Source organism: Mustela nivalis (assembly GCF_964662115.1).
Source record: "Mustela nivalis genome assembly, chromosome: 18".
In the NCBI taxonomy this organism is placed as follows: Eukaryota; Metazoa; Chordata; class Mammalia; order Carnivora; family Mustelidae; genus Mustela; species Mustela nivalis.
The window spans coordinates 59576970-59856087 of NC_139037.1; the positions used below are offsets into that span (position 1 = coordinate 59576970).

Below are 279118 nucleotides of genomic sequence, written 5' to 3' on the forward strand. Positions count from 1 at the left end.
CGCCAACCTCCCCCCCCAGCAGGAGAGTTTAGGGAGGCTGAGAGCTTGGACAGCCAGGAGAGGGGGTGAGTATGGGAGTGGGCAGGGAAGCAGATGGGGATGGGGGTCACACTGATAAGGTAAAGGGGTAGGACAAACTGAGGGACAGTCCCCCTGGAAGAAAGCAGGCATCCCCTCAGTTGGGAGCAGCTTGGGGAGATGGGGCCCTTTGAGGGTATGAGAGGGATGAGCCTTTGGGAGGTGGGAAGGGGTACCTGGAGGGGAGCGGGGGAAGGCCCAGGGATGTGCAGAGGAAGGTACGGTGAGTGGGTGCCCAGAGCACTGGGGCCACCCCAGGCAGCCTGCTGCCCAACCACAGAGCCCCTGGCTGCCCCATCCTTGGGTCTCTGTGGGCAGACACTGCCCTGGCCTCGCCCCAGGGCCTGGCCCGCACGTGTATGTGTGTCTGTGTGTGTGTAGCGGGGGTGGTGGGGGATGGTGTTGTAAAGCTTCCAGCAGGAGGCTCCAGGGACACGCTGCAGTGTCCGAGTTGCCGTATGCCTAGGGTGTGCGTGCATCTCCTATGAACCTGGGTGGCCTCGTGTCTTTGAGTCCTGAAGCTCTGCTGTGGAACTCCAGGACTGTGTGTCCCCGCGTGTCTCAGCTACTGAGACATGTCTGTGTGACCACAAGTATGTGGGTGTGTCCCCGTGGACGCGGGGCTCTGTGAACATGTGTGTGCTTCCCCAACCCTGGGCATCCTCGAAGGTCGGAATGTGTGTATGCAAAACTGTCTGAACCCTCGGGAGGCTGTGCGTGTGTTCCCAGGAGCCCCTCAGTGACCTCCTGTACCCACGGAACGTGCTGGTTGTGTGTTCTGACGTTCCTGGAAATCTGCGTGTGTGAGCCACCGCCCGCGTGTGTCCGAGCGGGGATGTTTCTGTGAGAGCGGGGGGACCGTGGAGCGAGTCCCCAGGTGTCCACGTGTGTGTGGCTCCTGTGCCTGTGTCTGTGGGTGGTGGTAGGTGTGGTCACCTCTGCATGGGATGGGAGCCTCTTTCTTTCTGAGAGCCGGAGACCCGGTGTGCTTTCTGTGTGTCTACGTGATGCCACGTGTGCCCCTGTGCCGAGGGCCGGGTGTTTTTCCACGAGTGGGCTGGAGGCTCTGGTGTGTCCTGTGTGTGTCATGGTGACTCGGTGCATCTGACAGTGTTGGGGGTGGTCTCCAAGTGGAGGAGGGTGGCGAGGCAGCAGAGACGGCTGGCTGGCCCATCTATCGCTACAGCTACCTCGCCTCCAAATCCACATGTGAGGGCCAGCTGCCTCCCCTTCCCTGCTGGAGGCCCTCGATCCCTGCCAGGACAGGCCCAGGGCCCCCGCCCCCTCCCCACTTGGGCATTGGACCTCTGCTCCTCAGCAACCCCTGCTCTGGTGGATGCCACCTCGACTCCACCAAGCGACCTCCGTCCCTCCCAACCCCCCCAGCGCCACGCGCTCCCCCCGCCTTCCCCCCACCACAAGTCCAGTCCAACCCAGACAAAAGCAATTACTCCTGAGGTAGGATGTGAGTGTGGGTGTTAGAAACAGAAAAAAGGGGGGAGGGAGGGGGAGTGAGAGACACACACACAGAGGCAGGGATGGACAGCCAGAGACCGAGAGAGACGGGGACGGGAGAGATGGAGGATGAAAGAGACTGGAAGAGACCCAGACACAGGAGGCAACAGAGGAGAAAAGGAGCAGAGGAAGGGCGGATGGGGCGGTGGGGAGACACACAGACATGGGGACCAGACAGACAGAGAGAGCACGGGCAAGGCACAGATGGAACCGTGCTGTTTAAGCAAGGATGGGGGCCAGAGACGCAGAGGACTGAAGGGCTGGGGGGACAGGAGCGATGCACAGAGGGACACAGAAAGATTGCCATAGGAGAGAGGAACAGACGGGGAGAGTGAGACAGAAAAGGCAGAGACAGCTGCCCAGAGAGGAGAGACCGAGAGCCGGGCAGCTGGAGGTGGAGGCAAGTTGGGAACACGGGAGACACTGAGGCCGTGACGCTAAACAGGAGCTAAGGGAGGCCTAGTGCAAACTGGTTTCTCCTTTTGCGTGCGTGTGTGCTCTCTCTCTCTCTCTCTCACACACACACACTCACACACGCACACACACACACTCTCTCTCTTGCAACTTTCTTCCCGGGCTCTGCGCACCACCCCACCCCGGCCCGGACCCATCAGGGGTGCCCAAGCCCTAGGGGCCCACGGTCCTCCAGGCCCCTGTGAGCCAAGGCAGGGGGCTGGATGGACAGATAGGGAGTGGTAGGAGCAGACTAGGCTCCTGGTCAGAAGGCGGGGCGGGGAGGGGGTGGTCAGTGGTGGTGCTGAAGTACCTCCCTCCTACAGTCCCTGCAGTCTCTCCTTCCACCTACAAGACATGCACACCAGGGGCCACCAGGGACCCTGGCCAAGTGCAAGTTGCTTATACTCTGTCCCATCTCGGCCTGGTGAGGGGTGGGACCCCAGGCACCAGGTGTAGGATGTGCCTCCCACTATCCCCCTGATGTGCCCCCAGGCCAGGGGCCCTCACCCCGGGCAGCTCACTTTTGCGCCCTCATCTGCACATTGTTTCTGACTGTCTCTGAGCCCCTTGCTCTGCTCTCCCGGCTGACTTTTTGCTATTTCCTGGTCTCTTGGTCTGCTCTTCTCAGCTGCTCCCCTCTCCAGGCATGTCTCTGTTGCAGGGTGCTCCCTGAGACTCCCGGTCTCTCTCTCCCTTTCTCAGGTGACCCCTCTAGCCCTCCTGTCCACACATGCCCCCAGAGGTGGGCAGATGGCCATATGCCAGTTCTCAGAAGCTGTCCTGGGGTGTGAGGCTGGGCGAGAGGGGGGCACCTCCTTTCTTGTTTTTTCCTCAAGCACTGTTTTTCCTTCTCTCTTCCTCACCGCCCACCCTGCCCCCGCCATCCCTGCCAGGTCTACATCTCTGTGTGGCTCTCTCTGGAGACAAAAAGCTAGATGTGGACTTGTACAAACCCTACTCGCAAGACTGGAAAGAGACCCAAGCTCAGAATAAGGAGGGAGCAGGGCACCATGGAGAAGCAGATACCCGGATGAAATCAAGCAAAGGAAAAAAGAAGGGGACAGGGTGGAGCGCCAGGATGAGGAAGACGAGAGGAAGGAAGCCAGAAGCTGGACAATGCCAGGGGGTGACTTGCAAGGAACTTTGCTAAAGCCACATAGGGTCAGACTGTGGACCGCCCTCTGTCTACCAGCCCCCTATGTGGAGTTAGAGCCGAGTGCCTGCCCTCGGCCCCTGGGGCTCCAAGCCAACCAGAACAGTGGGGACTTGGGCCTTCACTTGCTCGGGGCCTGGGATGCCTGGGACCCAGCAGTCCCTGAAGCTGCCTCCAGTCAATGGCCATTTGTATCTCCTCCACAACCATTCGCCCCACCCCGAGGCTGACAGACACTCCCAGTCCTGGGTGGGTGACAGCTCTCTCCACCCACCTAGTGACAGCAAAGGCAGCCAAAGGGATTAAGTGATTTTGTAACACCTAGGAGCATGCTACCAGTACGCACTCGTACAAGCACACAGGCCGAAGCCTATGGCATACACGGGCTGAGGAGCTCACTGCTGCCCTCAGGACCACGAGCCCCGCCCCCACCGTGGGGGCCCATGTCCAGGGAACCGCCCCCATACTGCACTTCCTTCCTGCCCACCCAGCACCCACCCAATTCCTGCAACTGGCAAGGCCCCTCCACAGCGGAACAGTGGCTAACTGGGCCTGGGGCATCAAGGAAACCCCCGACCCCACCTACTGACTTCTTGGTTCTGGTCTGCAGAACACCTGCAATGCCACCCAGGCCTGCATTTCGGATCCTGGGGCATCCTGCTGCCGTACTCATAATGTCACCCCCAGGAGGAGGCAACCACCTTGTGGCTCCAAGTCCCCGCCTCTTAAGCAGCCCTGGGTTCTCTCAAGACCCCTCACTAGACCCGGTAAGAGAAGCCTGTCACCCCCAGCTGAGCTCGTGTGTCTGAGGTAATCCAGACTCCCCCTTAGGGTGTGCGGGGGGCCCCCAGGCACCCCTGAGTGCTGGTGTCTGAGCCACCTGTGAGACTCCAAGGCCTCATCCACACCCAAAGCCACCATGTCGTTTTGTGGAAGGATGGAAGGAGACAAGGTGCGGATACACCTGCTTCCTGCCCAGCACTGGGAGGGCCTCAGATGCCCAATGGACAGTAGCTGGCCAGGCCAGAATCCACGGTCCCCAATACTGATCCATCCACTAGAACAGTAACTTATACCTCAGCTTCTCCTAACCCTTCAGGAGCCCACTCACCGCCTCCTCCTCTCAAAGACTGCCTGAGGCCCCGGAGCAGGTCAGTCACATGATGCTCTCTCCCGACCCAGCGCCTGGCAGACCTGTGGGTTTGGGGTAGTAGTGTTTATTCCAACTGCCCACCAGCCTGGGGCCCCTCAGAGGCTAGAGGGGTCTGCCCCCTGCCCCGAGTCACAAGGCCTGGCACAATAGAAACCTCCAAAAAATGTTGGCTGCAGGAATAAATGGATGGATGTGGGTTTATGTGTCCGTGTGCTCACTTATTTATTCTTTCAGCAAATCCTTATTGAGCATTTGCACTATGCCAGGGACTGGGTGTCCACAGCCTATGGCCAGGGGAGGGGGGAGTTACACACACAATATATGATCAGATATGGTAACAGAGGTAACAGCACTTAGGGGCAGGAATGGGGGCCAATGAAGGCTTGTGGTGGGGAGGGGGTGGTCAGGGAGCCTTAGATGGAGAACTGAGGGAGGCAGAGGGGAGGGGAAGGAGCCCTGTGGGCCCAGGGGATGACCAGCACCTCCAGGACTGGAGGAGGTCCCTGCACTGAGGACGCCTCCAGGCACCCATGCAGAAACACTCATCTTCCAAGTGCGGCTCTAAGGGAAGGACAGTGGGGGTGGGGCCAATGTTTGTTGTAGTTGTTTTGTGACAAAATTATATACCTAAGAGAGCGTGGCCTCCTACAAACATGTCTCCCTGGGGGGAGGGGCGGCACGAACTTTCATGTGAACCCCACAGATATTTTGGTGGCAGCCTTCAGGGCCCACTCACAGACTTCCATCAGCCAAACATCTCCTGTTATTACATCTGTCTCTAGGTTCTATCAAAAAAAACCACAGGTAGCCCTAGTGTTATCCAGCCCCACCGTTGCTAAATTTATCAGAGCTGGTACCTAGTAAGATTTCAGAGGTTATCCCCAAAGCATGTCCCTCCCCACCTGCCCAACCAAGCAACAAGGATCCCAGAAATGGCCACCCTGAGGAGATTCCAGTCACTGTGGTGGGTTCTGTGAGGTCAAAGAGGGCTCGCAGGTCAGGCAGACCTGAACGCAAAATCTACCTCTACCGCTCACTTGCCTGAGGCCACTTGGCCGCTGCCCCTCTCTGTGCCTCAGTTTCCTTTTCTGGCAACAGGGGGCTACCATTCGCCTCACAGGTTTGCACTGAGGATTAATGCCAAATGCCCAGACTAGGTAAGCCCTGGCACAGAGGTGGCCCAGTAAGTCTCAGTTTCCCTATGAGGATGCAACAGCTCTTGGCACCTGTCACCAAATCTGTCAGGCATGTGTCCATGAGACCTTGGATACTTAACAAATATCTGTTTGAACAAAGAGCTAATACCAGAGGCTTGACTGCAATCTCCACAAACTCTGAAACGTAATTCCTTTAACAGCCTCTTATTTTAACTGGACTTTCGGGTGTTCCTCAAAGTCAGCCTCTAGCCCCCAAACAAATTCTGCAACCAGGAAGCTCCTTGACCCTCTTGTTTTTATTTTCATTTTATTCTAAGTAGGCTCCATGGCCAATGTGGGGCTTGTACTCATGACCCTGAGATTAAGGGTCATGTGTTCTACCGACTCAGCCCCTCCTTGACCCTCTTTTCAATGTCAAGAGCATCATGGGACGTGAGTGTTCCTGGGAAAGCTGCAATTCTGGCTCCCCAGAGAAGGCACAGAGCTTGTATTCAGACCCTTCCATTCCGTTCCATTCAGAACCAGGTCCATGGATGGGCAGCAGGAGTCCGTGGAGATCCGGAGTAGCAATACAACTGGGGAGATGTAGGGATGTGTTTTCCCGGGAGGAAGTCTATACTAATTCCTGCATGACTAGAAATCTGTGAGCCAAAGATTACTCGAAACTCTGTGGTTTGGACCACAAGGACATTTTTGAAATTTTGTTAAGTAGCCGAAGTTTAAAGATTGGGAGATTTCACACGAAATTCTGGCTTTCTGGTTTCTTTCGGAAAACTGGGAAAACCTGACAAGGGGCGTCTGCATCTCTGCAGGAGACAGTGAGCCGAAAAGCAGGCTTCCACCCCAAAGCATTGTGTAGCCCACCTCAGTCCCCACTGCAGCAGGCCGTAAAGCCTGAGCTACGACTTCCATCTGTCTCTTAAAGTGTGTCAGGGACCCCTGCTACAGCGAGGATACCCAGGCGGGATGCCTATGAGGGCAGACAGATGCCTCCGCAGACTCCCTGACACCCATCTGGGGCTGCTGTTCTAACTCATGAGGAATGGAGGGATCTGAGTACAGGAAGTATGCCTTCTCCGGGGAGCCAGAACTGTCCTGAACCAGAACAGTCCTGAGGCCTGTGGTTTAAGCTGCTCTGGGAGGACCAGAGGTGGCATCACAGAGTGGGGGTGGGGGCCCCGCCCCAGAGCAGCCCTTTTCAGAGCCTCACTGCCAGGGGCTCAGCGAGCTGAGTGCAGCAAACACCAGAGCCCATGCCCGGAGCCCCTGTTTCCTTCTGAGCTGAGCAGCTGGAGAACTCCTGCTTCCGTTCAGGAGTCTCAGTGGCCTCCGAGGAGGGGTCTCACCAATCCTCACTCGCTCAGGGGAGTCTTCCAGCTGTCTGTCAAGCTCCTGCTTCCGGAGGCACATGCTCCCGTGGAGTACCTTCTTTCATCCTCCCATCCTGTGTGGTGGGTGCTGTTATCACCCTCCTTTGATAGGTGGGGAAACTGAGGATCACACCCCTGGCACACGGCAGAGCTCGTGCCATCTGGCTCTGGAGCTGTTACCAACTGCCTCCCTAGCCTTCCAGCCTCGGGATGGTGCTTAGGCAGGTTCTGTCATTGTTCCCGTCATGGAGGAGGAAAACAGAGGCTCCAACTCTCCCAAGTCACTCAGAGCGAAGAAGGGAAAGGAAAACGGTTCAGACACAGGTGTGTCTGCCCCCGGCCCGTGATCTGAGCCACCAAGTCACCCGCCTCTCTCCAACTGAGCATGACCTTGTCTGTAGAAACCCTCATGGTCACCCGCACCCAGAACCACCAGTGTGGCCAGAGGGCACAGGGCACACAGAGGCTGAAGAGGCAAAGCCGACTAACCTTGTGGAGGACAGAGTAGAGCAAGGGAGGGCAGCTCTCCTGGGGTGCGGCCCCGGGAAGAGGATGGAAAAGCAGGGTTTTTGGAGAGAGAACAGGACCCGGAGCACAGTAGTAAGCAGAGCTCTGAGACCGTGGCCCTTACCTCTTGGGCAAACGCAGCGAAGCTAATACATTCAGGCCACCAACCGGGTCCAGTTGAGAACCTGGAAAGAGAGGAGAAGAGAGTCAGCCTCCCAGGGGATCTGCGAAGCATATCTACTCGGGCAGGATGAGTCAGTCTTCCAGAAGAGGGTCTCTGCTCCTGTCACACCATCAGGAGGCACAGATCAGCAAATGTGGACTCAGTACGTGCCAGCTGCTTGTTGCCCTCAGTGGTCATTTCTGGGCTCTGAGCCTCAGTGTACCCATCTCATAAATGGGCATCCTGCCGCCTGCCTTGTTGAACATCTGTTTCTCCAAGCAGGTGGAGGGCAGGGACTGTGTCTCACAGTGTCTCCTTGAAGGGCAGGGACTATCTCTTACAGTTAGCCCTTGGCAGAGGGCCCTGCAAAATGCAGGGAGCTCCAAAGTCAATGATGGGTGAGTGAAGGGGTGGATGGATGGAGGGATTAACTAACTCACAAACTCTGTATCTCAAGAGACGTCTGGGAGGAGCAGATGAGAAAGACATCTGAAAGAGTTACTCATTATTGGGTACCTGTGTGCTGCAAGGAGATAAAGATAAATGTCCAGAAAAGATGATATTTTTTCTGACTTGTATATTTGTTCATTCGTTTATTTGCTGGGTTAATCAGCAGATATTGAAGTGTGTCTGACCTGAGCTCTGGACCAAGTGTGGGGGTACAGAGGTACATTGGACAAGGCCCCTGCCCTGTCTGCCCAAGGACAGATTTGTGGGGGGAAGCAAAATAAAGAACCCAACATCAACACATTGAGGTGAGCAGAGGGTGCTGCAGAACTCTCAGAGGAGGTCAGAAGACCTAAGGAGGGTGCCACCCCCAAGCCAAGCCCAGCAGACAAATTAACTTTAGTCAGGCAGAGGGTAGAAAGGAAGAGCATGCCAGGCCTCCGCCTGCCCAGGGAACAAGGAGGAAGTGGGAAAGACGAGACAGCAGGGACCATAGCCCAGAGGCCCTGGGCCAAGCAGCTAGGGGGAGGGACATACTCCACTTTGTCTTTAGGGACCTCCCTCTGGGTGCTGTGCAGAAGATGGAGAGGACAGGGAGGACATGGGGACACCTGTTCCCAGAGAGTCCCTCCCCGTGCAGGGAGGCAGAGTGACAGCTGGTATCAGCCCCACTTTACAGATGCAGCAGACGAGGCTCAGAGGAGATCTAACTTCCCTGGGGTCCTGTGGAGCTGGTTAGAGTTAAGACTGTATGCCTCCTCCTGAAACCTGGCTTCCTGACTTCTGGGAATATGGTCTTCCTGGAAAAGGATCCCACATAGAGATCACCTTTGCCCCTGTTTGCTGTGGGCTCTCAGAGAAGGAGCAGGGACGGTAGGCTAGGGAGAGACTTCCCAGAGGAGACAGGATGTCAGGGAGACCCTCACACCAGGAAAGTACTGATAAGTTCACAGTGACAAGCACCCCTGTGAAAGGAGCTAACGAAGCTGGGGAGGCCACAGCTGTCTCACACCTTGGTTGCACTGTGGGTGGTCTCCCAAGAGGGGAGACCACAGGGCGACAGGCAGGATGGCCAGAGACCTAGAAGTTTGGCACATGACTTTCCTATCTAGTGGCAAATATGTTGGCACAGATGAGGAGACTGAGGCCCAGGACCAGCCAAGGACACAAAGAATTAGTGGAGGCTGGATAGGAGTTGAGAAGGACAGAAGAGAAAGAGAAAAAGATGGACTGAGACAGTAGACAGACAGAGAGATGGACAGGAAAGAGAAGAGAACAAATGGGGAGACATAGACAGACAGCGAGGTGTGGAGGGAGTCACAGACAGAGACCAGAGAAAAGCCCAAAGGAGGAATAAAAAAAGGGGTCCTCCCCACTACACCCCCTCAACTCCTTTTCTCTCTACCGGGGCCTCCATCTTCAGGGTTGGGAGGGGACCAGTACCCCTGTTCCCTGCTGGGGTGGGGGGAGGAGCTGGAGTTTCTCCCCATTCAAGAGCTGCTCCCCCGCAACCCCCCACCCCCCACCCCTGCCCAGAGCTAATCAGCGGCTGTCATCTCCACGGTGAGGTCTTGGTTAAGGAGATTTAGGGCCGGGATCAATAGGAAATTTAAAAATCGATGCAGCGCGCAGGGCAAAATCGATGGCGTTTAATCGCCTTGCCGATTCCCAGTCAAAACAATTAGCCGCGCTGAGTGTTGAACACGGTGGCGACACGGCATTAACCGTCAATATTGGTGTAAGTGATGGCGGGCGGGCGGGGGAATCCCTGGGCCTCTGAGGAGCCCCGAGTCAGACAGTGCCCGAGGGCTGGGGTCTTCCCCGGGGCAGCGCCCCATGCCGGCTCTCCCCTCCACACACTGCCACCCTCGGCAGCAATCCCCAAGGCTTGTGGGGAGCACTAGCTCTGGCCCATCCTCATCTCATCTCCCAGCCCCCATGCCCCCATATGTCCTCTGACAGACCTCTCTCCCCAGTCAACATCATCTCCCCTATGCAGCAGGCGGATGGCTCTGTGGGAGCTGGCAGCCACCTGCCCAGCAGTGCCTGGGGACTGGAGGACGACAGAAGCCCTTTAAAGGATGCCTTCTCCCCATTTCACAGATGGGGACTCTGAGGGGCAGGAGGGGAAGCAGCTGGCCTGCCTTGCGGATGAACTGGGCCTTGAATCCCGAATTCTCTGACTCCTGTATTGCTTGCAGCTAGCCAGGCCACAGAGAAGGGGAGGGTTCTGCTATTGGCCCAGAGAAGGAGAGAAAGTGCCCAGCTCTCCTCAAAAAAAGTATCAAAGTTTGTGTGTCCTGGTGCCAAGCTGGGCTGCCACAGCTCTGGAAGCCGTGAGCTCTGGAAGAGTAGGCTTGGGCCTGGCTCCTCGGGGCTCCCCAGCATCACCCAGTACAGGGTGTGGCCCCCCCACACACACTGCCCTACCTACACTCCCACCAAGGGACTGACGGGCAGGGTCACTGGCCCCCACAAACACAGCAGCTGCATGGGCTCAGCTGGGTGGCCCTCAGGGAGGACGGCTGGTGTTCCCAGAGTGCTAGCTACAGGCCAGCCCGCCGGGCATGCTTAGCTGCTCTGTGGACGTGATCTCACAGAATCCTCACAACCCGTTGGGTGATGATCATCCTCAAGATAACACACGAGGAGGTGGAGGTTCAGAGAGGTGAAGTGCCTTGCCCAAGGTCACACAGCCAGGAAGGAGCAGCTCCATCTGCCTGGACTCTGAGAGACACGGGGCACAAAGCAAACAAGATCTCGCCATGGCTGACAAGAGAATTTGATGTAAGCAGAGGGTGCAGGAGCCAAGCACTGAGACCGAGGACCTGGAGGGGCCCCCACGGGGTGGGAGAAGCAAGGCAGAGGCAGAACCGGAGATGGCACTCTGGGCTCTGGTCCTGGCAGGACCACAATGGGAGGTGGCAAGGCCAAGGCTGGCTCTCACCTTCTCTGAACTTGCAAAAGGGCTCCCGGTCCTGGGGCGCTGCATAGGGGAGGGCAGAAGCTTCTGCCGCCACCTGCTCCCTGGCGTGGAGGAACAGGGCGGGGGCATGTGGGCAGTGGAGGAGGCCCATGAGATGAGCCAGGGATTGATCTGACAAGGTCCTAATCAAATGGTCAATATCGCTGACCTGACCACTTAACCTATTGATAAGCTGGCAAAGATGGAGCAGACAGCAAGTGGGCTGAGGGTGGGAGGCAGTGCGAGGGCTGGGGGGAGCCCGAGAGGGCAGGGCTCAGGCCTGCAGTGTGCTGGGTCTAGGGGCTTGGAAGAGGGTGGTCTCCTCCCCAACTGCCCCCACCACCTCCCCTCTGACGGCTCCCATGTCTTCTGTCTGGGGGCTTCCATTGGAGTGTCTTCCTCCACTCAGGGCCCCTCAGCCCCGCCCAGAGTGAGGCTGAAAACCACCCCCAGCACCCAGGCCACCCTCAGCTCTGCTTGGATGGTGCCTTAGCTTTTCATCCATGGGAGGGATTTCTCCAAGCCTCGATGTCCCCACGATGTCCCCACCTGTTAACGGGATAATTATAATAGGGAATGCCAGGAAACAACCCAGATGTCCTGTGATTGGGGACTGGAACAATAAACCCCAATACAGCTGCCACAGAGCAGAGGACCCCAGGCTTGTAGAAAACATGCTCAAAATAAATCCACTGATAAGGGATTGAGGCTCATAGCCCATTGTTAGGAAGAGAAAGGCAAGTTATAAACTGGTATGTCGCCTGCGATCTCATTTGTATGAAACAAATACACATACGCTCTCCCCCTCCCCCAAAGTAAAAGGTTTAGAAGTCAGAATTCTGAGTTTGAGCCCAGGCACCTGAATTTTAATAAGTTCTTTGGGTAAACTCATAGGGATACCCCTGTTTGAGGAAAAAGCAATCCAGAAAGACAGGCACTGAGAAGTTAATTTTTTCTCTTATGATTTGATTATCATGGTGGATTTTCCCCTCCACTCTCTGAATAACTGCATTTTCTCTTTTTTCTACAATGAGCATGTATCACACCAGTTAACATCTGTAATTGCAAAAAGTGGGGTTGGGTGCCTGGGTGGCTCAGTCGGTTAAGTGTCTGCCTTCAGCTCAGGTCGTGGTCCCAGGGTCCTAAGATAGAGCCCGGCATCAGTCTCCCTGCTCAGCGGGGAGCCTGCTTCTCCCTCTCCCACTCCCCCTGCTTGTGATCATTCCCTCTCTCGATATCTCTCTCTCTCTCAAATAAATAAATTAAATTAAATCTTTAAAGAAAAAAAAAGAAAAAGATTTATTTTTTTAAATGTGGGGGTGGGTGGTGCCTGGGTGGCTCAGTGGGTTAAAGCCTCTGCCTTCGGCTCAGGTCATAATCCCAGGGTCCTGGGATCGAGGCCCGCATAAGGCACTCTGCTGAGAGAGCCTGCTTTCCTCTCTTTCTCTCTGCCTACTTGTGATCTTGGTCTGTCAAATAAATAAAATCTTAAAAAAAAAAAAAAAGTGGGGCTAATGAACCCTGCATTGGCAGGACTGAAGCCCGGTGCTTGGTATGTTCATAGTGAGCGCTGTTTCTCTGGCCTTCTTCCCTCTCCTGGCCAGGTGTTCTTATGTCCCCACTGTGTCCAGGCCCAACGGAGTCCAGCATCCCCTGAAAGGTGAATGAATCTAAAGCCTCCTGAGCACAGAAGCACTTGTTCCTCTAACTTTCTCCTCTATCAGAGAAGGCAGGGTAGGCTCAAGCCAAATTCTGTGCCCTGTGCCCTCTTCAGGAAACTAGTCGAGGACTTATAGATAGGAGGGCCAGCTGGAGGCGAAGCTGAAGCCCAGAGTGGGGAAAGAACTTTCCCAAAGTCACGGAGCTGGAACCAAAGAGCAAATGTTCATGCAGACCAGAGGGCTCTCAAGAGACCATTGTCTTCTATGCGGCAAAAGAGCTCGGCCCCTGCCTCGCTTTGTGACCCTGGGCAAGTCACTTCACCTCTCTGAGCCTTGGTTCCCTCCAACAATAACAGTAATAATGACATCTGTCTCACGATGTTGGTGTGAGAAGTCAAGACCAGGCTTATATCCAACTCAGCAGGGGGCAAGGGAGTGGTGGAAATGACACTGGTCACCAGCCACAATTGACATGTGCGAGCGGGGTGCAGGGGGTGGAAGGGGATGGGAGGGAGGAGGGGAAGGGAAAAGGTGTGTCCTGGCACCGTCTCTTGGGGTGAGAAAATTCAGTGAAGGCACCTGCCTAAATACGTTCCTTTGTTCATTCACTCATTCATTCAGTAAGCATTTCTCGTGGCCAGTTCCAGGCCAGACCCCATGCGAGGCCCTGCAGTCCAGATCGGAACAATGGGAGCTCCCACTAGGTTAAGAAAGGGGAATTAGGGATGGCTGGGGCTGGTCTCTCTTCTGAGACTTGCTGCCTCAGTGGCCTCCGGATTATCCATGGGGGGGCTTCTGCTGCGAGAGGCCCGAGTTCCAGGAGCACAAGCCTCACTGCCTGACCAGTGTGGCACTTCAGGCATGTGTGTGTGTTGGGGGGGGGGGGGTGTGCACACTGGGTTCTGTTCACCTTTGTGAATCCCAGCACAGTGCACGGGGCCTGACACTCTGGGGACACACCACGCTCAGGGTTTTTTTTTTCCCCTCCGTTTTTTCTAATGAAAAAAAAAGTTCAAAGCACCTAGCACAATGCCTAACACCTGGCAGGTACTCGATAAATAGCAGCTATTATTAGTACCATCATCACACGCGCTCGCTCACTCTTCATCCCTACAAAAACCTTATTTTGCCGAGGAGGAAAGTCGAGGCTTAAAAAGTGTGATGTGATTTGCCCTCGGCCTGGCCCAGCCGGGATGGGGCTAGAAGCAGGGTGTGTGGACACCCACCCCCAGTCTGGAGTCCCCTCCCCCATGGCTATGAGGTGGGGTCCCTGGGTGAGTGCTGGGTGGAGAGGAAGAAGGGAGGCAGCTGGGGGGTGGGGGTGAGCAGATGAGGATGAGTTGGCTGGGGTGTGCAGAACATGGGGAGGGAGAGAGAGTTGAGAGTACAGGCCCCGGGGAGGGGGGCAGGTCTAGAGCCTGGCTGCTTTGGGGTTCAGGCAGGCAGGGGCAGTACCTACCCCACCCCCGCCCCGGGAAGGTGAGCCCCTTCCACCCTCCCCAGCACAGCAGACGTCTACCTCTACCATGCATAATACGGGGCGACTAGGATGACAGGGGACTTGCTCCTTCTCTCTGACAAGCATCCACTGAGCTAGGCACCATTCTAGGACTGGGGATACACTTTCGAACAAGACAAAGTCCCGCCCTCACAGCACTGACCTTCTAGTGGGGGGAAGACACAATAGACAAGAATTCATCCCTAAGAGCTAAAAAGGAAAATAAAGCAGGTGAAGGCGCAGATTACAAGAGAATGCTTCTGTGGACTGAGAGGTCAAGAAAGGCCTGGGCAGGAAGGCAGGTTTTGAGTAACTGCCCAGATAAAGTGTGGTATCGGAGCTCTCCTGGCAAGGGAAATAGCAGGTGCAAAGGCCTTGAGGCAGGACCAGTGTTGGTATGTTTGAGGAACACCAAGAAGGCCAGAGTGGCCTGAGCTCCCTGAGGCAAGAAGAAAGGAGTAGAGGGGCGCCTGGGTGGCTCAGTCAGTTAAACATCTGCCTTCAGCTCAGGTCATGATCTCAGGGTCCTGGGATTAAGCCCTGTGTCAGGCTCCCTACTCACCTCTTCCTTTGCCCCTGTCCCCCGCTTGTGCTCTCTCTTCCTCTCTCACTCTTGCTTTCTCAAATAAATGAGCAAATAAAGAAAAAGAATGATTATAATGTGGGGGGTAAAAAGAAAAAAGAAAGGAGTGGAAATTGAATAGGCAGGTGGGCACCAGCTCGCATGGGACTTCTAGGCTAGGAACATCTAGGAAGATGTTCCAAGTGGGGAGAGGGGACACCAAGCTTTCTCGATGTGACAGGTGAGGGTTGGTCTCATTTTCAAAGACCAAGCTCCATCCTCACCCTTTGGCCATATACCCTTTGGGGCCTTCTAACCCATTCACTCTATAAGAACAAGCTCAAGAAGCATTCAGTAAACCTGTGGTCTCCTGACAGGGCTCTGTCAGGGGACTGGGGACTCCCCTGGAGCAGGGAAGGGTCTGGCTCAGCCACGTGTCCTGGCATGCAGCTCAGGCCTGGCCACAGGAAGCCTCAGAAAACAGCAGCCTCCGGGCAGTCACTAAAGGGGAATGCAACCCCTGACCTCCAACCCCCAGCCGATCTCTGATCTCCATGTGGGAGAAGTTGTAGGCCATTCAACTCTGCCCTGAGGTCAAAAGATGGGGCTGGGAGCAAGGGGAAGATGTCTGTGTCCCTTCCCTGGCCAGTCCTTGTCTAGGGATCCCAGAGTGGTTAGGAAGGGCTGGAGGTCCCTCCCTCCAGGTCTTGTTATCCTTCTCCCATCCCTCCCCCACAGCAGGGGCTCCTCCAAGGGATCCCTGACTTAGTTCCCATCTCACATCCTGTAGTCTTTCCTACAGACCTTCCTAGTGATATCAAGCCTCGTCACCGCCCCCCTCCCTGCACACCCCTGCTAATCCAGCGACTCCCCACGCTGGCTCACGCCTCTGTGTTAGTGCCAGGGAATGCCTCCATTTGGAAAGCCCTCTGCCTCCCCTTTTCCTCTAGATCCTACCCACCCTTCACCATGTCACCTCTTCCTGCAAAGCCTCTGGACGCTCCCAGACAGCTTGGCCTCCCACTCAGCATGGCCCCAGCACGTTCTCTGTACCTCTCTCTGAGCCCAGACATCTGGGGCCCTAACCACTAGGGCAGAGCCCATTTCCCACCAGAGAAGTTTTCTAGAGGAGGAATGAGGCACAGTGGAGTGTGTGTGGGGACGTGGGGCAGGATCTGTGTCCTGCATTGTTTATCGCTGCATGGTCTTGGAGAGTTTCAGAAGGGATGCGTGGGTACATTTAGAATCTGTGTGTTGTGTCCAAAGCTCAGCTTAAATGTCACTTCCTCAGAGGTGTTCCCCCTGACCCACCAATCTAAACCAGGCTCTCCCATGACCCCTCCCATAGCCTCTTGTTTCTTTCCTTCCCAGATGTCATCACCATTTATAACTAACTATACACTGAGGTCTGATCAGTGCCCATCCTGTTGGCTTAGAGCTCTTGAAGAGCAAGGCCCACGTCTGTCTTGTAAATCATTGTTTCCCAGCTCCTAAGACAGGGACTGGCTCATGGAGGGCTCAGTTCCTACGTGATGAGTGGATCCCCTCCATGAATATTTTTGGACCTTAGCCTCTGCCCATTTTCATTTAGCTCGAAGGGGATGAGCCTAAAGTGGGGGATGTTTATTCCTAGAACTCAGAAGAACACGACCCTTCCACTCACCGTGACTGTCTTCCCCGTGGCACTTCTGAACATGGCCTACAGGCACCCATGGGCATGAGGGCTGGGATGTTCTGGTATTCATGTTGGAAAAAAAAAACAAACCCTCTCTAGGGGAGGTACCCTGGTGTTTGGGTATGTCTCGCCCTGTGGTGTCTTGGTGCATACGTGCCTGCATGGACGTCTGGGCTCTCCTACCTGCATGTGTGCGCCTCCCCTTTTCCAATCAAGCGTGTCCATTTCAGTGTCTCCGGAGAAAGACGCAGAGATGTCTGCGTGGATCTGCAGGCTTTAGTACCTATGTGTTTTCTAAGAGAATCTCTGGCCAAGGGTCTCCACACCTGGAGTCTTGGGACCCACAGGTGTACACGGCCAGCACGTGTCTGAGGATCTCTGCATGTGCCGTCTCAGCACCACCGCCTCTGTCTGCATGTGTAGCGACTTCAAAATTTGCGTGTGTGTCCATTCAAGACTTCTGTAGCCTCTGTGGTTTGGAGAGAGAGAGAATGTGTGTGTATGCGTGTTGTGTGTGTGTGTGTCAGGGTTGACATGGACGTTTGAATACCTGTGTGTTTCTCTTCCCCTGGCAGCTGCTGCCTCTATCTCTCTCCCTCACACCCATCCACGCTCATGTGTGCTGTGTGGATGGGGAGGGGGCCGGGGTGTTGGAGAGCTCCTGTGTCACAAGGTTAATTTCTCCGCAGCCAGGCAGGCTGGGCCCTGAGGGGAGTGGTGGGGGAGGGGCTGGTCCCCACAGCCCCTCTGATAAATATGTATTTGGGGCTGCTGTGCTCAAAGGTCATGGGGGGGAGAGGGAGGAGGAGGGGTGGTCCGCACTGTGCCGTGCTGCTGGGTCCCAGTCCAGGCCCAGGGTGGGTCGTGTGTGATCACCTCCAGAGGGAGGATGAGATTCAGGGAGATGCCCCCCTCACCCTGATCTGGCCCACCCCACCCACAGCCATGCTCAATGGGAGACGCTGTCATGGACACAGATATTCCAACTCTGAAGCAGGCAAGCACACAAGCCCACGCCCGCCCAGACCCAGAGAGAGGCTCAAACGGATGCACAAAGACGGCCTCGTGAGCCACCAGATGCACAGATAGCTGGAAGCCCAGAGCCAGACCCACAGCATTTCTTCCTCACCTACCCTTCACCCCAAAGCCAAAAAATACAAGCCCACAAGACTGCAGAGCATCGCACAATGAGAGGTCCCGACACACTCAACCAACGCACGCGCCCTTGAACACAAAGGCGCACAGGGTCCAACAAGAAAGGGGCCTGGACACTTTGCAGGTGCGCACGTACACGTGCGAGTGGGTGTACACACAGAGGCGCACACACAGGCGCACACCATGAGTCCCGGAGATGCAAAGTCCCACGGAGGTAGACGCGCCCTGACAGTCGCAGATAAACGCGCGTGTACAGACACACATCCACGAGCCAGCAAGTGAGCACACATGTACAAAGACCCCAAAACCCACACGCCAGGCAGGACGCAAGGCGAAGTCAGGCTGGGAAAGCCACCCTGCTGCGGCACAGCCCGCCCTGGCCCTTTCCCCACCGAGGCGAGAATGGCTGCCTGGTCTCTGGCCCCCTCGCCAGCTCCAGCCAAATGTGCCGTCATTTGTCCAGCCCCGACCACATCAATTGTCGAGCCTCCCCTCCTCGCTGACCAGCCATCGCAGCCATCAGCGGCCTCGGCCATTAGCTGACTCCCGCCTCTGGCCTGAATTTGTTGAATCTCCCTTACCTGGCAGAACCGTCCAGACCAATGGAGCCCTTCCAGGGTCGTCTCCCTGACCCTCTCCTCAAGAGAGCCTGAGGTCCCTGTTGTGTGACCCACAGCCCATGCCTCGGCGCGACCCCCCCCTCGGCACACGGCTCATGCTGTCATTCTTCAATGACCGCTGGCCACGGTGGTTCTGGTGGATCGGGAGGCTGTGTGTTGGAGTGTGTGTGTGTGAGCCCGCTTGCAGGCATGTGCATGGGTGATGGGATAGCTACAGCTGTGCTTTAAGTCAAAAGGAGTGTGTGTGCGTGCATGCGTGCGTGTGCGTGTGCGCGTGTGTGTGTGAGTGTGTGAGTGAGGGGTTAGGATCTCAGCAGCTGGGCTTAAAGTCAAGGAGTATCTGAGTGTGGCTTGCATATGGGGCGTTGGGATGTCGGGGGCCGGGCTTCACATGTATGTACACGCGTGTGTGCACGGGTATATGTGCTTTAATGCAGGGAGCAACTCGGTGTATAGGGCTAGTCTTGGCCTGGGGGGCCAGGAGCGGCTGTCCTGGACACGGGGAGCAGCACAGCACAGGGGTCTGGTTCTCAAGCGCCTGGGAGCAAGTGGAGTAGGTCTCTCCCAGACCCCGTCACTGTGTTTGTGAAAGTGACAGATGCTGCTCCCTAGCCTCACTGCGGCGGATTAAGTCCGTGAATGCCACATGAGTCCGCACCCCAGTGGGGGAGGGTCCCGGCCTGCTCTTCCGTGCAAAATGTATGGCCACAGCCCTGGATAGTATAAGATCCTAAGGACAGGGGCTAAAGTTGGTTCCCTCCCCTGCCAGGGAGGCTGTGTCTGGATGGATGCCAGGGCAAAGGGCTCTGCGTGTGTGCACAGATGCCACACTCATGCTCACATACTAGTCCACGTTGTCCGAGGCACACTGTCGCAAGACACACGTGTGCACGTGACCGCATTAGTGCTAGCTCCTCATGGCCGGCCAGATTACATCCAAGCTTCCCGAAGCCTCCACACAGGGCCCTGCGCCATTCGGGCAAACCTCTGCTCTTTGGGCCACACCCCCAACTTGGGCTGTGTCCTCCCCAGGTCCCTTCCGCCAGCGTTCTGCCCTCCTGGCTCTCCTACTTCCTTTGTGCCTGAGCATCCTCAGAGACCCAACTCCCAGTTTAAACCCACACCTCCCTCCTTGTCCAGATTCCCAGTGACCTGGAAACTCCCTCGGGCTCACACGCCAGGCACTAGAATTTTGTCTAAGGTTGGGACGGGATCCACTCCAGAGTCTGTGGTTGGTGTCCAATAATTGTTTGCCGGGAAGGAGTGACCACCTGAATACCCCAGGGAACTGTACTTCATTTTCTCAGTGACTCACTCTGCTCAATAAATACCCATCGAATGAGGGCACCTAGTATGTGGGGGCAACACCTCCAGGCTCCTTCTGACCGCCGTTGCTGGAAAAGCTGCCTGCTCCGAGCCTTTGCTGAAAGCGAGGCTGTAGGCAAGTGACAGAAGTGCATCTGCCTTGTGAGGCCACCATGTGTGTCGGGAAGGCTGTTGTACACAGCCTGGGGCTCACCAGCAGGTGTTGGGGGGGCAGGTAAGCTCATCTGTACCCCTGTCTTTGAGCAGGCCCAGCCCCAAACTGCCACCAACAGAATGGGTCTTAACCTCACTCCGTTGCCAACTTTCCCTTCGAGATACAAAGCGAGACCCAGGTCCTTGAAGCCCTCACTGAGTCACGGAAGTCATCCATCCACCTGGCAGGTCCTGGGAGACAGGTTTGTAGATGGACGTCTCAGAGGGCAGGGAGTAAGCAGGGAAGGAGCCAAGCCTGAGAAAGGACATGGTGCTGGAACAGCTAAAGGGAAGGGGACAGACCTCTAAGGACAGACCAAGCTTGGTAGCAGGAGACCAAAGGCCTCAGTGCTATCATGACTCAATAGCTTAGAGACCAGGAGGATGGTATGGACCTCAAACTCTCACCTGTGAAAGGGGCACCACCAGGGCTGCTCTCTAGAGCTAGGTGGGTGTAAGATGCTTATCATCATCATCATTATTATTTGCTCAGGAGGTATTGGGCCCAAGGGGAAAATGATGAATGATACATATTTAGAAGAAAGAACAGAGCCCAGGCTGAAGAGACCCGACACTCACTTTCTCCTCGAACAATTCTCCATATCCAGGTTTCTCAAGCATTTCAATGCTGAAAACAAATCCTGGAAATTAACCAGCTCACATCAGACATGGAAACTGCTCCCTTTCCCCCATCAGCGTCCAAGCAGCCCCTGGTGTGGCCATCTGTGCCCCAGGACTGCATCACGCCCCCCACATTAGGATTATGAGCCAGAGATCTGACAAGCCCTACCCAGTGGGGGGCTGAGATTGAGGCCCCTTGCTGTCACACTAGTGGGAGAAGGGATTCTGGCCTGTCACCCCTACATATAAAGAGCTAGTGTGTACGAGCCCAGAAGGAGGTGGCCTGAGGTGGCCACTGATGGATCTGCTGGAAAAAAAGATCTGTCCAGCATGCTGTCTAGGATATATAGGCTAATCTCTATGACACACACAGTATGGGTGTGGGCATGCACACACACACACACACAGTGGCCAAGTTCTTTCCCTACAACGGTCCCTATCTCAGACACCCTCCATTTTCCCCGCAAAGACTGACAGAGGGGGAAGTAAGGGTAACCAGGGCCCGCAAGAACAACACTGCAACTTGCCAGAGGGTTGGTCAGTAGCTTAAGGGAAATGGGGATGGGGATCTGGACCTCTCAATGGGCACAAATGGGCCTCTGTCCAGCATCACCCAGAAATCAGGAAGTAGACACAAAACTGCGTTAGCAGCGACTAGAGATGCAGACTGCAGCCCTGATCTGCTTCCCTCCTGCCCGGCCTGCCACCCCCCTGACATGGGACGCTTTGTTACCAGGGAAGAGCCAGGAAAGGTTTCTGTGGCCTGGCTGACTCAGGGAGGGGGCATCTTTTCTTGTTTTGTTTTCTTGAACCCAGATTCAAGGTTGCTGTGCAAACGTGCCAAGCCCACCAGTACGCCGATAACCTCTGTGTGCAGTCTTCCATCATTGCACCCAGACCCTGCTCCATAAACCCACCCTCGCCCTGACCCAGGGCCCACCAAGACCTTAACAAAAACAACAGTAATAACAACAATAATAATAGCTCTGTGCGGCAACAGTGCTTTCACATGTGACTTTATTTAACACAAATCCTCATGTGCCCGCACCACGTTTGGACCTAGTACACAAACACAGAACCTCTACTCCAACCATGCTGCACGTTCGCCCTGACGAACCCACTGCCGATGCCAGGCTTGGCACACAGAGCTGCACACGCGTGGATGGCTGCCACGCACAGACTGAGCGAGAGCCTCCCAAGTGCACACTTAGCGAGGGGCTCCTGAACGTCCAGACAAGGGAAGAACCAGGATAAATGCGTGTACTTCCCACAATGGGGCCCCCAGTACCCAGCCCCCTGCTGAACACACATGTGATTCCACACCTTTGGCTCCTCGCTCTGCCCAGGCTCCTGAGCCCTGCACACAGTCAGTCCATCCTGAACACCTCTTGCAAAACACATGGGCCACACGGGCCTATACACACACACACACACACACATCCGCATGGTCTGAGTCTGGACACCAGCCCCCCCCACCCTGCGCCATGACGCTATATTCTCATACCCTGGGGGAGGAGGGCAAAGTCACCAAATTCACCAGAAGAGACAGCAAGAGACTAAAATCTACAGAGTTAGGCAGCTCATTGGGTCTTTCTCTACATCCAGGACCTGCTCCCCAACTCTGCAGGCCCCAGGAGCTAGGGAGAAAGCAGGGAGTGGTCAGCAGGCCAGAGGCTTTCTCTTAGGACCTTTTACCTGGGACTCAGAAGCTCTAAGGACCCTCTCGGATGGACCCCCCCATCTTCTCCCCTTTTCACTTCCCACTAGCCATCCTTGTCATTTTCTTCTGTGTCCACACCCTTCTCTCTCAGTGGGGCTGAGTCCACAGCCTTGAACCCTCACTTAAGGCATTCCCTTCCCCCTCTGATGGCCCCAGTGAGCATCTAGCGGGACTTCTCTAGGAAGCCAGAGGAAATAGGGGGTGGCGCTAGAACCCCAGGGCAGACCCAGGCCCCCAGCAGGGAAAAAAGACTGTAGAAATACTTGGGGGTATGGAATAGGGGTTAGGTGGGAACTCGGGGGATTTTGTCTGTGCAAAGAGCCCCTCTCCCTGGCACCCTGCTCAAGGCCAATGCTACCAAAGTGATGAATAAATGAAAGTGAGGGAGGGGATAGAAAGGACAGGGAAACAGGGAAAATGAGTGGCCAGGAGGAAGAATGAAAGAAAAGGGGAAGGGGGGAGGGAAAAAAGAGGAAAAAGAAAGGAAGGGGTGGAGAGGAAGAAGATAGGAAAAAAAAAAAAAAAAAGAAAAACTGAGTGGGGAGGAGAAAGCTTTTATTGAGAGGAGGAAGAGACAAACTGGAAAACAGGGAGAGAGAGAACCAGCAAGGGGATGGAGGAAAAGCAGGCGAGAGAGGACAGGAAAGGAAGAAAAGATAAGGGAGCATAGAGGCAGGAGGAGGCCACCAGAGGGGTTCCCCAAGTTACAGAGTTTGCCCAGAGAGCTGAGGGGTGCACCCTAGCTCCCCAACATCACTCCCCGGCCTTGGAGCTCCGCTCCCACCTCTCCTCCTACCAGAAATGCCACCGCCTCTCTGCGCCCCATCCCAGCTGCTCCCTCTCCCACCTCCCACCCTGCCGGCAGTCCCGAGCACCCCGTGTCTTTCTCTCGCCCCTCATTTCCACCCGCACCCCGTTCTGGTCCCCCATGCCCTCTTACCTCTCCCCCCCATGCACCCTGCTTGCTCCGGGAGCTTCAGACAGCATCAGCAGCCAACATCCTCACCATCATCACACTAAACCGGCCCCCACACCCCCAGGAAAGGGGGGGAAAAAAAAGCAGGCGGCACCACCACCAGCCCTGACCCCCCTCTCGCCTCATTTTCTCCACAGTCGCCCCTTCCCCAAATGCAGGGTCACAAACGGGGATCCCGCCCAGCCCGGGGAGCCTCTCCCAGGCGCCGGAGCCAGCCGGGAGCGGATGCCGCCTCTCCTCTCTTCTCTGCGCTCGCTCCTTTTTGTGTACGACGGCCCCGGCTGCGAGGTGTTTTTATTTTCACCGGCTTTTTATTGGTATTATTGTTTTTCTCTTTCTCTTTATTTTTTGCCTGGGGGCGGCCGCGACGAAGCGCCCACCGCCTGGCCTCTCGGTCGCCGGCTCCCGGCCGTCGGCTCTTTCTCTCCGCGCGGCTCTCGCCTCCCTCCTTTCTCTCGGCTGCCTCTGCGGCTCCGTCCTCTCGGCTCCGTCCTCAGCCACCGCGCTCTGTCCTCTCCGCGGCCTCCCGCCCCACGCCTCTCCTTCCCCGTCCCGCTTGCCCCTTCTCCCCTTTTTCTCTCCCGCTGCACCCCCTCTCCGTCCCCATGTCTTCCCGTCCCTCCCCCACCGCCACCGACCGCGCACATCTCCTTCGGTTCCCTCGCCGCCACCGACAGCAAGCCACCCCCCTTTCGCCCCCAAATAATAAAAATATCCGGCCAGGGGCAAAGCCCCGACGCCGGGCGCCGGGAGGGAGGCGAGAGGGCCGGGGCCGCGGCGGCGGCGGCAGCCCGAGCGCGGCGCGGAGCGCGCGGCGGCCGCCCGGCTCCCGCCCGGAGAGCTCTCTGCAATAGGCCGAGCCGGCTGCATTAAGCTTCTTGCAATCAATAAAGCGCGGGTCAGATTATGCAAAGCGCAGATATTAATATGCAAAGTTTTAAAGATTTTTAAATGGAAGGGCGAGCGCGGCGCGGGCGGGCGGGCAGGGGCTGCGAGGGGAGAGGGAGGAAGGGAGGGCGGGCGGGCGGGCGGGCGCGCAGGCGAGCTGGGGAGAGGAGGAGGCTGCCCGCCGCCCGCCCGCCCGGCTGCGCCGCGCCGCCTTGCCTTACCGCTGCTCCCATCGGTAGGCGCCGCTGTCTTCGCCATGCGCGTCAGCTGCACGGCTCCGAGGGGATGGCCGAGGAGGAGCCGCCGCCGACAACGCTACCCCCGCTCCCGCTCCCGCTCCCGCGCCCGCTCGCTGCCTGCTGCTGGCGCTGCTCTGGCCGCTGCTCCTCGCCTGAGCTGCCGGCGCGAGCCCAGGCGCGCGCCATCCCCGGCTCCCACCTTGTCCCCATGGCAACCCCGGGCCCAAGGATGCTCAGAGAGAGAGCGCGAGCGAGAGAGCGAGGGGGGAGAGAGGGAGAGGGAGAGGGCGGGGAGCGCAGGGGACACGGAGGCAGGGAGAGGCCCGAGACCCACAGAGACACAGAGACACGCAGAGATGGAGCGAGTCAGAGATATGCAGAGATAGGCTGAAACAGAGACGCAGTGACAGAGAGAGGGGAGAGGGGCGGGGAGTAGAGGGGGACACTGAGACAAGGAGAAGCCCAGAGATGCACCGAGATACACAGAGACACAAAGAGACACAGAGACACAGAAAGAGACAGAGGGGAAAGGGAGAGGGTGGGGATGGGAGGGGGACTCAAAGGCAGAGAGAGACCCTGAGGGACAGAGACACCCACAAACAGAGAGATGTGCAGAGACAGGGAGAAAAGAGGGAAGGGAGAGGGACAGGAGCACAGAGGACACAGAGGCAGGGAAAAACTCATAGAGACAAAGAGATGTCCAGAGACAGAGACACAGAGATACACACAGAGATAAACAGAAACATACAGACCCAGGGACAGAAAGAGAGGGTTGGGGAGCAGGGAGAGACTCAAGGCAGGGAGAGGCCTCAAAGAGACACTAGAGACACAGAGACAGGGAGGAAAGAGGAAAGGAGAGACAGCGGTATGGAAGCAGGGAGACTAAGAGACAGAGAGATATCAGAGATACACGGAAACATAAACACAGGCTCAGTGCAGGGAGTGATAAAGGGAGGTGGAGAATGGCTAACAGAGGCACTAAAGCAGAGAGGCATTAAGAATCACAGAGACACTCAGAGACAAAGAGATAAGGAGAGGAGGTCCATGCACAGAGAAAAGAGATGAAGGACCAGAAAGACAGCCACAGAGCAGACATACAGACAGGAAATAGAGTTTTATGTCTGTATCTATAGATACAGATACAGACAGAGAGAGAGAGAGACTCAAAGAGACATGCAGAGATAAGAGACATAGATATACAAGAATCAGAGATAGGAGAAAGAGCTACACTCAGACAGAGTGGGAGAGATACAGAGACAGGAAGACAGAGACAGAGAGACAAGCACAGAGAGATAGATGCGGAGATAAAAGAGACATGCAGAATCAGGGAGTATGAAGAAAGAGCCATTGTTGGTGGGGCGGGAGCAAAGCCAGAAAGACACAGTCAGAGACCAAAAGATATGGAGACAGAGGCAGGGAAGAAGGCACAGAGAGAGAGACAGAGAGACAGAGGCAGACAAGAAGACAGATGAGTGAGAGGTAGACAGAAACACAGAGAAACAGGAATTCTGAAAGACAACTTAAAAAACAGAAAGAAGAAAGAAAGAAATGTGCAAAGAGAGACACAGAGGCCAAGATAAACAGAGAGTGAGAGACAGCAAAAACAGATTTTGAGAGTCAAAGTGCTGAACAGAGAAACACAAGTGACAGGGACAGAGACTGCAGGAGACAGTGTAGGAGACACTGAAAGAGACAGAGAGATGGTGAGACGGAGACAGTCAGACACCAGAAGAGGCTTTCTGGTGGACAGAGATCCATGGGGAGATACAAGACGGAGACAGCAAGAGACAAATGAAGGATCAGAAATTGAAACTAAGAAGAGGAAGGGGGGACAAAGAGAGCCTAGGGAAGGCAGACCGAGGCAGCCTGGGGGGAGAGCAGAGACCAGGAGAGTGACAAGTGGGTCTAGGGGAGCACCAGCGGGAGAGAGCAGCTGGGGAAAATGAGAACAGTGGAGTTGAGAAGGGGAAGGGAGGGAAGAAGGCAGTGTCCGCTCAGTGAGCACTTCCCCTGTACCAGGCAGAGTAAAGCTGAGAGGGAGAGGAAGGAAAGAGGGACTGAGGGAGAAGGTGGGCTTGGGTCTGGGGAGGGCAAGTGGCTCCTGCCCCAAGTCAGAAGGGAAGCTCCGGGAGCTGAGTTGCACTGCAGGGAGGAGGATGGGGCTGTGAGTGGTACCCAGACCTGACTGGATTTGGGGGAAGGAGGAGGAGGAGCATCGTGGAGTCTTAGCTCAGTGGGCCGAGCGGCTGCCCAACGATGCTTTGTTACCCACCCAGCTGCTGCCCTGTGCAGACTGTGTGGGCACACACGGGACCCTGGTGACATGTGTGTGAGAGAAACACGAGAATCACCGACTGCCCACATGTACAGAGAAGGCTCCAGGGACCTTCGCTGCAAGCGCAGAACAGAAATAAATACAGGAAACACCTACCCCGCGGGCGTACAAAGTAAGTACACGGGACATGTGCGGTGCGTAACAAACTCGCAACTACCTCCTAACCCCTGTATTTGGCAGCCTCTTGGGACCCACACTGTGTGCACAACACAGGTCAATGCAAGAAAGACCTATCCTGTGTGCATACCAAGTAGGTACGGGGGACTGAGGCAGCACATGATGATGGAGCGGTGGAACCCCTTAGTAACATCCGCCCCCTGCATAGAGCAGGGCCCCGCACTCCCTTTTGTACAACGCAAATCAGGACGGGAAACGCCTGCACACAAACCAGGCACACCGGACCTAGAGGGCATAACATTAAGGACACGGAGCCACATGACAAGCAGCTGCCCAGGACCCATACTGCGCTCACCATGTAAATAAACACAGGAAGTACCCTTATGCCTCGTGCCTATAAAGTAGGCACACCCGTAATATGAGGACCTCCCTGGTGGGCATGTGACAGACACCCATGAGCAGGTTCTGGAGCCCCAGAGAGCACATAGTACACAAGTAAATATACCCAGTACCCATGCTGTTTGCCTACAGAGGCACAGGATCCCGCTAATAAGGAGGGGACTCAAAAAAGGTGTGTGTCATGACAACATTGGAACCTGGAAGGACTCTGGAAGGACCAAGAAGGAACAGGGAGCAGGTGGTGAGTGTACCCAACAGAGTCTGGAGCAGCCCACTGCTTGTGCACACGCACCCCGAAGCCTGTTAGAAGGGAAGCTCCGGGCCAGGACCAGGGCCAAGGAGATCCCGTTCTCTACCTCACCCCCAGCAGCTCTCAAAGAACCCGCACATGGTGGGAGCATGAAGGAGCAAATAGGCAATAATTACATATATGGTGGGGCTCCTGGGTGGCTCAGTGGGTTAAGCCTCTGCCTTCAGCTCAGGTCATGATCTCAGGGTCCTAGGATCGACCTGCATCAGGTTCTCTGCTCAGCAGGGATCCTGCTCTCCCTTCCCTCTCTCTGCCTGCCTCTCTGCCTATTTGTGATCTCTCTGTCTGTCAAATAAATCAAATCTTTTTTAAAAATTTCATATATGGTGAGTTCACACTGAACACGCAGGTACCAATGTTCACAATCCCAAACTATTACCAGGTACATGCCAAGTCCTCCTCAGACACGCACTGGACAGTATGTAGAGTGGGGGTGCTCCGCGGCCAGTGTATGAAAGGCGCCGTTTAATTACTCAGGACACCCCGAGGAAGACTTCACACACCACGGGCAGATCCAGAAGGAGCCTTGAGCAAGCTGTGGGGACAGGGGCCCTAACTGCTCTCAAGGGCTCCATGCACAGCCCTGAGTCCAGAGCTCACAAGGCTTGAGGCAGCCACCAAGCACACACACAGATGTACACGCACACGGCCCACAACACGGGGAGAACCTGCATGCCCCCGCTTCTGAAGCAGCCCCGATTTCCGCAGTATTGGATTCCTGTGGGAAGTGTTTGGGCGCGCAGTCCGAGTGAGGCGGTGTCTGGGGCTGGCTGTGCAGCGCCCATGCCAGGGACCTGCACGCTTAGCTCTTGCTCCCTCCTCCTTCTACCCGTTTGCATTCCGGAAACGTGTGTATGAATAACAGTAGCTGGTATATACTAAGTGCAGTATATTGTAAGCTATCAGGGGGCCTGGGGGGGCTCAGTTGGTAAACCCTCTGCCTTTGGCTCAGGTCATGATCCCGGGGTCCTGGGATCGAGACCCATGCGGAGTCTGCTTCTCCCTCTCCCTCTGCCCCTCCCCATGCACCTTCTCTCTCTCTCTCTCCTCACTTTCTCTCAAATAAATAAAATATTTTTTTAAAATATTTTATTTATTTGACAAAGAGAGAAATCACAAGTAGGCAGAGAGGCAGGCAGAGAAAGAGAGAGGAGGAAGCAGGATCCCCGCTGAGCAAAGAGCCCGATGTGGGGCTCAATCCCAGGACCCTGAGATCATCCTGAGCCGAGGGCAGAGGCTTAACCCACTGAGCCACACAGGTGCCTCTCAGATAAATAAAATCTTAAAAAATACATTGTAAGTTATGGCCACTCTTAATCGCGTGTGTACATCTGAATGCACGTCTGGATGGACACACACGTTTCCTTATGCCATGTGTCTGTCTGTCCATCTGTGGCCACCTCTCTATGAGAGTGTGCATGTGAGGACATCTTTGTGTTTGTGTCCCCAGTCTTGCATCTCCCTTACAACCTGAGGATAAAGGGGGAAAGGTAAGGGAAACTGAGGCCCACAGAGGGGGAGGAGCTCACTGGGGAAAGGAGGAGGGAAGTGGACAGGAAGAGGAAAAGACACAGCACTGGAATGGGGCCTAGGGCAGGAGGAAAGGGGATCTAAGGACGGAAGCAGTGGGAAAGGGTAGGTGAGGAAGGAGGAGAATGGGTTGGGAGACAGAGGAGGCTTGCAGAAGGAGAAAGGGAGGTGAGTGGGTCCCGCTGGAGAAAGAAGAATACGGAGGAAGGTGCCAAGAAAAGGAAAGTGTCCAGGGAGGCAAGGGAAAGAAATAAGAGAAAGGGAGGTTTTTCTGGTCCATACAAAATTTAGAGATTCCCCCAAAGGCCTCCCTTGGGATGGGGTCTGAGTGGAGTATGAAGGGGAATGTCAGGAAACAGAGAAGAAAAGGGGAGAGAAACCATAATGTGGCTCCCCAGAATGGGACAGCCTGCTGCCACCAGCATCCGAAAAGAAGCTCAGGAGAGAGGGGCCCCTGAGTCCCAGAGAAAAAAGTCCACAGAACACGCCAGGCCTCAGCATAGAGGCATCTGAAGGAGGTGGGTCCTGCAGGAGGTGGGAGGAGAGCTGAGGGACTGGCAGACTCAGGGAGACCAGGTCTCAATGGTGGAGACTTACTAAGGCCAGAAGAAAGCTGGGCTGAGCAGGAGAGGGGGACAGAGGACCAGGTAGAGGCATGAAGCTTAGCAAGGGGGCAGAGGAGTGAGGACTTCTAGACTAGAAATGGCCAGGGCAAGTGGAAGAGGAGCTGGAGGGCAACGTGAAGGCCACGGGCACCTGGCAGATGAGCCCTGCCTTACGCACATCCAAGGTCCAGAGGCTCTCCCAGGTGGTCTCTCCCAGAACATCTGATTCAGTTCCATTTAAGAAAACATCTACCAGGGGCACCTGGGTGGCTCAGTGCGTTAAGGCCTCTGTCTTCGGCTCAGGTCATGATCCTGGGGTCCTGGGGTCAAGCCCGGCATTGGGCTCTCTGTTCAGTGGGGAGCCTGCTTCCCCCTCTCTCTCTCTGACTGCTGCTCTGCCTACTTGTGATCTCTCTGTCAAATAAATAAATAAAATCTTAAAAAAAAGAAAGAAAGAAAACATCTACCAAGTGCTAGTATGTGCCAATACTATGCTGTGAGCTTAAGACACAAAGGGGACTGAGGCACAACTCTGCCCTCACAGAGACCTGGTCTGGGGGGAGACAGACAATACATGTGCAGTTACTGAGGGAAAGCAACACAGAGGAACCCCAGAGCAAAGGGAGAGAAGCTGGACACAGAAGACTACATACTTTAGGATCCCATTTACATGAAATTCTATGCAAAGCAAAACTATAGCAACCAGTGGGGCGCCTGGGTGACTCAGTGGGTTAAAGCCTCTGCCTTCGGCTCGGGTCATGGTCCCGGGGTCCTAGGATCAAGCCCCGCATCGGGCTCTCTGCTCAGCGGGGAGCCTGCTTCCTCCACTCTCTCTCTCTCTCTCTCTCTGCCTGCCTCTCTGCCTACTTGTGATCTCTGTCTGTCAAATATATAAATAAAATCTTAAAAAAAAAAAAAAACTATAGCAACCAGAAAGCAGATCAGTGGTTGGAAGTGCTGTGAGCAGGAGGGGACTTATGGGGTAATGGGCATGTTTTGCATCATGATTGTGGTGGTGGTTACACAACTGTGTGTATGTGTGTTGGGTGGGAAGGGGGGGACTTATCATACAATCAGAACTGGTGAATGCTATACTTAAATTATATTGCAATAAAGCTGACCAAAAATAAGTAAATAAACAAGCAACCAGAAGGCAGAATGTTAAGGCTCAAGATAGGGAACACTCAGTAAACACTCAGTACTCTGCAGGACCCAAGAGAAGGGAGAGGGGGTAGTGAGAGAGGGCTTCCAGGAGGAGGTGATGCCTGAGATAAGACCTGAAGGACAGCAGTGAAGGTTGAGACATTTCCATGGGGGAGGGACTTTCACATGGAAGCATGTGAAAACTAGAAAAAGTTCAGTATGTTTTTTTTTTTTTTTTAAGATTTTATTTTTAAGTAATCTCTGTACCCAAGGTGGGGCTTGAACTCAGGTTTGGCAATCAAGCGTCACATGCTTCACTGACTGAGCCAGCCAGGCACCCCAAAATTTCATTATGTCTTGAGGCCAGAATGCAAAATGGAACTAATGAGAGTAGAGAAAAGCGAGGTCCAGAATACAAACCCCACGATTGCTGGGAGTACCTTGTTGAATAAGTCCCCCCACCCTGCAGCCCCTCAGGCCCACAAGAGGGAAACTGCAACACAGAAACTGCAACACTGAATCTGCCCCTGTCTGCCTCACAAAAAGGACTTCCTTCCTCTGCCCTTCCAGAACTTCTTCCCTACTCCTTTCACATCAAGACATCCCTCCCCCTAGGAAATAGCCTCTACAAGGGACAACCCCCTAATCCCTGCCAAAGCCCACATCAACCCCCACCAGTTTGCTGGTCACAGCAAATCCCTCTAGCCTGGATTCCGTGTGGCCACTGCCCCCTGGTGGCTAGAGCCATGCATTACTGAGAATAAAGGGACAGTCCCAAAGCCAGGCCTAGTCTCTGCTCCTCCAGGGCCCATGAAGGCCGCTCCCATCACTGTCCCCTTCCTGCTTCTTGCTAAATCCAACAGGTGCTTCTCGGCCTTATGTGACTTGTCTTGGTCTTATGTGACTTGTCTTGTCGACCGCACAGGGGCCCAACCGTCTTAAAAATCCTCTTTGCATCTGAGAAAGCTCACTCTCTTGGTTCTCCTGCTCTGTCTCAGAGTGAAATTTTCCCTCCCACAACTGCCTTCTCTAAGCTGATATACCCAAATATTTCTCCATCTTATCCCTCTCGCCTAAGCTTCAGACCCAGATATCCAGCCACCTCCTAGAAGTCTCAGAGGCATCTCAAAATCAAAATGTTCAACCTGAACACACTGTCTTCCCCACTATGCCCCACCCCCACACCGACGTGGGTTTCCTCTTCCCATACTGGCACCTCCATCCGATCCAGCAATCAAGTCAGAAAAATGGCCCCCAGCCTTAATAGCCTCACATTCACCTCCAAGTCAGACTCAAAGTCCCATCCAGTTCATTTACTTTCTTAATATTAAGATGGGCCATATAAAAATGGCCAAGAGTCAACACGGGCTTTTTCTTACAAAACAGCAATTTCATAGGTTTCAACCTATTTCTCAAATCTGTCCCCTCTTCTCTTCCAGTGACCCCCACCTCCAGGTCCTCATTCAGACCTCCATGCCTCCTGCTCAGCCTGATGTACGGGCCTCCCATCCAGCCTCCTAACCTCCAGTCCTGCCCTTTCTAGTCCATCCTCCACAACTGGCCACTGGGGCGAGCTTTCTACAACATGGCTTTGATGAAATCATTCCCTGCTTCAAACTCTTTTAGGGCTCCCTGTTGCCAACAGGATGAAAGCCAAAACCTTCCTTAGTCAGTTTTTCAGGCCCTTCCCAGTATCTGGCTCCTCTCCGGCTCAAGTCAGCACCCACTACGCATTATATACTCCAACCAAACCAGACCAGCCCCACTTCCTTGAGCTGGCTTCCTCCAACTTCCTCCTATTTACACATCCAATTCTCTGTAACTGGAATATCCTTTCCCCTTTCTTCTCCCTGGCTAATTTCCATTCGACTTCAAGAACCATTTCATAGCGGGAGCCTGGCTGGCTCAGTCATTAGAGTATGTTGACTCTTGAGTTTGGAGTTCAAGTCTCACATTGGGTGTACAGATTACTTAAAAAAAAAAAGGCGTTTCATATATCCTAGGCTATCAGAAATCTCCTCTTTATACATCCATGCATTTAATTCACACAGCTGGAGTAGCCATAAAAGTGTGACCTCCATGGAAAGTGCTAGGGATGCCAAGAGAGAGAGAATACAGTTCCCGTACTCAAGAGCTCATGGTCCAGTAGGACAGACAAGCACATCGAGAAACCAAAACAATGTTGTGTGCTGGGACACAACACCAGCCTGAGAAATAACTTCTCCTGACGTTGGAGGAACACTGAAATCAGAGAGGACAGGGGCGCCTGGGTGGTTCAGTGGGTTAAGCCTCTGCCTCCAGCTCAGGTCATGATCTCAGGGTCCTGGGATCGAGCCCCACATCGGGCTCTCTGCTCAGCAGGGAGCCTGCTTCCCCCTCTCTCTACCTGCCTCTCTGCCTACTTGTGATCTCTGCCAAATAAATAAACAAAACCTTAAAAAAGAAAAGAAAAGAAAAGAAAATCAGAGAGGACAGAATAAACAAAAGCATGCATGTGAGGAAGAGCAGGTTGTAGGCCGGCGGGCAGTGGAGTTGCTAACATATAAACTGTGATGGAAAGATACTGCTGGAAGGGCCTGATGGGGCCCTATCATTAAGTATCTTTTGATTTCAGAGGCCACAAGGGTTTTCATCAAGGGAAACTCTATGTTTCTGAGAGGGCAACAGTAGGGACCAGAAAAAACAGGAAGCTGTTGCAATAACCCAAGCAAGACAAGCTATAGGCTGATATTGTGACATTATTATTAGCAATGCAGAGCAGGTGCCTAGTTTGAAAAACCTTGAGGTAAATCAAGTCAGCAAGGCTTTATGTTTGGATGTGAGGGGGAGGGAGAGGGTGGCATCAAGGGTGATGGCCATGTTTCTCCCCTGGATGACCAGGTGGATGGAGGTGCCATTCACTGAGACAAAGAAAATATGAGGAGGCCCAGAGCTTCCTCTGAGGTGCCCATGGGACATGCACTGGATCCAGCAGTCTATACTGGTTCTGAAGTCAGTATTAGGGTATATTTACATGCAGTATCATGGAGAGACTCTGGGTTGAAGGTCTGGATACCATCAGTATACTGGTGATAGCTAAAATCACATGGGTGAACAATGTCTCCCAGGAAGACCATGCAGAATGAGAAGCACTATAGGCTGAGAGAGGAGCCTGGAGAAGACCCACATTTCAAAGCTGTGCAGAGGAGTCCCTGTGTGGACCAGAGAAGAAGCGGTCAAGGAGGAATAAGAACCATGAATATGCTAGGTCATGGGAGCTGTGGCAGGCAGCCTCTAAGAGGCACCCAGGGACCCTGTCTTGTGTGATCCCCTCCCCATAAGTGTGGGCTGGGCCTAGTGACTCGCTTCTCATGGACAGACTATGGCACAGGTAATGGGGTGTAACTTCCAAGATTAGGTTATAAAAAGACCACAAATTCTGTTCATGCCTGCACGTCTTTTTCCCCTTCTCCCTTTCTCTCTCTCCTTCCCTTCCCTGATCCCTCTGTTGGATCACCCACCTTGGGGAAATTATGGCATGCTATATCCCCCATACAACCCGAGCTTCATACGAGATCACAACCCCCACTAAGCCACTCATGGATTCCGGGCTTGCAGAAATTATGAGATAATAAACGTATGTCGTTCTGAAATGCTAAGTTTTTTGTTTTTTTAAGACTTTATTTATTTATTTGACAGACAGAGATCACAAGGAGGCAGAGAGGCAGGCAGAGAGAAAGGAGGAAGCAGGCTCCCGGCTGAGCAGAGAGCCTGATACGGGGCTCGATCCCAGGACCCTGGGATCATGACCTGAGCCTAAGGCAGAGGCATTAACCCACTGAGCCACCCAGGCGCCCCTGAAATGCTAAGTTTTGCAGATTGATCTGTTACCCAGAAGCCGAGGGAGGAAAGATTTTCAAGAGAGAGTACTGGTCAATGGAGTCAAAAACTGCAGGTAAAGACTGGAAAATGTCCTTGGATTTGGCAAGAGAAAGTCACCCACAAGCTCAGTGCAAGTGGTTTCAGTGAGTTGAGGCTCAGTTGAGAGAGGAGAGCTGGGGTTGGTGAGCAGGAGTGCTCTGCGTTGCAGACATCCATTGTTTCTGCCTGTCCAGCAGCCATTTCACCCTCGTCTGTGACAGCTCTCTGATTTTTCTCTGAGTAACCACCTTGGCCTACCAGATACGACTCCGTAAGACTGTCCGTCAGGATGCCCAGCTGTCCACAGGCCAAGGGGAGGCCATGTGACTCAAGCCGCACCAATTAGAGGCTCTCCCTGGAATTTGAATCGTGAGCTTACGTGACCTGCCGCTGGAACCTGGTTAGAGCTGATTCATGCGGCCAGCCAGGGCCCTGAGGAAACGGTTATTCCTTCCTGCTCTCTCCATCCCTGCCACTGCCCTGGTTCAATTCTTTTTAGAAGTGGGGCTCTTCAGTCTCTCCCTCCATCTTGTGTGCCACCGTCATTTCCTTCTAATCAATTTTCTCTTGCTTATGCTTGCAATTCAGTCTCTGTTGCTTACAGCCAAAGAACCCTAACTCATACATATTCTTTCAAGAATTTTGGATGGAATGAGGAGGAGAAAAAGGACAAGCACTAGAGGTAGAAGGAGGTAGAAGCTCTTTGTTAGTTTTTAAGGCAGTAGAAACTTGGACATATTTATAGGCTAAGAGGGAAGAGAGAGAAGAAAGGACTGTCAAAAAGGGAAGAATGATAGAGTGATGCTCTGGGAGTCATGATGGGCTGGGGGACGCATGGGAGGAGAGGCTGGCCTGGAACACGGCCTGGAGAGGTGAAGTAAATCCGGGTGTGGATACTTACAGGTTTGAATAGGAAGCTGAAGGAAATCACAACTGATTCACCATAACTGTATTTGTTGAACATGAAAGAGTAGTGTTGGGGGAAACTTGTGGGAGAGCGGCGACAGAGAGAAGCTGGCCAAGAAGTAGAACTACTTTGCCACCATCCTTCTCTGAACCGGTCACAAGCACCTGGACCGAGGCTAGGGATATGCTGAGAGATGAGGCAGAAGTTCTCCACGTAAAGCAATCAAGAGTGTGCTGGTCATTTTCCCTTTGCTCTTCCAGGTCTACTCTCCACCCTTCTCTACCCAGGTGGACAACATCCCCTGGGCTCCTTTGCCCTCTGACATCTAGCTGGGACCTCCACAAAGGCGCCAGCAGGATATTAGAGCGGGAGAAGAAAGTACCATTCTAGATATTTCTTCTCTTAATCCCAGCTCTGTGTCAGTGGTTCTGGCCATGGCTGTATCTTTCACAACTTCAGCGCCTCTCAGGCATGTCCCATAGCTCTCACTGAGCTCCAGTGGTACCATTTCCTTTCCCCACCCCTGCAGACCAAAGGGTGGTCACAGCTTCCTGCTGCTTTCACCTCCCTTGTTGGTTCCCTCAACCCTGCCCACACCTCTGCAAATAATTCCTTCATTAAATTATCTTCAAAATCCCAGCTGTGATGCCCTCTGTTTCCTGCTGGGACCCTGACTATTAGAGAGCTAGCGAGAAACATCATATAGTCTAATATGAGGCTCTGGCTGGGCAGGGAAGAGAGAGAAGCCAGGAGGAGTCTGACCAACTAGCCCTAAACAGAGGGACCAGGGGAGTGGAGCTCTCTGTAAGTTAATCTACAGGTGTGATGGCAGTGGGGGCCTGAGGGCCTGGAAGGCAGGTGCTGGGATCAGAGCACAAGATGCTGGATTTCAAGCACACAAAACAGTAATAGGTTGTAGTTAAAACCAGGGCTTTTTTTGTTTTGTTTTAAATATTTTATTTGTTTTTAAGTAATCTCCACACCCAATGTGGGGCTTGAACTTACAAACTCAAGATCAAGAGTCACGTATTCAACCAACTGAGCAAGCCAGGTGCCCCTATTCTGTGTTAGCATCCTAGATCTGCCACTTTACTATGCGTCAGCCAGGGAAGTGACTTCATCTTCCTTAGTGTGCATGCTCACTTTAAAATGAGGCTACTAATACCAACCTTGCAGGTTTTGTGAGGGGTAAACACATGTAAACCACTTGGCACCAGGCCTGACATGTGGTATGAATGCTCAGCAAATGTTCGCTATGTGCACTGCACTTCCAAGCAATGACTAAATCCAAGGTGTGGTCATGGGAATGAATGGTTACAGCGGGATGAAGGTCAGCAGAGATGAGGTGGAAAGAGACCAAGAGGCTAGATAATTGGAGGGTTGAGTCAACAATCTCCCTCCAACCAGGGAGGTTAAGTATTCCAGCAGGATCGTGGCATGGGGTAGAGATACAGTCTGTGAGGAGGTTCTAGAGTCCTCAGGAATGAGGAGGGCAAGTGACCAGAGTCAACAGATGTCAATAAGGAAGTGACAAAGAGGGTGGGAGAACCTGAAGACATAAGCCTCTAGGAAGCCCGAGGTCCATGAAGCCAAAAATAGAGTCAGTGTGCCTCTTCTGAGCCTCCACAGCTCCTTGCATGTCCCTTTGAGATGCCCCCAGTGACCATGTCCCCCACTAAGCCAGAGCTTGTCAAAGGAGGAACTGGATCTGACCCATCCTATAGTAGCTAGAACAGAAATATCCTTTGGCAAATGATTGTTGAATGACTTGGGGGGTCAGGAAAGGAGCACAGTTCTGGGTGACATTTAGTAAAGTGGCAGGGCCAGCATGCTAGTGCAGGACTCTGAGGCCCAAACTTAAAATCCCTGGTTTTAACCACAATCTATTACTGTTTTGCATGCTAGAAATGTGCTGTCTCATGCTCTGATCCCAGCACCTGCCTTCCAGGCCCCTAGGACCCCACAGCCATCATACCTGCAGATTAACTCATGGAGAGCTCCACTCCCCTGGTCCCTCTGTTCGGAGCTGGTTGGCCAGACCCCTCCTGGCTTCTCTCCCTTCCCTGCCCAGCCAGAGCCTCATATTGGACCATCTTATTTAAGTTTCACTTTGTCCCACCTCTCTCTCTCTGCATTCTCTCTCTTTTTAAAAAATATTTCATTTAGGGGCGCCTGGGTGGCTCAGTTGGTTAAGCAGCTGCCTTCAGCTCAGGTCATGATTCCAGGGTCCTGGGATTGAGCCCCGCATCAGGCTCCCTGCTTACCAGAGAGCCTGCTTCTCTCTCTCCCTCTGCCTGCTGCTCTGCTTACTTGTGCTCTCTCTCTCAAATAAATAAATAAAATGTTTTTAAATATATATTTTATTTATTTGAGAGAATGAGAGACAGAGAAAGAGATGATGAGAAGGGGGAGGGTCAGAGGGAGAAGCAGACTCCCTGCCGAGCAGGGAGGCTGATGCGGGACTTGATCCTGGGACTCCAGGATCATGACCTGAGCCAAAGGGAGTCGCTCAACTAAGCTACCCAGGTCCCCCTGCCTTCTCTTTTAATAACCTAGTGCCTTAAAAAAGATCTCTTATTCAATTCAAAACAAATGTTCCCTGAGGGGCACCTGGGTGGCTCAGTCGGTTGAGCCGACTCTTGATTTCAGCTCAAGTCCTCATCTCAGGGTGGCGGGATCAAGCCCTACATCGGGCTCCACACTGGGCATGCTCTCCTTTCCCTTTGCCCCGACTCCTCACTCACTTTCTCTTAAAAAAAAAAAAAAGACAAATGTTCCCTGAGATCTCATGGAATACATTCTATTCCACCTATCTGGAATATCCTTGTCCATTTTATCCACCCAAAGACTTCCTACTCTGCATTCAAGAATGAGCAGAAATTAATCATCAGGGAGAAGAAAAATAAACCACAAGGACACCACACGTTCATTGGACTGGTAAAATTAAAGTGTCCGACAATCCCAAGCTGATGACAGTATGTAAAGAGAAGATGAAAAGAGAACTCTCATCAGGGTGGGAAGGAGAGTAACCTGGTACAAACACTTTAGAAAAGTTGTTTGGCAATGTGGTAGGCTGCAAAATGTCCCCCAAAAGGTGTCTATGGCTTAATTCCTGGAATCTGTGAAGGAAGGTAACCACGGATGGCAAAAGGACAGCAGATGTGGTTAAAGTATGGATTTTGAGATGAGATTGTCCTGATTATTCGGTTGGTCCCTAAGCGCCATCCCATGTATCCTCATAACAGGGAGGTTGAGGGAGATGTGACATAGAGAGAAGAAGAGGCAATGTGATCACAGAAGCAGAGACTGGAGGGATGTGGCCACAAGCCAAGGGATGTTAGCAGCCACCAAAAGTTGGAAGAGGCAAAAAGCAAATTCTTCCCTAGAGCCTCTGTAAGGAGTATGGGTCTGCTGACATCTTGATTCTGGCCCAGTGAAAATTTTAGACTTCTCACTTCCAGAACTACAGAGAATACATTTCTGTTGTATTAAGCATCAAATTTGTGCTAATTTATTACACCAGCCATAGGAAACTAACACAGGCAGTATCTACCAGACCTGAACATACCCAGGTCCAGCAGTTCCACTTGCGGGTATATCCCAACAGAAATGTAAGCATTTGTTCACCAAAAACCATGCACTACAATGTTCGCAGCAACACTATTCGTAACGGTCCCACACTGGAAACAACCTCAATGTCCACCAACAGTGCCATGCATGAAGTACTTGTGGGATGTTTATAACAGTGAGTCAGCTACTGAGGGACATGTGGAAGAAACTTATAAACAACACTGAGCAAAAGAAAACAGACACAACGGGAGACTTATTGTATGGTTCCATTTATATCAAGTGCAAGATGAGAGAAGATTATCTACATCATTGCGGGGCAAAAAAAATAAAAAGAGGAATTATTACATAAAAGGCAAGGTAGTGTTCCCAGCTAGGAGAAATGGCGAGGAGGTAGGGATGTTCAGGAGGGAGCACATGACAGGCTGGGGGGTGAGGGGCTTCTGGGGTGTGGTAAGGTGTTTCTTAATGTGGGAGGCACATGTGTTTTACAACGTACTAACACCATATATCCGTTGTCCCTACTTTTCAGAATGTTCTAGTTCACAGTTGAAACGTAGGGTGGTGTTGTTGATTTTGAACAGAATGAAGGGGGGTCCGATCCACGAGGCCTTCCTGGGACCCTCCAATCAGTGTCCCCTGGGCTCCCCCGGCCTCTGCGGCTTATTCAGTCATTACCCACCCTGGGCTGTGGCCCGCGGTGGCCCGGCGTGGCTCGCCCACCAGCACAGGGCCTGCGGAGCCAGCGGCGCCCCAGCCAGAGCAATGCGGGAGCCCCGGCGGAGGCCCCGGGACAGGCGCACGGCCGGGACCCCCACACATGGGGCCTCGTGAGCCCACCTCACACTACCACCTTCTAGCGCAACCATGCTGTGGCTGTCGTCGTGGCCAGCCCGCGGGAGCACATGGCCACTGTGCAGACGAGGGCTGACTAGGCGCCGCCACTTACCTCTGACTCTGCTGATCTGTCCCTCTCTCTGCACCCGGTTTGGGCACGTTTCCTAAGACCTTCCCCGGGCTGCCCTCTCTGCTGTAAGGCCGCTCTCCGTCATTCTGTTGAACTCCTACTCATCCCTCAAGAGCCAGCTCCGGGCTCCTCTCCTCTGTGAAGCCTTCCTCTGGGCTCTCACAGGCCCCTAGTTCGCCTGCCCGCGATCTGTCCAGGCCATGCCCCACGGACTTTCTTGACTCCTGAAGCTCTTTGATCTCCCCAGCTTGTCCTCACGGCCTTCTGTGACCCACTTCTTGGCCTCGGTGGTGTGTCGTTCACCCCCTGGGGTACCGCGCGGTCTCTGGCAAGTCCAGGCCAGCTCCACCGCAGACGCGCTCAAAGGCGCTCTGGAGGCGACCGACATCTCCATGTTCCCTCCACCGCCGGCGCCTGCCGCGCACTGCGCCTGCGCGGGCTCCGGTGGCCTCGCAGCTAGGCGTCTCCACGTCTGGCACGCGCTGACCAGCGAGGTAGGAGAACGCGGGGCTGGGGAGGGTGGGGTGGGCGGGGCTTCGGAGAACGGGGAGGGGTGGGCCATAGGTGGGGCCCACACCCCGGAACTGACGGGTGGGCAGCGCCTGACTCTCTCCCCACAAGGGGGCAGGACCCTCGTGCAGAAGCGGAAAGACCCGCCTCAAAGCCTGGTGAGGAGGCTGGCTCCGCAATGCTGGCCAGCAGAGCCACAACCAGCAGCAGTTCCCGCCCCCAAGTACAAAAATCCCCCAAACCTTGAGAAGGAAACCTACTCCCGCCCAGACCAAAGGCAGTTCCCACAACTGGAGGGAAGAAGGGGCGTGGAAACCCCCCACCCGCCTCCCCAACCTGCATCCACTCGGGGAGAGAGGCTCTTGAGCTCAGGGCTTCTCTATCCCCCAGGCAAGCCACCTCCCCTCTCTGAAACCCATTTCCTGTCAAATATGGGGGCAGAATCCCTACTTCGCACAAGCTAAGCATTAAATAAATCTTGAGGTGCCCAGCAGACCCTAGCTCTTGCCCAGAAAGGGTATGGTGCTAGACCAGGTCTTCATTCCAGGACAGGTCTCAACCCTTAGACTTGCCACAATGTTCCTCCCCAACAACACAGGCCAACGGTCCAGGTTCCCAAGTGTGGGCAGAAGTACCTCTTCCCCCAGGAAAGGCCAGCAGTCCCTGCCTACCTCCTCCCACCCACCCCCATTCCCCAGCCTGATTCCCTTCCCCCACAGGAAGGAAAACCTTGGTTATTGTGTAAGAAACCTGAGTTCCTAAGCCCTTAAACAAGGGGCGGGGAAAGAGGCCACAACCTCCAGTAGCCACAAGGCAGCAGAAAGCAGTGCTGGGCCCCAGGAAGAAGAATGCAGGTCCAGATTTAAGAGGGGACTGTCCAGAAGGCATGAGGAGCCATCTGGGGAGGGATTCCAGCCAGCGAACTGTGGCTTGTGACCCGTTTGGTTTCCAAAGCTTGGGGCTAGAGTGCTGGGCTAGATAGCTGGCACCTCAGTGAATAAAGTAAAAACACTAGTATTTCCAAGAACCTAACAAGAGCAAAGCATGTGCCAATGAGGTTGGGACAGGTTATGACTCCCAAAGCAGTTAATTCCTTTGACAGATGAGGAAACTGAGGCCGAGAGGAGAGCAGGCCTGGGGTAGCAGCAGCTGATGACGCTCCAGCATCCTACCCTTCCTCTAGCCAGATAACTGGGCCAGGAACCCCAGGGCTGGAACTGGGCCCAGGTCCTCATTAGCTTCTTCCTCCAGCCCATAAAGAAAGAGTCCTAGAGAGCCTTGATGCCCACCCTAAGCCCCAATCTAGGGCAGTTTTATTGGCGCCATTTGTAAAAGGCCTTTCCCATCAGCCCCAAGCCTTTGCCTTCCCTTTTGGAGAAGGAAGTTGGTTTCTGATCCTGGCCCCATGGGCAACGACACACTTGGTCTGATGCTACTGCAATGCACGTGTGACACTCCGGGTGCAGGTCCTTGTTCAAGTCTGCATCCAACTGTGGGGAGCAGGAGAATGTGGAGATCCAGGTCTGTGTCTGGAAGTCAGGCAGAGCCCCAGCCGGCTAGAGAGATGTCTGGGCAAGAGGAGCAGGCCCCGTGTGCACCCTAGCCCCAGTGCCCAGCGCAGCTGAGGTCCAGGCTTGGGGACAGTAAAATCAGATATCCTGAGAGAGACGCCCTTAGGCCAAAGACATGTGTGGAGCAGGCCAGGGCAGGAGCCCAGGGAAGATTCCAGAGGGAGCAGTGTGCATGTGCACACACAGTTCACTGAAGTCAAGGACACGGTGTGCAGGGGGCCTTTGGTGAATGTGTAGCTATGCCTCCTGCCCGTTCTGATCTGCATGCCTGAGTCCCTGGCCTCCTGAAGCTGAGGGAACACACGAGAGGGTAGGGTTGGGAGGAGGCTGGGAAGGAAACTCAGGTGGAAGTGGTTTAGGCCTCAGAGCCCACATCCTGTGGGAGAGTCTGTCAAGGGGCCAGGCCATCTGTCCCAGTCCTCGGGGCTGCTGAAGTTGACAGTCCTCTAGGGGCAGAGATGGATGTCCTCCAGGGAAGAGAGTGGCCCGGAGGCTAGGAGGTGGGTTCAGTCCTGCCATGTCCAGAATCAGGAGGCCTCAGTCGGGCGCCGTCCTCCCTCCTCCTCCATCAGCAGCAGGCGGCGCCGGCCAGCCTCATAGTCGGCCTCGTCCACACTGACCAGCAGGCGGACAGCCTCCCGGCCTACGGCCTCGCGAAGGGCCTCAGTCAGGAACACGCCCCGAAGGGCCTGCAGCAGGGCGCCACTCAGGTAGTCGCCCCAGAAGGCGTCCAGATAGGAGAGCTCAGAGAACTTGATGTCACACACCACGGAGCCCAGGTCCCGGGAGCGCAGCACGGCTGTGGCCTGCCCAAACACGTCCAGCTGCCGGGCCAGTGCCTGCGGCCGCCGGGAGGCCACACCCTGCTCCAAGGCGGGCCCGTGCTCACAGTACTCTGCTCGTACCCTGAGCCGGATGTCTGTGGAGAAGGAGGGACTGGTCAGGGAGGGGCCAACACAAAAGACAGACAGACAGACACACACACACACACACAAATGCACATGCACGCACACACACACCACAGTGGGACCAGGGGCCCACAACCCCTTCCTCCTGCCCCAGCCTCCTCCCACAGGCTCCTCCCACTGCCCTACGGGTTGCATGGCCCCTGCCCACATCCTTCCCCCTTCTGGTAACCACACCCAAGTATGGAGATGGCCTCCCATGGCTTCTCTCCTGCTGCCTGGCCTCTGTTACCTCCTGACCCGGCAAGGTCCTCTCTCCACTCCAGCCGCAGCACCCTGCTGCACCCCCACCCACTAGGCAGGCTCTACCCAGCCCTGCCTCTCCTCCCGCTGGGGATGCTCTGGCCGGCCCAGTATCACTTGCTCCCTCAATTCCTTCAAATGCCACCTTCCCAATGACATCTCCCCTAAGCTCCCCATTTAAAACTTCACCACCACCAGGGACCCCAGCCCCCGACCCTCCCAGTCCCCCAGATCCTGCTCCCTTTCTTCCCAAGGCACTTACCACCTAACCTCGGAGGTTTCCCTTATGCTGTCAGGTTTTTCACCTGTCTCCCCTGGCTGGGCCCCCTGTGAGCCCCCCGGAAGGAAGAGACTGTCTATTTTATTCACGGGTGTAGCCCTGTGGCACCCAGCAGACACTCGATAGATACTTGTGAAAGAACCAATGCGCAGGCTGAAAGACCTGCCTTGCAGTAACGGGCCTCGCCCTATCCTGCACTCAGTGAGACTCCTGTGGGGCCACCATACCCAACAGGAGAGCGCCACACAGGGGTCTCAAGGCTGGGACGGGGATGGCTTTGCTGGTAGCAGGTACCCTCTTTCCTCAGAGGCTGGTAAGATGGTGGGCCCTAAGCCCGGAGCTGCCGGGGGCACTTGGCCACCAGGAGGAAAGAGCATGATTCTCTGCTACGATCCATTCCCTTTTTTTTTTTTTTTTTTTCTGTTAGTCACTCATATTAGTATAGGCTATGGGGGTTACACAAATTGCCAGGAGGGGTACTATACATCCCAGTCCCAATAGGGCCCCCCATGTCCACTTGTTCTTGAACCAAATCCACTCTCTGGTTGACTATCAGGATTTCTGCTTGCAGATAGATGTGCATTGATCTGAGTCTATGTTTGAAGGGCAGCCGCCGTTCCTTCTACAAGGGTGTTCACAGCTTCCGCAGTGGGTATAGTTGCAGCAAGCGAGACTGCTGCTGCCGTGGCAGCTGCTGTAGATATAGCCAATGCTGTCACAACGGCGGCTGTGATACCAAAATCTCTCTTCTTTCTGGATAGCACCACCGGTAACTTGTCCTCTGAAATGGAAAAGCTCTCTGGCTTGAGTCTGCCGCAGGAGGTATAGCATCCCCAGAGTTATCATCAGCATCTTCAGCATCATGACTGGTGTTCAGAGGCAAGGCTGCACGCACCAGCCGCTCTGGGATCCAAATTGGAGCCTCCTTTTCCTTGCAAGATTCCTTTATTTAGTTCCCGGGTGCCGGCACCATTTATCGCCCTCGCCCCGCAAGGACGACAAGACGCCCTGGTTCGGATGCATCTTCTCTCTCTCTCCCCATTCCCTTTTTGCTCAGGCCAGTCAGAGCTTAGTTTCTGTTCTTTACGACCCTGACCCCATCTGCCCAAATGAGGGGGCAGCTCTGCGCAGGGCACAGCACCCAAGATTTCCTAGACTGTCCCTATAAATGTGACCTCTAGCAGATCACCTCCCTGTGGGATTAATAAAGCCCCCATTGTGGGGCGCCTGGGTGGCTCAGTGGGTTAAGCCTCTGCCTTCAGCTCAGGTCATGATCTCGGGATCCTGGGATCGAGCCCCGCATTGGGCTCTCTGCTCAGCGGGGAGCCTGCTTCCCCCTCTCTCTCTGCCTGCCTCTCTGCCTACTTGTGATCTCTGCCTGTCAAATAAATGAATAAATAAAAATATTTTTTAAAAAATAATAAAACCCCACTTGTAACTCAGGCTACTAACAGAACTTCCTCTCCACACAACCCCAGCTGTGAGAGAGTCAGGTATGAGCTGGAAATGACAACAGGCACCACCCACACAGGAACTCATTTAATCCACGAACACCCCCATGAGACAGGCTCTATAATCACCCCAATTTACAGGTGAGCAAACAGAGGCAAAGAGAAGAGAAGGGATTTGCCCAAGGTCACGCAGCCAGGGTGTGGCAGTGCTCCACAGAGGTCACTGGGCTGCTCATGCCCCAGAGGGCAGCTTCGGGTCCGTGAAGATGAGTACAACCCAGAGCCTTTAGATGCCGCTGTGTAACCTGGCACAAGTCAGCACCTCTTTGAGCCCAGGCTCTTGACGAACCCGGGAATTCCAACTCAAAAAGACCGTTGAAAGGACTAGAAAGAAAACAGTGGATGGAAAAGAAGTGACTAGCACTGCCAACAGTGCCCAAGGGGTGCTCCAAGCACGGCACCGCCGACAGCTCTGATGTGCCAAACGCTTCACCCTCAGCCTTCCGCCGGACCAGCCCCACAGGGTACGGGCCACATGCCACCCATCTGATGGATGAGGAAACTGAAGCTCTGGAAGGGGAACTACCATGTGCCCAACTCCCTGCGCCTTCCACACATGGTGTCAGCAGCAGGGCACAAGGTGGAAGGCAGGTCTCTGCTCCCCCAGATGACTTCTCAGCACCACCCACTTCCTCCTCCCACCCCTACCTACCCTTCCTCCTTCTGTGAGGGAACCTCATCCTCTCCGCTCAAAGCGCAGGGAACCGTACCTGGCCTTGGCGCCTAGGACTTCCCACGGCCCTCAGGCCCAACTCCCTCCATCTTAAGAACCACATGAGACCGCCAGGCCTATAGCCTAGACTCCCCCGAGTGCCTGACCACACCCTCAGTTGGTGTGGGCCGGGGAGCAGGGGACTGGGAGAAGCAGCACCTGTCCAAGGCCACACGGGGCAGCTTAGTGGCAGAGGCACAAAGCCAGGTGGCGGAGTCCGACAGACCTTGAGGCGAGTCCCGGCTCTGCCACTCTCTAGCTGTGGGGCCTTGGGCATGTGACCTCACCTCTCTGAGCCTCAGTTTCCCCATCTGAAAAACATAAACAGACAAACAAGAGGTCCCTGCTGCATGGTGCAGTCACGAGGATTCAAAAAAGCAACTCATGAAGCAGTTGCCCCAGGTCCTACGACATAAGAGGCCCCCAAAAACAGGAACTGTGATTTCGACACCCACCTCTCTACCCCACGGCCCCTGCCCAGGCCTGGTCCTCTCTCGCTTGGGCCCAAGTGAACCTCCCCCTTACCTTCTCCTTCAGTTCCAGCTGCGTTCTCCCCTGCCCTACCTAGTCACAAGGCCAGGGCCCCCATCACAAGCCTTACTCACTCGCATGATCACTGGTCCACCTCCTCTGCGCAGAACAGACCCACTCACCCACCAAGGCCCAGGTCACAGGACCACACATCCCAAGCCAGTGAAGCCCTCCCACATCACCCTTCTCCTCAGCACAGCTCCGTACTCAACCTGTGGCAGAAACTGTTCAGATCCTGCCCCCAACACGGGGGGTGGAAAGAAAGCAAAACCAGGATGGACTACTGTGTGTCCCATCTGTTCTTTTATCCCATGAATCAATTTACAAAGGCCCAGGAATGTGGGGTGACACGCATGCCCCACCACCAGTGGGCTGGCAAGATACAGAACCCCAGTTAGGGAACGCCTCCCATGGGCCAGGCCCTCCCCAAGGGCGTTCCCGATCTCTGGCTCTGAATCCTCACAGCATTTTCCTTATCCCCACTGACAAATGAAATCCCTCCCCAGACCAGAGGCCAACATCAGGTCTGGAACACAACAGTGTGGCACTCAGAGAAAGGGGCCAAGGAGACTCCACAAAGGCAAAGGAGAAGACCTGTTTTACCACCCCTGGCCAAGGATCAGGGGCACCAAGCGCCATCACCCCTTTAGTCCTCGCCCAAATGACCAAAGGACAACAGGTGACACGCACAGAGGATTTACTGCAGACTGGCACACAGGTCACTTACTGACCCTTTGATTCTCCCTGTAACCTTCAAAAGCAGTGCTATTACCTCCTTTTTGCAAATGGGGAAACTGAGGCACAGAGGATGAGTCACCTGCCCCAGGGCAGAGAGGCAGGAAATGGCAGAGCTGGAATTCCAGCCTGGCAGAGCCTGGCCCCACAGCCCAAGCTCTGAACTACCCTGTCCTGTTGCGGCCTCTCGCACAATGATACACGGTAAGCTATCATTAAAAGACATCCCGAGGGCCACAAGAGAAAATGAGAGAGAGCGAGGTGTAATTTAGATTTCAACAATCAGATGGAACCTCTCTAGGAAATGACACTGGAAGTAAAATGTAAAGAACAAGTAGGTCAAGAGAGAAAAACGAGGAGAAGGAAGAGCAGCATTCCCAGGAGAGAGAACGGCCCCCATCGAAGTCCAGAAGCAAAAAATGAACTACGCGTTCAGAGGCTGGGGCCAGGGTGGATGGACCATGCGGAGGAGAAGGGTACCAAGGAATGACTGGAGGGACAGGACCCAACCTGGAGGGGCAGGGAGTCCAGGGCCTCGTGAGGCAAACACACACCTCAGCAGCTCAGGGGCCTCCTTGGTAAAGCCTCACCCCTGCACTGGCTCTCGTGGGGTCGCTTTGGGGATTACACAGCTGGCTGCAAGTACAGAGCAGAGGCCAGTGCCTGGTACACAACGAGCCCTCCGAGGGCCTAGGGAAGGACATGAACTTACACCGAGACGACTTGGGCCGCACTGCAGAGGCAGCGAGGCGGCAGGAACAGAGCCAGGGTAGGGTCCGGGGAAGGCCAAAGGGCCAGGACAGATGCAGCAGACACGGACAGAAATGGACAGGTTGGTCCAGGGTGTCTGTGAGGAGCAAGGCGCAAAGAGCTTCTGGCCCCTGTGTGACCTGGGCTTGGAGCCGGCTGAATTGCTTCCTCCGGCCAAGAACGCCAAACATTTAGCAATGGTCCCTCTCCCCTTGGACAGCTGTGCAGCAAGGCTCCCTGTCCTCAGGGCAGAGGGGGTGGTGCTACCTTCCTACTGAGGAAAGCTGCTCTTGCTCCTGCACTCAGGTGAGCCCCAGTATCCTCTTGTCCCCCAACCCCAAACCTCATCCCTCTCTCCTCGAGCGCAGAATAAGATGCGGAGGGAAATGAGCAGGGATGCCCAGGGGCTGCTCAGGAAAGGACAGGGACAGACACAAGGGGGAGAAGGGCAGCCAGAGTGCTCGAATGGAAAGACCCCTACCCCTCCACTGCCACTCCAGGGCCCGCACCCCACCTCCTCTGGACAATACTGGTGCCCAACCTTGCTTTAGTCTTCCCCCGGGGACACCGTGTCATATCAAATGTAAGGTTTTCGGGAACGAGCAGATCAAAGCAACGAGGAGACGCTGCCACTAAGATAAGCAGCCACTCACTCCCCACTTCCCGAAGGAAGGCCACAGCACCACCTGGGAAGTGAGCTTGAGAACAAAACATCGCACCAGAGTCTGATCAAGTCTCTCCAGGCCAACCACCGATTTCCAGGAAACACAGACAACAGGGGACCCTATCGATCTACTCCACTGCAGGATGCAGTTGGCAAAACCCAGTCTTCAGGAAACAGGACAACTACCTCCAACAAACACAGAGCTCAGGGGATGGGGGAGAGAGAACGGACATGGTAGGGGGATCTCCGCAATCAGAAGAGACTTCCGAAAGCCAGCATGAGGGCGCCTGGGCGGCTCAGTCGGTTGAGCGCCAGACTTGCGCTCACATCACGATCCCAGGGTCTTGGACTGAGCCCCACATCGGGCTCCCTGCTCAGTGGAGGGTCTGCGTGTTCCTCTGCCCCCTAAACCCCGCACGCACACGCTCGCACTCTCTCTCAAATAAATTAAATTAAAAAAAACAGAACCAGCACTTCTGAGACAACTGGACATCAGAGGACTGACTGGACATCTGACAGAAACTTGACATTTTCGGGGCAGTAATTTTTCGAGAATTCTGATCTTTTAGAAGTACACAGTAGAAAATCCACAGAGCAAATAACAAAACTCCTGAAAACGACTGCAAAACACTGTGGATGGTCCAAGAGGACTGCCCACGAGCCGACAAGGGCTGAGGGCAGTGAAGGGGGGATGCGGTCATCATGCTGGTGTGCCTGCCTCTGTACCTTCTCCACAGAAAACAGGGAAAAGAGCAAAGCTCCTCCTGTCATTCAAATCCTCTGGCTGCTTTCTGTCACATAAGGCAGTGAAAGCCCCGGCCCCCGGCCCTGCAGGACGGGCTCCCCACCTAGCCTGTACTTACCTCCCAGCAGCCCCCTTGTTCCCCGGGCTCCAGACTGGCCAGCTTTCTTACCAGCCCTTCACCACCACAGGCTCAGTCCTACTTGGACCTTGGCACCTGCAATCCTCAGATCCAGAACACTCTTCCCCAGGCATCCACACACTCGCTCTGTCTCTTCCAAGGGGTCTTCTGAGACCACCCTATCTTGAAAATACACCTGAAATGGCATTTTCCATCACTCCCTACCCCCCTGCCCTGCCCTCTCTTCTCAGGCGCCATCTGGTTTCTTTTGGCTTTCTCCTCCCATCGAAACCAATGGGAGGACACGCGCCGCCCCCCTGCTGTGCCCAGCACATAGTGAGTGCTCTGAGAATACGCGTGGAGTATGAGCATACGCGTGGAGTATGATCGGAGCCTGCCACTCTGCAGATGGGGGCTGTCACCCCTACCTCAGGGCTGTCTTGAAAACTCAGGGCCGAGCGAACAGCGCGCCCAGCACAGTGCCCAGTGGATGGCCCTGAAAAGGGATGTGGAAACTCAGAGCCCCTGTGTCCAAACCCCGGCTACTCCAGACACCCTTCCCCTTAAGAAACCCGGAGTTTGGTCCAGTTCCGGCCCTCTCAGGAGGGCAGTTGACTAGGGGTTAAGCCCCACAGCTGTCATACACACATGGGGGCAAGGAAGTCGGGTCACTCTAGTCTGAAGGAGCCTCTTTCCACCCCTGGTCTTGAGCCTCATTAAAGGTGAAGCATCCTAGCTTCCAGAGGGAACCATCAGCAGCCTACAAGGGAGGGCCTCCCTCCAGCCCCACCCTGCCCAGTGAGTCAGCAGTCAGACCTGCTCACAGTCCTCACCGCAAGACCCAGCCACACCCTGGGTTAACAACATCCCCGCCAAGGCCCGCCATGGCCCAGCCCACCTGAAGAGACCTGGAGCCTCTGGGGCAACAAGACCCCTCCCCGCCTTGGCTCAGCAGGCCCCCTGCTGCCCAGCCAGGTCAGTATTTCTGCTCAGGACCGCCTGCCTCAGGAGAGAGTCACCCCGGGGCAGCCACCGAATCCAGCAGAGGGTTGTCAGAGGACACTGTCCAGCTGAGGGTTGTCAGAGGACACCAGTATCTATTCCTCCTGGCAGCACCCAGCACAGGTCTCCGCAGCCTCATCGGAGGAGTGGATGGGACACTCGGAAGAGAGGGAACCAGAGACGTGTGGGCTGATGAGCCCACGCCCAACCATGCCCCTCAGGGCCACAGTTCTCAAAGGCAAGGCCCAAGCACAAATCTCTACAGCAGAGCCCACAAGACACCTAGCCTAACACACCCGCAGGCCCAGGCAGCCCTATTGGCGCCCTCCCCTCCCCAACAGAACGTCTCTGGGCCAGACCTTCCACCTCTCCCGCTTGGGCTGTCCAGCCTCTTCCCTCCATTCCCTGCTTCCTTTTTGTTTAATTTACTTCAACAAGTACCTGTCACGGCACATGCTATACCTATCTGTACCTGGCCCGCTTCTAAGCACTTTATACGTCATCATTCACTAACTGATTTTCCAGATGGAGTCAGAGTTCCATTGAAAACAGATATCAGGGGCACCTGGGTGGCTCAGTGGGTTAAAGCCTCTGCCTTCGGCTCAGGTCATGATCCCAGGGTCCTGGAATTGAGCCCCACATCGGGCTCTCTGCTCAGCAGGGAGCCTGCTTCCTCCTCTTTCTCTCCTCTGCCTGCTTCTCTGCCTACTTGTGATCTCTGTCTGTCAAATAAATAAATAAAATCTTTAAAAACAAAACAAAACAAAAACAAAAAAAGAAAACAGGCATCAGATCACCTCACTCCCTGCTGAAAATCCACTGTAATACTTGCTGTATGGAATAAAACCCACACTCCAAGGTCTTCCAGGCCCAGTGGCTTGGCTCCTGCCAGGATCCTCCACCCACTCCCCACCCTCTGCTCACGGCACTATCTAAAGCCAATTGCAGTTTCACTGATCTGTCACCCTATGAGAAGGTCGCCTCCCCAACCAAAGGGCCCTCACTGCTATTCCTGTCCCAAGCACACTGCACAGTGACAGCAAGACACACAAACCGGTACGGAGCACATGGTGTGGGCCCCCGGCCAGGCACTGAGGGAATATTTTACCGGGTTAATTCATCTTCTCTCTCAACGAGCCCAGCTGGGGAGCACCCTAGCAGCCTCATTTTACACAGAAGGGTTCGGTCACCCGCCCAAGGTCAGACAACCTAGCTAAACGCCAAGGCTAAGTGACCCTAGCAGCCAGCTCCAGGATCCTCATTTCTCACACGTGCATTGTTCTACTGCAGACTAAGTAAACCTATAAAAATGGTTACTGAAAAAAACAAATAAAATTGAGAGCAAGAGGTCGTGAGGAAAAGCTTCCTGGAGGAGGTCACACATGTGAGCCTTCCACAATAGGCAGGATGGAGACATGCAAGAGGAAAAGGACAAACAGAAGCCACCACCTCCCCACTGGTGGGCCACACTCTGCACAGGCGCCTGCCTCTGCCAGCCCTGGGATCAGCAGCCGGCCACAAGCACTGGCCATGCATTCACCATGGCCCACAGACACCTACCACAGGTCACTTTGCCTTCTGAGGCAGGTCTGGATGCCTCCTGCGGCTGCTGGGGGGCGGTGGCAGTCCCTCTCCGCCGCCGCCTGGCACCACCACTGGGCCTGCCCCGACTCCGCCGCTGCCGCTTGGTTGGTGGGGAGCCTGAGGAGAAAAAGATGGGGCACACTGAGGACCAGGATAACAGGTAGAGCACGGTGGCAAGGGCCTGCACAAGGGCTCAAGGCTGGTCTCCGTGCTGTGAGACCCTGGGTGAGCCCCTCTGCTTCCTGGGCCTCAGTGGCCGGGTCCATAAGACGAGCAGTAAGTAGAACCTAGCTTCACCCAGAAGAGCACACCCCACCATCCAGCAGCCCCACTTCCAGGTCTGACCCTCAAGAAAGCTCTGCACAACCTCGTCAGCAAACAGGCATGACAACAGACAGACCACTGCGGCATTGTTCCTGTCTCAATGCAAACACAATGTAAACATATGGTGAGCAGTACACTAGGTTAATTACCAGGGTGCTGACTCCTCAGTAAAGTAAAAGCGAGGCACAGAACAAGTGTCTACAACTTACTACATCTTGCCTTAAAAGAAAAACAAAATAAGCATACAAACTTGCTATTTTCCCTAGACAAAACACTGTATAGGCAAACAGAAAATGAATGAAATTAGTTACCTACTCACTAGGGGTTGGGGGCCAGTGGAAACAATCCTCCTGAGAACATCCTTCTCCCGATTCTATTAGTTTTGACTTCTGAGTCTTTTTTCTTTTTTTAAAAGATTTTTATTTATTTGATAGACAGAAAAAGATCATAAGTAGGCAGAGAGGCAGGCAGAGAGAGAGGGAGAAGCATGCTCCCGCTGAGCAGAGAGCCCAATGCAGGGCTCAATCCCAGACCCTGAGATCATGACCTGAGCCGAAGGCAGAGGCTTTAACCCACTGAGCCACCCAGGCGCCCCTGACTTTTGAGTCATTAAAGTGGTTTACATACTCAAAAAATTAGAGAGACAAAAACACCAACCATAAAATTAACAGAAACAAACCTAGCTGCATATGTAACTGGTAACACGAACTGAAGAATTATTTCAAGTAACTTGGAAGAATGTTCTGACTATAAACTCTTGGTGGGACACACTCCTAGGGCAGGAAGAACCACAGGTAACTAACTGGTCTGCTTCATTCAGGAGAGGCAGTCAGCAGCGGCACTGACGTACTTTCAAAGCTATGATTGTCATAAAATGAACCAAATAGATTTTCTATCTCAAAGCTATTAATAACCAGAATTTTTAGTGTACAAGAAACAAATATTTATAACGTTAATTTCAAAAACGGTAAGACAAATTTTTTTTTGTTTGGGGGTGGGGATAGAGTGTGTATGCAGGCAAGAGCCAAGAAGGGGAGAGGGAGAGACAGCATCCCAAGTAGGCACCCCGTCCAGCACAGAGATGGACCTGCGGCTTGATCTGAGGTCATGAAATGAGAAAGATGGGACACACTGAGATCATGACCTGAGCCGAAATCAAGAGTTGGACACTAAACCGACCGAGCCACCCAGGTGCCCCAAAATACTAATATGAATTTTCTTAAAGTAATTTCTAGCTCTGGGACGCCTGGGTGGCTCAGTTGGTTAAGCAGCTGCCTTCGGCTCAGGTCATGATCCCAGCGTCCTGGGATCGAGTCCCACATCGGGCTCCTTGCTCGGCAGGGAGCCTGCTTCTCCCTCTGACCCTGCCTGCCACTCTGTCTGCCTGTGCTCGCTCTCATTCTCTCTCTCTCTGACAAATAAATAAAATAAACAAAATCTTTAAAAAAAAAAAAAAAAAAAAGTAATTTCTAGCTCTGTTCACTAAAAGAGGCCAGAAACAATACACACACTCAGCACCCAGGTCTAGGTCTCTAAATGACAGTCCCTCTAGAAGAAATGAGGCTTCTTCTGGAAACAGCTGATTCCAGGGCTAGGGAAGAAAAAAGACAGGTGAGTCCAAAAATCTTGCAGTCCCCCAGAGCAGGAAGCCCAAAGAATGATGGAGCCCCATCAAAAAGACAGTAGGAGCTAATCAATTTGAACCTCAGGAAAAATGACTAATGGATTTTAACACAGTAAATAAACAATTATATAGGAATCCACAGCACTGCTCCCCCTCCTCCCAAGAAAAAAGAGAGAAAAAAGGAAAAGTCTCAAAAGAGTGCCAGCTAACAGACCACTGGAAAAGAGTAAGAAAACGACCATTTTATTAACACCAGTGTCAGCACTGGTTTGAGCAGAGATCATCGATGCCTACTAAACCTACCAAGGATGCTTCTGGTATCAGGACGTGCCAAGGTGTTCCCCCACAGACTGTAAGTCAAAGGGGGAAATGTCCCTTTACAAAGGACAAACATGGCAGACCCCACCTTAACCAAGTGCTCAAACCTGCCAACTCACAGCAAGAAAACCAGAATGTCAGCCTCCTGATGGGCTCCAACGTAAAGCCCACAGCATCAACTAAGGAACAGTCCTGCCAAAACATGTAACCTGAATCTCATCGAGCCTCCTGACACACTTTTTACTGCACCTGAAAACCACTCTCCGTCCTGAAAACCACTCTCTACTACTCTGACCACACATTTACAGGGTTTTCGAGTTTCAAGTCAGAAACAACGCCCAGTGGCTCCTGCCGTGCTTGTCTCCTGGGGTGAGGGTGACGGGGCTCCCCACTTCACAGGAGCTATACCAGCTCCAGCACCCCACGAGGAAATGATAGGACACTTCAAAACAATTGTGACATTCTACAAAACAAGCAGACAGAGTCAGTAAGTCAAAGTCATAGCAAGAAAAGAAACAAATCTGGGGCAGGGAAGGAGTCTGGTTTCTCAAGTAAGAGATTAAGAAGACAAAATAAATTAATGCAGGGGCGCCTGGGTAGCTCACTGGGGTAGGCGTCTGCCTTTGGCTCAGGTTATGACCCCAGGGTCCTGGGATGGAGCCTGGCATTGGGAATCCCTGCTCAGCGGGGAGCCTGCTTCTCCCTCTCCCTTTGCCTGCTGCTTCCCCTGCTTGTGCTCTTTCTCTAATCAATAAATAAAATCTTAAAACAAACACACACACACACACACACACAGAAACTCAACTATGAGTGGGTCCCGAGAGTAGAGACCATCGGTGGGAGACATGAAAATGAAACATTAGAATATCGGAGGATCAATATTTATTTTCTTAGACATAATAATGGTCTGGAAATGACCTAGGAGAATCTCCTCATTGTCAGAAAATGCCTGCTGATTTAGGGATAAAGTATCCTGATGGCTACAACTCATTCTAAAGCATTCAACCACAAATCCACCTTACACACAAACACACACATAAGGCAAAAGTGGCAGAATGTTAAAATTACTGAATGGAGATGAAAAATAGGAACAAGCTCACTGCACTCATTTTTCAGCTTCTCTGTATGTTTCAAATTATGTTTGAATAATTTAAGAACTAGGAAAGAGGAGACGCCCTAAATGAATTGGCAGGGCAATTAAAACAAACGAATTAAAGATCCCTGACATGAATAAATCTCGAACATGTGTCCAGCAAAGGCAGCCACGTGAAGACTGCCCACCATGTGATGTCATTCAGATGCCCTATAAAACTACCACAAACAATTCCATACATTGCTTCCGGACACATGCTTTTGTAGGATAAACACCACACACAATGCAATGTGGACACAGAATGACCCCTTGAGTCCCTTCCTTGGCGGGCTGGGATGGAGAGGTTCATCAGGGTTCAGGAGGAAAAAGGCACACTGCCATCATGCCCACCCCACCAGGTGAGAGGCTCACCTGTCTCCCACTGACCCTGCTGGGTGTCTGAAGTACCGCTTGATTGGCGATGGCGACGGCGGCTGCCTTCGGTCCTTTTGGAAGAAGAGCTGGAGGTGCCATAGTTGTAGCGTTCCGGAGACACTTCACAAAATGAAAAACAAAGTATTCAGGGCCTCTAGCCCCTCCCCAGCCCAGCCTCCAATTCCCACCTGGAGATGGACTCCTGCCCCACTAGGTGCTGAGCTCCCCAGAGCTCGGAACCCAGACAGCAGCTCCCTCCCAAACGCTTCCTGCCCAGTGGTCACTATATGCCTACAGAAGGGGCTCAGGACCTCCTGGGGCTGTCCAACTCGTGTCTACAGCAGCTCCAATGGCCAAGGCTGGATTCTGTAAACTGAGTCATGGTCAGGATCCCTGCAATGTCGCCCCCCACCCCCGCCACCTCGAACTGCCCCCAACACTCCTTGAGGCCCCAAGGAGTAGCAGGCTCTCCAAATCCTCTCTTCCACAGCCTAACCTCCACATATCTTTTTTCCAAAAACACGGTCAGTTCTTCTCTAGTGGTGCCCTTCTCCTGGTTACCCAATGCCCATGGGCTTCCTCTGGCCAAGGAAGTTCGTGATCCCCCTCCGTGACTCGCCACCTCACCTCTAATGACCCAGCTGAGGGCTCAATAGCTCCAGGCCTATACACAACAGGACTCCTGACCCTTAAACCCTTGGGTTCCTCACCTTCTCAGAACTGCTCCTCCAGGAGTGCTTCCCTCACAGGATGCAGGGCATCATCTCAGAGCCGAGCCAGTCAGGTATGAATCCTGACTCCCACACTTTCTACCTGTGTCACCTGCAAGCTCCTGTGTGAAGTGGCTTCCTCCCTCCCTCTCTGCTCTTGCTCTGTCAGTACCCCCTGCTCCTGCCACACTGGTCTCTGACGGTACCAAACTCAGTACTGACTCAGGGCTTGAAAGCTTCCCTTTCCCTCTGCCTGGCATTTTCTCCTCCACACAGCAGGGGTAGAGCCGCCACCTAAACATTGCTTTCTCCAGGGCGCCTGGGTGGCTCAGTGGGTTAAGCCTCTGCCTTCGGCTCAGGTCATGATCTCAGGGTACTGGGATTGAGTCCCTGCTGAGCAGAGAGCCTGCTCCCCACTCTCCCTCTGCTGCTCCCCCCTGCTTGTGCTTTCTCTCCTTCTCTCACTCTCTGTCAAGTAAGTAAATTCTTTTTGGGGGGCTCCTGGGTGGCTCAGTTGTTTGGTGTCTGCCTTCGGCCCAGGTCATGGTCCCAGGGTCCTGGGATGGAGCCCCGCACAGGGCTCCCTGCTCAGCAGGGAGCCTGCTTCCCTCTCTCTCTCTGCCTGCCTCTCTGCCTACTTGTGATCTCTCTCTGTGTCAAATAAATAAATAAATAATCTTTTAAAAATAATAATAAATAAACATCCCTTTCTCAGGTTTTAAGTGGTTACCCAATCTGGGGGGGCAGGAGGGGAGTCCCTTCACTGTGAAACACTCCCTATTCTCTGCATTCTCTTAACTTTGCTTTTCTATAACCATGTCTAAAAATAAGCTATCTGCCTTAATGGCTGCGTCCCCCCATCAAACATAAGCTTCATGGAACAAACACTTTGTCAGTCCCAACACCTTGTACTTCCTGTGCTCAGCACACAGGATTCAGTTCTTACATGTGGGCAAGCTGCTTAACTTCTCTTAACCCTGTTCTTTCTCCTGTAAGATAGGGACACGAACAGGACTTCCTCATGGGATTACTGGGAGGATATAAGGCGACAGAAAGGGCTTACCACTGTGCTTAGCAAGAAATAAGCCCTCCATAAACAGTGGCCACAAACGTCATTGCTGTGGCCAAATTCCACAAGCTCACCTCTCCCAAACCCATGCCTCCTCCCTGCCTGTGTTCCTCATTGATAGTCTGAGCAAAGGGGAGGAGCGAGCACCCTGGAGGCGCAGCCAGGGCACACCACCGGAAGTCTGTCACCCTGCCATTCAACCATACCTGGACGGCGCCTCTTGCGCGCCAGGTGTGGCAGCAGGTCGTGGCGAGCCAGCACGCGCAGGAGTTGCCCCAACAGCCGAAGGTTGCTCTCGTCGCACTGCCCGCGGCGCTCCAGCTCCAACAGCAGCTCCAGGCCGCTTCGGGCGCGGGCCAGACCGCCGGCCGCGCCGGGGGCCTCATCGAGCAGGAAGGCCAGCAACTCCAGCTCGCACTCGGTCAGCTGTCCGCCCACCACCTCGAACATACGGTGAAGCGACAGCATCCCGTAGTAGTCCAGGCATTCGTCCTCCTCCCAGCTCGGAGCCGGGGTCAACCCGGACAGCGCCATACCCGGGGGAGGGGGCAGCACAAGCTCTGAACTAGGGCCTAGAACCCACACAGCGGGGGAGGGGACAATGGTCAGCGACGCAAGGACCCGGACCCCGCCCCCGCCGGCGCGTCTCTCCCGCCCCGTCCTGCCCTGCAGGGCCACCTTCGCACCCCAGTCTTCTTTGCCGCTCCCCTTCCCCCAGAAAGGAATGGTATCGCCCGACGTCCCCTAGTAACAGGTCGAGACGCCAGACCCCGGTCGTCCTCCCACCAGTCGGGCCTGCCCAGCCCGAACGCTCCTCCCCAGGTGGTATGTCCCGAACCAGCCTCCGGACCCGACCAAGTGGACTGGGCCCGAACAAGCGTGGGGGCCCATCCCAGAGAACCCTGCCAACTGCCCTCTGACTCTGGGCAGCACTGTCCGGACGTGACCCTTGGCTTCGTCCAGTGGTACTGTCCGATCAGCACCGCGGCTCCAACCCAATGGTAGCGTCCGAAAGTAACCCTCTGCCCCCCACAAGTGGAACCGACCAAAGCAGCCCATCGCCCCGCACAGGTGGAGCTGTACGATCCCGACCCCCTTGCCCTGTTAGGGCGGTACCGCTCTCCCCCCCAACACCCAAGAGGTTCCGTCTACCCACCACCAGCCGCCCTCAGGCCTCTCTGGATCCTCACCGGACTCTGGTGTCTGACGACTCCCGGGCGACGGCCGCAGCCACTTGTTTTGGATCTTTCTGGCACCTTCTCTATTATTACGCCTGCGTCACCTCGCCCCTCCTCCTTCCCCCAACTCGCGCAGGTGCGACCGCCACGCCCCTTAGGCGCAAGCGCAGAGTGAAGCTTCCAAGCCCCACCCCTCAGGGCCCGCCTCCAACCGTAGCCTCCTGCCCGGCAGTGTCGCGCCTGCGCAAAGCGAGATTGATTTCCGCGTTTGAGTTGGATCTGACTCCTGGTTGCAGGGTTGTTCCTGTCCGCAAGTGACTTACGCCGCTGGGTGCTTGTTGCCCCACGTCAAGCCCTGTTGGAACTATTCATCTCATGGACTACAGCCCCATCCTAAACACGATCTAGACGCACACATTACCACTGCTCCCGGCTGCCCATGGCAAAGGACCACAATAGCGACCGTCCTGGCTTCAAATAGCTCCCGGACCCCTTATGATCTGGACTTGGCCGCTCCATCAGACTGCCCCTTACTCCTAATGACGACCAGGAACCTACGTCACAACTGTGCCACTGGAATCTCCTTTCATCCAATAGAAGCCCCCATCTCCGATGTTATTCCCCTGATAAAGAGCAGAAATCTCCTCCATCTCATGTTAGGAACCAGTACCTTCCTCCCGATTGCAATAGTCCCCTCCATCCTGACTGTTCACTTCTTGATGGCATCCATCACCGACTGGTCCCCTATTACAGTCAGACACCCTCTTCCTGTCTCAAGCCCAACCCTCCTCTTGCCCCCTCCCCCGCCCACAACAACCCTTTCCAATCTCTGCCTTCCAAGGTTAGGGGCTTCCTAATACCCTGTCTCTAACCTGCACCTACAAGTTGCACTTTGGCGAGGGTAGATCCCTATCGAGAGATGAGTCCAGGTTGCCTGTCTGAGCAGCTACCCTGAGGTGAGGCCTTGGGCACTATAGCCAGCCCCCACCCCCCACCCCCCACATACACTTAGGTGACTCTAAGTCAAGGCTCACACGTACCTTGAAACAAGTCCCCTCCCCGAAGTGGTTCCCACCCCTGGAATTATCTCCCCTTGAAAGGGAAGGGACCTACGCCCTGCTTGGCACTGGCTCAGCACTGGCTCTGCTTAGGCCGCAGCAGTGACCTTGAAAGAGTCCCTCTCCCTAATGGCAATTGTCACCTATTGAGGCCTAGTCCTGGGCCGGACACACAGTAGGGGACGGTTAAGTGAATATCGTTAAATTAACTGAAGAGTGGGAGGGAAGGGAAAGCGGTTTTACAAACTGGGAAGGACTCCGTCCATGTTAGATGGGTTATAGTGAGCGTCTGCGGTGTATCGGGCCCTGCGCTGAGCGCTTTCACGTGTTTGATTTCATTCAATCCCCTCAACAGCCTTTGAGGTGTATGTGATTCAAGCCCATTTTACAGAGAAGTAAGAGTGAGGCCCTGAGAGAGGTACCCCAAGTGTGTCTGGCGTCAAATCTATGCTCTCAGGGATGCTCAGCCTCTTCGGCTACGAAATATCACCTCTGTCAAGGTCTCCCGAGATCCAGTTCATTCCATACGCCCTCGCTTTCCAATGATGCCCACTTCTCACCACTTAAACTCTGATTTTTGGCAAACTAGCCCAAGAGAACTGCGCAGGCGCTTTTCTGAGCCGCCCCCCCCAACTCCGCCCACAGGGCACAGTTGTGTGCGTGGAGAAACTCGGCGAGCCCCGCCTGAACGTCACCACGCAGGCGCAAGGGCGCGTGCCCTTCGCTGCCGCCTCTAATTGGCTACCATGGGTAAGGGCACCGCCCAATGGGAGGCGTGGATAGTGAGGGGTCCCGCACGCCTGGAGCAGAGAGGGTCTGTGTCAAGAGCGGCGGGGGTTGCAGGAGGCTGGCGAGACGGGTGAGGGCGCCGCAGGGCGGGCGGGGGACGGGAGCGCTGGGCGTCCGGAGAGGGCGGAGGGAGAACGAAGGGGACACCGGGGGAAGGGGAGGGGACGAAGAGCCTCGGGGCCTGCGCTAGGGCGGGAGCGGCGTGGAGTGGAAGGAGAGTGCTCCTTCCTGTGTGCCCTAGAGCATTGAGTTCTCCTTGCGGCGTGCAGGACCCTACCCTGGAGCCCAAGGCCCCCACCCCTGCAGGGTACTCTCCCGCAGCGGAGCTGGTAAGTCTGGTCGATGAACAGGGACGTGTAGCGGAAAAGTTGAACTTCCAGGCTTCCGGTGGGTTCTTTCCTGGAAGGACTTACTGATCTCCTGTGCGAAAAGCCCCTATCTCCTCCCCACCAATACTACACTGTCCAGCAATTGAGAAAGGAGGAATGTAGACTAAAAGTCCCAGTTTTAGATTGCTCGGGCCTCCTTCCAGAGGGACATTTACTGGGTGCCTACTTTGCGTAAGCCTTACAGCAGGCTTTGGGCCTCACCCCATGGGAGTTGTGTTTGGAGTGTGGCTGTAAACAAGGAAAAACTGAACTCTAGGGCTCCGGGCTGACTCCTTCCCGGAAGATTCTTTACTGGGTGGCTGTTGTGTGCAGGACCCTGGCAACTCAAATACTGGTGAGGGAGTTGGAGTAGGTAGTTAACAAAAAGTGACTCCTGGGCTTTTAGTGAATCATTTATTCGAAGAGCCCTTATTGGGCATCTGCTAAAAAAACAGGGTCATTTGCTGGGCTGTGTCACCGTGGGAGTACAAGTCCATTGGGAGCATTGGTCTGTTGCGAGACGTGGAATGGGCACAGGGAGAGTTAGACTCTCATGCCTCACTTCCTGGAGCGAGTACCATTCATTCACAGAGTATCTACTGAGTACCTGTTGTGGGCTAATCACTGTTCCTGGTGCTGGAAGTACATCAGTTATGAAGACACTAACTTCCCTACTCTCTGGGACCTTAATATGAGGAACTTTGCCTAACCTCTGGCACTAACAGATGAGTTAAACAAGAGATGGAGACAGTGGAGGTTGGATTCAGAAACTCAGCTGTGAGGGGTGCTGCCACTTGCTGAAGCTCAGAGGCCAGGGTTGTGTTGACCCCACACATGTAGAAAGGGAGATGGGGGCATGGAGAGCGAAGTTCAGAAGTTAAAAATGCCCATCCCAGGTCCATGGGTTTTTGGTGACATCAGCCCCTACAGTGAATCAGCCCTGCTGTGCCTACATGCTCAGTCTGGAGAGAAGCACAGACTGTATCCCAGGCGGGTGACATTGGCTTTTATAGAGGTGGCACAGATTACCATAGGAACTCCAAGGAGGCAGGAGTGGACATCCCTCTGAGGATATAGAGAGATTGTCAGAAAAGGCTTCACAAAGGAAATGCTGGGTAGGGTTTTGCTAGACCAGAAAAAGAGAATTTTCTTGGCAGAAGGAATAGCAACAGGGAAGACTTCGGGTTCAGGAACATTTCTGGAGAACTATGAGTCATGATTCTGTCTGACCTTTTTCAGGTACCAAGGTCTTCCTGGTCATCCTTGGTGACAAAATAGCATCAGAGAGGGGAAGTAAGAGCTGGAACTCAGATTCAAGTCAAGGGCAATCTGGTCCAGAAGCCTGTGCTCTTGAACTCTTTGCTGTATCTCTGTGTGTCCTTACAGTAGGAGGAAAGGGGGTGCCCAATGAGAAAACCAACCAGGCAAAGGTCAAGAGGCATAATGAGACATGTGTTCTTAGAAAGGGTGCAAGTGGCACTCTGGGAAAGGAGAGATAATAACATCAGAGGCCAAACTGAAGGGGACCTTTCACTGTCTTACAGGTGTCTGGCACCATGGGGCCTGTGTGCACTTCTGAGTCTCATGTTCATTGAAAACTAAGGCACCAGCACTGGATCCAGGCTTGCTGAGTGATAAAGACTGGTGAGTGAGGGGACGAGCCGGGAAGATCCTGAGCCGCGCCCCCATCCTCCTTGGTTCCTGACATCTCACCAGCTCTGCCATCTTTCTCCAGGCACTGTCCTCCCCAGCATGGCGGAGGTGGCAGCCAAGGTGGCTGAGGTTGCTGAGCTACCCGCACAGATGTCTCCAGGGGCAGTGGAGATGTCAACACCGATGTTCGGGGAGATGACGGAGATGTCAGGGATGTCAGCAGAGGTGACTGAGATGACACCAGGGGAGGCCCTGGCCTCATCCCTTTTCTTCCAACATCACCAGTTCATGTGCTCTGAGTGTGGCAGCCTCTACAACACGCTAGAGGAAGTCCTCTCACACCAGGAGCAGCACGTGCCCACCTTTGCTGAAGACGAGGCCTTGGCCACCCAGGATCCTGGCCTTGATCCGGAGCTCATGGCAGGGACCGAGGATGGGCCTTTCCAGTGTGGAGAATGCAGCCAGCTCATCATGTCCCCCAGCGAACTCCTGGCCCACCAGGAAGCCCACCTCCGGGAGTCTGCAAGCCAGATCCAGTACCAGTGTGGGGACTGCCAGGAGCTCTTCCCCTCACCTGAGCTGTGGGTGGCCCATCGCAAGGCCCAGCACCTTTCTTCTGCGGCTGGTGAGCTGCCAGGGCTGCCCCCGCTGTCCCCACCAACACCACCCCCTCCACCCCCAGCTCCACCCGAAGTTAAGATGGAGCCCTACGAGTGTCCCGAGTGCTCTACCCTCTGTGCCACTCCCGAGGAGTTCTTGGAGCATCAGGGCACCCACTTTGACTCCCTAGAGAAGGAAGAGCGTAATGGGCTAGAGGAGGAGGCAGATGACGAGGAAGATGACGAGGAAGACACTGAGGAGGAAGAGGAGGTGGTGGCAGAGGTCAGTGATGGTGCTGTGGGAGGTGACAGGTCCCCAGCTGGCCAGGCCCAGGGCTGTGGGGATTGTCCCCAACGCTGGGCCTCCGCTGAGGTGCGCCGGCGACATCGGCGGGCCTCCCGAGGCCCGGGACCGGGGACCCAGCCCTTCCACTGCGGCCAGTGCCAGCGCAGCTTCAGCTCGGCCAACCGGCTGCTGGCTCATGGGCGGGCCCACGTCGGGGGCACGCATGAGTGTACCACCTGCTCCAAGGTCTTTAAGAAAGCTGCCTCCCTGGAGCAGCACCTGCGACTGCACCGCGGTGAAGCACGCTACCTCTGTGTGGACTGCGGCCGCGGCTTTGGCACAGAGCTCACGCTCGTGGCACACCGGCGGGCCCACACCGCCAACCCCTTGCATCGCTGCCGCTGTGGCAAGACGTTCAGCAACATGACCAAGTTCCTCTACCATCGGCGCACGCATGCAGGCAAGAGCGGGGCGCCCCCATCCGCAGCAGCCGCGGCAGCCACAGCAGCAGCCTCCCCTGCACCCACCGAGCCCACGCCGCCCCCCCTGCCACCTGCGCCGCCCACCCAGCTGCCCTGCCCACAATGCTCCAAGTCCTTCACCTCGGCCTCCCGGCTCTCCCGGCACCGGCGCGCTGTGCACGGGCCACCCGAGCGGCGGCACCGCTGCGGTGTCTGCGGCAAGGGCTTCAAGAAGCTGGTCCATGTGCGCAACCACCTGCGGACACACACGGGCGAGAGGCCCTTCCAGTGCCATTCATGCGGCAAGACCTTTGCCTCCCTGGCCAACCTAAGCCGCCACCAGCTGACCCACACGGGTGTGCGGCCCTACCAGTGCCTGGACTGCGGCAAGCGCTTCACACAGAGCTCCAACCTACAGCAGCACCGGCGGCTGCACCTGCGGCCTGTGGCCTTTGCCCGCGCACCCCGCCTGCCCATCACTGGCCTGTACAACAAGAGCCCCTACTACTGCGGCACCTGCGGCCGCTGGTTCCATGCCCTGGCCGGTCTGCGGCTGCACCAGCGTGTCCACGCCCGCGCCAGGCCTGGCCCCCCTCTGCCGCCACCGCCAGCCCCACCGCCCACCCCGCCCCCACCCCCTGAGCCTCAGCAGACTATCATGTGCACCGAGCTCGGGGAGACCATCGCCATCATCGAGACATCCCAGCCGCTGGCGCTTGAGGACACACTGCAGCTGTGCCAGGCCGCTCTAGGGGCCGGGGAGGCCAGCGGGCTCTTGCAGCTGGACACGGCCTTTGTGGGCCGCAGCTGAGGAGCCACAGGGAAAAAGCTGGGTTGCCACAGCAGTTGTGGGCCTCTGGGGAGCACGGAGACACCCCCTCCCTACAAGGGTGCCAGCATCCACCCTGGCCTCTTAGCCACTGACTCCTCACAAGAGCGCTGCCCAGGTGTGTCTTGCCACTTTTCTCTGCCTATGGGGAAACTGAAGTTCTGAGGCCTGATGTGATCCGGCTCAGGGCACCCCACCCACAACCCATCACGGGGCTCGCCAGGGCTCTGTGCTCTGCTTCCCTCACCCTGGTGCCCAGCTACATCAGGTTACCTTTCCTGAGCCCCGAGTATGTGCCACTTCGGTGTTGGGCACTGTCATATACCTCTTCAGGCCCTCGCTTGTCCCCAAGCCCTCCCCTGCCCTCCCCTCCCCTCCCCTCCTCTGGACCCTGGGCTCCCGGGTCTTGGCTCTGCCTGGTGGAGAAAGGTACTTGGCTTCTTTGGGCTTCCTTAAGCTCACTTTTGACAGTGTGGCAGGAAATCTCTAGTTACCCAGGTACTCTGCTAGGGGCCAGGTGATGCTGGAGCCCCAGCAATGACTTGGAGCCAGGCTCTACCCCAGGTGGTGCACAGTGGGGTAGGAGGAACACCCAAGTACAGACGGCCTTGCTCTCTTGAGTCCCATGCAACTCATTGATTCATTCAGCCTGGGAGTCCTCAGGCCTCCCTCGCACATGCTGGGCAAGGCTGGGGTGGGAGAGGAGTTAGGCCTCTGCCCTGCCCCTGGGGAGCAGGCAGATCTCAGCTCTGGGATCCTCAGGGCTGTGATGGGAATGTGCAGGGAGGATGGGATCCCAGAGCAGGGAAGACTGCCCCCACCTCCCCCACCCTCCCCACCCCCCCACCCCCTCCAAGAGGAAGTAGTCCTTGAGGAAAAATTAGGAATCTGCTAACAAAAGAGGAAGAGAATGTAGCAGACAGCACTGCAAGGAGGGCGAGTTCTTGGTATACTTGGAGACTGTCCAGTTATTCACAGCTACAGTGACAGCAAACATGACTGCCTAGCCGTGGCAGGCACTGCAGCTAGCCCTGTACGAGGATTATGACCCGGAGGGCCCGTGAGGTGATCTCTGCACTAGCCCCGTTGTATGAGAAAATGGGCAGAGACTGGCCCAAGGTCTCACATGAGGCAGCAGTATCACGGAGATTTGAATCCAGGGGGATTGTTCAGCCCATCTCTGTAACCAGTACCGTTGAGGGAGTTTGACCTGAGACAGATAGGGGCAGCGAGGGATGGGGGGAGGTTCAGAGCAGTACTCAGAGGAGGATTTGCTATACCTGGAGGAAAAGTGAGCTGGTTTCACAGAGCAGGTGGTTTATTGGGGCCTCGGAAGATCAAAGGTCTTAGGAACAGGAAGGGATCCCCAGCCTTTTCAGAGGTTTCCTAAGGTGGCACTCCTTTCTTTAAATGGAAGTAGAGGAGTTAAAGCAGGTCCCTTTGGTGAGTTCCCGCCAGCCTCTGTAGACTGAGGCGTTCAGGCAGTGGGGGGCTGTGGCTGAAGGTGGTCTGGGAGGCAGACAGGCCCAGACCTGGGAAAGCCAGGAAGGCATGCCCCAGTAGGGTTGTGGGGGGTCAAAAGTGGGGCTTCTGCCTCCCCCGCATGAGGGTGGAGCAAGGGGGAGGTGGAAGTTGGTCTAAAAGGAAAAGGACAGGACCAGAGGAGTGGGAGGAGGGGAAGGGACCCCCTCAGTGACCTTGTGGCTGAACAGATATGAGCAGCAGGGAGGTGGGGGACCAGCCCTGCTCCCCTCTGGCCTGCTTGCTCTGCATATTCATCTTACAAACAAGGTGATACCCAAAGGGTGTTGAGCAGGGATTGTTCTGGGCAGTATACAGATGCCCCTGGGGCTGGCCTAAGCAGACTGGAGTCCAGATGCCACAGCAACAGTCCCTAACATGTTCAAATTTCTCTTTCTGGGCCCCTGGCTGGCTAAGTCAGTAGAGCATGCAACTCTTATCTCAGAATCTTGAGTTCAAGCCACCGCACCCCCACAGGACAGAGTTTACTTAAAAGCAACAAACTCCTTATCCAGTGGAGGACATACCAGTTGCTCCTCCTCAGGCCCCCCCCCTCACTTGTGGGGCCTCCTGCCCTCACATCCTCCATTGGCACCACATGAAGGAGCTGCCATTGCCCTCTGCCTGTGACCCCCTGTCTGGCCCATCATGTTTTTGAAGCAAGTGGAAGCAGCCAGGTTCTCTGCATCAACCTTCCCAGGCTTGTCACTTCCAGCATCCCCAGATGGGGGCCAGATGTGTGCCCTGTTTGAAAGCTAGCTCAGTGGGTTAAGCTGCTGCCTTCGGCTCAGGTCATGATCTCGGGGTCCTGGGATCGAGTCCCGCGTCGGGCTCTCTGCTCAGCAGGGAGCCTGCTTCCTTCTCTCTCTCTCTGCCTGCCTCTCCATCTACTTGTGATTTCTCTCTGTCAAATAAATACATAAAATCTTTAAAAAAAAAAAAAAAAAGAAAGAAAGAAAGCTAGCAGAGCTGTTAGCTCTGGGGGACCGCATCTCTGCCCCGTCAGTGCCCACTAAGAGTCTACATCCAGGCTGTTTTGGCCTGAGTGACCACGCATACGGTGTCCTGTGAAGCAGCAGGTAGTTCGGGCTGTGGGACACAGCCAACTGTCAAGTCTGAACTCTCCCACCTCTACCCTGTGGCCTTGACCCTGGATCCCCCATTCTCTCAGTTATCACCTGGGGAGGACAGTGCCTGCCTCCCTCCTGAGGCAGAAGAGGACGATGGTGGGGTCCATGAGGCTGGCTTTCCCGCGACCTCTACAGTAGGTGAACCAGACTGGTCATCCCCACACGTTTGAAGGAGAGCTGAGGCCAGGGGAGGCTGGGCACGTGATCCCAGGCCGGGACTCAGGCCTCTGGCAGCCCAGCCTGGCTTCAGTCTCCGCAGGTCCCTGCCTGAGAGGTCCTGTCCCAGCACAGTTCCTCAGGCACCTCCCCCACCTCTGTGGAAACAAGGTAGCCAGACAGGAAGCAGGTTTTCATGCCAATAATTTATTGAACGGAGGTCTGTACACAGGCAAACCTTACTGTGGAAACTAAGACATCAAGAGCTCCCCAAACCCCACCCCCTCGGCCCTCCAGGGTGGGGAGAGGAGGGAGGAGACCTTAGGGGCAGAGGACAGGAAGGGGAACACAGCTGTAGAAGGAGGATGGGCCAGGTTGGACGGTGTGAATCGACGTTTTCTTTAAGAAAAAAATTATAACAATCTATTTACACCCGGGGGGACCAGGGAAGGGAAGAGGAATAGACGGGCTCGTCTGGTTCTATTTACAAGGGACACAGGAAGGGAGGAGGGATTGGAGGAGTGTAGGCCTGGGAGGAGGGGAGGGGGCCAAGGGGGTAGGAGGTCCTCATGCCTCCAACCCCCTGTCCTTCCTTCTCTGCCCTCCCCACAACCAGTTAAAATCCTCTTAAAAAGCCCACCACAGGGTGAGGCTGGTGAGGGAGGGACTGGAGGTAGGGACAGGGACTCATTTACCTCTGCCCTCTAGTCTAGGGGCCCAGCCAGGTCAGGAGCTTGATGGGCTATGGCCCTCCTTCCCAGCCCCACTGGGGGCTCCCCGATGGAAGGGTAGTTTGGTGGGGCCCTCAGGAAGAGTTGGTGAGGGGAGCTGTGGCGTCGGGTGTCTGCCAGTCCGAGCCAGTCTGAGCCTCACTTAAAGCTGAGGGGGAGGAAAAAGACAGTTACCCTTGGCCTCTCAGATCTCCCACCCAAGAGCAGGACCCTGGTGGGAGAAGCTACATCAGAAACAGACAGCTGCTGCTTTAGGTCCAGCTCCACATACTCAAATGCCCAAGGGCCAGGCTGGTCACTGAGTGACTCACCAGAGAGCTGGGCCTCACAGAAAAGAGGGCACTTAGAACTTGGCCCCGACTCACAGCACTACCCTGAGGGAAGGTAGGCCCACTGCTGCCCAGTTGGATTTTCTTTCCCAAAAGACACAAGAAATCTGAGTTTGTACATGCAATGGCCTCAGTTTTTAAATGTGGACAACAAATTTAACTTTTTGTTTGTGCAAACCAAACATACATCTTTGGTTTTCCAGTTAGCACTTCAACACAAATACGTGCAATCTGGCCCCAAAAAGGTGGCTGTCTGCACATGCGCACTCAAACATCAACAATTCCCATACCCACGCAGGGAACTCGGGGGCTGTGGCAACACACCAGCCTCCCAGGCTGAGGAAGGCCTTCATCTGCAAAGAGGGCCTCCGACTTACCTTGTGAGGATGGAGTGAGGGTGGCAGTGCCCGCTGGGGACCTCAAGTGAGGAGGGATGAGAATGGCATTGAGAGATGGTTGGATGGAGAGTTCTAGAAACAGGAATGGACATGCCCAATCAGGACGCAGGGTGTTGGGAGACCAGGTCAAGGCTGAAAAGGGCCACCCCAGGTAGGGACCCAGCTCTTGGCAAGGACAACGGACGTGTAACCACTGAACACTCAGTGACAGACTGGAAGGGGCCCAGCACGGGTGAAGCCACTTCAGGTCTCCTGTATTGGGGGCATCTCCCGAGCACCCCCAACCCCAGCATCCCACTCCTATCTTAAACACCAAGCCCCCTTCCACAACCTTTGCCTGCCCTTCTGGTTCCCCGCATCCCAAACTGTGCCCTCACCTCCAGGACTAAAGTTGAAGAGGGGGGGAAGCGGGCGGTTGTTGGGGAGCTGGGTTCCATGACATCGCAGTTCATCAAAGAAGCTGTGGGCGCAGGCTTCCAGAGGGGAGAGCCTTGAGGACGGTGTGTACTCCAGCAGGCTAGAGCAGAGTGCAATGGCCTCCGGCGGCGTTCGAGATTTGAACACCTTAAGGGGAGGGGACGGTGGTCAGGAGGGTGAGCCGCCCAGGCCCTGTGGACTCCTGCACCCCCACTTTCCAAACAAGGCAGAGCTACTGAGGGGAAGCCACATTCCTTCGGGTGAGCAGCTCACATGGGTCCCATCATTGGACAGGCCCTGCAGAGAGCCTGTTTCACCAGCAGAGAAATGGCACTCTCAAACTCACCGTGGACCCTCAACTTCCGGAGGATGGAAGATGCCGTGAACTTTGAAATCTGATGAGTTACGGACCCACTCCCAAGCCCTACAGCCAAGACTCTACAGCCAGGTCCCCAGACCAGCTGGCCTCCAAAGGGGACCTCGGCCATGCTGCCTGAGCCCCCAGCCCTGCCCCACCTTTGTCCAAGGATGAGCTTTAATCTGGGGAAATTTGAACTCCGTGTAGTTGGGGTTCATCTCTCGTATCTGTTCCCGGGTTGGTGTTCCCAGCACCTGGAGAGGGAGGGAGGGCTCTGAGCCAAAGCCCCTATCCCTCAGCCCCAATCCCTGCCCACCCCACTGCACCCTCACCTTGATGATCTCCACCAGCTGGTCTACCCCACTGTCCCCAGGGAAGATGGGCTGGCCCAGGAGGAGCTCGGCCAGAACGCAGCCAGCTGACCACACATCTGGAGGGGAATGCAGGGAGGGTCAGGGCTGCCCACCCAGCCCCTCACAAAGGCTTATCTCCCCCACAGTCATCCTGAGTGCCAGGAGGGAGCCCCATTTTCTTGGCCCCGAGAGGAAGCACCCTGCTCAAGGTCCTACACAGTTTAGGGACACGGGAGCCTGCTGCTGAACCTCCAGGTCCACCTGGCCACGCCACACTGTGCAGCCTGTGCTTGCCACCTTCATTGCCTCTCTCCCCACAGGAACCCCAGGAAGTCCCTGCTGTGCCTCTAGCCTCCAGGTAGCCCAACGTACCTCTAACAGGCTTCTGTGTTCTTGGGGCCTCGAGAAGCTCAAGGCTCAAGTCCTAGGCCTAGACTCCATCCTGCCCGCGGGAACAGCTATAGGCAGGCAGTCTTGCCCCCTCTCTGGTATGTACCTCGGCCCCCAAGGCACAAGTTCACCCCTAAGGACCACACAGTTTCTTCACATTGCTGAGGGATGTTCTCTCCCAACCCTTTCACTCGCTCTCCTCAAGCCTGGAAAGGTAGCACTGTCATCCCCACTAATGGGGAAGGTCCTGGAGGCCCCCCGGTGGGCAAGTCACACCCTCCAGCTGAACCGCCTGGCCTCCAAGGTTACAGGCAGCTCCTCCCCCACCAGCCCCTCCCCGCTAGGCCAAGAAGGGAAGGCTGACTGAGAGGCTCTGGAGCCGGAGTGGACTCTGGAGTCAGGTCAACTTTCAAAGCCCAGCCCTGCCCAGCTGTGCCCAACCCCAGCAGTGCGAATGCAGGCAGGTGGCCTCCCCGCTCTCAGCCTCAGACTGCTCATCTGTGCAACGAGCAGACACCAACACCGCCCTCCAAAGTTTGTGAGGACTGGATAAAAGAACACAGGTTAAGCTTATACACAGAGAGCAGCAGACAGCCCACAGAAAGAAGGAAAGCCGCCAGGCCGGCCACTCCCTGCCCCCCCAACCCCGCAAAGCTGACCAATGGACGAGGTGTAATCGGTGGCTCCGAAGATCAGCTCCGGGGCCCGGTAGTAGCGAGAGCAGATGTAGGAGACGTTGGGCTCCCCCCGCACCAACTGCTTTGCACTGTGGAAACAGAGGGCCAGGAGTAAACAGAAGGTGAGGGTTGGCGTCCCCCCATCACCCCTTCAGCCACTCAGAGCACCCCAGGTCAGGCCCACCTGCCAAAATCGCAGAGCTTGAGGACAGCAGTGTCGGGGTCCACCAGCAGGTTCTGGGGCTTGATGTCACGGTGACACACCCCCTGGGAGTGGATGTAGGCCAAGCTCCGGAAGAGCTGGTACATGTACACCTGGCAGGGGGCAGGGGACAGGGCAGCTGCAGCCGAGCCACACACACACACACACATACCCCGCCCCATGCGTGCTACCCCTGGGTCTTCAAGCGTTAGTATGAATCACTCAGAGGACTTTTTTAAACAGGGACCCCAGAGTCCCGCTCCCAGAGTGTCTGATTCTGAAAGTTCAGGGTGCGGCATTTGCGACAGGCCCTCCCAGGTTGCTGCTGCTCCCCACTTTGAGAATACTGCCTCAGCCACACACCTCAGAAACCTGATAAAGAGACTCGGACGGCGGGAAGGCCTTGTGGGAGCCAGTCTCTCAGCTCCACAACCACTGGCTATAGGAAGGGCTCAGTGTCCTCCGCCTGCCAGTCAAACCACCCACAGGCTAGCCTCTCTCCAGCTGGATTTTCCTGCCACTCTGCCTCCCACTGATTAGAACATAAGTGCCAAGAGAGCAGGGATCTTGGGGTGTTCGTCACCGCCGCGTCTCCCAGGGCCTAGACCAGTGCCCGGCATGGAGTAACTGCGCAGTCCAGCTTCCTGGGCTCCCCTCCTCCTGTTCCCTCTGCCCTTGGCTACAGATGCCGGCTCTTCACCCTACCCCTCATGGGCTCCCAGAAGCCTTCCTTGATCCTTCTTACCCCCAAAGCAGGCAGGCCTGGGGGCCTGTTTCCAGAATTCCCTGTGCTCCTTCTAGTACGGCAGTAGCTAGTCATCTATAGTTCTTTGTGACAACAGCTGTCCACTCAGGCTAAACTGAGAGCTCTTCCAGAGCAAAGCCTGGGTCTCCGTCAACTGGCCTTCTGAAATTGCTCAGTGCTGGATCCAGCACACAGGCAGCCACAGCACAGACTCACCAAACCAGAGGGCTCCCCTCCCAGGAGGCACAGTCTCCCAACACCACAACCAGTAGGGCTCTGTGGCCCATATGGGGTCAAGGTTCTTAAGGCCGGCAGGAGGAACAACCTTCATCAAACTTGAACCCACCCGCTTCCTCCCTGTGCAGAAGGCTGCTGCAGCCTCTGCTCTCCACATCAGCCCTCAGCTCACTGATTCACTCATCCATTCATTCAAACACCTGCTGAGGGATTGTAACATGCAGGACCCAGCACCAGGCCCTGGGGAATGAGCCTGCACAGCGATGAAGACACAGGCTTTCCTCCAGCCCTGCCTCCTTCTCACACCCCCTCTGGCAAGGGTCCAAAGGCCAGGACTTGACCTCTCTCTCTTGGCATTATCAGGCTCTGCGCTAACTCCACCAACACCGCTAGTGCCCCTGGGCTCCCAGCGGGGACCCAACCAGGTACCCTGCAGTCTCACCAGACCCCAATCAGCCTGCCTCCTTGATGTGGTCAGGCCCCGGGGGGGCCTGCCCCGCCTTGGGCAAGCTCTATGACAGTTATGGAGACAAAGATAGGGAACTCAAGGGCTCCAGAAAGCAACATCAATTTGGAGGAGAAGGGAAGCCACAGAAGACAGGAGGATCCAGGGCCCCTGGCTCTGTAAGCCCCGGTCCCAAAAGCCGGCTGGCCTGCCTGCCTACCCACCTTGACATAGATGATAGGGATGGTCAACTTGGCCTTGGTGAAATGGCGGGCCACCCGGTATACTGTCTCGGGCACGTATTCCAGCACCAGATTTAGATAAAGCTCATCTTTCTGCAGAGAGCAAAGGAGAGGTGTGAGGCACTGCAAGGAACAGGCGGGGAAGGGGAGGGAAGGCTCATGGGGGATAACGGGGGAAGGATTGGCAGTCGCAGGAAAGGCAGACAGGAGCAGGGGTGGAGGACGCCCCCGCACAGCCAAGGTCTCACCTTCTCCCCACTGGAGTAGAAGAAGTATCTCAGCCTCACGATATTGCAGTGGTCCAGCTTACGCATAATCTGCAGCTCTCGGTTCTTGGGGGTAAAGGGAAAGTGTCTCAGACAACAGCCGACTCTCCCTGCCTCCCCACTTCTGGCACCCCTCACCACAGCCCTGCTCCTCCACCCCTGCCAACAGAGCCACGCACCGACTCCTTGCATCCCAGCTCCAGGGCCCCTCTGGGGCACCCCCTAATTCCTCACCCCAACCCATTCTCCCCACACGTAGGCTGGAGGCCTATGGGCTAAACCCAACCTACAGGTGAGTTTTTTTCAGCCCACCATCCAAAAATCTCCAATTTATTGCTGACCTTTGAAAATCAAATGGCTTCACCTATAAATTCAGTTTTCCAGCTTATCTTGAATAATCAAATGTTGTGGCCACACAAGACCCAAGTGACAAAAGATGAGTACTCCCCACCCAATTCACCCCAGTCTCCAGTCCTCTCTACTGCTTTCCCTAGAGACATCCAGGTCCTTAAACCCTGACTTGGATCCTGAGTCCCAGGCTCCAGACTTTCATCTTCCAAAAGGGGGTCTGGTCTCAGCCTCTTCTCCGAGATAGAGTCTTGGTCTCTTCGCTGTTCTCCATTCCCCTGAGTTCTGCCCCTGGAACTCCTGCCCTCAGATCCCTCTCACTTCCAGGCCTCAACACTAATCAAATTCTGAGCCACATTCTAGAGATCCTCCTGCCCAAGGGTTCTCACTGCTAACACCAGGCCCTGACCTGGTTCCCTCCAGGTTAGGCTCAGGTCCTTTATGTCCAGAATGACCTCAGCTCCAAAACACCAGTCCTTGCAATGCCAAGTGGCCCTCAACTTCTACCTCTTCCATCTGCTCCCTGTTCCCTGGACCTCCACTAGGTTACAGGGCACAGCTGTATGAGGAGGAAAGGGCACCCCTTCCTCAGGGGGACAGAGCCCCACACCCAGCCACATGGTCTGGCTGGCTGGATTTCACCCCACACTTGCCAGACACCTGGGTCAGAGCATGACCTTCACAAACACACTCATCACCTCTACCAGCTTCCTTCCCCTCTGTGCAGAAGGGTAACTTAATGAGTAAGGTTGGAGGCTTTAGAATCAGACAAGCCAGAGTTTCGTCTTGCCGCAAGTCAATTCTCTTATCCGACTCTCAGCCTTAATAACACACCAATACCTACCCTCCAAGAATCTTCACGTGAATTAAACAAGAACTTGCCTACAAAGCAATTCACACCAACCCAGAGCCCAATAAACATCAGTTCTGGGCTCTCTCTAAACCCACACTCCCATCTTCCACACAATTCATGCCCTTCTGCTTCCCTTCTCTGGCCCATGTTCAGATCCCGTGGAAACCCAAGTTTAGCGCTCTCACTAGGGCCCTCTCGCCCATCATGCCTGGTCATACTTCCTTGTCCCCATTTGCCCCAAGCTACCTTGAACCTCTTGTCCTGGAGAACCTTCTTGATGGCCACCAGTTCCCTGGTCTCAGCCAGCCGTGCCTGGTACACGACCCCAAACGAGCCATTGCCAATCACTTTGATGTCTGTGTAAGCCACCTCCTGGGAGCGCTCCGGGCCTTGGCCGAGAGTGGCTACCACTGTGGTCACCTTTCCGCTGTCACCTGGGGAACAAAGGGGATACACGATCCACTGACCTTCCCTTTCTTGCCACCACCCAATCACAGGGCTGTGGGAGGGAGGGGACATCACTATAGGATGCTCACTGGGGGCCTCCTTGTCCCTTCCTTGTCTTTGAGCAAAGGTGGGTGTTGGATGCCTCTAGGCGCCCTTTCTCCTCTTCCCTTCAGGGAACCCTAAATCCTGCCTCTTCTCATGTGGGAGGCCATGGACAACTAAACCTCTTGCTCTTCAAGTGTTGATAAATGGTAATTTCTACCACTAGTAAGCAGTAAATCACTGGTTCATTTTGGTTTGAGGGCACCCTCAAATGTCTACAGGTTGACTCTGTCCGCTCTGAGCTTACTGCCTCCTGGGGCCCCTCCTGACTGGGGAAAGCCTGACCCAACCTCTTCCACTTACTGGAGCAGTAACCTTGAGGTACTTTTGCTTTAGGAAAGCACTAGCCTTCTGACAGCTTGGGGATAGTGACATCTAAGTACTCCTTGGTAGAACCAGTAACTGCCACTGGGTTTTGGTGGCAGAAAGGACCCCTTCAGGTAGGAGTGCCAGTGCCAGGACTCTCACTTTTTGAGGAGTTAGCCCTTCCCCAAATATTTCAGGGCTAGAAAAGGTGCTAACCTGACCTCTTCATCTGGTGTTCATCTGTGTCCAGAGCCCTAGAACCCTTCATGTATTTGGGTGGTCTCCAACGGACAAGTACTAAGTGATGGGAATGGTGAACCTGACCTCTGTTAAGAAGGGGCTATCCAGGTCTCAAGTCCTCCGAAGGAAAGTTGCAATTCCCAGTTCCATTCTCTAGACAGCAGCAAACTTTTATGGCATTCTTAGGGAAGAGTGATCCCTTTTCTTTGGGGACACTTTCATCAGTTCGTTTGAAATCAAATTCGATTTGAGGGGCCAATGACACCTTCTTTTGGAAGGAGATTTCCTACATAGCTATTCATCCAGAACCAATGACACCATACCTCAGAATAACGAAAGGGGTTTAACCTCAGATCCACAGTCTATGGGGAACTACGATCCTCCCTGACTCTGTTCCATTTTTGTGGAAAAAGACCCACCATGACAAGTTTTTTCGGTTTTTTTGGTTGGTTTGTTTGTTTTTAATAAATTCTACCCCTAACATGGGCCTTGAACTCATGATCCCAAGATCAAGAGTTGTATACTCTACCGACTGGACTGGCCAGGCACCCCAAGCCAAGCATTTGGAAAAGTGACTATGGACTTGATCTGCAGGATGCACTGATTCCCAGTTTGTCCTTTTTTGTAAGAAACAGTAACCATTAATTTCTACCATTGGGGAATACAGTTCTACCTGTTACAGATAGGTGATGGTAACAGGTCTTGTGCTTTAAAATCAAAGACTACCTGGGTACCAGGTTTGGGAAGCCTTGACCCTATCTTTCGGAGGAAGCCCAAATCCGTTTCTGTGTGATATTCACTCCAAATCCCCATCTCCTAAGGGGGAGCAAATTCGGATCCCCCTCTTTTGGGGTGATGGTGATCTTATTCTTTTTGGGAACAATAACTCTCTAGCCCCATTTGCAAGCGACGACGACTCCTGATGCTGTTGTCTAATGGATGGCAACATCAGATTCCTGTTTTTGAGGTTCAAGGATCCAAGACCTCGGTAATGGAAGAACAGGAACCTGTGACCCCTGTTTTTTTGAGGATTACTAATTCAAATCCTAAACTCCCAATTGATGGAAACCCCTCAAATCCCTTTCTCTGGGCGGGGGAGAGCTCAGATCCCATCTTCGGGAAGCACAGTGAACTGGAGCTTCTTTCTGGGCATATGGAAAAACCAGATCGACGTCTGAAGGGCTTCAGGAACCCTGATCTCCACCCCCACGGACACCGCGAATACTCACGGCCCAGCTTCACTCCGGGCGGCGGGAAGCTAGTGCCCGCACCGGGGCCGCCGCTGCCTCCTCCGCCGCTGCCGCTGGGGCCACCCCCGGAGCTCGAGGCCCCTACGCCCCCACCCATAGCTCCGACTGACGCCTTCCCACCGCCGCTGCCGCCCGGGCCGGAGGCCGAGCCCCCGGGGCCGCCACCGCCGCCGCCGCCTCCGCCGCCTGGCTCCGCGAACGAGCTGGTCCGCGCCCGGCCCGAGCCCCCAGGGCCGCCCCCTGAAGGCGCGCCGCCGCTCATGGCGCCGAGCGCAGGCCCAGGCCGCGGGGCTCGGGCTGCCCGGGCTGCCCCCGCCGCCGCCGCTGCCGCCGCCGCTGCCGCCGCCTCCCCCGGGCTCTGGCCTCTTCCAGGCCGCGCCGCTCGGGCTCCGGCTCCGGCCCAGCGCCCGCCGCGGGGCACGCCGGGAGATGCAGTCCGCCTGCCCTACGCGCCGCGGGCACCGCCCTCGGTCTGCACAGAGAACCGCGTGGCACGCCGGGAAATGGAGTCTGCAGAGGCCGCGGAGTCGACCGCGGGGTATGACGGGTCGCGTTGCACTTCAGGAAATAGAGTCCTGGGCAATAAGTCCCCGGAAAGTGTCGACGGCGGACTCTGAAGCACTTTGGGAAGTGGAGTCCGAGGCACACACTCACTCCACTCCAGCAGCTGCGAGCCCTAGGTGTGTTTCAGAAAGGTAGTCGCTGCCACTCTTTCGGTGAGCTTTGTAGACCTGATGCATGCCGGGAAACAGAGTCCAGACGCTCATTTAGTCTGTTGGTTGTGTATGCCGATCGGGTCTAGGGGCACTGCGGGAAATTGAGTCGGCGTCCGTGCTTTCGCAGCTATCGGGCCGTGAGGCAAGTCGGGAAACGGAGTCGTCGCCACGCCCTCACCGCATTGCAGGTGTAACGCGACTTCCAAAGCATGCCGGGAAATGGAGTCCCATGTGCTCCCCAAGCCCCAAGAGGACACTGCAATTACGGAGATAGGCTAAGAAATAGAATAGGAAGGTACGGCGTTCCTCCGCCCTCCTATGTCCCTGCTGGGAAATGTAGTCAACACCAAGGCTTCAGAGTAGTTGCTGCAGCGAGCCTTTGTGTCTTCTGGGAAATGGAGTTCAAGGCAGCCTCTCCATTTGACGGGGAGGAAATCTACCAGGAGCCTGAGCATGTTGGGTAATAGTCCCCCCGCATGCTGACCCTTTCTTTCTGAGACGCGGCTGCAGAGGCTTGCTGGGAAGTGAAGTTCAATCGGTGCTTTTGGGAAAGCGTGAGCCAGAGGTGAAAGACATCAGTCCCTTGGGGGAGACTGCAGAGTGTTCAACGCCTCCTTCCCCTCCCCAGGCCCCAAGAAAAAGCTAAAATTGATCAGGAGCCGCAAGAAAATGGTGTCCAAACATTCCAAGTTCCAAGTTTCCAAAATCAGGAAGGAAATGTCACCCACAAACAATTTGGGGAACAAAGTTCCCGGTGGTCTCACAGAACAATATGCTTCAAATACATTCCAGCTTTTTCTGCCAACGTGGGCTGCACCAAGAAGCTGAGACGGGTATTAAAAGGGTGAGGACAAAATTTGTTTTGAATCCCCTTTCAGCCTTTTGCGTCCTCCGCTTCCTAAGTTTACAGGATCCAGGAGGCCCCAAACAAGGAAGCCCGCTGTTGAGAGTAGTCTCGGGTTTTGTGCGCGGACTAGGTCGCCCTATTTATCGATTAATACCGGGTAAGACACTATCCCCAAAGGACGCTGGGAAACGGAGTTCGTGTGTGTGTGTGTGTGTGTGTGTGTCTGTCTGTCTCTCTCTCTCTCTCCCGGAAATCCTTAGAACTAGAATGAAATCATCTTCAGCCCACCCCCGCCTTGTAGAATAATGGGAAATGGAGTCTCTAGACTTAATTTTAATCTGAATCTCTGTTCATACTAACTGTCCTGCCCTTTCTGAAGCCTGAAGAAAGTCTCGTCCACTGGGACTGACTGCAATTCCCAGCGGACCCACAAGACACCCTCCCCCTCCCCCGCCCCCGCTGGGGCCTGCAGACAGTCTCGCCTGGAAGGCCGAAGCTTTCTCGGACTACATTAACCAAAAGGCAAAGCGCGGACATACTTCCGCTCCCTTTTCAATAAATGCGGGTGCATTCGGAACAGTAGAGAGCGGGTGTTTCTGGGAGTTGTAGTTTTTCAGCCAAATGGTGGTTGCTGCCCTCTGACGGCAGCTCAGAGATGAAAAGCAAAAATCTGAGTCAATCCTCAAACCTGGGAAATCATACCCGGGACCAACAAGGCCCAAAAGGGCAGCAGAGCAGGGGGCGGGATGGGGCGGTTACTTAACGGACAAAACTCACGGGATGCGCGCAGTGTACAGCTCGTGGGCAACCGCCACGAGGGGACTGGGGTCGGTGGGAGTCTGAGGGCAACCGCCTGAGGGAATCTTACCAGGATGTTTGCAGGCGTGAGAACATTTGTTGAGGGGTGCTAGGGCAGATTGTAAGTGTCTATGAGGGGTCTGTGGGGGTCAGGAGGTGTTCAGGGGAGTCCGTGGAGAGGTCAAGGGATCTTCCTGGGGACCAGTGGAGAAGTCACAGGGGATTTGGAGCGTTTTTAAAAGGTCTGTGGGATCTCTGAGGGACCCAAAGGGGTAAGCGATGTTTAAAAACCATCAGGAAGGAGCTTCAGGGGACTGGGGGGCTGGAGGAGGGCAATGCTGGGGATTATAGGCATGAAGAGAGTCTCTGAAAGGTTGAATTAATTGATGGAGTGTCGTGAGCTCTATAAAGGGCTCCCTATTTGGAATCAGCGATCCTGGAGTGTAGAAGGGAGCAAGGGTGTGGTCTTGCAGAAACCGAATAGGCTTAGGTGAGTCATTAAAGATTGGAGGACAGCTGGAGTTTTCAAAACGGGATGCCACCTGTGACATCGCACTAGATCAGAATGGGGCAACAAGCCTGGCTCTGCTCTGGTCTGACCTGGAAAGCAGTTCTGGAGCTGAGCAGTTTTTAATCCATACTAGACCTGGTTGGAGGTGCTCTGAAGGCACTGGAATCAGCCTAAGACTACTAGTCCGGGTCCTCCCTCCTTCCCCCAGTGATAACATCCCCCTTTCTCCATCACACCACCACCACCAACTCCGTTGCTTCTCTGTTGCCAGGAGACATGCCTCATCCCAACTTCCAGAAATAGCCCAGTGGCCCCCACCCCAGGGAGTGACTTACATCACCCAGGAGAGGGAGCAGTTGCCCACAGGCTGCCAAGGGAGCCTCGGTTTCCTGCCAGTACCCCAGCCCTGGATCCTCTTTACTGCCAATCAACATCATCTGGGACCACCCACCCTTGGCTGGCAGGAAATGAGGGTGAAGCCTGCATAGATAGGAGCTGCCAGTTCCTTCTCCCTCAGGGCTGCGCAGAGTGGTTTCTCCGTGAAGCCAGTTCAACAGACCTGAGTCCTCAATTCCCACTCCATTTCTTAGCTGTGTGGCCTTAGGGAAACTCATTCCCCTCTCTGGGCCTCCTGCACCTCAAGTGCACTTGAAGGGGTTGGGCTTTTCCTAATGACAGCTTTCAGCTAGAATTCCTCCCGATTCTTTCATCCCTGAATCAAGCTCTCCAGTTTGAGCTGCTGGCTTTACAAGCTCAACTTCCAGAGCCTATGATCTGGAGACCATATCTAGAGCCAGCCATCCTGGCCTTAGGAGTCAAAGGTGTTGTCAAAAGAACATGGACTTCAGAAACGGACCTCATTTCGTGTCCTGCCTGGGCTTAGGGCCTTGAGCAAGTCCTTTGACTGAGCCACCGGCCCCCACCTTGCTGGTTGTGGGAGATACGGCACTGCAGCCAACCTGGCATCAGGTACTGGGTCCCCAGCAAGCCAACCAGGAGCAACCAGAATTAAGCCTGTCTCTTCTCAACTTGCTGGTGGAGGACAGTTCCCTAGGTTTGACAGAAGGACCAATAAGGAACTCTGGAAGGCCTACATTTCAAGTGACCCTGCAGGGCTGTTGCCAAAGTTCCAGGTTACGAGAACACTGACTGAACACAAATCAGCAGAAAGGCAAAGCAGTTCTGATGATCCAAAGAGCAGGGGAAATAGCATGGTTCCAAGGACTGGCTGATCCCCACCGGAACAGGGGAGCTATCACAGGGCCAGCAGATGCCTCAGACCTTTACCATCAGGCCCTGGGGGTTATCGTCCCCCTGAGGGTCCGATCACTTCCCAGGCCTGGATTGGACCTATTCGGATGGGGATTAGACCCTTTGGCCATAAAGCCACTGGAGCAGCAGTCTAGGCGCCTGTCTTTCACAATCAATGACTGCGACCTCCTGGTGGTTTTCCCAGCACCCAGGACAAATCACCACATCCAAAGGCCCAAAGTTTTATTGTTTTGAATACATTCTCCAGCAGCCCCCCAACTTCCCTCCCTCCCATCCCCAATACAGAATAAGGCTTGACCACAGACCCCCACCCCAGGGGCCCCAGCTAGGAGGCAGAGGGGGCTTCCAGTTTGGTTTCAGGGCACCCCCTTCCCACCCCCCCACCCGCCTGCCTATGGGCTAGTCCTAGGAGCAGCTGGGGGTGAAGGGGTTGGACCAGTGCTGGGGTAGGGAGTGGGAGAGGGATAGCAGGCACTTGTAGAGATTTGTGGCCTATGGGCGACACCCCTCCCCTTCCTCTGCCCCCCACCCCCCAACATGGAATTTTTGGTTCATCATAAAAATGTCCCTCCCTCCCCTGCTGCAACCCTGTGGGGTATGAGAAACCCAGGCACTCAGGGCCCCTGGAGGGGCAGGGAAGGCAGGATCGGGGCTGAAGATGGCCGGGAGTGGAAAGGGACAGGGACAGGAGGCAGAGAATAGGGAGGGAGACAAGGCTTTTACTTCCTAAGCGATTGTAATAAAAAAACGTTCCTGGGCATTGAGGCCAGCGCCTCAGCTCAAATATAAATTCCCCAGTATGGAGGTGGCCCCCTCAACTCCCCTCCCCCCACCCCCACTTTGCCTGGAGCTTAGATACCCACAGATAGGGGAAGCCCCCAGCCTGGGAACCCACCCACCCTCACCATTAAAAAAAAAGAAATTAAAAGTTTTATACAAAACATGGGGCAGGAAAAGGGAGGAAACAGGGATGACACCAGAGAGCCGTCCTCACCTCCAGGACTTGGTGGGGGGTTAAGGCAGCAAAAGAAGCATGGGAGGTGGGGGGACTGGGGCCCCCTGCCCACAGCCCTCAGGAATCTCGATGCTCCAGAGAGAGCTGGGCTGTAGCATGCTGGAGGTCAGAGCTCACGCGCCTCGGGGTGAGGGGTCCCCCGGCCTCCCCGGGCCCCTCCCCACGCACCTTCTTGTCCTCACCCTCATCCTCCAGACCCCCAGCGGGGCCCCCACCCCCCTCCAAGCGACAGTCTTCACTCCAGCGTCGCTTAAAGCGCAGCTTGAGAGGCATACACTGGGCTGCCCCGGGTGCTTCGCCAGGCTCCGGCTTGGGGGGTGCAGGTGGGGCGCGAGGGGTCTTGAACACCTCCCCGTCTTCCTCATCCTCATCGCTGATATCAGTCACCTCCACTTCCTCCGACTCGCCTTCCGAGATGGGCTCCACCTTGATCTGAGGTGGCAGAGGCGGCGGGGGTGGGGCCAGTGCCCCGGCGCCCTCCGCCAGCCCACCTGCGCTGCTGACCCCGCCAATGCCAATGCCACTGCTCTTGTCAGCACCTGCTGGAGCCTTCTCCCCAGCAGCCCGCTGCCTGCGTCCCAGCGGGGGCGGCTGGAGCTTAAACTTGAATGGAGAGGAAGAGGAGGAAGAGGAGGACGAGGCCGAGGAGGGGACTGGTGGGGTCTCGGGCGCCATGGGCGGTAGCGGGCACTTGTCAGGGCGCTGGGGCTGGGGCACCACCAGCCCAGGGTAGTGCAGGAAGGCGCGGGGACTGAGGTGGTAGTTGTAGACGCTTTGGGTGTGGGCCTGCAGGTACCGTTTCATGTCCTCAGGGCTAAAGGAGAAGTGGGAGCCTCCCCCTGAGCCGCTGGGGCCCCCGCCACCACTGGGGTACATCGGGCTCAGCGTGGGTGAGGGAGTGTAGGCCAGGTGAGTGGGTGTCATCGGCAGAGCCGGCGAGAGCTGAGGGGGTAGAAGGGAGCCAGGCCCGGCCAGAGGCGACACAGGAAAGGGGCTCAGGGGTTCAGGGCCACCCCGGGGCCGGGGGTAGACGCGAAAGACGCCAGGGTCATGGGGCAGGCGTGCCAATGGGGGCCCGCGGAAAGCCCCCAGCTCTGGAGGGCCTGGCGGTCGGGCCCGGGGGTCCTCTCCCAGCGGCTCTTCCAGCTCTGATGTGCCATCACTACAGTCACTGACTGAGCCTCGACCCAGGCGTCGGGCCACCACAGCAGAGAAGAGGGAGGATGAGGATGAAGAACAGGCCGGTGGTGAGCGGGGGTCCTCGGTGGGGGACAGCACCTCGGAGGGCGTTGAGGGAGGGAAGCGGAAGTGGCTGCCACCTGACGGCACTGGCGGGGCACTCTGGGGCACTGCACCCCCTGCAGAAGAGGGAAGATGTCTTGTCAATGCCCATGCCAAGCCCCCTGGCCCATGAGGAACCCAGAGACAGATTCCCGCCTTCCTCCATCTGAGGCCCCGCCGCCAGCCACAGTAACTCACCAGCCAACCCCACATCGATGAAAGGGTAATTAACCAGCACCAGTTTGTTGAAGTTGAACTTGTAGGTGAACCGTTTCCCCTTGGTCTTGTGCAGTATGCGTTTGTTGTAATAATAGCTGTGGGCGCAGAACACATGGGATCATTGGTGACACGGGACCCCAGTCTAGACCCTGTTCCTTGACCAGGGAGTCCAGTGCAGTTCACCAAGAGGGACTAAGAACCCTGGTCCACCTGAGAGAAACCAAGCAGCAGGAGGAATGGAACTAGCTCTCCTCTCAGGTCTAGGGCCAGACTAGAGACCACACCCAGGACTGCAATCTCTCCCCTTAGGACACCTCTATGGGACAGAGGCGTTCAGTGCAGGCTTGGGACTTGCCCATCCGTGGTCACACAGCTACAATTTGGCAGAGGATCAAACCCAAAGCCTATTCCCATGGGCTACAGGCTCCCCAAACAGTGGGGGCTAGCCAAATCTGCCCAGGGGCTTCTGCCTCTCCTCACCGCAGGGCCCGGCTCAGCTTGTCATAATTCATCTGAGGTTTGCACTTGCGGACGCCCCAGAGCCGAGCCACTTCATCGGGGTCCTTGATGACGAATTCCCCGTAGTCCCCCTGCCAGGCGATGACCCCCTGATACTCCTCCTTCCGCAGCAGCTCCAGGATAAAGTGCCACAGCTGGATCTGCCTCGAACCAGGGGACGACTCCGGCTTGTAGGCCCAGTCCGGGAAGGCAAACCCTGGGGACGGGAGGCAGGGGAGTGGCCCCGGGTCAGGACGCCAAGTCCAAGGCTCTGGGTCCCCTCCCAGGGTCCACCCTCCTACCCCACCCTCCACTTGGGGAAATCCATCTCCCCTCCGCCAAGTCAGGACCCGACTTAGAAGGAGACAGTATGTGTCTGTGTGTGAGGGGGCTAGACGGGAGCTTGGGGGGGTGGGGTGGGGAGGGAAGCTGGAGCCTGCTCCAGCGACACCGGGAGAAACAGGAAACCGTCGGCGGCGGGTCCCGGGGCCAGTGCCAGGGGGCCAGGCACCAAGCCAGGCCAGCGGGCAGGGCTGCCAGTGGGGGGAGGGGCAGGAAGGGGCACACGTGGCCAGCGGGTTGGGGAGAGCCCCCCCCCAACCCCAACTCCCATTCAGGGGCAGTTATACCCCTCCCCCAACTCACCCCACAGCTCCAGTCCCCTCCTGAGAACATAACACTGTCTCCCTCCCAAAACCTGCCAGAGCCTTACTCCCACCCCAGGACTCGATGATTTTTTTTTTTTTTTTTTCTTAAAAGGACCAGGAGGGGTTGGGTGGCTGGTTGACGATGAGGTCAGCGCTTGCACACACAGAGGCTTCTGTCTTCCCTGGAGAGTGAAACCCAGACTGTCTGAGAGAGGCCCCCCCACAAGCCCCAGCCCCTCTGTGTTGCACTGCACTCCCGGGACCCAGGCACATGGACACAACCTGGCTGGAAGGCCCCAGCCCAGGCTGGGAGGCTGAGCAGGCAATGCTGCAGCCAGTTCCCCCTTCTGCCTTCTCATCCTCAGCTTCTTCCCTGCCCACCTGCCTACCCGCCCCCAGCATTAACCTTGGGTAGAGGTTGGTGGTGGGCTGGCTGGTCCCTGGAGGGGGTGGCCAGCCTGGGGGGGTGTGGGGGGGCTGCGGTTGTCATTTCCCAAACCCCCGGGTAATCAGGGGCCATCAATAATTCAGCACTAGGCAGCCGGTAATGGAGGGGTGGGAGGAGGAAAGGGGAGGAAGAGAAGGAGGGGGAGGCAAGGCAGGGGCTCTGGTGCCACCAGAGGGAGAAGACCAAGGTATAGACAGCTAAGGATGGGCGGGGTCCCAAGTCTCAGGCTGCCCGGTGAGCCTCTGGCTCCTGGGCCCCGGATCAAGCCCCAGCTCAAGCAGGTACCAACCGGGCCTGAGCCAATGGTGAACCCCCCTCAGACTCCACCGCAGTCTGGACTCCAACAGGGGATCCTTCCCCTTGGGGACATGGAGGCTCAACAGTTGCTCCCACAGGGACCACCCCTTCTTATTCCAGAACTGACTCTGTTCCCTACAGTGACCCAGCTTCCTAAGCCCTGGCCTTGGGGAGAATGGGATGGCCAGCATTCCCCAGGCAGTCCCTACCCCATTCAGAAATCCTGGCCTCAAACCAGCCCCTCAGGGCTCCAAGGATACGACCTCCAGCCCTCCAGCTGGTCACAGACCCATAGTCCTACACCAGCAGCCCTGCTCCATTTAGAAGTGACAGACCCCGACAATGCCTTCCATAGAACCCAGCATCCATAACCCCATCACTCTTACAGGAATCCAGGTGTTCACCCCATTATTCTCACCCCGTTTGAGAATCCAGGTCCCCAAGGCCCTTGGGAACCCAAGTTACCAAGTCACTAGCTCCTCGTACCCTCTGAGTCCTCCCAAAAGCTCCTACACCTCCTCCCCGACTCAGGGCACCAAGCTCTGTGCTTCTCCCACCTAAGCCTCAATCTGGCTCTCACACCCAGGAGTGTGTGTGTTGGGGGGGGAGGGGGGAAGCCCCTGAGACAGCAGTCTGGAATTGGGGGGGTATACTGACTTCCATCCTCCCCCCCCAAAAATTAAAGCCACCCTTCCCAGCCCACCAGCCCCAGCCTCCTTGTCCCGGTAACCAGGCAACGTGTGTGCAGCGACAGTCCTGGGAGCGGGGGAGCAGGAGGCTAAAAATAAACTTTGCAGAAGAGAAGGAGTGAGAGAGAGACTACATGCAACACAAAGGGAACTCGGAAGGGAGGTGGGGGGCTCTGGAAAGGCCTCAAGCTGCATTCCGGCCACCTTCTTAACCGCCCCCCCCCTTCCCTGACCAAGCCCCCCTCTGTGGCTAGAACGCTGGATCCCACTCCAGGCAGGGACCCTCCCCATTCCCAGGTCCACCCCAACCCGGCTTTCCTCATTGGACATAGCATACATGAGGGCCTGTTCCTGGCTTTGCGGGGCTAAGAAGAGCAGGGGTGACGTCAGGGTGTCTCAATGGGGCTCTGTTCCCCAGGCCTTGGAGCCAGGAGCCAGGAGCCAGGCACGGGCAAGGGGAGCATGTGTGAGTGTGTGTTGTGTATGGGTCCACGTGCTTCAACAGGGAACCACCGGGCCTGCATGGAGCAGGACCTCTGGAGCATGGGGGCTGCTGCAACAGGGAGCAAGCAGCTGACACTGAGAGAGGTGCTCAGGACATTTTGAGACAGGGTGGAGAGGTGGCAGCAGACCGACAGGAAGGGTTGGGATGGCAGGGTCCCAGAAGGCACACCTGGGTCCCACAGAGGCGGGGTAGGGATTCTCACAGACAGACTGGAAACCAAGGGTGGGGGGGGCGAACTCCTGGGCACCCCCCAAATTCACGTAACTGGCCAAACTTTTTTTTAAAGGGACTATAGGGGTCGGAAGGGAGGGGTGGTGGTAGAGGAAGAACACGCCGACCTTCTGGGGGGCCCAACCACCTCCCCCACTCCAGGCAGCCCTCGGTGGCGCCAGAGCCGGGAAGAAAACAGGAAGTGGGAAAGAGCCGCGGCAGAAAGAAGAGGGGCCGGGATGGAGGATCGGATAGAGGGGTGTGCATACGGACAGACGCACCGATGGACCGATGGGGAAGCCGTTCCAGGCCCCCGCCCCTTCCCCCAGCCGGAGAACCCACACGCGGCTCGGCCCCAAGACAGAGTTAGGGGAGCGGCCCAGCCAGTCCCACCAGGAGAAGGCCCGAAGCAGGGAGGGAAGACGAGGCGGGGTTGTCTGGGCGCCTAGGCCCCCTCCTCGGGCGAGGAGGCTCCTGCTGCCCCCAAGGCCCAGCGGCCCTACAGCCTGTGGGAGCCAGGGAGTATGTGGGACGCACGTGACTGACCCTACAGCACTCCGCACCCCTGCCCCACCCCCCTGCCCCCCTCCTCGTCTCCAATCCCCAGGCGCTGGAGCACTGTTCGGAGCCCTTTAAGAGCCGACCCCACCCGCCGTGCGAGGGGGGGGCGGGGTGGGTGGGCCGGTCGGGGCACACACCCGCACACAGGAGCTCTAGCCGCGGCCGCCGCCGGGGGAAGGAAACAAGTTTGAACAGCGGCGCCCGGCCCCCTTCCCCCTCCCCCGTCCCCGCCCCAGGCCGGATTCCGACGGGGTAGACGGGTAGGGGGCGGCTGGGACCCCTCCCCCCAGCGCGCTCCGGCGCAAAGTCCAGCCCGCGCGAGCCCGGGGGCGGCGGGGGAGGGGAGGGGGGAAAGTCCGAGTGGGAGGGGGGTTAATCCCGCTGCCCCCCGCCCGCCAACGGAGGGGGTTGGGGAACCTTGGCCCCTTAAGGAGGAGCAAGTTGGCGGGGAAGAGGGGGGCGGAGGGAAAAGACGGCCGGTTGAAAGAGAAGCGCTGGATGGGGGGGGGGCGAGGGGGGAGCCTCCGCAGCTCCCCCCACCTTCCCCACCCTCCTCAACCCCGGGGCCCGGCGACGCGGGAGGAGGGTACCCAGGTCTCCCCGGAGCCACCTTAAAGCCGCGCGTTCTAAGGTCGGAAACAAAAAGTTCCTTTTTCGAACGTTCGGGCTGCGCTTTGGAACTTTGCGACTCGGCGCGGGAGGGGGAGCGAGAAGCCGGAGGAGCCGGAGGACACGGGCGGGGGAGGGGCGGCGCAGCCCGGACCCCGAGCCTTGGGCTCCCCAATCACGCCCTCCTCCTAGAAACCATCCCGTATGCCCCGCTAAGCCGGTGCGGGGCACGCGCCGCGGTGAAGGTCATGGGCCGGACCACGCAGCGCGGAACCGGGAATAGCGGGCCCCGTGGACAGCCCCCCCCCACACGCCCCGCACACGTCCCGGCCCCCAGAGTGCAACGTGACAGAGCGGCGGGGAGGGACCCCGCCACCCCCGTGATCCCGAGAGTGGGCGAGAACCCAGCTTTCGGGGTCCAGCAGGGAGAGGACCAGGACTCGCAGCACCCACACTACTCCGCCCGGACCCAGAAATTGGGGGGGTCCCATGCAGCACCCCTCGCTTGTGCCACAAGAAGCAACAGGTCTCGAGTGCTCGGGGGTCCCTCCAGAACTAGGGATCACTCGGGCTACCCCGGAACCCTCCAGCCCCCCCAAAGTTTCTCCACCTGGTTTCCCGGGGCAACAAGTCTCCCCCACACGTGCTGCCCCCGCCCCCACCTGTGTCCGCCGGGGTCTTCATGCTGGGGGGCCCGGGGCTAGGCGCCCCGACTCCGGGCCGCAGCTCCCGGCGCCCGCGCTGCCCCGTCCCGTCCCGCGCCCGTCGGGCCGCCCTCGGCGATTCACCCGGCCTCGCCTCTCAGAGCCTCTCCCCTCCCCGCCGCCGCCTCCCGGGTTAATATCGCACTCCGGGGCCGGGACGCCCACGCCCCCCGGCCGGCGACGTCACCGCCGCGTCGCCATGGAGACACTGCGCCCGCCCCCTCCCCGCGCACTCACACACACACTCGCCGGCGCGCAGCCACTGAGGACCCGCCGGCTCTGGGCTTAAAGGGGCCGCGCGGCGGGGGAGGAAGGAAGGAGGGGGCGGGGGTGGGATGGGGTCCTGGGGGTCAAGACTCTTTTCCGAGGCTCCAAGTCTGCAGATAACTTAAGTCCCCGGCACTCGCGACTTGCCGCCCCTCCTCCTCTCCTGCCTGCTGCAGAATCCAGAGTTTGTTTAGGGAGCTTGTAAGAGGGCGGGGGAGGGGGGTGGGGGGGAGGTGGTCATCGAGGGGGGGTCAGAAACTTTTGAAAAGCCTGGACCTTTCGGGAGGGGCCAGAATCTTCACTGCAGGGGGCGGGGTCAAGATCTTGGAGGGTGATCCAGACCACAACATTTCCCACCCTGGCTTTACCCTTCTTCCCCCACCTCCCCCCAGCCCTGACCCTGAATGGGGGCAGCTGTCCAGGGGTGGGGTGGAATGGATGGGAGGCATTTCCCAGCATCGGAAATGGGGAGGCGGCTGTGCTCTCCGCTCCTCCGGGGATGGGGTCTTCCAGATATCCCCAACCCCAGCTGGGAAGGAAGTGACCAGAGAGAACGCATTCTGGAGCATCCCCCCGACTCTGTCCCCAGGCTGCAGCTGTCCTGAGGACGACGCTGGTGTCTGAAGTACCCCCCACGTCCACCACCAGCGCGGGGGTTCCGGAGGTGGGGCCAGGATGCGAGGGGGCGACCAAAGTCTGAACAAATGTGTTCCCAGGGGGCACTGGGGGATCGCCAGGAGAGAGGAAGGTAGGGTTTAAAGATGAAGGCCAGTGCGTAGGGCAGTGTTAAGTCTGTTCTCCGTAGCAGGGAGGGATGGATGGAGCCTGAGGCTTCAGGAAACAGGAAATCAGCGCGATCAGATGGCTAGTTGGAGCCGGCAGCAGGGTAGGAAGAGGGCAAATAGAAGCAAGCAATACCCACAGACAGAGCCTGGAGTGAGTTTCAAAGAAGACTGGGAGGTACCAAAGGAGGGGAATAATGCAGGGGCTGGGGGGTGATGCTCAGAGAAACTGAAACTGAGAAGATGGGCAGGAAAAAAACAGACTCTGACTCCTTAGGTCTTCAACCCACATTGCGTTCCTAGATGCATTAGAGCCGTCTGTCACCATCGCCAAAGAAGTCTCTAGCCTCTTCCTCCGTAGAGACCAAAGCCTCCAGGGAAGCATCATCTCCTTGGGGAATTATGTAACCTTGCCTACGGCCAGTGCAACTCCCCCACGGATATTGTAACCCTCTGGGAGCTGTGTGGTCCAGCAATAATAATCGCCATCATTGTTATTATAACAGCTCCCGAATTCCTGGTGCTCATGATGTGCCAGGCACTGGGCCAAGCATTGTCTGGGGCATCTTGTCATTTGATGCTCACAAAATCCCAAAGAGGGAAGTTACTATTGTTATCCCCATTTACAGATTAAGAAGGTGAGGCTCAGAGGGGAAATCAGTCTGCCAAATTCCAGAAAGTGTTAGGAGTCAGGACTTGAACCCAACCTATCCCATGCGAAAACACCACCCTTCACCACTCAGCTTTAGGAATGCATTTACTGTCCATCCCCCCATCCCCGCCAGAAAAAGACCATGAAGAGTTTCAAAGCTAATAGGTCTGTAACAACTTCAGGGATCCCACGCTCCCATCAACAAGAGAGACCTGGGTTGCAACCCTAACTTTGCTATTTCCTGTCTGTGACATAGACCAAGGAAGTTTGCTTCTTTAAGCCTCAACTTCCTCATCTGTAAAATGGGGATATTATTAGATCCTACGTGACCAGGTTGTGTTAAGAAATCGGAGATGTGAAGTGGGCATGCAGAAAAGACTGGGAATAATTAGTAGCAGAACGAACTATATACCCCGTAGATAATGTAGGCACCCCTCACGGTATAGACCCCCAATCACAGACAACAAACACAGCGTACTGACCGTGTGAAAAGGCCTCTTGATGGCATAAGTCCCACCATGACCCAGTCAAGTAATTCAATCTTTCTGTTTCTATGACATACAGTCATAGAGGGTGGCACGCCTTGTGATAGAGTCTGGGCCATCACAGAGAATGGGCATTCCTGGTGAAAATGTCCCTTGGGTAGTTGACCTCTGGTGGTTTGTGAAAACCTATCCACTGATATTGTAACCCCTCAGGGATTGATGCGGACTGAGGGGTGACACAGGACCCCACAGAAGTGTGGACCTTTTTGGATAGTTCACTTGCCTCATGAACACTGAGAGCCATCCTCAAGGAAAGTGAACCCATCACCTCGGGTCATTCCTTAAAGACATGCCATCCAATCAAGGCCATATCAATTCCACTGAACAAGGGGACCCTCTTCCTCCGGGGACCCCTGCCCCCTTAGAAGAACCTCCACAGATGCCTCCTGGGGCTTGTGAAAAGTGCAGCCTCTCACTAAGACCTAAGACACACTCCGGGGAGAAAAGAACTCTGTCTAGACAGTGAAGGTGCCCTCGGCTCCCACGGACCTAGCACTCCCTGTTCCAGTTTACTATCCTGACACAGATAACATTTATCCTGTTGCTGTCAGGCTAAGGCAAGGACAGAACTTGTCCTCAAAGAAGTCCCAACACTCCACGGACCTCACTCCTGGAAAGGAAACTGTATGGATGATGAAAATCATAGTCCCATCACCTGTAATGAGCGAGAGTGAGCCGTTACTACAGTGTGAACATTGTAGCTCCCTTAGAAATAACACGAATCACCCCAGAGAGAGAATGCAGCCATCTCAACAGGGTGAACGCCCTCAAACACAAAATGTGATCCCATTAGAGAGTATCAAAGTGCTGAAGGGCCCCTGGGCTCAGACCTGGGTCCTCTTCTCTCCTCCAACTGTTGCTCGTTCCTTTGGTGATCTCCACCAGCGCCATGTTTTCACACGCCCTCTCGATGCTGGTTCCACCCGAATTTCTCTCTCCAGCATAGGACTCACCCCTGGTCTCCAATCTCACACACCCAACTGCCTCACTGGTGTCTCCCTTTGGATTTCTCAAGCTTGCCAAGTCAAAATGGCTTCCATCCGCTCCCCCCAAACTTCCCCATCTTGGGCACCTGCTGTGCCATTTTGCAAACTGCTCAGGCCTAATTCGAATTCTTGGAGTCCTCTTGACTCTCTCTCCTCCCTCATCCGATTGGAAAGGAACTCCCATGGGGTGAACTTTCAGCTGCTCAAGAATATAGCTCCTAGTCACCACCACCACCACCACACCCCTGGTCTGGGGACTCCTCGTGCTCTCCTGGTTGCCACCAGCCCCTAGAGTTTGCGTGCACCCACAGCCAGAGGGGTTCTAGTAAATCACTTGACTTCCCTGTGCTGTCCCCAATCCTCTGTTCCCTTGGAGTAAAAACCAGCTCCCAGTATTGACCAGCAGGACTCTTCCTCCCTGACTTTGCCTCCCACCTATCCCCTCCATTTCTGTGCCAGCTGCACTCCCAGCCTCTTTGAGATTCCTTGAACAGGCCGGGCAGATGCCTGCCTCGGGGATTTTGTCAGTGTTGTTCCATTTGCTTGGAAGTCTCCCCGCAGCCCCCCAAGCCACCAGAAGTCTACACAGCTCTGCCCTTCATCTCCTTCAGGCTTTTTACTCAGAAAGCACCTTCCCAATAAAGACCCTACCTGATCACGCCATTTTATTTTATTTTAAGATTTTATTTATTTATTTATTTGACAGACAGAGATCACAAGTAGGCAGAGAAGCAGGTAGAGAGAGAGGAGGAAGCAAGCTCCCTGCTGAGCAGAGATCGCGATGCGGGGCTTGATCCCAGGGATCATGACTTGAGCCGAAGGCAGAGGCTTTAACCCATGGAGCCACCCAGGTGCCCATGATCACGCCATTTTAAATTGGAGCCCCCGTACTAGGCCCCTGCGTTTTCTCCATGGCACTTTTCTCAAGTGACATATATTTCTATGTCATTGTAGTTCCCTTAGAAACTACAGTGTTTCTAACATTGTTAGAATGTTAGAATTCTAACTCGTCATCTGAATCCCTCCTCTAGCCTTGCTCTATCACTGGCGCCTACACCAGTGGTGGCGGGTGGGTGTCGTAGAACAGTCTGGTAATACATACCTGCTGAAATGAACTGAGTCCGTGTACAGAAGGCATAACCCCACCGTGGGAACCCACCATACAGACAGAACAAAGCCCAAAACGGATTCAAACTCCCATTTGCGGGGTGGCTCTCGTATGGACGGTGGAAACCCAAATAGTACAATGCTCAGAAATGGCGTGAACCCCAGGACAGGCAGCACGACCCCTGTAAACCTCATGCAGGTAGGGTAACCCTCATAAATGATATGAGCCCCATTCAAACAGCACGGCCTTCATAAACTTTGTGAGCCTTGTAAAAAAGGGCAACCCACATAAATGGTATAAACCTCACATTGCCAGCATAAAGCTCATGAACAGTGCGAGCCCCATATACATGGTGGGACAGCAAATAAACCGTGCGGGTCCCCCTAAAACAGTTCTCATTACTGTGCTCTGCCAAAGAGGCAGCGTGGCTTGTTGAACTCTGTGTGAATTCCTCTAGCCACAGGGTCAACTAGTACAACCTAGGTAAACCCACATGCGCAGTGAAGACAAGTGTGTAAGTAGGGTCATTTCTGTAACTGGTGGGCCTTTTTTTTTTTTAAGATTTTATTTATTTATTTGACAGACAGAGATCACAAGTAGGCAGAGAGGCAGGCAGAGAGAGAGAGGAAGGGAAAGCAGGCTCCCCACTGAGCAGAGAGCCGGACATGGGGCTTGATCCCAGGACCCTGGGATCACGACCTGAGCCGAAGGCAGAGGCCCCGACCCACTGAGCCACTCAGGCACCCCACTGGTGGGACTTTTCATGTGAATAGTATAGCTCCATAGTCCTACAGCCTCTTGCAATATAACCCATGGACGCTGTACCCTTGCGTTGACAGTGCCATCTCTCTCAGTGGACCATTCGGTGTATAGCATAGATTTCACAACGCTTACAATAGGGGTCCCTGGGGGGTTCAGTCAGTTAAGGGTATGACTTCAGGTGAGGTCATGATCTCAGGATCCTGGGGTCAAGCCCCACATCTCTCTCTGCCCCTCCCCCTGCTTCTGTGGGGGTCTCTTTCTCTCTCTCTGTCAAATAAACAAAATCTTTTAAAACATGCAATGGTTGGGGCACCGAGGTGGCTCAGTGGGTTGGGCCTCTGCCTTCGGCTCAGGTCATGATCTCAGGGTCCTGGGATCAAGCCCCTCATCGGGCTCTCTGCTCAAGTGGGGAGCCTGCTTCCTCCACCCCTTCCTCCACCCCCTGCATGCCTACTTGTGATCCCTCTCTCTCTGTCAAATAAATAAATAATATCTTTTTTTTTTTAATATGATTTATTTATTTATTTGACTGACGGAGATCACAAAGAAGCAGGAAGAGAGAGAGGAGGAAGCAGGCTCCCTGCTGAGCAGAGAGCCCTATGCGGGGCTTGATCCCAGGACCCTGGGATCATGACCTGAGCCGAAACCAGAGGCTTTAACCCACTGAGCCACCAAGGCGCCCCAATAAATAAAATCTTTTTTAAAAAAAATCCATTGGTTGCAATAAACCTCAATGTCACTACGTCAGTTTTAATAAGTCATTGATAATGTAGCCCTTTTCCATAAACAAGGAAAAACCCCATGTTCCATTTAAGCCTCTTGGGCCTTTGTAGCCTTCATAGATTATATTATCCACCCTCTCTCCCCAAATCCTAATTCTCCCATTAAAATTTATCCAAATGCCCCTCAACACACATGTATTAAGACAGTAGGACTCCCTGAAGGATGGTGTAACCTGTCACAGACAATGAGACCCCAAGGAAAGACCACAAAATGGTGAATTTGTGAATGGCAGGGATTTCCCAGGTCCCAACACAGGACAGGGCACATAAAAAGCACCACTTCTATTTACTGAGCATGTACGACATGCAAGGCCCTGGTTTCAACATCTGCTTTCTTTCTTTCTTTTTTTTTTTTTTAAATGTTTGTTGTTTTTTTTTTTTTTTAAAGATTTTATTTATTTATTTGACAGACAGAGATCACAAGTAGGCAGAGAGGCAGGCAGAAAGAGAGGGGGAAGCAGGCTTCCTGTGGAGCAGAGAGCCTGATGCGGGGCTCAATCCAGGACCCCGGAAATCATGACCTGAGCCAAAGGCAGAGGCTTTAACCCACTGAGCCACCCAGGCGCCCCTCAACATTTGCTTTCACGGTCATTTCAGCTTTTATCAGGCAGGGACTCCAATGATACCCATTTTTCAGATGAGGAGAGTGAGACTTAGGTTTCAAGCCCAAGACAACATAGCTAAACATGGTGACAGCTGGGGCATCAAGTACGGGATAGGAATGCCTCCCGATAGATTGGCAAGTACCCCAAAGCTATGCTGAACCCTGAACTCCTTCCATGAAGCCCTGCCACCAACACCACCAGCAGCACACAGACAAAGTGTGAGGACAAGGTGACCAGTGAGACTGAAATAGCGTAAACTCTTCAGGCAGTAATAACTTCCTGAATATTGATAATCACACTAATAGCTAACATTTTTTTAGGATCTGCTCTGCTGGAGACAATATACTAAATGCTTTGCACGTGTTAACTCATTACAACATGCCAAGATGTTGTTTTTTGTTTTTTGTTTGTTTTAAAGATTTTTTTGTTGTTGTTTTAAAGATTTTATTTATTTATTTGAGAGAGAGAGATCACAAGTAGGCAGAGAGGCAGGCAGAGCGAGAGAGGAGGAAGCAGGCTCCCCGCCGAGCAGAGAGCCGGATTTGGTACTCGATCCCAGGACCCTGAGATCATGACCCAAGCCAAAGGCAGAGGCCCAACCCACTGAGCCACCCAGGTGCCCCTGTTTTTTTTTGTTTTTATAATTATCCCTGTATGGATGTAGAAATGGAGGCATAGAGGTCTGAAATGACTCTCCCATAGTCACACAGCTAGGAAAGAAGCCCAGCTGGATTTGACCCCAGCAGCCTGGCTAAGCCCGTATTATCCTGCTTCCTGTAACATCACCCTCCCCTTCGCAGGACAATGTAATTGCAGTGAACTGTAGAGCTAAGTTAACTACAGTTTATGTAATTCTCCCAGGGGCAAGGGTACAGCTCACTGTGCACACCTTTCCCCAGTGACAGGGAAAATAGGCCTTAGGCAGCATGAATTCCTGTGGACAGGTCTCTCTCCTTCGTGCATGCTTATTAACTCCAGTAAGCACTGAGGATTCCTCTGTGGACGCTGGCTTTTGTTTTTGTTTTGTTTGTGTGTTAGATTTTATTTATTTATGAGAGAGAAAGGGAGAGAGGAGCAGAGGGAGAGAGACAAGCAGGCTCCATCTGCACAGAGCATGGAGTCTGATGTGGGGTTCAATGCCATGACCCTGTGATTGCGACCTGAACCAAGGGTAGGACGCTTAATCGACTGAGCCACCTGGGTGCCCCTCCTTTGTGGACATTGTAAACTCGCCACAGCCAAGACAATCCTGAATGGGACAGCAGAGGCCCCTTTCACCACAGCCGACTACTTCCTGGGCAGGATGAGTTCCTTCGTGGACAGGACAGACATCCCCACGGACAGTGGGATTCTCGCTCGCACCTGATGTGAACTGACTGTGGACCGTGAAACACCATCCCCATCAATGGAAGTCTCCCTCTAACCCAGCAGTCTCCCATGGGCAATGTGAACTCCCACCCAGGGAGTGTCTCCATGCGGACAGTATGAAGTCACCTACCCACAATACAGTGAAGAAGAACAGGGAACATTGCCATGTACTATGAGCCCCTTTTGTGCCAGGGTGAACCGTTCTCCAAGGTAGATCTACAAAAAGTAGGCAATGGGAACCCTCTGATGAGTATAAACTTCCCTCAGACCCAGTCTCAACTGCCCTGTAAAAGTTCCCACAAAGCCTGCGCAATGTTTAAGTGCACACTCTTCTAGAATGTTACTTAAATAGTATAAAATACCACCGTTATAAAATAGTAGATGCAAGTCATAATAGAAAACAGCGTAAGAGGTTGTGTAAGAATCCTTCTCGGTGTGAACTTGCAGACAGTGGAATTTCCCCTCTCTCAAAGCAGATCTCCTGGCGAATCTCCCTTAAACTCAAGGAACCCCTCTGGACCCCTCATACTTCTTCCCAGCCCCGCGGAGAACTGGCCACATGTCACCGGCCGCGGGAATGTTGCACAGCATGGCCCCTGCAGGCGGCTGGGTGGGTTTCCTTCACAGCCGGTGTGAATCCCGTGCGCATACTGGGAACCCATCACGGGTGGCCGAAGCCTCGACTGAGGCCCGCGGTCACGGCTCCCCATTACCCTCTGTCCTGGCAAATGCTGCGGAGAGTCTGCGCGCACTGCAGACCGCTTCACACCTGGGGTAAACCCTGTGTCTGGGCGGCGGGAATCTACAACCGACGGGGCATATCCCTCTCCTCCCGACCTCGTGTGAACGTGCCCCCCACCCTTAGTAAAGAGACCTTATAAAAGTCTCGCTCCGCCAAGTGCGAAAACCCACAAAGCAGCTCTCCACAGAACGTAGTGTGAGGGTAATCTGGTGTGAAGCCTCATGAAGCGCCGTATTTTCCCATCTCCTGGCCCGAGCTGCCAGAAAACTGCACCGCTCTAATTGCCAAAGTCTTGGAAGACAAGACTTGTCCCCCCAGGTCCCCAAGCCCCGGGCCCCGGGCGTTCACTATTCCACGGCAGCGCGCGCCTCCCCACACGCGCACGTTCTCTCCCCTCCCGGTGGCAACAGGGCTTTCTGCGGGGCCGCGCCGGACTTTCGGAGGCTGTTGATTGGTCATAGTCCCGGCCACCCTACAGCCAATCAAGCGGGGGAAAGGTGACATCACTCGTTCTCCTCCCCTCCCCCCCGCAAACTTCCCTACTCCCGGCTCCCGACAGCAACAACCACGTGGGGGAGGGGTAACAGAGTAGAACTCGGTGAGGTCATTGCACCGCCCCGGCCGCCGCTGATTGGCTGCGGGGCTTGCGGGTGGCGGTTGGCTGCTACTCGCACCTCCCCCTCGTGCCGCTACCGCCGCCACTGAGAGGAGCCACTAGCGACGCCAGAGCCGGGAATCCGGGTGAGTCGGGGCCCTGGGTCTAAGATGCTCCCGGTGTGCAGGGAGACTTAGAGGAACTGCCCTGTCCGACTTTTTCTCCTCGCCCGGGTTCTTTGGTGCTACAGCACTCTGTCACATGGGAGTTGTAGTCTGCTTTGTACTATTGACTATGGGCCGGAGACGTAAGAAGACTACCATTCCCAGCAAGAATTGCGACTAGCCGGTCAACAAACGCCCAGGCCACGCCTCCTCAGCCTGCTTATTGGACAGCCTATCCCTTAGCTCTTCCTTCTTGCACTTCATTGGTTACTGTCCCTCACAGAGGCTGGGTTCCGGCCTAGACTGCAGGGCGACTGGCTACTGTATTCGTCATTCTGCACTAAGACGGCTTGCGATTGGTCTTGGCTGATGCCCATCACTTATTGTGGGGCAGGGCCCTAGGCAGATCAGGCGGTCGTAGGCTCAGGTTGGTGTCGGTCCCGGAGGGAGGCCGGTCTTGGACTTTGTCCCCGCCTCCTGGCGCTGCCGGGTGGGCAGAATTGGTCATGGCGAATGTCGCTCGTCGTGGAGAGGCGGAGCCGACCAGGCTGCGGATATCTATTGGTCTAGGACGGCGCCGGTCAGCGGGGTTGTGGCCGGTGATTGGCTGGCTGCTCCAGCTGTTGCAGGTCCATTCACCATTTTGTGTGTTGGAGTAAAAAAAAAAAGGGAGAATCGAGAGGGAGAGCCGGAGGGGGGGCGGGGAGGGACCGGACCGGACCGAGCCGGGGCCAAGGCCCCCCGCCCCGAAACCCTGCCGAGCCCGAGGTGAGGGGCGGGGCCAGGGCTGACACGGGCAGGGGGGATTTGGGGTGCTGGGGGCCGAGAGGGGACAGGTGGCAGGGACGGGGAGGGGGTACAGGGGAAAAAGGGGGGGTTGGATGGTGGGAAAGGAGGATAGAGTGGATGAAGTGGTGGGGAGGAACAGTGACAGAAAAGGGGTGACGGAGAGGGGATAGTGGGCAGAGAATGGGTAACAGGAATTGAGGGGTGACAGGACTAGATCAGGGTGACAGGGAGAGGGAGGGGACAGAGTTGGAGGGTTGACAAGGAGAGGTGATGGAGAGAAAAGGTGATAGGTCCAGAGATGGCTGACAGGAGAGTGACTTGGAGGGGGTGACAGAGATAGATGAGGGTGACAAGGATGGGGTGGCTGAGGAGGGGGGGGGGCCTAGGGCCTGTGAGGAGAGAGGCAGAGGTAGAGGTGGTGACAGGACGGGAGAGAGAGTGCCAGAGAAGCTGGTGCCAGGAGGGCTTATGGGAGCAGAGAGGATGAGACCCTGAAGAACCAGGGCCTGGGCTGGCCTGGGCTTCGGGAGTTCCTGCTTAGATTCTGAAGGAGGTGAGGAACCACAGGGCCTTGGGTGGGAGTTATCCAAAGTGGGGTGGACAGGAAGAGAGTAGGCCCAGGGGAAAAAAAAAAAAAAAGGCTTGGCTTTTGGGGTGAAGAGGCAGGACTAGGTGGCAGGGTCCAGGGGTGCCAGGCAATATGGTTGTAGGCCCTGGGAGGGGTTATGCAAAGGTTTGTGTTTGGGCAGGACTGGGGCCGGATCTCGGTCCCCAGGACAGTGGCCCAGCGGGTCAGTGGGGAGAAGGTGGTGGCAGCTGCCCAACTCCTGGACACTTGGATCCCTGCCCCAGTGTGAGAAGCCCCGGGCCCTACAGCTCTGCCTGTGAGGACCCCAGGATTGGCCCAGAGAAGGAGCAGCCTTGGATTGTATGGTCCTCAGGAGGAGCAGGCCTCGAGTAGGAGAACACAAGATCAGGGGTCCTGGGGGAGCCGGCAGACTGAGTCAGGGGTATCTCTGATTGTGTTTGGGTTAGGGCCCTGGGTACCCCCACCCTCCCATAGGCCCCCTTTTGGCCTCTCAGCTTCTCTTAGTCACTTCAGAGTAAAGTTTTTTCCCTTTTCTTTTCTCAGGGCAGCTTGAAAGGGGGAGGGCAGTAATGACTGTTCAGGAAGTGGGTGAGGTTGGCCTGCTGGGCTGGGCTTGCCCTGCTTTCTTTGACCTTCTCCCACTTACCCCCACCTGGAGTCAGAAGTTATATTTGGGGGCCCCCTGGCCCCAGCCAGCTCAGCCACCCTGTCAGAGGCAGCCCAGTGGTGGTGGTGTTGGGGGGGGATGCATGCAGGCCAGAAGGGGGGCTGGGCTTGCTGGTCTCACGCTGGGTGCTGTGGAGGGGAGGGGCAGGCTCCCATCCAGTGGGACAGGGAAACCCTGGGGTGTAGCTCTGTGTCCCACTGTGTGATGACGTGTGTGTGCCTCTGTGTGTGTTTTTGTGCGCGTGCGTGTGCTCATGCACGGCCCCGTGGCAGCACGGGATAAGCTCTTGCCCCAGACGTGCCCCTGCCTGCTCCCTGCCAGGATCTGGGGAGATGGCTATACCTGGCAGGCCTGGGTGCAGAGAAGAGTGGGCAGCCGTCCCTCAGGACTTTCAGCTGCCCACTCCTTCCCACGATGGCTGGCCATGCCAGGCAGCCCAGAGGGGTGGGGGTGGGGGTGGAGAGAGGCTCACATCACAGCCCAGTCACCTCCTTTTTTGTGACTGTGTTCCTGTGCATGTGTGTGTATGTGTATGAGTGTGTGTGCTGTCTGGACAGTGACAGTGCAAGGAAGCGTGTCCCCTGGATCATGTGACAGGCGGCACACTGAAATGGTTAGGAGCACAGACTTCTGAAGCAGCCAGATTGCCTGGGTTCAGACCCTAGCTCTGCCATTTCCTGGCTGGATGAATTTGAACAAGTTGCTTGTGTTCTCTGTGCCTCAGTTTCCTCAAGTAGGGCTGTCGGTCATACCTGCCTCTCAGGAATATTGTCAGGATGAAATGGGTTAATAAAATCAAATTCGGTCCACGGCTTGGCACAAAGCGAGTGCTCTACAGGCATGAACCATCACTACCTTTTTGTGCCCCGTCGGGCAGTTGCACATACCTGCTGTGGCCTGTGTAGAGGGAACAGATATATGTCAGTGTCCCCAACGAGCCAGAGTACATAACTCAGGGGACATGGGTGCCAGTCTGTGTCCAGGTGCCAGTCAGGGGCCCCCATGAGTGGAAGACAGCCAAGAGAAGGGCTTCAGGTATCAGGGACCTAACTAGGGCCTCAGCAAGTGGGAAGTCTTGGGGGACACTGGCTCTGGGAGGTTCCTGAGTTGCTCCCCATGATCCCTGTCTGCCCTCCCACCTGCAGGTGGACAAAAGATGAAGCCAATGAAGAAGGCATGTGTCGGCCTCCCAGGTTCTGGCAGTGGCGGCAAGTCCCCACCGGCCACCCGGGCCAAGGCCCTGAGACGGCGAGGGGCTGGGGAGGGCGAAAAGCCAGAGGAGGAAGATGAAGAGGTACAGCAGCAGCAGCCCCAGCAGCCTCCAGGGCCAGAAGAGGTTGAGGAGGGTGAGGAGGAGGAGTCCGAGCGGGGCTCTGGGGCTGAGGGGCTGACCCCGGAGCCACACCTCGAGGACCCGGCGGCCCCAGGCCCTGCTGAGGACCCTAAGGTAGAGGGGGAGGCAAGTCGCTGGGAACCCTCCCTCAGCCGTAAGACGGCCACATTCAAGTCTCGAGCGCCCAAGAAGAAGTATGTGGAGGAGCATGGAGCCGGCAGTGGTAGCGGTGGGCCGGCCGGGGCCCCTGAGGAGCGGGCACGAACCCCTGAGGAGGCTGGCGCCCTGGGTGTCCCTCCACGGCCACCCACCTCCACCCGTTCCTCTTCCACCGACACAGCCAGCGAGCACTCAGCTGACCTGGAGGATGAGCCCGCCGAAGCCTGTGGGCCAGGCCCCTGGCCCCCAAGTGGCACCAGTGGCGGATACGACCTGCGGCAGCTGAGGTCCCAGCGGGTGCTGGCTCGGCGTGGAGACGGCCTCTTCTTGCCGGCCGTGGTGCGCCAGGTGCGCCGAAGCCAGGACCTGGGCGTGCAGTTCCCTGGGGACCGGGCACTGACATTCTACGAGGGGGCGCCTGGCAGTGGTGTCCATGTGGTTTTGGATGCTACGCCGCCGCCAGCTGCCCTCGCGGTGGGCACAGCTGTTTGTACCTGCGTAGAGCCTGGTGTGGCTGCCTACCGTGAGGGTGTGGTGGTGGAGGTGGCCACCAAGCCTGCTGCCTACAAGGTCCGCCTCAGTCCTGGCCCCAGTTCCCAGCCTGGCCAACCGGCCGCTGTCCCACAGCCCCCACAGCTGCCACACCATGAACCTGAGGAGGCCGTGTGGGTGGCCCGTTCCAGCTTGCGCCTGCTGCGGCCCCCCTGGGAGCCTGAGGCCCTGCCAAGGAAGCCCCCCGCGGGCCCTGAGGAGGAGCAGGCTGAGCCAGGGGGTGCCCTGGCCCCCTGCCCTGCTGCCCTGGACCCCAAGCAGCCTGAGGATGCCGAGGTGTCTAAGATCAGCTTTGGTGGCAACCTGGGGACTTGCGAGGAGGGTGAGGAAAAGCACCCGCCGGCCCTGGGCACCCCAGCCCTGCTCCCGCTGCCTCCGCCCCAGCTCCTGTCACCGCCACCAAAGTCCCCAGCTTTTGTGGGCCCGGGCCGCCCTGGGGAGCAGCCATCACCCTGCCAGGAGGGGAGCCAGGGCGGCAGCCGGAGCAGCAGTGTGGCCTCCCTGGAGAAGGGGGCAGCGCCAGCCGCCCGGGCACGCACACCGCTGACAGCCGCACAGCAGAAGTATAAGAAGGGTGATGTGGTCTGCACACCCAACGGGATCCGCAAGAAGTTCAATGGCAAGCAGTGGCGCCGGCTGTGCTCCCGAGATGGCTGCATGAAGGAGTCGCAGCGGCGGGGCTACTGCTCGCGCCACCTGTCCATGCGAACCAAGGAGATGGAGGGCCTGGCGGACAGTGGCCCAGCTGGGGCTGGGCGGCCAGCAGGCGTGGCGGCACGGGAGGGCAGCACCGAGTTTGACTGGGGTGACGAAACATCGCGGGACAGCGAGGCCAGCAGCGTGGCAGCCCGCGGGGACTCGCGCCCACGCCTGGTGGCTCCTGCTGACCTGTCCCGCTTTGAGTTTGATGAGTGTGAGGCGGCCGTGATGCTGGTGTCGCTGGGCAGCTCTCGCTCTGGCACACCCTCCTTCTCTCCTGTGTCTACGCAGTCGCCCTTCTCACCTGCCCCATCGCCCTCCCCGTCGCCGCTCTTTGGCTTCCGCCCAGCCAACTTCAGCCCCATCAACGCCTCACCAGTCATCCAGCGCACTGCCGTCCGCAGCCGCCACCTGAGCGCCAGCACCCCGAAGGGAGGTGTGCTGACCCCACCAGACCTGGGTCCCCACCCGCCGCCACCTGCCCCCAGAGAGCGCCATTCTTCTGGCATCCTACCCACCTTCCAGACCAACCTGACCTTCACCGTGCCCATCAGTCCCGGGCGGAGGAAGACAGAGCTGCTCCCCCATCCGGGGGCTCTGGGGGCCCCTGGCGCAGGGGGTGGAGGAGCCACCCCGGACTTCCCCAAGAGTGACAGCCTAGACTCTGGTGTGGACTCGGTGTCCCACACACCTACACCCTCCACGCCGGCTGGCTTCCGGGCTGTGTCGCCTGCCGTGCCCTTCTCCCGTTCCCGCCAGCCCTCGCCATTGCTGCTGTTGCCCCCACCTGCTGGCCTGACCTCGGATCCTGGGCCCTCTGTGCGCAGGGTTCCTGCTGTGCAGCGGGACTCCCCCGTCATTGTTCGCAACCCCGATGTGCCGTTGCCCTCCAAATTCCCTGGGGAGGTGAGCACTGCTGGCGAGGCGCGGGTAGCAGGACCTGGGCGGGGCTGCCGAGAGACCCCAGTGCCCCCTGGGGTGGCCAGTGGGAAGCCTGGCCTGCCCCCACCTCTGCCAGCCCCTGTGCCCATCACCGTGCCTCCAGCCGCGCCGACTGCTGTGGCCCAGCCGATGCCCACCTTCGGCCTGGCTTCTTCACCCTTCCAGCCGGTGGCCTTCCACCCCTCACCTGCTGCCCTATTGCCCGTCCTGGTCCCTAGCAGCTACACCAGCCATCCTGCCCCGAAAAAGGAAGTCATCATGGGCCGACCTGGGACAGGTAAGAGATGCCAGTGCAATGGCTGGGTGAGGGCTTAATGGGGACGGGGCTACTCGAAAACTGGCTCTCGAGAGGTGAGCTCCCCACCTGGGGAAGAGCTCAAGGGGAGATTAGCCTCCTCTCTGCAGAGTAACTCTGCAGGAATTCACATCCAGGCAAGGGACTGGGCTTGGAAGGCTCAGGGCACGGTTTCTGGAGGCCTTCTGTTCGGAATGCACTCCCAAGGGCTTGAGCAGTCAGCAAACCTTTCCAGAGCTTTTGGGAGCCAGGCCCCCACAATCCTCATTGGGTAACAGAGTTGATAATCGCGATGACAGCTGTCATGTCTGGAGGACTGGTGGGGACATCATCATAATAAGCATTACCTGTGAGTTATCTTGCGAACCCTCAGACACACCCCGTACTGTACCTGGGATTGTTTTCAGCCCTTTGGAAATACTCGCTCATTTTGTCTTCACGAGCCTAACAGGCAGTGGGGGTGGGGGAAGTAGGATTAGGCTCATTTAGAGGCATCTGAGGCCAGGTTATTTCCTTGCCCTGGATCCCACAGTTAGTAAGTCCTGGGCCCAGCCTGCACAGCCAGGCAGGCCAGCTGGCTGGTCCCCACTGGGCCACAGTTCCGGGTTATAGATGGGAAGATGGAGGTTCCAAGGTGCCTTCTGCCTCGGGGTAGCAGGATCAGGACGGAGTGCTCGCCTCATACCTGTGCCCTGGAAATATCACAGGTGCAGTCAGTGCATGAGTGGAGCTGGGGGTGTGCTAGGCAGGCCTCCAGGTGTGAAATCCAGTCTTCTGCCCTCAGGAGAGGGCATGTAAGCCAAGAGTTGAAGGATGAGTTGGAACCAGCAACTGTGGGCTGGAAGAGCCTCCTAGGAGACCAGAAGGAGCACAGGGGAGCAAAGCCACTGTGGCCAGAGCGCTGAGGCCATAGCCCGGGAGAGCCAGTGGCCAGGCTAGATTGGGCCTTGTCAGAGCAACCGTCAGGGAGGGTGACCAGTCACCAGCCCGTTCCCGAGCATCTTTTTTTTTTATTTATTTCTTAATCCACTGTTGACTGGAGTGGCCTGGTCGTGTGGTAGTTGGTACTGAGGACACAGCCCTGCTCTTACAGGGCACACAGTCCTGGAACAGACAGATCTGTCACCGGACAGTGAGCAGCCAGAGCGGTCAGAGCTGGGATGGGGGAAGCCCAGGAGGCTGTGGGAAGTCAGGAGGGCTTCTTGGAGAAGGGGCCAGGGTATCTAAAGTGAGATATGCAGGGTGTGCAGAAGCGAGTCTGGCAAGGCCGGCAGGAGGACCATGAGGCAGAGGGAAGAGTTTGGGCAAAGGCCTCGAGGCCAAAGTAAGTATTTAAAGGAAGTGGAATCTGCAAAACCAAAGGCTCTAAGGGATGGTGAATGCGGGAATGCATGGCTCTGTCCAGGAGCAAGGGTCAGATCCCTGAGGGCCCTCAGGAGACTTGGGAGCTTTATCTTGGTGGCATTAGGGAGCCAAGATAGGCTTTGAGCTGATCATCTGACCACACCTGTACCGTGGAGGGTGAGTTCCAGGGCCTGAGAGCAGAGACAAGGAGAGCAGGGAGGAAGGGGGCTGTGGTGGGATCTGGGTGGGAGCTGGGACTGGGGCAGAGAGGCTGATGTGGCTGGGATCCCAGGCCCTAACCTCACGGAGCTCCAGCCCAGACCCAGAGCACAGGGACACAGGCGCTGTGCTTGCCCCTCAGACTTATATGCTGAGGTTGCGAGTTGTGTTTTTTCGCCCTGCCCCCAGCATTTTTTACATTTGTTAGTGTAGTTGATAGGAGCCCATTGCCACAGAAACGGGCACAGCGGGGATTTCTGTCTTTAGCCAGATGAAGAAAGTGAAGCAGAAGGACTCTATCTAGAACTATCCTCTTCTCCCCCCCACCCCACATGCCCACAGCCCCCAACATTGCCTTCATAGCATTGTATCACGTGACCCTCACTGCTGGCATTTGGAGGGGGATGGCACTGATGCAGGGCACCCGAGGCCCACCAGGGCAGACCCAACAGGGGTACCTGTCACCATTTTCCAGATGAGGAAAAGCGGCAGAAGAAGAAGAGTCTTTTCTTTTTTTTTTTTTAAAGATTTTATTTATTTATTTGACAGAGAGAGATCACAAGTAGGCAGAGAGAGAGAAAGGGAAGCAGGCTCCCTGCTGAGCAGAGAGGCCCATGCGGGACTCGATCCCAGGACCCTGAGATCATGACCTGAACCGAAGGCAGTGCTTAACCCACTGAGCCACCCAGGCGCCCTTTTTTTTTTTTTTTAAGATTTTATAGAAGAAGAGTCTTGATTGAGGTCACCCGGCCAGGGAAGGTCAGGACTGGGCCTTGAACTGGGTCTCCCAATCTCCAGATCATAGGATGCTCACTGCCAGAAGCTCCGGAGGTCCTAATTTCTTGAGCACCACCCATGTGTGTGCCTGCGTGGTACTCGGCTTTCTAAGTACCGCCTAAGCGTTTACTCACCAAATCCTCACAACACCCCAGGAGGCCAGCACCATTAGTACTTCCAGTGTTGAGGAAGAAACCACGCCCCAAGCGGTTAAGTGACTTGCCCAAAGTCACCCCGCTAGGCAGAAGGATAGTCAGGATTTGAACCCAGGCTGTCTAGCCCCAGGCCCTTGAGTCCTGCCACTAACAATGATAACAGTAATAGTAACCAGCCTTTCATTAAACATTTACCACGTGCCCAGCCCCAGGCGATCTCATCGATGCTGTGCAGGAGGGATTACCAGCCTGGTTTAGCAGCTGGGCTGAGGTTCAGGGAAGGGAGGCTGCGGGCTGTCTGGTCGTCAGAACTTGTACAGGGCCTGTCCTGGCAGTTCTGAGCAGCGCCTCCCTAACAACACCCATGCCGAGGTATCCAGGCTGCCCTCAGGTTCCCAGAGGCCTTCCCAAGCCCTTGGGAGGTAAGCACCTTGGGGCCTTCTGCCTCTGAGGCCCAGGTGGGGCAGACTATGCCAGGTGGCATAATGAGGCCGTGGTCCTATCCCTTTCTGCCTGCTCATGCCAAGGCCTGACCCTCACCCAGGGCAGCAGGTGTGAGGGGGCGGTCTGGGACAGCGTGCCTGCTCCTGTCCCCCGCCAGGCATTTGCTTCCGCTGGGGGACGTGCCGGGGCAGGCGGCCGGCATTCTCCACATTCTGTGCATGGCCGGGCCAGCCAGCTGCCACTGCCACCTCCCTCTGACTCTTCCCGTCTGCTCCCCAGGAGAGGAAGCCGCCCCAGGGCCTACAGCCCCAGCCCAGGAGGCCAGATGTCTCAGCCCCATTCCTGGCACGGCCTCCTTTCCAGCTCCCAGCTTCTGCCTGGCTTCCCTGTACTGACAGGCAGTGCCCCCTCTCCTGGGCCTCTGTCTGCCTGCCTTTGAGCCACAGTGTGTCTGTCTTTCTCCCTGGGGTCCCTACATCTGTCTGTCTGGGTCTCTATTCCTGGGCTTGAGTTTCTCTCTCTGGTCTTGTCTGTCTCTTTCTCTCTCTCTCTGCCTCTCTGTATCTTTTTTGGTTTGTCCTAACCTAGACAGCAGTCCTTTTCTGAGCTTTCTTTCATTCTACCTTTCTTCTGTTTTGGGCTCCTATCTTGGGATCCTGTGTCTCTGGACCTCCCTCCCCTGACCCTCCTCCCCCTCCTCAGACAAACTTGTTGCCCCTCTCCCAGCCCTTCACCTCCACCCTGTGCCCATCAGGCGCTCCACCCCTTTGAGTCTGTGGACAGTTGCTAAGCACTAGGTCCCTCACTCCCTTCTTGGGGAGTGGTGGGAGGTTGTACTGGCCTGGGAGCTCCTTCCTGTTTCTTGACAAATTAATGGCCCACCACTGTCTCTGAAACGTGGTGAGAGGTGTCAGGAGCCATCTACATCCAAGCACCTGTTCCCAAGACAGGCAGGAAGGCGGGGGCTGCATGGGCCAAGCTAGGAGATCCGGTTGTAGGGGAACAACAGGAAAGCAGCTCCTGTGCCCACCCACCTGCTAGAGGGTATGACCCAGATCACCCCGACCACCCCCTCAATGCCTTGCAGGAGACACATTTGGTGCCAGCTCCATTTAACGGAGTCCCACATGTAGTAAGACCTCAGACACTATGCTTGGCCAGGTGGGGAAAATAAGGACCAGAGAGGGGCCTAGGTTCTCTTGACTCCCCAAATCCATATTTTGCCCAGCAGAGTTTCTGTTTTGTCTCAAACAGGGAACCCCTTCTCTCCGACCAGAAGTCCCTCATCTCTCCCAGGTCCAGGCTGAACAGCCCTGGGGAATGTGGGTGGGGAAGGCAGACATGGAAGCAGGCAGAGGCAAGGATGAGCAGAGGGAGGTATAGAGTTTGGGGAAGCCAGAGGACAGAGACAAGTCGGTGGCTCGATGCAGGGTGATGAGGGAGGTACGGGTGTGCTTCTTAGTGGAAGTGACATTTGAGCTAAAGCTTGAGGAATGAGTGGATTTCAGGAGAGTGAAAGGCGTGTTCCTGGCGGAGGCAGCCATAGGAAGGAAGGCCAGGAGGGGTCAAAGTGCGTGACATCTGTGTCCAGTGGAAGCTGGAGCTGACACTAGAGCCCAGGATTGGCAGAAGGGTGCCAAGGAGCACAGATCTAGCCAAGCCAGCTTGAATGCTGGTAGGTCGGTGAAGAGGCAAAAGTTTAGACCGGAGAGGGAAAAGGTTTGATTTGGATGTTAGAGATCCCTGGAGACTGTCCTGGAGAGGAAGGAGGCCTAGGTTGGGAAGAAGAGGATGACCTGCCAGGAGAGAAGAGAAGGGGCGTTTTTGAGATAGCGGTAGTCAATCTTAGAGACTTCCCTAAAGAGACCCCAGCAGCGGGAGCTGTAACGGGTAGGCTGCCTCCTGGCGGCGGTGGCCGCGGTGAACGGCGGGGGTCGCGGGCGCGCGCATGCGCGGGGCGGGGGGGGGAGGTGCGGCCCGGAGCCCCCGGCGCCCCGGCATTAATGGCTCCATTAGTGGCCGGGAGGGAGGCGCATTAGCGGCGGCGACGGCGTCTGGCTCCCATTACCACCGGCGGCAGCGGCTGCACCACAGGCGGCTGGACCTTAGCCCGCCGCGCCGCCTCCTCCGCCCGCACCCCGTCCCCTGTTCCCGCTCCCCACGGGGGCCTGGGCCAGGGAACCCCTGTCTCCCTGTTTCCGCCGCAAAGCTGATTGAGACCAGGCACACCTGGGTTCAAATCCCGACCGTGCCACCACCTGACTGCAAGATCCTAAACCCCTTTGAACCTTTTTCTTGCGAAGCAGCCGAGGAAACAGGGTGCACCGGGACTTTGCAGATCCGGACCCGTACCCTGAGGGCCGCGCCCCGGCCCTGTCCGCAAGGAGGGGCACGGATTCCCGCGCCCCAGGGGTAGGCCCCGGGCGTCGGGCCTCCGTCTTTTCCATTGGCTGCCTACGCGTCTGCCGACGCTGATTGGCCGAGACCACCCCCCTCCGTTGCGCCATTAACCCTTAAGCGGTCGCGCCCTCGGGGTGGGCGCCCCCCCGCCCCCCCGCCCCCCGCAGACAGCTCGGGTGCCAGCTGGCCAGTGCCCCGCCGCGGCCTGCGTGGGTGTCAGGCCGGCCGGGCGCCCGCCCGCCCTCCCAGCACAAAGCGGCTTTGTGGGGCCCGCCGGGGGCTGGCTGGGAGCCAGGCGGCGAGTGGAAAATCTCGTGAGCGCGGGGAGGGGAGGAGAACGCAGGGCGGCGCCCCCTCCTCCGCCCGGGTTGGGGTGCCTCCCTCAGTCCGCGCCGACCAGCCCTCTCAAGCCTGGGTGTCTGTACACTCCCCCACACCACCGCCCCTTTCCACCCCCAAACCCACATGCCCCCCCCCCCCCGTCCTATCACAGTCCGTCTCCCAATCCCTGGGGACCCTCCCCCACACCTCTCGCCTGCCTCTTTCCCTCCTAGTCCCCCTGCCTACCCCAGCCCCACTCACACTGACTCACCCCGGCGCTATTTTTAGGCCCCCATCCCTCCGGAGCGGCACCAGCCCAATCCTGGGCTCGTTCCCCAGGCAACCCTGGCCGTCGCCGACGCCGCCCGGGGTGGGTGGGTAGGTGGGTGTGTATGTGGAGAGCGGGTGAGGGGAGCTGGGGACACGGGGGTGGTGAGCCAAGGCGGGGACCCAGGCCTGTAGAGCAGGGTGGGGAGCTGCGGGGGACAGGGGCGCGGTACCTCTGGGGCTCAATAAATGGGCCCGTGAGTTCAGAGTGTGTTTGCTTGTCCCTCAGTCTGTCAGCATCCCTGGCTGTAAGCCCCAGAGCTCTGGGCAGGCCTCAGCCTGTGCCACCCTGGGTGGCAGTTGGTGTCTCTGTCTGGGCTCCCTGTCCCTGGACTAGGGTGTGGGGTAGTGCTGCGGGGGATGTTTGGCGCCAAACCTTTTGTGAAATTGGTGGTGGGTGGTGTAGGGGGTACCTGCTTTGAGTGAAGGATGGTGTTGCACTTCCTCTCAGATGGGGCTGGGGCCCTGGTTTGGGAAACCCCCTCAGCCTTTCCCAATTAGGGAGGCCCCAGTTAGCGTTGAGGATGGCTGGAGAGATGGAGCTGTCTGGGGTTAGGACCTGCTCCCTCTTCTCCACTTCTAATCACCCCCACCCAGGGTTCCTCCACTCTGAACAATGGAAGCTAAGTATAGGGCTGGCCCAGTGCCCAGGGCAGGGGGGCCCTTCCCGCCCGGATTCCGGCCCCTCCCTGCCAGGCTGGGTCCCCACTTGGCTGTTCCCTACCCTGCAAGGGGCCTCTTCCCATCCCTCCTATGTGGGCACTGTGTCTTCTACCAGATGTGCAACCCTCTCAGATGTGTGGGGCCCTCTTTCCTTGCTATGCCAGGCCTTGCTCTTTTTCTCACCCTACAGAAGTAGGGGAACTGGGGGCAGTGTTTCTCTGTCCTGGGCTGCATTGCAGTAGGGAAGGGGTTAATTTTCAGTAGGTGACTCACCGGTGGGGAGAGAAGGGAGAGAAGGGGGCAGCGGTGGGGAGATAGCGGGCCACATTGATTTCAGCCTTGATTTCTGCCTCACGTTGCAGTCCCTGGGGCAGTGAGGTAATGGAGGGTCTGAGTCTGGGGCTGCATAGGGAGGAGGGGGCAGTCACCTAATAGTCCCTCCAGTGGCCCCCTCCAGGCTCACAGCCAAGTGTCTGGCCCTGCAGTCTCTGGAGGTCAGAGGGCTATGGACCTTCCCTTCCCCTCTGGGCCCAGATTACTGGTTTCTGTACCCTTTCCATGCCTTTGGCTCTATCAGTGGACGGAACAGGCTGGGAAAGGGATTTGTTTGTGCTTGTCGCTGACTCCACCTGTGTAGGAGCCCACTCTTTGTCCATCGGAGGTTGTGCAACTTTTAAAAGCTGCCTGGGTGTGACCCCAGGCCTCTGCCTCTACTGGTAGTGACCCCCAGGCCCATCTTGAGTGATCCAGAGCCTCTGCCTCTCTCCCTGGTGGACCCTAGACTTTGTATCCTTGTCTGACCATATTCCTGGAGGTCTTCGAGTGTCTGCCAGGGTCCACCCCGAGGTTAAATTTTCAGTAGTGGAAAGAGCAGCTGAGTTGGAGCACTGGGCTGTTAGGTTCTGGAGGGATGATCTTGCACAATTTATTCAGTTTCTCTGAGCCTCATTTTTTCATCTGAACAATGGGCATAATAAAGTGTACCTCACTAGTGGATGTGAGGATTCAATGAGCAGTATAATACATTCAAGCTCCCAGCACACTGAAGCCCCAGTGTTCATTTCCTTTCTTCCTCCTGGCCCCTTTCTGGAAGGGTAGCTTCCAGCCTAGAGTGGCAGGGCCAGCCCATGGTAGTGCTCTGTGCCCCCACCCCTGCTTGCCTCCTACTGCCTTACTGTGAGGTGGAGGGTCCCAGGTGGCTGCTGAGTGTCAGGCCAGTGAGTGACCATGGTGCTCTGTATCCCTGGGGGGCCAGGGTATTGAAGTAGTGCTTACTGGGCTAAGTTTAGGTAGTGGGGGGGGGGGTCAGTACAATGGCATCTGTGAGAGTTAGCCTGTACTGGGAACGGGAGTTGGCCAGGAAGGCCACATGAGGGTGTGTGAAGATGGAAGAGTGTGTGTGGTTGTGTGGGAGGGATGTGGGGTGTGTAGTGTGTGTGATGGACAAGCAGCACTTGTGATTAGATGTGTGAGATAATGCTGCCCGTTTGATATGTTTTTTGTATGATGATTCATGTGGGCTGGCAGTGAGAATGTGCGTTGGTGAGCATGTATGACAAGGCGTGTATGAAATGGGTGATATGGAGGATGAGTGAGAACGAGTGTGTGATGATGGCTGGAGAGTGAGGGACCCGGAGTGTGGGAGGTTGTACAGACATGTGAGCAGGTGTTCAAGGTGTGTGACTTCGTGTGTGCCAGTGTGAGTGTAAGGCCAAGGGTACATAGTACCGTGGGATGTGTATGAAATAATGGGTGTGGTAGGAAAACTCTGTCTATGAAAGGGTGTGTGTGTGTGAGTGTGTGGTGGGGGAAGAGTCTGCTGGTGTTGAGTTGGTAAGGGCTCCCGGTGGCTCGCGTAGCCCTACCGCGCAGTTCTTCTGGCCTGCGGAGCCATGAGCGCTCAGGCGGGCGTGAGGGAGGCGGGCCAAGCCGCGCGTGAGCGTGTTCTTCGCGTGGACTGGACACACGTAGCGCCACACACAACCCCAGGGCCTCCGCAGCGCGGTGCCGTGAACCGCCCCCCTGGCTCGCTGCCTTTACTGCAGTGCGCCCTCCCTGCCACCCTCCTCCCGCGGTCCCGCCCCGGGCCGGCTTGGGGCCAACCGGAGCCCGCCCCGCCCTTTCCTTATTTGCATATGACTGACGTTCCCCCGGGGCGGCCAATGGGGGCGGGCGCGGCGGGGCCTGACCCGCGCGCGGCGGCGGCAACCAATGGGCTCACGCGCGGGGGGCCGGGCTTGCGCGGAAGGCCGCGGGGGAAGCGGGGAAGGGGCGGGGGGAGGTGCGGCGGGGGGAGGGGAGCGCGTAGTAGTGGCGGGGCGGGGAGGCGGCGGTGGCTCTGCGCGGGGCTCGCTCGGAGCGCACGGACGCACGCACGCTGGTCCGTCTGGCCGCTCGGAGCCGAAGGTCGACCCGGCGCTGAGCCGCGGGCCCGGAGCCCGGAAAGGCGGGGCGGCAGCACCGGCAGCCGGGGCGCGCGGGGCCAGAGCCGTTACCCGCCGGAGCTGCGAGGGAGGGAGGGAGCGAGCCAGCGAGAGGAGAAGGGAGGGGGCCACCCCCGCGCACGCGCGCCCCGCCCCGCCTGCCCCGCCTGCCCCGCCCGCCGGGCACCAAGCGGGAGGAGGGAGAGGGAGGGGGCGGCGCCGATGGCCCCTGTGCCGCGCGCCCCGTGACGGCCCCCGCGCGCGCCAGGGGGCGGGGCGGGGCCGGCGCGCTCTGACCTCCCCCGCCCCCCGGGCGGCGGGAGGCAGGCGGCGCTGTGCGCAGGCGCGCCCGGCAGAGACCCCCCCCCCAGGGGGGCGGCCGGAGGGGGGTGGCGGGGGGGGGCATGCGGCGACGGCCTCCAGCTCCCCCCGGGCCCGAGCGGCAACGGCCGAGGAGCCGGCGGCGGCCGGAGTGGCGGCGGCCACTGAGGAGGCTCGAGCCCCGGCCGGGCCTCCCCGCGCCGGACCATGTACTCAGCCCACAGGCCCCTGGTGCCCGCGTCCGGCGCGGCCTCCCGTGGCCTCGGCATGTTCGGTCAGTAGAGCCTGGGCCCTGGGACTGCAGGGGTCAGGGTGTTGGGGTGCTAAGTGCGGCGTAATGGTGATAGGGGTCTAGTACGAGAGTGATAGAGGCGGAGTACAGGGGTGACGGGAAAGTTACAGAGCTCAGCTGGGCCAAGCGGTTAGTGACGGCAGGTGGGAGTGTAGCGGGAGTGATGGGAGTGAGGCGAGGGGAGTAGCTGGGGACAGCTGTGGTGTTTGGGTAATGGGGTGGTACGGTCCGTTGTCATTGGAGGTGAGGGGTGCAGAGTAACTGGGTTGCCAGCATAGATCAGGATAGGGGCAGCATGAGACCTGCTGGTCTTAGGTGTGGAAGAGAGGGGGAAGGGAATGTGATGGAGTAGTGGGGCTAAGAACAGGGTTTGGGAAGTGAGTGAGGTACTGCTTGCTTAGAGCAGAGTGATGGGCTGGACTGTGTGTGGTGTGCTTTGGAGAGGCAGAAGGAGGGATCCAAGAACCTGGACCATAGTACACTGAAGAGGACTTGAGGGGCAGGACTAAAGGACTCTTCCCCCATTGTCTGCTGGTCCCCTTCTTCCGCACCCAGCAGATGAGGAGGCCCAATGAGAAAGATCTTGGTGAAGAGAGGGACAGGTTGAGGTCCTTGGGGTTGGAGGGCCGAGCAGGCTTTTGTGGTCCCCAGTGCCCCAGGGATTGGGGACAGGGTTCTTAGAGTGTCTTGAGACCCCCTCTAGTGTTGGCTTCCTTATCCCTCCTCTGTTGACTTGATGTCTACTTTTTCTTTTGTCAGCCCCTTGCAGAATGAGGTCTCGAGGCTAGCCTCTTCTATAGAGCTTTCTTAGTCCAGGCTTTTGAAGACATAGAGGGGTCATCCCAGGTCAGATTGATCCAGATCAGGGGGAGGCCAGGAATGATGGAGACCAAGGCTAGGGCGTTTCCCTTCTCTCTTCATCGTCTTCCCTCACAGGGGCCTCCTCAGCTGGTTCCACTTCCCCCAGGGAGCCAGCAATGAGAGGACAGCCCACTCCTAACCTAGGCCTGCTCCAGGAGTCCTGCCAGGGATGGGTCCCAGCCCAGGGCTTAACCCTGCTACCACCCAGCTCCTGGGGCAGAAGGTGGGACCCCTGGAACTGCTCTGGGAGGGAAATGGTTTCCTGTGAAAATTCTCAAGAAAACACCTGGCACTTTTGTCTTCCTTGGGCACAGACTTGTAACAGTTCTCTTGTCTGCCTCATTGTCTGTGCCTTTTCTTCCAAAGGGTTTACCACACCCTCCCCTTTTTGGGCAAAGACGCTGGACGCTGCACCCAAGATAAGCTCAGAGCTTGAGAGGGAGGGGGGCTGGGAGACCTCTTTGTGGGCAGTAGATTCTGTTAAGGGACAGGGGAGACACTGGAGCCACCTGTGCCCAGCCCGGGAAAGGCAGGTCTGGCTCCTTGGGGTGTGTGCTATGGGGAGAGAGGCAAGGAGAAAGACTTAAGACCCCACACCTTGTGGGTAATGGAGAGGAAAGAGAAGGGGAAACCAAGCATGGTCTCCTCAAGAGAGAAAAAGGGAGTAGGAGGTGAAGATGAAGGGCTATGTCAGTTAGGGTGCTGGGAATGTGGCATGACTGGGGAGAGTTCCTAGCCCTGCTCAGGTTTTGGGGCCTTGGGAGTATGAGACGGCAGTTGAACATGGCCTGGTTTGTGACAGGAGCCAGTCATTCCTCTGGCCTGGTCCCTGGTGGCAGGGTTGGTGGAGGTGGGGGGAGGGAATGGGGCGTGAGGCCTATTTCCCTTCCCAGCTTCTGTTTTCTTTCGTATAAACCTCGGAATCGTACAGAGAGGAGTTTTTCCTGAAATGATGTTGCATGCATGAGCCCACGGGGCTCTGGGATAGTGGAAGGGGGTGTGAAGGAGGCGTGGAGCCACCTCATCCAGGGTGGAAATGAGCTTGAGTTGGGGTTCAAGGCCAAGGTTTCCTGCTGCACAGCTTAGCTGGCTTCTTCCCACAGTGTGGACAAATGTGGAACCTCGCTCTGTTGCCGTGTTCCCCTGGCACTCCTTAGTCCCTTTTCTGGCCCCCAGCCAGCCCGACCCCTCTGTGCAGCCAAGTGAGGCCCAGCAACCTGCCAGCCACCCAGTGGCCTCCACCCAGAGCAAAGGTGAGGAGTGGGGGGCTGCAGAACACATAGGGATAGCGTCCAGGGAGCCCAGGAGCCCTCTGACCTGCCTCTCTGCTCCTAGAACCTGCTGAGTCGGCGGCTGTGGCTCATGAGCAGCCACCAGGTGGGACAGGGAGTGCTGACCCTGGGCGGCCCCCTGGAGCCACCTGCCCTGAGAGCCCAGGGCCCGGACCCCCCCACACTTTGGGGGTGGTGGAACCTGGAAAGGGTCCCCCTCCCACCACTGAGGAGGAGGCCCCTGGCCCTCCAGGAGAGCCCCGGCTGGACAGCGAGACGGAGAGTGACCATGATGATGCGTGAGTGCCACGAGACTTGGGAAGTGGGAAGGGATGGTGACCAGAGATGGGGCCCTCACTGTCCCTGCCACTCCCGCCACAGCTTCCTCTCCATCATGTCTCCCGAGATCCAGTTGCCCCTGCCACCTGGGAAACGCCGGACCCAGTCCCTCAGTGCCCTGCCAAAGGAACGAGACTCCTCTTCGGAGAAGGATGGACGCAGCCCCAACAAGGTACCTCATCTCTATACCTGTCCCCAGCTTGCCCTCTGGCTGCCCAAGTCTGTTTTGTGGTTCTAACATCTCACTCGGGCCTCTGTGTGCTGCAGCGGGAGAAGGACCATATTCGGCGGCCCATGAACGCCTTCATGATTTTCAGCAAGCGGCACCGGGCCCTGGTCCACCAGCGTCACCCCAACCAGGACAACCGGACCGTCAGCAAGATTCTGGGCGAGTGGTGGTACGCCCTGGGGCCCAAGGAGAAGCAGAAGTACCATGACCTGGCCTTCCAGGTAATGCCTCTTCCGCTTGGCTCCTCCCCAGCTTCCTCTGGTGGGGTAAGTGAGTGGAGGGTCCCTCCTTTCTCTCCCGCCAGGTGAAAGAGGCCCACTTTAAGGCTCACCCAGACTGGAAGTGGTGCAACAAGGACCGGAAGAAGTCCAGCTCAGAGGCCAAGCCTGCAAGCCTGGGGCTAGCAGGAGGACACAAGGAGACTCGGGAGCGGAGCATGTCGGAGACGGGGACTGCCGCTGCCCCTGGAGGTTGGTTGGCTCCTTGGTTGACTTGTCCTGCCCCCTCCTTCCCTGAGAGGTGCCAGCTACCCCTTTGTTTGCTCAGCCCTTACCCCAGAACCCTATGTGCTGTCATTTCATTTAAAGACCCTTACCCATAAGGGAACTGGTAGTTTTCTCAAATAAAAGAGCCAGGGAGGTCCAGACAGATAGAGTTCCCAGGCAGTCTTTTCATTATCAGTTGTCATTTACTGAGCATTTACTACATGCCAGGCACCAAGGAGAGTATAAGCTCTATTTCTGAAAGTCATACCCTCGTTTTCCAGACGAGAAGACGGACTCAGGGCACCTGGGGGGCTCAGTTAAACGGTTGCCTTTGGCTCAGGTCATGATCCCAGGGTTCTGGGATTGAGCCCCACATCGGGCTCGCTCCTCAGTGGGGGAGCCTGCATCTCCCTCCCTCTGTGCTTGCTGCTTGTTCTGCTTGTGTTGTCTCTGACAGATAAAGTCTTTAAAAAAAAAAAGAAAAAAAAAAAGGAAAGTGAGACTTAGGCAGAGTCACTTGTTGGAATTTGTAGAAGACTAGTAAATGGTAGAGCCAAAGCTTAAACCCCAGTTTGGTTGATTTCCAGAACCATAGTTGGAAGCCCCTCGTTGGCTGCTTTTGCTGACAGAGTGTCTCACCTGCGTAGTACTGTTCTGAGGCATGTTTTTAGAGTGACCTGTGGGTTCGGGCCTGCAGTTCTCTGAAGGTGGGGTTGCTTCCTCTCTGAGATCTGGGGATGGAGACTCAGGTCCATGGTTATTAGCAAGCGAGCATCACACGACCTTCAGAGAAGGCCTGCTTCCTGAGGAACAGTCCTTTAGAAAATGCCAGGCTGGTGGCTCCCAGGTAGCCCAGGATTTTCAAACTTCTTTTGCTCAGGACCTAGAGATATGTGTGGACAGCCTGGGTGCCGCTGAAAGACTTCTTGACTCTGTGACACCTCTCTCCTTATATTGTGCAGTGTCCTCGGAGCTCCTCTCCGTCGCAGCCCAGACACTCCTGAGCTCGGATACCAAGGCTCCAGGGAGTGGTTCCTGTGGGACAGAGCGTCTGCACACAGTTGGGGGACCTGGCTCTGCCCGGCCCCGAGCCTTCTCCCACAGTGGGGTCCACAGCCTGGATGGTGGGGAAGTAGATAGCCAGGCACTACAGGAACTGACTCAGGTCTGGGGGCAGGGGAGCTGGGCAGGGAGGGCTGCCCCCAGGTGATGGCCCCCACTGAACTCTCCTGGTGCCCGCCCTGCAGATGGTATCCGGCCCCGCATCCTATTCTGGTCCAAAGCCTTCCACCCAGTATGGGGCTCCAGGCCCCTTCTCAGCCTCTGGTGAGGGAGGTGCCCTGGCGGCTGGCGGGCGACCCCCGCTGCTGCCCACCCGGGCCTCCCGTTCCCAGCGTGCAGCCAGTGAGGACATGACCAGTGACGAGGAACGCATGGTCATCTGTGAGGAGGAGGGAGACGATGATGTCATTGGTGAGCAGTTGCAGGGCCTAGAATCCTGCCCAGAGAACAACAGGCTAAGGTTTGGGGGGGTGGGCAAAGAGTTGATCTAGGTCTCAGGCTTTTCTTTCTTGTCTTGCATGTTTGTTTATGACTGCAGGCATGTTCAGCTCAGGCCCAACTGAGTAAGCCCAGCCTTGCCCTTGGGAAGCTCCTGGCCAGGCAGGAAACCAGGAGGACAGGGGCGTGGATGGTCAGGCCATGGGGCACAGTGTTAGGTGGTGGTACCTGCATGCTCTTAGGCTCCCCCGGTGGGCAGGTGGGCACACCCTAGGTAGAGGAACAACATTCTTGAACAATAGTTACTGCTGGCAAAAAGGGGTTGAGGTAAGGGCCCGGGCTCCCTGCTGTTCCTCCTGGACAGTCTTACACCCAGCACTTCTGCCAATACTCTTCGCTCCCTCAGCTGATGATGGCTTCGGCGCCACTGACATTGACCTTAAGTGCAAGGAGCGGGTGACTGATAGCGAGAGCGGAGACAGCTCTGGGGAGGACCCAGAGGGCAGCAAGGTGAGAGTTGGGGAATTGCTTTTGTCTCGTCACGGTCCCAGGAATGGGAGGTGTGTGCTCTTGTGTGCATCACTACAGAGAGATTAAGGCCCAAAGAGGGCAAGCTCCTCACCCCATGGTGAATTGGGTCACAGACTGGGTGAACTGAGGCCTTCAGCCGGCCTTGCTGCCAGGCAGGAGAGGGATGGTCAGGTTGTGGGTGTCCGGGATCCCTTGATGTGGTTGTGTCCCCTCCTTCCACCTAGGGTTTTGGCCGGAAGGTGTTCTCGCCTGTGATTCGTTCCTCCTTCACCCACTGCCGCCCACCGTTGGACCCTGAGCCCCCAGGGCCCCCGGATCCATCACCTCCAGCCTTTGGCAAAGGCTACGGGCCCACCCCTTCGTCGTCCTCGTCCTCACCTGCCTCCTCCTCAGTCTCAGCCGCCACCTCCTTCCCACTGGGCTCAGGGACCTTCAAGGCCCAGGAGTCAGGTCAGGGCAGCACGGCAGGCCCACTACGACCCCCACCTCCTGGGGCTGGGGGCCCAGGGACACCTTCCAAGGCCACCCGGTTCCTCCCATCGGATCCTGCCGCCTTCCGGCGCAAGAGACCTGAAAGTGTGGGAGGCCTGGAGCCACCAGGCCCCTCAGTCATTGCAGCACCTCCCGGCGGGGGAGGAAGTGTCCTGCAGACGCTGGTCCTGCCCCCAAATAAGGAGGAACGGGAAGGCAGCGGAACCCGCATGCCCTCGGCCCCAGCCCCGTCACTGGCCTATGGGGCCCCAACAGCCCCCCTGTCCCGCCCAGCTGCTACCATGGTCACCAATGTGGTGCGGCCTGTCAGTAGCACTCCTGTGCCCATCGCCTCTAAGCCCTTCCCTACCTCTGGCCGGGCTGAGGCATCTCCAAATGACACTGTGGGTGCCAGGACTGAGCCAGTCACGGGGTCCCGGGCGCCAGGGAGCTCCCCGCTGGGTGTAAGCTTAGTGTACTCGGACAAGAAGTCGGCAGCAGCCTCCTCGCCGGCCCCGCACCTGGTGGCTGGGCCCCTCCTCGGTACTGTGGGAAAGGCCCCTGCCACAGTCACCAACCTGCTGGTGGGCACACCGGGTTATGGTGCCCCAGCGCCCCCTGCTGTTCAGTTCATAGCCCAGGGGGCCCCTGGCAGTGGAGCCACCACAGGCTCTGGAGCAGGCGCTGGGAGTGGCCCCAATGGGCCAGTGCCCCTGGGCATCTTGCAGCCGGGCACCTTGGGCAAGGCTGGGGGAATCACCCAGGTGCAGTACATCCTACCCACGCTGCCCCAGCAGCTTCAGGTGGCGCCTGCCCCGGCACCAGCCCCTGGGACCAAGGCAGCAGCTCCTGGCGGCCCCGCACCAACCACCAGCATCCGTTTCACCCTCCCCCCGGGCACCTCCACCAACGGCAAAGTTCTGGCAGCCACTGCACCCACCCCTGGCATCCCCATCCTGCAGTCCGTACCCTCTGCCCCGCCCCCCAAAGGTGAGGCTTGGGCTGAGTGGGGAAGGAGAGGGGCCCCAGGCCTTTGTAGCTGTCTGGCAACTTCTCTCTCCCTTTGCAGCCCAGTCGGTGTCTCCTGTACAGGCTCCGCCCCCGGGTGGCTCAGCTCAGCTGCTGCCCGGGAAGGTACTAGTGCCCCTGGCGGCCCCTAGCATGTCCGTGCGGGGTGGAGGGGCTGGCCAGCCACTGCCCCTGGTGAGCCCGCCTTTCTCAGTACCTTTGCAGAATGGGGCCCAGCCACCCAGCAAGGTAAGGGCATCCTGGCTCCTGTTCCTGTCTCCTCCCCTCCTGGGCGTTGGTTTCTGTGCCATGGTGTCTGTGTGTTTTTCCTTTGATCTCTCGTGCTTTTTTCCCTTTTCATATGTCTTTCTTGAACTGTCTCTAGGACTGTGAGTGCGTTTTTCTGCGTACTTCGGTGTCTGTGTGCATCTCGATTCTGCTCTCAGTGTCTGTACCTTGTTCCTTTGTGTTTCACATGCCTTGCTGTTTTCTTTGTTCCTTTCTGTCTTAATTCTAAATTTTGTGTTCCCTGTCTTTGCTGAGACCCACCTTTCTAGGTCTGGGTCACCCTCCCATCCCATTTCCAAATCCCCAGCTCACCCCAGCCTGTGGGTGCCCTTGCCCACAGATCATTCAGCTGACTCCGGTGCCTGTCAGCACACCCAGTGGCCTGGTGCCGCCCCTCAGCCCAGCCACACTCTCCGGACCCACCTCCCAGCCTCAGAAGGTCCTGCTGCCCTCCTCTACCAGGTAATGGCAGCTGAGCCCTCACCTGGAGGCCAGGCCAGAGAAGGGTCTGGCGGGGGTGGGCAGCTCACCTCACTCCTCCCCCTTCCTCTCCTTGCGGCAGAATCACCTACGTGCAGTCAGCGGGTGGGCACGCCTTGCCCTTGGGCACCAGCCCTACGTCCAGCCAGGCTGGAACAGTCACCTCGTATGGGCCCACGAGCTCGGTAGCCCTAGGCTTCACCTCGCTGGGGCCCAGTGGACCTGCCTTTGTGCAGCCCCTGCTTTCAGGTGAGGGGCAGTGTGGCAGGTAGAGCTGGGGACCCAGGGTGGTGCGGAGGCAGCCCAGGCCCTAACTGGGGCCCCTGCCTCTCCTGTGTCTCCGTCCCTGCAGGCCAAGCTCCATTGCTGGCTCCTGGCCAGGTGGGCGTGTCGCCAGTGCCCAGCCCCCAGCTGCCGCCAGCCTGCACAGCCCCCGGAGGTCCCGTCATCACTGCATTTTACCCTGGCAGCCCTGCACCAACCTCCTCTGCACCCCTAGCCCAGCCATCCCAGGCTCCCCCAGGTCTGGTCTACACCGTGGCCACTAGTACCCCACCTGCTGCCACCATCCTGCCGAAGGGCCCACCAGCCCCTGCTACTGCCACCCCGGCCCCTACCAGCCCTTTCCCTAATGCTTCAGGTGGGTGTTGGGCCAGCCCAGGGTGGGGTGAGTTGGGGGACTCGGGAGAAGGGCTCCAGACAGGCCTGGCTCAGCAAATGCTTTTTTTCCCCACCAGCAGGCTCCATGACCTACAGCTTAGTGGCCCCCAAGGCCCAGCGGCCCACCCCCAAGGCCCCCCAGAAAGTGAAGGCTGCCATTGCCAGCATTCCCGTGGGTTCCTTTGAGGCAGGTGCCCCTGGGCGGTCAGGCCCTGCAGCTCGGCAGCCCTTGGAGCCTGGCCCAGCCCGGGAGCCCCCTCCTCCTGAGTCTGAGCTTGAGGGGCAGCCTACGACACCGGCCCCTCCACCACCCCCAGAGACCTGGGCTCCCATGGCCCGGAGCAGCCCCCCGCCTCCCCCGCCTGCTGAGGAGCGGACAAGCAGCAAGGGCCCTGAGACTGTGGTGAGCGCTCAGCAGGCCCCAGGGGCTCCTGTTGCTGCCTGGCTCTGCGTTTCAGCCCATCATCTGCTTTTCTGCTCCATTTCCGTTCCCTGCACACCTGTATGACCCATGTTCTTGTTTTCCCCCGGGGGTGGGGGTTGTGGTGGAGCTGGGCCTCCTATGTTCCTTTTGCTTGTCTGTATGACGGAGTCTTCTCCAAGACTCTATGTCTGGGTCAGTCAGCGTCCTACCTCTTTGTTGTTCTGAGTTTTGCACCACTGAGTCTGAATCCAGTATTCTCCATCTCTCTGCTATCCCTACCCCAGGCCAGCAAATTCCCCAGCTCTTCGTCTTCAGACTGGCGAGTCCCTGGGCTGGGTCTGGAGACCCGTGGGGAGCCTCCCACCCCTCCCAGCCCAGCGCCAGCTCCGGCTTCAGCCCCTGGCGGCAGCGGTAGCAGCAGCAGCGAGGGCAGCAGTGGGAGGGCAGCCGGGGACACCCCTGAGCGCAAGGAGGCCGCTGGTACCGGCAAGAAGGTGAAGGTGCGGCCCCCGCCCCTGAAGAAGACCTTTGACTCTGTGGACAAGTGAGCATGGGCTGGGGTCTGCGGCAGCGTGTGCGGGGCTGGCAAGAGAGGGGGGCAGCTGCAGCCTGGGACGGTGGAGGTGACCCTGCTGGCTCTCCAGCAGGGTCCTGTCAGAGGTGGACTTCGAAGAGCGCTTTGCTGAGCTGCCTGAGTTCCGGCCTGAGGAGGTGCTGCCTTCGCCCACCCTGCAGTCTCTGGCCACCTCGCCCCGGGCCATCCTGGGCTCCTACCGCAAGAAGAGGAAGAACTCCACCGGTAGGCGAGTGCGGGCCACCAGGGGAAGGCGGGGGACAGATGGGGGCCACCTCTGCTGAGCCTGCTTTTGTTGGACCAGACCTGGACTCGGCCCCTGAAGACCCCACCTCGCCGAAACGCAAGATGAGGAGACGCTCCAGCTGCAGCTCAGAGCCCAACACCCCCAAGAGTGCCAAGTGCGAGGGGGACATCTTTACCTTCGACCGTACAGGTGCTGGCACCGAGGCAGGCGGAGCTATGGGGGACCCAGCACCTGCAGGAAGGGTGGGGTCTTGGAGATGGGGTTACAGAGGAGAGGTGGGGTGGATGTCGCTGAGAGGAAGGATGGCGGGTCAAGGATGGATTGAGGGGGTTCTGGAGTCTGATAGGGTCCAGAGGCAGGTGCCCTCTCTGAACTCTGCTAGGGAAGAGAATTTGGTGAGGGCTGGGTGGACACTTCAGGCGGGGCAGGGGCTGGCTGCCGCAGTCCCCAAGACCCTGCTGCCTGCTCCACTCCCAGGTACGGAAGCAGAGGATGTGCTCGGGGAGCTGGAATATGAGAAGGTGCCATACTCTTCCCTGCGGCGTACCCTGGACCAGCGCCGGGCCCTGGTCATGCAGCTCTTCCAGGACCATGGCTTCTTCCCATCAGGTGAGTGTGGCTCCGCGTCTTGGCGGGCACTTGCAGAGGTCCTGCCTGCTCCTCTCACCCTGGCCTCCCCACCCCCCACTGTCCTTCTGTCCCCAGCCCAGGCCACGGCAGCTTTCCAGGCCCGCTACGCAGACATCTTCCCCTCCAAGGTGTGTCTGCAGTTGAAGATCCGTGAGGTGCGCCAGAAGATCATGCAGGCGGCCACTCCCACGGAGCAGCCCCCTGGAGCTGAGGCCTCCCTTCCTGGACCGCCCCCCACTGGCACTGCTGCTGCCCCTGTTCCCACTCCCAGCCCTGCTGGGGGCCCTGACCCCACCTCACCTGGCTCGGACTCTGGCACAGCTCCAGCTGCCCCGCCACTGCCTCCGCCTCCAGAGCCGGGCCCCGGACAGCCTGGCTGGGAGGGCCCCCCCCAGCCGTCCCCCCCGCCCCCCGGCCCCTCCACAGCTGCCACAGGCAGGTGAGGGCTCCGAGAAGACCCCAGGACCCACAGTACGCCCCTCAGGATATGGACAGTATGTAGGTGGCAGGAATGGGGGGGGGGCAGGATGGTTCCCTCCTCCCCAATAAAGCCATTTCGTCCTTTTTAGTTTTGGGCGGAATGAGGCCTGCTCCTCTTGTCTATCCCCCTCTCCCCACAGCTTTCTCCCTGTGATGGGGGGCAGCTGAGGGGAAGCAGGGGCACAGTCTCCCTCCACCGAGCCCGTGTATATAACCTGGAGTGTGTTACCTTCAGACCTTTTCACTTGTACTTTATGCAAAATGGCTCATGTGAGGGCTACAAGCTGGTGGGTAGTGTGGGCCTTGGGCCACAGGGAGGTGCCTGTGGAGTAGGGGGAGTTCATGCACCCCTTTTTTCCCCAGAGGGGCTGGACTCAGGTTAGTTTGGGGTGGGGGCTCCTGCACTTTGCCACAGGCCTGGGGAGGGTTCTCTCCCCACCCCCTCTGCCCTCCCAACTTGGGTTGTACTTTCTAAGAAGGTGATTCCCCCTACCCTTGTCCCCATCCCCAGAACAAAACATGTTGATCATGTGCAATATTTCTTACTGTGCCGAGAAGCCGAAATGACCGAAATTAAAGCTGTTTAACACACCTGTGTGGCTGCCCACTCTACAGGGAGAAGGGGTATGGGTTGTGCTGGTCCTGCCTTCAGATGGGCAAGAAGCTATACACTAGCTGTCTGCTCCCCCCCCCCCCCAATACAACCCTCACTGCAGGGAGCAATGCCCGGCTCACTGTGGACTGAGCAGCCTTTCTGGCCCTGGTGCTTGAGGATCACTGTCGCTACTCTGCGTCTTACGCAGACATCCGACAGGAGGGGGTTTGGAGAAGGTGTGAGATAAGGCTCTTACAATGTGGGCAGTTCACCCTGGAAGCCGAAGCTGGACCTGGGGCAGGGTACAGTGTTGTTCTCAGTGTCTCTTGCTGCCCCCACATGGCCCGAACCAGCACTGCAGCCAGGCAGCAGGAGCCTTTCTGGGGCTACACTCTGCAGGGCCAGCCTGTGGACTGTGCCTCCCTGGCAAGGTGAAAACCCATGCCCTGTGTGTAGGGAGGGCCACCTGCAATGGGGGGGGTCAGGAGGCTTCTGCAGGAAGTGGCATCTAAGCTGAGACCAGAGCACCAGAAGTTCCAGCCTGGGGGAGATCTGCTGTAAAGAGGGGAGGACAGCTTTGGCTGGGCTTTGATTGCTGGGTCACTAGGTTTCCAGAATTCTTACTTAACCTTGACTATATAGGGTAGAGTGGGCAAACTGACTTCACCCAGTGTGTTACTGATGGGTGGGGCCTGCGTTTAGCGTTACTGGTAGTAGAAACCTGCCAGACTCCACAAGAACCAGAGGGCCTAGATGGATCGGCCGATCCCTGCTTTGGGCAGAAACAAAATACCCTCCAGAGCTCCAGGGTCACAGAGGTCGAGGGACCTAGAAGGGCTGTCCCATAAAGGAAGAAACGGGAGACTGAGGAATGAAAATTTAATGTTGGAGAGGGAGAATGCTTAGGGTGTGGCCTCTGGCAGGGCGACCCCCTGGCCCTGATCTTGGGCCAGCAGATGCAGAAGCAGGGAGTGCAGGGCTCGACAGACAGGTGTGTAGCCCAGGCGGCTCAGGTGCAGGTAATCGTACATGTCATGGTGACTTATGGTACCGTCTGAGTGCACAAAGCCCGGGTCGGCATCCAGGAAGTGGGCTCGTGGGTGGCCAGCCAGTGCTGCTCGGACCAGCTCGTTCACCCGTCGGTTTTTCTCACGAAGTGGGTTAGGGTGCTGGCCCCTCGGAAGCAGGCCCTGAGGAAGGGCACCAAGAGTTGTGAGGAGACATCCTACCGGCATCTGTGCTCTGGGCCAAACAGTTCACCCTCACCACAGAGTCCCCAGCAGTGCAATACACTAGTGATGGGAAAGTGGGGGATTAGCGGGATGATTCCCAATACTGCATCTGAGACCCCAATTCAGCAAGAACCTTTTGGGTGTTTGTGTCTTTTCCAAGTATCAATCCTAAAAATATCAATAGCGTGGCAAAGGGTCAATCCCTCTGAGGAGGAAAGGTTCTGGCTAGAAGTGATGGAGCCTGGATTTGCCCTGGGAATGTCTAACAACTTCTGGCTAATTGTTTTCGGTTTGGCAACACCACCAGAACCTTCAGCAGTTTCTTGAACAAAAGAGGCTAAGGTCCCTGAACGTGACCTTAACTGCAGCTGCTGGGTCTCTAGCAAGCTTTGATGTGAGCTTCTGCCTGAAAGTCACTGCTCTGCCGCCCTGCTCCCCAGAACCAGCTGCGGTTGCACTTGAGGGGGTCCTGGGCCACTGCCATTCTCTTTTCCCTGACACCCCCACACACATCTCACCAGCACCACGACGCGGGCCTGGGGTTGCCGCTGGTTCACCAGGTCCACAATGGCCTTGATGCCACCAGTCACTTGCTCTGCTGTGTGCCCATGGTTGTTGGTACCCACCCAGACCACCACAATCTGTGGAAAGAGAGGCAGGAAGCAGAGGTAAAGGGGGAGGCTTATAGGGGGCTTTCGCTGCCCACCCAAGCTCTGCTCACCTTGGGTCGGATGTGTTCCAGCTCCCCATTCTCCAGCCGCCAAAGCACATGTTGTGTGCTATCACTGCCAATGCCAAAGTTAAGTGCGTGCAGCGGAGAAAAGAGTTCCCGCCAGATCTGTGGGAAGAAGTGGTGTGGGCACAGGGGCGACAGCAGCAGGGACCACCGCCCTCTGTCCGAGTGTGCACCAAATGTCAGCAAGGAAGAGCCGGCCCTGCCTTATGGAAGCAGTTTGGTCAAAACCTCACCTGATGCAAACTTAGTCTAGTCTCCCTTTCCTGGAGACTCATAGAAGCAAGACTCGCTTTATGGAAACCCATTCAGCTTGAGTCATGCACTCAACTACTAGCCTTACAGCCGATGAAAACCATTACAGTTTGACCTCACTTAGTGGAAAGGTAACACAACTGAGCCCCCTTTGTGGAGAGCTATTCCAGTTGACTTTCAATTCGCAGAAACACTAGGGCTTTATGGATAACCATTCTTTGTGAATATCCATTCGGGCTGTGCACTCTCTTAAGCAAACAATAGAGTCTCACCTCAGGCAATCTTGCAAGAAAGCCTCCATTTGACAGGTCACACAGTTCCTCATCGGAACAATGTTGCACCTTACACCAAGATTTTGGGTGTGGGATGCTGCCTGAGGCTATTTTGGGTACCTCAGACTCTGATCCAGGTGTGTCTGTGAGGGCACAGGCCGGGGTGGTGCAGGGGGACCGGGACGGGTCTCACCTCGCACTGGTGCATTAGCTGGACCAACGAGTCCCCGATAAAGACGACTTCGGGTTCCTTATCTTTGCTGTCGGCCACGAAGCGATGGTGCTATGGGGAGGTACAGGGGAGAGTCCGTGGCACGCGCGCTTCTGGGCCCGCCTCGTTCCGCTTCCTTAGGCAGCACCACCCCGATTGCCCGGTTTCCTAATCACGTACAGAGAGCGGCGCCCAACAGCTGCTCTCCCGAGGCCCTTCCCGGACTCCTCAGTACGCAGGCCGGGTCGCTCACCAGGGACATCCAGCGTCCGTCGCCCTGCACGTCCTGCACCGGCGTGGGCTTGCTGGCCGGGTTCTCCCCTCCGCTCATCTTGGCGCCGCGGCTCCTGCAGGATGGGCGAGCGGGGCCACGCCCACCCCTCCCTTCCCGGCAACAATGGCCGGTCCCGACGCCCGCAGTCCAGCGAGCACAACGCCGGACCCCGGGCGCCGCCTCCTCTGCAGGAGCGGAAACCTTCACTTGGAAGGGGAGGTAGAGTCCGGAGCCCACGCTTCCCCCGCGGCGGTCGTACAGTGGACTCGTCCAGCGCTTCCCGCCCAGGCCACTCTTTCTCGGGCGGCGGCCGCTGGAGCACCCGGGGACGGTGCGAGAACAGGGAGCACCCGTGGGGGCAGGGAGAAACCACCGCACCTGCGTCAGGGGGAGGGGCGAGCTACCTGAAAGGCCGAGAATTGGCGGGGGTGGGGTGGGGTGGAATCTAGACTCTTTCCTTGAGGGTAGAAACCGTTTGCTATAGGGCGAGAAATGTGCGGAAGGGATCACCAGCTGTGGGTGAGAAAAAGAAAGAGAGAGATCACCAGCTGTGTGTGTGTGTGTGTGTGTGTGTGTGTGTGTGTGTGTGTGTGAGAAAGAGATCACCAGCTCTGTGTCTCATTCACGTGGTGGTTGGGGGAGGGGAGTGAGTGGACGAGTCCATTCCTGCATCCCTTGAGGGGGTGACTCGTACGCACCTGGCTAGGAGGGGACGCGCCCATTTTCTACTTATGTGGGGAGAAAAAAGGAAGATGGCAAAATGGGCAGAGCCTCACTTGTAAGGCTAAGGCACCACCAGAGTTTTAGTGAGCTTATATGTTCGTGCCCCCATCCCAGACCCCCTCTCAAAAACACCAGTTTTTGTGGCATAAAATCTAAACTACATATCTTTGCATTACATACACCACAGGTGCTGCAAAGAGGGCAGCAGAAGCTGCAGAAAGAGAAAGGAAACTAGAGATGCCACAAGGCCCAGGTCCAGCCTGGCGCCCCTCCCGCCCAGCTCATCTTGCAGATTCGTGGCCTCCGTTCCCCTCCCTAAACCCACAGATGTGTCTGGGCTCTGAAACCTACATCCATAGCCAAAGCCACCTAAAGTCGCCCCCCAACGCCCCATATTAATCTCAAGTCTTCCAGTTCTTCCTGTTCTCAGGGACCAGGTTGGGGGGGGATCCCCCAACCATCCTAAACTTCCTGGTTATATTCCTGTAGCTCTGCTCCCAGATGGAACCTTTCCATCTGTTGATTCTTTCTAGGTAGGTTGATACTGAGATAGTCCTATTTATCATGTTAATGGTTTGCCTCCATCCATTAGCCTAAACAGGGTCTGACTCATAGTACCAAGAACTTGGATGAATATTAAATGAATGGGTCAGATCCTGGCCTCATCCCAGCGTGTTGGGGAAGAGAGATGAGACTCAGCTGGGAGAAGGATCAAGGTTGTGATTAAGAGAGTAGAGGAGGAGGAAGAGAAGGACTCTGAGTGTGAGAGGTTTCCTAGTTGTATTTGAGTTAGGCCTTGAAAAGTCAGGAAGACTGGGTAAGCAGTATTACATGGGTAATATAGCTTATTAGGGCATGGGAAATACTTTGGCCATAGCTTGATTTTAAAGACTTGGGGATGTGTGTCAGGAGGTTGGGGGTGGCACCTGGGTGGCTCAGTCAGTTAAGCTGCCAACTCTTGATTTCAGTTCAGGTCATGATCTCAGGGTCCTGAGCGTCCTGCTCTACGCTCAGCAGGGAGCCTGTTTGAGGATTCTCTCTCCCTCTCCTTCTGCCCCACCCTTGTTCAAGCTTGCTTTCTCTTTAGATAAATACAACTTAAAAATAATAATAATAATAATAATTAATTTGAGGGCATGAGCTGGGGTAAGGGCATAGGGAGAGGGACAAGCAAGCTCTCCACTGAGCAGGGAGCCCAATGCGGATCACAATTTCAGGACCCTGAGATATGACCTGAGCCGAAGGCAGACACTCAACCAACTGAGCCACCCAGACGCCCCATGATAAATACATCTTTATTTTTTTTTTAAGATTTTATTTATGTATTTGACAGAGAGAGATCACAAGTAGGCAGAGAGGCAGGCAGAGAGAGAGGAAGGGAAGCAGGCCCCCTGCTGAGCAGAGAGCCCGATGCGGGACTTGATCCCAGGACCCTGAGATCATGACCCGAGCCGAAGGCAGCGGCTTAACCCACTGAGCCACCCAGGCGCCCCATAAATACATCTTTAAAAAAAAAAAAAAAGTCTGAGGGAGCAAGTGTAGATAGATAAACTGGAAAGGTGGAGAAGGGCTTTTGGAAGCAAAGCTTAGCAATAAACAGCTTTGAGGCACTTATTTCATTCAAATCGAGAACTGTTTCAAGTTAGGTATATTGGCTCATTTCGTACAGCCACCACATGAAGAAGGAGGTACTCCTTCCAACTCCATTTTACAAATTAGGACACTGAGGGTCTCGGCAGTTACAGTTTTCCATGTCACACAACTCAAACATGCCAACTTGGGCATTTGAAGCTGGGTAGCCTAACTGCAGATCCAAGTTCTGAATGACTCCACACTGGGGAAGAATTCTGTGACTGCCTGGTGACCGGCTGCACATAAAGGCTTACAATGGCCCCTTTTCCCCTTGTGCCTCGCCTCATCGCACTGTCCAGAGAGAAAGTCCGCTAATAGACATCTGAACCAATCAGCACTCAGAAAGGGGGAGGGCCCCAGTGGGCCTCACAGCCAATTGGTGGATGGGAGGTGTCTAAGGACAAATGAGAGATGTTTCTGACAGTAAGGCTGGAATGGGTGGGACTATAACCGGCACTGGTGCCTCGTGCCTGGCGGGAGCCAGAAGTCCGGGAGCAGGAAGCTAGAGGGAGTGGGAGGGCACACGCATGCGTGTTGTACGCAGGAGGCCCAGCGTGAGGCTCCGAAGAGACCCCAGTACGTGGTGAGGTAGGATTACCGCGGAAAAGAAGCCACTGCACCCCACAGCCACGTGGGGTGGGTAGGGGGCAGGGTTCGTTGGTCCAGGAGAAGGTGAGATGCTCCACGCCCTGCCCCCACCAACCGTACCCTCCCTCCCTAACCTCAACTGCCCACCCTGGCCTCGTCTCCTACCCTAGACTACCTGGCTGGTCCTGTGACTAGGCCCCAGTTCCTGGTAGCTCCGCCGTTGCCCCTTCTGCTTTACAGAGGTCTTCTCAGCCTCTCCAACTTCTTTTCTGCTATTTATCTCTTCTGCCCTTCTCCCTTTGCCATCTCTTTCTGCATTCTCCAGTACCTCCTCTATCCTTAGATTTTTTTTTTTAAAGATTTTATTTATTAATTTGACAGAGAGAAATCACAAGTAGATGGAGAGGCAGCCAGAGAGAGAGAGAGAGAGGGAAGCAGGCTCCCTACCGAGCAGAGAGCCCGATGCGGGACCCGATCCCAGGACCCTGAGATCATGACCTGAGCCGAAGGCAGCGGCTTAACCCACTGAGCCACCCAGGCGCCCCTATCCTTGGATTTTTCCTCTGTCCACAATCTCTTCCTGGTTCAGCAGATACCTGTGGTCTCATGATCCTGTCCTCCCCCCCCCCCCATCTTTTAGCTATTTCCTTATGTCCCGGCACCCTGTAACCCTCTCTATTCCCTGACATCCATAGCCAAGGACCTTCCCATTCACCGCGACTCCCTTGACCCCACCCGACCTCTCTGACCAAGCCTTTGCCAGTGGCTCCCTCCCCACTATCTTACTCCCATCTCATCTTTGTAAGTAGTATTTCCACCTCACCCCAAACCATCTCTTCTTCTCACCGTTCACTTTTAGTTCCTGATTACCTGTATACCGATGACCATCCTAGCTTTTTTCTTCCAGGACACAATGGACCCCCGGGGGCCAGCCCCCCAGCCTTTCCAGCGGCCTGAGAAACCTGGTCGTGTGCGCCGTCGGAAGACCAGGCGGGAGCGCAATGAGGCCCTGATGGGCAACCGCCGGCCATTGACCCGTCAGGATCCTCCTGTGGCCAGTCAGGATCTCCCTGTGGCCGCTACTGTTCCCAAGCTTGTGGTCATAACCCAGGGCCGGCTGAGCCGGGAGCACTGGGGTCTCTTCAACCATGAAGTGAAATCTCTGGACGTGGCACGGCTGCTTAGCTGTGAGTCCCTGGAGCCAGGCACCCCTTCATTCCCCACCAAACCCTCCCCAAGCCCAAGCCGGGTCCAAGAACCAGCCCTGCAGTCAGGGGGCAAGGAGAACCAGGTTCCTAGAGGCTCGGGCCCAGGCCCACCCAGTCCCCCAGAGATCCTTGGCTTGGGAAAGCTGCTGGAGGAGCTGCAGTGCCAGCTGATTCTGCCACAGGCCTTCCCCAGGAGGAACCTAGTGCAAGAAGCCAGGGATGCCATCGTGGGCACCTTACAGTCCTGCCATGGCTGTGTGCCTGACCTCACCCTGGTGCTCCATGACTTCCATCCACCCTTACCAGGTGAGCCTGCCTCCTGCTCCCTGTATTCCCCTTCCCCTGTCTGCTCTAGCTCAGCTGTCCCCCATGCTTTTTTCCTTTGTGCCAGGGACCAAGCCTGGAGGCCCTGAAAGCCAAAGGATGACACCCTCCTGGATCAGCAGCCCCGAGCAGGCCCTAGGGGAGGGGAGGCAGAGGAGGCAACGGAGGACAAAGGAGCTTACCTTTGCCATTTCTCACACCTCCAGCACTCCCATGGTGCACAGGGTGAGCCTGGCACCGCCAAAAGGTCCCTGGCCACCACCCTTGCCCTTGTTGCCTTCACCATCTGGGGCAGCCTGGGGCCCCCCAACAGCCTTTGACCTGCTGAAAAGTATCTGGCTCGTAGCCACACCACCCCCTCCCCGGCCCTGGGGGGTCGGGCCACAACAACCCCTGCCTCAGCCACCATCACCCTTGTTGCCTGAAACCTCTGCCCTGGACTGGAGCCCCAGCCCTCCTGCCCCACTGCCCAGCCTCTCCTGGGTAGTGGCTCAGAGCAGCCCAGAGGCCTGGTCCTTTCCACCCATGAGACTGTACTGAGGGGGCTGAGGCTGGGCCGGGGGTACTCCTAATCACCTCAATAAAGTACCTTCTACATGATCCCCTTGATTTTCAGTGAGTAGCTGACCAAGGATAGCAGTTTTGCTTTGCTCTGAGTTCTGGGTCCAAGATGGAGGGGAAGATGCCATCATTTATCACCTTCCTAGGGTTTGAGGGGCCAGAGTTGGGGAAACCTGGGGCTTTAGTCAGTTCCACACATTCACCCAGTGAAGCCAGCTATATGCCAGGAGTATAAGGAAGGAGTGATGATTCTGCCCCGGTGATGAGGGAGTTGTTCAGAAGGGAGCAGACCTAGACCTTTACAAGTCTTAAGATGAGTAAAAACTTACTAGTAGTGGAGGAAAAGAACATTTCAGGCAATACTAGGAATGCTGTTCTGTGGGATAGTATGTGCATGTAGTCCATATGCCTAGGCTGTTCTGGGACCAAGAGTGAGTCACGTCCAGGCCCTGCTGTTGATGGGCTCCTGGTCCGGCAGGCACAGGGACTGCGTTTGCAGGATCATGACAGGAGGGGGAGATGAGGCCTGAACCTGACCCCCAGACTTTTTACTTTGGCTCAAGATACATTTTACATTTTTGAATTAATTGCCTACTATTACAAACCAGTTTGCTTTAAAACAAAAGCAAAACCAAAAAAGCCCAACACATTTCTGGTTCTCTGAGGAAAAAAAAAAAAAAAAAAAGGAAAGAAAGAAAGAAAAGATCTGGCAGCAGATCTACTATCCCTTCTGGCAACAACTGGCTCAAACCGAGGAGCCGAGGCTGCCTGTTCATGGGGCTCACACCGAAATGTTTCATGCCCTTATGTTTCCTGCCTGGCACCTGGCTTAGAAAGTTTCATAAAATGATATTTTGAGGAGCAGCACATTTTTTGCAGAGGAGGGGGAGGAACGAAGCTAGAAATGTTTGCTGGAATCTGATCAGGAAAAGGAAGCTGAGGGACTTGGATGCTACTCTGTAAAGCCTTTCCAGGGATCCCGTTGCCCACTGGGAAACCATAAGGTTGGAACCAGCTGGTAGGGGACTGAACTGGGAGATTACAGGACTTGGCTGAGGTCTAATGAGAAAGTGGCAATGTTGGGTTTTGAACCCAGGCAGTTGATTTCAGTCCTCTCTGGGCTTCTCACAACACCACCTCTTCTGAGAGGCAGTGAGCAGGTTTCACACCCTGGTGAGCAGTGACTGGACAGGGTCAGGCAATGAAGTGTAGTGGTTGTGGCCCAGAGTTGTGCCATCTCTGTCTTTTGTGACTCAGAACAAGTGGTTTGCCCTCTCCCGCCTCTTATGTCTCTCTGGGCACTTCACGGAGCCCATGGGATCTTGGGAGGACACAGATGAGGATGGCTGTCATGCCAGCGGGGATGACAAACTCCTCCCAAAGAGGAGTTTGGGGACTAAATTCGGGGGAGGTCAGGACAGCTTTGGGGTCTGTGGGTTGGGGGTCATACCAAGATGGCAGTCTAGAGGAGGAGGAAGGGCTTGGGGGAATGGGAGTTCAGTGTAGGACACGGGGAGCCAGAGGTGTCAGGGACATTCCCAGAGGGGAGGCTGGGGCGGGGTTGAGAGGCGAGGAAAGAGGCGCCCTCTCTCACACCGATTGAGGAGGCGCCAGATCAGGGCACCCCGGCGTAGGGGGCGGGGAGCGTGGCGCCCGGCGGCCCCTTTAATCGGGGACGCGCGCTGGCCGGCCCGCGCGCTCTCGCTGCCGTCGCCGGGCCGGAGCCGAGCGGGAGCCGGAGCGGAGCTGGGGCCGGGGCCGGGGCCGGTAGCGGGCGGAATGGAGCCCCCGCGCGCGCCCGCTCTGCGCCGCCTGCTGCCGCCGCTGCTGCTCCTGCTGCTGCCACTGCCCCCCCGCGCCCGGGCCAAGTACGTGAGGGGCAACCTCAGCTCCAAGGAGGTGAGCGCGCTGGGCCCTCCCCTGCCACCCGCCGGGCCCCCGGGGACAGGAGGGAAGGGAGGGAGGAGGGTGCCGCCCCGCCCCCTGCCGCCCGTCCCCGGCGGTCCCTGGGAGCCGCGGGGGGGAATGGGGCTGGTGTTGGGGGGCGAATGGGAGGACTGGGTCAGTGATGAGGCTGAGAGGGGCTGTGGGGTCGAGAAGAGACTTGGGGGTTATGGGAGGGACATTGAGGTCAGAGCTGGGCGGGGAGGAGAGACGGGTTGGGAGAGTCAGAGTTTGGGGTGGGGGTTGGGGGGGAAACGCCGAGGTGGTGCTGAAGGGACAGCACTTTTCACTCCGCGGAGAGCCTTGAGTTCACACTTCTGCTCAGGGTCGGGAGAGGGCCGTTTGGACTATTCCCCAGGACAAGATGGTCTCTGGGACCCCCGTGGGGGGGACATGTGTGTGCATAACTCCTGGGGGGATGGCACTCAGATGGTGTCTGGGACTGAACGTGGCTGGGGTGGGTATCTTGCCCCCCAGGGTCTTTCTTAGGGCACTGGGAAAATGGGAGAAGTGTTTTGAGGGGACAAAATAACTTGGGGTGGGGAGGCACCCGAGGCAAGAATCCTGGAAAGAAAAGGCAAAGGGATCACAGAAGAATTTGGGAGATAACTTGGTCCCGTTAATGCTCCTTGGGAAATCAGGTACGCAAGGGTAGGGAAGGAAAGTTGGGGCCCCGTGGAGTGGAGGAGAGTTCTCAGAGGACTCAGCAGGACTGGGCCCCTTTTCCAGGACTGGCTCTTCCTGACAAGATTTTGCTTTCTTTCGGATTATGGCCGACTGGACTTTCGCTTCCGATACCCTGAGGTGAGCCTTCCCTGACTTGTCTTGCTGAGGCTGGAGACTCCCTCTGTCTCCCAAGGCAAGGGCCATCCCAGCTCCCCAGACTCCCCAAACTTGTAAAATCTCTGGGTCTGCAGGCCAAGTGCTGCCAGAACATCCTCCTCTATTTCGATGACCCATCCCAGTGGCCAGCTGTGTACAAGGCAGGGGACAAGGTGAAGGCCGTGAGGGTATATGGGGTTGAGGGGGGAGGGTTGAGGCTGGTCAGGGGGTGACCATGTCCCTGCCTTCTCCAGGACTGCCTGGCCAAGGAGTCCGTGATCAGGCCCGAGAACAACCAGGTCATCAACCTCACCACCCAGTACGCCTGGTCAGGCTGTCAGGTATGGGCCCAGTCTGGGGTAGTGGGCAGGTGCTGAAGGCTGAGGGCCTGGGGGCTGCACAGAGAGGCTTCACCCTTCTTTCTCTTCACCAGGTAGTGTCAGAGGAGGGAACCCGTTACCTGAGCTGCTCCAGCGGCCGAAGCTTCCGCTCCGTGCGCGAAAGGTGGTGGTACATCGCACTCAGCAAGTGTGGGGTAAGGGGCCTGGATGGCCACCTGGGCCTCCTCCTCCTTGCCTTGCTGCTGGCCCCCCTACCTGCTCAGGACTCCACACTGTCCACAGGGAGATGGGCTGCAGTTGGAGTATGAGATGGTCCTCACCAATGGCAAGTCCTTCTGGACACGGCATTTCTCGGCCGATGAGTTTGGTGAGCATATGGGGACCCAGAAGCCAGGATCTTTGTGGGACTCTAGAGTTGGGTACCTGCTGACACCCAGTCTGACTGAATCCTTTCTTCCTTCTACCAAATCGGCAGGGATCCTGGAGACAGATGTGACTTTCCTTCTCATCTTCATCCTCATCTTCTTCCTCTCCTGTTACTTTGGATGTGAGTCCAGCACATGGTGGGAGTGGTGGGAGGTTGGGAGTTATGGGGGAAGGGTTGGGGGAGGTGGGCTACTCTCCTTTCCTGTCTGTGAACCCCCTTCCCCTACCTCTTCTAGATTTGCTGAAAGGTCGTCAGTTGCTCCATACAACTTATAAAATGTTCATGGCGGCAGCAGGAGTGGAGGGTGAGGTTTAGAGTAGCCCAACTTTGAGTGCTGTCAGAGGAGGGACCTAGGGTCCAGATACCTGGGTCTGAGAGAGGAGGGGCTGGGGGCCTGGACCCTGGGTCTGAGGGAAGAGGGGCTGGGGGCCTGGACTCCTGGGTCTGAAGGAGGAGGGGCTGGGGCCTGGACTCCTAGGTCTGAAGGAAGAGGGTTTGGGGGCCTGGACCCCTGGGTCTGAGGGAGGAGAGGGCTGGGGCCCTGGGTTCCTGGGTCTGGGGGAGGAGGTGTCTGTGGGCCTGAATATCTGGTCCCGGAGACGAGGGGCTGGGCCTTGGACCCCAGAGTCTTCTAGGACATCAGTGGGAAGGAATGGTCTAGAATCCTGATAGGGACGAAGGAGGAATTCTGGCCGTCTAGATTGTAGAACTAGGGAACAGCGATGCCCCAATGCAGTTTTTGTCCTTTCCTCCCTCTGCCCATTCTCCCCTCAGTCCTGAGCCTCCTGTTTTTCTGCATCTACTGGGGCCAGTATGCCACCGACGGCATTGGCAATGAGAGTCTGAAGATCTTGGGTGAGAACGAAGTGGGCCGGGGAAGGCTGCCTGGGCTCTCTCTGAACCCTGTGTCTGACACACCCTCTCCGCCCTCCTTCCAGCCAAGCTGCTCTTCTCCTCCAGCTTCCTCATCTTCCTGCTGATGCTCATCCTTCTGGGGAAGGGATTCACGGTGACACGGTGCCCAGGCTGGGGTGGGAGGGAGTGCTGGGGGGAGGTGTGGCTGGGCTAGGGAACAGGACACACGGGTGGATCTGGGGGGTGGCTGCTTGCTTCTCCCTGATAGCCCCCACCCCTGCTGTCTCCCCTCATGGCCGGCCGCCAGGGGCCGCATCAGCCACTCGGGTTCCGTGAAGTTGTCTGTCTACATGACCCTGTACACCCTTACCCACGTGGTGCTGCTCATCTATGAGGCTGAGGTGAGTGCCTCCCGCCACTGCCCAGGCCTTGCCTCCCCACCACACACCCCACCCAAGGCTTTTGGCCACCTCCTCCATGGGTCTGCCAGCCCTTCCCCACATCGCACTCTTGCTGGCTCGCTCTCTCCCACTCTGTGATTCTGCCTGCCCATCTGTCTCTCTGAGTGCCTGCCTCCCCTGTTCACCATCTCAGTGGAGCCTTCTTCCTCCTCCCTCCGTCTCTCACTGTCTGTCACATTTATACTCAGTGTCATGCCTGAGAGTTCAGGAGTCCCGCACACTGGCTCTCCCACTCCCCAGCTAGCTGACCTTGGATGATTCTTGCCCCCTCTAAGCCTGTTTCCTCTTCTGGAAAGGTAGGAAGATCTTACCTATCTCTGGGGGGCTCCTCTAAAACTTTATATCACCTTGGTTGACTTTGGCCCAAATGTGTCTCTCTTAGCCTCAGTTTCCCCCTCTGTGAAGTGGGGTGATAATAAGACCTGACTCACCGAGTTGAAGCAAATGTAACTCTCACGCATGGCAGGTGCCTCGCCCCTTGTTGGGCCCCTGGTAGTTAATGTATTCTCTTCCTCTACCTGTTTCTGTTTCCATTTTGTGCTCTCCTGCTGCTTCTGTCCTGACCAAGTACCTCTGACCCCTGGGTGCCCAGGGGTGGGCCTGGGGGTCCCTGTGTAGGAGGGCAGGGGGTCAGGGCTATGACAAACCCTCTTCTTTGGGTCCAGTTCTTTGACCCGGGCCAGGTACTGTACACGTATGAGTCGCCGGCGGGCTATGGGCTCATTGGGCTGCAGGTGGCAGCTTACGTGTGGTTCTCCTACGCCGTGTTCATCTCCTTGCGCCACTTCCCGGAGAAGCAGCCCTTCTATGTGCCCTTCTTTGCTGCCTACACCCTCTGGTGAGACATGCTGGGCCCTCAACCCGTCCCTGTCTCCTGGTCCTGGGGCTTCCTGGAAACTGCGGTCCATTTCTCAGGCCCTGTTCAGTGAGGCAGCTGTCCCAGAGTCTGCTGCTGACTCATTTTGTGACCTGGAAAAAAAAAAAAAAAAAAAGAGATTCAGGTTGCCTACTCATAAAGAAAGCATTCTCTTGAGCATGCGTCAGGCAGTATGTAAGGGCCTTGTATCTGGCACATAGTTAAGTGTTCAATAAAAGCTAGCCGTAATTTTCTATCATTCAAACATGACAGCAGTACAGTAGGCAAATTCTAAGCCTGACTGCCTGTGTTCAGGTCCCAGTTCTAAAGCTTGTAAACTGTGGGACCTCATGCAAATCAAGTAAGTTCTGTTGCCTCAGTTTCCTTACCTGTTTAATGGGAATGAAAATTGTACTTGCCTCATAGCATCATTGTGAGACTTAATGAATTTATATGTATGATACACAGGGAGTCCTTAATTGTTATGCTCTTTTGTTAATTCATTCACCAAACATCTTTTTCCTCTCAGGCACTGGGGATTTGGGGCGGGGTGGAACTGAGTTAAATTCAACCTAGTCTTTGCCTTCCAGAATCTCCCAGGCCAGTGGGATTCCTGCCCCCTTTTAACCTCTGGCTTCTGAAGGTCACACTGGCTTTTCTCCAGTTTGGGACCCACCTGGGCCCTGTGTGTGTGTGTGTGTGTGTGTGTGTGCGTGTGTGTGGCAGGGGAGCTGGGGCCCTGGGGTGGGGACGAGGGCAGGGGCAGTGTCTCTGCTGACCCAGTGCCTCCCCTTCAGGTTCTTTGCAGTTCCTGTGATGGCCCTGATCGCCAACTTTGGGATCCCCAAGTGGGCCCGGGAGAAGATTGTCAATGGAATTCAGCTGGGGATCCATTTGTATGCCCATGGCGTGTTCCTGGTGAGGAAGGGCATCCAGGTCAGGGTGGGAGCCTGATGGGCAGAGGTTGCATGAGACTGAACCTTCTGTTCTTAGCTCTCCTTCCATTTCCTTCACTTCATCCCTTTAGTCACCCAACAGACATTGAGAGTCTGCTGGATCCCCGCAAAGTCCACTCTCTTTTATTCCTTGCTCCCATCTGGCCTCTTCCCCAACCCTATCCACCCCCCCCCCGCCCCCGCTCCGTGTTTTTTTCTTAAATAAACTCTACACTCAACATGAGGCTTGAACTCATGACCCTGTGATGAAGAAGCTACATGCTGTACCAACTGAGCCAGTCAGGTGCCCAACAACTCCAACAACCCCCCCCCCCACTCCCATTCCGGACCTGTGACCCCAGACTCTCACATTTCCCTTCTGTATCCTTCTGCCTTTCCCAAATCCCTTGGTCACTACTCCTCCCTTCCCTGTCACCTTCTCTCATCTGCCATTATAGGTCATTGTTCAGGAAGAAGCAGGTGGGATGGGCCAGGCTGGGGTCCCAGGGGCCTAGATCTGAGTGATATCAAGAAGATATCAGCACCAAACCTCTTCTTTGCCCTTGTTTATATCCTATCTGGCCTTCTGGGAGACAGTTCATGTGTCTATATGTTCATACATCTTGTTTAATTGTCAAACCAGCCCCAGGACAGGATGGGTAATGGTTGTTGAACCCACTCTACAGAAAGGGGAAGGAACTAAGGCCCAAACAGGGGAGGTGACCTGTGAGGGCTCCATGGCCTTTGGTATTAGGGCAGGGACTTTGAGCCCAATCCTTCTCCAGCAGGGGGAGCCAGACAGGAATACAAACATTGATGAGGGCCCTGGAGCCTGCCTGACCCCAGGTGTCCACAATGTGCTCTGGGTGGGGAATGTACTCAGTCACAGATGGCCCCATCCCCCATCTTCCACCCCACAGTCTGACTTAAGTTAGAGACTCACCTTCCCAGTACAGCCCTTCTGGAAACTCTGCAGGAAGTCAGAAAGGGACAGAAAGAGAAATACTGGGAACCATCACTTGCCGAGCTCTGCATCAGGGGTTTGCATTTCTGCTGTCTCCTCATCTTTCCAAGTAGGCACTGCAGTCCCTTTTCCCCAGTGAGGCTCAGGTAGTTTTATCAACATGCTCCAGATCCCATACTCAATGAGCTGTGGGAGGAGAGGTGGGGTATGGGCCTAAACATGGAAATGCAGTGCCCTTTTAGCTATATTTCACCTTCAGCCAGTTTCTTTCCTAAAAAATGCTCAGTTGAGCACAGGTCCACCTCCCGCATTCCTTGTCCCTACTGAGCACAGCCTTGGTGGGGTGGGGGTGGGGGGGGAAGTCATACTGGGCTCCCATGTGCAATGCTAGAGTCACATCCAGTCTCTCTGCCCTTGTGACCTACTAGACTAGACACATCTCTACATTCAATCAATATTTACAGAGCGCTTATGAGTCAGGTACTGTTCTAGAAGGTATTGGGGATTCAGCAGGGAACTGAACAAATTCCTGCCTTCATGGTGCTAGCATTCTAGAATCTACCCAGTATTGTCCCAATTGATCTTTCTATGTTTATGAAAATATTCTGTACTCTGTGCTGTTCAATGCAGTAGCTACTATTCACATGTGGTTACTAAGCACTTAAATGTAGCTAGTGTGAAGACAAAAATTTTCATTGTTTCCTATTAATTAATTTAAACGTAAATAGCTCCATACAGCCAGTGGCTGTCATACCGCACAGTGAAGGAGCTGACACTTAACCGACCAGCAATAAGTCAGTGATCAGGGCCCCAATGGAGGAAGCATCACAGGACGGTGGATGGAGGAAAAAGGTGCAAGCCCAGAGTAGGTGCCTAATCAAGGCTGAGGGGCCACAGGGAATCCTGGGGGATGTCAAGTGAGGGGAAATCCTTAGGACGCCATGTTTACGGAGCCGGCCTGATGCCTGGACAGTGTTTCTCCAACCAGCACTTGGCCTCTCGCCCCAGATCATGACCCGCCCGTCTGCGGCCAACAAGAACTTCCCGTACCACGTGCGCACGTCGCAGATCGCCTCAGCCGGGGCCCCGGGGCCCGGAGGGAGCCAATCCACCGACAAGGCCTTCCCGCAGCACGTCTATGGGAACGTGACGTTCATCAGCGACTCGGTGCCCAACTTCACGGAGCTCTTCTCCATCCCCCCGTCCGCCTCCTCCGTAAGCCCCGCGCTCCCGGCGCACGAGGAGCTGCTGGCGCCGCCCCTGGAGTACCTGACCCCGCTCCCGGCCCCGCCGCCGCCCCCCTCTCCCAGACGCCTCAGCCCACCCCCAGCCTTCCGCACGCCCGGAGCCCCAACACCGCGCCGCGACCGCACCCCGGCGCCCGCGCCCACCCTGCCCGACTGGGTCCTGGCGCTGTTGCGCACGCCCCCGCAGACGCCAGGCGCCGTGCCCCCGCCACCGGCCTTCCGCGGCTCTCCCCCCACTCTCCGGCCGCCGCCGGAGTTCGCCCCGCGCGCTCCGACGCCGCCCCTTGAGTACCTGGCCCCGCTGCCCAGGCGCCCGGCCATCCGCTCCTTCCCTGATTGACACCTGCGCCCGCACCTCGGGAGGGGGGGCTCCTTTGCGGGGAGGGGGTCGGGACTTCGGGGCCGCATCTGCCCCCCGTGGGTCCCGGACGGCCTCTGACCCTGACCCCCCTCCCAGGCCGGGAAGCAGGTGGAGGAGACGGCGGTGGCGGCGGCGGTGGCCCCGAGGGGCCGCGTGGTGACCATGGCCGAGCCGGGCGCGGCCTCCCCGCCCCTTCCCGCTCGGTTCCCCAAGGCGGCCGACCCGAGCTGGGATGGCCCGACGCCGCCCTACCAGCGGCTCGTGCCCCAGACGGCGGCGCCGCACACCGGCTTCACGGAATACTTCAGCATGCACAGGGCCGGGGGCACTGCACCCCCGGTCTGAGCACCCTTGCCCACCCCCACCCCATGGTCCGCCTGCCGGGCCCCGGCCGGGCTCCGGATCCCCGCTCTATCCGGGCCCCAGGGCTCTGCCATCCCAGGCCTTCCCGACCCTCCCCACCCTGCGCGCCCAGGTAGGGGTGCGTACTGTCCCGCTCCTCCCCGCCCCTCCCCCCGACTTTTGTGCCAAACGGTCCCGCGGGAGCCGCTCTCCCCGTCCCCTCCCTCAGCCCCTGCCCCGAGCGGCGCCGGATTCTGGGCTCCCGCTGTTTCGAGACCTACGGCCCCCTGGCCCCCTCCGAGACCTCTGATCCCGCCGGACCCCGGAACAACAGTGACGATCGCCGGGACCCTGCCCGTGACTCTCCAGGATTCCGCGACCCCCAGCCATTGCTCCTGGGACGGATATTGTGAATCTGGTCTCGACTCTGACACCTTCCCTTGGATCTCTGTGACTTCGGACCCGGACTCTGCCCACCCCTGTCTCCATCTGGGGGCCCTCCCTTAGGTCCCCGGCAAAAAGACTTTTTCCCTTCTTGCCAAAATAAAGCGGATTCGTTGAGTTTTTATCTATAAAATGGACTCTTTACATCTTGATGGTTCTCAGAGGCGGGGCGGAGCAGGAGCCATTCCAGGGCCTGGGCCTCAGTGTGTCCACCCGTGAAATGGCACTTTGGGAGGGCCTGTATAACCTGGCCTCGATACGGGCCCCGAATCTGGGAGCACTGGATATCTGAAGCATCTAACAGAACTCTCCTACTGCGGGGCTCCTCTGTTTTTACCGTTCCTTCTCCAGTCAGAGCTACAGGCGCCCTCCAGTGGCACAAACTTTCCTCAACGACCCGTACCCCGAGGCTGGGTCGTGATTTCAGCACTGCGCATGTGTAATTCTCTCTTCGCAGGCCAAGGCGATCACTGCTGCGCACGCGTCTGGGAACAAATGGGCGGGGAAGTTTCCGGAAGTCTCTCTCTGTGGAGGGGTGGGGTTGAGTGCTCCGCAGTCCTCCTAGGGCCGCTCTGACCAGCGTCTCTGCGACTTCTCGCCTCCTCTCCATCTTTCCTCCCACAGCGGCCGCTCGGCCCCCGCCCCCTCGTCCTCCCAGCGGGTCTTCTTAGGCCGCTCTAGCCCGAGCAACCCCTCGTCTCTCTGATCTGGTCCATCCGGCTCCGGAGGGAGGCGCGGGTGGGTGAGCGAGGGAGTACGTGTATGGGGTCTAGGCCCGAGCCCCTGGAGACAGGTTCCGGCTCCGACACCCGCTCGCGCCCCGCACCCGGCTCTAGGGGTTTCTCTCGGACCTTCCGGGCCTGGCCCGGCACGACCCGCACCCTCTTTGGAGGCCCCCGCCGGGCTGTAGAGCCCTTCGCCCCCTGGGGACCGATCCGTATATAAGGTCCGTTTCGGCCTGCAGTGGCCCGCGTTTATAACTGCTGGACACCGTTTATGGGGTCAGATAGCCTATGGGGACCCGTGACTATAAGGGACTCCCACGGTCCCTAGGGGTGGGCCCCGTCCGGAACGACCTCATTTACATAGGTCTATAGGGCCTTTCCGTAGCTTCTAGAGCCCGTCTACAGCGGCGGTTCCCTTCGAGGGGTCTGCGACTCCTGGACCTCCGTGGTCTACAAGACCATGTCCCGTCTATAGAGGTCACATTTGTAGGGCCTCCCGCCGCAGGCAGGGTCCTCCCCGGTCTTTAAGGCCTGTCCCAGTCTGTCAGAGTCCGTGCGGGAAGAGGCGATGGCCCCGGGCAAGGCTCCGGCAGTGGCTCTGGCTCTATCTTTGGCCCTGCTGGGGCCGCTGTTCCCTGGGGCCCAGGCAGGGGACTGTAAGGGGCAGCGGCAAGTGCTGCGGGAGGCGCCCGGCTTCGTGACGGATGGTGCGGGCAACTACAGCGTCAATGGCAATTGCGAGTGGCTCATCGAGGGTGAGTGGGGCCGCGTGGGTCACACACCCACCCATTCGCTAATTTATTTGTGCACTCTTTAACTCCACTCACCGCATTCCCGCACCCCTGTTCTGGTCCGGGCCCTTTGCTCTGAAGTGCAGCCAACATGGGCCCTGCCCTGGGACGCCTGGAAGCCTGGTGGGGGAGTTGCCCACAGGCCCAGATGGACAGTTACAAGCCAAGAGCATCAGTGAGAGATATTCCGAATAACTGTTAGCAACTTAGGCTCTTAGCCCAACCACCTGCTTCAAATTTGGGTTCCACTGCAGCTTCCTTTCTGTGAGGTCCAGCTTCCCCTCCTCCCAGGTAGCATTCATACTAGTACTGACTTCATAGGGTTGTTGGAATTCAATGAGATCATTACTTAAGGTGCCTGGCACATGGTAAGTACACAGTAAATGGTATTAGGGTAATACTGTTGTTATTTCTAAAGTAGTCCGGTAAAGGCATTTTTTTCCCCTAGTCATTTACATGCCAGATATTATATTTGCTACTGGGACATAACAGAGACCAAGGCAACCCTAGCAACCTGTGATGACTTGGGGCTTAAAATCCAGTGGGGAAGACAAACACATGAATAGACAGTAAAAACCTAGAGTGGTTGGAACTGTGATGGAGGAACCCCAGGGGCCTTTGGGAGCCAGAGGAAGTAGCTGGCCTGGGGGCTGGGAGAAGAGAGAGGGCTTCCTGGGGGAGGAGATGTCTGAACTGAGATCCAAAGGACCGACAGGAATCAGCCAGGAGGATGGAAGAGCATTCCAGAGGGAACAGCCTGTGCAAAGGCCCCATCCTTATGCTTATGGGCTCCTGGTCCAGTGGGGGAAGCAGACCCACCCCCAAGGAGTGGGAACCCTGTCTGATTTAGCTTGGCCTGTAGCTAAGACCAAAAGCATGTGAAAGAGGGAACAGAAGGCCCCCCTAGGCCAGGAGTATAGCCCATGCAAAGGCCTGGTAGCAGGAGGGCTGATGTTTTTGAGGACCTAGAAATCTGTGCTATGACACAGAATACGTATCTGTGCTAGGACACAAAAATAGGAAGACAAACCGTGAACCAGAGGGTGAAGGACTGATTTTGAGCTGTATCCTGAGGGCACTAGGGAGGTGTCATGAGAAGTCCAGAGACAGTGGCTGGAGAAGTCCAGGAAGGCTTCTCGGCAGCGGATGTAGGAGCTGGCATCCAAGGAGTAGTAAGAGTACCCGAGGGGAGGTTCTGGGCAAAAGCCAGAGGAGTGAGGTCCCAGATCACGCATGGTCTCCCTTTACAGGCTGCAGAGCTTGGTCTTTATTTGGGGACACTGGGAAGTTGTGGGAGGGTTTTGAACAGGGAAGGGCATGATCTGATTTATGCTTTAGGTCCCCATGGCTGTTGTATGAAATATGGATGAAGCCAGTTTCTTGAGGATGAGTTTGTCTGTCTCCAGCATGGGGTCTGTTCCTGTCTGGGGGTGTGGGTGGGCACAGGATAGGAAGTATGGTATGTGTTTGATATACACATCATTCTTTGGCCTTAAGGAGCCCCAGCCTTGTTGGGGATGGTAATGCTGGCTGCAGATTTTATTCCTACAGTACGCTCAGGGCTTGAGACAGAAGGAGGTAGAGGGGTTGGGTAGATGGGTCTAGGGGGATGAGAGTATTCTCCAGGGGGGTCACAGAAGAGGAGCCCTTGGATAGGGTTCTGAGGCATACATAGGAGTTTGCTGGGTGAGAAAAAGGAACAGCTTCTGCGAAGACAAAGAGAGGCTGATGTGTCTCAGGAGCCATGTCTAGGTTTTTCTGGTCTGATCAGACTGCTGGCTGAGAGGTATGGAGGACGCCCCAAGCAGGGGAAGGAAGGCCTTCAATGTGATGCTGAGCAACTTGGCTTTTTCTCTTGGCATTGGTGGGGAGCCACAGAAGGATCTTGAGCAGGATTTAGAGCCACCTGCCTGGTGGGGGCTGGCCTAGAGACATGGTATGCTCATCCTGCAAGAGAGGAGGAGGTGTAGAGGGGCCGAGAGCAGAGAGGTGTTTAGGAAGTTTCACTAGTAAGACCTGGGGACCACCTGGCTGGACGTTGGAATAGGGAGTCTGGGCGACTTCCAGATCCTCCTTGATCTCCCATGCTTACTAGTGCCCGTCACCTTTGAGAACCAGCATGTTGCCCCATCTTTTAAAAAATAAGCACTGACCCACTTCCTTTTGTACCACATCCACACTTTATCGTAGGCAGTCCTCATAATATCCTCATGAATAAAGAGGCATTCTGCTTTTGAAAAGCAGGGGCTTGGGGTGCCTGGGTGGTGCACCTGGTTAACCGTCCAGCTCTTGGTTTCAGCTCAGGTTGTGATCTCAGGGTTGTGAGATTGAGCCTCGAGTCAGGCTCCTCACTTAGCTCAGCATGGCATCTACTTTGGATTTCTCTCTCCCTCCCCCTCTGCCCCTCCCCCCTGCATTCCCCTCACCCCTGTGCGCTCAAATAAATAAATCTAAAAAGAAAATGAAAAGCAGGGAGTTTTGGGGTTGAACCTCTGTCCAGGGGTACATGGGGTGGAGTCTGTGTTGGGTGGAAGCAGGAGATCTTGAACTTAGGGAGGACCTTGGAGAAAGCAGATAGTGAGCTGGCTTCTGGCATGCCCTTGACAAAGATGTACTTGTTGTGATTCTGGGAACTGAGCTTTATATTTTGGTTGAGGCTGGCAAGATTCTGGGAGGTCTGGTTGCCTAGTCTGGTGCAGTGGTTCTTCTTCATTCCCCAGACCATGGTTTGGGTCTGTGTGATGTTCCTGGGGTTCTGGAGGGAGAGCTGCCAACTTCAGCCAGCTTTCTTTCTTTCTTTTCTTTCTTTCTTTCTTTTTTTTTAGATTTTATTTATTTATTTGGCAGAGAGAGAGAGCACAGCAGGGAGAGAGGCTGAGGGAGAGGAAGAAGTAGGCTCCCTGCAGAGCAGGGGAAGCCCAATATGGGACTCAATCCCAGGACTCTGGGATCATGACCTGAGCCAAAGGCGGTGGCTTAACCAACAGAGCCACCCAGGCGCCCTTCAGTATTCTTTCTTTTGTGTGGTTCTTCAGTCCTTCATCCAGCATTTCCTGAGCCCTCACTCAGTGGCAGGCACTGTGTGGGTTAATGTCAGGGAGGGACCCCAAGATGAGTTAGGCCTAGGCCCTGCCCCATGGGCCTCCTTGGCTGCAGAGGATACAGACGCAGACATAGGTGGTCCTGGCACAGAGAAATGAAGGTTATAATGGAAAGCGAGAGCCCCCAAGATAGGCACCTAACCTAGCAGTGGGGGGGGGCATCAGGGAAGGCTTCCTGGAGGAGTTTGCTCTTACCAAGGGAGTAAGTGCTCCAGAGAGAGAGGCTTGTGCAAAGGCCCAGCTCCTGATGGAGTTACAAGGAGTAAGCTGACGTGAGACAAATGAGACTTCAGACTCCAGGTTAGGGAGCTGGGCTTTGTTCTGGGGATGGTGGGGAGCCATGGAGGGCTTTATTTTATTTATTTATTTATTTATTTAAAGATTTTATTTATTTATTTGACAGAGAGAGATCACAAGTAAGCAGAGAGAGAGAGGAGGAAGCAGGCTCCCTGCTGAGCAGAGAGCCCAATGTGGGACTGGATCCCAGGACCCTGAGATCATGACCTGAGCTGAAGGCAGCAGCTTAATCCACTGAGCCACCCAGGCGCCCTATTTATTTATTTTTTAAGAGAGCATGTGAGCAAGTGCAGGAGAAGGAGGGGTAGAGGGAGAGAGAATCCTTTTTTTGTTTTTGGTTTTTTTTTTTTGGTGCCAAAACCAAGAGCAGAACCAGAGAGAGAAAATCTTCAAGCAGGCTCCACGCTTAGCTGAGGTCGTGACCTGAGACACATAACAACTAAGCCATCCAGGTACCCCAGCCATGGAGGGCTTTTGAACAGGGTAGGGCCAGAACCAGATGCCAAGTGGGGACAGTCTCTCAGGGACCCTTGTCAGGGCAAGACGGGAGGCCAGGGAGGAGGCTGAATCAATGAGCCTGGGAAGAGACAGCGAGGCCTGGAGTCACCATCTTGAATCTTCCCATCAGCCTTGGTGGGTGGGGAGAGTATCTCCATTTTACATAAAGGAAACCGAGGTTCAGAGAGCCCGTGGAACCAGCCCAAGATCACACGGCTAGTGAGTGGTGTGTGAGCATCTCTAGTACGCAGGGGAGTGTGCTGAGGGACATCGGGGAAGGGGCTGGCCCAGTGTCCCCCAACAGGTCAGGAGTGGAGCAGGAACCCAGGTCTAGTTTCCCGAGCCCCCAGTGTAAGATGTGGGATGGGGGTTATGGAGGGCTAGGCCTCTCCTGTGGTCCTAGCTGGATGTCCGCTGGGACTGCGGTCATCTGAACACTCACCTGGGCCAGACGTCAATGAAAGCTCCCTCGAGGGGCTGGTGGTTGCTGGCTGGGGTTGTCAGGTGGGACGCTGGCCCGCGCCCCTCCCCCCACCCCATGTGGCTTTGGCTTTTCGGAGCTTGACAGCTGTGTTCTGAGAAGGAGCATTCTGGGATGTCCAGGTAGAAGCTGCGAGACTTCTCTGATCCAGCCGTGCAAGGGCCAGAATGTCTGCTTTGCTGCTGTGTGTCGGTCACGCTAGTCTCTTGGAGGGTCTTCCCAAGGTACAGGGAGCGAGGAATCAGCCCTCCCCTCTTGATGGGAGCGGCCAAGAAGTTTCAGTCAGCCTTAGGACTGTTACAACTCTACTTCCCAGATGGAGAAACAGATTCAGAGAGGTTAGGAGACTTGCCCGAGGCCACACAGCTAGTAGTTAGTAAGTGGCAGAGCCAGGAAGTGAGCCCAGGCAGGCTGGCTCAAGTCTGTGCCTTTAGCTACTACAAGAAACCGAGCGGAGACCTGGGGAGGTGGGGAGAGGAGCTGTGGTACTCCAAGGTTTGGCCCATCCAGGGGGAAGAAACTGGCCTGCCCCTCAGGCTTAGTGTCGGAGGCTTACAGCTCTGTGTGACCCCCCGGGGTTGGGTTCTTTCTGGGGCCCTTCAGCTTGGCTGCCGGAGTGGTGGGAGGTGTTCAGCCTGGTCTCAGGAGGCCTTTCTGGGGCTGACACTGTAATTCCTTCTCTGGCCCCCATCTCCTTGGCTGTCACTGCTCTGGTCTCTCTGGGCTGTTGAGACCAGGGGGCCCCTCGAAGGCAGAGCTCAGGTCTGACTTATCTTTGGGCCTTCAACATCACCAGGCAGGCCTTGGTATTTTGGGATGGGGTACATGGAGGCACAGGAAGAGGGTCCACATCTGAGCCCAGCACCCTCTACTCTCCCTGCCCAGCCCCAAGCCCCCAGCACCGGATCCTGCTGGACTTCCTTTTCCTGGACACGGAATGCACTTACGACTACCTGTTCGTGTATGATGGGGACTCTCCTCGAGGGCCCCTGCTTGCCAGTCTGAGTGGGAGCACTCGGCCTCCACCCATCGAGGCCTCCTCAGGCAAGGTTGGTGGGGCCGGTTGGTGGGGGTCTCTGGCTGGAGTTCTGGGTGGACTTTGGAGGAAGGGGGTTCGATACACAGAAGAAAACAAAAGAGGGGGAGGGGCAGAGACCCAGCAAGAGAGAGTTGGCAGCAAAGAAGGGTGGAGAGAGACCCAAGAAAGGAGGCAGGGACGCGCCGGGTGGGGTGGGGTGGGGATGGGAGCAGCCCACCCCCCAGTCCAGTCCCCGGAGCCCCTGCAGCCGTGCGCATCTTGTGCCTGCAGATGCTGCTGCATCTCTTCAGCGATGCCAACTACAACCTTCTGGGATTCAATGCCTCCTTCCGCTTCTCCCTGTGCCCTGGGGGCTGCAGCGGCCGTGGGCAGTGCCGGGCCCCTGGGGTGTGCGCCTGCGAGCCTGGCTGGGGGGGCCCTGACTGCAGCCTGCAGGAGTGTTCAGCCTACTGCGGCAGCCACGGCACCTGCGCCTCGGTGAGCCTGTCCCCAGCTGTGTGTCCCCCGCCCCCAGGTGACCACACCTACTGCTCCATGTGCCCCTGCCTGAAACTCCCTGGCCCCTTAGGACCCTGCTGTCACCCTCAGGACTCCCCTCTCCTCCCAGACCCCACTCCCATCTGCCCTCCAGCCCCGCCTTGCCTTCATCTGGGGCCCCTCCTGTGCCTGTGTCCACCCTTCCTGCCTGTAACCTACCTTTCGCCGGTGAACCTACCTGCCTTCCAGACTCCATCATCCCACCCAGTCACTTTTTCTGGCCTTGGGCCCCCAGCCCTGACTTCTGCCTGCTGACCACTGACCTTGTGCCTCAGCCATGCACACACAGCCTTGGGACTAGATCACATCTTGAGCCCTCCTGCCTTCACCTCCCCAGACTGAGGTCGTCCAGCCTAGGCTGACCTTGCCCTCACCGCTGCCTTCTCCTCCAGTCTCTCTTGCTATCTGTCCTCATTTTCCTCTCCAGGGCCTTCTGTTGTTCCCATTCCCTTTTCTTGATGGTCTGTCTGCCGTCTGCTTTTTCCTATCTCTCTGCTTCTCTCTGGTTGTGTCTCTATGTCCCTTTCTTCCTCTGTCTGTTGGCCTGTCTCCTTCCTGGCTGTTACTCCATCTCTCCTTTCCTGTCCACCTTTTTCCTTCTCCCTTTCGGTCCCGTGTGCCCCCCCCCGGCTTCATCTCTCCTCCCCCTTTCTCTCTCTCTTTCTCTCTCCATCCTTGCCTTTGTGTGCCCGTCCCCCTCCAGCCTCTGGGACCATGCCGCTGTGAGCCTGGCTTCCTGGGACGCGCCTGTGACCTGCACCTATGGGAGAACCAGGGGGCTGGCTGGTGGCACAATGTGAGTGCCGAGGACCCCACCTTCTCAGCCCGGATTGGTGCAGCTGGTGCCTTCCTGTCCCCACCAGGGCTGCTGGCCATTTTCGGAGGTGAGCTGATGGGGCATGCATCTGGGGTCTGGCGGCCTGTGGCCAGGGCCTGAGCCCATCTGTCCCTCAACAGGCCAGGACCTCAACAGCGCTCTGGGGGACCTGGTCCTATACAACTTCTCTGCCAACACCTGGGAGCGCTGGGACCTGAGTCCTGCCCCGGTATGAATCCCTGCTGCCTTCCACCCCCAGGCTGCCTGATTCCCCCTCCCCCCTCGGAGGCGCCTGTCCACTCCAGCAGCCCCAGCTAGGGCACCCTAGAGCGACCCCACCACCCCATACGCCCTCGGGCTTGCTGCTTGATTCAGGCCCACGTCATCCTCCCAGTGCCGCTTTTCTACGTTTGGCTTTCTTTTTTGCTTCCTGTATCCTTTTTTGCATCTTATTCTTCTGTGAATCTCCTGTCTCTTTCTCTTGGTTTCTCTTTCCATTTTTGTTTCTGCGCATTGGTCTTCTGCTCTCTCTTGGTCTCTGTGTCTCCTCTGGACTGTCTATCAGTCTGTCTTTCCCTCTGCTTTTCTCTGCCATTTCCCCTATCCCCTATCCCTACCCCCCAGCCTCCTTTTTTTTTTTTTTTTTTTTAATTTGTTTTTCTTTGCTTGTGTCTGTCTTGCTGGGTCTGTCTTCCTTTCTCTCTTTGTGTATCTCTGTTTTTCTCTGTGTCTCTACATCTCTCTCTTTCTGGTTGGCTTTCTTGTCACTCTGTGTCACCATCCTGTCTCCCGGTCTCTTGCCTACAGGCTGCCCGGCACTCCCACGTGGCTGTGGCCTGGGCCGGCGCCCTGGTGCTCATGGGCGGCGAGCTGGCTGATGGCTCCCTCACCAGTGATGTGTGGGCCTTTAGCCCGCTGGGCGGGGGCCACTGGGAGCTCCTTGCACCACCTGCCTTGGGTTCCTCAGGGCCACCAGGCCTGGCAGGTCATGCAGCTGCCCTGGTGGACGATGTCTGGCTCTATGTGTCCGGTGGCCGCACGCAGCACGACCTCTTCTCCTCTGGCCTCTTTCGTTTTCGCCTCGATGGCACCAGTGGAGGCTACTGGGAGCAGGTGATTCCGGCCGGCGGGCGGCCCCCTGCCGCCACTGGCCACTCCATGGTGTTCCACGCGCCCTCACGCACCTTGCTGGTTCACGGTGGACACCGGCCCTCCACTGCTAGGTGAGTGACCTGCTCTGCAGGGCCAAGCCTGGCCTGGTCACCTGGGTCTTCAGTCTTTAGTGGTGTTTGCCCATTGATGGACTTTCTCAGTCATCCGGGCCTTCCTTCCTTAGGTCATTCCCTAGTTCACTCGTTCTTTTATTTGCTCATCTGCTCACTGACTCTCTAACCCTTCATTCAGTCTCTTGGCCACTTACTTCCCACATTCTCCCACCCATCTGTCCGCTCATCTACGCCCTGCTGGGTCAAGGCCAGCCCTGGCTAGATGATATGCAGAATCCAGAGATGACCAGACCCAGGTCCTGTCCACTGGGAGGCGGGTGAGGACATAAACCTCATCACGCCAGTCTCACCCTGACCCATCATGGGGCTCTTGAGAGCCTGGAGAAGGGAGAGAAGCCCTTCCTGCCCTGAGGCCCTCCTCTGCTCCTACCAATAGGTTCTCTGTGCGGGTGAACTCCACTGAGCTCTTTCACGTGGATCGGCGCGTGTGGACCACCCTGAAGGGCCGGGATGGGCTTCAGGGCCCACGGGAGAGAGCCTTCCACACAGCCAGTGTCCTGGGGAACTACATGGTGGTCTATGGTGAGGAGGCTCCCTGGTCCTGCCTGCCTGCCTGCCAGGGCCCCACGCCCACACTGAGCTGAGGCTCCCTGCCTGAGGGTCCCCACCTTCGCCAGGCTTGCCAGCTGTGCCCCTTTCCTCCTTTCCCAGGGGGCAATGTGCACACCCATTACCAGGAGGAGAAGTGCTATGAAGATGGCCTCTTCTTCTACCACCTTGGCTGTCATCAGTGGGTGTCGGGGGCCGAGCTCGCCCCCCCAGGAACCCCTGAGGGTGAGTGGCCCCCTCTGTTTTCCTGAGAGTCACACCTCCCTGACAGTGAAACTGGGCTTTGGGCAGGAACCATGTTGGTGCTCGTAGGGTGAGCCAGGTATGCTGTTGGAGCTGGGCTCTGGAGGCCAGCCCATGCTGGGGGCAGCGTGGGGCCTCAGTTGCCATGGAGATGGGAGGCCGGCCCCAGAGCATTGGTCTAGGCTCCAGCCAGCTTTTGTCCATTTCCAGCTGCCCCAGGGAACCGCCTGTGTTTGACCTTTTCAAGGTCATAGAGTGGGCAAGTGGTAGAACCAGGATGGCTGGCCCCAGGCAACCATTTGTAAAACGGGAATGACAGTAGCACTTAAACCACTGGGCTGTCGTGAGAGCAGTTGAGATGGCACGAAGAAGGAAGACTGCCTAGCCAAGGGCTCAGTATGTTGACTTTATGAAGGTGCCAAGAAGGGGGTGTGGAAGAACCTTTCAAACTCCTTAAATCAGACTGCTTAGAGAATCAGAAAGAAGCCACAGGTCCTGAGCTCGGAAAGACACTTGTACACACAAACCGGGCATATCATTTCAGGGCGCTGTGGACTTCAGGAGACCCATCTCCTCTCCCTGCTCCACTGGACAGAAGAGCAAGGACAGAGAAAGTCATAAGGAAGGGACATTGACATTTAAGGGGTAGGCTGAGTGAAGGGTTCCCCATGGAACCCTGTTTGACCATCAGGATTAAAGCCTTGGCCTGGCATTCAAGGCCTCGAATCCAAGGCTCTTCTGTTGGTCACCGACCATTTACCCATCACTTAGGACTCCTAGTTCTGAGTGACAGGCTCCAACCCAACCAGCTTGAGCAAAACCAAGTTTCTTAGCTCTCTTGAGTGACAGCTGGCTTCAGTCTGGCCTGGGTCTGGAAGTTCACAGGTTGGCATCAGCTAGTTCTCTTTCAAGTTTGTTTCAGTCTGTGGCAGGTTTGTCTTTTGCAAATGGTCGCCAGCAGCCCTGGGCCTATATACTACCCCTTTAAAAGGCCCAGAGGGAGGAAGCACATGCCTTTTCCCCCAAAATCGTAGGAATTAGGTCCTCTTCCTGAATGAGTCCCTGACATGACAGGCCTGGGCTACACCCCAGTGCCTCTAGAGGCTGGGTTAGCTCAACTCGACCTGTGGACTGTGATGGGAGAGGGTGGTTTTCCAGAGGAGGATCAGAGGCTATCCCAGGGTGGGAGGCTGATGCCAGACAAAACCAGGTCAGAGTCCAGTGGCCTTGCCTCATGGCTCCCTGAGGGCAGGAAGATGGTCTATGTCTAGAGGAGGAAACCAAGATAAAGAGAAGTTGCTTCTCCTACTCAGTGCCACACAGCTAGTTGGACCCGTGATTTGAACCCAAGTAAGTGGAAGACCTAGGAATGGAAGCCAGGTTTTTCTGACTCCAAAGATCAGGCTCTGTCATCAAAAGGTGTCCCGGGCAGTGGTGTGGGGATGCGTTCAGTTGAAGCAGGAAGTCGGGGGCTGGACTGGGGCATGAGAAAGTTGGGACAGTCCTCCTGGCAAGGGAGCCATGAGCTTGGGAAACTGGTTGGAATCTCATGTCCTTGGGTTGGTGGGGGGTGGGGTGTCTGTATTCTAGGCCGAGCAGCACCTCCCAGTGGGCGGTACTCACATGTAGCAGCTGTGCTTGGAGGCAGCGTCCTGTTGGTGGCTGGGGGGTACAGTGGCCGGCCCCGTGGGGACTTGATGGCCTACAAGGTGCCTCCCTTTGTGTTCCAGGCGCCTGCTCCGGACGTGAGCACTGGGGAGATAGGGAGAGGGTGGCTGCTTGGGGTGGGGGGGAACTGGGAGGAGGCATGGTTCCCAGGGAGGTGGGAGCAAGTTGGGGTGGGTGCCTGGGAGAAGGACTGGGGGTCCCTGGGGCTGAGGGCAGAGTGGATAGGGGTCCTTAAGGTGTCAAGCAGTTGGGGTTCCCTGGGATCATCAAGGTGGGTATGAGGGAACAGGCTCCCAGTCTGAGGAGCGCCCCCCACCCCCGTGTCTCTGCAGTACCACTTAGACTATTGCTCCATGTACACGGACCACAGCGTCTGCTCCCGTGACCCTGAGTGCAGCTGGTGTCAGGGGGCCTGCCAAGCTGCGCCACCTCCTGGGACTCCCTCTGGGGCTGTGAGTGACCATCCCAGTGCTCTTTCTCCTCGCACGGAGACTCGACCCTCAGTGTCTCCCTCTGTCGAAACCCAGTAGAGGACTTTCTTCCATTTGGGAGACTTGTTTTCACACGAAGCTTGGCACTCCTGACCTCTGACCCCTGAACCTCTGGCCCATCCTGATCCTTTTGAACTTACAACCCTGCAGAGCCCCTAGGTCCTGTCCACTCGATCTTTCTCATTCCAGTTCATTTTCAGTTCCCTTCTCCGATTGCCTGCCGCTTTCTACTCTGTGACTCTTGAACCTGCAGCACTTCCCAGGTCCCCGTGAAGCCCCCGTGGACAGTAACCCCTGTCCCTCCCTTCCCTGCAGTGTCCAGCTGCCAGCTGCCTGGGCCTGGGTCGCCTTCTGGGTGACTGCCAGGCCTGCCTGGCCTTCAGCAGCCCCACAGCTCCTCCCCGGGGGCCTGGCTCCCTGGGCTGGTGTGTGCATAATGAAAGCTGCCTCCCCCGGCCTGGTGAGTATGCAAGGGTGGTGTGGGATGGAGCGGTGCAGCACCCCACACTGACTGCCATTCCCGCCCTCCTCCTGTCCTCACAGAGCAGGCCCGCTGCCGAGGGGAGCAGATCTCGGGCACCGTGGGCTGGTGGGGGCCTGTGCCTGTCTTTGTCACATCCCTGGAGGCCTGCATCACCCAGAGCTTCCTGCCTGGCCTGCACCTGCTCACTTTCCAGCAGCCACCCAATGCCTCCCAGCCTGACAAGGTGGGGAGCCAGGGGATGGGGCCCAGTGTGTGGTCCTGGGGTTTTCATTGTTCAAATGGTTCTATACCAATCTTGTGGTTTCATAATAAGCCTTTACATTTAAGGGTTTGATCTTCCTTATTGCATAAGAGGTTTTTTTTTTTTTTAAAGATTTTGTTTATTTATTTGACAGAGAGAGATCACAAGTAGGCAGAGAGGTAGGCAGAGAGAGAGAGAGAGAGGAGGAAGCAGGCTCCCTGCTGAGCAGAGAGCCTGATGCAGGGTTGGATCCCAGGACCCTGGGATCATGACGTGAGCCGAAGGCAGATGCTTAACTGACAGAGCCACTCAGGTGCCCCATCATAAGAGTTTTTTAAATTGTGCTAAAACACACATCACATGAAATTTACCATCAGCAACATGAAGCACATTCACAGTATTGTGCGATCATCACCTAGTTCTAGAACATGCTCGTTACCCCATAAAGAAACTCCAGATCCATTAAGTAATCCCTCTCTGTTCCCCCTCTCCTCCAGCCCCTGGCAACTGCTAACCTTTTAGTGATGTGTCGTTGGCAATCCGCTAACTGTGGATTTGCCAACTCTCGTATGTCGTGTAGCTGTCCCCAGCATCCCCCCAACTCGATGTCACCCTGAGTCTCTTCAGAAGATCATCTGGGTTTTCTTTTATATCCTTGTAGGTCTACTTATTCAGATACATGCACATGTGACATTTAATTCTTTTTTTTTTTTAAATATTTTATTTATTTATTTGATAGAGCGAGAGAGGGAACACACGTGGGGGAATGGGAGAGGGAGAAGCAGGCTTCCCGCCAAGCAGGGAGCCCGATGTGGGGCTCGATCCTGGGGCCCTGGGATCAGACCTGAGCTGAAGGCAGACACTTAACGACTGAGCCACCCAGGCACCCCTAATTATTATTATTTTTCTTCCCCCAAAAGTAATATTCCAGTCTCACTACACTGCCACTTCTGTTTTTTTTTTTTCTTAAAGATTTTATTTATTTACTTGGCAGACAGAGATCACAAGTAAGCAGAGAGCAGACAAACAGAGAGGGGGAAGCAGGCTCCCTGCTGAGCAGAGAGCCTGATGTGGGGCTCAATCCCAGGACTCTGGGACCATGACCTGAGCCAAAGGCGAGGTTTTAACCCACTGAGCCACCCAGGCACTGCGCCACTTCTGTTTTTTAACATGTCCTGGCAAGCTTTTTAGAACTTAGGAAACACCCTCAATTTTTTTTTTAAGAGTTTTGTAATACTCCAATTTAGATTCTAGAGCTGTAGTGCTGTAGTTCCCTTAAGTAGTCCTTTGTTGACGAATACTTGGCTTATTCCATTCTTTTGCACTTATAAAATGATTATAAAATGCATGCGAATAAATCATGTAGTATGTCTGTCACTTTGAATGTTGGATCTGGATTCTCTCTTTTTTTTTAAAAACTCGTGTGCTGGTTTATTATTATATAACCAAGAACATGTTACATAGGGTGAGGTCTGGAAGGTTCGTGAGCAAAGGAGCTCTGTCCCCATATAGAGCTAGGGTCTGGGAGTTCACAGGAGCTAGGGTGTGACCCCTCTGCTGGCATGGGCTGGCATGGGCTGTGTTCACCAACTTGGAAATTTCTATGAACCCTGTAGTTCAGGGACTTTTTAAAATAGCGTGGACTCTTAAGGGCTTTGCTGGAAAGTGGAAAGGTGGACTGTTGGGGAAGAAGCTCTTGAAAGGTCTGGGGTCTTGGAGTTTGATGAAGGAGGTGATGAGCGGGGGGGCCGGGACCGTGCTATCTATTGTCCAAGTTGGAGTACTGACTCCCGAGTGCCCCTGGCCTCGGTCTCTCATTTGATGCAAGAGGGAAGGAAGTTGGGGTGCCTGATTTTTTCTGGTTCTGATGTTTGCCTGAGAGGCGTGGCCACCATGGGGCCACTCGGAGAGGCACTCACGCATACCTTCCTCCCCGGCGGGCCCAGGTCTTGATCGTCCGCAGTACAACCATCACCCTGACGCCCAGCCCAGAGACCGATGTGTCCCTGGTCTACCGTGGCTTCATCCACCCCCTGCTGCCTGGAGGGCCCGGAGGGGCGGGGGCTGAGGATGTAGCTGTGTGGGCCCGGGCCCAGCGTCTGCACGTCGTGGCTCGGATGGCCCGGGGCCCTGACACGGAGAACATGGTAAGGGTGCCTGACCATTCAGGGGGCTGTTAGTAGCAAATATGGGGAGTGGGGTATATAGTGCAGGGAGGGGCTGGGGAGAAATCAGAGGCATGGGACATATCCTTAGTGGAGGGAGTGCCCTGGGGCTTTCAGTTATGAATGGAATTGGGAAGGAATTTTGAAGAAGGTGTGGAAGGTCTGAGTTACCAAGTCAAACGCCCCCAAGCAGGCCATGGGTGATGGTAGTGGGGTTAGTTGAGGGTTCTCAGAGGTTCTTGGGGGTCTAAGGATCTCTGAAGCCCTCTTCCTCTTCCCAGGACGGAGGTGAGGTGGGTTTGGGGCTCTTGAAGGTTTCAGGGGTTGGGTCAGCTGGAACGTTCTGACCCCTGTATCTGTCCCTCACCTGTACCCAGGAGGAGGTGGGGCGCTGGGTTGCTCAGCAGGAGAAGGAGACGAGGCGGCTGCAGCGCCCAGGGTCTGCTCGCCTCTTCCCGCTGCCTGGCCGGGGCCACAAGTACGCAGTGGAGATCCGGGGCCAGCTCAATGGCTCAGCAGGCCCTGGGCACAGCGAACTCACTCTGCTGTGGGACCGGACTGGCGTGCCAGGTGGCAGCGTGAGTACTTTTGCCCGGGCCTCAGACCCCTGGAGCTTTCTGAACCCCAGGCTGCAAATTCTAACTCTCCTGACCTAACCTCCCACTCCCTGACTCTTGACCTCTGGGCCTCACCTGGAGCCCTCCAGACACCAACCTCTGACCCTCAGACTCTGACCTGATCTCACATTCTGACCCCCTGCCCATATCTCTTACTCCCCTTGCTCTGACTTCTGCCCTCTGTGCTCTGCTCCCTCATCTGGATGCTCTCAACCCCCAATCCCCTTTTGTCTTCTCCTCCTAAAGCCTGACTTTCCACATGCTAGAGTTCTTGACCTTGTCTCTGAACACTTAAGTGTTCAGCACTCAACCCTGACCCCTACCCCGGCCCTCAGCTCCTGCCCTGGGTGGACCCCTGGCCCTCACGTGAGCCCTTCCCCCAGGAGATCTCCTTCTTCTTCCTGGAGCCCTACCGCTCTTCAGCCTGTTCCTCCTACTCCTCCTGCCTGGGATGCTTGGCAGACCAGGGCTGTGGCTGGTGCCTGAGCAGCGCCTCCTGCCACCTACGCCAGAGCGGGGCCCACTGCGGGGACGACTGGGCCGGCGGGTCCCTGCTGGTGCTGGTGCCTGCCCTCTGCCCGCTCTGCGAGGAGCACCGAGACTGTCATGCCTGCACTCAGGTGCCTGCCAGGCCATGGAGGGGAAGTCTCAGGGTCAAGGCAGCCGAATTAGGCGACCATGGGTGGGGGCGGGGGTGAGCCCGCTGGAATTGGCACCGGCATCCAAGGGGTCCCTTGTGTACAGTGGGGGGAGACAGGTGGGCCATTGTCCTTGATCTGCAGGTGAGAGCCAGGTGGGGAGCAGAGGAGAGGGGCTAGAGAGTGGGCTCCTGGCAGTCAGGACTCTCGCAGTTGTAAGGGTGAGAAAACCCCAGTTAGCACCTTTTTACCGGAGGGCCTTTATGGGCTCGGGCCCCAGAGCCCAGAGATAGGTCTTTAGGTGTGTGGTTTAGGCAGTGTCGTCGGCATCCACCTTCTCCATCCTATATCCTTGCTTCCCTTGGATGTTTACTTCTTGGGAGAGGCAAGGGAACCATAAGGGCCTCAGACTTTCATCCCCCTCCTTACCCCCCCCAAGTCCCAAGTAAGAGAGAGCACCTTTCTGTCCCCACCCCCCTTTCGCCCCCAGCTCAGCGGAAGTCCCAGAAGCAGATTTTGTTGGCTCTGGTTGGGTCTTGTGCCAGTTCTCAGAACCATCTGGGAGGCTGGGGTAGAGGGGCGGGAGTGTGGCCCCTTATCTACCTCTGGGGCTTAAGGATCCATCAGCTGCAACTGGACCAGACACAGGGGTTCTTTGCCTCAAAAGGAGGTGGATGCTGGGAAGGCAGATCCCATGGATGCCATTGGCTGAAGGAGGAAGTCTGGAGAGACAGGCAGCGGGGGAGGGAAGGGGGCTTGGAGGGGTGGTCTGTGGGGTGGGGCAGGTGAGGGAAGCAGCTGCTTATGGATCCCGAGGTAGATGGCTAAGCTGGGCTCTAACTCCTTCTTTAATTCCCCAGGACTCCTTCTGCGAGTGGCATCAGAGCACCAGCCGCAAAGGGGATGCCGCATGCAGCCGGCGGGGCCGGAGTCGGGGTGCCCTGAAGAGCCCAGAGGAGTGTCCCCCACTCTGCAGCCAGTGAGCCACCTGGGCCCAGGGAGTGGGGATGTAGGGAGCTTGGGGGAGCTGGTGCACAGTTTGACCTGCCCCTGCTCCCCACCCCCAGGCGCCTGACCTGTGACGACTGTCTTGCCAACTCCAGCCAGTGCGCCTGGTGCCAGTCCACGCATACCTGTTTCTTGTTCGCGGCCTACCTGGCCCGCTACCCACATGGGGGCTGCCGCGGCTGGGATGACAGGTGTGGTCTGGGCAGGGGGGTGAGGCTCACAGAGAGAAGGGCAGGGCGCGGTGGGTAGGGCTCGGACACCCCCACCCACACCTGTCGCCCCACAGTGTGCACTCGGAGCCTCGGTGCCGGAGCTGTGACCGCTTCCTGACCTGCCACGAGTGTCTGCAGAGCCACGAGTGCGGCTGGTGTGGCAACGAGGACAACCCCACGCTGGGCCGGTGAGGCCGGGACCACAAGGCTGGAGGGCTGGTGTGTGGGCAGGGTGTGGGGCTCTCTCCCACTCTGATTCTAATGGCTGATTGTCTCTGTTTCTTCCCTTTCCCTCTCTCTTCTCCATCTCCACCCTCTCCCTGTCTCTGTGACTGGTTTCTTCTCATCGTTCCTCCTTGTCTTTCTGTTTCTGTCTTTTCTTCTCTCTCCCATTAACTATTTTCCCGTGTGTCTCTCCCATCCCCTGGTTGCTTGTCACAATTCCTCCTGTCGGATTCCTCTGGCTGGGTTTCTTTGTCTCTCCTTCATTTCTGCTGTGTCTTTCTGTCCATATTCATATGCCTGTTTCTCTTTCTCTGATTGGTCCCTTTCTGTCTGTCTCAATCTCTCGATTCTTTATCATCTCCCTGTTCCCTCCCTCTCCTCTGTCCCCAACCTCCCACCCCCCCAGGTGCCTCCAGGGAGACTTCTCAGGGCCACTGGGTGGGGGAAACTGCTCCCTGTGGGTGGGGGAAGGCTTGGGGCTGTCGGCGGCCCTCCCTGCCCGCTGGGCGTATGCCCGCTGTCCTGACGTGGATGAGTGTCGTCTCGGCCTGGCGCGGTGCCACCTGCGGGCAAGCTGCCTGAACACACCCCTCAGCTACGAGTGTCACTGCCAGCGAGGCTACCAGGGTGATGGTGTCACCTACTGCAACCGCACGTGAGCTGGGAGGGATTTCCATGGAGATGTCGCCCTGGGGCTGGGGCACTTGTAGATGGAGGGAGGAAGCCATTGTGGTGCTGGGGTGCCTCCCTGGGGAACCAGCATCCCTGTGAGCCAGGGGGCTTTACCTTGGGGGTTAGGCCCTCATTAGAGTGACGGGGTCTCCAGTGTAGCACTAGTTACTGTGGAGACGGGTCACTCCTGGACTGCAAGCCACAGTCTTCTGCGTTGCCATGGAGATGGAGGAGGATCGAGTTGAAAGGGATTTTCACAGAGAGCAGATCCCTGGTGGTGACATGTGGTTACCATAGAGACAGGAGTTACCACGTGGGACGCCCACAGAGTCCCGGACGGGTGGCAGCGGGGAGAACAGGCGATGGCCTGGGATGGCGTTGTTGTGGAGAGGAGGGGGCGGACTGGGGCGGGAGGTGGGTGTGACTTGGGTACTCTGGCCCAGCTAGCCTTGCCCCCCCCATGCCCTCAGGTGCCTGGAAGACTGTGGCCATGGTGTGTGTAGCGGTCCCCCTGACTTCACCTGCGTGTGTGACCTGGGCTGGACGTCAGACCTGCCCCCGCCCACACCTGCCCCAGGACCTCCTGTGCCCCGTTGCTCCCGGGACTGTGGCTGCAACTTTCACAGCCACTGCCGCAGGCGGGGGCCTGGCTTCTGTGATGAGTGCCAGGGTGAGCGGCCTCCTCCTTGACTCCCGGGGCTGGCCTCAGAGACCCTCCTCAGGGCTCTAGTGTCCTTCCTCTGCCTGGGCTTCTGGGTCCCCCAACCCAGCTAGTGCTCCTCCTGCCCCATGGCCTGCTCCAGACCCCACACGGTTTCAGTGCCACCCATGTCTTTGGTGGGGGCTTGGTCTCCCCTCTGGGGGTGTGCAGTACCTCCCCAGTCTGGGTTCCCCCAGTCACCGTGGTCTGGAGCAGCTGTGTGGGGTCAGGGATCAGCTGAGCATTGTAGGGCTCCTCTTGCCCTTGACCTGACTCTGTGTCCTACCTGCCCCGGGCCTCCACAGACTGGACGTGGGGGGAGCACTGTGAGCGGTGCCGGCCCGGCAGCTTTGGCAACGCCACGGGCTCGGGTGGCTGCCGGCCGTGCCAGTGCAATGGGCATGGAGACCCGCGCCGTGGCCACTGTGACAACCTCAGCGGGCTCTGCTTCTGCCAGGACCACACTGAAGGTGCCCACTGCCAGCTCTGCTCCCCTGGCTACTATGGGGACCCCCGGTGAGCCAGGGGCCCACCAGGAGGGCCGGGGGAGGATTAGGGATGGGATGGGACAGGACGGGACCCGTCTGATGCTCTTGCTCTCTCCTCCATCTACCCAGGGCTGGTGGCTCCTGTTTCCGGGAGTGTGGGGGTCGTGCCCTCCTCACCAACGTGTCCTCAGTGGCGCTGGGCTCACGCCGGGTTGGGGGGCTGCTGCCTCCAGGGGGCAGGGCAGCGAGAGCCGGGCTGGGTCTATCCTACTGTGTGTGGGTTGTCTCAGCCACCGAGTTGCTGCAGCCCTGTGCCCCTGGGACCCTCTGTCCCCCACTCACCCTCACCTTCTCCCCCGACAGCAGCACCCCCTGCACGGTGAGTACTGAGGGCACCAGGGTTCAGGCCCATGTCTCCCCAGCCCAGTCCGAATCCGCAGACGGACCCTGACCCCGCATCCCTGTTTCTTTATCCTCCAAACTTTAAGCTGTCGTCTTCAGATCACAGACCTTCATTCCGGAGCCCACAGACCCTCCCGTTCCCCAAATCACCTGTTTCCTGGGCCTCCCATGCCCCAGTCCAGGTGTGCTTGGTATTTGTCGTGTGTGGGTCAACTCTGACCGGTAGGTTGTGGCCGCCAGGAGCTATGTGTTGAGAGAGAGGCTCTGTGCGAGAGTGCCTGATCCCTGAGCTGTGTCTGCTGTGAACACAGGAGGGGGATGGTGGCCGCAGTGTGACTCTATGTCCGGAAGTTTCAGACGGCCCATTTTCCTGGGCTCAGAGTGTCTTCCCCTCTTGAGCTCCTCCTCCTCCTCCTGGACCCCACACATCCCTCTTCCTCACCTCTGCCGTCCCCTGAACCTTCATTCTGTGCCCTCCACCTCCAGCTGAGCTACGTCCTGGCCTTTGATGGATTCCCGCGCTTCCTGGACACTGGCGTCGTGCAGTCGGACCGCAGCCTCATCGCTGCCTTCTGCGGCCAGCGGCGGGACAGGCCCCTCACTGTGCAGGCCCTGTCGGGTACGGGGTCTAGGGAAAGTGGGACCCTGTCCGAGGCTGTGTAGCCCTTGCCCCTTACACTGTCTCCCAAGGTAGGCTCAAGGCCCAGCCTGACTCTGCCTCCGACTCCCTGGCTGATGCCGGCTCTTGTCACATCTGGGTGGCAGAGAGGATTGCCCTGGCTGGGCTGCCTGTCTGGGGAGAAGGGCTGAGTGGGACAAGTCTCTGGGGGACACAGAATGTAGTGTGGGAAAGCCCTTGCCCCCTCCTCAGCCTGGTGGTTCTCAGCCAGAGGGATTTTGCCCCTTGGGCCCTTTGGCTCTGTTCTGGGCAGGGGCCAGAGGTGCTGCTCTGCAATCTGCAGTGCCCCAGACACCCCACAGCCGAGACTCACCAGGTCCCATGGCGTTGGCAGCACTGAGGGTTTGGGAAACTGGCTCCAGCTGAGCGAATTGCTATAGAAATGATTCATTACCTGTGGCAGTTGAGGGGCCCAAGTTTGGGAAATGTTTCTGTTCGCCTTGTAGATGAGTGAGATCTCCAAGGCTGGGGCAGGTAGTTGGCCGGCTGGCTCGGGATCGCGTGCCACCTCAGCCCCTCCCCAGGGAGCCGCTAGGACTGAGGGGCCCTCCTTTCATTCAGCCGTTGGGGGCACCCCCAGTGAGGCACGCCTGAGCTGGGTGCCAGGGGTTCAGCAGGGAACAGGGGGATGCAGGCCCTGCCTTCAGGCACCCATGGCAGGGGTGGGGTGCAGTGGGGGACAGACAGCACTGAACAAATTACAGTCAGAACAGGGACGCCTCTGCTAAGGGACAGAGGAAGTGGGAAGGAGCAGCCACCTGGCTGGTCTGGGGAGTTGGGGAGGGCTTTTTCGTAGAGGGATATTTTCCTGGAGGTCTGAAGGGGTCCTTGTGTGCCGGGGTGAGAGGGGGTGACTTCTCCAGGCCAGAAGAGCAGTGGGTGCCCAGGCCCTGAGAGGCTGGAAGGGGGCCTGCTGTGCTGGAGTGCTTAGGGCTGGGACAGTGGGAGTCCTTGAGGTCAGAGGGCCTACAGCCCCCCTCGAGCATCATTTTAATGAGATTGTATATGCATATGCTCTAATTCCTGCCCCCTTCCCCACTGCTAATCTCTTTGTAGGTAGACCTCGCTTTATGACTGAGCTGTAGGGAGCTGTGCAGGGTTTCCAGCTTGGTTTCGAGCTGCCGGCATGGGATTGGGATCAGAATTTGATGGGTTGGGTGAGGGAAAGGGTGTGCAGTGTGTGGGGAAACAGTGAAGCATGACACTGATCCTAAATGATAAGGAGTGCCTTGTTGCCCTGCCCGGTGACACCAGATTCTCTCTAACCCCGGGGATAGAGTCGCGTCCTGGAGCCCGGCCCGGCCACAAGCTTCTGGCCCCTCTCCCCGCACAGGGCTGCTGGTGCTGCACTGGGAGGCCAATGGCTCCTCATCATGGGGCTTCAACGCTTCTGTGGGTTCTGCCCGCTGCGGGTCGGGGGGCCCCGGGAGCTGCCCGGTCCCCCAGGAGTGTGTGCCCCAGGATGGAGCCACTGGTGCTGGACTCTGCCGATGTCCCCAGGGCTGGGCTGGCCCCCACTGCCGCATGGCTCTGTGTCCTGAGAACTGTAGTGCCCACAGTGGGGCAGGGACTTGTAACCAGGTATGGGGGGAACGGGCAAGCCACAGGGGGGCGGGGGTGGTACGCCGGCTCCCCTGAGCCTCCTTCTGCTGTTCCCCAGAGCCTCGGTGTGTGCATCTGTGCCGAGGGCTTTGGGGGCCCCGACTGTGGCACAAAACTGGACGGTGGGCAGCTGGTCTGGGAGACCCTCATGGACAGCCGCCTCTCAGCCGTGAGTTGTGGGTACCACTGCATGGAGGTGCCATGCTGCCCGCTTCCTGGATGGTTCTCCCCTTCCCTCCATCCCTGGGACCACCCCTCAGCCCCGACTCCCAGCCTGATCCCACGCGTCCCCCACCTCTGCCCCCAGGACACTGCCAGCCGATTCTTACACCGCCTGGGGCACACCATGGTTGAGGGACCTGAGGCCACCTTGTGGATGTTTGGGGGCCTCGGCCTGCCCCAGGGGCTGCTGGGAAACCTGTACAGGTGAGGACAGCCTCCGGAGTGGGTGGGGGGATGCCTGAACGAGAGGAGGTCACCTCAGGAGATGTTGACATGTGTGTCACATATGAGTTCCCTCGGGTGTAAACAACAAAAACAAAACCAAAAAAACTGGTGTTAACAAAAACCTTTGGGGGCGCCAGGTGGGTCAGTTCGTTGGGCATCTGCTTTCGGCTCAGGTCATGATCCCAGGGTCCTAGGATCAAGCCCCGAATGGGACTCCCTGTTCAGTGGGTAGTCTGCTTCTCCCTTTGCCCCCGCCACTGCTTGTGTGTGCACTCTCTCTGTCATGCGCTTTTCCTCAAATAAGTAGATAAAGTATCAAAACAGCAACAACAACAAAATCCTCTACAGGTAAAAGATACCCAAAAGATGCTGGGATGCCTGTCACAGGAGGCTCACCCTTATTTGGGCAGTTGCCACCCCAGGGGAGGGACGTAAGATGGTTGTCAAAGGAGGGGCACACTAGGGGATTTGGGGATATGCCTGGGGGAGGTGACCCCAGGTCATGAGGGGATGACTGTATGGTGAGCTTCCTTTTCCGCCCCTTGGTGCCAGGTACTCAGTGAGTGAGCGGCGGTGGACACAGATGTTGGCGGGAGCTGAGGATGGGGGCCCGGGGCCGTCACCCCGCTCCTTCCACGCAGCTGCCTACGTGTCTGCTGGGCGTGGTGCTATGTACCTTCTGGGGGGACTCACAGCTGGGGGTGTTACTCGCGACTTCTGGGTGCTCAACCTCACCACCCTGCAGTGGCGGCAGGAGAAGGTGAGCCCCTCTCCCTTCCCCAAGCATGTCCCCTCCTGCCCCCCCACAAGCTGTCTCTAGCAGGGCCCACCAGAGTTCTCCTGCCCATCTCACCCCCACGGGATGCAGCTTCCCCCAGAAGGTACATGGCACTGAGCAGGCAGAAAAGGCAAGGGGGCCTACCGCACCCCTGCTGGGACCAACCATGGCAAGTTAGAAGCTTGGGGTCTGACAGCTGCGGGCAGCTCACTACCTCCTTATCTGTTCAAGGGGAGTGTGGAGAGTTCTGAGTCTTGTTTCTGCCTGGAAGCTGAGCCCTAACCTCTGGCTCCTCGGTGACCTCTGCCCTTTATCCTCCAGGTGCCCCAGACCGTGGAGCTGCCGGCGGTGGCCGGTCACACCCTCACTGCCCGTCGAGGCCTGTCTCTGCTCCTGGTGGGTGGGTACTCCCCTGAAAATGGCTTCAACCAGCAGCTGTTCGAGTACCAGCTGGTGACTGGCACCTGGGTGTCCGGAGCCCAGAGCGGGACACCCCCAACGGGTAAGGCTGGGGACAAGGAGGGGACAGCACCTTGAATGCCAGGCCATCCAGGCTTTGTGGAGGCCCTCTGACCACTGCCATACCCTGTGGTCCCTGCCCCTTAGACCTTGTTATGTTCCTGTCTTTCCCCCACACCCACCCAGGTTCTCAGACCCATTCTTGGGAAGTTCAGTTTCCTGCAAGAGGCAGCCCACCGCCTGCCCAGTGACAGTGGGTTTCTGCATTCCTCTCTTAGGTCCTAGATCCCTGCCCCTCAGGCATTCCCTTTTTCCCTTCTTTGCTCACTGTATCCCCCAGGACATGCAGGTAACCCCATCTCCCCCTCTTCTCTTGCCGGGAATTGCAAGTGCTGGTCCTTTTGAGCCGAAGCAGGAGGCGGGGGTTGACAAGAGCTCCTGCCTGGTATGGGAGCCTAGGAAGAAGGGGAACCTAGGAAAGTGGGAGGGCAGTCCTAATTACCAGCCCTCCCCGCACTGTCTGCTCACTTGTGCTCCCCAGGTCTCTACGGTCATTCTGCGGTGTACCACGAGGGCACTGACTCCCTCTATGTGTTTGGGGGTTTCCGCTTCCACGTGGAGCTGGCTGCCCCATCCCCTGAGCTCTACTCCCTGCACTGTCCCGATCGCACCTGGAGCCTGCTGGCCCCTTCCCAGGGGGCAAAGGTCAGGAAAAGAGGCATATACAGCTTGATCGAGAGGGCAGGAAGGGCCCCCCACCCCAACCCAGTGCCCCAGGGACTGGCTGAAACCTGGACTACTAGTCCCCTCCTTTACAGTCCCCTAGACTCAACTGTGCCCCCATCACATCTCCCCTTCTTCCATCACTCACTTGGAGGGAAGCATCCTAGAGCAGGAGGTCAGAGGCCTAGCTTCTGCCCCAACTCTGCCCCACTGTTGGTGTGGCCCTCCAGTTCCCAGCCTCCCCTTCTGTAAAACCTGGGACTGATGCCTCTTGTGGTGGCCGCCTTCAAGGCCAGAGGAGATAGTAGGTGGGAGTACGTGGTCCCTGGATATGCTGGTTAGAGATGATTGAGTGTTCCATCTGCGAACATATTTCCTTTTGGGGACTGGACTATAAGGGAGGCCTGAGCCTCCCCCTAGATGTCCTCAGCCCAGCTGGCCAGGTCACACGAGAAATGTGGGATTCATCTCAAGCAGCCTAGGCCAGGTTCCTGGGGGAACAGCACAGGGCATGGGGGTTCCAGGAGTTTGAGAGAGGGAGCTGGCCCTGGGGGCTGCTCTGAAGAATGAAGGAGGTCTTCTGGAGGAAGGAGCTGAGATTTGAGGGAGGTTGGGTTGGGTAGGGCTGGTGGGGGCTGAGGTGTGGGAGGGTGGTGGGTGGACTGAGAGGTGAGTAGAGGAATGTGGGCTCTGACCGGCCATTTTGCCGGTGTCTCCCCAACAGCCCCGCCCCCGACTTTTCCATGCCTCAGCCCTGCTGGGGGACACCATGGTGGTCCTTGGGGGGCGCTCGGAACCTGATGAGTTCAGCAGCGACATTCTGCTCTACCAGGTCAACTGCAATGCCTGGCTCCTGCCTGACCTGACCCGTAAGTCCAGCGCCCCCCCCAGCGGGCCCTGGGGACGTCCCGTAGGAGCTCTGGCCCTGTCCTAGGACCCCACTCATCCGGAGTCCCTCTGGCCCCATTAGACCTCCCAGAGTTAAGCAAAGCTGTTACTTAAATACCCACAGAGATGCCTGCCTTCCTTTTCTTTTCTTGGGAAGTTTGTTTATTGTTTTGATTATAAAAGTAGTAATAGGGGTATCTGGGTGGTTAAGCATCAGCCATTGTCTCAGGTTATGACCCCAGGGTCCTGCGATCAAGCCCTGCATCAGAGCCCTGATCGGCTCCTTACTCAGTGGGGAGTCTGCTTCTCCCTCTACTGCTCCCCCTGCTTGTGTTCCTTCACTGTCAAATAAATAAATAAAACCTTAAACCAAAAAAAAGTAATAACAGTCATTGTATATAATTGGTGAAATAAAAAGGAAAAAATCCTCATGATCCCACTTTCTGGAGACACCCCTGTTATACTTGGGGGTGTTTCTTTCCAGTCTGTTGTTGAGAGGCCAGAAAGGGGCTTGGACCTTGTCTTTTTTGCTTTCCAGCGTGACTGTGTACGCCTCTGGGCCTTTTCCGTTTTGGTTCTCTCTCTGGCCTTCGGTCTCTAATTCCCTTTTGCCCTTAACCTGTATTGTTAAATGCTCTGTGACTTTTTATTTCTTTATTTTCCCCTGGAGCATTTTTAAAAATTATTTTTAATTTTTAAGAAGATTTCATTTATTTTTTTTTTTTGAAAGAGCGTGAGAAAGCACTCTCTCTAAAAAAAATAAATGAAATCTTAAAATTAAAAAAAAATTAAAAATTCTCCAGGGGAAAATAAATAAATAAATATTTAAAAAAAATTTTTTTTTAAAAGATTATATTTATTTGTCAGAGAGAGATGGGGAAAGAGAGTGAGCACAGGCAGACAGAATGGCAGACAGAGGCAGAGGGAGAAGCAGGCTCCCTGCTGAGCAAGGAGCCCGATGTGGGACTCGATCCCAGGATGCTGGGATTATGACTTGAGCCGAAGGCAGCTGCTTAACCAACTGAGCCACCCAGGCGTCCCTATTTTTTTAATTTTTAAGAAGATTTATTTTTTTGAGAAAGAGTGAGAAAGAAACTAGGGGGAGCACCAAAGGGAGAGGCAGGCTCCCCACTGAGCAGGGACCCCGATGTGGGGCTTGATCCCAGGATCCGGGGATCATGACCTGAGCGAAGGCAGAGGCTTAATCCACTGAGCCACCCGGACGTCCCCTTTTCTGGAGGATTTTACAGACTTGAGGTGAACTTCACATAAGAAAAGGAACAGTTGTGAAATTGACGATGCAGCGGCATCTGGCGCCTTCCCCATGTGCGACCTCTGTTGGGTTCCAGAAGCTTGCTCCCTTTCCTTATTCCATTCTTTCCACTTCCTTTTCCTGTTTGTCCCTCACTCTCTTGTCCTGCCATCTGTGTTCTTTTGCCCTGTCTGGCCTTACGTATCTTCTCTGTCTCCATCTCTGTGGTCCTCAGTCCATTGCCCTGCTCGGTGTCCCTCTCTGACCGGCCTCTTCGTGGGGCTCTCTTCCCTAAGTCTCTGAACAGTCTGTCTTTTCCCAGGCCCAGCCTCCGTGGGGGCCCCGATGGAGGAGTCCGTGTCCCATGCTGTGGCGGCAGTAGGGGGCCGTCTGTACCTCTCAGGGGGCTTCGGGGGCGTGGCCTTGGGCCGCCTGCTGGCCCTGACCTTGCCCCCTGACCCTTGCCGCCTGCTGCCCTCACCCGAAGCTTGTAACCAGTCTGAGGCCTGCACCTGGTGCCACGGGGCCTGCTTGTCTGGGGACCAGGCTCATAGGTAACCATGGTGACCAAACGGCACATGGTGGGCAGTACCCGTGCTCCCCGAAGGGGGTTCCGTGCTAGGTCAGGCTTGCAGTGTGCGGGGGTGCTCAGCAGTGTACTGTCCAGGCAGGACACTAGCTCATGTGGGAGAATGGACAACCACACCACAAGCAGGGTCAGGCTGGGGGACCCTTGAGTGAGAAGCCCTGCTTGTGGGCTGGGGTGTCATCCAGGAATGTTTCCTGGAGGAGCTGGGACCGAACTGGGTCCCGAATGACCACTAGAGTTTAGACCAGTGAAGGTTCAGAAGCGGGGCTGTGCCCGGTGTATTTTAGGGACCTTCTATGCTGGGGGAACATGAGACTAGAGCAGTGCGTGGGGGCAGCTCAGAAAGGGCTCCCAGAGCCTGGCTATGGTGCTGGTCTTCTGTTTGGGAAGCCAGACATCTCAGGAAGCTGAAAGGGCTGACCTTGGTTCAGCATAAACTCTTTGGCTACATGATTATCCTGAACTGGTATGAAGCCACTAATGGCCTTGGCTTGTCCCATTAAATGTGTCACTGTGTTTGCTTCTGAATTATTAAAAGCTTTGATTTAGGTGCTCCCCCAGATTCCACTAGGAGTGTTACGTAACAGTGGATACACCCACTGCTTTTCTAAAATCTGGAAAGTTCTGAAATGTGTGCCTTCAGGGATTTGGGGTAAGGGATTATGAACCTCCACTGCGGGTGATGGGGAGCCAGGAAAAGTTTGAGCAGGGGAGGGCAGGGGCAGGCCTGGGCAGAAAGCCCCCGGGCTGTTGGGAAGGAGCCAGTGGTGAGGGGAGGCTGTGGAAACCTGGGTGGCCAGAGATGAGGAGGAGGAGGAGGCTGGAGAAGAGGACTGAACTGGGCAAGGGGCTGCAGGAGTGGCGAGTGGGGGACACCTTGGTGGCTGAAGGGGCAGGGGAGTGTAGGATATTGTCTAGTATCCCTGGCCAGAGTGGCGGGGGATGGAAGACCACGGCCAAGTGGGGTGGGGGAGAACAGGTTGGGGAGGCCTGGGCTAAGACTAGTCCAAGATGCATGTGGGGGCACCCTGCGGGATGATGTCCAGGAGGCACCGGGAAGAGGCGAGGGTAGGTGGAGGAGGGATGGGGTCTCTTGGGTGTGCTGAGCCAGGCCTCATGCCTCCCCAGGCTGGGCTGTGGAGGCCCCTCATGCTCCCCCATGCCTCGCTCCCCCGAGGAATGTCGTCGTCTCCGGACCTGCAGTGAGTGCCTGGCCCGCCATCCCCGGACCCTTCAGCCTGGAGATGGAGAGGTGAAGGGGGTTGGTCTCAGGGATTTCAGCTGGGGTTGGGTGGGAAGAGCCGGGTCAGAAGGGGTGCCAGCGACCCTGAGGACCCCAGCGAGCCCATGTTGCTCCCTCCAGGCATCCGCCCCCCGCTGTAAGTGGTGTACCAACTGCCCAGAGGGCGCCTGCATCGGCCGGAACGGGTCCTGCACCTCGGAGAATGACTGTCGGATCAACCAGCGAGAGGTGTTCTGGGCCGGGAACTGCTCGGAGGCGGTGTGCGGGGCGGCAGACTGTGAGCAGTGCACCCGAGAGGGCAAGTGCATGTGGACGAGGCAGTTCAAGAGGACAGGTGAGGCCAGCTAACTCCCCACGAGGACAGGCTGGGGTCCTAGCCTTTGGGGGCCCGAGGAAGGGCAGAGCTGGGGAGAGAGGCTGGTGGCCTGAACCGGGCTCTGACTCCTGTGCCCTCAACCCCAGGGGAGACTCGCCGCATCCTCTCAGTGCAGCCCACATACGACTGGACGTGCTTCAGCCACTCCCTGCTGAACGTGTCCCCAATGCCGGTGGAGTCGTCGCCCCCGCTGTCCTGCCCCACCCCCTGTCATCTCCTGCCCAACTGCACATCCTGCCTGGACTCCAAGGGTGCGGATGGGGGCTGGCAGCACTGCGTGTGGAGCAGCAGCCTGCAGCAGGTACCCCTGCCTGTCCCCCTGTGCCTCTGCCCTGCTTCCTTCTCCGCCTCCCTGGCTGTGGTCCCTCTGTGGTGCTTCCTCTGTCCTTCTCTTCCTTGCCTCTCCTCTCCCACCAGCATCTCCTCCTTCCCTCCTGGCCTCTCGAGTCTCCCTGTCATATCTGCTTGGATACCACATCCTTCTGGACCCTGCAGCTGGGTTCACGGTCCCCTCCATCCTTCCTGTGACCGCTCATGCTGTCTCACCTCTCCCTCCCCAACCTCCACGCTTGCCTTCTCTGTCCCTTTCTCTGCTTTTGGAACTTTGGGTTGTAAGAAACAGAGACCCCCCTCGGTTTTATTACACAGAATTGGGGTAGGAAGTCCTGCGGCTCTGACCTTCTGGAGCCCTGAGGTCTCTAATTTCAGCCGTTCTCCATTGTCTGCTTTCTGCCCCCAAGTTCTGCCCACTGGGAGGATCCCAGCCTCCACGCTGTGGAACACACCCAGCAGGTCACCAGGGCCAGGCGGGCAGTGCTCCCCCTCGAGGTTCTCTCTGTGACCCCTCTAGTGTGGGTCTTTAACCCCTTGAGGCCTCATCCCCATGCCTGGGTCCTTGTGGTGATACGGGTTCTCCCCAAATAGCATCAGGATGCCCGTCATCCATCTCTGTGAGCACTCCTGGGCCCAGAAGTCGATGCCAGGGAGCCTGCTGGCCGGTACATCCCGCCCGCCCAGCCTGTCAGCAAGGCAGGAGCCTCCAGGGCGCTGCACGTGGCAGGGAGGTCACTTCTGTCAGGGCTTTGGACTTCCATGCCGTGTGCCAGCTCTGGAGTGTTGGCTCTGCTTCTCACCACTCCGACAGCACAGATTGGACAAAACAGATGCACAGAGCAGCCCCATAAGGAGTGCGCTCAAGGGCTGCTGTTATTTTAACCCCCGGCAGTCGTTCTTTTGAATGATTTTGGCTTCAGAGCCTGGGATGGGCAATAAAGTACTCCCTTCCCTGGCTTCTTTTCACCAAGTTTTTTTTTTAAAAGATTTTATTTATTTATTCATGAGAGAGAGAAAGGTAGAGGGAGAAGCAGGCTTCCCACTGAGCAGGGAGCCTGATGTGAGACTCGATCCCAGGACCCTAGGACCATGACCTGAGCAAAGGCAGATGCTCAACTATCTGAGTCACCCAGGTGCCCTCGTCACCAAGTTCTTTTTTTTTTTTTTTAAGATTTTATTTATTTATTTGACAGAGATCACAAGTAGGCAGAGAGGCAGGCAGAGAGAGAGGAGGAAGCAGGCTCCCAGCTGAGCAGAGAGCCTGATACGGGGCTCGATCCCAGGACTCTGGGATCATGACCTGAGCCGAAGGCAGAGGCTTTAACCCACTGAGCCACCCAGGCACCCCTTCACCAAGTTCTTGACCGAGCCCCTTCCCTGTGCCAGGTGCTTCGCCAGGTTGCAGGCACCTGTCGGGACGAACCAGAACCCCGCTTCCAGGACTTAACGCTCTTGCATCTCTCCCGGGAGCACAAGGAATGCAATTTACGTGTTGGACAGCATCACCTGTGGCCACTAGGGAGGTCACAGCGAGAAATGCTGTACAGACTGGGGACTTGCGCTCCCCCGGTCCCTCCCCTCCAGATAACCCCACAGATATGGAAGCCTAGCTCTGCTGGTTGGGCAAAGCTTAGCTCACTGCGGGCCGTCAGCGTCTGTGGGCTTTGAGCTCCGGCCGCAGTGGCAGGGCTGTTTATTTGAGGATCGTGTGGTTGCTGAGTGCTGTCGGACAGCTGGGACTAATACCCATCTTCTTATACTTCCGGCCCGAATAGTAAATAAAATGCTCTGACACCCTGTGGTAAGTTCCCAAGAGTCTGACCCTGACCATGCACCTTGTCTGGGCTCCAGGACGTGCTAAGTGATGGCGCATGAGCTGCTGGGCAGCCCCTGGCCACAGACTCTGCTTCCCAGCTTAGTGCGGGAGGACCCTGGGCCCCAACAGCCAGCTCCACGTTTTTCCTAAGTGGCGGTGGCTTGCAGCCCCGCTCCTGTCGCTAATTTCTGTCTCTGCTGGGGTGGTTGCCTCCCTTTGGTTGTGAGAAACAGCCATGAGACCTAAGCCAGGTGGGGAGACTGACACCCCCAGTCACACCAACACAGTGGTACCTGTTAGAGGTCAGGGTGCAAAGCGCAGCCAGGCCTGACAAGGGACTGGAGACGGAGCCTGGAAAGCTGCCCCCCACGCCCCTGCCCTCCGCCGGCTTGGGGTGTGTGGTCCTCTCAATGCTTCCTTCTGGATCTGCTCTTTTCCTGCCCCCTTCTTCTTTTCATTTGCTGTGATTTACTCATTCAATCAGCACCTCTAGGCCTCACCTCCAGTTTCAATGATGCCACCAGCCTGACTCCCCTTGTGGACTCCCAGTTACAAATGCTTGACAAAGTGGTGTCCACTCTGGCCCATCGGCTGTGGCCAGAGAGGGGTGAGAGCTCCTAGGAGGGACTGTGGTCCGGGAGGACACCGAGGATGTCTTTGATCCTCTTTCTCTCCCTCTTTCTTGCCCTGCCCCCCCTTCTCATTTCCCCTCCCCTGTACAGTGTCTGAGCCCCTCTTACCTGCCCCTGCGATGTATGGCTGGAGGCTGTGGCCGCCTGCTCCGTGGACCCGAGAGCTGCTCCCTGGGCTGTGCTCAGGCAACCCAGTGTGCCCTGTGCCTGCAGCGCCCCCACTGTGGCTGGTGTGCCTGGGGGGGCCAGGATGGGGGTGGCCGCTGCCTGGAGGGTGGACTCAGCGGTCCTCGTGACGGTGAGCTGCGCTAGGGGTCGGGTGAGAGGGACTGCTCTTGGGCTGGGGTCTGGCGTGGAGAACCTGGGGGGCACTGGGGGCTGTCTCGGAGGTGGGGGTCAGGGGACGGTGGAGCAAAGCCCCAGGAGGCTGGGGGGGGGGCGTTGCCACAGAGGCACTCAGGCGGAGCTCTGCGTCCCTGCGCCAGGGCTGACCTGTGGGCGGCCTGGGGCCTCCTGGGCTTTCCTGTCCTGCCCTCCTGAGGATGAGTGTGCAAACGGGCACCATGACTGCAATGAGACGCAGAACTGCCACGACCGGCCGCACGGCTATGAGTGCAGCTGCAAGGCGGGCTACACCATGGACAAGTGAGGTGGTGGGCGCGGGGCCTAGGTGACTTTGCGGCAGGGGGCCCTGTGGGAGCGGGAAGGCACAAGGCGTGGGATTCACGCTGGAAGGGGTGAAGGGCCAATGCATGGAGGGGCCACGTTGGTGAGCTGAGCACGGCTTGCTCGGAAGAGAGAGGGTGGCAGGCTAGCCCCTGAGGGAGATGGAGGCGACCCCGGAGGGGGAGCGTGGAACAGCCCAGGGATGAGCCACCCATTGAGGGCCATCTAGTGGGTGGTGGGCCGGCCAGAGGCTTGAGGACCCATGTCGGGCCCTGACCCTCCACCCCCCACCCCTGCAGTGTGACTGGACTTTGCCGCCCCGTGTGCGCGCAGGGCTGTGTGAACGGCTCGTGTGTGGAACCTGATCACTGCCGTTGCCACTTTGGCTTCGTGGGCCGCAACTGCTCCACAGAGTGTCGCTGCAACCGCCACAGCGAGTGTGCAGGGGTGGGGGCCCGCGACCACTGCCTGCTCTGCCGCAACCACACCAAGGTGGGCTGCCCTGGGCCTCAGGCACACCCTGGGACAGAGCCTGGGGGGCTTTTCGCCCACGTGCTAGAGTCGTGAGCCTTACTCTGAGCCCTGTGGAGCCAGCCCAGGGAGGACGTGGGGAGACTTTGGGGACACTGTCTGAAGTTGTGTCAGAGAGGGGCCACCCTGGAATAGTGGACAGAGTTGGTGCTGGACTAGGGAGGCTGGGCCCATGGTGGGAGGACACAGCGTGGTGTAGGGAAGGGCTTTCTGAGCTCAACGCTTTGGGCTGGATGGGCAAGAACACCATCCCCTTCCCAACGCCCCAGGTCGCTGGCACGTGAGGGTGGAGGGCTAACTTGCACCCAGGCCTGAAACCCTGAGCCTGAGCCCCTGTTGCACTCCCATGGTGCTCCCTGAGGCTGCTTGTTCGCTCCCCAACACCCCCACTGCCACCACTCACCACCTGCTCTGACCACCCTTTCCCTGGTTTCCAGGGCAGCCACTGTGAGCAGTGCCTCCCCCTGTTCGTGGGTTCAGCCGTTGGGGGTGGGACCTGCCGGCCCTGCCATGCCTTCTGTCGTGGCAACAGCCACGTCTGCGTCTCCAGGAAAGAGCTCGAAATGTCCAGGAGGGAGCCTGAGAAGTACTCACTGGATCCAGAGGAGGTATAGAAGCAATGGTCCCAGACTCCTGGGTCTCGGGAAGGAAGGGACTGCCCTACACCTCTTTGCGATCACCCTGTCTTTCCTTGGCCAGATTGACAACTGGGTGACCGAGGGGCCCAGTGAAGATGAGGCCGTGTGTGTGAACTGTCAGAATAACAGCTACGGGGACAAATGCGAGAGCTGCCTACACGGCTACTTCCTCCTGGATGGGAAGTGCACCAAGTGAGAAGGAGGGGGCCCAGGGACCCTTGCCCTGCCCACGGGGAATGACTCCGGGAGCCACACCCCCTCCCCAGTTCTTTCCTTTGGGCAGAAGCGGACAATATCCCCAGGGAGGCCCTGGGCCGAGGCTGAGATACGAGGCCCTGAGCCAGACCCAGGTGGGAGACCCCCTCGCTCAGAGGCTGGTGCTGACATGCAGGCTACCGAGCACCCCCGTGGATGTCGGGGGTAGAGAGCTGCCAAGGGGCAAGGCCTTGGGGTGGCCTCCCACCCCAGGCCTTCCTTCCGAATGCTCAGTCAACCGGTCATTCCAACCCCGTTTCAAATCCTCAGCTTACTGCTGACTGGCTCCACAGCCTTGGGCAAATGGCTTGACACCCCTCGCCCCCGGGAACCTCAGTTTCCTCTTCTGGCTTGGAGCTTAGATTCAAGTTCACCTATGCAGTGTCCAGCCTGGAGCCCTGTGGGCCAGGGGAGCTCTGTGACCCCCATCTTCTTCTCCACCTTCCTCAGGTGCCAGTGTAACGGCCATGCAGATACGTGTAATGAGCAGGACGGGACAGGCTGCCCGTGTCAGAACAACACAGAGACGGGCACATGCCAGGGCAGTTCCCCCAGCGACCGTCGGGACTGCTACAAGTACCAGGTGAGGCTGGAGAAGTGAGTCCCAGGCCAAGGGCCCCACACCCCGAGAGGCCCACTCATTTATCCAACACACATTTATTGAGCACCTACTATGTGCTGGGCCATTTGGGAGGCACTGGGAAATGCAGTAGGGACCAAAATGGGCAGGGCCTACTGTCCTTGGGAAAGTTACATTCCCATGGAAGAGTCCAGCAACGAATGAACAAGTCAGTCAAATGCAGAGTATGTTAGTGATGAGCATTAAGGAGAAAGGAGGGCCAGCACTGTGGAGTGGGAATGGAAGATACGATGACCCAGGGAAGGCCTTGGTGAGAAAGTGACACTTGAGAAAAGATCTGATAGAAGTCAGGATACCAGACAAGCAGCCGTGGGGGTTATGGGCGAGCAGAGAGTAATCTGGGCAAGATGATCAGCCAGTGCAAAGGCCCTGTGGTGGGATGTATCTCAGGCTGGTAGGTGAGGCCAGCCCATCCTGTGCTCTGTTTGGGCTTTCTGCAGTCCCATGTGCAAGTCCTGTTTACTGCCTGGGTACAGAGGAACGATCTCAAGTTCAACGAGGTTAAGTCATTAGTCTGAGGCCACACAGGTAGTGAGGAGTAGAGGCAGATTCAACAGAGCCCTTCATCGCTACTCCTGAGAGTTCCAGAGGCCTCCACATCAGGGTGCTGTGGTCACCCTGACGGGAGGGATAGCAGCATGGAGCCTAGAGTTCTGGTGGCCTCCACACTGTGTCAGTGAGGCCCCAGGGGAGGTACAGTTACAAGGAAGCTGCTGGGGACTGAGGGAGCCTGGGGCAGTGGCTGCTCCCCAATTGGTACAGAACATCAGGACTTGGAGGGTGGCCGGGTGCTGAGCTCAGCCCTGATCGCCACCCGACCACCCCCGTGCCCGCAGTGTGCTAAGTGCCGGGAATCATTCCATGGGAGCCCGCTGGGTGGCCAGCAGTGCTACCGCCTCATCTCTGTGGAGCAGGAGTGCTGCCTTGACCCCACGTCCCAGACCAACTGCTTCCACGAACCCAAGCGCCGGGCTCTGGGTCCCGGCCGCACCGTCCTCTTTGGTGTGCAGCCCAAGTTTACCAATGTGGACATCCGCCTGACACTGGATGTGACCTTCGGTGCCGTAGATCTCTATGTGTCCACTTCCTATGACACCTTCGTGGTCCGCGTGGCTCCCGACACAGGCGTCCACACCGTGCATATCCAGCCACCTCCACCCCCACCGCCTCCCCCACCCCCTGCTGACGGCGGAACCCGGGGAGCTGGGGACCCAGGGGGACCGGGGGCTGGGAGCGGGTCAGGCACTCCGGCCGAGCCACGGGTGCGGGAAGTGTGGCCACGGGGCCTGATCACCTACGTGACCGTGACGGAGCCGTCGGCTGTGCTCGTGGTTCGTGGCGTGCGGGACCGGCTTGTCATCACCTACCCACATGAGCAGCACGCTCTCAAGTCCAGCCGCTTCTACCTGCTCCTGCTGGGCGTGGGGGACCCGAACGGGCCTGGTGCCAATGGCTCGGCTGACTCGCAAGGGCTGCTCTTCTTCCGTCAGGACCAGGCCCACATCGACCTGTTTGTCTTCTTCTCTGTCTTCTTCTCCTGCTTTTTCCTTTTTCTTTCACTCTGTGTGCTCCTCTGGAAGGCCAAACAGGCCCTGGACCAGCGGCAGGAACAGCGCCGGCATCTGCAAGAGATGACCAAGATGGCCAGCCGCCCTTTTGCCAAGGTCACTGTCTGCTTCCCACCCGACCCCACTGCCCTAGCCCCTGCCTGGAAGCCTGCCGGGCTCCCGCCACCCACCTTCCACCGTTCCGAACCCTTCTTGGCACCCCTGCTGCTGACCGGGGCCGGTGGGCCCTGGGGACCCGTGGGAGGAGGCTGCTGCCCTCCAGCCATCCCCGCCGCGACCGCTGGCCTGCGAGCTGGGCCCATCACCCTTGAGCCCACTGAAGATGGCATGGCTGGTGTGGCCACGTTGCTGCTCCAGCTGCCCGGGGGACCCCAGGCACCCAACGGTGCCTGCCTGGGTTCAGCCCTCGTCACGCTGCGACACCGGCTGCACGAGTACTGTGGGGGTGGTGGGGGCGCTGGGGGCAGTGGGCATGGGGGTGCTGCAGGCCGGAAGGGACTGTTGAGCCAGGACAATCTTACCAGCATGTCCCTCTGACCCACAGTGGGGCCCTCAGCTGTGGCAGCTGGGTGCCCTGATAACGCCGCCCTGGACTTGGAGCTCCTCTGGGGGCCCCCAGACACCATGTCCTCAGAGACCTCTGGCTCCCTTCCTCTGGGGCTCCCCAGACAGGGCATTTGATGTTCTGCATTTAACAATTATTTATTGAATACTTACTCTATGCTGTTGAAGGTGCTGGGCAGAACAGAAACTGAGACCTGTTCCCTGACCTTGTGGGGCTTCGGTTCTTGGGGGAAACAATCAGTGCATGTCCATGCTTGCACATGCGTGTGCACACACACACACACGAGTGTGATCATGTCTGTGAAGGATAGGTGCCAGAAGGGGATCATGGGATGTGGCCGTGAGGGACCGTGGGATAGGTTTGGTAGGGCATTCAGAGAAGCTGGGCCCAAAGACCGAGAGAATCGGCTACGGGGAGAACTCTGGGAAGGAGTGGGGTGGGGCCTGGGGACAAGGAAGGCCGGATTAGTTGGCACTGAGACAGGTACCGTCAATGGCTGAGTTGGGGGTGACCTGACCTGACATGTCAGGTCCCAGGTTTATTGTCCAAGGGGCGCCAAATGTGTGGGTCCACTAAGGGGAGTATGCAGATTTCACTCACTCTCAGGGTTTTGCATAGCTCCAAATGCCACGGTTTCCTCCTGGGTAGGAAGCAGAGTCTTGGGGAGTGGCTGAGATGTCTTCAATATGGAGGGCTTGGGTGAGGCCTCTGGGGAGAGAAGACTGAAAATGTAGCCTAGGGTTAGGTTTAGGGACCAGGGGCATGGGAGGCCTGAACAGCCTGCACTGTGGTTGGCTCCCCAGTGGGATAATTTCAGGGCAGCTGTCAGGCGGACCTCAGGCTCTGGGTTTGTAGCAGGGGTGCTGCCGAAGTTCAGGGTGGCGTCAGGGGGGCATGCAGGTTCCTCCCAATTGGAGGGTTCCGTGAAGCTCCAAATGGCAGGGTTCCCTCCTGGGTGGCAGCAGTAATTCTGAGGTGTGGCTTGGGGATTCTCAATCCGTCCCCACAGGGGATGGAAGCCTGAAAACCCAACCTAGGGTTAGGGTTAAGGCCTTGGGGTATGGGATGCTGGAACATCGGGTACTGAGGCAGGCTTCCTTGAAGGCTGAGTTGAGGGTGATGTTCTGGCGGCCCACCAGGCTCCTAGATTGTGGCCAGAGTTGCACTAAAGGTGAGGGTGCCTTAAAGGTGTATGTAGGTATCTCCCGCTCTGAGGGTACTTTGCCAATCTTAATGGAATGGTTTCCTCCTGGGTGGCAGGCAGAATCCTGGAGCATGGTATTGGGGTCCCCAATCTGGAGGGTGTGGAAGCCAGGCCTCTGGAGATGGAAGCCTTAAATGCCAACCTAAGGTTAAGATTGGGGCCCTGGGGCATGGCAGGCCCAATTTGCTGATACTGATGTGGGCTGACTGGGGGCTGAGTTTAGGGCAGGGATCGGGTGGTTGCAATAGTCTTCAGGTTTGTGCCCGGGGGGCCACTGATGCTGGGGTTATCCTCAGGGGGCCATGCAGGTTTCTCCTGCTGAAAAGGTTCTTCGTATGTACAAGTGGCTCGGATTCCTCCTGCGGCAGGCAGAGTGTGGGAGTGCAGCTCAGTGATCCCAACCTGGAAGGCCTCAGGGCCAGGCCTTTGCAGACGGAGGCCTGGAAACCCGTTCTAGGGTTAGGGTTAGGGCCTCTGGGTATGGCAGGCCCAATTTGCTGGCACTGAGGTGGGCTGTCCTGAGGGCAAAGTTGAGGGCAATGTTCTGGCAGCCACCAGCCTCCGATTTTGTGGCCAGTTTGGCCACTGAGGTGGGAGTGTCCTCAATGGTGTATTTAGGTTTCTCTCGCACTGTGGGTCCTGCACAGCTCCAAATGGCGTGGTTTTGACAGTGGCAGACGGATTCCTAGATTATGGCTCAGAGGACCCAAATCTGGAGACCTTGTTAGCCAGGACTCTGGGGACTTAATATCATAAATCAAACATTTTTTTTTATGGTTGTGGCCTAGAAGCATGGAAGACCCAATAAGTCAGCACTGAACTGGGCACCCCAATGGCTGAGGTGGGTGTGGGCTAAGGGGCACATCCAGCCCCGGGGTTATGTCCCAAGGGGCGCCCAATATGGGGGTGGCCTCAGGGAAGCTTGCAAATTTCTCTCACTCTGAGGCTTTTACACAGCTCCAAACACCACAGTTTCTTCATGTATAGGAAGCAGAGTCTTAAGGTGTGGCTGAGGGTTCCCAAATCTAGACAGCTTGGTGGTGAGGCCTCTGGGGACTGAAACCTGAAAACCCAGCTTGGGTTAGGCTTAGGGTCCAGGGCCATGGAGAGCTTGATCTTTCTGCACTGCAACAGTCTCCCCAGGGGGATAAATTGAGGGCAGGTGTCAGGCTGCACATCATGCTCTTAGTTTGTGGTCAGGGTGCAGCTGAAGGTTGGGCTGACCTCAGTGGGCATGCAGGTTTCCCCCAGTTGGAGGGTTCTGTGAGATCCAAATGGCATGGTTCCCTTCTGGGAGGCAGCTGTAGTCCTGAGGTGTGGCTCAGAGGTTCTCAATTCGAAGGGCTTGGGGGTCAGGACTGTGGGGGAAAAAAGCTTGAAAACCCAACCTAGCGTTAGGATTAGGGTCCTGGGGCATGTCAGGCCTGATCTGGTGCTGAGGCAGTTTCTCTTGAGCGCCAAGTTGAGAGTGATGTACCAGTGGCCCATTAGATCTAGGATTATGGCCATGGGGATGCCAAAGGTGAGGGTGCCCTAAGGAGGCATGCAGATATCTCCCGCTCTGAGGGTACGGCACTGCTCCAATAGCCATGTTTTTTCCTGGGTAACAGTTGGAATATTGGAGTATGGCTCCAGGGTCCCCAGTCTGGAGGGCTTGGAGGCCAGGCCTCTGGAGGCAGAAGCCTGATAAACCCAGGATTAGGGTTAGGACCTAGGGGCATGGCAGGCCCAATTTGCCAGCGCTAAAGTGGGTTGACTTGGGGGCTGAGTTTAGCGGACTCAGGTGGCGCAGGAGGCTCCATGTTTGTGGCCAGGAGGGCCACTGATGCTGGGGTGTACTCAGGGGAGAATGCAGGTTTCATCCTCTCTGAGGGTTCCTCTCAGGTCCAAAAGGTTTGGTTTCCTCATGATGGCATTTGGGGTCCTGGGGTGTAGCTCAGAGTTCCCCAACCTGTAGTGGATGAAGGCCAGGCCTCTGGGGACAGAAGTTTGAAAACCCAACCTAGAGATAGGGGTAGGGTCTCCTGGCATGTTAGGCCCAATCTGCTGGCACTGAGGTGGACTAACTTGAGTGCCAAGTTGAAGGGGATGTTCTGGAGGCCAATAGGGCCTGCGTAGGAAGCAGACTAATGGAGTGCGACAAAGGGGCCCCAAATCTGGAGGGCTTGGAGGTGAGGCCTCTGGGGACAGAAGCCTGAAAATGCTGCCTAGGGTTAGGGTTAGGGACCAGGGGCACGGCAGGCCTGATCTGCAGGCGCTGAGGCAGTTTCTCTGGAATGTTCCAGCAGCCGATCAGGGTATGCGGGTATCTCATGCTCTGAGGGTGCTGTGCCACTCCAAACTCAATTTTCTCCTGGGTGGCAGGCAGAATCCTGGAGAGTGGGTCTGGCATCCCTAGTCTGGAGGGCTTAAGGATCTGGCCTCTGGGGATGGAAGCCTGAAAAGCAAACCTAGGGTTAGGACAAGGGCCTAGGGCCATGGAGGCCCAATCTGACAACACTGAAGCAGACTGCCCTGGAAGCTGAATTTAGGTCGGGGCTCAGGTGGTGTGTTACTCTCCGGGTTTGTGGCTAGGGAGACCACCAGTACTGGTGGCGCCCTCAGGGGATGCATGCCTGTATCTCCCATTTATATGTTCTTCACTTGTCCAAATGGCTCTAATTCTTACTGGGTGGCAGTCAAAGTCCTGGGGTGCAGATCAGGTTTCCTGACCAGGAAGGCCTGGGGGCCAGGCCTCTGGGGACGGAGGCCTGAAAGCCTAACCTAGGGTTAGGGTTCTCTGGGCATGATAAGCCCAATTTGCTGGAGCTGAGGCAGTCTCCCCAGGGGCCAAGGTGAGGGTGATGTGCTGGTGGCCGTGAGGCTCCGGGTTTGTGGGGGGGGGGGCACTGAAGGTGGGAGTGGCCTCAGGGTTGTATGCAGGTTTCCCCCAGCTCTGAGGGTTCTGCACCGCTCCAAACATGACGGTTTCAACATGCATGTCGGTGGAGTCCTAGGGTATGGCTCAGGGGTCCCCTATCTGGAGGCTGTGATGGCCAGTCCTCTGGGGATTGAACATCATAACAACATATGTTTAGGGTTAGGGTCTAGGGGCATAGAAGGCCTGATCAGTCAGTGCTGTGGTGGGTACCCTCAATGGCTGAGTTGGGGATGGGGTCAAGAGGCAGGTCAGGCCCTGGGTTTGTCCCCCAAGGGGTGCCGGATGTGGGGGTGGCCTCAGGTGTCGATGCAGATTTCTCTCACTCTGAGGGTTTTGCACAGCTCCAAATGCTACAGATTCCTCCTGGGTAGGAAGTGGAGTCTTGGGGTGTGGCTGAGGGGTCCCAAATCTAGAGGGCTTGGGGTTAGGCCTCTGGGGACAGAAGCCAGAAAACAACCTAGGCTTAGAGTTAGGGCCCAGGGGCATGCCAGACCCAATCTGCCTGCACTGCAGTGGGCTCCACAGTGGGATAACTTCAACGTGGTGTCAGATGGCACATCAGGCCCCAGGTTTGTGGCCGGGGCACTGCTGAAGGTCAGGTGACCTCAGGGGGTTATTCAGGTTTCTCCCACATAGAGGGTTCTGTGCAGCTACAAACAGGGTGGTTTCCCTCTGGGTGGCAGCTGTAGTCCTGAGGTGTGGCTCAGGGGTTCTCAATCTGCAGGGCTTGGGGGCCAGGCCTGTGGGAACAGAACCCAAAAACCCAACCTAAGGTTAGGGTTAGAGCCTCAGGGTATGGGATGCTGGAACTTCCGGCACTGAGGCAGGCTCCTTCGAGGGCAAAGTTGAGGGCAAATTTCCAGCAGCCTGTCAGGCTAAGGCATAGTGGCCAGAGGGCACTGAAGTTGAGGATGTCCTAAGGGGGAATGAAGGTATCTCCTGCTCTGAGGGTACTGTGCCACTCCAAATGGCACACTTTGCTCCTGGGTTGCAGGAGGAATCCTGGGGTATGGCTCTGTGGTCCTCAATCTGGAGGGCTTGGGGCCCCGGCCTCTGGGGATGGAAGCCTGAAAAGCCTAACTAGGGTTAGGATTAGTTCCTATGGGCATAGCTGGCCCAATTTGCTGGTACTAAGACAGGCTGCCCTGGGGGCTGAGTTTAGGGTGGGACTCTGGTGGCGCTTTAGGGCTTCCGGTTTGTGGCCACGGAGGCTGCTGATGTTGGGATTGTCCTCAGGTGGGCATGCAGGTTTCTCCCGTGCTGAAGGTTCTTCACATGTCCAAATGGCTCAGTTTCCTCCTGGGTGGCAGTCGGAGTCTTGGGGTGCGGCTCAGGGTTCCTGGCTGGGAAGGCCTGGGGTCCACGTGTCTGGAGACAGAAGCCTGAAAACCCAACCTAGGGTTCGGATAAGTGCCTCTGGACATGGCAGGCCTGATCTGCTCTTGCTGAGGCGGGCTTCCCTGAGGGCTGAGTTGAGGGCGATATTCTGGTGGCCGTTATCCACCAATTTTGTGGTTTGGAGGGCTGCAGAAGGTGGGAATGGCCTCAGGGGTGTATGCAGGTTTCTCCCACTCTGGATTCTGGACAGCTGCAAATAGAACAGTTTCTACATGTGTAGGAGGCGGAGTCCTAGGGTATGGCCCAGAGGACCCAAATCTGGAGACCTTGTTAGCCAGGACTCAGGGGACTGAATATCATAACCTATTTTATGGTTATGGCCTAGGGACATGGATAGCCCAATCAGTTGGCATTGAGGCAGGGACCCCCAATGGCTTAGTTGGCTGTGAGTCAGGGGGCATTTCAGGCCCAAGGGGCACCAAATGTGGGGGTGGCCTCAGTGGTCCATGAAGATTTCTCTCACTCTGAGAGTTTTGTGCAATTCCAAACACCACTGTTTTCACCTGGGTAGGAAGCAGAGTCTTGGAGTGTGGCTCAGGGGTCCCAAATCTGGAGGGCTTGGAGGTGAGGCCTCTGGGGACAGAAGCCTGAAAATCCAAACTAGGGTTAGGGTTAGAGACAAGGGGCATGATAGATCTGATCTTCCTGCACTGTGGCAGTCTCTCCAGGTGGAAAAATTGAGGGCGGGTGTCAGATGACAGATCAGGCTCTGGATTTGTGGATAGGGGCACCACCAAAAGTCAGTGTCCTCAGGAAGGCATGCATGTTTCTCCCCTTCAATAGCTCTGTGCAGCTCCAAACGGCATGGTTTGCTCCTGGGTGGCAGCTGCCATCCTGAGGTATGGCTCAGGGGTTCTGAATCTGGAGGGCTTGGGACCAGGCCTCTGGGGATGGAAGACTGGAAACCCAACATAGGGTTAGGGTTAGTGCCTCAGGGCATGGCAGGCCCAATCTGCAGGTGCTGAGGTGGTCTCCCTGAGGGCCGAGTTGAGGGCAGTGTTCCAGAGGCCTGTCAGGCTCTGGGACTATGCCAGGGAGGCAGGTAAGGGTGTCTTAAGGCCATATGCAGGAATCTCCTGCTCTGAGGGTATTGCTCTGCTCCAAACAGCATTCTTTCCTCCTGGATAGCAGGCGGAATCCTTGAGTGTGACTCTCGGGTCCCCATTCTGGAGCACTTGGGGGCCTAGTTTCTGTGGATGGAAGCCTGAAAAGCCAATCTAGGATTAGGATTAGGGCCGAGGGTCAAGGCAGGACTAATCCGCTGGCACTGAGACAGGCTGTCCTGGGGGCTGAGTTTAGGGCAGCACACTGCTGGCGCATTAGGTTCAGGGTTTGTAACCATGATGGCAGCCAATCCTGGGGATATCCTCAGGGAGGAATGCAAGTTTCTCCCACTCTGAAGGTTTTTCGCAGGTCCAAAAGGCTTGGTTTCCTCCTAGGGGGGAGTTGGAGTCCTGGGTGTGACTCAGGGTCCCTAACCTGGAAGGCCTGGGGGCTAGGCCTCAGGGGATGGAAGCCTGAAAACCCAACCTAGGGTTAATATTAGGGCCTAGGGGCCACAACCAAGACTCTCACAGGACAAACAGAGCACAAACCTAGCAGGGAAACATAGAAAGCAAACCCCAAGTTCACGACACACACACACATGTGCGCATGCACACACAATGTGTACAAAACACACAATGCACACCACACACCCATCCAAAACCATGCACTGCGCAGACATACACTATTCACACCCATTTCATCGACCTCCAATGTAGCAGTCACCCCCAAAACGCCCCCTACGATCTACACATATAGATCACCTGCATGGAATGGTGATGTTACACGCAAACTCATCGAAGGCACACACAGTCCATATCCTACCAAAACTCACACGCACGACAGACACCACACTCCTACCTCATGGATGACACACTCCCCTCGCCTCAACCTCACAAACACATCACACGTACACCTCACACACACAGCACGTATGTCAAATGGACACATGGCCAAACACCCACCCAAAGTCTACAGGCATGCACTCCACAAAAACGAAATACACCACAAGCACACAGGCAGACATCACCCATGCACCACACAACTACATAGGCAGGACACACACAGGGCACCCAAAACGTCCCAGGACACCAAACATGCATACCACCAAGAAATTCCAGAAATGGAACACACAATACCCAGAAGAGTCACACCATACCTATAACACCAACAGGGGTAAGGCTCCCAGGGACAGGATCCACCCATATACCACACCCACACATAGACCATGAAAAACCATGAACACCACACACAGCACTCAGAGGACACATACACACACTGGAAGGACAGCAGACATAGGCAACACCTCCCTCACTGGCACAGGACACCTCCAGCAACCGGCATCCCTACAGCACCAACACACACCTCATGCCATCCAAACTGTGCCCAGCAAAAACACCCTCACACACTCCACACTGATACCACTTGTTTAACACACACCCAACCGATTCATACCACTCATCTTTGTCCCATCTTGCACATGTCCATCACAAACCAGATACACATGACACAGACATAGAGAACACACACACACACACACATCATGAGACCACACATATGACCCTATGCTCCACACTCACTACACCTATTCCACCCAGAACACATATCTCCTGCACACACCACCCATACAAAACACAAACGCACCAACGCACCACCAAGACACTCCACTCCATGATGGGCAATCAAGTCACCTACTCCCCTCACCCACACTCCACAGGCAACCAAGGAATCATGGCACTTGCAGCACCCACGATCCACGCATTCACTGCCTACATACCACAACTCTACCCCTCACCCACACCTCACATCACTACACATGGACCACAGGAATTCCTTATATTCATCACACACACCCCAGGCATATGCCAAACACACAGTGAACCCATGCCAAAACCGACACACACAGCCATCTGTTACATGGATCAATGCACACTGCACAGACAGCATAAATTATGTGCATACACTCCATATGCAGCGGTCACATCACAACACCACTTCTATACAAGAAGCTCATAACGCTTAGCCCACCTAGAGGCACGCCATGCCCACACCACACAAACACCATACACACACTGCGATTCACCACGCACACCAGGCATCTCCCACAAGCATACCACACAGAGACCACATTAATGGGCCCCACAAACACACCATGCACACACCATAGATACCCCAAACTCAGCCCACCTAGTGCACCCTAATCTACACTGCACACACACCAGAAGAAAGGAACACAAACAACCCACACACAACACATACTCCACTAACACAGTGCATGGATATCATGAATACACAACACCTAACCCCACCCATAGGCATTGGAGAAACATCAAACATCCACCGTACGAAACACATCTCCATCACACACCAACGCCATGTAAAACAAACAAGATACACACCATATCCATCAGACTCGTGAACTGCATGCACTCAACACACCTCTAACAGATACACTCACTTATGAAACACAACTATGGAAAACACACAACCACCTCAAGAGTCAACACCTGTCAGATTCAAACCACGCTGAAACAACACTGACCACACAGTCACACACACACACACACACACACACACACACACACACACACAAACACAGAGTTCTGCTTCCTTCTTGGGTGGCTGGTGTCAGCCTGCTTATGCATAGCCAGGCTGCCTGACATGCCTTCATGAGGAAGAAGAGATTGTTCACACCTGTCCAGAATGCTGCATGGCAGGGCATGCTCTGAAAGAGCCCTTGCCTGGTAGAGTGCACTGAGTCCCAGTTCCAAACACTTGAGAGTCTCCCCCCAAAGCACCCCAGCTCTCCCTGAGCCACTCCTAATGGTAGTCAGTATGGGAAGGACAGGAAAAGGAGCCAGGGCCAGAAGCATTCATTGTCTTTTGGCAGAAAGGACCCAGGCCACATGTTGACAGGGCTCCCAGGTGTAGCCTCTGGAGGTTCCCTTTGCCCAAACCCACAGCTGATTCTTATTCCTGATATGGGGACCTCGCTAGGAAAGTGTGCTTGCTAGTCCCTTCCTTTTCGACATCATCACACCCTCCTCTGTACTGAAGAAATCTGGCCCTTGGTATCCACTTCCATGCACTGCTTCTCATTGCACACTAGCTTTAGGCCCGAGGCCATTCAAATCCTGTGTCTCAGTCAACCGGGAGTCTGGCCGAGACCTCAGGCCTCTACATTAGGTTGGGCCCCAGGATCCGCTACAATCTCGTCTCAGAAAGACATGGACATGGGGAGGGATGGCGGATTGTCATATGGCAGCAGAGGCTGGGCTGGAGGTTCTCAGAGACACCTGGTCACATTTCTGTGGCAAAGGGAAACAGAGTTAATACAACTGTCAGATTGATTTTATTCCCATTGGAATGGACCACATGGGCCCTCCTGTAGCTCTTCTCCCAAGCTTGCTGAATTTTGAACCTTCCTGTGGCTTCCATTCCTGGGATATGGAGCTGTCATTCACACAGCCAGCACTCCTTGGTTGGTGGCAAGTTTCCCTTGTGGTCCTGTGCTCAGAGCAGTCAGGCTCAGATATTGCCAAGGAATCTTGGGCTCCTGCTTTGGACTGCATGCTGCTTGGCTGCATGGAGGAAGGACTGGAATGGGTGGTCAGCTGGCTCTATTCTTTGACTCCCTCTGATGCCTCCACTCGGAAGACCAGATGGCGAGGGCGGGCAGAGTATTCTGCCAGTCCTGCTGAGGCCTTTTTCCGAGCATATTCAGGGAATATTGACCGAATGCCCAGTTGCAAACACAGGAGCTTCCACAGAGAGTAATCCACCACTGCTTCCCCTGAACGACTGCTATCTCTGGTCACTGGCTTGAAGGGTGGAGAAATATCTAAGGCCAGACAGGTTTCCTCTTCTTCCTAAAGGGTGAATGGAAACATCTGGCTGACCAACTCTCTGGTGTAGCCAGTGGGGATTTCCCGTCGCCTGAATCCAGACTTGTGTCTTAGTCCTGAGAAAGCCAACTCGTTGGGAGACTGGGCTAGTGCTTCCATTCTGAACTTTGTTGATTCATTAGAAAGACAGGGTTGGGGTGTGCGCATGACTTGGGGGAGGGCAGAGTGAGAGAATCTCCATGGAGACTCCCCACAGAGCATGCAGCAGGACAAGAACGTTCCATCCCACCACCCATGAAATCATGACCTCAGCTGCAACCAAGAGTCAGATAATTAATGTTCGGGTCTGTAATCAAAGGATTGAGAGTGATAAAAAGCGAAGGTCAAGCAAAGCTTTTTTGTGCCAAGCATCGAGAATCAAACTGACCAGTCAGGGCAGTTGGAAAGAGGCGACCCCTCCCAGCCTCACAGACTAACTTATAGAGGTAGCTTAGCCAGCCTATACACAGGTGGCCAATGAGATTGCAATACACAGAGAAAACTGCACAGTCATGCTAGGTCTGCCACACAGCAAGAACTGCTAGATAACACACGGGTGGGCAATTGAATTTCATTTTACCCTAGTAGATATTTGCGCACCCTGCTGATTAGATGTCTTCACCTGGCCTGACCTGCCCTTGTGTCTAGGCTTTGCAATTAAGTTCCTCTGGGAGGGGTGGGGTCAATCTAAGTTCACTATATAAACATAGAATGACTCCCTCTGGCCAAGCAGGCCCTTATATTCCCCCCTTTTCTTTGGAGATTAGTCAAATCCTTGACTTTTCAGCCAGTTTTATGTTCTTCTGTTGTAAGGGGTTATACTGAGCATGTAAGTCTAACATTTTATTGCTCTAGTTTTCTTCTGTACATATGACACTAGTGCACAGTCAGCTGATGAGTTAGCCATTTACCGCTTTGTATAAACTTTTCCATTTTTCCTAATTTTGTTCATCTAATTTCCCACCTATATTTTACATAAACAGGTAATGGTAGGAGCAATAATACGCTAACAGGTAACAATAGGAGCAACAATAAACTCATAGTCTTTTGAGTCTTAACTTTAGTCCACGGTCAGCAGGGTCTATTGGCTGCAGCTTCCATCTTTGGGGGACATCCTTGTCCTTGGCTCGTTTGACATGACCCATGTGAATCCAGGCCCTGATGCCTTCTTCTTTTATTGCCGTGGGGGTAGTCAGGATGACAGTAAATGGTCCCTTCCAGCGAGGCTCCAAGTTCCCCACTTGGTGGTGACGTATCCAAACCAAGTCCCCAGGTTGGTAAGGATGTGGTTCCACCTCTGCCTCTGTCTCAGTGTGGGCAGTTTGGATCCCTGCGAGGGTTCTTTTTAAGACAGACTATAATGCCTGTAGTGATTGGAGTACAGACTGATCAGTCATTTCTGCTAAGGCCACCTCTTGTAGCCGAGGGCGGGTGTGTGTGTGTGTCTCCCGAACATGATTTCAAATGGGGTCACCTTGTTTAAGTTGGGTGTACATCATGCCCTGAGGAGGGTGAAAGGAAGGAGATCCACCCATCCACCGCCAATCTCCAGAATTAGCTTTTTCAAGGTCTCTTTAAGAGTCCTCTTCATTCTCTCTACTTGCCCATAACTCTGAAGCCGGTAGGCACAATGTGGTTTCAAATTAGTGGCCATGGCCTTGGCCAATACCTGTGAGACTGAACTCACAAATGCAGGGCCGTTGTCTGACCTGATCGCAAGAGGCAGCCCAAACCTAGGAATTATTTCTTTGAATAGCTTTTTGACTACCACTCCTGCTGTCTCATGTTTGGTGGGAAAAGCCTCTACCGAGCCTGAAAAGGTATCTACAAAACTAACATATACTTGTGCCCATATTTTCCGGGTTTCATTTCTGTAAACTCTATTTCCCAATAAACTTCTGGTTCTTTTTTTTTTTTTTTTTTAAGATTTTATTTATTTGATAGGCAGAGATCACAAGTAGGCAGAGAGGCAGAGGCAAGCAGAGAGAGAGGAGGAAGCAGGCTTCCTGCTGAGCAGAGAGCCCGATGTGGGGCTCGATCCCAGGACCCTGGGATCATGACCTGAGTTGAAGGCAGAGGCTTTAACCCACTGAGCCACCCAGGCGCCCCTAAACTTCTGGTTCTTTACGTCTTTCTCTTTTCCCTCTTCCCATTCTAGTTCCTCCCACATTAACTGCCTGGCATTGAGCACATCTATCAACTATATCCTGAACCATATGCCCTAATTTAGAAACCTGGAACTGCTTGCCTATAAGTTCCTTGAGTTGCATTTCCCTAAATGAGTACCCTGATGTATCTGGTCTACTAACTTCTTACCTAATCTTTGAGGAAGAATTAACTTTCCTGTTTTAGTCTTAGCCCAGTTCCCCTTCATAGTCCAATTTAATCCATTTTTGTAAATACTTTAAATCTTCTGAATAGTTTGGTTTTTCTGGTGGGACTGGAGCCCAGAGTGTAACCAGCTCCTGCACTGTTTCTTGGGCTGCTTGCTTTGTGGCTCGGTCTGCTATTTGGTTTCCTTTTGAAATCAGATTAGTCCTCTTTTGGTGTCCTGGGCAATGCATAACAGCCACCTCTTTCAAATAGCCTGGAGGAGAGCCAATATTTCTCCTCTGTTTTTAATTCCTTTTACTTCTGCTGTTCATAAGCCCCTTTCTTTATAAATAGCCCCATGTATATGGAGAGTAGCAAAGGCATACCTGCTGTCCGTATAGATGTTGGTGGTTTTACCTTTGGCTATCTGCAGTGCCTTGGTGAGTGCAATCAGCTCTGCTTTTTGTGCCAGTGTTCCATGTGGCAGGGCTGCCATCCAAAGTTCCTACTCAGGGGAAAGCACCACAGCCCCCGCATACCTCTTTCCATCCACCTTGTAGCTACTCCCATCTGTGAGCAGAGTCATCTCTGCATCCGGAAGGGGAATGTCTCTGAGGTCCGGCCTTACTCCTGTGACTTGGGTTAGGACCTCCCCGCAATTGTGTGGATGGTCAGCCAGGTCCTCTGGCAGCAGTGTGGCTGGATTTAGCACCGCTGGGGGCCGGAAGGTCACTCTTGGCTCGTTGAGGAGGGCCTGATACCCTGTCACTTGGGCGTTCGTCATCCATTGGTCTGGTGGAGTCCGAAGAAGGCCCTTGGTAGCGTGGTTGGTGGTCAAGATGAGATTTTGACCCAAAGTCAATTTACTTGCATCCTTGACTAGGAGGGCCATGACAGCAATTATGTGAAGGCAAGGGGGGAACCCAGCCACTACTGGATCGAGTTTCTTGCTAATATAGGCTACTGGCCTTTGCCAAGGCCCCAGAGTCTAAGTCAAAACTCCTTTGGCCACCCCTGCTTTTTTATTCACATACAAGTGAAAGGGTTGGTAACATCTGGATGGCCAATGTTGGGGCACTCAGTAAGGCTGTTTGTAATTCACAAAATGCTCCTTCTGCCTCAGCTGTCCACTCTGTCATAGTGGGCCCCCCTTTTGCCAGTTTGTAGAGAGGTCAGGCAATCTCTGCAAACCGAGGTATCCACAGCCTACCATAGCACACCATCCCAAGAATCTCCCTCACTTATAGGGATGTGGTGGGGCAGGGGTATCAGGTGATCACCTGTTTCCTGGACTCAGACAGTGAATGAACTCCTTCGTGGAGATCAAAGCCTAGATAAGTGGTGTGGCTCTGACAGAGCTGTGCTTTCCTTGCTGACACCCAATACCCGTTTCCCTACAGAGTCTGTAAGAGAGCTCTTGTTCCCTGAAATCATGACTCATGGTCCTCAGCGGCTATCAACAAGTCATCAACATACTGTAACAGAGTGAATCCCGGATTGGAGGTTCTGTACTCACACAAATCCTCATGTAGGGTCTTGTCAAAGATGGTGAATTCTTGAATCCTTGGGGAAGTCTTGTCCTGAGCTGGCCTTGGAATCCTTCCTGTGGGTCGGACCACTCAAAAGCAAAAAGAGGCTGAGTTTCCTTTGCTAAAGATATGCAGAAAAATGCATTCTTGATATTTAAGACAGTATACACAGTTCTTCTGGGGCCCAGGAGGGAGAGTAGGGTATAGGGGTTAGACACCATTGTGTGGATATCTTCAACCTGTTTATTAACTTCCCACAAGTCGCGAATGGTTCAGCTCTCCCCAGTCTCAGCCTTTTTGATGGGCAGCCAAGGTGTGTTCCATGGAGATTTGCAAGGAACTAGGATCCCGTCTCCTTGGAGGCGGTTAATGTGTTTTCTGATCCCTTCCTTTGTTTCCCGAGGGAGGGAGTACTGCTGGACGTGACAGCCATAGCCATAGCTTTTAATTGTACCACCACTGGAGGCTGTCCCTTGGCCAAACCAGGGGGCTTCCCTTATGCCCAGACTTCGGGAAACTCGACCTGTAGGTTTTGGAGAAGGCTCCCCCTGCTTTGTCTCCTCTGGTTTTGAGACTGGCTCATAAAGGAGGTATTCATCTACTGCTGCCATAAGCACCTGGACAGTGGGTTGTCCCAAGGTTACAGTCATGTTTCCTTCTGAGAACTGAATGCCAGCCTGTAACTTGCAGAGGAGATCTCTTCCCATCAAGTTATATGGGGCATTAGGGAGGACCAGAAATCGGTGTTTAACTAACCTCCCGAGGCCAAATCTAAAGTCCTCTCTGTTGTCCATTTATGTTTCTCTGTGCCATTTGCTTCTTGTACCCAGACTTCCTCTCCAGATAGTTTTCCCATAGGTTTAAGTAATGATGAAAATTGGGCTCCTGTGTCCACCAAAAAATCTATTGATTTCCCCTCCACTTTAATTTTTACCCGAGGTTTGGGGAGGGGCTCCAAACCATGGCCCCTTCAGTCTCTGGTAGCTAGCATGGCCATCTTCCTTTCAGGGCACTCCCTGGCCCAATGTCCTTTTTCCTTACAGTAAGAGCACTGATCTGAATCTAAGTCTTCCAGCCTGCCTCTTCTGTACTTGGGCTTTTCCTTCCATTTATTATCCCCTATCTGCCTTTCCCTTTCCCGTTGACCTCTTTTCTCCTGTCTACTTCCCGCCTCATGTAATGCCAAAACCTTAACCAGTTTTTTTGTCTGTTTTTTATCCTCTTGTGCATCCCTGTTGTTAAACACCTTTTCTGCTATTCCCACTAACTCAGTCAGATTCTTCCCTTCAAATCTTTCAATTTCTGAAGCTTCCTCCTTATATCTGGGGCTGACTGACTCACTGTCCTCTGATTTTTGGGTACCTTGGGATTGGCCGGACTATACATTTTATAGGCTTCAATAGCCTTTCTAGGAAAGCTCCTGGAGACTCATTCCTACCTTGAGTCACCATACTAAGTTTAGATAAATTTATGTGTCTCCTTGCAGATGTGCAGAGACTTCCTAGTAGGGCCTGGTGATAGAAGTGTAGGCTCTCCTTACCCTCATTGGAGTTTGGTCCCCAGTTGGGGGGTTCCCTTGGGTAATAGTCCTCCATCCTCTAGGGATCAAGGTCCCCTCCAAGTCTCTCAATTATCACCTTATGGGTCTCTCGAATGATGTGATTCCTCTCTTCAGCGTTAAAGAGAGCCATAAGGAGTTGTGGAATATCCACCGAGGTGGACTGGTGGGTAAGAAAGACAGTCTCAAAAAGACCAAATAAATCCTGAGGGTGGACAGAAAAGGATTTGTGTTGGGCCTTCCAGTTATAGATGTCAGAAGAGGAGAAAGGGATATGGGTTAGGTGGGAGCGACCTCTCCTGTCCGGTGAAACAACCTCAAGGAGAGGCAGCATTGGCGAGGTAAAGGGAGGCAGAGGGGGGTAGGGGAAGGAGAAAAATCAGGGCAGTCTTTCTGCTTGGTGTCACATAGGTGGACCCTGACCGCATATGAGGTAGACTGGTAAGGGCGTCTCAAGAGTCAGGTTTAGCGGACAGATTGGGGGGGAGGATTCTACAACCTCCACATCTGATGGAGGTAGAATGGCCTTCTTCCATGGTTCCCCCTCATCTTTCCGTTCTGGTATTGGTGATCTGATCTGCCTTAGAGGGAGAGAGATGGTTTCATTAGCAAGGGGAAGGTGAGACTGGAGCCATGACGGTGGCTCTTCTTTTTAAATTTATTTTCATCGTAACAGTATTCATTGTTTTTGCACCACACCCAGTGCTCCATGCAATCAGTGCCCTCTCTAATACCCACCACCTGGTTCCCCCAACTTCCCACCCCCCGCCCCTTTAAACCCCTCAGATTGTTTTTCAGAGTCCATAGTCTCTCATGGTTCACCTCTCCTTCCAATTTCCCTCAACTCCTTTCTCCTCTCTAACTCCCCTTGTCCTCCATGCTATTTGTTATGCTCCCCAAATAAGTGAAGCCATATGATAATTGACTCTCTCTGCTTGACTTATTTCACTCAGCATAATCTCTTCCAGTCCCGTCCATGTTGCTATAAAAGTTGGGTATTTATCCTTTCTGATGGAGGCATAATATTCCATAGTGTATATGGACCACATCTTCCTTATCCATTCATCCGTTGAAGGGCATCTTGGTTCTTTCCACAGTTTGGCGGACGGTGGCTCTTCTATCAGATATAGCCAGGCCATGATGTACGGTATCTGGTCTCGATAGAGATCAAAGACCTCACTCTGGGTAGCATAGATCTGAGCCAAGGCAAACATTCCTTTTGGTGGCCACCCTGTGGAGAAAGTGGGCCACTCTAATTGACAGAGTGTTTTTAGTTTTCCCGGGTAAACCTTGTCACCTGACTGGGTGGCTTTACCTTGAAAATCCTTGAAATGCTGGAGAACAAGATTTAGGGGTGTCACAGGTCCCTTATTCCCAGCTTGCCCCATTCTCCAAACACAATAAACAACACAACAGACAACGAAAAAACAAGACAAAGACAACTGCAGGCCCAGTAATCCTCATCCAGAGCCTGCTGCTGGTGCGTACTTCCGTGGTTCCCTGTAAATACAGCAAACAGCACGACAGACAACAAAAGGACAAAACAAAGACAACCGCAGGCCCAGTAGTCCTTAACCTGCCACTGGTGGAGACTTCCTTGATCTTTCAATCGCTCAGGGGGACTCGAACCCCCTGTCTACCCAGGGGGACTCAAAACCCCTGACTGCCCAGCGGGATTCAAACCCACTGACCACCTAGGGGGTCTTGAACCCCCCAACTACCCAGGGGGACTCGAACCCCCCATCAATCTACCAGTGGAGGGATGGGGTGTCCCCGCACCCACACCAGCCCTGGGGAGCATGGCTGTATCCAGCTTCTCCCTGGTGGGCTATACCCTGGAGCTCTGCAACCAGACAGACAAGATCTCAAGATCTTACCTCCAGAGGCTTTCCCAGAAATTCTGATGCTGGCTCAGTTCTCCCTGATTGATCCTGGATGAGTCCCCAATGTTAGGGTCCATAATAAAAGGTGCGAGACTGATAAAAAGTGAAGGTCAAGCAAAGCTTTATTTTGCGCCAAGCATTGAGAATCAAACTGACCTGTCATGTCTGTCTCTTGCAAAGAGGCGATCCCTTCCAGCCTCACAGACTAACTTTTATACAGGTAGTTTAGCAGGGCTATACCAATGTGGCCAATGAGATTGCAATACACAGAGAAAACTGCACAGTCATGCTAGGTCTGCCACACACAGAAAAAACTGCGAGGTAACACATGGGTGGCAAATTGAATTTCAATTTAACCTAGTAGCTATTGGAACTGATTGTGTTGAAAACATGAAGAGTCGCATACACGGCCCTAGTTTTGGTCATCCATACCGGTGAACATAGGAAGGTCTGTATTCAGGAAAATCCTTCAGGTGGATACCCATTCATGGCAATATCTTCCCAGTTGAGGAAAGAAGGTAGAAAAAGGATGGACTCTTGGCCGTTTAAATAATGTGGGTGAAGTGCAGACTATGGCACTAAGGAGTCCAAAACGTATATTGGCGGAGCAAGAACTGTGGTCATCCATACTGTTTAGCTCTGTCGAAAAAACTTCCAGCGTCGTGAGGGAAGTGTGCTTTAGGACGGACTCGCGACAAGGTTGAGGCTGTCGAATGGTGGAAGCTGTTGGAACTGACTGTGTTGAAAACATGAAGAGTTGTGTACCGGGCCCTAGTCTCTGACGTCCATACTGGTGAAGATAGGATTGTCTGGGAAAATCCTTCTGGTGGACACCAGTTTTTGACAGTCTTCCCAGTTGAAGAAAGAAGGTAGAACAATGATGGATCCTGGGCAGGTTGGAAACTGTGAGTGAGGTGTAGTCTTTGGGCCTTAGGTGTGGAGATCGTATATTGGCAGAGCACGACCTCTGGTCATCCACACTGTTTACCTCTGTGGAAAACACTTCAGTCGTCATGAGGGAAGTGTGCTTTAGGACGGACTGGTGACAGGGTTGAGGCTGTCGAAAGGTGGAAGCTGTTGGAAGTAACTGTGTTGAAAACATGAAGAGTCGCGTACAGAGCCTTAGTCTCAGATGTCCATACTGGTGACAATAGGAAGGTCTGTGTTCAGGGAAACTCCTTCAGACAGACACCCATTCATGGCAGTGTTTTCCCAGTTGAGGAAAGAAGATAGAACAAAGACAAACTCTGAGCCATTTGGATACTGTGATTGAAGTGCAGGCTACGGCTCCTCAGTGTCCAAAATGCATATTGGCGAAGTATGACCTGTGGTCATCCACACTATCTACCTCTGTGGAAAACGCTTCAAACATCATTAGGGAAGTGTGATTTATGATGGAATCATGGCAGGATTGAGGCTATTGAAAGGTGGAAGCTATTGGAACTGACTGTGTCAAAAACATGAAGAGTCATGTACAGGGCCCTAGTCTTGGATGGACATACCGGTGATGATAGCATGGTCTGTGTTCAGGGAAACTCCTTCAGGTGGACACCCATTCGTGGCAGTAGCTTCCAAGTTGAGGAAAGAAGATAGAACAAGGACGGACTCTGGGCAATTTGGACACTAGGAGTGTCGTGCAGTCTATGGCTCTTAGGTGTCGAAATCGTATATGGGCAGAGCACGACCTGTTGTCATCCACACTGTTTACCTCTGTCGAAAACCCTTCAAACGTCGTGAGGGCAGTGTGCTTAGGATGGACTCCAGACATGTTTGCGACTGTCGGAAGATGGAAGCTGTTGGAACTGACTGTGTTGAAAACATGAATAGTCGCATACAGGGCCCTAGTCTCAGACGTCCATACCAGTGATGATAGGAAGGTTTGTGTTCAGAGAAACTCCTTCAGGTGGACATGCATTTGTTGCAGTGTCTTCCTAATTGAGAAGAGGAGATAGAACAAGTACGGACTCTGGACATGTTGTACACTGTGAGTGAAGTGCAGTTTACAGCTCTTTGGCGTTGAAATCATATATTGGAAGAGCACGACCTGTGGTCATCCACACTGTCTACCTCTGTCTACAACACTTCAAATGTCATGAGAAAGTGAGCTTTAGGATGGACTCATGATAGGGTTGAGGCTGTTGAAAGGTGGAAGCTGTTGGAATTAACTGTGTTGAAAACATGAAGAGTCACGTACAGGGACCCAGTTTTGAACATACATACCAGTGACGATAGGAAGGTCTGTGTTCAGGGAAACTCCTTCATCTGGACATCTATACGTGGCAGTGTCTTCCCAGTTCAGGAAAGAAGATAGAACAACACGGACTCTGAGGAGGTTGGATATTGTGAGTGTAGTGCAGTCTACGACTCTTAGGTGTACAAATCGTGTATTGGCAGAGCACGACCTGTGTTCATCCACACTACCTCTGTTGAAAACACTTCAAACGTCGTGAGGGAAGTGTGCTTTAGGACGGACTCGAGACATGTTTGCAACTGTTGGAAGGTGGAAGCTATTCGAACTGATTTTGTTGAAAACATGAAGAATCACGTACAGGACCCTAGTCTCAGATGTACATACCCATGACCATAGAAAGGTCTATATTCAGGGAAAATCTTTCAGTCGGACACGCATTCATGGAAGTGTCTCCCAGTTGAGGGAAGAAGATAGAAAAAGGACGGACTCTGGGCCGTTTGGATACTGTGAGTGAAGAGCCGCTCTAGGACATCCAAAACAAATACTGGCAGAGCACGATCTGTGGTCATCCACACTGTGTACCTCTGTCGAAAATGCTTCAAATGTCATGACGGAAGAGTGCTTTTGGATGGACTCATGACATGGTTGATGCTGTCAAAAGGTGGAAGCTGTTGGAACTGACTGTGTTGAAACATGAAGAGCCGCATAGAGGGCCCTTTTCTCGGAAGTTAATATCGATGACCATTGGAATGTCTGTGTTCAGGGAAACTCCTTCAGGTGGACACCCATTCGTGGCAGTGTCTTCCCAATTGAGGAAAGATGATAAAACAAGGAGGACTCTGGGCAGTTTGTATACTGTGAGTGAGGTGCAGTCTATGGCTCTTAGGCATCGAAATCGTATATTGGCAGAGCACGACCTGTGGTCATCCACACTGTCTATCTCTGTTGAAAACGCTTCAAACATCGTGAGGGAAGTGTCCTTTACGACGGACTCGTGACAGGGTTGACGCCATGGAAATGTGGATACCGTTGGAACTGACTGTGTTGAAAATATTCAGAGTCGTTTACAGGGCCCCAGTCTCAGATGTCCATACTGGTGACCATAGGAAGATCTGTGTTCAGGGAAACTCCTTCAGACGAACACTCATTCGTGGCAGTGTCTTCCCAGGTGATGAAAGAGAATAAAACAAAGACTGACTCAGGGCAGGTTGGATACTGTGAGCTAAGTACAGGCTATGGATCTTAGGCATCCAAAACTTATACTGGGAGAGCATGATCAGTGGTCATCCCAACTCTCTACCTCTGTCGAAAACGATTCAAACGTCGTGAGGGAAGTGTGCTTTAGGACATACTCGTGACAGTTTTGAGATTGTCAAAACATGGAAGCTGTGGGAACTGAATGTGTTGAAAACATGAAGATCCCAGTCAGAACCCTAGTCTTGGAAGTCCATACCGGTGACCAAAAGAAAGTCTCTGTTCAGTGAATCTCCTTCAGGTGGACACCCATTCACGCCAGTGTCTTTCCAGGTGAGGAAAGAAGATAGAGCAAGGATGGAATCTAGGCAAGTTGGACACTGTAAGTTAAGTGAAGTCTACGACTCTTAGGCTTCACAAACTTAGACTGAAAGAGCATGACCTGTGGTCATCCCAACCGTCTACCTCTGTCGAAAATGCTTAAAACGACCTGAGGGAAGTGTGCTTTAGGACAGACTCACAACAGTTTTGAGACTGTCAAAACATGGAAGCTGTGGGAACTGACTGTGTTGAAAACAAGAATAATCGCATACAGGACGCAAGTCTCAAAAGTCTATATGGGTGACCATGGGAATGTCTGTGTTCAGTGAAACTCATTCAGGAAAACTCCCATTCATGGCAGTGTCTTCCCAGGTGAAAAAAAAAAAAAAGATAGAACAAGGACGGACTCAGGGCATGTTGAATGCTGTGGGTAAAGGACAAGCTATGGTTCTTAGGCTTCCTAAATGTATACTGGGATAGCATGACCAGTGGTCATCCTAACTCTCTACCTCTGTCAAAAATGCTTAAATCGACATGAGTAAAGTGTGCTTTAGGACGGATTCACAACAGTTTTGAGACTGTCAAAACATGGAAGCTATGGGAAGTGAATGTGTTGAAAACGTGAAGAGTCGCGTTCAGAACCCTAGTTTCAGGTGTCCATTCCAGTTGTCATAGGAAAGTCTGTGTTCAGTGAAACTCCTTGATATGGAAATTCTTTTGTGGCAGTGTCTTTCCATGTGAGGAAAGAAGATAGAACAAGGACAGACTCAAGGCAGGTGGGATACTGTTGTGTTAAGTACAGGCTATGGCTCTTAGGCTTCCAAAACATATACTGGGAGAGCATGCCCAGTGGTCATCCCACCTCTCTACCTCTGTTGAAAACACTTCAAACATCGTAGGGATGTGTGCTTTAGGAAAGACTCATGACAGTTTTGAGACTGTCAAAACATGGAAGCCATGGAAAATGACTGTGTTGAAAACATGAAGAATCGCGTTCATGGCCCTTAGTTTCGGAATTCCATATCGGTGATCATAGGAAGCTATATGTTCAGTGAAACTCCTTCAGGCAACTACCCATTCATGGCAGTGTCTTCCTGGGTAAGGAAAGAAGATAGAACAAGGACGGACTGAGGGTAGGATGGATACTGTGTGTTAAGTGCAGGCTACATCTCTTAGGCTTCCAAACTTATATGGGAAGAGCATGAGCAGTGGTCATCCCAACTCTCTACTTCTATCAAAAATGCTTAAAACTTTGTGAGGGAAGTGTGCTTTAGGAAGGAATTGTGACAGTTTTGAGACTGTCAAAACATGGAAGCTGTGGGAACTGACTGTGTTGAAAACATGAAGAGTTGGGTTCAGGGACCTAGTGCCAGATGTCCATTCCGGTTGCCATCAGAATGTCTGTGCTCAGTGAAACTCCTTCAGGTGGACATCCATTCATGGCATTGTCTTCCCAGGTGAGGAAAGAAGATAGAACAAGGACGGACTCAGGGCACGTTGGATACTGTGAGGCACATGCAGGCTACAGCTATTAGACTTCCAAAACGTGTACTGGGACAGTATGACCAGTGGTCATCACAACTCTCTACCACTGTCGAAGGTGCTTACATCGACTTCAGTGATGTGTGCTTTAGGATGGACTCGCAACAGTTTTGGGACTGTGAAAGCATGGAAGCTGTGGAAAGTGAATGTGTTGAAAACATGAAGAGTCGCATCCAGAACCCTAGTCTCGGGAGTCCATACCGGTGACCAAAAGAAAGTCTGTGTTCAGTGAAACTCCTTCATACAGACGTTCTTTTGTGGCAGTGTCTTACCAGGTGAGGAAGGATGATAGAACAAGGATGGAATTAGGGTAAGATGAACACTGTAAGTTAAGTGGAGGCTACGACTCTTAGGTTTCCAAAACGTAGACTGGCAGAGCACGACCAGTAGTCATCCCAACCCTCTACCTCTGTCAAAAACGCTTCAAACATCATGAGGGAAGTGTGCTTTAGGACAGACTTGTGACAGTTTTGAGACTGTCAAAACATGGAAGCTGTGGGAACTGGCTGTGTTGAATACGTGAAGAGTTGGGTTCGGGGCCGTAGTCCCAGAAGTCCCAATCTGGTTACCATAGGAAGGTCTGTGTTCAGTGAAACTTCTTTGGGCGGACTCCTATCTGTGGCTATGTCTTCCCAGGTGAGGAAAGAAGATAGAACAAAGACGGGTATGGGGCGGGTTGGATACTGTGAGTTAAGTGGAGGCTATGGCCCTTAGGATTCCAAAACCTGTACTGGGAGAGCATGACCAGTGGTCTTCCCAACTCACTACCTCTGTGGAGAGCGCTTCAAATGTCGTGAGGGACGAGTGACTTAGGACGGCCTCATGACAGTTTTGAGACTGTCAAAGCATGGAAGCCGTGGGAAATGACTGGGTTGAAAACATGAAGAATTGCTTTCAGGGCCCTAGTCTTGAAATTCCATATGGGTGCTAATAGCAAGTTCTGTGTTCATTGAAACTACTTCAGGGGAACACCCACTCGTGGCAGTGTTTTCCCTGGTGAGGAAAGAAGACAGAATAAGGATGGACTTCAGGGAAGGATGGATACTGTGTGTTAAGTGCAGGCTATGATGCTTAGGTTTCCAAAACTTATACTGGAAGAGCATGATCTGTGAACATCCTCAGCCTCTACCTCTGTTGAAAACGCTTAAAATGATGTGAGGGAAGTGTGCTTTAGGACAGAATTGCGACAGTTTTGAGACTGTCAAAACATGGAAGCTATGGGAACAGACTGTGTTGAAACCGTGAAACTTGGATTCAGGGCCCTAGTCTCAGAAGTCCATTCTGGTTGCCATATTCCTATGGCTCTGTGTTCAGTGAAACTCCTTCAGGTGGACACCCATTCGTGGTAGTGTCTTCTGGGATAAGGAAAGGAGATAGAACAAGGATGGTTTCAGGGCAGGACGGATCCTGTGTGTTAAGTTCAGGCTATGGCTCTTAGGCTTCCAAAACGTATACTGGCAGAGCATGACCAGTGGTCATCCCAACTCACTACCACTGTCAAAAATGCTTCAAAAATCATGAGGGGGGGCGCCTGGGTGGCTCAGTGGGTTAAGCCGCTGCCTTCAGCTCAGGTCATGATCTCAGGGTCCTGGGATCGGGTCCCGCATCGGGCTCTCTGCTCGGCGGGGAGCCTGCTTCCCTCTCTCTCTCTCTCTGCCTGCCTCTCCACCTACTTGTGATTTCTCTCTGTCAAATAAATAAATAAAATCTTTAAAAAAAAATCATGAGGGAAGTGTGCTTTAGGACAGACTCGTGACAATTTTGAGACTGTCCAAACATGGAAGCTTGGGAACTGACTGTGTTGAAAACAATGAGTCGCCTACAGGGCCCAAGTCTCGGAAGTCTATACCGGTGACCAATGGAAGGTCTGTGTTCAGTGAAACTCCTTCAGGCAGACACCCGTTCGTGGCAGTGTTTTCCGGGGTAAGGAAAGAAGATAGAACAAGGACGTATTCAGGGCAGGATGGATACTTGTCGCTCTTGCCAGCAAGAACGACACGGAGACACGCGTGGAGGCAAGCTTCTTTAATGGCTTCCTTTTTTTATTCCTCCTTTACAAGTACATTCAAGCATATATATACCGGCAGCTTAGCCCGCCTAGCCAATCACCGCACTGTGCATGCAGCTTCCTCGTGAGCGCCTATCTAACTATATATGGTCACATTGCTCCCATGCAGTGATCACGCATCTCTCACTCAAGCCTCTGACCAATCACACTCCGTTACTCAATTGCTTGTTATAGCCTGGCTCAGCACTTTTCTATTATGGCCCTCGACAGATACTGTTTTTTAAGTTCAGGCTACTGCTCTTAGGCTTCCAAACGTGTACGGGGACAGTATGACCAGTGGTCATCCCAACTCTCTACCTCTGTTGAAAACACTTAAATCGACGTGAGTGAAGTATGCTTTAAGATGGACTCACAACAGTTTTGAGACGGTCAAAACATGGAAGCCATGGGAAGTGAATGTGTTGAAATCATGAAGAGTCACGTTCAGAACTCTAGTCTCAGGAGTCCATACCCATGACCAAAGGAAAGTCTGTCTTCAGTGAAACTCCTTCATACAGATGTTGTTTTGTGGCAGTGTCATACTAGGTGAGGAAAGAAGATAGAACAAGGACGGATTCAGGACAGGTTGGATAGTGAGCTAAGTACAGACTACGAGTCTTAGGCTTCCAAAACTTACTCTAGAAGAGCATGATCTGTGGACATCCCCACCCTCTACCTCTGTCGAAAATGCTTAAAACGACATGAGGGAAGTCTGCTTTAGGATGGACTTGTGACAGTTTTGAGACTGTCAAATCATGGAAGCTGTGGGAACTGACTGTGTTGAAAACATGAAGAGCCGCGGTCAAGGCTCTAGTCTCGGAAGTCCATGCCGGTGACCATAGGAAAGTCTGTGTTCAGTGATCTCCTTCAGATGGACACCGTTTTGTAGCAGTTTCTTCCAAGGTGAAGAAAGAAGACAGAACAAGGGTGGACTCAGGGTAGGTTGAATACCGTGAGCTAAGTGCAGGCCATGACTCTTAGTCTTCCAAAACTTATACTGGAAGAGCATGATCTGTGGTCATCCCAACTCTCGACCTCTGTCAAAAATGCTTAAAATGACGTGAGGGAAGTGTGCTTTAGTATGGACTCGCAACAGTTCTGAGACTGTCAAAACCTGGAAGTTGTGGGACTGATTGTGAGGAAAACACGAAAAATCGCATACAGGACCTTCATCTTGGACGTCCATGCCAGGGACCTTAGGAAGGCTGTGTTTCCTGAAACACCTTCAGGTGGACACCCGTCCATGGCAGTGTCTTCCTTCCCAGTGAGGAAAGAAAATAGAACGAGGACGGACTCAGGGCATGTTGGATGCTGTGAGATAAGTGCATTCTACAGCTCTTAGGTTTCCAAAATGTGTACTGGGAGAGCATGACCAGTGGTGGTCCCAACTCTCTAACTCTGCCAAAGATGCTTAAGGCGACGAGAGGAGAGAGTGCATTAGGACAGACTCGTGACAGATTTGAGACTGTCCAAACATGGAAGCTGTGGGAACTGACTGTGTTGAAAACATGAAAAGTGGCGTTCAGAACCCTAGTCACAGAAGTCCATCCCGGTGACCATAGGAAATTCTGTGTTCAGCGAAACTCCTTCAGACAGACACCGTTTCATGGTAGTGTCTTCCCAGGAAAGGAAAGAAGATAGAACAAGGATGGACTCAGGGCAGGTTGGATATTGTACTTGAAGTGACCAGAGATTTGGGGGCTGACAGCATTTATTAGCATTTATAAGAAAAAAAACTTAAATTAAATTTAAATTAATTTAAATTTATAATTTAAAATGAACATTAAAATTAAAAATTTAAATAAATACATTTAAAGAAAAAATGTATTTTGAAAAATGGATCTAAAAAGCGATGAAGCAAACAAATTATAAGACAACGGACAAAAATTGAGGGTCTCAGTCATTTCATGAAATGTCCATGGTTTCTGTATTCTAAGGAAAAGATGAAATTGGTTAGATTGCATCAAAACCCACAGACACACATAATGATGTGCTGCTTCTATGAGATACAGAATCAGCTCCCCAAGGCAGAAACAAAATTCGATAGTATTGAATAACTCAAATTGAACAACTCTCCTACCAACCTAGAAGGGGACATCCTAACGAGTATAAGAAGTGATGGAGAAAACATTGAAGGTATAAGAACTGGAAAAATGAGTGAAATTTGTAGAGAAAGATATTCTAAGAGAATGGACAAAGTATTAGAATCAGGAAGTGAATGAATCAAAGTCATCGGATATAAGTTAACAATTCAGAAAAATTCATTGGAATTCTATGACCTATGAACAAAGGTTGAAAATCCCATTGATGAGAGCACCAAAACGAGGACTTCATCTATCCACAAACTTTATACAGTCTCTATCCAGCAAGTATCCACCCAGAAAACCATCCAAGATGACTCAGGGAATTTATGATCTAAATCAATGGGATGTCCAATAGGTTCATATGTTACCTAGGTTAATAGAACAGGCTCGTAGATTGAATGACTGGTATTGTAAAGTTTCAGTGGACCCCACCTTGATGGAGAGATTCAATGCAATCCCAGTTTCGTAGCTAGCAAGTGCCTGTGGACATGGATAAGCCAATTCTTCTATTTCCAAGGAAGTGAAAAGGACTCGTCATTCTCCAGCAAATCTGAAGAAAGAAGCGAGAGCAAGAGTGAAGGAGAAAGAGACTGAGAGGAGAATCTGATGGGATAGGATTGATTACAAATGGACTCTTGAAATGACCAGAGAAAACAGACCAACAGGGCGGACTTTGACCAAGCAGTGCTAAACGACGTGAATATCCACATGAAACATCAGAACCTAAAACGCTCTTCCAGACTGATGTAGCCTAAATACTTAAGAGGACATCAGAAGTTTTCTGGAAGATACAGTAGGAAAACATTTGGAGGATCTGGGGGAGGTGGCAGAGATGAGGGGAACAGGACACCAAAAATGGGAAGCACAAGAAAGGTTGGGAAGTTGGTCTCTACTCATTCCAAGTTGAAAACCAAAAAGTCTTCCACACCAAATGAGAAGACTAACACTAGGAAAGGCTCTATTGAAATACCAGCTGAAGAACTGTATACAAATCTAGATAGGATAACTAGGAATCAAGAAAGAAAGGTAGGTAACTTCCAAACAATGAAAATCCTGGAACAGAAATATCCCAAGGAGAAAACCATCAGCCAATAAACACATGAAAAGATTCCTACCATCCTCAGTGATCACAAAAGAGCAAAGGAACACACAATGTGTTCGTGTGAACACAGAGAAGGCAGACCCAAAAAAGTGTGGCTTCATCCAAAGGATTGAATCATGAACAACTGATTGAATCATGGAGTGGGGCACCTGGGTGGCTTCATTGGGAAGCATCTGCTTTCTGCTGGGGGCCTGATGCTGGGGTCTTGGGATTAAGCCCTGCCTGGGGCTCTGTGCTCAGCAGGAAGCCTTCTTCTCCCTCTCCCACTGGCCCTGCTTGTACTCCCTCTTCACTACTTGGGCTCCCTCTCTCACTGTCTCTCTCGTTCTGTCAAATCCATCAATCAACCAATTCCTTCAATTCAGTAAGGAAAACTAAAATGTTGATGCATGGGGTCCTCATGAACGACAAGAATATTGAGGGTTTTTTGATGATTTTTAAAAAGATTTTATTTCTTCCTTGAACAGACAGAGATGAGAAGGAGGTAGAGAGGCAGGCAGAGAGAGAGAAAGGGGCAAACAGGCTCCCTGCTAAGCCAAGAGCCAGATGCAGGGCTGGGTCCCCAGTGCTGGGTCCGCAGGCTGGTGCCTCGCCAGGTCCATCATGAAGTCCTGCAGCAGCTCTGACAATCCCGTGGGGATCTCCCTGCACATCCTGTCTGCCCCTCCCCACCGGCGGGCACCTGGGCACCGCCATAGCCCCCTCTCTGGGGCTCAGCTGCTCCTGGCGGCAGGGCCGGTGGTGGCTGAGGGAGCCCAGCCCTGGGAGGGCGGACAGCATCTCGGGCTCCTCCTCCTTGCCCCAGGCCAGTTGCTTCTCTCCCCACCCCTCCCACTCTCAACCATTGTTCATTTCTGTGAAGGGTTTTCCTTGTTCGTTTTAGGGAAAGAGCACACGTGAGTAGGAGAGGTGGGAAGGGCAGGAGCAAGAGAGAGTCCTAGTGGACTCTGCCCTGAGCCCAGGGCTTGCCTCAGGGCTCAATCTCAAGGGCCTGAGATCACCACCTGAGCCAGAACCAAGAGTTGGGCACTTCCCTGAGGGTGCTGCCCAGGTTCCCCTCAGCTGTTGCTGACCAATTTCTGGAGACATGCGTCTGCATGGCTCCGTTGGTTGAGCGACTGCCTTGGGCTCAGTTCATGACCCCGGACTTGAAGAATCTCATTCCGCCTCAGGCTCCCAGCTCCTTGGGGAGTCCGCTTCTCCCTCTGACCTTCTCCTCTCTCATGCTCTCTCTCATTCATTCTCTCTCAAATCAAGAAAGAAAAGCTTTCAAACAAATGTCTTGAGCCTTGTTTTATGGGCTTGAATGGGGTTGATCTCTACGAGTTTTCTCATCAGATGCAGACACCTTGAGGATGGCCATGTCTTTCTAAATGGATCCTTTGTTGTTCTTAAATGTCTTCTTTCTCTGTTCATTCTATCAGGTGTCTTTCTATTGTCTCTTGTCAAGACCTAGAAAAATCAGCCTTTTAGGATTCGTTTTTGTGTGGTCTAGCCCTTTTCATCATTTTTCTTTTTCTTTTAGATTTATTTATTTATTTATTTATTTGACAGACAGAGATCACAAGTAGGCAGAGAAGCAGGCAGAGAGAGAGAGGAGGAAGCAGGCTCCCCGCTGAGCAGAGAGCCCGATGTGGGGCTCGATCCCAGGACCCTGAGATCATGTCCTGAGCCGAAGGCAGGGGCCTTAACCCACTGAACCACCCAGGCGCCCCTCATCATTTTTCTTTTCCAAAATCTAGACTAGCCTCTGCATCCTTATATGTAGAGTTTATTTTTCACTCACCTATTGAGGTCTTTTCTTTCAATAGAATTGTAGTCATTCATTCTGAAGGTCATTGTTGAAATGTTGAAGTGGAAGTATACTACCTCGATAGTCATGTTTTCTTTTTCCTGTCTGTTCCTTCTTCCCTTTTGAACTGCCTTCCTTTCAATGACCAGAGTTATTGGGAGGCTGCTCTCTGCCTTCTATTATTAGCTGTCACACGGGCAGTGAGATATTAGTAGGTAATTCTGACTTTTTATCAAATGATTCTCCCACTTGTTGAGGGAATGTGTAGAGTCAGATTTCTTGGAGGGATCATTTCATCCCGCTCCTAACTCATGATCCTTACTGAGTCTCTACTGGATATTCTGACTTAGCCAAAAGAACTCTTTCCTCTGGCTGGTTGGAACTCCATTGACCTCTAGTGTTGTATGAGTTTTGGCAACCATCTGGTTCAGTTGCCTTGACTCTTTGTTAGAACCTGGGCCACTTTCTTAGACACACATGCTTCCTATGGAGCAAGGACTCAAGAGGACTCCAGTGTGTATTTTCAAGAGCTTGTTTTCTACTTGACTTCCATCTTCCTTTTCATCATTCCAGCCTTCCTGAATTCCAATCTCTCTTTCCTCACACCAGCGAGACTCCCATCTTTTCCTTGGAATCTCCTCCCTTCCCCTCCCACCATCCAGAACTCCTCTAGGTGAAAAGCCGAGTGAATCCTGGGGCTCAGTTTTTGTTTGTTTGTTTGTTTGCTTGTTTTCCTTTTCACAGGGTTCACAAATGTGCATTCCTTTTCAAAGTTTTAGAGTTAGATCTATATCTATATCATCTATATCTATATATATCTCTCTATATATAGTTAGATAGTTTTCTTTTTTTAATTACTTTTTTATTTTTTCAGCGTAACAGTATTCATTAGTTTTGCACCACACCCAGTTTTCCAAGCAATCCATGCCCTCTCCAATACCCACACCTGGATCCCCCAACATCCCACCCCCGCCCCTTCAAAACCCTCAGATTGTTTTTCAGAGTCCATAGTCTCTCATGGTTCACCTCCCCTTCCAATTTACCCCAACTCACTTCTCCTCCATAACACCCCTTGTCCTCCATGATATTTGTTATGCTTCACAAATAAGTGAAACCATATGATAATTGACTCTCTCTGCTTGAGTTATTTCACTCAGCATAATCTCTTCCAGTCCATCCATGTTGCTACAAAATTTGGGTATTCATCCTATCTGATGGAGGCATAATACTCCATAGTGTATATGGACCACATCTTCCTTATCCATTCATCCGTTGAAGGGCATCTTGGTTCTTTCCACAGTTTGGTGACCGTGGCCATTGCTGCTATAAACATTGGGGTACAGATGGCCCTTATTTTCACTACATCTATATCTTTGGAGTAAATACCCAGTAGTGCAATGGCAGGGTCATAGGGAAGCTCTAGTTTTAGTTTCTTGAGGAATCTCCACACTGTTCTCCAAAGAGGCTGCACCAACTTGCATTCCCACCAACAGTGGAAGAGTGTTCCCCTTTCTCCACATACCCTCCAACACATGTTGTTTCCTGTATTGCTAATTTTGGCCATTCTAACTGGTGTAATGTGATATCTCAATGTGGTTTTAATTTGAATCTCCCTGAGGGCTAGTGATGATGAACATTTTTTCGTGTATCTGATAGCCTTTTGTATGTCTTCATTGGAGAAGTGTCTGTTCATATCTTCTGCCCATTTTTAATATGATTGTCTGTTTTATGTGTGTTGAGTTTGAGGAGTTCATTATAGATCCTGGATATCAACCTTTTGTCTGTACTGTCATTTGCAAATATCTTCTCCCATTCTGTGGGTTGCCTCTTTGTTTTCTTGACTGCTTCCTTTGCTGTGCAGAAGCTTTTGATTTTGATGAAGTCCCAAAAGTTCATCTTCGCTTTTGTTTCCTTTGCCTTTGGAGACATATCTTGAAAGAAGTCGCTGTGGCTGATATAGAAGAGATTACTGCCTATGTTCTCCTCTAGGATTCTGATGGATTCCTGTCTCATGTTGAGATCTTTTATCCATTTTGAGTTTATCTGTGTGTACAGTGTAAGAGAATGTTTGAGTTTCATTCTTCTGCATATAGCTGTCCAGTTTTCCCAGCACCATTTATTTATTTATTTTTTTTTTTTTAAAGATTTTATTTATTTATTTGACACAGAGAGATCACAAGTAGGCAGAGAGTCAGGCAGAGAGAGAGAGGAGGAAGCAGGCTCCCTGCTGAGCAGAGAGCCCGATGCGGGACTCGATCCCAGGACCCTGAGATCATGACCTGAGCCGAAGGCAGCGGCTTAACCCACTGAGCCACCCAGGCGCCCCCCCCAGCACCATTTATTGAAGAGACTTTTATCCACTGTATATTTTTTCCTGTTTTGTTGAAGATTAATTGACCATAGAATTGAGGGTCCATATCTGGGCTCTCTACTATGTTCCACTGGTCTATGTGTCTGTTTTTACATCAGTACCATCCTGTCTTGGTGATCACCGCTTTGAAGTAAAGCTGAAATCAGGTAACGTGATGCCCCCAGTTTTACTTTTGTTTTTCAACATTTCCTTCACGATTTGGGGACTCTTCTGATTCCATACAAATTTTTGGATTATTTGCTCCAGCTCTTTGAAAAATACTGGTGGAATTTTGATTGGAATGGCATTAAAAGTATAGATTGCTCTAGGTAGTATAGACGTTTTAACAATGTTTATTCTTTCGATCCAAGAGCATGGAATGGTCTTCCATCTTCTTGTGTCTTTTTCAATTTCTTTCATGAGTGTTCTGTAGTTACTTGAGTACAGTTCCTTTACCTCTTTGGTTAGGTTTATTCCCAGGTATCTTATGGTTCTTGGTGCTATAGTAAATGGAATCGATTCTCTAATTTCCCTTTCTGTATTTTCATTGTTAGTGCATAAGAAAGTCACTGATTTCTGTACATTAATTTTGTATCCTGCCACATTACTGAATTGCTGTATGAGTTCTAGTAGTTTGTGGGTGGAGTCTTTTGGGTTTTCCATATAGAGGATCACGTCATCTGTGAAGAGAGAGAGTTTGACTTCTTCATTGCCTATTTGGATACCTTTTATTTCTCTTTGTTGTCTGATTGCTGTTGCTAGAATTTCTAATACTATGTTGAACAAGATGGTGAGAGTGGGCATCCTTGTCATGTTCCTGATCTCAACGGGAAGGCTGCAAGCTTTTTCCCATTGGGGATGATATTTGCTGTGGGTCTTTTATAGATAGATTTGATGAAGTTCAGGAATGTTCCCTCTATCCCTATACTTTGAAGCGTTTTAATCAGGAAAGGATGCTGGATTTTGTCAAATGCTTTTTCTGCATCAATTGAGAGGACCATGTGGTTCTTCTCTCTTCTCATATTAATTTGTTCTCTCACATTGATTGATTTGCGAATGTTGAACCATCACCCCGAATCATGAAGGAAATGTTGAAAAACAAAAGTAAATTCATCAGAGATGAATCCCACCTGATCATGGTGGATAATCTTTTTAATGTGCTGTTGGATCCTGTTTGCTAGGATCTTGTTGAGAATCTTAGAATCCATATTCATCAGTGATATTGGTCTAAAATTCTCCTTTTTGGTAGGGTCTTTGCCTGGTGTGGGGATGAGAGTAATGCTGGCTTCATAAAAAGAGTCTGGAAGTTTTCCTTCTGCTTCAATTTTTTGAAAAAGCTTCAGGAGAATAGGTGTTATTTCTCCTTTGAAAGTTTGGTAGAATTCCCCAGGGAATCCGTCAGGTCCTGGGCTCTTGTTTTTTGGGAGGTTTTTGATCACTGCTTCAATCTTGTTACTAGATATCGGTCTGTTCAGGTTGTCGATTTCTTCCTGGTTCAATTTTGGGAGTTTATAGTTTTCCAGGAATGCATCCATTTCATCAAGGTTGCTAAGCTTATTGGGATATAACTGTTGATAATAACTTCTGACGATTGTTTCTACTTCCTTGGTGTTAATTGTGATCTCTCCCTTTTCATTCATAATTTTATGAATTTGGGCTTTCTCTCTTTTCTTTTGGATTAGTGTGGCCAGTGGCTTATCGATCTTATTGATTCTTTAAAAAACCAACTTCTAGTTTCATTGATACATTCTACTGTATCTTTGGTTTCTACCTCATTGATCTCTGCTCTAATCTTGATGATTTCCCTTCTTATGTGTGTTGTTGGTTTGATATGTTGTTGATTCTCCAGTTCTTTAAGGTGTAGAGACAGCTGGTGTATTCTGGATTTTTCAGTTTTTTTGAGGGAGGCTTGGATGGCAATGTATTTCCCCCTTAGGACCGCCTTTTCTGTATCCTATAGGTTTTGGACCAAAGTGTCTTCATTCTCATTGGTTTCCATGAATTGTTTCAGTTCTTTGATCTCCTGGTTGATCCAAGCATTCTTAAGCAAGATGGTCTTTAGCTTCCAGGTGTTTGAGTTCCTTTGGAACTTTTCCTTGTGATTGAGCTCCAGTTTCAAAGCATGGATATCTGAGAATATGCAGGGAATAATCTCAGTATTCTGGTATTGGTTGAGTCCTGATTTGTGATCCAGTATGTGGTCTATCTGGAAAAGGTTCCATGTACACGTGAGAAGAATGAGTTGTTTTAGGGTGGAATGTTCTGTATATATCTATGATGTCCATCTGGTCCAGTCTGTCATTCAATGCTCTTGTTTCTTTATTGATTTTCTGCTTCAATGATCTATTTCTGAAAGAGGCATGTTAAAATCTCCTACTATTAATGTATTCATATCAATATGACTCTTTATCTTGATTAACAGTTTTCTTATGTAATCGGCTGCTCCCATATTGGGGGCATAGATATTTACAATTGTTAGATCATCTTGGTGGATAGTCCCTTTAAGGATTATGTAGTGTCCTTCTGTATCTCTGACTACAGTCTTTAGTTTAAAATGTAATTTATCTGATATGAGAATCACTACCCCAGCCTTCTCTTGAGGCCCATGGGCATGAAAGATGTTTCTCCATCCTTTCACTTTCAGTCTGGGTGTTTCTTTAGGTTAAAAATGGGTCTCTTGTAGACTACATATGGATGGGTCCTGTCTTTTTATCCAATCTGCGACCCTGTGTTGTTTTATGGGCCCATTTAGGCCATTTAAATTGAGAGTGATTATTGACAGATACGTTTTTATTGACATCGTGTTACCTTCGAAGTCTTTCTTTCTGTGTATTGTCTCTATATTTCTGTTAAATGCTATTCTTAAGATTTTTCCTCTTTTATAGTACCCCCCCTAATATTTCCTGCAGTGTTGGCTTGGTGGTTGCATAGTCTTTTAAGCCTTGTCGGTCTTGGAAACTATTTATCTCTCCATCCATTTTGAATGTCAATCTTGCTGGATAAAGTATTCTTGGCTGCATGTTCTTCTCATTTAGTGCCCTGAATATATCTTTCCAGCCCTTTCTGGCTTGCCAGGTCTCTGTGGACAGGTCTGACGTTATTCTGATGGGCTTTCCTCTGTAAGTAAGGAGCCTCTTTGTCCTAGCGGCTTTCAAGAGATTATGTCCACAATTCCTCAATTTGACTATCAGGTGCCTTGATGTTTTTCTGGAATCTATAATCTTGGGTGGAGACCATTCAGCCTCTAGTACATGAACGCTGGTTCCATTCGCGAGATTGGGAAAATTTTCATGAAGAACTTGTTCCACTATGTCTTCTAGACTTCTGTCTTTCTCCTCCCCTTTAGGGATTCCAGTAATTCTGACATTGGAATGTTTCATGGCATCATTTATTTCCCTGATTCTGTTTTTGTGGCTTCTAAGCTGTTCCAGGCTTCCTCCTGATCCTTTCTCTCTATTTGTTTGTCCTCCAGATCATTAATTCAATCTTCTGTCTCAGTTACCCTAGATTTGAGAGAATTTAGATTAGATTGGAACTCATTGAGAGAGCTCTGTGAACCTCTTCCCTGTAGCTTTCAGCTCAGCCCTAACATTGTGAACATTTTCCCTGGTCTCTTTCAGTTCGGCCCTAATCAATTCCGTTTGGTCATCCATGGCTTTCTCCAACCTAGCTATTGCCTGGATAATTGTTAGCCTGAATTCTCTTTCTGACATATTGTCTCTGTTGATAACCATTAGCTCTGTTGCAGAAGGCCCATCCTCTGTATTTTTCTTCTGTTGGGCATTCCTCCTCCTAGTCATTTTGGTGAGAGATGACTGAATGGATGTAGCTGGATGTATTGACCATGGTGCAGTCAAGGTGCACTCTGGAACGCTTCTGAGCAATCAGGATTCCCCACCCAAATGAGAGAAAAAAGAAAAGAAAAAGAAAAAGAGAGAGAGAGAGAGAGAGAAATACAGGGAAAAAAGGGAAGATAAAAGTGAAGGTTAAGCCCAAATTGGTCCCAAGGTAAGATTTAGGAAGTATACAAACAAAAACAGACCAAAAAAAGACTGATAAAAGTATATGACAAGAGAAAAAAAATATATGCAAATAAAGGAAGAACCTCGTCAAAAAGAACCCCAAGTATAAGATTTATATACTATCAGGACAAACACAAAAACAGAAACACTGGCAGAAGAAAAAGATGGGAGAGAGGTGATGAATTCTGTGTGGGTGAGGAAGGTTGTTTTGATTCTTCCTGGATGTATCTTGATATCTTTGTTAAAGGATTCAACTTTCCTAAGATAAAGGGGTATTAAAAATTGGTTTACCTATAGGGGTAGCATTGATTGGGGAAAGGGGATTACCTTGAAGTTTAACTCTAAAAAAATAAAAAATAGAAATGCAAAAGAAAAACACAGGTGTATGAATCAAAAAGTTCAGGTTAGAAGGTTATTATCGAATTTGATGTACTGGACATCTCACTGTGATGGTAAATAGGTTAAAAAATTATGTATTTAAAAAAAAACGAACCAGAATAGTGGGAACGAGTTAAAAATAAAAGTTGTCCTATGAAGTAGTGGTGGTTGTTCTCTTGTCTTTCTTTTTTTCCTTTCCTGGTTGGTTTTCTGGGGGACGGGACTGCCACTTAGGTTTTCAGTCAATGATGTTCCCTGAATTAAGTCCTCCTGCCCCGCTCAAGCGGGTGGGCTCTGAGGAAACTGTTTTTTTCAGGCTTTTGTTCTCTGGAGGTTTTTATGTTTGTTCACCTTTTTTTTTTTTCCTTGCCTTGACCGCTTTTGATGGTTTTTGTAGGTTTGGAGGAAAGCAAACTGCACCCTGACCTCCCTCTGAGAGAAAAGCCTCAGTCTGGCTGTAGAGCCCAAATAAATCCCCCCTTGGCTCCTGGCAGAGCAGGTTCTGAGTCGCGGTCCCTGGGGATGCAGGATCTTCTGTTTGTACCCAAAACCACGGCAGCAGCAGCTGTCTGGGAAACTCCAGACTGCTAGAGAGATTCCAAGCAGTGGTCGCATGCTGAGATTTTCCCGCTGTCCTGGGCTGGGAGTGCCTGGTCTTTCTGGGTCTAAGAGCGCAGGGCTTGTGCGCACCTCTCTCATGGGAGTGTGTGGGGTGCATGCATGTGTCTCAGGCTCTGGTGGAATGGTGCAGGTCTAAGAGCGCGGGGGCTGGGGCGGGTCTCAGGCTCTGTAGCACCTGCCCTCTGGCTCTGGAGCCTCTGCTTTCTGGCGAGTTTCCCAGCCCCTCACAGGAGCTGGACCCCACGCAATCTCGGGCTTGTTGGTGGCTCAGGACCAAGACCTGGTTATCCGCCCCACTTTCTCTGGCTCAGTGCCAGGGGAGGCTGTCCTAGGTCTGGGGACTTAAGCCCCTGTCTCTAGTGGCCCTGACTCCCGCAATTCCCCCCCGCGATCATTTGCTCTCTTTGAGTGCTTTCAACCAGACTCCTAGTTAATGCTGATCCTGACTCCTAGTTAATTCAGGGCACTCTCGGATTGGGGTATGACCTTCCAATCGGTTGCCTCTGGTGGCTCCCTCCCCCTTTTGTTTATCTTCTGATATCAGTCCGAAGATCCCACTCCTCTTTACCTGCCCACTGAAGTCGTCTGCCCCTGTAGAGATCCAGATGTGTATAATTCTGATCTTAGGCTGTTTCCATGGGTGATTGGAATTCTTTGGTAGGTAATCAGCTCACTTTAAGGTAGAGGTTGAAAAGGCGCCTTCTCCTACTTCCCCGCCATCTTGTCTCCTCAGATATTTTTTTTCTTGTCCAATTCCCCATGGGCTTCTGGTTGGTTTCTTCTCCTCTAACAAGATTTGCATTAGTTTTCTAAGGGTGCTATTACAAGATACCACAAGCCTAGTGGCTGAAACAAGAGAAGTGGACACTATCACATTTATAGAGGCTACAATATTGGTAGGCCATGCTCCTTTTGTAGGTATTAAGGAAGGATCTGTTCCGGGCCCCTCTCCCAGCTTGAAGGATTACCCTGGCTTTGGGCTTCTTCACATGGCCTTCTCCCTCAGTGCCTATCTGTGCATCCCCAGTTTCCCTTCTTAGAAGTACACAAGTCCTCCTGAATTAGGGGCCCAGTCTATTCAAATATGACCTTATCCCGGCTAGTTACATCTCCAGGGACCCTATTTCCAAATAAGGTCACACTCCCAGGTGTTGGGGTTTAGGACTGGAATAGTTTATATGCATAAACACACACACACACGTGTGTGTGTGTGCATATATATACATATATACTTTTATATTTTAATTTTTTGCATAATAAATTATTTTTGTTCAGAATCTTAGTCTTCCTTCCTTTCATTACAAGGTTATTCACATGCTTTTGGTGCCTCCTGAAAAATTCGACCACCTCTACCTCTTCAATCTCCATGAAAGTTATTCTTTTTTTTAAAATTTTATTTTAAAGATTTTTTTTTATTTATTTGTCAGAGAGAGAGAGAGAGCGTGAACACAGGCAGACAGAATGGCAGGCAGAGGCAGAGGGAGAAGCAGACTCCCTGCCGAGCAAAGAGCCCGATGTGGGACTCTATCCCAGGACGCTGGGATCATGACCTGAGCCAAAGGCAGCTGCCCAACCAACTGAGCCACCCAGGCGTCCCTCCATGAAAGTTATTCTTACCTAAAGTCGTCTGCCATTTTTTTTTTTTAAAAGAGCTGGCATCAAAATTAGCAAGACAGGAAACAACAAGTGTTGGAGGGGATGTGGAGAAAGGGGAACACTCTTACACTGTTGGTAGGAATGCAAGTTGGTGCAGCCTCTTTGGAGAACAGTGTGGAGATTCCTCAAGAAATTAAAAATAGAACTTCCCTCTGACCCTGCCATTGCACTACTGGATATTTACCCCAAAGATATAGATGTAGTGAAAATAAGGGCCATATGTACCCCAATGTTTATAGCAGCAATGGCCACGGTCACCAAACTGTGGAAAGAACCAAGATGCCCTTCAACAGATGAATGGATAAGGAAGATGTGGTCCATATACACTATGGATTATTATGCCTCCATCAGAAAGGATGAATGCCCAACTTTTGTAGCAACATGGACGGGACTGGAAGAGATTATGCTGAGTGAAATAAGTCAAGCAGAGAGAGTCAATTATCATATAGTTTCACTTATTTGTGGAGCATAACAAATAGCATGGAGGACCTGGGGAGTTAGAGAGGAGAAGGGAGTTGGGGTAAATTGGAAGGGGAGGTGAATCATGAGAGACTATGGACTCTGAAAAACAATCTGAGGGGTTTGAAGTGGCGGGGAAGTGGGAGGTTGGGATACCAGGTGGTGGGTGTTATAGAGGGCACAGATTGCATGGAGCACTGGGTGTGGTGAAAAAATAATGAATACTGTTATGCTGAAAATAAATTTAAAAAAATTTTTAAAAAAGAGTTGGCATTTTTTTGGAGTTTACAGTGTTTTTGGTAGTGAGTATCTGTTTATAGGCTGATGAAGGTGACTTTTATCCTACTCTTTCCTTCTGAATTTGTTTCTTTTTGGGAATGTAAATTCTCTAGTCTTTTAAAGGAAGGACCTATGAAAGCTAAATAGTTTTTCTTTGTAAGTCTACATTCGTTTTTCTCATTTTTTTAAAATGGTTTCTTTTACCATAGTTAGTAAATGACCAGTAGTAGAATAATGAGTGAGCAAATGCCACAGAGAAAATTTATGAGAGGAAAAAGTAAAATGCCTAGTGGATATGTGGAAAATATTTAATTAACCCAGAAATAAAAATTGCATGGATATGCCATTTTTTTTGGAATTTATTGAATTGGTAAAGGTTATTTTTTTTTTTGTAAAATAATTCATTTTGTATAATTTTTTAAAATAAACATATAATATATTTTTATCCCCAGTGGTACAGGTCTGTGAGTCGCCAGGTTTAAACACTTTACAGCACTCACCATTAGCACATACTGACCCAATGTCCATAACCCCACCCCCCTTCTCACCACACCCCTCCCCCCAGCAACCCTCAGTTTGTTTTGTGAGTTTAAGAGTCACTTATGGTTTGTCTCCCTCCTAATCCTATCTTGTTTCTTTTATTTTTCTCCTACCCTCTTAACCCCCCATGTTGCATCTCCACTTCCTCATATCAGGGAGATCATGTGATAGTTGTTTTTCTCCGCTTGACTTATTTCGCTAAGCATGATACCCTCTAGTTCCATCCACGTCGTCACAAATGACAAGATTCATTTCTTTTGATGGCTGCTTAGTATTCCATTGTGTATATATACCACATCTTCTTTATCCATTCATCTGTTGATGGACATTTAGGTTCTTTCCATAGTTTGGCTATTGTAGACATTGGTGCTATAAACATTTGGGTGCACGTGCCCCTTCGGATCACTACGTTTGTATCTTTAGGTTAAATACCTAGTAGTGCAATTGCTGGGTCACAGGGTAGTTCTATTTTCAACATTTTGAGGAACCTCCATGTTGTTTTCCAGAGTGGTTGCACCAGCTTGCATTCCCACCAACAGTGTAGGAGGGTTCCCCTTTCTCTGCATCCTTGCCAGCATCTGTCATTTCCTGACTTGTTAATTTCAGCCATTCTGACTGGTGTGACGTGATATCTCATTGTGGTTTTGATTTGTATTTCCCTGATGCCAAGTGATATGGACCACTTTTTCATGTGTCTGTTGGCCATCTGGATGTCTTCTTTGCAGAAATGTCTGTTCATGTCCTCTGCCCATTTTTTTTTTTTAAGATTTTATTTATTTATTTGTCAGAGACAGAGGGAGAGAGAGTGAGCGAGCACAGGCAGACAAAGAGGCAGGCAGAGGCAGAGGGAGAAGCAGGCTCCTGCCGAGCAAGGAGCCCGATGTGGGACTCGATCCCAGGATGCTGGGATCATGACCTGAGCCGAAGGCAGCTGCTCAACCAACTGAGCCACCCAGGCATCCCTCCTCTGCCCATTTCTTGATTGGATTACTTGTTCTTTGGGTGTTAGAGTTTGCTAAGTTCTTTATAGATTTTGGACACTAGCCCTTTATCTGATATGTCCTTTGCAAATATTTTCTCCCATTCTGTCAGTTGTCTTTTGGCTTTGTTAACTGTTTCCTTTGCTGTGCAAAAGCTTTTGATCTTGATAAAATCCCAATAGTTCATTTTTGCCCTTGCTTCCCTTGCCTTTGGCGATGTTCCTAGGAAGATGTTGCTGTGGCTGAGGTTGAAGAAGTTGCTGCCCGGGCTCTCCTCAAGGATTTTGATGGATTCCTTTCTCACATTGAGGTCCTTCATCCATTTTGAGTCTATTTTCGTGTGTGGTGTAAGGAAATGGTCCAATTTCATTTTTCTGCATGTGGCTTTCCAATTTTCCCAACACCATTTATTGAAGAGGCTGTCTTTTTTCCATTGGACATTATTTCCTGCTTTGTAGAAGATTAGTTGACCATAGAGTTGAGAGTCTATTTCTGGGCTCTCTATTCTGTTCCATTGATCTATGTGTCTGTTTTTGTGCCAGTACCATGCTGTCTTGATGATGACAGCTTTGTAATAGAGCTTGAAATCCGGAATTGTGATGCCAACAACTTTGGCTTTCTTTTTCAATATTCCTTTGGCTATTCGAGGTCTTTTTTGGTTCCATATAAGTTTTAGGATTATTTGTTCCATTTCTTTGAAAAAGATGGATGGTACTTTGATAGGAATTGCATTAAATGTGTAGATTGCTTTAGGTAGCATAGACATTTTCACAATATTTATTCTTCTAATCCAGGAGCATGGAACATTTTTCCATTTCTTTGTGTCTTCCTCAATTTCTTTCATGAGTACTTTATAGTTTTCTGAGTATAGATTCTTTGCCTCTTTGGTTAGGTTTATTCCTAGGTATCTTATGGTTTGGGGTGCAATTGTAAATGGGATTGACTCCTTAATTTCTCTTTCTTCTGTTTTGTTGTTGGTGTAGAGAAATGCAACTGATTTCTGTGCATTGATTTTATATCCTGACACTTTACTGAATTCCTGTACAAGTTCTAGCAGTTTTGGAGTGGAGTCTTTTGGGTTTTCCACATATAGTATCATATCATCTGTGAAGCGTGATAGTTTGACTTCTTCTTTGCCGATTTGGATGCCTTTAATTTCCTTTTGTTGTCTGATTGCTGAGGCTAGGACTTCTAGTACTATGTTGAATAGCAGTGGTGATAATGGACATCCCTGCCGTGTTCCTGACCTTAGCGGAAAAGCTTTCAGTTTTTCTCCATTGAGAATGATATTTGCTGTGGGTTTTTTATAGATGACTTTGATAATATTGAGGTATGTGCCCTCTATCCCTACACTTTGAAGAGTTTTGATCAGGAAGAGAGGCTGTACTTTGTCAAATGCTTTTTCAGCATCTATTGAGAGTCTCATATGATTCTTGTTCTTTCTTTTATTGATGTGTTGTATCACATTGATTGATTTGCGGATGTTGAACCAACCTTGCAGCCCTGGAATAAATCCCACTTGGTCGTGGTGAATGATCCTTTTAATGTACTGTTGAATCCTATTGGCTAGTATTTTGGTGAGAATTCACATCTGTGTTCATCAAGGATATTGGTCTGTAGTCCTCTTTTTTGATGGGATCCTTGTCTGGTTTTGGGATCAAGGTGATGCTGGCCTCATAAAATGAGTTTGGAAGTTTTCCTTCCATTTCTGTTTTCTGGAACAGTTTCAGGAGAATAGGAATTAGTTCCTCTTTAAATGTTTGGTAGAATTCCCTCAGGAAGCCATCTGGCCCTGGGCTTTTGTTTGTTTGGAGACTTTTGATGACTGTTTCAATCCCCTTACTGGTTATGGGTCTGTTCAGGCTTTCTATTTCTTCCTGGTTCAGTTGTGGTAGTTTATATGTTTCTAGGAATGCATCCATTTCTTCCAGATTGTCAAATTTATTGCCGTAGAGTTGCTCATAGTATGTTCTTATAATTGTTTGTATTTCTTTGGTGTTAGTTGTGAGCTCTCCTCTTTCATTCATTATTTTATTTATTTGGGTCCTTTCTCTTTTCTTTTTGAGAAGTCTGGCCAGGGGTTTATCAATCTTATTAATTCTTTCAAAGAACCAGCTCCTAGTTTAGTTGATTTGTTCTATTGTTTTTTTCGTTTCTATTTCATTGATTTCTGCTCTGGTCTTTATGATTTCTCTTCAGCTGCTGGGTTTAGGGTTTCTTGTTCTTTCTCCAGCTCCTTTAGGTGTAGGGTTCGGTTGTGTACCTGAGACCTTTCTTGTTTCTTGAGAAAGGCTTGTACTGCTATATATTTCCTCTCAGGACTGCCTTTGTTGTGTCCCACAGTTTTTGAACCGTTGTGTGTTCATTATCATTTCTTTCCATGAATTTTTTCAATTCTTCTTTAATTTCATGGTTGACCCATTCATTCTTTAGAAGGATGCTGTTTAGTCTCCATGTATTTGGGCTCTTCCCAAATTTCTTCTTGTGATTGAGTTCTAGCTTCAGAGCTAGAAAATATGCAGGGAATGATACCAATCTTTTGATACCAGTTGAGACCTGATTTAGGACCGAGGATGTGATCTATTCTGGAGAATGTTCCATGTGCACTAGAGAAGAATGTGTATTCTGTTGCTTTGGGATGAAATGTTCTGAATATATCTGTGGTGTCCATCTGGTCCAGTGTGTCATTTAAGGCCTTTATTTCCTTGTTGATCTTTTGCCGGGATGATCTGTCTATTTCAGTGAGGGGAGTGTTAAAGTCCCCTACTATTATTGTATTGTTGTTGATGTGTTTCTTTGATTTTGTTATTAATTGGTTTATATAGTTGGCTGCTCCCACGTTGGGGGCATAGATATTTAAAATTGTTAGATCTTCTTGTTGGACAGATCCTTTGAGTATGATATAGTGTCCTTCCTCATCTCTTATTATAGTCTTTGGCTTAAAATCTAATTGATCTGATCTAAGGATTGCCACTCCTGCTTTCTTCTGATGTCCATTAGCATGGTAAATTCTTTTCCACCCCCTCACTTTAAATCTGGAGGTGTCTTCGGGCTTAAAATGAGTTTCTTGTAGGCAACATATAGATGGGTTTTGTTTTTTTATCCATTCTGATACCCTGTGTCTTTTGATTGGGGCATTTAGCCCATTAACATTCAGGGTAACTATTGAGAGATATGAATTTAGTGCCATTGTATTGCCTGTAAGGTGACTGTTCCTGTATATTGTCTCTGTTCCTTTCTGATCTACTACTTTTAGGGTCTCTCTTTGCTTAGAGGACCCCTTTCAATATTTCCTGTAGAGCTGGTTTGGTGTTTGCAAATTCTTTCAGTTTTTGTTTGTCCTGGAAGCTTTTAATCTCTCCTTCTATTTTCAATGATAGCCTAGCTGGATATAGTATTCTTGGCTGCATGTTTTTCTCGTTTAGTGCTCTGAATATATAATGCCAGCTCTTTCTGGCCTGCCAGGTCTCTGTGGATAAGTCTGCTGCCAATCTAATATTTTTACCATTGTATGTTACAGACTTCTTTTCCCGGGATGATTTCTGGATTTTCTCTTTGTCACTAAGACTTGTAAATTTTACTATTAGGTGATGGGGTGTGGACCTATTCTTATTGATTTTGAGGGGGGTTCTCTGCACCTCCTGGATTTTGATGCTTGTTCCCTTTGCCATATTGGGGAAATTCTCTCCAATAATTCTCTCCAGTATACCTTCTGCTCCCCTCTCTCTTTCTTCTTCTTCTGGAATCCCAATTATTCTAATGTTGTTTCGTCTTATGGTGTACTTATCTCTCAAATTCTCCCCTCGTGGTCCAGTAGCTGTTTGTCCCTCTTTTGCTCAGCTTCTTTATTCGCTGTCATTTGGTCTTCTATATCGCTAATTCTTTCTTCTGCCTCATTTATCCTAGCAGTGAGAGCCTCCATTTTTTATTGCACCTCATTAATAGCTTTTTTTATTTCAACTTGGTTAGATTTTAGTTCTTTTATTTCTCCAGAAAGGGCTTTTATGTCTCCCGAGAGGGTTTCTCTAATATCTTCCATGCCTTTGTAGAGCCTGGCTAGAACCTTGAAAATTGTCATTCTGAACTCTAGAGCTGACGTATTACCAATGTCTGTATTGATTAGGTCCCCAGCCTTCGGTACTGCCTCTTGTTCTTTTTTTTTTTTTTTTTGCGGTGAATTTTTCTGCCTTGTCATTTTGTCCAGATCAGAGTATATGAAGGAGCAAGTAAAATACTAAAAGGGTGGCAACAACCCCAGGAAAATATGCTTTAACCAAATCAGAAGAGATCCCAAATCATGAGGGGGGAGAAAGGGGATAAAAAGACATTCAGAAAGAAAAACAAAAAAGAAAAAGAAAATAAAATGAATAAAGAAAAAGTATAAAAAAGAAAAATATATATATATATTAGATAAACTAGTTAAAAAACGTTACAAAAAGAAAAGGGTAAAGTTAAAAAAATTGGGCTGAAGAAGAGAAAAAAAATTGAAAAAGAAAAAAACTTTTAATTAACTAATAGACTAAAGAATCATCGGGAGAAAGCCATGAGTTCCATGCTTTGCTTTCTCCTCCTCTGGTCTTCCAGAAAACTTCTGATGTCCTCTTTCGTATGTAGGCTACATCAGTCTGGAATAGTGTTAAAACCTCTTATGTTCCATGTGGATATTCACGTCATTTAACACCGCTTGGTCAAAGTCTGCTCTTTCTTGTTGGTCTGTTTTTCTCTAGTCATTTCAAGAGTCCTTTTGTCAGAAATCTTATCCCATATCAGATTCTCATCTCACTCTTTTTCTCCCTGACTCTTGCTCTCGCATCTTTCTTCAGGTTTGCTGAAGAATGATAAGCCATTTTCTTTTCCATGGAAATAGGAGAATTGGCTTATCCATGGACACAGGCACTTGCTCGATAGGAAACTGGATTGCATTGAATCTGTCCATCAAGGTGGGGTCCATTGAAACTTTACACTGCCGATCATCCAATCTCTGAACCTGTTCTATTAACATAGGTAACATATGAACCTATTGGACATCCCTTTGATTGAGATCACAAATTCCCCTTAGTAGTCTTTGATGGTTTTCTGGGTGGAGACTTGCTGGGTAGAGACAGTATAAAGGCTTTGGAGAGATGAAGTCCTCCTTTTGATGCTCTCATCAATAGGATGTTCAAGCTTTGTTCGTATGTCACAGAAGTCCAGTGAATTTTCCTTAATTTTTTTTTTAATTTTTTATTTTTTATAAACATATATTTTTATCCCCAGGGGTACAGGTCTGTGAATCACCAGGTTTACACACTTCACAGCACTCACCAAAGCACATACCCTCCCCAATGTCCATAATCCCACCCCCTTCGTCCAAACCCCCTCCCCCCAGCAACCCTCAGTTTGTTTTGTGAGATTAAGAGTCACTTATGGTTTGTCTCCCTCCCAATCCCATCTTGTTTCATTTATTCTTCTCCTACCCACTTAAGCCTCCATGTTGCATCACCACTTCCTCATATCAGGGAGATCATATGATAGTTGTCTTTCTCTGCTTGACTTATTTCGCTAAGCATGATACGCTCTAGTTCCATCCATGTTGTCGCAAATGGCAAGATTTCATTTCTTTTGATGGCTGCATAGTATTCCATTGTGTATATATACCACATCTTCTTGATCCATTCATCTGTTGATGGACATCTAGGTTCTTTCCATAGTTTGGCTATTGTGGACATTGCTGCTATAAACATTCAGGTGCATGTGCCCCTTTGGATCACTACATTTGTATCTTTAGGGTAAATACCCAATAGTGCAATTGCTGGGTCATAGGGCAGATCTATTTTCAACATTTTGAGGAACCTCCATGCTGTTTTCCAGAGTGGCTGCACCAGCTTGCATTCCCACCAACAGTGTAGGAGTGTTCCCCTTTCTCCGCATCCTCGCCAGCATCTGTCATTTCCTGACTTGTTGATTTTAGCCATTCTGACTGGTGTGAGGTGATATCTCATTGTGGTTTTGATTTGTATTTCCCTGGTGCCGAGTGATATGGAGCACTTTTTCATGTGTCTGTTGGCCATCTGGATGTCTTCTTTGCAGAAATGTCTGTTCATGTCCTCTGCCCATTTCTTGATTGGATTATTTGTTCTTTGGGTGTTGAGTTTGCTAAGTTCTTTATAGATTCTGGACACTAGTCCTTTATCTGATATGTCGTTTGCAAATATCTTCTCCCATTCTGTCAGTTGTCTTTTGGTTTTGTTAACTGTTTCTTTTGCTGTGCAAAAGCTTTTGATCTTGATGAAATCCCAATAGTTCATTTTTTCCCTTGCTTCCCTTGCCTTTTGCGTTGTTTCTAGGAAGATGTTGCTGCGGCAGAGGTCGAAGAGGTTGCTGCCTGTGTTCTCCTCAAGGATTTTGATGGATTCCTTTCGCACATTGAGGTCCTTCATCCATTTTGAGTCTATTTTTGTGTGTGGTGTAAGGAAATGGTCCAATTTCATTTTTCTGCATGTGGCTGTCCAATTTTCCCAGCACCATTTATTGAAGAGGCTGTCTTTTTTCCATTGGACATTATTTCCTGCTTTGTCGAAGATGAGTTGACCATAGATTTGAGGGTCTATTTCCGGGCTCTCTATTCTGTTCCATTGATCTATGTGTCTGTTTTTGTGCCAGTACCATGCTGTCTTGATGATGACAGCTTTGTAATAGAGCTTGAAGTCCGGAATTGTGATGCCACCAACGTTGGCTTTCTTTTTCAATATTCCTTTGGCTATTCGAGGTCTTTTTTGGTTCCATATAAGTTTTAGGATTATTTGTTCCATTTCTTTGAAAAAGATGGATGGTACTTTGATAGGAATTGCATTAAATGTGTAGATTGCTTTAGGTAGCATAGGCATTTTCACAATATTTATTCTTCTAATCCAGGAGCATGGAACATTTTTCCATTTCTTTGTGTCTTCCTCAATTTCTTTCATGAGTACTTTATAGTTTTCTGAGTATAGATTCTGTGTCTCTTTGGTTAGGTTTATTCCTAGATATCTTATGGTTTTGGATGCAATTGTAAATGGGATTGACTCCTTAATATCTCTTTCTTCTGTCTTGCTGTTGGTGTAGAGAAATGCAACTGATTTCTGTGCATTGATTTTATATCCTGACACTTTACTGAATTCCTGTATAAATTCTAGCAGTTTTGGAGTGGAGTCTTTTGGGTTTTCCACATATAGTATCATATCATCTGCGAAGAGTGATAATTTGACTTCTTCTTTGCCGATTTGGATGCCTTTAATTTCCTTTTGTTGTCTGATTGCTGAGGCTAGGACCTCTAGTACTATGTTGAATAGCAGTGGTGATAATGGACATCCCTGCCGCGTTCCTGACCTTAGTGGAAAAGCTTTCAGTTTTTCTCCATTGAGAATGATATTTGCGGTGGGTTTTTCATAGATGGCTTTGATGATATTGAGGTATGTGCCCTCTATCCCTACACTTTGAAGAGTTTTGATCAGGAAGGGATGCTGTACTTTGTCAAATGCTTTTTCAGCATCTATTGAAAGTATCATATGGTTCTTGTTCTTTCTTTTATTGATGTGTTGTATCACATTGACTGATTTGCGGATGTTGAACCAACCTTGCAGCCCTGGAATAAATCCCACTTGGTCGTGGTGAATAATCTTTTTAATGTACTGTTGAATCCTATTGGCTAGTATTTTGTTGAGTATTTTCGCATCTGTGTTCATCAAGGATATTGGTCTATAGCTCTCTTTTTTGGTGGGATCCTTGTCTGGTTTTGGGATCAAGGTGATGCTGGCCTCATAAAATGAGTTTGGAAGTTTTCCTTCCATTTCTATTTTTTGGAACAGTTTCAGGAGAATAGGAATTAGTTCTTCTTTAAATGTTTGGTAGAATTCCCCGGGGAAGCCATCTGGCCCTGGGCTTTTGTTTGTTTGGAGATTTTTAATGACTGTTTCAATCTCCTTACTGGTTATGGGTCTGTTCAGGCTTTCTATTTCTTCCTGGTTCAGTTGTGGTAGTTTATATGTTTCTAGGAATGCATCCATTTCTTCCAGATTGTCAAATTTATTGCCGTAGAGTTGCTCATAGTATGTTCTTATAATTGTTTGTATTTCTTTGGTGTTAGTTGTGATCTCTCCTCTTTCATTCATGATTTTATTTATTTGGGTCCTTTCTCTTTTCTTTTTGATAAGTCGGGCCAGGGGTTTATCAATTTTATTAATTCTTTCAAAGAACCAGCTCCTAGTTTCGTTGATTTGTTCTATTGTTTTTTTGGTTTCTATTTCATTGATTTCTGCTCTGATCTTTATGATTTCTCTTCTCCTGCTGGGCTTAGGGTTTCTTTCTTGTTCTTTCTCCAGCTCCTTTAGGTGTAGGGTTAGGTTGTGTACCTGAGACCTTTCTTGTTTCTTGAGAAAGGCTTGTACCGCTATATATTTTCCTCTCAGGACTGCCGTTGTTGTGTCCCACAGATTTTGAACCGTTGTATTTTCATTATCATTTGTTTCCATGATTTTTTTCAATTCTTCTTTAATTTCCCGGTTGACCCATTCATTCTTTAGAAGGATACTGTTTAGTCTCCATGTATTTGGGTTCTTTCCAAACTTCCTTTTGTGGTTGAGTTCTAGCTTTAGAGCATTGTGGTCTGAAAATATGCAGGGAATGATCCCAATCTTTTGATACCGGTTGAGTCCTGATTTAGGACCGAGGATGTGATCTATTCTGGAGAATGTTCCATGTGCAATAGAGAAGAATGTGTATTCTGTTGCTTTGGGATGAAATGTTCTGAATATATCTGTGGTGTCCATCTGGTCCAGTGTGTCGTTTAAGGCCTTTATTTCCTTGCTGATCTTTTGCTTGGATGACCTGTCCATTTCAGTGAGGGGAGTGTTAAAGTCCCCTACTATTATTGTATTGTTGTTGATGTGTTTCTTTGATTTTGTTATTAATTGGTTTATATAGTTGGCTGCTCCCACGTTGGGGGCATAGATATTTAAAATTGTTAAATCTTCTTGTTGGACAGACCCTTTGAGTATGATATAGTGTCCTTCCTCATCTCTTATTATAGTCTTTGGCTTAAAATCTAATTGATCTGATATAAGGATAGCCACTCCTGTTTTCTTCTGATGTCCATTAGCATGGTAAATTCTTTTCCACCCCCTCACTTTAAATCTGGAGGTGTCTTCGGGCTTAAAATGAGTTTCTTGTAGGCAACATATAGATGGGTTTTGTTTTTTTATCCATTCTGATACCCTGTGTCTTTTGATTGGGGCATTTAGCCCATTCACATTCAGGGTAACTATTGAGAGATATGAATTTAGTGCCATTGTATTGCCTGTAAGGTGACTGTTATTGTATATGGTCTCTGTTCCTTTCTGATCTACCACTTGTAGGCTCTCTCTTTGCTTAGAGGACCCCTTTCAATATTTCCTGTAGAGCTGGTTTGGTGTTTGCAAATTCTTTCAGTTTTTGTTTGTCCTGGAAGCTTTTAATCTCTCCTTCTATTTTCAATGATAGCCTAGCTGGATATAGTATTCTTGGCTGCATGTTTTTCTCGTTTAGTGCTCTAAAAATATCATGCCAGCTCTTTCTGGCCTGCCAGGTCTCTGTGGATAAGTCTGCTGCCAATCTAATATTTTTACCATTGTATGTTACAGACTTCTTTTCCCGGGCTGCTTTCAGGATTTTCTCTTTGTCACTGAGACTTGTAAATTTTACTATTAGGTGACGGGGTGTGGGCCTATTCTTATTGATTTTGAGGGGCGTTCTGTGAACCTCCTGAATTTTGATGCTCGTTCCCTTTGCCATATTGGGGAAATTCTCCCCAATAATTCTCTCCAGTATACCTTCTGCTCCCCTCTCTCTTTCTTCTTCTTCTGGAATCCCAATTATTCTAATGTTGTTTTGTCTTATGGTGTCACTTATCTCTCGAATTCTCCCCTCGTGGTCCAGTAGCTGTTTGTCCCTCTTTTGCTCAGCTTCTTTATTCTCTGTCATTTGGTCTTCTATATCACTAATTCTTTCTTCTGCCTCATTTATCCTAGCAGTGAGAGCCTCCATTTTTGATTGCACCTCATTAATAGCTTTTTTTATTTCAACTTGGTTAGATTTTAGTTCTTTTATTTCTCCAGAAAGGGCTTTTATATCTCTCGAGAGGGTTTCTCTAATATCTTCCATGCCTTTTTCGAGCCCGGCTAGCACCTTGAGAATTGTCATTCTGAACTCTAGATCTGACATATTACCGACGTCTGTATTGATTAGGTCCCTAGCCTTCGGTACTGCCTCTTGTTCTTTTTTTTGTGTTGAATTTTTACGTCTTGTCATTTTGGCCAGATAAGAGTAAATGAAGGGGCAAGTAAAATACTAAAAGGGTGGCAACAACCCCAGGAAAATATGCTTTAACCAAATTAGAAGAGATCCAAAATCGTGAGTGGGGAGAAAGGGGATAAAAAGAGGTTCAAAAAGAAAGAAAGAAAAAAAAAGAAAAAAGAAAAGAAAAAAATTTTTTTAAAAAAGAAAACACCTGAGAAAAATGTAAAAAAGAAAAAATATATATATTAGATAAACTAGTAAAAAATCGTTAAAAAAGAAAAAGGTAACAGTTAAAAAAAAAAAATTTACCCGAAGGCGAGAAGAAAAAAAAAAAACAATGAAAAATAAAAAATTAAATTAACTGCAAGACTAAAAAAAATCACAGGAAAAAAGCCATGAGTTCCGTGCTTGGCTTTCTCCTCCTCTGGAATTCTGCTGCTCTCCTTGGTATTGAAACCGCACTCCTTGGTAGGTGAACTTGGTCTCTGCTGGATTTCTTGTTGATCTTCTGGGGGAGGGGCCTGTTGTAGTGATTCTCAAGTGTCTTTGCCCCAGGCGGAATTACACCGCCCTTACCCGGGCCGGGGTGAGTAATCCGCTCGGGTTTGCTTTCAGGAGCTTTTGTTCCCTGAGCGCTTTCCGTAGAGTTCTGGAGGACGGGAATACAAATGGCGGCCTCCTCGTCTCCGGCCCGGAGGAGCCGAGAGCCCAGGGCCGCACTCCTCAGGGCGCCCTCAGAGAACAGCGCCCAGTCACTCCCGTCTGCCTGACCTCCGGCCGCGCTCTGAGCTCACCGAGCCTGCGACCGGTTCAAGGTCACCCCGAGCTGCGAGCTTACTGTCGGCTCTGTCTCTGCAGCCGGCTTTCCCGTTCCAATACCCGCAAGCTCTGCGACACTCAGACACCCCCGATCCTTCTGTGACCCTGCGGGACCTGAGGCCACGCTGACCCCGCGTGGGCTTCGCCCCGGTTTAGCCTCTGGAGCGATGTCCCTCAGCGGAACAAACTTTTAAAAGTCCTGATTTTGTGCGCGGTTGCTCCGCCGCTTGCCGGGAGCCGGCCCCTCCCCCCGGGGTCTATCTTCCCGTCGCTTTGGATTCACTTCTCCGCCGGTCCTACCTTTCAGAAAGTGGTTGTTTTTCTGTTTCCAGAATTGCTGTTCTTCTTCTCTTCAATCTGCCGATGGATTTTCAGGTGTTTGCAATCTTTAGATAAGCTATCTAGCTGATCTCCGGCTAGCTGAAGCAGTCTCAGCTTGCTACTTCTCCGCCATCTTGACTCCTCCCCCAATTTTCCTTAATTTTTAACTTCTATCTGATGACTTGGAGGAATTGACTTCCTGATTCTAATACTTTTTCCATTCTCTTATAATATATTTCTATACGAATTTCACTCATTTTTTCCAATTGTTTTACCTTCAGTGTTTCCTCTATCCCTTCTTAGACACGCTAGAATGTTCTATTCTAGGTTGGTAGAAGAGTTGTGCAATTTTAGGTGTTCAATATTACCGAATTTTGTTTCTGCCTTCGTGGGCTGATTCTGTATCTCCTCGAAGCAGCACACCATTCGGTGTATATGTGGGTACTGATGCAATCTAACCAATTTCATCTTTTTCTTAGAGTATAGAAACCATTGACATTTCATGAAATGATTGAGCCCCTCAATTTTTGCACATTGTCTTGCATTTTGTTTGCTTCATCCCTTTTTAGGTACCTATTTCTTTTATTTATTTATTATTTTATTTCATTTATTTTTTTAAATAAATATATAGTATATTTTTATCCCCAGTTTACAGGTCTATGATTCGCCAGGTTTGCACAATTCACATCCCTAATAGATGCCTTTTTAAAAATACAATTTTTTAAAATGTTTTTATTTATCTTTTTATTCAATTATTTTTTTTTTCTTTTAAATTTTTATTTTCAGCATAACAGTATTCCTTGTTTTTACACCACACCCAGTGCTCCATGCAATCTGTGCCAACTCTAATACCCACCACCTGGTTCCCCCAACCTCCCACCCCTTGCCCCTTCAAAACCCTCAGTTTGATTTTCAGAGTCCTTAGTCTCTCATGTTTCACCTCCCCTTCCAATGTATTTAATTTACGTTTTTAATTTTAAATTTTAATTTGTATTTTCAAATTTCAGTTTAATTAAATATATTTAATTTAAATTCATTTAAATTAAATTAAATTTTTTTTCTTTTAAATGCTGATATATGTTGTCAGCCCCCAAATCTGTGGTCCCATAAAGTACATACAAAATGAGAAAAAGTAATGTAGACTCACAAAGAAGAACCATTTTGCTTTGCTAGGTCCTTCTTTTTAAAGAGTAGAAAATTTACTTTCCCAAAAAGCAACAAATTCAGAAGGAAAGAGTAGAATGAAAGTCACCTTCATCAGCCTATAAACAGATACTCAAACCAAAACCACTGTAAACTGCAAAAAGATGCCAACTGTTTTTTTAAAAATGGCAGATGACTTTAGGTAAGAATAAGTTTCATGGAAATTGAGTAGGTAGAGGTGGTCGAATTGTTCAGGAGGTACCAAAAGCTTAGAATAACATTGTATTGAAAGGAAGGAAGACTGAGATTCTAAACAAAAATGTTTTATTAGGTTAAAAAAAAACACATAAAAAAGAATATGTACATACACACACACACGTGTGTGTGTGTTTGTATGTGTGATGTGTATGCATATAAACTATCCCAGTCCTAATCCTCAGCACCTGGGAGCGTGACCTTATTTGGAAATATGGTCCCTGGAGATGTAACTAGATAGGATGAGGTCATATTTGAATAGCCTGTGCCCCTCATTCAGGAGGACTTGTGTCCTAAGAAGGGAGAGTGTGGATACACAGATATGCACTGAGGGAGAAGGCCATGTGAAGAAGTCCAAAACCAAGGCAAAACTTAAAGCTGGGAAAGGGGCCTGGAACAGATCCTTCCATAATACCTACAAAAGGAGCATGGCCAACCAGCACTGTAGCCTCTAGAACTGTGACACTGTCCACTTCTGTTGCTTCAGCCTCTAGGCTTGTGGTATTTTGTAATAGCATCCCAAGATAACTAATACAAACCTTGTTAGAGGAAAAGTAACCAAAAAGAAGCCCGTGGGGAATAAAAAAAGAAAAAAAAACTATATATAGATATAGATATAGATATAGACATATCTATATCTATATCTATATATCTAACTCTTTAAAACATTGAAAAGTTCACATTTGTGAACCCTGTGAAAAGGAAAACAAGCAAAGAAACAAACAAACAAAAAAACTGATCCCCAGGATTCAATCAGCTTTTCACCTGGAGGGGCTCTGGATTGTGGGGGTAGGGAGGAGATTCCAAGGAAAAGATTGGAGTCTCCCTGCTGTGAGGAAAGAGAGATTGGAATTCAGGAAGGCTGGGGTGATGAAAAGGACATGGGTTCTAGAGAGAAGGACATCATGTAGAAAACAAGCTCTTGGAAATACACACTGGACTCCTCCTGAGTCCTGGCTCCATAGGAAGCAGTGTGTGGCTAAGAATATGCTCCAGGCTCTAACAAAGAGTCAAGGCAACAGAACCAGATGGTTGCCAAGACTCCTACAAGGCTAGAGGTCATTGGAGTTCCAACCAGCCAGAGGGAAGAGTTCTTCTGGCTAAGTCAGAATATTCAGTAGAGACCCGGTAAGGAGCATGAGTTAGGAGCGGCATGAAATGATCCCTCCAAGAAAGCTGACTGTACAGAATCCCTAAACAAGGGGGAGAACAATTGTAAAAAGGGTCAGAATTACCTCCTAATCTCTCACTGCCTGTGTGACAGCCAATAAAAGAAGGCAGAAATTAGCCTCCAAAGGACTCAGGACATCGAATGGAAGGCAGTTCAAAAGGGAAAGGGAAGAAGGAATAGGCAGGAAAAAGAAAATATGCCTAGCGAGGTAGTAGACTTCAAATTCAACATTTCAACAATGACCTTCTGAGTGAAAGACTCAAATTCTATAGAAAGAAAAGACCTCAATAGGTGAGTGAAAAATAAACTCTACATACAAGGATGCAGAGGCTAGTATAGATTTTGTGGAAAGAAAAAGGATGAAAAGGGCTAGACTGTACCCAAAGGCATCCTCAAAGGCTGCTTTTCTGAGGTCTTGACAAGAGACAATGGAAAGACACCTGATAGATGAACAGAGAAAGAAGACATTTCAGAACAACAAAGGATCCTTTTAGAAAGACATGGCTATCCCCAAGGTGTCTGCATCTGATGAGAAAACTCATTGAGATCAACCCCATTCAAGCCCCAAAATAAGGCTCAAGACATTTTTTGGAAAGCTTTTCTTTCTTTCTTTGAGAGAGAATGAGTGAGAGAGAGCATGAGAGAGGAGGTCAGTTGGAGAAGCCGACTCCCCAAGGAGCTGGGAGCCCGAGGCCTGATGAGATCCTGCAAGTCTGGGGTCATGACCTGAGCCCAAGGCAGTCGCTGAACTAACAGAGCCAAGCAGGCGCCCGTCTCCAGAAATGGGTCAACAACAGCTGAGGAGCACGTGGGTGGCACCCTCAGTGAAGTGCCCAACTCTGGGTTCTGGCTCAGGGGGTGATCGCAGGCTCTTGAGATTGAGCCCTGAGGAAAGCTCTGGGCTCAGGGCAGAGTCCATTAGGTCTCCCTTTGGGTCCTTCCCCATCCCCCTCCCCCACTAAAGTGTGCTCTTGACCTGAAACAAACTAGGAAAACCCTTCACAGAAATGAACAATGGTTGAGAGTGGGAGGGGTGGGGAGAGAATCCACCGGCCCTGGGGGGAGCGGGAGGTGCCCGAGATGCTGCCCGCCCTCCCAGGGCTGGGCTCCTGCAGCCGCTGCTGCCCCCACTGCCGCTGCCCCCCGCCGCAGCCACCGCTGCAGGGGCAGCTGAGCCTTGGGAGCCTTGGTTCAAGCTTCCAGGAGCGCCTCCAGCGCCCTCAGAAGGAGCTGGGTTGGCGGGTCGGGGCGCAGATCTCTCCAGGGAGGAGGCGAGGGCGGCGCCCAGGCATCCCTGGCGGGGGAGGGGCAGGCAAGACCTGCAGGGAGATCCCCTTGGGAATGTTAGAGGTGCTGCAGGGCTTCACGCTGGACTTATCCAGCCACCAGCCTGCACACCCTGCCCTGCATCTGGCTCTTTCCTGTGCAGGGAGCCTGTTTGGCCCTCTCTCTCGGCCTGTCTCTCTCCCTCCTTCTCCTCTCTGTCTGTCAAAGTTAGAAAGAAAATCTTTTAAAAAATCATCAAACAACCCTCCATATTCTTGTTATTTAGGACCCCATGCGTCAACATTTGATTTTTACTTCTTAAATCGAAGGAATTGCTTGATTGATTGACTGATTGGACAGAAAGACAGAGACAGTGAGAGAGGGAGCACAATTGGAGAGGGAGTACAAGCAGTGCAAGTGGGAGAGGGAGAAGCAGGCTTCCTGCTGAGCAGAGAGCCCCAGGCAGGGCTTGAGCCAAGACCCTGGCCTCAGTACCCCAGGAGAAAGCAGACACCCAAGTGCCCCATTCCATGATTAAATCCGTTTTTCATGATTCAATCCTTTAGATTAAGCAACACTCTTTAGGGTCTGTCTCCTCTGTGTTAACACTAACACATTGTTTTTTCCTTTGCTCTTTGGTGATCAGTGAGGATTTTAGGAATCTTTTCATGTGTTTCTTGGCTGATGGTTTTCTCCTTGGGATATTTCTGTTCAAGGATTTTCATTGTTTTGCAGATACCTACCTACCTATCCTTCTTGATTCCTAGTTCTCCTATCCATAGTTGTATATAGTTCCTTAGCTGGTATCTCCATAGAGCCTTTCATAGTTTTAGTCTTGTCATTTTGTGGGCAAGATTTTTTGTTTGGAACCTTGGAATGAGTAGAGGCCAACTTCCCAAACTTTCTTGGGCTTCCCATTTTTGGTGTTCTTCTCCACTCATCTCTGCCACCTCCCCCAGATCCTCAAAATGGTTTCCTATTGTATCTTCCAGAAAACTTCTAAAGTCCTCTTTCATGTAGGCTACATCAGTCTAGCATAGTGTTAAAACCTCTTATGTTCCCTGTGGATATTCACGTCACTGAGCACCGCTTGCTCAAAGTCTGCCCTTTTCTGATGGTCTGTTGGCTCTGGCCATTTCAAGAGTCTTAGGAAGAAATCCTATCCCATCAGATTCTACTCTCACTCTTTTTCTCCCGCACTCTTGCTCTCGCTTCTTTCTTCAGATTTGCTGGGGAATGACGAGTCTTTTTCATTTCCATGGAAAGAGAAGAATTGGCTTATCCACGGACAGGCACTTTCCACATAGGAAACTGGGATTGCATTGAATCTCTCCATCAAGGTGGGGTCCATTGAAACTTTACAATACCGACCATCCAATCTCTGAACCTGTTCTATTAACATAGGTTACATATGAACCTATTGGACATCCTATTGACTGAGATCAAATTCCCCTTATTAATCTTTGATGGTTTTCTGGGTGGAGACTAGCTGGGTAGAGATGGTATAAAGTCTTTGGAGAGATGAAGTCCTCCTTTTGGTGCTCTCATCAATAGGATTTTCACATTTGGTTTGTATGTCACAGAAGTCCAATGAATATTCCTGAATTTTTTACTTCTATCTAATGACTTGGAGAAATTAATTTCCTAATTCTAATACTTTGTACATTTTCTTAGAATATCTTTCTATACAAATTTCACTCATTTTTTCCAGTTGTTGTACCTTCAGTGTTTTCTCCATCCCTTCTTATACTCGCTAGGACATCCCCTTCTAGGTTGGTAAAAGAGTTGTTCAATTTTAGGAGTTCAATACTACCGAATTTTGTTTCTGCCTTCTTGAGCTGATTCTGTATCTCCTCGAAGCAGCACATCATTTTGTGTGTATGTGGGTATTGATGCAATCTAACCAATTTCATCTTTTCATTAGAGTATAGAAACCATTGACATTTCATGAAATGACTGAGCCCCTCAGTTTTTTCCCATTATCTTGCATTTTGTTTGCTTCATCCCTTTTTAGATCACTATTTATTTATTTTATTTATTTATTTATTTATTTAAATTTATGTATTATTTTATTTTATTTATTTTTTTAAATAAGCATATAGTATATTTTTATACCCAGGGGTACAGGTCTGTGATTCACCAGGTTTACACAATTCACATCCCTCATAAATCTCTTTTTTTTAAAAAGATTTATTTATTTATTTGACAGACAGAGATCACAAGTAGGCAGAGAGGCAGACAGAGAGAGAGAGGAGGAAGCAGGCTCCCTGCTGAGCAGAGAGCCCGATGCGGGGCTCGATCCCAGGACCCTGGGATCATGACCTGAGCCGAAAGCAGAGGCCTTAACCCACTGAGCCACCCATGCGCCCCCCCCCTCATAGATCTCTTTTTAAAAATACAATTTATTTTTCTTTAAATGTATTTATTTATGTTTATTCATTTTTTAAATTTTTATTTTCAGCATAACAGTATTTCTTGTTTTTACACCACACCCAGTGCTCCATGCTGATGAGGGAGCAGGTGGCTGGCTGAGGACAAAGCAAGAGCTGGCGCCTTGCACCCCCCCCTTCATCCGCTCCCCTCCATAGGTGTAGCATTCCTCAGGCACCCCTGACTGCCATAAAATGATAAATAGTTAACTTGCTGAGATTACAATCCTTCAAAACAGGAGTCTCCCTTGGTTTGCAAATGTCCTTGAGATTACAACAATCAATAGCCCAATTTCCAAAGACACAGAACTCAGTTACCCTCCCCTCCATAAAAACCGAAGGAGGTGGAGGTAGAAGGAAAAGTAAATAAAGTTAAATTTCTTCTAAACCTAAATCTCATTAACAAGGATGCTTGATAGCAGGAATGTAACATTCCACCAGGAGACTCCCAATTGTCTTTACTTGATAACAACTAAGCCTTCAATATCCTGATAGTATTCTTTGCTCCAATAGCCCTTCTGAACACCCCTTTGTCCTCACCTACCCAACTCCTGTGTATATAACCAACCACTCCTAACAACCCGGGGCGGCAGCCGCATCTCTGCCTGCCCACGAGCCCTGTCCCCGTGCTTTAATAAACCACCATTTTGCACCAATGACGTCTTAAGAATTCTTTCTTTAGTCGTCGGCTCCGAACCTCCTCACCCCACCGAACCTGACTTAGGTTCTGGGACTTCATCAATGCAATCCGTGCCCTCTCTAATACCCACCACCTGGTTCCCCCAACCTCCCATACCTCGCCTCTTCTAACCTTTCAGATTGAATTTCAGAGTCCTTAGTCTCTCATGTTTCACCTCCCCTTCCAATGTATTTAATTTACATTTTAAATTTTAATTTGTATTTTCAATTTTAAATTTTATTAAATATTTTTAATTTAAATTCATTTAAATGAAATTTAATTTTTTTTCTTTTAAATGCTGATAAATGCTGTCAGCCCCCAAATCTGTGGTCTCATAAAGTACATAGAAAATGAGAAAAAGGAATGTAGACTCACAAAGAAGCTTTTTGAGGTCCTTCTTTTTAAAGAGTAGAAAATTTACTTTCCCAAAAAGCAACAAATTCAGAAGGAAAGAGTAGGACGAAAGTCACCTTCATCAACCTATAAACAAAAAATCAAACCCAAAACACTGCAAACTGCAAAAAGATGCCAACTGTGTTTTTAAAAATGGCAGACAACTTTAGGTAAGAATAACTTTCATGGAAATTGAGGAGATAGAGGTGAACGAATTGTTCAGGAGGCACCAAAAACGTGCGAATAACATTCTATTGAAAGGAAGGAAGACTGAGATTCTGAACAAAAATGTTTTATTAGGCAAAAGAAATAAATGAAAAAGAATATTTATATATAAATATATATATATATATATATATATATAATACACACACACACACACACACATACATACACGTGTGTGTGTGTGTGTGTGTGTGTGTGTGTGTGTGTGTGTATGCATATAAACGATCCCAGTCCTAAACCCCAGCTCCTGGGAGCGTGACCTTATTTGGAAATACGGTCCCTGGAGATATAACTAGCTAGGATGAGGTCATATTTGAATATATTGGGCCCCTAATTCAGGAGGACTTGTGTCCTTCTAAGAAGGGAGACTGTGGATACACAGATATGCACTGAGGGAGAAGGCCATGTGAAGAAGCCCAAAGCCAGGGAAATACTTCAAGCTTGGAGAGGGGCCTGGAACAGATCCTTCCACAATATCTACAAAAGGAGCATGGCCTACGAGCACTGTAGCCTCTAGAACTGTGACACTGTCCACTTCTGTTGTTTCAGCCTCTAGGCTTGTGGTATCTTGAAATAGCACCCCTAGAAAACTAAGACAAACCCTGTTAGAGGAAAAGTAACCAACCAGAAGCCCATGGGGAATTGGAAAAGAAAAAAAAGTATCTATTTATACATATAGATATAGATATAGACATATCTATATCTATATATCTATATATCTAACTCTTTAAAACATTGAAAATGAATGCACATTTGTGAACCTGTGAAAAGGAAAACAAGCAAACAAACTAACAAAAAAAAAAAACCAAACTGAGTCCCAGGAATCACTTGGCTTTTCACCTGGAGGAGTTCTTGATGGTGGGGATAGGGAGGAGATTCCAAGGAAAAGAGGGGAGTCTCCCTGCTGGGAGGAAATAGAGATTTGAATTCAGGAAGGCTGGAGTGATGAAGAGGCCACGGGTTCCAGAGAGAAGGAAGTCAAGTTGAAAACAAGCTCTTGAGTCCTTGCTCCATAGGAAGCAGTGTGTGTCTAAGAATATGCTCCAGGCTCTAACAAAGAGTCAAGGCAACAGAACCAGATGGTTGCCAAGACTCCTACAAGGCTAGAGGTCATTGGAGTTCCAACCAGCCAGAGGGAAGAGTTCTTCTGGCTAAGTCAGAATATTCAGTAGAGACCCGGTAAGGAGCATGAGTTAGGAGCGGCATGAAATGATCCCTCCAAGAAAGCTGACTGTACAGAATCCCTAAACAAGGGGGAGAACAATTGTAAAAAGGGTCAGAATTACCTCCTAATCTCTCACTGCCTGTGTGACAGCCAATAAAAGAAGGCAGAAATTAGCCTCCAAAGGACTCAGGACATCGAATGGAAGGCAGTTCAAAAGGGAAAGGGAAGAAGGAATAGGCAGGAAAAAGAAAATATGCCTAGCGAGGTAGTAGACTTCAAATTCAACATTTCAACAATGACCTTCTGAGTGAAAGACTCAAATTCTATAGAAAGAAAAGACCTCAATAGGTGAGTGAAAAATAAACTCTACATAGGAGGATGCAGAGGCTAGTATAGATTTTGTGGAAAGAAGAAGGATGAAAAGGGCTAGACTGTACCCAAATGAATCTTCAAAGGCTGCTTTTCCTAGATCTTGAGAAGAGACAATGGAAAGACACCCGATCAATGAACAGAGAAAGAAGACATTTCAGAATAACAAAGGATCCTTTTAGAAAGACATGGCTATCCTCAAAGTGTCTGCATCCTGCGAAAACTCATTGTGATAAACCCCATTCAAGCCCAGAAAACAAAGCTCAAGACCTTTTTTGGAAAGCTTTTCTTTCTTTCTTTGAGAGAGAATGAGTGAGAGAGAGCATGAGAGAGGAGAAGGTCAGTGGGAGAAGCCGACTCCTCAAGGAGCTGGGAGCCCGAGGAGGGTCGAGATCCTGCCAGTCCGGGGTCATGAACTGAGCCCAAGGCAGTCGCTGAACTAACGGAGCCACGCAGGCGCCCGTCTCCAGAAATGGGTCAGCAACAGCTGAGGAGCACCTGGGCGGCACCTTCAGTGAAGTGCCCAACTCTGGGTTCTGGCTCAGGGGGTGATCTTGGGCTCTTGAGATTGAGCCCTGAGGCTAGCTCTGGGCTCAGGGCAGAGTCCACTAGGTCTCTCTTCGGGTCCTGCCCTTCCCCCCTCCCCCACTCAAGAGTGCTCTTGCTCTAAAACAAACTAGGAAAAGCCTTCACAGAAATGAACAATGGTTGAGAGGGGGAGGGGTGGGGAGAGAAGCGACTGGCCCAGGGCGAGGGGGAGGTGCCTGAGATGCTGCCCGCCCTCCCAGGGCCAGGCTCCCTCAGCCACCCCCACCGCTGCCGCTGCAGCCACTGCTGCAGGGAGCAGCTGAGCCCCAGGAGCCTTGGCGCAAGCCTCCAGGAGCGACTACAGCGCCCTCTGAGCGCGCTCGCTTGGGGGGGGGGGCGCAGATGGTCCAGGGAGGAGGCAAGGGCGGCGCCCAGTCACCCCCGGTGGGGGAGGGGAGGCAAGACCTGCAGGGAGATCTCCATGGGATTGTTGGAGCTGCTGCAGGGCTTCACGCTGCTCTTGGGGAGGCACCAGCCTAGGGACCCTACCCTGCATCTGGCTCTTTCCAAAGCAGGGAGCCTGTTTGCCCCTCTCTCTCTCTGCCTGTCTCTCTCCTTCCTTATCCTCTCTGTCTGTCAAAGGAAGAAATAAAACCTTAAAATCATCAAACAACCCTCCATATTCTTGTCGTTCATTACGACCCCATGCGTCAACATTTGATTTTTACTTCTTAAATCGAAGGAATTGCTTGATTGATTGACTGATTGGACAGAAAGACAGAGACAGTGAGAGAGGGAGCCCAATTGGAGAGGGAGTACAAGCAGTGCAAGTGGGAGAGGGAGAAGCAGGCTTCCTGCTGAGCAGAGAGCCCCAGCAGGGCTTGATCCCAAGACCCTGGCGTCAGGACCCCAGCAGAAAGCAGCCACCCAGGTGCCCCACTCCATGATTAAATCCGTTTTTCACAATTCAATCCGTTGGATAAAGCAACACTCTGGGGTCTGCCTCCTCTGGGTTAACACTAACATATTGTTTTTTCCTTTGCTCTTTTTTGATCACTGAGGATTTTAGGAATCTTTTCATGTGTTTCCTGGCTGATGGTTTTCTCCTTGGGATATTTCTCTTCAAGGATTTTATTTGTTTTCACATTACCTACCTATCCTTCTTGATTCCTAGTTATCCTATCTAGAGTTGTATGCAGTTCCTTAGCTGGTATCTCCATAGAGCCTTTCATAGTTTGGTGGGCAAGATTTTTGTTTGAAACCTTGGAATGAGTAGAGTCCAACTTCCCAACCTTTCTTGGGCTTCCCATTTTTGGTGTTCTGCTGCACTCATCTCTGCCACCTCCCCCAGATCCTAAAAATGGTTTCCTATTGTATCTTCCAGAAAACTTCCGATGTCCTCTTTCATATGTAGGCTACATTAGTCTGGAATAGCATTAAAACCTCTTATGTTCCATGTGGATATTCACGTCGCCGAGCACCGTTGGTCAAAGTCTGCCCTTTCCTGTTGGTCTGTTTTCTTGGGTCATTTCAAGAGTCCTTTTGTAAGAAATCCTATCCCATCAGATTCTCCTCTCACTCTCTTTCTCCCTCACTCTTGCTCTCGATTCTTTCTTCAGAATTGCTGGGGAATGATGAGCCCTTTTCGTTTCCATGGAAATAGGAGAATTGGCTTCTCCATAGACACAGACACTTGCTAGATAGGAAACTGGATTGCATTGAATCTCTCCATCAAGATGGGGTCCATTGAAACTTTACACTACCGTTCATCCAATCTCTGAACCTGTTCTATTAACATAGGTAACATATGAACCTATTGGACATCCCATGGATTGAGATCCTAAATTCCCCTTAGTAATCTTGGATGGTTTTCTGGGTGGAGACTTGCTGGGCAGAGACTGTATAAAGTCTTTGGAGAAAAGTGCTCTCATCAATAGGATTTTCAAGCTTTGTTTGTATGTCACAGGAGTCCAAGGAATTTTCCTGAATTTTTAACTTCTATCCGATGACTTGGAGGAATTCACTTCCTGATTCTAATACTTTGTCCATTCTCTTAGAATATCTTTCTATACAAATTTCCCTCATTTTTTCCAGTTGTTGTACCTTCCGTGTTTTCTCCATTCCTTCTTATACTCGCCAGGACGTCCCCTTCTAAGTTGGTAGAAGAGTTGTGGAATTTTAGGTGTTCAATACTACCGAATTTTGTTTCTGCCTTCATGAACTAATTCTGTATCTCCTCGAAGCAGCACATCATTCTGTGTGTATGTGCATATTGATGCAATCTAACCAATTTCATCTTTTCTTTAGAGTATAGAAACCATTGATATTTCATGAAATGACTGAGCCCCTCAATTGTTGCCCATTGTCTTGCATTTTGTTTGCTTCATCCCTTTTTAGATCCCTATTTATTTATTTATTTATTATTCTATTTCATTTATTTTTTTTAAATAAACATATAGTATATTTTTATCCCCAAGGGTACAGGTCTGTGATTTGCCAGGTTTACACAATTCACAGACCTCATAGATCCCTTTTTAAAAATACATTTTTTTCTTTACATGTTTTTATTTATGTTTTTTCAATTTTTCTTTTTTTTTTAATTTTTATTTTCAGCATAACAGTTTCCTTGTTTTTACACCACACCCAGTACTCCTTGCAATCCGTGCCCTCTCTAATACCCACCACCTGGTTCCCCCAACCTCCCACCCCTCGCACCTTCAAACCCCCCAGATTGATTTTCAGAGTCCATAATCTCTCATGTTTCACCTCCCCGTCCAATGTTTTTAATTTACATTTTAAATTTTAAATTTTAATTTGTATTTTCATTTTAATTTAATTAAACATATGTAATTTAAATTCATTTAAATTAAATTTAATTTTTTCTTTTTTTGAGTTTCAGATTGTTTTATTTTTATTTTTATTTTTTTATTTTACTTGTTTTCAGATGGTTATTTTTATTTTTATTATATTTTTTAATTAATTTATTTATTTTCAGAAAAACAGTATTCATTATTTTTTCACCACACCCAGTGCTATATGCAATCTCTGCCCTCTATAATACCCACCACCTGGTAGCCCAACCTCCCACCCTCCCCCCCGCCACTTCAAACCCCTCAGATTGTTTTTCAGAGTCCATAGTCTCTCATGATTCACCTCCCCTTCCAATTTCTCCCAACTCCCTTCTCCTCTCTAACACCCCTTGTCCTCCATGCTATTTGTTATGCTTCACAAATAAGTGAAACATATGATAATTGACTTTCTCTGCTTGACTTATTTCACTCAGCATAATCTCTTGCAGTCCTTCCATGTTGCTACAAAAGTTGAGTATTCGTCCTTTCTGATGGAGGCATAATACTCCATAGTGTATATGGACCACATCTTCCTTATCCATTCATCCGTTGAAGGGCATCTTGGTTCTTTCCACAGTTTGGTGACCATGGCCATTGCTGCTATAAACTTTGGGGTACAGATGGCCCTTCTTTTCACAACATCTGTATCCTTGGGGTAAATACCCAGGAGTGCAATTGCAGGGTCATAGGGAAGCTCTAGTTTTAATTTCTTGAGGAATCTCCACACTGTTCTCCAAAGAGGCTGCACCAACTTGCATTCCCACCAACAGTGTAAGAGTGTTCCCCTTTCTCCACATCCTCTCCAACACATGTTGTTTCCTGTTTTGTTCATTTTGGCCATTCTAACTGGTGTAAGATGATATCTCAATGTGGTTTTAATTTGAATCTCCCTGAGGGCTAGTGATGATGAACATTTTTTCATGTGTCTGATAGCCATTTGAATGTCTTGATTGGAGAAGTATCTGTTCATATCTTCTGCCCATTGTTTGATATGTTTGCCTGTTTTATGTGTGTTGAGTTTGAGGAGTTCATTATAGATCCTGGATATCAACCTTTTGTCTGTACTGTCATTTGCAAATATCTTCTCCCATTCCATGGGTTGCCTCTTTGTTTTCTTGACTGTTTCCTTTGCTGTGCAGAAGCTTTTGATTTTGATGAAGTCCCAAAAGTTCATCTTCGCTTTTGTTTCCTTTGCCTTTGGAGATGTATCTTGAAAGAAGTTGCTGTGGCTGATATCAAAGAGATTACTGCCTATGTTCTCCTTTAGGATTCTGATGGATTCCTGTCTCATGTTGAGATCTTTTATCCATTTTGAGTTTATCTGTGTGTACAGTGTAAGAGAATGTTTGAGTTTCATTCTTCTGCATATAGCTGTCCAGTTTTCCCAGCACCATTTATTGAAGAGACTGTCTTTTTTCCACTGTATATTTTTTCCTGTTTTGTCGAAGATTAATTGACCATAGAGTTGAGGGTCCATATCTGGGCTCTCTACTCTGTTACACTGGTTTATGTCTCTGTTTTTATGCCAGTACCATGCTGTCTTGGTGACCACAGCTTTGTAATAAAGCTTGAAATCAGGTAACGTGATGCCCCCAGCTTTATTTTTGTTTTTCAACATTTCCTTAGCGATTTGGGGTCTCTTCTGATTCCATACAAATTCTGGATTATTTGTTCCAGCTCTGTGAAGAATACTGGTGGAATTTTGATCGAAATGGCATTAAAAGTATAGATTGCTCTAGGCAGTATAGACATTTTACCAATGTTTATTCTTCCGATCCAAGAGCATGGAATGGTCTTCCATCTTTTTGTGTCTTCAATTTCCTTCATGAGTGTTCTGTAGTTCCTCAAGTACAGCTCCTTTACTTCTTTGGTTAGGTTTATTCCCAGGTATCTTATGGTTCTTGGTGCTATAGTAAATGGAATCGATTCTCTAATTTTCTTTTCTGTATATTCATTGTTAGTATATAAGAAAGCCACTGATTTCTGCACATTGACTTTGTATCCTGCCACATTGCGGAATTGTTGTATGAAATCTAGTAGTTTGGGGGTGGAGCCTTTTGGGTTTTCCATATAAAGAATCACGTCATCTGTGAAGAGAGAGAGTTTGACTTCTTCATTGCCTATTTGGATACCTTTTATTTCTCTTTGTTGTCTGATTGCTGTTGCTAGAATTTCTAATACTATGTTGAACAAGATGGTGAGAGTGGGCATCCTTGTCATGTTCCTGATCTCAACGGGAAGGCTGCAAGCTTTTTCCCATTGAGGATGATATTTGCTGTGGGTCTTTCATAGATAGATTTGATGAAGTTCAGGAATGTTCCCTCTATCCCTATACTTTGAAGCGTTTTAATCAGGAAAGGATGCTGGATTTTGTCAAATGCTTTTTCTGCATCAATTGAGAGGACCATGTGGTTCTTCTCTCTTCTCATATTAATTTGTTCTCTCACATTGATTGATTTGCGAATGTTGAACAATCCTTGTAGCCCAGGGATGAATCTCACCTGGTCATGGTGGATAATCTTTTTAATGTGCTGTTGGATCCTGTTTGCTAGGATCTTGTTGAGAATCTTAGAATCCATATTCATCAGTGATATTGGTCTAAAATTCTCCTTTTTGGTAGGGTCTTTGCCTGGTGTGGGGATGAGAGTAATGCTGGCTTCATAAAAAGAGTCTGGAAGTTTTCCTTCTGCTTCAATTTTTTGAAAAAGCTTCAGGAGAATAGGTGTTATTTCTCCTTTGAAAGTTTGGTAGAATTCCCCAGGGAATCCGTCAGGTCCTGGGCTCTTGTTTTTTGGGAGGTTTTTGATCACTGCTTCAATCTTGTTACTAGATATCGGTCTGTTCAGGTTGTCGATTTCTTCCTGGTTCAATTTTGGGAGTTTATAGTTTTCCAGGAATGCATCCATTTCATCAAGGTTGCTAAGCTTATTGGGATATAACTGTTGATAATAACTTCTGACGATTGTTTCTACTTCCTTGGTGTTAATTGTGATCTCTCCCTTTTCATTCATAATTTTATGAATTTGGGCTTTCTCTCTTTTCTTTTGGATTAGTGTGGCCAGTGGCTTATCGATCTTATTGATTCTTTAAAAAACCAACTTCTAGTTTCATTGATACATTCTACTGTATCTTTGGTTTCTACCTCATTGATCTCTGCTCTAATCTTGATGATTTCCCTTCTTATGTGTGTTGTTGGTTTGATATGTTGTTGATTCTCCAGTTCTTTAAGGTGTAGAGACAGCTGGTGTATTCTGGATTTTTCAGTTTTTTTGAGGGAGGCTTGGATGGCAATGTATTTCCCCCTTAGGACCGCCTTTTCTGTATCCTATAGGTTTTGGACCAAAGTGTCTTCATTCTCATTGGTTTCCATGAATTGTTTCAGTTCTTTGATCTCCTGGTTGATCCAAGCATTCTTAAGCAAGATGGTCTTTAGCTTCCAGGTGTTTGAGTTCCTTTGGAACTTTTCCTTGTGATTGAGCTCCAGTTTCAAAGCATGGATATCTGAGAATATGCAGGGAATAATCTCAGTATTCTGGTATTGGTTGAGTCCTGATTTGTGATCCAGTATGTGGTCTATCTGGAAAAGGTTCCATGTACACGTGAGAAGAATGAGTTGTTTTAGGGTGGAATGTTCTGTATATATCTATGATGTCCATCTGGTCCAGTCTGTCATTCAATGCTCTTGTTTCTTTATTGATTTTCTGCTTCAATGATCTATTTCTGAAAGAGGCATGTTAAAATCTCCTACTATTAATGTATTCATATCAATATGACTCTTTATCTTGATTAACAGTTTTCTTATGTAATCGGCTGCTCCCATATTGGGGGCATAGATATTTACAATTGTTAGATCATCTTGGTGGATAGTCCCTTTAAGGATTATTTAGTGTCCTTCTGTATCTCTGACTACAGTTTTTAGTTTAAAATGTAATTTATCTGATATGAGAATCGCTACGCCAGCCTTCTTTTGAGGCCCATTGGCATGAAAAATGATTCTCCATCCCTTCACTTTCAGTCTGGGTGTATCTTTAGGTTCAAAATGAGTCTCTTATAGTCAACAAGGTATTTAATTTAAATTTTTAATTTTAAATTTTTATTTAAATTTTAAATTTAAATTAAATGTATTTAAATTCAGTTAAATTTTTTTGTTTTTAATGCTGATAAATGCTTTCAGCCCCCAAATCTCTGGTCCCACATAGAAAATGAGAAAAAGGAGGGAGTAGCAGGCTGAAACTACTTCAGGTAGCAGGAGATCAGCTTGATAGCTTATCTAAAGATTGCAAACACCTACCAATCCCTGGCTGACTGACAAGCAGAAGAACATCAATTCCAGAAACAGAAAATCAACCACTTTCTGAAAGGTATGACTGGCAGAGAAGTGAATCCCAGGCGACAGGAAGATAGACCCCTGGGGGAGGGGCCAGCTCCCGGCAAGCAGTGGAGCAGCAGAGCACAAAATCAGGACTTTTAAAAGTCTGTTCCTCTGAGGGACATCGCTCCAGAGGCTAAACTGGGGTGAAGCCCATGTGGGGTCAGCATGGCCTCCCGTCCCACAGGGTCACAGAAGGATTGGGGGTGTCTGGGTGTCACAGAGCTTACAGGTATTAGAACAGGGAAGCCGGCTACAGAGACAGAGCCTCGGAGTGAGCTCCCAGCTCAGGGTTACCTTGAACCAGTCACAGGCTTGGTGAGCTTGGAGCATGGCCAGAGGCTACAGAGACGGGAGTAACAGGGCGCTGTTCTCTGATGGCGCACTGAGGAGTGGGGCCCTGGGCTCTTGGCTCCTCCGGGCTGAAGACCAGGAGGCTGCCATTTTCATTCCCATCCTCTAGAACTCTACTGAAAGTGCTCAGGGAACAAAAGCTCCCAAAAGCAAACCCAAACGAATTACTCAGCCCGGCCCATGGTAAGGGTGGTGCAATTCCACCTGGGGCAAAGACACTTGAGAATCACTACAACAGGTCCCTCCACCAGAAGATCAACAAGAAATCCAGCCAGGACAGTTCACTTACCAAGGAGCGCAGTTTCAATACCAAGGAGAGCAACAGAATACCAGAGGAAGAGAAAGCAAAGCACGGAACTCATGGCTTTCTCCCCATGATTCTTTAGTCTATTAGTTAATTTAATTTTTTTTTCTTTTTCAATTTTTTTTCTCTTCTTCAGCCCAATTTTTTTAACTTTACCCTTTTCTTTTTGTAACGTTTTTTAACTAGTTTATCTAATATATATATATTTTTTTCTTTTTTATACTTTTTCTTTATTCATTTTATTTTCTTTTTCTTTTTTGTTTTTCTTTCTGAATGTCTTTTTATCCCCTTTCTCCCCCCTCATGATTTGGGATCTCTTCTGATTTGGTTAAAGCATATTTTCCTGGGGTTGTTGCCACCCTTTTAGTATTTTACTTGCTCCTTCATATACTCTGATCTGGACAAAATGACAAGGCAGAAAAATTCACCGCAAAAAAAAAAAAAAAAAAAAAAAAAAAGAGAACAAGAGGCAGTACCGAAGGCTGGGGACCTAATCAATACAGACATTGGTAATACGTCAGCTCTAGAGTTCAGAATGACAATTTTCAAGGTTCTAGCCAGGCTCTACAAAGGCATGGAAGATATTAGAGAAACCCTCTCGGGAGACATAAAAGCCCTTTCTGGAGAAATAAAAGAACTAAAATCTAACCAAGTTGAAATAAAAAAAGCTATTAATGAGGTGCAATAAAAAATGGAGGCTCTCACTGCTAGGATAAATGAGGCAGAAGAAAGAATTAGCGATATAGAAGACCAAATGACAGCGAATAAAGAAGCTGAGCAAAAGAGGGACAAACAGCTACTGGACCACGAGGGGAGAATTTGAGAGATAAGTACACCATAAGACGAAACAACATTAGAATAATTGGGATTCCAGAAGAAGAAGAAAGAGAGAGGGGAGCAGAAGGTATACTGGAGAGAATTATTGGAGAGAATTTCCCCAATATGGCAAAGGGAACAAGCATCAAAATCCAGGAGGTGCAGAGAACCCCCCTCAAAATCAATAAGAATAGGTCCACACCCCATCACCTAATAGTAAAATTTACAAGTCTTAGTGACAAAGAGAAAATCCAGAAATCATCCCGGGAAAAGAAGTCTGTAACATACAATGGTAAAAATATTAGATTGGCAGCAGACTTATCCACAGAGACCTGGCAGGCCAGAAAGAGCTGGCATTATATATTCAGAGCACTAAACGAGAAAAACATGCAGCCAAGAATACTATATCCAGCTAGGCTATCATTGAAAATAGAAGGAGAGATTAAAAGCTTCCAGGACAAACAAAAACTGAAAGAATTTGCAAACACCAAACCAGCTCTACAGGAAATATTGAAAGGGGTCCTCTAAGCAAAGAGAGACCCTAAAAGTAGTAGATCAGAAAGGAACAGAGACAATATACAGGAACAGTCACCTTACAGGCAATACAATGGCACTAAATTCATATCTCTCAATAGTTACCCTGAATGTTAATGGGCTAAATGCCCCAATCAAAAGACACAGGGTATCAGAATGGATAAAAAAAGCAAAACCCATCTATATGTTGCCTACAAGAAACTCATTTTAAACCCAAAGACACCTCCAGATTTAAAGTGAGGGGGTGGAAAAGAATTTACCATGCTAATGGACATCAGAAGAAAGCAGGAGTGGCAATCCTTAGATCAGATCAATTAGATTTTAAGCCAAAGACTATAATAAGAGATGAGGAAGGACACTATATCATACTCAAAGGATCTGTCCAACAAGAAGATCTAACAATTTTAAATATCTATGCCCCCAACGTGGGAGCAGCCAACTATATAAACCAATTAATAACAAAATCAAAGAAACACATCAACAACAATACAATAATAGTAGGGGACTTTAACACTCCCCTCACTGAAATAGATCATCCCGGCAAAAGATCAACAAGGAAATAAAGGCCTTAAATGACACACTGGACCAGATGGACACCACAGATATATTCAGAACATTTCATCCCAAAGCAACAGAATACACATTCTTCTCTAGTGCACATGGAACATTCTCCAGAATAGATCACATCCTCGGTCCTAAATCAGGTCTCAACTGGTATCAAAAGATTGGTATCATTCCCTGCATATTTTCTAGCTCTGAAGCTAGAACTCAATCACAAGAAGAAATTTGGGAAGAGCCCAAATACATGGAGACTAAACAGCATCCTTCTAAAGAATGAATGGGTCAACCAGGAAATTAAAGAAGAATTGAAAAAATTCATGGAAAGAAATGATAATGAACACACAACGGTTCAAAAACTGTGGGACACAACAAAGGCAGTCCTGAGAGGAAATATATAGCAGTACAAGCCTTTCTCAAGAAACAAGAAAGGTCTCAGGTACACAACCGAACCCTACACCTAAAGGAGCTGGAGAAAGAACAAGAAACCCTAAACCCAGCAGCTGAAGAGAAATCATAAAGACCAGAGCAGAAATCAATGAAATAGAAACGAAAAAAACAATAGAACAAATCAACTAAACTAGGAGCTGGTTCTTTGAAAGAATTAATAAGATTGATAAACCCCTGGCCAGACTTCTCAAAAAGAAAAGAGAAAGGACCCAAATAAATAAAATAATGAATGAAAGAGGAGAGCTCACAACTAACACCAAAGAAATACAAACAATTATAAGAACATACTATGAGCAACTCTACGGCAATAAATTTGACAATCTGGAAGAAATGGATGCATTCCTAGAAACATATAAACTACCACAACTGAACCAGGAAGAAATAGAAAGCCTGAACAGACCCATAACCAGTAAGGGGATTGAAACAGTCATCAAAAGTCTCCAAACAAACAAAAGCCCAGGGCCAGATGGCTTCCTGAGGGAATTCTACCAAACATTTAAAGAGGAACTAATTCCTATTCTCCTGAAACTGTTCCAGAAAACAGAAATGGAAGGAAAACTTCCAAACTCATTTTATGAGGCCAGCATCACCTTGATCCCAAAACCAGACAAGGATCCCATCAAAAAAGAGGACTACAGACCAATATCCTTGATGAACACAGATGTGAATTCTCACCAAAATACTAGCCAATAGGATTCAACAGTACATTAAAAGGATCATTCACCACGACCAAGTGGGATTTATTCCAGGGCTGCAAGGTTGGTTCAACATCCGCAAATCAATCAATGTGATACAACACATCAATAAAAGAAAGAACAAGAATCATATGAGACTCTCAATAGATGCTGAAAAAGCATTTGACAAAGTACAGCCTCTCTTCCTGATCAAAACTCTTCAAAGTGTAGGGATAGAGGGCACATACCTCAATATTATCAAAGTCATCTATAAAAAACCCACAGCAAATATCATTCTCAATGGAGAAAAACTGAAAGCTTTTCCGCTAAGGTCAGGAACACGGCAGGGATGTCCATTATCACCACTGCTATTCAACATAGTACTAGAAGTCCTAGCCTCAGCAATCAGACAACAAAAGGAAATTAAAGGCATCCAAATCGGCAAAGAAGAAGTCAAACTATCACGCTTCACAGATGATATGATACTATATGTGGAAAACCCAAAAGACTCCACTCCAAAACTGCTAGAACTTGTACAGGAATTCAGTAAAGTGTCAGGATATAAAACCAATGCACAGAAATCAGTTGCATTTCTCTACACCAACAACAAAACAGAAGAAAGAGAAATTAAGGAGTCAATCCCATTTACAATTGCACCCCAAACCATAAGATACCTAGGAATAAACCTAACCAAAGAGGCAAAGAATCTATACTCAGAAAACTATAAAGTACTCATGAAAGAAATTGAGGAAGACACAAAGAAATGGAAAAATGTTCCATGCTCCTGGATTAGAAGAATAAATATTGTGAAAATGTCTATGCTACCTAAAGCAATCTACACATTTAATGCAATTCCTATCAAAGTACCATCCATCTTTTTCAAAGAAATGGAACAAATAATCCTAAAACTTATATGGAACCAAAAAAGACCTCGAATAGCCAAAGGAATATTGAAAAAGAAAGCCAAAGTTGTTGGCATCACAATTCCGGATTTCAAGCTCTATTACAAAGCTGTCATCATCAAGACAGCATGGTACTGGCACAAAAACAGACACATAGATCAATGGAACAGAATAGAGAGCCCAGAAATAGACTCTCAACTCTATGGTCAACTAATCTTCTACAAAGCAGGAAATAATGTCCAATGGAAAAAAGACAGCCTCTTCAATAAATGGTGTTGGGAAAATTGGAAAGCCACATGCAGAAAAATGAAATTGGACCATTTCCTTACACCACACACGAAAATAGACTCAAAATGGATGAAGGACCTCAATGTGAGAAAGGAATCCATCAAAATCCTTGAGGAGAGCCCGGGCAGCAACTTCTTCAACCTCAGCCACAGCAACATCTTCCTAGGAACATCGCCAAAGGCAAGGGAAGCAAGGGCAAAAATGAACTATTGGGATTTTATCAAGATCAAAAGCTTTTGCACAGCAAAGGAAACAGTTAACAAAGCCAAAAGACAACTGACAGAATGGGAGAAAATATTTGCAAAGGACATATCAGATAAAGGGCTAGTGTCCAAAATCTATAAAGAACTTAGCAAACTCTAACACCCAAAGAACAAGTAATCCAATCAAGAAGCCTGATTCAGGACTCGATTCCAGGACCCTGAGATCATGACCTGAGCCGAAGTCAGCGTCTTAACCCACTGAGCCACCCAGGCGCCCCTGCAACTACATTTCTAATATTTTGAAAAACAAATGAGCAGAACACACTTGCTTTTAAGCTTTTCTTGTCAATCTTTTCTAGAAGGCTTATCCTAGTACTCAAATTCCAGTATTCAAATCTTGTGCACCAAAACAATAAACAAAGACTTTTCACTTCAACCCCGAATTCAGCAAATTTGGGGAATAGGAATACTTTTCTTCAAGTAAGTTGAGAGTACAGTTTTGAGACTAAGAAGTGAGAGTAGAGTTGAGGAAGTATAACCCATCTTTATTTGGAATTAATGAGATGGAAGGCAGATATTATCATCACATACTTCTAGAGCTCCTAGGAAACTTAGAGACCACAAGACCAGTCCTCTCAATACTGAGGACACTAAAGCCTGATAGTTTTCTTGGTATCAGAGAGTTTCTAATAGTAGTTGGGACCATTCAGGCATTCCAACTGCAGGTCTTATGTGTTTTCTACTACATCAAGCTTTTTTCTTACAGAACCTGATCTAATATAATCAAAGCATATGTAAAAAAATTTATCAAAAACATAAAGATCAATGGGGATAAATGACACAAAGTGAGAGAGGAGTACTGAATGATTAAGATGTTTTATTTTATGAAAATGAGGAAGAAGACGAGGCAGTTTCAGTGATGAGCAGTAACAGATATTAAAGACAACTTACATCACTTAGGTCCCTCATCCTTTATTTTCTTTTCTTCTGATACTTAAATCCCCTCAATCAATCCTATCAATATCATTCCATTATATAATTACTATGTAGTCATCCAAATCATACTTGAATCCATTTGGTGATGGAGAATATACTGCTTCAGAGGCATGCATTTCATCTGACTTAATCCAAACCAATTTCCTTTCAAGTTCTTTCCTTGAAGAAAAAATATTTCTAGATTATAGAGTGAGTGATGATAACCATTTGATGTTTAGATTTATTTACTCTTTCTATAACAGAAAAATGTATCTGAATCTAATATAAACACAAAGAATTTGCTATCCTTTAGGATGAAACGTGCAAAGCCAAAAAGTGAATTAAAATGATATTTTCAACTTTTCCACTGTTAAGTATGGCAATTCTATTAGGTACTTTATCAGTTTCCATGATAGCCTTGAAATATATGATATATATATATATATATATATATATATATATAATCAAATGATTTAAGAAGTTAATAGCATCAATAGACATTTGGGACTATAGCTAAGGTTCTTTCCTTGCATTACAATGTCACAACCCTTTAATATCTTTGAACCAAATAATAACTTCTTCAATCTAAAAAAAAATTCAAGAGTCTTATTTACCTTCTAGTAAAGCAGTCATTTAGCATAAACTGTTCAATGGTAAAATAAGATATTCTATAGAAAGTACAGATGGATGAATGATAAGTACTAGCGTGAATGAAAAACATCTCAAGGCAAAAATGCAAAAGCCATACATAATAGAAAAAGATGTTTATGGAACACAATCAATGACCTTGTCTTGAATTCTGTGCCTGAAAGAGAAATGTTCTTAGTAGAGACTTCAACTAGAGACCATATTTTGTCTACTGTCACTGCTAAACTTTCCATGGATGAGGAGTCAGATTTAAATTTGAGTAAATCAGATTTCACCCTTTAGTTAATTCTGATCAATACAGTATCATAAATGCAAAGCCTTCAAGTTCTAAGAATACTCTTTGACTATTATTTTTTAATTTTAACTTATCCCAAGTTTATTATTTTCTGTGTCTCAATATGACCACACACATGTAGATCAGAGATGCCCTTTCCATGTATATGTATGGACATATGTATATGCTATCATACATAACATGTATCATTAATTTACTATACTGTGTAATGTACTACAATGGTTCTTGCTTTAAGGAATAGCAAAGTAACCCAGCATACCTCAAAATAAGAAATTGAAAGAAAGAAAGAAAAAAAGCTAAACAGCAATCCCCACCTTGAAAAATAAAGATTAAGCAATGGACTGTGTATTTGGAAAAACAAAGGCAATTTAGGAGTATTTTTTACACTTCAAAATTAAAGATAGAGCAAAAACACTCAGGATTAACTCCTTTAGCCTACTAGAGCCAATTCAGCTTATGGGAGACAATCATTAAATTCTCAGAAATTTGGGGAGCAAGTTATTAAATATAGCCATTATTTAAAAAGTAAATTGAACCTCACAGTTGAATAATGTATCAAAAACAAAAGTGATAGAAACTAAAAATTCATAATTTCCTAATTATTTTGCTACATTTTACTACTATCAATGTACTTGGTGTGGTTTAATTTGATTATTATACCAGCCCCAGGGAAACACTATACAATCATGTGACACTGAACATCTCTTTCTGACACCTCTTTCACTGCTTTTATTTGGTGCCTTAAAAGCGACTATGGTGGGGATTCTTACAGCACGGAAATCAATCTAAGCTGCAATGCAAGGTGTTTTATCCCCCTCCATTCCAAAGGCAGCTGGTGCTAAACATTTAAAAGCACACCACTGATATTCTGAACAGGGATGAATGTAGCTTAGTGGTTCACAACACAGCCTCTGAATCTGATCTTGTCCATTGATATCTCTGTGCTCTTGCACAATTTTCTTAAATAAGTAGTGGCCTAGTCTCTTCATCTGTAAAATGGTTTATAAATCTTTTGAAGCACTTAACACTGTGTCTGGATTGGAACTTTAAGAGACCAGTAAATGCGAACTGTAATCACTATCAACCACAAGATGGAGCAATGATCTACAGAATGGGCCAGCGGGTTTAATCTTATGTTCAAGAGAACTAGTAAAATAGACAAATTAGGTTTTTTCATAATTTACTTAGTTCTTTATATAGAATTGTATGCCTTAGGAACCAGAGTGTAGGGAGAAATCAATTGCATTCTCTGAAAAACTACAAAGAAGAGGGTTTTTATACTTGTATAAAAACATATATGCTTTCCTAATATTTATTTATTTTTATTTATAGGGATAATCAGGAAGTGATTAGTTCAAGCAGTGGAACATAAGATGGTAACGTTTAAGGCTTGAGAAAATAACATAAGTTAAAAAAAACCCAATAAGGTGGAATAAGTTTTAAATTTGTAGATGGACATCTTCCAAGATGTAAATTTATTACAACTTGAGGCTAGAATGATCATATCATAAACTTTCTCTGATTATATTCTTCTCTTTTTTACCAAGAGATTCCATTTCTGTATTTTAATTTCAGAGTCCTTCTGACTGCCATATGTGAAATACACATTCTTGAGTGTTCTGAATTCCATTTGTTACAAAAAGGCAAAAAAAGAAAAATTGAGCAACAGGATATATATGCTTCAGGCCCTCCACTCTGGACATAAGATAGGACCCTTGAAATCCCTGTAATATGGATTTGTGATGATGCCAGTGAGGTCACCCAGTTCTCTTTGCCTGAAAACCTCTTACGCAGTCACCCCAGCTTCCCAGTTCTGTAGTTTTTGCTTGACAGTGTGAATCCTACTTCTGAATTCAAAGTGGGGAAGTGGGTTAGTAAGTGTAAAGTATAAATTCCTCAGTGTAAGGTTAGAGCTAGAGGGGTTTTCTGCAAGTGATTGTAGGAGGCTCTGTCTGTAAGGAGATAAAATCAGTCCAGAAGTTCAAGTCATAAATGGGGAAGGCACCAATGCACATCAAATTTGAAAAATGAAGCATGGATTTAAAAGGAGAAAATAGTGGAAGAATTTGTGGATAAGACATGAGAGACTAGAAGACTTGCAGAGTATAGGAATTTTGATGGTTGAGAAACTTGTCCATAAACTTAAAGTTTATCTGCTTCCCAACAGTGGTGGGAAGGTGGACAGTACTGCTTAAATGATCTGGACCAAATGTTCTTATTCTCTTTCCTCCTTTTAAGGTCTGTTTCTAAGCAATAAAACTTGGAAGAATTTTTTGATGTATTTCCATGATGCTGACTTTCCCACCTGGTGTCTGGAAAATAAGAGTTCTCCATTAGATGAGTACTAAGTGAATTTTCACTAAAGTGTAAATGATTCATAACCAAATTCCATAGGAATTTATAAAACCAAAAAGAGTGAGAGGTGTTGGAGAGGGTTTGAAGGTCTAAAACCTCACGAGGCTCCCTACTACTGTGGTGGAATCTCAGGTATTCAGAAGCAGGTGGTCAGCATACATTTTGAAATGAAAGATCATGAATTCACCTATTTAGCCAAAAGATGAATGATAAGTCACTGCACCCTAACTTCATCAAGCCAATATCATTGCTCTCCAGAAAATAACACAATAATGACTATGTCAAACATAGAGATTCTGAGGATAACTGTGTGGCCCCGGTGGTTAAGTGTCTGACTCTTGATTTCAGCTCAGGTCTTGATCTCAGGATGCTGAGTTCAAGCCCCTGCATTGGAGCAGAAAGGAAGGAAGGAAGGGAGAAAGGGAGACAGGAGGGAGTTAGGGAGGGAGGGGGTGAAAGAGAAAGAAAGAGAAAGAGAGAAAGAAAAAGGAAGGAAAGGAGGGAGGGAGAGGAACAGAAAGAAAGGACATAGGGATTCTGGACCAATTTGACTGCTTGTCATCTCTAGATTGGTATTATAATCTCTATTTAAAAAGATAAATAATGAAATTTTTAAAAAAGATAAATGATGAAATAATGAGCAGCATTCAAATTTATAGGTATATGCCTTCATGCTCCTTCCACTACACCATGTTACTCATATACTACCAAGAAATAGGAGAAAGTATATGGAGTATTTTTGCCATAAGCCATAGAGTTTGTTAACATTCTGAGAGTGATCTATATTGAATACCATTAATGTGTACCTGGATCCCAGTAATGTGATTTCAAAGACTTAACTCAGAAGAGAAAAAAAAAGCACATTTAAAATTCATGCCAAAAAGTGACAGATCAGTGAATAAAGACTCAGCTAAATGGAAAGGACATGTGAGGACAATATATCTAAGGCTCTGTAATATGATGAGAGAAACTCACTTGAGTTTATTTTGGCCACGCATGATCAATGTAGTTGCTTTTATTTTTTTTAAGATTTTATTAATTTATTTGACAGACAGAGATCACAAGTAGGCAGAGAGCCAGGCAGAGAGACAGGTGGAGATAGGCTCCCTGCTGAGCAGAGAGCCCGATACAGGGCTCGATTCCAGGACCCCGGGATCATGACCCGAGCTGAAGGCAGAGGCTTACCCTACTGAGCCAAGCAGGCACCCCTCAATGTAGTTTTAACAATACATTTCAGCTGGGCAAATTTAAAACTATTTCTCAGACATCTAAGTGTTCATGCATGTACATATTTGTCTATGGACACATATGTGCATAATTGGTACCCATTTATCTACCCACATGGTATGTAAAAATATATGTTTTTATGCCTGATGTGTTGTTAATGAATATTGCCTGAATTAACATTCTGACTCTTAGAACAGTAGTTCTTAAATATTTTTTGTGGATTTTAAGTTTTGAGATACATGTGATTTAAACAAAGTGCACATTTAAAAGCCGGTATTACTTAGTAAGTGGATTATAATTGATCAAGGAAAAACATATTTTCTTCCTAAAGTATTCCCAAGGTTGATTATAATCATTTCACAAATTATAAAAACAATTTGCTACTGGCTGACAAGACAGAAACTTCCCCACACCAATGAAATCCAAGAATAGACCTAGGTGAAACATGACATATGGTTATCAAATTGTTTTAACACACCAGTTAGAATGAAATGGAAGCATTTAGAGTATCCTACAAAATGGCCACTTCTAATTCTAGTCGCCCTGTAGAAACTCAGCACTGGAAGTTACCCATTGTGCTTAATCTCCAGTGAGTATTTCCATAACTTAGAAAACTAAGCACTTGGTTTAATTATGTAAGCTCTTGGGGTGCCTGGGTGGCTCAGTGGGTTAAAACTCCGGCTTTAAGTCTCCAGCTCAGGTCTTGATCCCAGGGTCTTGAGATCGAGCCCTGCATCGCATGGCATCAGGCCCTCTGCTTGGCAGGGAGCCTGCCTCCCCACCTCTCTCTGCCTGCCTCTCTGCCTACTTGTGATTTCTGTCAAGTAAATAAATAAAAACTTAAAAAAAAAAAACCTCTCAAGAGACAAACAGAGTACTCTTCAGTATGAAAGTTCTTAATTTCAGAAGTCTTAGATTTTTCAAATTGTTTTCACACCCCTCTCAACTGAGTCTTAGAATAGTTTCATGAGGATGGCAGGCAGAGATCATTATCAATATTCTGAAGAGGAAAACAAAAATCAAGGCACACATCTGTGGAGATACTTGAAAACACAACGTTTAGAATTTGCTTTATGTGTTAGTGGATCTATTTTTTTTCCTAGCAAATTGTGCAAAAGTGCTTTTCTCAAAATCTTTGGCACTTATATTTGTCAAAATAATAATTGAAGCAATAAAAACAACCATCAAGCACAGAAAATAAGTTTTCACTAAACTTCAAATTAATATAAAATGATATTAGTTCATAAATGTGTCTTTTAGGGACAAAAATTAAATATATTGTCACACTTAGAAAAAAATAAATGTTAAAGACACATGATTTCTCAGTTAATGTATTTAAGTTCTTTACAGAAAGCTTGATCTTAGGATATTCTTTTTTTTTTTAAAGATTTTATTTATTTATTTGGCAGACAGAGATCACAAGCAGGCAGAGAGAGAGAGAGAGAGAGAGGAGGAAGCAGTCTCCCCGCTGAGCAGAGAGCCCCATGTGGGGCTCAATAACAGGACCCTGGGATCATGACCTGAGCCAAAGGCAGAGGCTCTAACCCACTGAGCCACTCAGGTGCCCCAGGATATTCTTTTACCCTAAACTGGTAAATACCCACAAATATTAATTCATTATAAAAGTAATGACAAGACATAGCTTGCTGCACATGCACTAGACTCCATAACCATTGCTTTCTGCCCATCCAATAATTGGTTATTCTTTGTTTTTAATTGATTATCCAGAAGGAGACAATGGATTACTTCTTTTTTTAAAAAATGCATATTTAAATTTAGTATAGTTAACATGCACCATATTTTTATTTTCTGGGTAGAATTTAGCGATTCATCTGTCTTAAATAACATCCAGTGCTCATTCCATCAAGTGCCCTCCTTAATGCCAATCACCCAGTTACCCCATGCCCCCACATATTTCCCCTCCAGAAACTCTCAGTTTGTTCTCTACAGTTAAGAGTCTCTTATGATTTGCCTCCTTCTCTGTTTTCATCTGGTTTTATTGTTCCTTCCCTTTCCCTGAGTTCATCTCTTTTTTTTACCCTAAATTCCACATATGAGTGAACTCATATGGTATTTGCCTTTCTCTGTCTTACTTACTTCGCTTAGCATAATACCATCTAGTTCCATCCACATCATTGCAAATGACAGGATTTCATTCTTTTTGATGGCTGAGTAATATTCTGTGATGCGTGTGTACATGTATATACAACATCTTCTTTATTAAGTCATCTGTTGATGGACATCTGGGCTCTTTCTGTAGTTCAGCTATTGTGGGTGTTGCTGCTATAAATTTTGGGATGCATGTGCCCCTTTGTATCCCTATGCTTGTTTCCTTTGGATAAATACTTAGTAGTGCAATTGCTGGGTTATAGGGTAGCTCTATTTTTAACCTTTTGAAGAACCTCTATATTGTTTTCCAGGGTGGCTGCACCAGTTTGCATTCCCACCAACTGTGTAAGAGGGTTCCTCTTACACTCTGCATCCTTGCCAACACCTATTGTTTCTGGAGTTGTTAATTTTAGTCATTCCGACAGGTATGAGGTGGTATCTCATTGTGGTTTTGATTTGTATTTCCCTGATTCCAAGTGATATTGAACAGGTTTTCATGTGTCTGTCGTCCATTTGGATGTCTTCTTTGCAGAAATGTCTGTTCATGTCTTCTGCCCATTTCTTGACTGGATTTTTTGGTTCTGGGGTGTTGAGTTTGATAAATTCTTTATAGACTTTGTGTTACTTCTCTATACATGTTTAGTTAATTTGAGCCTTTGTTTTTTGCTCCAACTTGGGATTCTGAAGAGGTGGGAGAATGTTATACTCCTGTCAGTTTCAATTTCAGATCTATCCCTGATAACATGCAATTACTAGAGGTCTTAACTAAATTAAATATATGGGTGAATTTGATTGAAATTGATGTTGATATCTTCCTTGTTTTAAAATCACAGATACAGAAGTCTTGGTATCATATACAATAAAAAGGGCTTTCACAATAGTAATAAACCAACTAACTAAAAAGTAACATTTGAGTTGAGTGACAAGGTGCAATAAAACTTAGCTTAAGTAATACACTTTGAAGCTGGAAGAACTGCTTTATCCCTTGTAAGGTTCTCTAAAAGAAATATATACCCTTACTACCAATGCCTCCTCATCTATACATGTATTTCAGTAACTAGTCAACAGAATAAGATCTTTTTTTTTTTTTTAAATTGACAAAATGGTGGGCCTTGTGTATAGCAGAAAAGTATAGGAGACAAACACAAAAAGATTAGTTTAATTATAGTAGACAAAAAGACAGCAAATCCTATCTGGGGCGCCTGGGTGTCTCAGTGGGTTCAAGCTTCTGATTCTGGCTCAGGTTATGATCCTGGGGTCCTGGGATCAAGCCCTGCATTAGGCTCTCTGCTCAGTAGGGAGCCTGATTCCCCCACCCCCCTGCCTGTTTCTCTGCCTACTTATAATCTCTCTCTCTCTGTGTCAAATATATAAATAAAATCTTTTAAACAACAAACCCAGTTAATACAAATTGAGATATGCGCTTAAATATTCATGTATTTGTGACGGGTATTTATATCTTCTATGTGTTGTACATTCTGCCTAGTTGGTGCTGGAATATTAAAATATATTAGTTATGGTCCTGAAGTTGAGATCCTCAGATGCTGGCCAGGACCCAGGTAAAAGCAATAACAACAACACCAAACCATAATAAAATGAGGAGACACATATGAGGTGGCCACAGGAAAATGGATGCAAGGAACAGTTGGGAGTAGTGACTTCTTATAACTAACCGCATCAGAGGCTGGCATTTAAAAAATTGAAACTTAAGTAGGACTTGATTAGATGAGCAATAGAAGATCATAGTCAATGATCTTGTCATTAGTATTTGCATGTTTGGAAAGAGATAATTATTATGAAAGAAAGAATGATAGGGAAGTCCATAGCTATGGATTGAGAATTAGAAAAACTAGAAGAGACATCATGTCAAAGTCAGAAGTAACAGAGGTAGGATGTTGCAACCCAATGTCATAGTTTACTGAAGTAATTCCTCAATCCTGCACTGCAGTTACGTCCATCAATTATACATACCCTCTTATCACAGAATTCCTCTTCTTTTTAATTTTTTAAAAAATTTTAATTCCAGTACAGTTAACATATAGTGTTCTATTCTTTTCTGGTGTACGACATGGTGAGTCAACATTCTATATATTACTCAGTGTTCCATCGTGATGAGTATGATAAGTATGCTCTTTCATCCCCATCACCTCTTTTAGCAATCTCCCCACCAACTTCCCCTCTGCTAACCACTCTCCTTTATATTCTCTGTTCTTTGTAGTTAAGAGAATTGCTCTTCTAAACACAAAACAAAAAGTATCCATATGTCCGTGTATATATTAGTGTTCTTATCAATACTCTGCAAAAGCTGGAACCAACTCTGCTCATGGAATAGATATGGAATAGATAAATATGTAGAATACAATGATTCTTTTAAAAAAATTTACATTATTGCTTCTGTAATGAGTTACACAGTGAGGATTCAAACCCAGACAGTCTTGCTCCCATCCTGAGTTTTAGCCTTCACTACATTAAGTGTCTGAAAGCATGCTGAATTCATATCCTGATTCTGAAGAACATTAAACAAAAATCTTTCCTATCTGTCTTCTTCCAACCTCTGTCCATCACTTTCACTAGGACAGCCAGACTGAACCAGTAATCTCAACTCTGGAAGACTACATCCCATACTATGTCTTTCACAGAATTATGACGTACTTAATTCTGGTGTTAGATGCATGGATGAGTGTATTTATTAACTACCCTCCCCCACCAGAACCTACTAATCTCTCTCTTTCTCTCTCTTTTAAAGATTTTATTTATTTGATAGAGAGAGATCACAAGTAGGCAGAGAGGCAGGAAAGAGAGAAAGGAGGAAACAGGCTGTGTGATGAGCAGGGAGCCCAATGCACAACTTGATCCTAGGACCCTGAGATCATGACCCGAGCCAAAGGTACATGCTTAACCCACTGAGTCACACAGGTACTCAGAACCTACTGCTCTTTAGAGAAGCATCAAATCTAACTATATTCTCATACAAACACAGTGGCTGGAATGTAAGAAAAGCTGCATATAATAGAATCTTATCCCATCTAAATGTCTGTTCTTTAATTTGTTTAAGTGGACCCCATCTATTTTAGCAATCAGTGAAGTAGAAAAGTAAGGGATGGATATTCCTGGTTGATTTTAGCCAATCCCTGGACTTGCCTCCATTTTGCTGTACCTGCTGTTTGTTCTCACTCCCAAACAACCTTGGCCCTGTTTCAAATCTTTTATCTGCTGTTCAACCTCAAGTAAACATCTGGTTCTATAGCCTTATGATTGCTACGGTCCTTTTACATCTCATAATCGCTTCTGATATTATGTAGGAAACTGCAGAAATGGAAGAAGGTTTAGGCCATTAACCTCCATCACACTGTCTTCTGCACATTTATATTCTGATATTTCAAAGTAGTTCACAAATAACTTGAACTACTGGATAAAAATTTAACAAGAATATGAGCCATGAGATTCTGCATGTCAAGTGTGCTATCTCAGACAAAAAACTTTCAGAGGGCATGAGGGAGTTCTTTAACAGCCTCAAGACTCGAACTTCTCTGTGTCTTATTCAGTGGGTTCTGGTGATCTAGAATGGTTGGTGCAGTCTCTTAGGCATTTATAGAATCTTCAGACTTGAAAGGTCATAACATTTAAAGAAAGTGATGAATTAATATGATCAGGAGTCATAGATGCTTTTCCCAAGACTTTTACATACCAGAGTCTTCTGGCTGGCATTACCTGCAAAAAAGATACACTTAGAGCCCTAAGCCTGAATAGTATTTAATAGCATCTTTCAGTGCTTCTCTTTCTTTTTTCTTTTCTTTCCTTTACTTTTCCTTCCTCCCCTTTTCCCTCCCTTCCTTCCTCCCTCCCTTCCTTCCTTCTTTGAAAGCATTTTTCAACTAACATCTTCCATGAATAGAAGTTTTCTCCTTTTCTTTTATTTAAATACAGTTTAGTTTACATATAGTGTATTATTAGTTTCAGGGGTAGCAGTGCTACTCTTCTTGATGTTGGACTACGATGGAATGTTTTTCTTTACTTGTAGGCCTGGCCCTGGATGACCCTTACATTGTCAGTCCCAAGTCACATAAGCTCTAATATCAATTCTCTCAATTCGCATTTTGATGTTCTTTGTAAGAGATTTAATTTTATCTTTGTGCTTCTCTACTGTTTTATTGAGGGGAGGATATCTAATCTTGCATATGCTTTTCATATGTTAACACAAAAGATGTATTTTATAATCAAAATTCACCCAGGGAGACAAGATGGATCAGTCTCTCTGCAACCACTTACTGTTGCTGCCCAATTCCTCACCACCCATCACAGATATCTGCATAACTTTGGCGGCTGCCTATACTCAGTGATTTGCTTTCTGGGTTTACTATTCAGACTTGGCAATAGAAATAGTCAATAGAAATATTGACTTCGAATGGAATACATGGACACTTCGATCTAGGACACCTACACCTTGGCACAGACTGTTTTATTGAGAAGTATTTAGGTAATTAAGAATTCTATAGGCAAGGGACATCTGTGACAGGGAGCACCCACATGACAAAATTTCATAGATCCTACCACCGCACTGAAAGCCATCACATTGTCATATCAAGGGTCATGAGTGTAAGTTTTCCTGGTATCAAAAGGGTATAGGAAAGACTGGATGATTCACTTTGGATTTCCTGTACTGTCTAATAATCTCATTTGGTATCAATACAATGGTGAATTCCTTGCTAGGAATGCCATAACAAAGTGCTACAAGTTGCATGTCTTAGACAAAAGAAACATACTGTTTCAGAGTTTAAGCTGGTAGTCTAAAATGAAGTTGTTGGCAGGATTGATTCCTTCTGAGGGTTATGAAGTAAGAGGCTGTTCTAGGCCTCTCTTCTTGGCTTGTCAGTTGCTGTCTTCTCCCTATGTCTCTTCATATCATCTTCCCTCTACGTGTCTCTGTCTCTCTGTCTACATGTCCCATTTTTATCAGGATAACAGTTCTTTTGGATTAGGGGCCACCCAAATGGCCTCGGTTTAACTTAACTCTATAAAGATCCCATTTCCAAAACAGAAATGGCACCTTCTGAGGTGCTGGAGATTATGATTCTAACATATTTTTTGTAGAGTATAGGGACAGAATTCAGTTAGAACAAAGATTATGAAGTAATTTAAATGGATAGCCTCCCCTATACTCACATAGTTTATAATTACTGTGATAGACATGGATACTACTTTTGAGTCAGATGGGTCAGTCATTTATCTCATCCCCAAATTGGGGATTGAATATGTGTTAAAATGTACAGATAGACTGAGAAGTATTTTCCTGATTGGAAGTCATAAAAAAAGAATATATATATATATATATATATATATATATATATATATATATATTATATATAATCAGTAATGTTATTTGACCTTATGTACCAGGTGTTTTACTGCATAATATTCTAGGGTAATAGTTGAGACCTTCTGCCAATAGAAGGGTAGAAGATATTCTCAGTTAGGATTATTTCTCTACCCTTTTACTGAAAAGCTTTGCTACTGTATGATTCTGGTGTTACAACTACTATTTCTAGGGCTGGGTCTCTCTCTCTCTGTCTATATACTGAAGGAATAGAGTCTAGATCTTTAACAGCAGAAATATATATGTATAGAGAGGTTAAAATATAGCCAGGAACCTGTACTATTTTTACTTCTTGTGTTACCCTGATTGTTTGATATTTTAATAAAGATAGAGTTAGAAATTAAATTTGAACTAGAAATTATACTAAACTCAGGGTGCCTGGGTGGCACAGTGGGTTAAGCCTTTGCCTTCAGCTCAGGTCATGATCTCAGGGTCCTGGGATCGAGCCCCACATCGGGCTCTCTGCTCAGTGGGGAGCCTGCTTCCCTCTCTCTCTCTGCCTGCCTCTCTGCCTACTTGTGATCTCTGTCAAATAAATAAATAAAACCTTAAAAAAAAGAATCACTGCTCAATATACTGATTGTAACATCTCATATGGGTACAAATATGTACATAATGACATAAATATGTATATTTATGTATATATAGAAATATAACTATTTTCTCATTGATGGAAGCATGAGAGTCAAAGTTGTTCTTCTGTTTATCCTTCTTGTGCCATAAATGTGTGATTATTTTTACCCCACCTGATCTGAAAAATGATTTGAGATAACCTATACAATGAAATCAGTCTAGCAGTGTAAAGGTAATCCAAAAACTTGTAATAAAGGAAAAGGTCAGTAAAATAATATAAATTCAATAGTATGTTTACTATGTAAAATATGGTAACACATTACATTACATTACATTACATTAAAGAAAGAATCTAATCCAAATATTCAAGGATGATTTATCATTTGAGTATCAGGCAATGTGTCACTGTGCTAAAAAAAATATGTATCTTGGTAGATGTCATAACATTAAAAAAAAGATTTTATTTGAGAGAGAGAAAGAAAGCACAAGTGAGGAGAGGGGCAGAGGAGAAGGAGAAGCAGACTCCTTGAGCAGGCAGCCCTACATGGGGCTCCATCCCAAGACTCCCAAATCATGAACTGAGCCAAAGGCAGATAGATACTTAACCTACCAAGGCACCCATAGGCCCCATAACAACATTTTATAAAGTTCAGTATTTTCAATGATTACAAAATTTTAAAAACACTAGGCATAAAAGGGAACTTTTTTTTAGCACAACAAAACCTGCATATTTAAAGACATCATATATGCAATGAACAAATTTTAAGACATCCCATCCCTTGCCAGTTGCTCTTTTGTTGAACTTATTTCTCTGACTTTTCAGGAATTCCACATTTGGAGCTCTCTAGTTTACTTTCCAACCTTGGAACTCAGAACTTGTTAATACCATTCAACTAATAATATTTCCTGTTTTGGCCCTGTCTGTCACCTTTGGAGGCTAGAAGATATATACTTCCTAAGGAGATAATTGGCCATTCAAAAAAACCTCCAATTTGCTAATAGGCCAACTAGAAATTTATGAAAACCTGTACAATTTTAATTGATATGAACCATTCCTTCTTTATAAGCTATTTTTTTGGTTTATTTCTCAATTTGTGTATGCATTTTATATTCTTATTTTTGTAAGAATATGCGTATATAGTATACATGTATGTGCACATATTATGTAAACAGAGAAATGTCATAAATTTATGATTCTCAAATGATGTTTATGAGTACATTGGTTTTGGTTTTATTTTTAGAACATTATTAGAAATATTAAGAATAGAGATTCTATTAGGCTATTTCTGATCTAGAGTGTTGATCTCTGATCAATAGATCAGATAGATCTCTATAAAATAATTTGGGAAAGGAAGATACAAATGGAAGAAAAAAACCAGAATTTGGAGTCCTTGAGATTACAAATAATAATGTCAGCTCTTAATATATTTCTTATTTAGGGGATTTAACCACACCCTAGCCTTTTGATCCTTTGACAGAGCCTAAGTGACCTAAGAGGAGCAAAATACTCAATTCCATTCCATTGGAGCCATATTGTCCCACCTAATAGTGTAAGTTTTTGACCCTCCATAAGATTGAACAAATACAGACAGACATTTACTGTGCTTTTGTTTATTTGCTCATTCATCTAACAAATCTTTATTGTACATCTGATGTGTGCTAGGTACTGTATTCAATGAGGATATAGCAGCAAACAAATACAGTTCCTGCCCTCCTAAACTTGATATTCTAGTGTAGAAGAGAGATGGCAAGTAAGTAAACAAACAAAGGCACTATGTAATTTTATGTGTTAAAATTTTCCATGAGGAAAATCAGTTAGGTTAAAAACAGTAATGCATGACATGAAATATCATAAAGTTTTTGCCTTTGTAAGTGAACTGTGTTCATAATGTTTGATATGCCTACTATGGAAATGGAGGTACATAAAAGCAAAATTCCATGTGGACAGTACAAATATAAAGCAATTAAGAAAAAATAAAACCCTGAAATGAATGTTATTGAGTTATATTGGGTTAACTATGTGATTTTGCTGTTTAGATATATTGTGATATGGTGTTGAAGTGAAATTACTGTGTTTGCATTGGAAGCAAGTTCTATAGTGCTTTCAAAGGCCAGGTCCTCAGACCCCATGATAGACAGCAACATTGAAATATAAGAAGAGATTATGCTTAAGTCGAGCACATTGGCAAAGTGACAAAAATCGAAGTTCTCCTATTCCTCAGCATACACAGAGGCAAAATTGTAATGACTCACACGTAGGAAATTACCAGTAAGAACTTGCCAATGATGAGATTCGTTAAAAAGTTTTGTTTTTGTTCTAGAGATTTAGAAAGGTCTGCAGATAATAAACAGGATGTCTGCTGTTTGACTGTATTGATTAAAATTTCTTAATTAGTATCTTTTCAAGGTGTAAAGGGAAAAATGAATGAAACAAAACAATTAAAAGACCACAATGAACACATTATTGGATAACTAATTTATTTCAGGTACCAGGTAAAGCACTTTTGTATAGATTATCTCAATGCAAAGAGGAGAAAAAAAGAAAATAATGACCTACGTGGCAGTGGATTTAGTGACTCTAAACCTTCCTTCCATTTATCATTAATAAGGGGTTAAATGAAGGCAAACTCTGGATGTTTGTAAGCAATGTTGATTTCTGTAAGTGTGTCCTACTGGGAGAATGGAGCCATAGGGTCTAATTCTTATTCCCAAGGATTGTGGTTGCTTTGAAGTTCTCACAAACTTTTTCTTTTGACTGAATCATCTATTTTACTGCATAAAAACTGATTTTTATCTTGAAAAACCTGAGGCTAAAAAAAAGGATGACTGTCAGTATCAATTGAAAGGGTGGGAAACAGAAACATTGAGTGAATCTTTGCTGTTCATTGGGACCTATTTTATAAGCATATAACCCCCCTATGACAGACCATGGAGATTAGATCAGATCTGGCTATGATGTCCTGAATTTTGGTGCAGAAATGAAGGGTAATATGTTTGTCCCCATGGGGACAGATCCATGACTGCATTTTTCAAAATGTCAAGGTTACATTTGAAAAGTAGTTGCAATTTTCTCCCATTTCCTAAAGATAATTATCTGCTTGTCCTTCACACATAAAAATCCATGACTTAATGAAAATTTTCTTCACAGTATTAGGATAATAGTTCCAACCTAACATGGCTTAGAGTAGAGTGTATTTTTTCCTTAATCTCCAGATTCCAGCGAATAAAAACATAGTATTGTTGGTGATTTAGTAATATTTTGTCTTTTCAACCACTTCAGTTTTGTAGGTCATAGTTTGTTTCAGAAACTTTGTCAAATAAGCTATCTCTTTTTGGAAGTATTAATCTATAAAAGAAGAAAACATATTCCTATTTGTTCGAGATATTTCTATATAAAACAGTCTACCTCAGATAAATTGAATCTTACTGGATAAAAAATGTACATTTGTGTATATTTGGTATGCTTTACCAAGTCCTGATTTTATATGCAATAGCAGTATAGCTAAACATTGCAGTATACTTTGACAACTATTAAACCATCAAAGTTTATTGTGGTATAAATGTTAAAAATGCTAGTAGCTATTTGGAGGTAGATATTAGATAGTGATGTTTAATGAGATGGAATAAATGGCAAATGCAAAATAAAATTCTCAAATAATTTTAAGGAAAATTAATTTCAAATATTAGAAGTCTTAATATAAGAATTATTTTTAAAAGTCCATGTAAGAAAATTTTGGAGGATGGTCAGTTGTAGAAAATCAATAACTAGAAGCACTAATTAAAAATTCTGTCACCATGCTGGGAAGTGAGAGGACATATGGACAAGATTTTAAAGATTTAAGTCATTTTGCAGATGTCAACAGGTAATTTGCCTTTATATTGGACAATTATTTTTAGTCCATAAACCACTGATACAGAAAAATGGTACCAAAATTATGGCCTTTCTGCAGAAATTAAACAGTGTATCTTTGTAAGAAATACTCAAACATGAAACATCATTTGGATTCAACTAAATATTATAATTTGTATATGCTAAAAACAGACATTTTCACATGGATCATCTTTTTTTTTTTTTTCAAGATTTCATTTGTTTATTTGAGAGGGAAAGAGAGGGAGAGAGTGTGGGCACACAAGTGGGATGGAGCAGGGGTAGGGACAGAGGGAGAAGGACAAGTCAACTCCCCACTGAGCAGGGATCCAAATTCTGGGCTTGGTCCCAGGACCCTGAAATCCCACCTGAGCTGAATGCAGCTACTTTAACAGAGTGAGCCACCCAGGCACCTCTTCATGTGGATTGTCTTAGGTCATCTTCACAAGGACCTTGTGGAGCAATTATTTCAATTTTAAAGATAAGCAGATTAGACTTATAGAGTTAGAGAGTCTAAGGAACTTGTTCAGAATCTCAGCTACTTGATGGTCAATGTGAACCTTAACTGAGCTCTTCTACCCCCAAATATTGTGATTTTCCCACTACCTACACCAACTGAAGTAATTAATAGTCTCATTTGGACATCTCAATAAATATCTTATCTCTTCAGTAAATATCTACAAGATTTCTACTATTTCTGACATCTCTGCATTACATTGTGGAGATTGAAGAGTTACCTTGACTGATCTCAAGTAAATTTTGTTCTTCTGTATGTTGTTTAATATGTTGTTTTTCTATGGCTGCTTTCAAAACTTTCAAATGAAGCATACATTTGACTGTATGTGTGTAGATGTTATTTTCCTTGCATTTACTATGCTTTTGTTCTAATGAGCTTGAATTTGTACATTTATGTTTTTTACCAAATTTGAGAAACAAGCCACATTTTTTCATCCATTTATTCTGTCCCTTTATGATTTTTTCCTCTCCTGGTACAATCACTGCATATATGTTAGGCCATCTTCAATTGTTGCACTTTTTCTGAGTCTGTTCATTTTTTGCATTTAATTCTCTCTTATCTAATTTATTATTTATCTATCTTAAAGTTCATTTACTTTATCCTCGATATGTTGTTAATCCTGTCAAGTGAAATTTTTATTTCAGATTTTATTTTCCACTTTTTAATTTCTTTTTTATTCTTATAGCTTCTATTCCTTTGCTGAGATTTGTCTTTTTATTCATCATCAATGTATTTCCATATCCATGAAGATAATTATAGTAGCTTGTTTAAAATCTGTTCTGATGCCAACATCTTGATCCATCTCTACTTTTGTCTTTGCTGATTGCTTTTTTCTTTGAGTGTGGCATTTTTCCATTTCATTGGAATTTGTGTAATTTGGATTTGTGTTCTGGGTATGAATTATACATTGTAGAGATTCTGGATTAGGTTATATAATTTCAAAGAATGTTGTTGTTGTTTTTGAGTGTGCAGTTTGACAGAACTCAAACTACATTTTTTCCCATGTGCTGCATGGCAAGTTCGCCAAATATTTAGGCATAATGTGATGTTTCTACCTTATCTCTCTTTTTAGAAATCCTGCCCTCACTCTACTCTGCACCCTCTCAATTTTTCAGCTGTGTAGTTGTCCCAGACTCTTCTCTTCTTGGTTCATCAGTCTATTAAAAAAGTTTTATCACATCCTTATTGTAGTTGCACAACATTACACTAATGTTGGTGCTGTCTGTCCTCAGGCTCTGAGTGGTGAAACTAGGAAGCTTGCCTAGGATTTTTCTCTTCTAGCAAGTGTTGACTTACCTGTGACATATGTCTGCTTTGCTCAGTCTTCAGTGACCTTAGATAATTGCTTTTCTTTACACATTACACTGTAGTTTATGGAATCATATAACATCTGGTGTTTGTACCTGGCTTCTTTTACTTAGCATAATGCTTTAAAATTAATTTGCAATGTTGTATATATAAGAGATTATTCCCTTATGTTCATATTCTTTTACTATTGAGCAGTATTTTGTTGTGTGAATATGCCACAATGTGCTAATCCATTAACTATTTAATGAACACTTGGGTTGTTTTTAGTTTGGGCTATTCTGAATAAATTTCTTTAAAAGTTCAAATAGAAGAGGGACGCCTGGGTGGCTCAGTTGGTTAAGCAGCTGTCCTGGGATCGAGTCCCACATCGGGCTTCTTGCTCCGCAGGGAGCCTGCTTCTCCCTCTGACTCTGCCTTCCACTCTGTCTGCCTATGCTCGCTCTCGCTCGCTCTCTCTCTGACAAATAAATAAATAAAATCTTTAAAAAAAAATTAAAAAAAAAGTTCAAATAGAAGATGTTGGGTGGAAATACAGTTTTTTTTTTTTTGGAAATACTTGGTCATGTGTAGGTGTTACATGTAACTTAAAGTATAAATTTTTTTTTCAAAAGCAATGAAATTATTTTATATTCCCATCAATAATGTTTGAGATTTCCTGTAGATCCACATTTTCACTTGGTATTATCAGTCTTTAAAACAGTAATCATTCTAGGGGTGCCTGGGTGGCTATATCCTCAGAACCTATTCATCTTTTACCTGAAAGTTTGTACCCTTTGACCAACATCTCTCCATATTCCTCAGCACCTAACTCTTTGCAACCACCATTCTACTCTCTAAGTAGAAAGCCTTTTTCAGATTTCAAATATAAGAGAGAACACATGATATTTTTCTTTTCTGACTAATTTCACTTGGCATGATGCCCTCAGTTTCCACCCGTGTTGTTACAAAAGGAAGGACAGGAAAATACCAGGGACTGACACTGACAGAGTCACCACGATCTGGAGCAATGCTGATCAATGTTTCTGGGGGAAGACAATATAGCACTGCCTCTTGAAGTTTTCTGGCATCAAAGCAACACATGTTGCTTCTGCTCTTATTTTATTGGCCAAAACAAATCACATGACCCGACCTATCTTCAAAGCACATTCTTACCATGAATCTGGAAGGTTATTGGTTATTAGTCTTCATGTCAACCATCACTCATTAAAAATAACATTAGATAAGGATTCTAATTCAAACTGTGTAGCCTGCATAATCATTTTAGTCTTGTGGTTTTAAAGTCAAAGGTCAAAAGATTATGCATATTGGAATATTTAAGAGAACTTGATGTCCATCATGTCTATAAGTTTAATTTATTATGTATAGAAGAGTTAAATATATGAAAGATTTTAAATATGTCTGTAAATGGACAATTAATTATCCAAATAGATATAGATGCAATTAAAACTATTTAAAGAAATCTAAACTAACATTTAAAAAAATTTAAAAAGATTTTATATATTTATTTGAGAGGGAAAGAGACGGTGTGTGTGCATGCATGTTCCTGAGAGCAAGGGGGAGGGGCAGAGGCAAAGGGAGAGGTACAGGCAGACATTATGGGTGAAGTGCCCACCTTGGGGCTTTCTCACAGCCCTGAGATCACCACCTGAGCCAAAACCAGAGTCAGATGCTTAACTGACTGAGCCACTCAGGTTACCTAAGCTAACTTTTTAATGTGTTTATAAAGTAATCTCAGTCTCCTGAGAAGTTATTGTTAATATTTTTTGAGTTATAAATGGAGTAATAAATTTTGCCTGTTGAACTTAAAAATATAAGAATGAATTAGGTTTATGAATTTATTACTCAAATAAATAAATATTAATTTTTAAAACCAAAGTAAACTTGAACAAATGCTATCCTTTTTGGGTATCAAATTCTCACATTTAATACTAGTCAATGCTATTATAATCTCAAGGTCTCCTTTATTTTCCTTTCTGAGCACAAAAGCCTGTGAAATAAATACTATTAGAGATTTAGTATGAAGGACATCCTAAAGATATATGTTATAACAGAGGAAGACCTGAAGATGCAGTTGGCTAAGTTTCTAACAGAATGATTATCTTTTCTTTTTAGCTTACATTAAAAAAGAGACAAAATTTTAGAAGGAAAAAATACCATGTTTTCGAGACTCTTTAACATTTCTTTTTTACAAGAATAACCAGTACAGGTTAAGTTGACGGGATTTAGTGTAAGTAAAGTACTTACTGGAATTGGATGAGGGTACAAAGAGAAGAAAAATATTTGATGAAACCCACTGTGTATGGGCCTATGCAGTGATTTACCTCTGATGAGTAAGAGCAAGTAAGATACTCAAAAACATATGAGACAGTTTATGTAATATGTGTATATTTATAAATATACTTATTTATAAGTATAAATAAAGTATAAAGTATATATATAAATATACTTATTTATAAATAAATATAAATATATTTATGGCTTCATCTGTACCACAAGAGAAATTGTAATAACTCTGCAAAGACCACAAATCTTTTGCATATAAGTCAAAGTGTCTATTCCATATGGCTTAGGAATATGTGTAAAGCTTCCATATGGGAAAAAGATTTTCTGATACCCAAATAAAGAATCAGGCATCAAAGAACCTACTGAAAAGTTTGGCAAATATTGACAATTGTCACAAAACTTTGAATTCCAATTTGAAAGTCTACATATTCTATTTTGCAATATTCTCTATCATTTTATATTAGAGATGTTCAGAACTTTCTTCCAAAGCCATGGGATTTAATATATGATTATACCGTATAAACAATGCATACATGTATATGGATGTATATATTAGCATTCATTTCAGTTTGCTTCCAGTTTACATATCCTACTAGATACCCCAGTGACTGGTTATTGCTCTCACAGTGAAACTAAAGATATGCCAACTCTCTTGAAGCAAAGTCCAAAACTTTAGAATAATGCTTATATATTTGATTTATATAGTTTATTTCTCCCAGAGTGTTCATTTTAAATTAACTCCACATTGAAATAAGTGATCATGCTAATAGCTGACAGGGCTAGGTTAGGCTGACTTTGTCTTCATATCATTGATAGTAACAAGAAAAAAAAAGAAAGTCATAGATCCCTTTTTTAAAATACATTTTTTTCTTTAAAAGTATTTAAGTTTTTTTCAATTTTTCTGTTTTTTTTAAATTTTTATTTTCAGCATAACAGTATTCCTTGTTTTTACACCTCACCCAGTGCTCCATGCAATATGTTCCCTCTCTAATACCCACCAACTGGTTCCCCCAACCTCCCAACCCTCACCCCTACAAATCCCTCAGATTGATTTTCAGAGTCCTTAGTCTCTCATGTTTCACGTCCCCTTCCAATGAATTTAATTTATATTTTTAATTTTAAATTTTAATTTGTTTTTTAAATTTTAAATTTAAATATATTTAATTTAAATTAATTTAAATTTAATTTCATTTTTTTCTTTTAAATGCTGATAAATGCTGTCAGCCCCCAAAACTGTGGTCACATAAAGCACATGCAAAATGAGAAAATGGAATGCAGACTCACAAAACAGAACCATCTTGCTTTTCTAGGTCCTTGTTTTTAAAGAGTAGAAAATTTACTTTCCCAAAAAGGAACAAATTCAGAAGGAAAGAGTAGGACGAAAGTCACCTTCATCAGCCTATAAACATATACTCAAACCAAAAACTCTGTAAACTGCAAAAAGATGCCAACTGTTTTTAAAAATAAATGGCAGACGACTTTAGTAAGAATAACTTTCATGGAAATTGAGGAGGTAGAGGTGTTCAAATTGTTCAGGAGGCACCAAAAGCATGCGAATCATATTCTTTTTTTTTTTTTAAAGATTTTATTTATTTATTTGACAGGCAGAGATCACAAGTAGGCAGAGAGGCAGGCAGAGAGACAGAGGAGGAAGCAGGCTCCCCACTGAGCAGAGAGTCCGATGCGGGGCTCGATCCCAGGACCCTGGGATCATGACCTGAGCCGAAGGCCGACACTTTAACCCACTGAGCCACCCAGGTGCCCCGCGAATCATATTCTATTGAAAGGAAGGAAGACTGAGATTCTGAACAAAAATGTTTTATTAGGCAAAAAAAAAAAAATCAAAAAGTACATGTACATATAAATATAAATGTAAATATAAATATATATAGAGAGAGACATACACACACACTTGTGTGTGTGTGTTTGTGTGTGTATGCATATATACTATCCCAGTCCTAAACCCCAGCACCTGGGTTTGTGACCTTATTTGGAAATAGGGTCCCTGGAGATGTAACTAGCGTGGATGAGATCATATTTGAATAGCCTGGGCCCCTAATTCAGGAGGACTTGTGTGCTTCTAAGGGAGACTGTGGATACATATGCACTGAGGCAGAGGGCCATGTGAAGAAGTCCAAAGTCCAAATACATCAAGCTGGGAAAGGGGCCTGGAACAGATCCTCCCATAATACCTCCAAAAGGAGCATGGTCTACGAGCACTGTAGCCTCTAGAACTGTGATACTGTCCACTTCTGTTGTTTCAGCCTCTAGGCTTGTGGTATCTTGTAATAGCAACCATAGAAAACTAAAACAATCCTGTTAGAGGAAAAGTAACCAATCAGAAGCCCATGAGGAATTGGAAAAGAGAAAAAAAATCTATCTATATGTATAGATATGTCTATATCTATATATGTCTATATCTATATCTATATCTACATAAATTACTCTTTAAAACATTGAAAATGAACGGACATTTGAAAACTGTGTGAAAAGGAAAGCAAGCAAACAAACAAACAAACAAAAACTGAGCCCCAGGATTCACTTGAATTTTCACCTGGAATAGTTCTGGATGGTGCGCATAGGGAGGAGATTCCAAGGAAAAGATGGAAGTCTCCCTGCTGTGAGGAAAGAGAGATTAGGATTCAGGAAGGCTGGAGTGATGAAAAGGCCATGGGTTCAAGAGAAAAATAGGTCAAGTAGAAATCAAACTCTTGGAAAAATACACACTGGTGTCCTCTTCAGTCCTTGCTCCATAGGAAGCAGTGTGTGTCTAAGAAAATACTTCAGGTACTAACAAAGAGTCAAGGCAATGGAACCAGATGGTTGCCAAAACTCCTACAAGGCTAGAGGTCATTGGAGTAACAACCAGCCAGAGGGAAGAGTTCCTCTGGCTAAGTCAGAATATTCTGTAGAGACCGGGTAAGGAGCCTGAGTTAGTTAGTTGTAAAAAGGGTCAGAATTACCTACTAATCTCTCACTGCCCATGTGACAGCCAATAAAAGAAGGCAGACAGTAGCCTCCAAAGGACTCAGGTTATAAAAAGGAAGGCAGTTCAAAAGGGAAAGGGAAGAAGGAATAGACAGGGGGAAAAAATATGCCTAACGAGGTAGTAGACTTCAAGTTTAATATTTCAGCAATGACCTTCAGAGTGAACGACTCAAATTCTGTCCACTTTGTTGTTTCAGCCTCTA

The 279118-nt window shown here is 51.5% G+C and overlaps 10 protein-coding genes and 1 long non-coding RNA gene across 37 annotated transcripts in view; 6 read left to right on the top strand and 5 right to left on the bottom strand.

Annotated features, from left to right (window-relative positions):
* POU2F2 (POU class 2 homeobox 2) overlaps positions 1 to 25372 on the bottom strand; it is a gene marked incomplete at its 3' end in the record, with an annotated part of 79383 nt that extends 54011 nt beyond the window's left edge. The window contains exons 1-2 of one of the 4 annotated variants that reach the window (XM_082710892.1): positions 24080 to 25372; positions 7514 to 7574 (exon numbers count right to left, since the gene is read on the bottom strand). Coding sequence is in view for 1 of the 4 variants with exons in the window: in XM_082710878.1 (XP_082567004.1) it covers positions 24080 to 24116 (37 nt within the window). The remainder of the gene's footprint in view (positions 1 to 7513; positions 7575 to 24079) is intronic. The other 3 variants (XM_082710873.1, XM_082710886.1, XM_082710878.1) reach the window with 3 other exon arrangements.
* Positions 25373 to 39166: 13794 nt separating this feature from the next.
* DEDD2 (death effector domain containing 2) lies at positions 39167 to 58701 on the bottom strand. Of its 2 annotated transcripts, none has more exons than XM_082710915.1 (5): positions 58541 to 58701; positions 57557 to 57922; positions 55569 to 55691; positions 51775 to 51915; positions 39167 to 42877 (listed from the first exon to the last, which is right to left on the bottom strand). In XM_082710915.1, exons 2-5 carry the CDS (start codon positions 57882 to 57884, stop codon positions 42486 to 42488), a joined length of 984 nt encoding a protein of 327 aa, XP_082567041.1. In that variant the 5' UTR covers positions 57885 to 57922; positions 58541 to 58701; the 3' UTR covers positions 39167 to 42485. The 2 variants fall into 2 exon arrangements, with proteins under 2 accessions (XP_082567041.1, XP_082567042.1); XM_082710916.1 differs by having other exon boundaries at positions 58507 to 58679.
* Positions 58702 to 60566: 1865 nt separating this feature from the next.
* Positions 60567 to 65191, top strand: ZNF526 (zinc finger protein 526). Its single transcript, XM_082710992.1, has 3 exons — positions 60567 to 60704; positions 62288 to 62387; positions 62479 to 65191. The coding sequence occupies exon 3, from the start codon at positions 62496 to 62498 to the stop codon at positions 64551 to 64553; it is 2058 nt and encodes a 685-aa protein (XP_082567118.1). The 5' UTR covers positions 60567 to 60704; positions 62288 to 62387; positions 62479 to 62495; the 3' UTR covers positions 64554 to 65191.
* A 2374-nt stretch (positions 65192 to 67565) lies between these two features.
* GSK3A (glycogen synthase kinase 3 alpha) lies at positions 67566 to 77073 on the bottom strand. 2 transcript variants are annotated; one of them, XM_082710994.1, is made up of 11 exons: positions 76694 to 77070; positions 74616 to 74803; positions 73151 to 73234; positions 72885 to 72995; positions 71216 to 71346; positions 71014 to 71120; positions 69944 to 70041; positions 69770 to 69865; positions 69214 to 69400; positions 68816 to 68908; positions 67566 to 68257 (listed from the first exon to the last, which is right to left on the bottom strand). In XM_082710994.1, exons 1-11 carry the CDS (start codon positions 76974 to 76976, stop codon positions 68184 to 68186), a joined length of 1452 nt encoding a protein of 483 aa, XP_082567120.1. In that variant the 5' UTR covers positions 76977 to 77070; the 3' UTR covers positions 67566 to 68183. The 2 variants fall into 2 exon arrangements, with proteins under 2 accessions (XP_082567120.1, XP_082567121.1); XM_082710995.1 differs by lacking the exon at positions 69770 to 69865 and having other exon boundaries at positions 76694 to 77073.
* An 846-nt stretch (positions 77074 to 77919) lies between these two features.
* LOC309853160 lies at positions 77920 to 78858 on the top strand. The gene is made up of 2 exons (XR_014305542.1): positions 77920 to 78434; positions 78657 to 78858. It is a non-coding gene; the product is annotated as an uncharacterized lncRNA (long non-coding RNA).
* Positions 78859 to 81063: 2205 nt separating this feature from the next.
* ERF (ETS2 repressor factor) lies at positions 81064 to 88657 on the bottom strand. Its single transcript, XM_082710993.1, has 4 exons — positions 88500 to 88657; positions 83854 to 84088; positions 83353 to 83468; positions 81064 to 83231 (listed from the first exon to the last, which is right to left on the bottom strand). The coding sequence occupies exons 1-4, from the start codon at positions 88519 to 88521 to the stop codon at positions 81931 to 81933; spliced, it is 1674 nt and encodes a 557-aa protein (XP_082567119.1). The 5' UTR covers positions 88522 to 88657; the 3' UTR covers positions 81064 to 81930.
* Positions 88658 to 97718: 9061 nt separating this feature from the next.
* Positions 97719 to 124679, top strand: CIC (capicua transcriptional repressor). Of its 14 annotated transcripts, none has more exons than XM_082711414.1 (21): positions 97719 to 97881; positions 101090 to 103906; positions 115575 to 115724; positions 115807 to 116041; positions 116124 to 116253; positions 116349 to 116531; positions 116615 to 116780; positions 117758 to 117960; positions 118043 to 118268; positions 118702 to 118805; positions 119051 to 120287; positions 120367 to 120554; positions 120934 to 121055; positions 121156 to 121322; positions 121426 to 121713; positions 121811 to 122136; positions 122442 to 122701; positions 122802 to 122956; positions 123036 to 123167; positions 123456 to 123587; positions 123684 to 124679. In XM_082711414.1, the coding sequence occupies exons 2-21, from the start codon at positions 101101 to 101103 to the stop codon at positions 124049 to 124051; spliced, it is 7578 nt and encodes a 2525-aa protein (XP_082567540.1). In that variant the 5' UTR covers positions 97719 to 97881; positions 101090 to 101100; the 3' UTR covers positions 124052 to 124679. The 14 variants fall into 14 exon arrangements, 10 of the variants coding, with proteins under 10 accessions (XP_082567540.1, XP_082567544.1, XP_082567542.1 ...); XM_082711418.1 differs by having other exon boundaries at positions 122805 to 122956; XM_082711416.1 differs by having other exon boundaries at positions 121814 to 122136.
* An 869-nt stretch (positions 124680 to 125548) lies between these two features.
* PAFAH1B3 (platelet activating factor acetylhydrolase 1b catalytic subunit 3) lies at positions 125549 to 128040 on the bottom strand. The gene is made up of 5 exons (XM_082710942.1): positions 127640 to 128040; positions 127369 to 127458; positions 126637 to 126753; positions 126434 to 126556; positions 125549 to 125873 (listed from the first exon to the last, which is right to left on the bottom strand). Exons 1-5 carry the CDS (start codon positions 127715 to 127717, stop codon positions 125586 to 125588), a joined length of 696 nt encoding a protein of 231 aa, XP_082567068.1. The 5' UTR covers positions 127718 to 128040; the 3' UTR covers positions 125549 to 125585.
* PRR19 (proline rich 19) lies at positions 127760 to 132735 on the top strand. 6 transcript variants are annotated; one of them, XM_082710907.1, is made up of 3 exons: positions 127760 to 127879; positions 131511 to 132117; positions 132203 to 132735. In XM_082710907.1, exons 1-3 carry the CDS (start codon positions 127784 to 127786, stop codon positions 132673 to 132675), a joined length of 1176 nt encoding a protein of 391 aa, XP_082567033.1. In that variant the 5' UTR covers positions 127760 to 127783; the 3' UTR covers positions 132676 to 132735. The 6 variants fall into 6 exon arrangements, with proteins under 6 accessions (XP_082567033.1, XP_082567037.1, XP_082567034.1 ...); XM_082710911.1 differs by lacking the exon at positions 127760 to 127879 and adding an exon at positions 128274 to 128916; XM_082710908.1 differs by lacking the exon at positions 127760 to 127879 and adding an exon at positions 129911 to 130687.
* Positions 132736 to 134340: 1605 nt separating this feature from the next.
* On the top strand, positions 134341 to 142828 carry TMEM145 (transmembrane protein 145). 3 transcript variants are annotated; one of them, XM_082712355.1, is made up of 15 exons: positions 134342 to 134595; positions 135370 to 135444; positions 135558 to 135635; positions 135717 to 135803; positions 135896 to 135997; positions 136086 to 136170; positions 136279 to 136350; positions 136466 to 136534; positions 137005 to 137085; positions 137169 to 137247; positions 137393 to 137486; positions 138212 to 138384; positions 139200 to 139320; positions 141310 to 141516; positions 142006 to 142828. In XM_082712355.1, the coding sequence occupies exons 1-15, from the start codon at positions 134476 to 134478 to the stop codon at positions 142252 to 142254; spliced, it is 1692 nt and encodes a 563-aa protein (XP_082568481.1). In that variant the 5' UTR covers positions 134342 to 134475; the 3' UTR covers positions 142255 to 142828. The 3 variants fall into 3 exon arrangements, with proteins under 3 accessions (XP_082568483.1, XP_082568481.1, XP_082568482.1); XM_082712356.1 differs by having other exon boundaries at positions 142481 to 142828; XM_082712357.1 differs by lacking the exon at positions 142006 to 142828 and having other exon boundaries at positions 134341 to 134595; positions 141310 to 141973.
* A 400-nt stretch (positions 142829 to 143228) lies between these two features.
* On the top strand, positions 143229 to 180030 carry MEGF8 (multiple EGF like domains 8). 2 transcript variants are annotated; one of them, XM_082711071.1, is made up of 41 exons: positions 143274 to 144175; positions 149474 to 149637; positions 149898 to 150104; positions 150868 to 151048; positions 151122 to 151210; positions 151789 to 152204; positions 152644 to 152789; positions 152919 to 153041; positions 154650 to 154804; positions 155060 to 155179; positions 155534 to 155678; positions 155762 to 155925; positions 157890 to 158090; positions 158486 to 158686; positions 159109 to 159345; positions 160224 to 160342; positions 160431 to 160562; positions 160658 to 160771; positions 161215 to 161463; positions 161951 to 162150; positions 162486 to 162696; positions 162798 to 163047; positions 163557 to 163689; positions 165083 to 165330; positions 165410 to 165520; positions 165659 to 165777; positions 166351 to 166558; positions 166898 to 167078; positions 167577 to 167740; positions 168483 to 168627; positions 170221 to 170452; positions 171616 to 171739; positions 171851 to 172064; positions 172193 to 172407; positions 174978 to 175185; positions 175373 to 175532; positions 175853 to 176045; positions 176522 to 176692; positions 176784 to 176914; positions 177428 to 177560; positions 178454 to 180030. In XM_082711071.1, the coding sequence occupies exons 1-41, from the start codon at positions 143989 to 143991 to the stop codon at positions 179720 to 179722; spliced, it is 8370 nt and encodes a 2789-aa protein (XP_082567197.1). In that variant the 5' UTR covers positions 143274 to 143988; the 3' UTR covers positions 179723 to 180030. The 2 variants fall into 2 exon arrangements, with proteins under 2 accessions (XP_082567198.1, XP_082567197.1); XM_082711072.1 differs by lacking the exon at positions 159109 to 159345 and having other exon boundaries at positions 143229 to 144175.
* Positions 180031 to 279118: the final 99088 nt, after the last annotated feature.

What these genes read in the sequence shown, in the direction of transcription:
- DEDD2 (XM_082710915.1), bottom strand. Translation starts at nt 57,884, where the DNA reads ATGGCGCTGTCCGGGTTGACCCCGGCTCCGAGCTGGGAGGAGGACGAA. An exon ending in GCGCAAGAGGCGCCGTCCAG is followed by an intron (nt 55,692 to 57,556) that starts GTATGGTTGAAT and finishes CATTTTGTGAAG; the next exon opens with TGTCTCCGGAACGCTACAAC. An exon ending in AGAAGGCAAAGTGACCTGTG is followed by an intron (nt 42,878 to 51,774) that starts GTAGGTGTCTGT and finishes CCTTCTCCACAG; the next exon opens with ACATCCGGCTCAGGGTACGA.
- ZNF526 (XM_082710992.1), top strand. Translation starts at nt 62,496, where the DNA reads ATGGCGGAGGTGGCAGCCAAGGTGGCTGAGGTTGCTGAGCTACCCGCA.
- GSK3A (XM_082710994.1), bottom strand. Translation starts at nt 76,976, where the DNA reads ATGAGCGGCGGCGCGCCTTCAGGGGGCGGCCCTGGGGGCTCGGGCCGG. An exon ending in CGATTACACCTCGTCCATTG is followed by an intron (nt 70,042 to 71,013) that starts GTCAGCTTTGCG and finishes ATTCCCCTCCAG; the next exon opens with ATGTGTGGTCAGCTGGCTGC. An exon ending in CTTCAACTTTAGTCCTGGAG is followed by an intron (nt 68,909 to 69,213) that starts GTGAGGGCACAG and finishes TCCTGTTTCTAG; the next exon opens with AACTCTCCATCCAACCATCT.
- ERF (XM_082710993.1), bottom strand. Translation starts at nt 88,521, where the DNA reads ATGAAGACCCCGGCGGACACAG. An exon ending in AAGCTGAGCCGGGCCCTGCG is followed by an intron (nt 83,469 to 83,853) that starts GTGAGGAGAGGC and finishes CTGCGCCCACAG; the next exon opens with CTATTATTACAACAAACGCA. An exon ending in CATCGATGTGGGGTTGGCTG is followed by an intron (nt 83,232 to 83,352) that starts GTGAGTTACTGT and finishes CCTCTTCTGCAG; the next exon opens with GGGGTGCAGTGCCCCAGAGT.
- CIC (XM_082711414.1), top strand. Translation starts at nt 101,101, where the DNA reads ATGAAGCCAATGAAGAAGGCATGTGTCGGCCTCCCAGGTTCTGGCAGT. An exon ending in CTCTGCCCCGCCCCCCAAAG is followed by an intron (nt 120,288 to 120,366) that starts GTGAGGCTTGGG and finishes CTCCCTTTGCAG; the next exon opens with CCCAGTCGGTGTCTCCTGTA. An exon ending in CCCTTTCCCTAATGCTTCAG is followed by an intron (nt 121,714 to 121,810) that starts GTGGGTGTTGGG and finishes TTTCCCCACCAG; the next exon opens with CAGGCTCCATGACCTACAGC.
- PAFAH1B3 (XM_082710942.1), bottom strand. Translation starts at nt 127,717, where the DNA reads ATGAGCGGAGGGGAGAACCCGGCCAGCAAGCCCACGCCGGTGCAGGAC. An exon ending in ACGGACGCTGGATGTCCCTG is followed by an intron (nt 127,459 to 127,639) that starts GTGAGCGACCCG and finishes ACCTCCCCATAG; the next exon opens with CACCATCGCTTCGTGGCCGA. An exon ending in AGGCCCGCGTCGTGGTGCTG is followed by an intron (nt 125,874 to 126,433) that starts GTGAGATGTGTG and finishes GCCCTTCCTCAG; the next exon opens with GGCCTGCTTCCGAGGGGCCA.
- PRR19 (XM_082710907.1), top strand. Translation starts at nt 127,784, where the DNA reads ATGGCCGGTCCCGACGCCCGCAGTCCAGCGAGCACAACGCCGGACCCC. An exon ending in ACCTTCACTTGGAAGGGGAG is followed by an intron (nt 127,880 to 131,510) that starts GTAGAGTCCGGA and finishes TTTTTCTTCCAG; the next exon opens with GACACAATGGACCCCCGGGG. An exon ending in CTTCCATCCACCCTTACCAG is followed by an intron (nt 132,118 to 132,202) that starts GTGAGCCTGCCT and finishes CCTTTGTGCCAG; the next exon opens with GGACCAAGCCTGGAGGCCCT.
- TMEM145 (XM_082712357.1), top strand. Translation starts at nt 134,476, where the DNA reads ATGGAGCCCCCGCGCGCGCCCGCTCTGCGCCGCCTGCTGCCGCCGCTG. An exon ending in TCGCACTCAGCAAGTGTGGG is followed by an intron (nt 135,998 to 136,085) that starts GTAAGGGGCCTG and finishes CACTGTCCACAG; the next exon opens with GGAGATGGGCTGCAGTTGGA. An exon ending in TTTCTCGGCCGATGAGTTTG is followed by an intron (nt 136,171 to 136,278) that starts GTGAGCATATGG and finishes CCAAATCGGCAG; the next exon opens with GGATCCTGGAGACAGATGTG.
- MEGF8 (XM_082711071.1), top strand. Translation starts at nt 143,989, where the DNA reads ATGGCCCCGGGCAAGGCTCCGGCAGTGGCTCTGGCTCTATCTTTGGCC. An exon ending in GAGGCAGTTCAAGAGGACAG is followed by an intron (nt 172,065 to 172,192) that starts GTGAGGCCAGCT and finishes CCTCAACCCCAG; the next exon opens with GGGAGACTCGCCGCATCCTC. An exon ending in TCTGCCGCAACCACACCAAG is followed by an intron (nt 176,046 to 176,521) that starts GTGGGCTGCCCT and finishes CCTGGTTTCCAG; the next exon opens with GGCAGCCACTGTGAGCAGTG.